Source organism: Cervus elaphus, chromosome 26 (genome assembly GCF_910594005.1).
Source record: "Cervus elaphus chromosome 26, mCerEla1.1, whole genome shotgun sequence".
In the NCBI taxonomy this organism is placed as follows: domain Eukaryota; kingdom Metazoa; phylum Chordata; class Mammalia; order Artiodactyla; family Cervidae; genus Cervus; species Cervus elaphus.
This window is the reverse complement of record NC_057840.1, coordinates 22,819,524-23,065,097: the sequence shown is the minus strand read 5'-3', so window position 1 is coordinate 23,065,097 and position 245,574 is coordinate 22,819,524. Positions and strand designations below refer to the sequence as shown.

At 41.8% G+C, this 245,574-nt stretch overlaps 3 protein-coding genes, 1 long non-coding RNA gene, 1 other non-coding gene and 1 pseudogene across 9 annotated transcripts; 3 read left to right on the top strand and 3 right to left on the bottom strand.

Moving 5' to 3' along the window:
* Positions 1 to 3,975: 3,975 nt before the first annotated feature.
* On the bottom strand, positions 3,976 to 10,159 carry HEBP2 (heme binding protein 2). Its single transcript, XM_043888258.1, has 4 exons — positions 9,968 to 10,159; positions 9,305 to 9,440; positions 8,413 to 8,593; positions 3,976 to 4,508 (listed from the first exon to the last, which is right to left on the bottom strand). Exons 1-4 carry the CDS (start codon positions 10,067 to 10,069, stop codon positions 4,310 to 4,312), a joined length of 618 nt encoding a protein of 205 aa, XP_043744193.1. The 5' UTR covers positions 10,070 to 10,159; the 3' UTR covers positions 3,976 to 4,309.
* Positions 10,160 to 19,651: 9,492 nt separating this feature from the next.
* LOC122684241 lies at positions 19,652 to 86,221 on the top strand. The gene is made up of 4 exons (XR_006337959.1): positions 19,652 to 19,909; positions 73,630 to 73,786; positions 80,244 to 80,367; positions 86,111 to 86,221. It is a non-coding gene; the product is annotated as an uncharacterized LOC122684241 (long non-coding RNA).
* SMIM28 (small integral membrane protein 28) lies at positions 23,578 to 27,618 on the bottom strand. The gene is made up of 2 exons (XM_043888259.1): positions 27,415 to 27,618; positions 23,578 to 24,339 (listed from the first exon to the last, which is right to left on the bottom strand). The coding sequence occupies exons 1-2, from the start codon at positions 27,523 to 27,525 to the stop codon at positions 23,953 to 23,955; spliced, it is 498 nt and encodes a 165-aa protein (XP_043744194.1). The 5' UTR covers positions 27,526 to 27,618; the 3' UTR covers positions 23,578 to 23,952.
* On the bottom strand, positions 60,549 to 237,729 carry ARFGEF3 (ARFGEF family member 3). Of its 5 annotated transcripts, XM_043888248.1 has the most exons (35): positions 237,519 to 237,729; positions 230,590 to 230,641; positions 192,714 to 192,795; positions 188,547 to 188,678; positions 167,643 to 167,711; positions 157,021 to 157,152; positions 153,711 to 153,833; positions 150,390 to 150,432; positions 147,971 to 148,049; positions 140,213 to 140,317; positions 139,016 to 139,349; positions 131,032 to 131,144; positions 129,360 to 130,270; positions 120,553 to 120,719; positions 119,142 to 119,307; positions 115,709 to 115,816; positions 115,149 to 115,364; positions 114,878 to 114,988; positions 113,028 to 113,178; positions 110,372 to 110,689; positions 108,223 to 108,356; positions 105,503 to 105,648; positions 103,516 to 103,695; positions 98,448 to 98,592; positions 96,761 to 96,883; positions 90,841 to 90,944; positions 88,988 to 89,132; positions 86,083 to 86,211; positions 83,916 to 84,092; positions 81,889 to 82,003; positions 81,134 to 81,236; positions 80,831 to 80,962; positions 78,417 to 78,538; positions 70,244 to 71,462; positions 60,549 to 68,521 (listed from the first exon to the last, which is right to left on the bottom strand). In XM_043888248.1, exons 1-35 carry the CDS (start codon positions 237,601 to 237,603, stop codon positions 68,330 to 68,332), a joined length of 6,663 nt encoding a protein of 2,220 aa, XP_043744183.1. In that variant the 5' UTR covers positions 237,604 to 237,729; the 3' UTR covers positions 60,549 to 68,329. The 5 variants fall into 5 exon arrangements, with proteins under 5 accessions (XP_043744183.1, XP_043744184.1, XP_043744185.1 ...); XM_043888249.1 differs by lacking the exon at positions 140,213 to 140,317; XM_043888250.1 differs by lacking the exon at positions 153,711 to 153,833.
* LOC122684240 lies at positions 100,376 to 100,957 on the top strand (annotated as a pseudogene).
* Positions 237,730 to 240,405: 2,676 nt separating the features above from the next.
* On the top strand, positions 240,406 to 240,512 carry LOC122684537. Its single transcript, XR_006338080.1, has one exon. It is a non-coding gene; the product is annotated as a U6 spliceosomal RNA (small nuclear RNA).
* The last annotated feature ends 5,062 nt before the right edge of the window (positions 240,513 to 245,574 follow it).

Below are 245,574 nucleotides of genomic sequence, written 5' to 3'. Positions count from 1 at the left end.
TAACTAGACAGCCTCGTGCCAGGAGCTGTGTATGTATGGCCTGTCCGCAGGGATGGGACCAGACAGGCAGTTTGTAACCCAGTCCCCAAAGTGCTGTCTTACTGCCCATCATCTCAGGACCACTCCGATACCAGCTGTGCCAGTTCAATGCTGAGACAGGGTTGGGAATACAAAAGATGTATAGTGACGCCGTACCAATGAAAGGGAAGAAGAGATTTGGAGACTACAACACAGATCTGACCGTCTCTGATCCCTGGGTCCGGATCCCCCTGGAGAAGGGAACTGCCATCACTGCAGTATTCTTGCCTGGAGAATTCCATGGACAGAGGAGCCTGGTGGGCTACAGTCCTTGGGGTCGCAAGGAGTCGGACACGACTGAGCAACTAACAGTTTCACTTCACTTTTCACCAGCCCCCTAGGGAACTCCAGAGCAAAGACTTTATACAAAGGGTCCAGAGTCAGACAGAAATGCCTAGGTCCTTGTACCTCAACCTTGCTCAGTCATTGGCTGAAAGATGCCAGAGAAAAGTGTGCTGTCAACTTTCACTGCCTGGCTCCTTTGTAGGGAAGATAACTCCCTGAGAGTAGGTGTCTTTATTTTGGAGAATAGTGTGTCTTTATCTGCAGTGGATCCTGAAGAAAGTAACAGCTGGCGACATCAGTTAATCACACCCCTCACAGTTGGGCAACAGTCCTTCTGGGAAGGTAGATCCAAGTGGTCCACCGCCCTGTGCTTGCCTGCCAGGACTCCAAATCTCAGAAAAGACAGGCCCGTGCTTTGGCCACACTTGCAAATAAGTGCCAGAAGTGATCGATGACAACTTTGCATCTGTGATCTCGCCTCTGAACCAGACTCCTAAAACGTGCTCATCAGCAGTGGCCTCACTCTGGTAACCACACCTCCACAACTGAAGCTCAGTCAGTTGCTAAGTGATTCTGCAAGTCTGCTAATCCTAGAACTCTGCGCTTACAGAAGCCCTGTACCAGTCCGCGGTTCCCATTGTATGGAGAGGCTGTGTCCTGCCAGCCCAGTGCTCCCCGCCCAGCAAGCAGTATGAGCAGCTTGGTTCTGGATACCCAAGGTGGCCTCTTCCTTTGACATGTCCCCTCTGCTCAAAAGGCTCCCCCTGCCCCCAGGCTGTCATCTGAATGGCACCTTCTCACCATTCAGGTCTCATGTCTCTTCCTTGGGGAGGCCTGATCTGACCTCCCACGTGACGGCCACTGCACCCCGCCCAGCCACACTCTATCCCACGGCCCCACTGGTATCTGCACTGTCTCACTCTCTGGAACGTACACTCCACGAGGACGGGGCCCTGCCCACTGCTGTATTCTCATCTGGAAGCTGGACTGAGTGGAAGAGTGGAACACGTGGTTGAATTTGATGGGTTCAGCCCACTGATGGGGGGGCATCTCTGCCAACCCTCTGGACTGTGTGCAGAGCCTAAGACACAGGAGGGACTCCATAATGACCTACTGAAAGATGAAAATAAATGACATTTCCGTGAAATATGTAGAAGGAAAAGAAAGATTTCTAGAGGGCTAAGGGATGACCAGGAAAGAATGAATGAATGAACTAAGTTTAAATGAATATGCAGACTTATAACTGTATCTTGTGAAAAATTGACATACAAATATGAATGGGTCTGTGGGAAACACAGTGATGGGGGTGTTGCCCACCTTAATTCCCTATCGTGCTGATGCTTACTCACTAAAGTCATGTCTGACTCTTTGTGACTACATGGACTGTAGCCCTCCAGCCTCCTCTTTCCATGGGATTTTCCAAGCAAGAGTACTCGAGTGGGTTGTCATTTCCTTCTCCAGGGGATCTTCCCAACCTGGGGATCGAACCTGCATCTCTTACTTCTCCTGCATTGGCAGGCGGGTTCTTTAACACTAGCGCCCTAATTCCCTGTGACAGTTCCTGAAATATGTCCTCCCAACCTACAGCTCCAAGGAAACCTCTGGACAACTCTTTCTGGAGAAACTGGATAATCAAGGCAAAGGAGAGATGGAAATTATTGTCCTAAGTAAGGGTCTAGGGGAACTAGGATTTTATTTTTTGGGGGTGGGGAAAATCAGGCAGAATCAGAGCCTATTGGTGAGCAGACTGGAGCGTGAGGAAAGGGAGAGCCTGAAGATGGAGGAAGGTGTAATCGATGGAGCGTGAATTAGACCAACAGGAAGAGTGGAAGGTTTAGCCTCAGAAAGGAATCTAGACACGAATTTCCTATCCAAAAGAGAAGAGAAAGCTCAACTGAAATACTGAGGGATATTTTGTAGTCAGTGCCAGCCACATAATTAAAATAACTGATTCACTGCTGTGAGAAATCCTGTCTGGTCTGGATTAATTTAGGGCTGAAAAATGTTTTCATTTATGATTTACGGAGGAGGAGGGGAAAATGGCATACCTTAGAGTACTTTGAGTACAAAATCGCTTTTTTATGGAACATGTTTCAGATTACAACTACATCTCGGCAATCGGAAATATGCTTTTCTCGTCTAAAATGAAATTTACTACATAAGAGATGCCTTTTTTTATAGTGTTATAAAGCAAATATGTAAATATTTACTTCATACCAGTAGAGGCAAGTACTGTGGACATTTCATCAGTAGGAAGGCTAAAAGGGTTAGACCCACAGTTAGTTTTGGTAAAGGAGCTCAGAAAGAAATTTAACTTTTTCTTGGCAAACACAAAAATGCAAAGAATCAAAAGCAATCAATGAAGCCAAATACCTTTGGAAAATAATTGCCTGAGATTTTAAAAAGTATATCCATATAGTAATTTTGAAACTGGAAACCTAGCCTGGTTTCTATCAAAAATTATAATCTAAAAAGCCTCTCTGAGGTCATGATCATGTTGACTATGCATGTAATACATGCAGGAAGAACCCCTCCACACAGTCTGAGCTTGCTGATGGCCTGAGAAAACTGCACTCTTAAACATGGACTGCCAGGAGGCGCGGTGGTTAACAGCCTGGACCCAGGAGTCCCATTGCCTGGGCTGGAATCGGCCTCTGCCCTTATGACGCCATCTGGAGCAAGTTACCTAACATCTCTGTGCCTTTATGTCCTCATCTGTGAAATGGAGATGACACAGGTGACACACAGGCTGTTCTGAGGGTTGACTGGGAATTCATGTGAAATGCTTAGAAGACTGTACCTAGAAGGCGATCCACAAATAGCTATGGAAACTATTCACTGTAGGTATGTTGGTCTAGTGTATCCAGGTTAGGGAGGTTAATTCTAAGAGGTACTGTATAATGTTGGGGCTGAGGGGACCTTGAGCATCATCTAGCCCCACTCTTTCATCCACTGGATACCCAAATCTTCCATACAAGTGATCCCATGATCCCTGCTTGAATACACACAAAGATAGGAACAGGAAGTAATGTCATTCAATGGATGTCACTGAGCTCCAACCTGCTTTTCTCCTTCACACCTAGAACCATCATCCCCTAGGAGCCCACAGGGAAGCTTCCCATGACAGGCTACCAGGTGTTTGAATGTGATGTCTTCTCCAGAACAAGCACATTCCAATACAATTAAGTACAATTTTCAAACTTCCTCATTTTGCAACAACCCACTCTTTGAATACTGAAGCATTTTTATGTGATTCAAATCCTGTTAATATGATTGGCTATAAATCATTATCATTTATAATACCACGTAAAAGACTTTAAAAACTCAAGTGAATTTTAAAATTCTATGTACACATTTGTTTGGAAAAAATGCCTTTCTTGAGTATCAAAATTAAGTCAGAAGTCCCTAACTTCACAAATATATTTTTATCACAAAATATTAGCAAGACTTCTGAGTACTGTGAGTTTTTCTTGTGTGGTGGGGGCAGTGGGCAGATAGGAGAGCAGGCTCAACAGAGACAGTAACAGTGGCAGCAGCAGAAGATGATTTGATTTTTGTTTCCAACTGAACTTCACTTCTCCAGGCTTGACAGCCTTGTAGTTCCACACAGGATAAACTTTACCATTTTTATTGATAATATCTGGAGTGGGTAATGACACAAATCCAAGTAGAATTAAGGCAACATGATTGTGATACAGCAATGAAGAGAGAACATTCCATTTCCCTGGAGCCTCATAGAAATAAAGCCAGATTTACATGTTTATAGAATCCTGTCCCCTATTATCTGTGTATCTGAGGCATGAAGCATTAAAAAGGCACAGTGGAAATAAGCTCAGTTCATAGTACTCTCAGGTAGAGATACTAGATACATTTTGCTTATAGGTAATGATGATGTCTATGTTAAACAAAAGTTTTGCCCCAGACAGTAGACCTTTCTCTCCTTTTCTCATTCCCTTTCTTTGGAAGGTTCATTCTTCTGGATCAACCATACTTCATTATTTCTATCAAGCAGTTTGAAAGGGCTATTGTAGCCTGCGGTGTAGTAAACCTTTTCATCGAAAACTTTTCCTTCTTCCCTCAAAATGCTTGCTAATGTCAAGAGTTGTTCTTGATTCTTTTGGGCACTAGAGAATCCATCGAAAGACCTACAAAGGAGAAAGTAAAGGACCATCAATGATTTTAATACTGATGCGAATGTTAGTTTAGGAAAAAAAGCAGAGGCTGATATGAGGAAATCTGGTTGAAGCGCAGTTTCAGAGTTCCTCCCTCCAGGCACCTGGACTGACCTGTTCCCTTTCTCTGGTTCCCAGGCTCAGTGTGGCCTCACACACCCTGAGGGGACCCAGGAGGAGGCAAGGGTCTCCTCTGTTGGGCAGGTTTGGCCTTTATTCCGTCTTGTGCCCTAATACTGTGCCTCTCAAACTCAAATGTGCAAGCAAGTCAACTGGGAAGGTGCTGGTTCAGGGCGTCTGGGGTGGAGCTTGAATGCCTGCTTTTCTCACAAACTCCTGATAATGCTGATGCTCCGGGTCAGACCAGAGTGAAACCCCCTCCGTAGGCTCCCTTTCAGACTTTCTATTTTCTATCAAACACCACCTCTTTTTTCTCCTTGGAAAAAAGTAGGTACTCTATGACAGATGAACATAATATAGTTTTGATCCTATGACCTTTCAGTCTAATGGAAGAGATGGACATTTTGTGACTCTCTCCATACGGTCTGAGCAGAGTTTTATCAGAGACGGAATCAAAGTGCTTGGGAACACTGAGGGTATGATTAGATCAAGGGTAAACGTGTGTCTCTGAGTTGGGTCTAGAATGGAGGATGGTTTTCCTGGGCAGAGAAAGGGGAAGGATGAGAGAACAAAAGTCCAAAAAACACAAAGCATTTTCATAGTGAGGCATAAATTGAAGTCAGAAAGGCAAGTCAGACATGGAAGTAAGAACTTTGTGTATCATCCTAAAGCCTTTTTAGATTATTCCAAAGGATATTGAGCAGGAAAGTAACTTGATCAGATCTGGGTAAGAATATAGGCAGAGATATGGAAACTAGATTGCAGAGAAGGGATCAGAGAGGAGGTTGCTAAGAGGATAGGGATGAAAAGACAGTCAAAAGATTCTAAGAAAAAGTGGGAAATTAAAAGTTTAAGTATAGACTTTAAAGTATACAAACAAAAACACCCTGAGATTAAATCATGATAGCACACTGACTTAGCTGAGTTGCTGACTCATGACTCATGATGAATCTAAAGTTTGAGAATAGGAAAACAACAAAAACATTTCTAATAGGATTTCTAATTCTTCTTTAGCACAAGATTTATTATCAATATGCCAATGGAAAAGCATTCCTACCATTCTTCAGATAAGATGTAAGTCTCAAGAGTACAAACCAGGCCTGTCTTATTCAACAATGTCTACCAGGCACCTAGTCATTCCTGGCATGCAGTACCTTTTAAATCCTAATTGAATAAGTATAGGAATCTATGCATATGTATATAAAATAAAATGTTGGAGACAATTGACAAAACTCTCCTTAATCTTCATCATGTTGACTGATAATAATAATTCTGAACCATGTGTTAGGAAACATTCTGACTGCCAAATTTATTATTTATTTCCTTAAGGAATAGTCAGCTCTTAGTATATGTTCTGCCTAAAGGGAATCTGTTTTAGATCTCACTTCTTTCTTGAAATCAAATCTGGAACCTTCTACTTAGAGATCATCTTTTGTCCTCTGAATACATGTTGTTTTATAGTGATCCATCCATGGCTCTATTCAGGACACAGACAAATACTGAGCCTCCCCCAAACACCTGCCTCGCCAGGAGCTGACAGATTCAGGCAGAGAAATATGTTGCTCTATTCTTGAGGATGTTACAATCTATAAATAGATCATTAGATTTTACAATCATAGGACAGAGTGGCTGGCTGACTGCAGACACTGAGGAAGGCCTCATGGAGAAGGTGCCCATTGATCTAAGTCCTAAAGGATGAAAGCAGGCTCTCCAAGCAGAGAAGAGGGACGGAGCTAGAGCTGGTAGTAAGATCCTGCTCGTGTTCTGAGTATTTTATGTGAATTAACTCACCTGATCTTCGTGGCAACTCTGTGAGTTAGGTAGGTACTCTGACTATACACGTTTCATAGATGAGGAGATTTTGGCAAGGAAAACCTCAGCAACTTGCCCAAAATCAAAGGTTAAAGAGATGTGGAGGAACTTCACCTGCTCAGTGAAGGGCAGGAGGAGAGGGGAGCAGAGATGTCAGGGAGACAGGTTGGGCCACATTATGGAGGCGATGCGTACACTGTGAATTGCCTGAATGTCACGCTGAAGCAAGAGGAACAGATTTTTAAACGCTGTAACAGGTTGGGGGTTTGTTGCTGTTGTAAGAAAGATCGGAGTTCCTCTGGAGGACAGGAGAGAGGAGACTGGTGGGCAGAGAATAGTTGGGGGGCTCTTGAAGGGAAACCTGAGATTGGAAAATGTCAGAGCATCTGGTGAGCGTCAGGCACGCGCCGAGCACTGGGGTGGCACAGGGGACTCAGCTGAGGTCCCTGAAAGGGGAGGGCCCGAGGAAGTGACAGTGCGGGGTGAAGGGAACGGAATCACGACCGGTTCTGAGGCAAATGGGCTGGATCTGGGGACTGATTATCAGGGTTCCCATGCTGATGGCCACAGTGGTCCTTGTTGGGGAGGCTGTCAGACCAATGAGACGCTTCACTGACACAGGCACTGTAAGGTCAGAGAAGGCTTGGGGGAAAGCTGGGTTTCAGAGCTGTTGAGCTTGATCTTCCACCCTCACACGGAGATGCCCAACTAGTAGGAAAATCAGGGCTGGAGACACTAAATTTGAGTCACGGATCACAGATAGTTGAAGCAGTGTGAACAGACCGCCCAGAGCACGTCTGCTATGACATGAGGGTCGGTAAGGGCCATCAACAGGGACCCCTGGGTGGGAAGTGGATGAGGTGCCGTTGGAGGGAGAGAACCAGGAGGAGAGGAAAGACAAGAACGTGACATTCCCAGTTACGGGATGGACAGGGATCACGGAGCCAGACAGGTCAGCACAAGGATGCTGCAGGAGACATGTGGGAAAGCACTGCCCTCGAGGGACAAGGTCAGCTGTGCTGCGGACGGTGACGGGAGCCCCAGGGGCAGGTGAGGCTGTACCAGGCTGTGCTGGTCTGACGGGTACATGGGACTTGAGGAAAAAGAGACAGAGAGACAGAGTATTTCAACAAGGGAGGGTAAAAGTAAAAGTGTTAGTCGCTTTGTCCTTTTCTACTTTTTGACCCCATGGACGGTAGCCCACAGGCTCCTCTGTCCATGGGATTCTCCAGGCAAGAATACTAGAGTGGGTAGCCATGCCCTCCTCCAGGGGATCTTCTCAACCCAGGGATAGAACCCGGGTCTCCCGAATTGCAGGCAGATTCTTTACTGTCTGAGTCACCAGGGGATATAAGAGGGTGAGAAAGGGAATAATAATAAAGGGACTCTAATACAAGACTATTATGTACTTTGTGGGGCTCTTTAAAGATACCAACAGAGAATTTAATACAAGGAATGAGTGGAAAGGTATTGAAGGTCTGAAAAACTGAAAAGGAACCAGTAAACCAATAGAGGCAGTAACTACAGGAAGCAGCTACCATCCTTTAGGCTGGAGGAACAAGGAAGAGCTTGAGGTTATCAGAACCTAGATTTGGGAGGAGAGGTACTATGCACTATTTTAAAGTGTTTTTCTCCAGATTTAACTCGATGGCAGGTAAAGGCAGTCTAATGCATTTGAGGGGTGGGGTGGGAGTGTAATTTTGTGTTGCTTCTTATTTGTGGGAGGGATGCATGAGATGTCTCTTCAAATAAATTCATTTTTTTCATGTCATAGACCCTTAGTAACATATGAAACAAGTCACTAGAAAAACACCACAAAATGCATTAGGCCGGTTTTCATGGAAGGGTGAAAAGTACAGGAGCTAAACTACTCAGGTGCTAACCTATGCGTACCCACAAGTAAAACCAGCAGTCAGCAGTGCTGTGAATGATATCTACCACTTACCGTACAAACACCGTCATCTCGGCTCTGTCTTCAATGAAGACATCAGACTCTGCAGGCCTGGGCGGATCAGATTGCTGTTCAGAGGGGATATACAGGGAAATGGTAATGGTAGGCTCGCTAAAAGGACCTGAGCCGGGCTCCACGTAGCTCATCACTGGAGCTGTCATCTTTATTTTCATCTCTGTGCCACGAAAATATATATTTAGATGCAAAGGAGACCATGAAAGCAGATTTAGTGCATTTATGACTACATTTTAAAACGTATTTATTTTTTGATCTGAGTTTCTTGACATATTTACCTTTAAGATAATTTTCATCTTAAAAAGGACAAAATTACAATTAGCGACTACACATTAAACATTTTCTGTACTATTAACATTATAATTATTTTTGTACTATCAATATTTTCATTAGTCCATAGTTTTAGGGATAGAAGGGAAAATTAGAAATCACATGGTCTAGTTCATTCTTTACTTATACGATTCAGGTCTCATTGGCTAAGTGACCTGCTAAAATCTAAACAGCATCAGTGCCAAAACAGAAGACAGATCTTGAGACTCTGGATCTTGTGTTCTTTGACCCTTCCTGCCTCCTAATATCTCTTGTTTTACCAGTCACCAAATTATCTCAAAGCATTAGTCATGAAAAGGCCTTAAGGCTAGGTACACAGAGGCTCAATTCATTCAGCAGAGTCACAGAAAGGAGAACAGAAGCCCAGGAGTACCCTCCTCTAGACAGGAAGGATTCTGAGCATAGTCCTCCCTCCTCTTCGGACATTCTTTGACCATCTGGTTATTTTGCTATTCTAAAAATATATTTCTTTAATAAGTGAAAACCCAATAAGCCAGGCCACTCAGGCACAATACAGTCATTAAAGGTAAACCGCCTTCACCTTTCTCGTTTTTGCCTTGAATGTAGCTGGTCAGCCTTGTAAAGCCAGTCTGCATGGCTGAATCCCAGTCCATAGACTCAACCGCAGTGCTGACCCACTTGCCAGGCCCGTAGTGTCGGATCTCATAACTTCCGGGCTAAGATGGAACAGGGAAAACTTAGAGGAGACAATTATACGGCAGAACGTGAGACGCAACAGTACAGGTACCTTGATCTCGGGTCCACTGGGACGGCCTGTCCCGGGGAGGGGCGCTGCCCTGGGGTCCGGCCGGAGGTTCTGACTTCTCAGCGCCGACAGGGCCCCTCCCCCGCGGCTCCCATCTTTAGATTAGAGACGCTGGCGGCCTCTCAGTTCAGGTTAAGAGCAAGCAACTGTTCCGCCCCTCTGCCCGGAGGGCCCCATCAAGAGTTTGGGGACGTGATCCATATTATTTTTTTTAGCCGCAAAGAAACAAAATTGAGATGTGGCATCTACGGTTACGATGGCTCACTGACCCCTTTTCCTGTTTGTGCAGGAATGGGGCGAGGACTCAGACCATTTTTTAAAAAGTATTTTTTAGTTATACCTATGGCACCCTCCGGTTTCATTGCAGATCAGGTCGGGAACAACCCCGCGCTCGCCACCCAAAAGCCCGCACCCTCCGCGCCTGCGGGAGGCGCCTACCTGGGGGCCCGCATCCTCTGGGACCTCCCAGCCCGGCGTCTCCACCGCGGGGGCCTCCGAGCCCTCGGCTGCCCCGGGATCGGGCTCCAGCACCTCGGCCATGGGCGGCGCCGTCTCTCCGGGGAAAGAGCCCGGCGAGCTGCGCCAAGAAAGGGGCCGCGCCCGGGCCGCTCGGGACCGCCCCGCCTGCGTGTCCCCGAGTCCCCGCCCCGCAGACGCGTGGCCAACTCCGCGCAGTGCGGGAGTCCGGAATCCGCCGGGCACTGCGCGGCCCCGACCGGGAGAGGACGCAGCGACCGCGATCCCGACCCGGGGCAGCTCCGGCCGCCCGCTGCTCCTGCGGGTCCCCCGGGAGACGGGATGGCAGGGTGGGCTTGGCCGGACATTCTTTGGGAGTCTCCTCCGCCCTCGCCCGTGTATTTTAGTTAACCTGCACGCACAGGCGTCCACCCTGGGAGCCGGGGGCGGGGGAAGGCAGGGCAGCTGACCGGTGGGGTTTCTGGAGTAACCGGCCCGGGAACCTCTCCCGCGGCCCCACCCGCGCGGGGAGCCGGTTCTGCTGACCGGTCTCCTCCTGCGGAGGGCGGGACGTGAGCGCGGCTCTCCCTCGTGAGTGCCCCAGTGGAAGGCGGGGCGCGGGGTGAGGCGATGCTCCTCCCGACTCTGACCTCGGCCGCCCCTGTCCGCACCCCTGTGGGCCGAGTGCTCCGTGCCCCGGTTGGATCCCGGGACAGAAGCAAACGGGCCGCCGCACTCACACCTAGACGGGAGCTTAGGGTCCGAATGGCGGCCAGGGGCCCAGGGGAAGGAAGTGGGTGGGGCCACAGTCACACCGGAGAAAATCGTGAACTGGCCTGATTTCTTGTCCTCTCCCCACCAGATGGCCCCCAAACGGCCTAAGTCACCCCATCAGTCCCAACAGGCTGGGAAAGTGCGGTGGGAAAGAGAAAGAGGGGACAGTAGCCAGGCCCTGGTGATTTTAGAAGTTTTTGGTTAGATTTAGTCTTGTTTTTTTCTTTCCTAAGAGATTATTGAGAAAAATTTCACTTACCATATGATTCACCCACTTAAGGCATACCAGTCTATGGTATTTAGTGTGTGTTCACAGTTGTGCAACTGTCACCACAGTGAATTTTAGAACAGGCTTCATCTTCTGCCCCCAACAGAAACCCCACTGAAACCCCCATTAGTCATCATTCTTAATGCTGACCACCCGGTCCTAGGCAGCCACTCACCTGATCTCTGCTTCTGTTCTGGGCCTTTCCTGTAAGTGGGATCATACAGTGTCATAACACATCTGGCTGCTCTAACAAAATATCACAGACTGGGTAACTTCCAAACAGCAGAAATGTATTTCTCATAGTTCTGGAGGCTGGAAGTCCAAGTCCAACAAGGTCAGATGACGGTCCTCTTCCTTGTGGCAGACTGCTTATTGCACCCTCACATGGTGGAAGGAGTTTTTCCTGGTCTCTTTTATAAGAGCACTGATCCCACTCATGTGGGGGTCTTTCTTCATGACCTCATCACTGCCCAAAGCCCCCACCTCTTAACCCATCATACTGGGCATCAGGGTTTCAACATACAAATGTTTAGGAGGACACAAACATAGCATATACAATGTTGTCCTTTTTGACTAGCTGCTTTCACTTAACAAAATATTTTCAAGGTTCATCCACATTGTAGCACGTATCAGTACTTCAGTCCTTTTAATGGCTGAAAACTACTCAGTTTGATAAGCATTTTGTTTATTCATTCATCAGTTGATGATCATTTGAATTGCTTCACACTTTTGGCTTGAGTAGTAATACTGTTGTGCACATTTGTATACATGTTTCTGTTGGAACATGTTTTCATTTCTCTTGGGTAAAAGCTAGGAATGAAATTGCTGGGTCAAATGGTAACTCTATATTTACTTTTTTGAGGAACTGGCAGACTGTGTTTTAAAGTGACTGTGTCACAGAATTCCCTGGTGGTCCATTAGTTAGGACTCCACACTTTCACTGAGGAGGGGTGGGGTGGGCAGGGAACTAAGATCCCACAAGCTATGCTGTGTAGCCAGAAAATAAAATTTTAAAAATAAAAAAATAAAGTGACTGTACCATTTTAGATTTTCACCAGTGGGGTGTGAGCTTTCTGTTTCGACATATCCTTACCCAACACTTGTTATTATCTGACTTTTTTATTATAGCCATTCTAGTGGGTCTGCCTTAAAAATTTTTTGTTTTGATATATAGTTCACGTAACATAAAAGTCACCATTTTATTTATTTATCTTTTTAATTTATTTATTTTAATTGGAGGCTAATTACTTTACAATATTGTAGTGGTTTTTGCCATACATTGACATGAATCAGCCATGGGTGTAAAAGTCACCATTTTAACAAATACAATTCATTGTTTTTCAGTGTATTCATTGTATTATACAAGCATCAACAAAAAAGCCCTATACAATTTAGCAGTTACTCCTAATCTCCCCTGGTGGCTCAGATTGTGAAGAATCCACCTGTCAATGCAGGAAACATAAGAGACGTGGGTTTGATTCCTGAATTGGGAAGATCCCCTAGAGGAGGGCGTGGTAACCCGCCCCAGTATTTTTGCCTGGAGAACCCCATGGACAGAGGAGCGTGGCGAGCTACAGTCCGCGGGGCCGCTAAGAGGAGGAATGACTGAGGCGGCTGAGCGCGCAGCAGACCCGACCTCCCAGTCCCTGGCGACCGCTAATCTACTTCCTGTCTCAGCAGTGTTTAGAGTACACTGTTAGCCGCTCAGTCATGTCTGACCCTGTACCTTCTGTCTCTATGGAGTTGCCGCTTCTGGACTTTCCATATAAATGGAATTATATATAATACGTAATCTTTGGTGACTGCCTTCTTCCACTTAGTGTTATGCTTCCATGAGTCATCCACGTTGTAGCATCTATCATACTTCAGTTCCTTTCTGTTGCTGGATAATATCATGCACTGTGGGCCTAGTGCTTTTAAAGCAATTGATGTCTTTTTGTTTCCTTCCCCTTTCCTGCTCAAACGGATATGCAGTGGTCTGAGGATATATGACACTTTCTAGGGTTTATAGCAAATCTATTATTATTGCTGAGATATGTTTGAATTATTTAGTGAAGGCTAAATAATGAATTTTGTCTTATTTTTAAATAGCCTGTTTATTTTAACTCATGTAACAGATGTGATCCATTGCATAGGTAAATTTGCCAAGTTGAGAATACAATTTTACTTTACAGAAATATTTTTTTAAGAGGAAAAGAAAGTAATCTACAGTGTTGCTTCAGAAATCTGTTGTTCTTTTTCACCTGCAGCATACCTTACACTTATCAATGCTATTTGAGGGGAAGAGTATTTTATTTGTATAAAAACTGAGGCTACATTTGGAGACATTCATTTTATAGGGTGTGGGATGTACAATTAATTAAAATAACAGCAGGTGACTAAGTTGAATTATCTATATTTACAAGTTGATAATTAGTCATGTAAAAGAACAGAAGGAAGGAAAGGGATTTATTTTAAACTAATTTCAGTTAGAATGAACAATGAAATTCAGAAGACTCAAGTTTTACACTAACATGTCAAATTATCTAGCTAGTTTTCTTGTTGATTAATTAAAGTAAAATTTTTCTTTATATTAGCTCATGTTTAACCAGTGTGTACATGACATTGTGAAGATGTTTTATTTGAGATTTACGGCACTCGTGATGGTGCAGTGTGGCACCTTTATATCACCAGGGTCTCCAAGTTCATCCCAGCAGGGAAGCAAGCACAGGAGAATCCTGCAGCAGGAATTTGAGCCATTTCTCATTATTCATGGCAGCTATGTATGTTCTATACGGTCACCATGGACATTGAATGAATGAATACTGAACCATTGGTACTAGAGGAAATACAGACTTAGGTTCCTGTGAAACTCTGGGTACATTTTCATCAATATGTAGCCTTATTTTATGTGTGTTGTTGCATAAAGATAACTCATTTAATATATACTTTTTAAAATCCATTCTGGCAAACTTTGCTTTTATTCATTTATTTTGCCACACTGTGCAGCATGTGGGATCTTAGTTTCCCAGCCAGGCATTGAGCCCGTGCCCCTGCGTTGGGAGTATGGAGTCTTAACCACAGGACTGCCAGGAAGTCCCTGATATATACTGTTAGTTCAGTAACAGTGGACTCACAGAAAACAACACTGTACCTTATGTCTTCTTGAAGTTTATGTATCTTCTCCAAAAGGCACATCCCATCCTTCTCTTCTCTCAGGAGCAATAGACAGCACTTCAGCACTATGCCTGGGAGGGCATTTAAAAGAGCAAGATCACCAACGAAAAGCACAAAAATGTGAAAAATGTGCCACTAAATAAACTGTGAGAAGGACAATGTATGAGACCTGTAAGTAGAAAACAGAACTTAGCCTTGTTTGACTTTATCTGGGAATGTGTCTTTGGTGGCTTAGCTTTTTCACCACTCTACGCGTATACACGTCTACCCACGAGCCAGAAAGTGATGTATTGATGCGAGGGTTACAAAGATATATCAGCAAGTAGGTGAATTTGCAAGTATGGAATCTGGGAATCATGAGGCTTGACTCTAAGTGCTTCCTGCACTGTTATATGTGTCACTTCCATCCATGTTTCATGGACCAAAGCATGTCATCAGGCCTTAACTGACTTTGGGAGGGTGTGAAAGGGCAATCACACCATGTTGTCAAAGAATTCAAATGTATGAGAGAAGTACTAATACCAATTGCTGATATCGGTTGATCATGGATTATGCCATACTTGAGGCAGACTTTATCTCCCAGAGATAGTTGCCATGTTGTTTCTCATCCAACATGCTGTTCCTATAATGTGACTTTGTTGCACTTCCCATTGAGAGAATGAGGTCTGTGCTCCTTTTCCTTGAAACTGGGCAGGCTGTGTGACTTCTGAGGCCTGGTCATTAAAAACTTCCACCAAGTTCTAGGGCTACCCGCTCTTAGAAATCCAACAGCCTGGCTGAAAGGGAGCCCAGGCGGCTCCATGGAAAGCTACGTGTAGGTTCCTAGCTGAGGTCCTGACAGAGCTGGCGACAGCCACCGCACGTGTCAGTGACCCAGGGTTCCGACGGCGCCAGCTCCTTGTCTTCCAGACAGCCTCCCTTCTTCCGTGCTGAGGCCGCAGAGGTCCCAGAGCAGGCACAGGCAGTACCTACAGAATCTGTGAGCATAAAAAAGGGCTGCTTTTTAAAATGCCACTCTGTTTGAGGTGGTTTATTTCAGGAGTAATAGCGAAAAGAGTAACTATGTCGTCTATGAATGGTGCGGTAGTAGGTGTCGGTGGGGTTTAGAAATATATAAAATTTTGTCCTTTGTTGGTGGTGTTATTCAGTCACTAAGTCAAGTCCAGCTATTTGCAACCCCATGGACTGCAGCACTCCAGGCTTCCCTGTCCTTCACTGTCTCCTGGAGTTTGCTCAGATTCATGTCCATTGAGTCACTGATGTGTCCAACCATATCATCTTCTGTTGCCCTCTTCTCCTACCCTCGATCTTTCCCAGCATCAGGGCCTTTTCCAGTGAGTAGGCTCTTCACATAAAGTGGCCAAAGTATTGGAGCTTCAGCTTCAGCATCAGTCCTTCCAATGAATACTCAGGGTTGATTTCCTTTAGCATTGACTGGTTTGATCTCCTTGCTGTCCAAGCGACTCTTAATAGTCTCACCCAGCACCACAATTCGAAAACATTAATTCTTCGGTGCTCAACCTCTTTTATTTTCCATTCAAGTCATTGTTTACTCAGAGGCCATTCTTGTGCTCACAATGTAATTAAATATTTGGTCTTTTTACAGTTACTACAATCACAAATATAACTATAAAATGGATAGCAACTTGGTATTCTAATGGAAAATGTAGTCTTTTCTTTTGCTGGTTTCTCCTTTAGTTTGGGTAAGAATTTTAATAATCATCCATTATTTAGATACAAAGCAACTCACAAAGCCCCATTTACACTTGGTGCCTGACACATAATTGCTTGATAAATGTTGAATGAATGCCAATCTGAATTTATCAGACATGGATCGTGATTGAGTGTCTTTAGAAGCACCTGTGAACCACCTTTCTCATGCACCTCAGAAAATGAAGAGACATTTATTGAATGTGGGGCTGAGGATAAGAAAGCTAAGGTCTAAAGCTGGGAATGTCTTTAAAAATTAAAGCATCAATTCTAATCAACATGAGGCTGATATAACTTCTGAGACTGTGGTGAGTGTTTTTAAAAACAGAGAGGGATGTCCACACTGATGGTAACAGGTTCATGATGTGAAATAAAAGTGGAAACCAAATATACCGCAACTAGGTAGCTCACATTCTCAAAAAACTCTGGGGAAAAAATAGTATAAATTCATTTTGAAACATATCATATACATGTTTGTTTTAGTTTTGTTTTTATTATTTATTTAATGTTCAGAAACATGGGGCTTTTTCCAGGTTCTTATTTATTGTACAAATGGAATATCATTTGGTGAGTTGACATTACCTTCTCTAGGCTTGGAGATGCAGATGAAACAGGTTGGATGGAGGTGGTAGAGAGAGCTTGGACTCCCATTAATGTTGCTTTCACAGATGGAATTCTTTAGGACCTGTACCTAAAGTACAGGATAATCAAAGCAAAGTCTCTGTATGTGGTCAGTACATGGTTCATTCTACCTAAGAGAATATAAGTGTTGAAATATATTTTTAATACCAGTGAATTGGAGTTAGGCATCAGTTTCTGGGGCTACAGTGGTTTCAATCCTGCCATCATCACAAATTCTTTACCTTGGTGGCTCAGATGGTAAAGAATCTGCCTGCAACGCAGGAGACCAGGGTTCAATCCCTGGGTTGGGAAGATCATCTGGAAAAGGGAATGGCTACCCACTCCAGTATTCTTGCCTGGAGAATTCTAGGGACAGAGGAGCCTGATGGGCTATAGTCCATGGAATTGCAAAGAGTCAGACAGGACTAAATGAGTAACACTTTCACTTGCCACCAGGTCAGAAGAAGATGCCTGCTTCAAGGTTTAAGAGTCTGGCTTTCCATCGCAACTCTCCGTGTGATTTGGGCATATGACTCAGCCTTCTTGAATCTGTTTCCTCATTTGTACAAAAGGATGGGATTCACCTCGTTTGCTATTGAGGATTCCAAGAGGTAATGCCTGGTTATCTCTTGGCCCAATATTTTGCATGCTGTATCCTGATAAATAGTAGTTATTAGTATAGTCTTTTGTGAATAAAAACTCTGGACCAGTTCATTAAGAACTGAAATTGGTTCTTTGAACTTACCTGATCCTCTGCTCATTCAGTATGCACGTTCTTACACATTCTGCCTAAGGAGAAGACTTATTGAGATCACTTGATTGTTTACTGCTTTGATGACACTAACAGAACAAGAGGAGAAGAGAGGGAGGGTAAGTGTGGCTAGAACCACTGGGTGTGTGTAGGGAAGAGAGAGAGAACACAGGTATTTCCTCTGAAAAAATGTCAGATTTCTCTGGTTTCCTTGCCTAAAGTTGGCTTCCTTTGATCTGGGACAGCCTTCCTCCCAGGGCTGCATTATAGCTGTGATGGGCCCAAAGCACTTTTGCTTTGGTGGGTCCCTTCCTCTGTAGAAAAATACAAACATTTGTATTTTATGTCTCTGTTGTTATAAAGGTGAATATAATTTTTGACACCCCCCCACCCAAATTAACTTTTTAAATTCTGGTTTTAAAAGAAATTAAAATATTTTCATGGGCCCCTAAAAATGATGTGAGCTCTGGGCATGGAGCCTGGTAAGGCTGATGGCCGAGTAGGTTCTGATATCTTAGTTTCCCTACAAGAAAGTGAGAACGTCTGATGCAGTATATGGGAAGATAAATACAGAAAGGGAGTAATACTTACTCCGCCCTTATGGTGGATGTGTGTTTTAACAACTCTCTGAGGCAGAGCTTATTAGTGTGATAAAGGAGTAAATAATGAATAATTTAGAACCAAGAAGATTCAATGCTTGAAGTGAGACTATTTAACTTTTGCCTCGCCTTGTTCCGAATCCAGATAGAGAGGATAAATGCTAATGTTGGCCTTTCAAAACATCCAACTATGTGTATTGTCTGAATATGGGGGGGAGGAATTGGAAAAGGAGAAGCTTTATTTTTTAACTCTGTATCGCAAAGTGCATTGCCCTGAGAACATGGTGGGACTTATGATGCCTTATTCTAATATCAGAGTACAGTGATCTCAGTTCCTTCCCCAGGGACTGATTCGGTCTTTGGGACCACATGGTTTCTGAGATGAAGTTGTTGGTCTCATCTTTCCTCTCCTATACGTAAAACTTTCCCTCTCACCCCCTCTGACTTCTTTCCAGATTTTTCCTTTATTTTTGGCTTTCTGCAGCTTGAATTTGAAATACCCAGGTGTAGGGGTATTTTTTGTTTGTTTTCCTGTTTGATGCTCTCCGAGTTTCCTGGATCTGTGATTTGACATTAATTTAGGGAAATTTGTTGTCATTGTTGCTTCTAATATTTCTTTTCGCTTTCTGATATTCCCATTGTACCTACGTAACACCTTTTCAGTTCGGTTCACTCAGTCATGTCTGACTCTTTGTGACCCCATGGACTGCAGCACACCAGGCCTCCCTGTCCATCACCCATTCCCGGAGCTTACTCAAACTCATGTCCATCGAGTCAGTGATGCCATCCAACCATCTCATCCTCTGTCGTCCCCTTCTCCTCCTGCCTTCAATCTTTCCCAGCATCAGGGTCTTTTATGGAGTAGGAAATGGCAACCCACTCCAGTATTCTTGCCTGGAAAGTCCCATGAACAGAGGAGCCTGGCAGGCTACAGTCCAAGGGGTTGCAAAGAGTCAGACACGACTGAGCACGCACACACCACCACCTTTTATAGTTGTCTCACACTCTTGTCTATTCTGTTTTGCTTTTTTTGTCCCCCAGTTTTTTGTTTCTCTTTGCTTTTCCCTTTTGAAATTTTCTATTAACATGTCCTTAAACTTAGATTCCTTCCTCAACTGTGTCCATTCTGCTGATAAGCTCATCAAAAGCATTCTTCATTTCTGTGACAGTGTTTTTGGTTTCTAGCATTTCTTTTTGGTTCTTTCCTAGAATTTCTGTCTCTCTGCAGACATTGCCCTTCTGTTCTTGTTCTCTATGTTTTCCATTAGAGCTCTTTGCCTATTAATCATATTTATTTTACATTCCTGGTCTGATAATTCCAACAACATCCCTGCCATCTCTGGATCTGTTTCTGATGCTTGCTCTGTTAATTCAAATTGTGTTTTGCGCCTTTTGGTATACCTTACAATTCTTTCTTGAAGGGTAAACTTAATATCCTAGGCAAAAAGAACTGCAGTAAACAGGCCTTTAATTACATGGTGGTCGGTGGTCAGATGTGGGGGAAGGGAAAATGTTTTATAGTTTTATGACTAGGTCTTAGTCTTTTAGTGAGCCTGTGCCACTGGGCTGTGAACTTCAAAAGTGTTTCTCTGCTGTTTTTTCTTTTCTCCCCTTTATTAGAACAAGCTAGTTGGGTATTTACCCACCCTGCAGTGTAAGGCTAGAATCAGCTGGGACTGCAAATTCCCCGCCCCCTCCCAGGTGAGTTAGGTTCTGATAAAACCCGAGCAGGTTAGGCCCTGGAGAAGTAGTTTTCCTGAGGGCAGACTTTGTTACAAAGACAGAAGGTACTGGCGGGTTTTGGGATGGTTCCTCTTCCTCTCCTTCTGTTGGAAGCACAATAAGGTTTTTTTTCTCAGAACTCCACTGTGAAAATCTGGTAGGGCTCCTAGAGGCAAAATTCACAGAGTGTGGGACCCTCTGGAGTGTTCAGTTCTCGGATTTGCCTGCTCTGAGGCTCCAGCAGACCTTCAATTGCAGTTCAGCTTTCCCCGACTCTGGCCCAGTTTCCTGAGGAGGTTTCTATGTGCGGGTTTCTGCTCAAGGTAAGTTGTGATTTTCTGTATCCGTCTCTCTCTAGTTTGGGGGCCAGTGGTTTGGCCTGTGACCATAGTTCGCTGAATTTAAGAGGAGCTGTTGATTTTTCAGTTGTTGGGCTTTTTGTTGTTGTTATGATGGAGAAACGACTTTCAAGCTCCTTTCATGCCAGACCAGACACTGGACTCCTTTTCCTATGTAGAAAATGATGCCTTAGTGATATTTTCTGACCCAGTGTAAAATTTAGTGAAAATGTCTACATTCTGGTCACGGTTACTATTATACTACCTCTTTTAAAAAAAAACAAAAAACAACTTATTTGGCTGTGCCGGATCTTAGTTGCGGCCTTAAGGGTTTTTAGTTGTGGTATGTGGGATCTAGCTCCCTGACTAGGGAGAGAACCCAGGCCCCCTGCATTGGAAGCGTGGAGTCTTAACCCCTGCGCTGCCAGGGAGGTTGCCTCCCTCCGATTCTTAATCTTTCCTGGCTACAGTTATTGCTTCCCCAAATACTTTTTAGCTGTTAAAATCTATGTCTTTCATCCCTGGATTTCTATCAATTCCACTCTCTGGCTTGGAGTGCAAACAGCTAGTACTACCCGTGTATGACAGTTGTGTCAACATTTAAAAAAGGATGCACTATTTACATGATTGTTTCTAATATTCTGCTTGCAAATCCTGCTTTGTAAGTTGAATTGGTGGCAGATGCAAATTACGCTGATGGCTTCAGGGAAGTGTGTACAGAGAATGTTGGGTTGTAAATGATGCCCCAAAGCTAGATTTACAGACTTATTTTCTCCAAACATGGTACCTTACACCTGGGTAGAAGCTCACCTGTATTTTGTATCCACTCACATTACCTAGAAAATGACTTGCCTTTGTATTAGAATCTCTGGCTCTATTTCTGTTTGATTGGTCTATATGGGTCCTGATATCAGTATTTCTAAAAATTCCTCAAGTAATTCTACCATGCACTAGGGTTGAAGTCCACTGGTGGGTAGCAAGTGTCAGCAAACCTTTACAGAACTGGGCAGTAAGTATTTGGGGCCTTGAAGATCAAATAGTCTCTGCTATAACTACTCAACTCTTGATGTAGGAAGAGTCATAGGCAAGTGGGCCTGGCTGGGTTCCAATTTTATTTCTAGCCACTAAAATTCTAATTCATATAGCTTTCATGTGTCATGAAATATATATATATTTTTTACCTATTGAAAAATGTAAAAATCAGTCTGTCTCACAGGATGTACCATAACAGGTTGCAAGTAGAATTTGGCCTGGGGGCTGTAGTTTATTTTCTTACAGATTGATTTGGTTCCACAAAAGAAAACGTTTCCTTAACTACATCACTGATAAAGTATTCAATGAGTCCTAGCATTGACTACTTATTTTAAGTAAGTCTACCTAAACACATTTATTGTTTGCTTATTTTGGGCTGTGCTGGGTCTTGGCTTTTCTCTACTTGTGGGGAGCGGGGGCTACTCCCTAGTTGTGATGCATGGTAATCTCACTGTGGTGGCGTCTCTTGTGGAGGCTCCGTTGTTGTGGAGCGCGGCCTCTGAGTTACTCGGGCTTCAGGAGCTGCCGCACGTGGGCTCAATAGTTGGCACTCAGTCTCAGTTGCCCTGCAGCATGTGAGATCTTCCCAGACCAGGGATTGAGTCTGTGTCTCCTACATTAGCAGGCTGATTCTTTACCACTGAGCCACCAGGGAAACCCTATCAGAATATTGTTAAACATGACAATGCATTTCCATATTGGCTTTTGAAATGGCAGTATTTGGGATGCATTTGTCTACAAATACCAAGCGTGGCTTAAATGGTTAAGTAGTGGGAAAGGTATTCTCTCATGAAAATATAGACATTTTCAGGGTTATTAGGCAGCATGACAATCATCAACCCAGGTATTGTCCATCTTTCTACTCTACTATCTTCCTTCAGTACTAGTCCTGGCCAATGTCTTGCTCCTGGTTGCAAGGAACAGCCCTAGAAACTGCATGCAGACATGTAACATCCAGCTGAAAGGAAGAGTGTTTCCTTCCATGCATTTATTTTGAATGTGAGGCAGTCTTTTTTAGGGCAAGCCTCTCCTCCTGTGTACATCTCCCCCATCAGCCCCAAAGACCAAATCAGTCCCTGGCAAAGGAATTGAGATCACCATGATTAACTCTCATTGTGCATTCCCTGGTGTGGGCAGGGGGAAGGGAAATCTGTCTGCCTCTCACAGGTGGTCCCAGGATTTCAGAACCAAATCCGGGTTCTGTTAGCAAGGGAAGAAAAAGAAATGGCAGTTGGGAAATCAACAGTCTCACAGAAAACTAGATTCCTAGGATTAAATAAAGAAGGTTGTCTGCTGAGCTTCTCACTGCCATTTGTTTATTTACTTCCCTTAAAGACCATTAGAGAATTGTTCAGTACAATTTTCCTAAAATAAATTGTATTGATTTTTCACTCAGATTATATTTTGCTTCAGTCTTGAAAGAAATTGCTATGATTTCTATCAGATTACATTTGAAAAGTAATGCATTGTACTTTGTTATTTTTCTATAACTCTACCATGTTGTGTATCTAGTATAAAAATGTTCATGTCAAAAATTTTGAAGAGTCATCATTTTTTGTTCATTTTGAACCATCAGAAGGTTGTTTAGTTTATACTGTGAAAACACAAAAAAGTTTTACCCCTGAAATTATAGCACTAAATACAAATTTAAGGACCTTGTGTGGCACCTTGCCACCCCCATGGGTATCCTGATACAGCCCCCAAGTGTAAATGACCGACCTCTTCCTCCCCATTTGAAAATCAGAGGGAGATTTGTATCCATTCCAAATTCGGCTATGTCCATCTTATTTTGAGCCCTGACCCTCAGTCTGGAGTGGGCACTGAAATTCCACATTTGCAGTTTTCTTGGGAGATCAGCTGGCACTGGGGAAGATGCTCTGATCCGAGGCAGAGAGGCCAGGCTTCTGGTCCCAGCTCTGCCTCTTAGGAGGTGTTTAACCTCTCTCAGCTCTAGTTTTGACATCTGCAAAGCAAGAGCTTGAACAGTGTGATTTATAAGACCCTGTTAGAGCTTATCTGTGTTTCTCTTTAAGATTTTGACCTTGTACACATTGCTACGTTTAAAATGGATAACCAACAAAGACCTACTGTATAGCAAAAATAAAAAATAAAACAACGCTGCAATGCTATATGAGGTAAAAAAAGATTTGACCTTTCCTTTCCAATGTTAAACTGATTTCTACTCTTATTACTGCTTCTTGACGAACATATGTTGTCACCAGGTCCCCCCAAGATAGTGTGTGGGAACAACCACTTTTTGTCCTGCCATGGCACAGTTGGACAGCCCATGATATTCTAGTGTGAGACATTCCCACATAACCAAGCCAAATCCTTACAGTCCAGGAAGCAAGTCAGAAGGCAAACAAGAGCAACACTACTCAGGAGAGAATTTTGTAGCACTTTCTTTTTTTTAGCTAAAACGCTTGCAAATGTCAGTTCTTTCCTCATTAATATTGAAATATACTTGACCATTATTTACAACAGCCTTGAAAATGTGCTGGGTCCACTGACCCCTGCAGCTCTAGAGCTGTTTTTTCTCTCTTTCTAGAACTCTCCAAGCCTCTTCACACAGAAGTGAAACAATGAGGCCCTGGACAACTTGTGTAGAAAGAAAAGTTTTATTTGGTGGTCAAAGCAGTTATCTTTGGCTTATCAACATTTTCCTGTTTTCTTTCTCTACAGAGTTAGTTCTTATGTTCCCTAGTAATTCTTTTTTCCCTTTAACTCATACAGAACTGTTTGTTTTTCTCAGGAGTATATGTTATAGAAGAGCCCAGTCATCTTTGGAACAACCTGGGGAAAGTTTCCCCTAAGGAACTTGAAAATGAGTTAACAAGATTGACGTTTGTCAAGCTCCATGCCCTTGCGCCCCAACCCATTCATCCCGGAGTCCACCATGACTGACAGCTTCTTAGGTCCAGAGGCCCTTGTCCCCCTGCCCAAGTGGGCTCTTGGAAGGGCGTAGGGCCATGTTCTGTGCGGTTTTCAGGAGAAGTTTACATTTGCTTATCCAGTCCAGGTGAACCCTGTCCACACTGAATGCCCGCATCCGGAGCCTGTTCCCCAGGGGCATCCTTGGTGGCCTCCTCATAGGAGGGCGGTGAACATGCGTCGGAGAGAAGGGCGGCCTCCGGGGGCAGTGGGGAGTAAGGGGAGGTCCGCTCGCTGCCCCAGGGTGAGCCGGGCAGGAAGTCGGTCACCTCCCGCGCAGGCGGCTGCTCCGGGAGGTCCAGGCCGGAAACCTGGCCCCGGGCCCGCGGGGCCTGACAGTGGCGATACAGGAAGAGCAGTAGAAAGGCCAGGAAGAGCAGGACGGTGGCTGGAAGAAGGATGAACAGGAAGGGCTCCACATCTTCCCGGGTGGAACTTCTCTTCTGGGTGCCCTGGAGTTGAGGAACCGGAATAAGGTTAGAAGACGGGGAAAGACGACCCCTGGAGTTCTAAGGTTGGCCTCTGTCTTCCTCTTGTATTCTACCATCATTTGGGCTTGCCTGATGCTCAGCTGCTAAAGAATCTGCCTGCAATGCAGGAGACCTCGGTTCGATTCCTGGGTCTGGAAGATCCCCTGGAGAAGGGAAAGGCTACCCACTCCAGTATTCTGGCCTGAAGAATTGCATGGACTGTGTGGTCCATGGGGTCCCAAAGAGTCGGACACAACTGAGCGACTTTCACTTTCACCATCATTTACTCACTCTAAAAATCACTCTAATCATTCATTGATGCCAATGATTAAAGTGTAGTTATAAAGTATGAATTCAGAATGTCAAAAGTACACGAGGATACCATGCAATATTTCCACTGAAGTAAAAATATTAGAATAAGGTTTAGTTGGTAGGTCCATCACACATTCATTGAGTGAGAACTCTTACTATTTATGTACTTACTTTATTTAGAATTAGACCAATAATGTTTTATGCTGCACAAGGGTCATTTGGAACTTCTTTGATTCTGGAGTAAAATCTGACATTGTTACATGCTCCTATGGCATATAAATAACATTTGAAATCTGATTGGATAGCCAATGCTTATGATGATTGAGATTGTGAAACTCCTTCAATTTGTTTTTGCAATATTTGTAGGATAAATATAGAAATTTGGAACTCAAGAAAAAGAATTGCAGGTAAATTTTTAAGTAACCTAAAAGGTATTGATTTTATAATATCAGTTTATGAGAATAATGATGGTTCTTGATGGAGTAAATAATATAATAGGCACAGAATGATACTTCAACAGCAAGGTATGAAAAAAGAAGTCCTGTTCCAAATTGTGTAGACATCGCTTTACATAAAGCTGCTAAGAAATAAGTGTTAAAATGCTTCCCCATTCACAATGCATGTGAATGTTAGTATCTACTACTACAGAGGGAAAGAAAACAGTGTAAAACCTTATAATTGTGTCTAAAAAACAATATACTAAGATCTACTGATTTAAAATAAAACTTAACACTAGTAAAATTACGAGAGCTGGGTTTTTTGCCTTGATTTTGGTGGAAAGAACAAATGTTTTGCTGGTCTTGAAGTTTTAAGAGAATGACTTATCTAGTGGTTTCTTTTTGTTGTTGTTGTTATCTTTAATTCCTAAAGAATTTACAACTATGTATGTTATTTTGACTTGAAATTAGATGGTCTATTTAATATTTACACTGTTAGATATTTTGTTTTGGTAAGATATGAGTTATGATATTTTAGCTTAAAATCCTTACAATTTTTTAAGGTTTTCTTGAGCAGCAGAGCATCGTCTTTGGGCTTTGACAGCTGTGGTCTTGAATTCCAATATGAGCTTCTGATTCCTGTGTGACCATGGACTATTCACTTACCCCCTCTGATTCTAGTTTTTCTTCAGTATGAAATGAGAGTAAAATCATCTTTTCTGGAGGGTTGGCTTGAGAATATAATGAATCAATGAGCTATGAATTTGTTCTGTTTTCTCACACATAATCTAGTTTATCAGAACTCTTAAAACCTCTTATGATAAAACAAGGACTTTGATTATATAAGCTTTAAGAATAGATGAACTCAAAAATAAATTTACTACAATTATTAAAAAAAATCAAGTTGGACTGAAAAAGCAATTTAAACTGTTTATTTTCTCCCACTAGATAAATCATTTAAAATATTAAAGCTATTATCTCTTAATACTTAATCACTCTTCAACCTTGATAACCATGGACCATTTTGCATAATTGATTTTTCTTCTTTCTCCTTCAATAAATGTGGGTAATAATAGTTTCTAAACCATTGTGGGCATCAAATTTTAAACACTGTTATACACTCTAAGTTCCATATGCATTGAATATGAAGATACTTAATATTCTGTTTAAAAGTTTTTTATGTAATCCTCTTACTTTATACCACAAATGGTGTTAGTTGCAAAAATTTGAGAAAGATGCTACTGTCCCCTTCTGTAATCAATACTTCCATTGGGTGAGTTATCTTGTTCAGATATTGACACTTATACAGCAGATTAGGACAATTTCTTGAGATAAAGAACTCTTTTTTTTTTTCCCCTAATTAAGAGACCATGGAGCTCTAGAACAAATTTACAGTGGTATCTTTGTTTTTTAAATGATTCATAGTATATTGGTTCAAATTGTTTTGGATTTTTTTTTAATGCAGAAAGAATGTCTTTAGTCAAATATTCTAAATGGTTCATTACCCTCAAAGTGGCTTTTTAATATTTCTCAAGGACTTTGTAGTACAGGGATTACTTTAAAGAAAAAGGCAATAGAAAGTGTAGCTGCTGAAGGATATATCATATATGTGTATAATTTATTTCTGTAAAAAGTGGTTTTAGAGAAATACCAATTTCACCCCTCAGATTTCTAGAAAACAAGAAAATAGGTTTCTTTTCCTCTTTCTTCTGGGACAGTGGTATCACTCACTTTCCTGTTGACCATAAATTAATTCTGAGTTTTTAGGTTGCTATAAATATTTTTCCTTAATGAATCCTCAGACTGGGACTCCTTTGGGGATTTCCCAGAGAAAGCAAAGCAGCTGCTGCATTTCTTAGAGGCAAAACTCCTTAACTCTTTGCTGCCCTTCCTGAAGTAAGATCCTTGGCTTCTTAGAAACAGTTGGAGGGCCAAAGTGAATATCTTTCATTCTTTCTTTCTTTTTTTTTTTTTGAAATGTAGACACTGCTTACTGAGCAAAAATGCAACCTTGTCATACCAAGGCAAGAATTTGCTGACTTCTGCCTTCAGGTGATCTTTAATATATTTGTTATCTCAGGTGTTCTTAGAATATTCTGTGACAAGTTTTACTTGAATTTATCATTGTCAAAAGAATCCAGCTTTCAAGTTACCTCCTTACATCAGGTCAGTCAGCAACTTCATATTTTTGTCACACCTGTAATGCAAAAGGTTGCCACTAAGTTTTCCTAACAATATAGGCGATGTTGGTTTTAAAGCTAACAAGGGTATTTTGGGGGAAGAAAGGGCATAAGTGGTAGGTACAGACCTGCAGCTGAGTTTCCAGAAGAGGGAGGCTGGGTTCGCTGGTTAGCCACCCGTAGGTTCCCCGGCCAGCGTGGCCAAACTTCCTCCAGCTGCTGCCCAGCAATGCCCGCATGCCTTCACCCGACTGCTGCCCTGGTCACCCTCCCGCCTCGCTGCCCAGACCTCAGCAGAGCTGCTGCTCTCGGCCCACATCCAGCGTGGGTGTGTTCGGCTGATGGCCCTTGGTAAATTTGTCCTCTGATGAGGATCAGCAAGGGAAAAGAAACCAACCAGAGAGACCTCTGAGGGCTGGGTTTAAATTCTGTGCCTCTGGGTTTGCTTCCGTGGCCTTCATCATATAAGCATGGCATCAGACACCAGACACGGAATAGATTTCAGACAGATGGTCTTTGCATTCATGTTATTACAGTGCCGCAAATGGTCTCAGTGAGTAAAGAGCTATTTATATTTGATGCAAATAAGACCCTCTCCCTTCCCTTACCACACCCCTCTCCAGAGATACAGCTGAGCAAGAAAAACTACCCAACCTGAATTTCCTTTAATTATTTCTGGATTCTGTGGTATGGAGAGAAGCGGGTATTTGGTAGAGAAGCAAGACTCATTAATTACATTTTGGTGAATTATTTAGATGAAAGATGCTAAATGATAAAATTGTACAGAAGCCAGAGAGACAATAGCTCAGATTGTTTGGATGGAATGTTTGCTGTTTGCAGTTTTTTTAAAAAAAGTCAAATTACCAGTACCTACACAGTCTTCCTTATGATTACCTTATGAACTTTATAAAATTATACTAAGCAGTAAGAAATTTTCAATTTACACATTCACTGAGGTGACTTGGGGATGTTTAATTCTACATACATATTGAGAACTTAACATTTAAGACATGGCTGTTGGATTCTTCCTTTTAGTAAACTTTAGCTTCAAATATTTACTCAGAATGTTACAACTCAATATTGCAACTACAAATATTCCTATCCAGGCATCATTCAAGTGATTGTTATGATGCTGAAGTCATATTTTTAAGTGGGATATTAAGTGGGATTTTTTTTTTCTTAATTAAGATTCTTAACATTTGGCCCATGGTGGCCTATGGATAGGTTTGGCGGAGGGTGGTGAACCTTCTGAACTTTTAGATACATTTAATTTTTGTGGAAAGATCCATAGTTTTCATTGCATTTTCAAAGACAAGTGTCCTCCCCAATACACTTTGGCACTTTGTCAAACTTATTGGTGATAAGGGCTTTCACTAAGATCCCAGTACCTCAGTCAGTATCCTACTGTGGAACACCTTTGGCATTTCATGCTTTCCTTTCTTACTGTGGAATTAGTTGATTTTGTGCTTTTGGTTGACACGTTACCTTGTTCCATGAATGTATTCCTGTTTTAAGTCAATCCTGTATCCCCACATTGAAACGTGAGGAGCACCCTGGAGCATCTAGGGACCACTGCACTACTTTACTTCTTTGCGTGTCAATGGCCTTGCCAATACTATGCCCTTGACCTCTTGTCCATCTTATCTACTTATTTAAAAACCTTCCTTTCTTGAGGAGGAGATTGGAAATCTGGACCAAACGCATTAAATGTAAATCTGTAATGTTGACCCTCCTCCAGCATTGAATGAATCAGACAAAACTACCTGCTTTTATGGCTACATTTTGGGGGGACCATGAGAAACAAATATGATTACATAAATAACATGTACTACATCAAAAGGTGATAAAGTCTATGGAGAAAAAGCAGAGGGAGCAGAGTAAATGCTGAAAGTGGGGAGGCATTTTAAAAGTAGGAAGTCAATTAGGATCTCACAGCGTAAGTGATATTTGTGTAAAAAGCTGAAGGGTTCAAGGGACTGAGTCATGAAGATTTCAGAAGGAAGAGCGTTGCAGACAAAGGGAATAGCCATGCAAAGGCCCTGAGACAGTCACATGCATGCTAAGTTCTCAGAATGGCTGGTAGGTCAGCGTGGCTGGAGCAGTGGGCCGGGAAGAAAGTAGAAGATAGAAGAGAAGAGCGGGGAGGATACGTGGAAGGTAGAGCACAGAGTGCAGGGTTTATAGATCGTTTTAGGAACTTCAGCTTTTATTCTGAGTAAGATGGAGAAGCCGTGCAGTTTTGAGCAGAGGAGTGGCAAGATCTGACTTCCATTTTAAAAGGATCACTCAGGCCTCTGTGTGGGAAATTGATATAACAATTAAGGGCAAAAGCAGGGACTCTTGAGAGATAGCAGACCAGATTAGTATTATAGAAGTGAAGGTGGTGAGATTCTAGATATATTTTAGAGTCAGCAAGATTTGTTTGTTCTACCACTAAAGGTGGTAGAAGATTGAAAAATGATCAAGAAGAATTCTGATTTAGACATGAGTGATAGGAAGGATGACCATTGGAGGGGAAAGACTGGATAGGGCAGGTTGTGTTGCTTTTTAAGCAAGACAAGTAAAGATCAGGAGTTGAGTTTTGGGACATGGTAAGTTTGCAATATATGTGAGTTTGGGTATTTGGAGTTGAGGAGTGAGGACTGGACCACAGATAATAGTTAGAACCCATTGTCAGGGTTGTTGTTATTCAGTTGCTAAGTCATGTCCGACTCTTTGCAATCCCATGGGTTGCATCCCTGTCCTCCACTATCTCCTGGAGTTTGCTTGAACTCATGTCCATTGAGTTGGTGAAGCTATCTAACCACCTCCTCCTCTGCCGTCCCCCTTCTCCTTTTGCCTTCAATCTTTCCCAGCATCAGGGTCTAGCATAAAATTTTGTGAGATTTGAATAAAATCTGTACTTTAGTTAATAATAGTATATCACATGTAATTTCCTGTTTTTTCATACCATCATATTTCTTTATATTCTCAGAATTGGATTAGAAGTTTAGTGTTACTGCTAAAGTCTAGAAAATTTATTATCTTAGTGATTTTTAAAAATTTGAATGAGGTTTGAAACGTCTAATGAAATAATGTTATCTCTGGTGTGACTTCCAATTTATTAATATATGCTTAGCCTACAAGGCCAATAGCCTGAATTTGCTGTGACTGCTTACAGAAATGCTATAGTGTTTCACTCTAGAAAGTTATACCTGTGTAGATTTTAGCAATTAAAGTCTTTTTTATTTTTTAGGCCTCTAGAGTACATGATCTTTTTCTTTTTCTCTACACTATAAGACAGAACACTTCCTGTTTCAGTGGGCTTTTCACCAAGACTTTTCTGCTTAGGACTTGTATAGCTTGATATTAATTATAAACACTGACTATAATAATTCTGCAAGTTTGGTTAGCTACCTCTGAAACTTCTCTAAGTGTTTTAGAACTGAGGAGAGAAGAGTTTTTCCATGTTGTACTTAATTCTTTTGCTTCTCTCCCTCTTTTTTAACATTGACTTGTTTTTACCCATTTCATTTGATCTGTTTTTTCTTAATTTCCTTAAACTCAGCATTGTCAATTTCCTATTTTTATTTTCAACAACTACCAAGATTTGTTGTTTTACTTCTGGTTTGTGGAATTTATGGGAGTTTGTGTTACATATTTCATCTTCTGAGCCAGTGATGGAGAAAAAGCCCTTGAAAACTCAAGATGAGGGAAGATTGAAATAAATGAGATATGCCTGTAAAATGGTAGGATTTTTTTTTTACATTTAATTTCTAAGCCAGTGAATACATTTGAATTTTAGCAAACTTGTCAGTGTACTTTCTCAAGATACAATTATAGGAATTAAATAAACTTATATTTGATTAGGATGACTGAAAAACTAATCAGCAGATGGCAGGCAGCAGAGTCCATGGAGGCCCTGGGGTTCAGCTAAGGGTCAGCAGATTTGGCCTTGGTTTTTGTTCAACTTTGGCCCTGATAATATGGAAGGAAAGACATAAACAGTTTGACTAAGTCCTTGGCAATATGGATTGAAAAAAAACAAAAACTGTCTGAGAATGATGTTTTAAAACCAACCAGGTATGACAATAAAAAAGAAATTATTGATACAAGTTTACTTTGGAAGAATATGAGCGCTTATGGGAAGGGAGGTTTGAGCAAAAGGTTTTAAAAAAACGTTATGAGGGAATAATATCAAACAGAACAAAGATCTCATGTGTTCAGTTTGAATTTTGACAGTTTTATTCACTCCTATAATCACCATGTGAAAGAAGATATAAAACATTTCCATCATCCTAGAAATTTCCCTCCTTCTGTCAATTATTTAAAGTTTTCTATCTACAAAGTATTTTTTAACATTTCAATTCTCCAGGAAAATCAGGGAGCAGGATATATGAAATTTATAAGCTTACTGTGTTTTCTGGTTATGAATTTGAGTATTTTCAATCATTTGGCCTTTGGTTTTCTGAACCAGGAATCAAGAAAAACCTCGGCATGTTTAAAATAGAATAATGATCACAAATGTGTAGAAATCAAACTGATGAATCTAAAACAGGAACTAGTGGGTGGATTTCAGATTAAAATTTCTTATGTAATTTGTCTATCCATGGTTTATTTTTTAAAAAATTTTAATTTTATATTGGAATATAGCTGATGAACAATGTTATAATAGTTTCAGTTCAGTTCAGTCGCTCAGTCATGTCTGACTGTGACCCCATGCAGCATGCCAGGCCTCCCTGTCCATCACCAACTCCTAGAGCTTGCTCAGACTCATAACCATCGAGTCAGTGATGCCATCCAACCACCTCATCCTCTTTCATCCCCTTCTCCTGCCTTCAGTCTTTCCCAGCATCAGGGTCTTTTCCAATGAATCAGTTCTTCACATCAGGTGGCCAAAGTATTGGAGCTTCAGTTTCAGCATCAGTCGTTCCAATGAACATTCAGGACTGATTTCCTTTAGGATGGACTGGTTAAATCTCCTTGCTGTCCAAGAAACTCAAGAGTCTTCTCCAACACCACAGTTCAAAAGCATCAATTCTTCGGTGCTCAGCTTTCTTTATAGTCCAACTCTCACATCCATACATGACTACTGGAGAAACCATAGCTTTGACCAGATGGACCTTTGTTGGCAAAGTAATGTCTCTGTTTTTTAATATGCTGTCTAGGTTGGTCATAGCTTTTCTTCTAATGAGCAAGCGTCTTTTAAAATTTCATGGCTGCAGTTACTATCTGCAGTGATTTTGGAGCCCAGGAAAATAAAGGCTGTCATTGTTTCCACTGTTTCCCCATCTATTTGTCATGAAGTGATGGGATCAGTTGCCATGATCTTTGTTTTTTGAATGTTGAGTTTTAAGCCAGCTTTTTCACTCTCCTCTTTCACTTTCATCAGGAGGCTCTTTAGTTTCTTTTCATGTTCTGCCATAAGGGTGGTGTCACCTGCATATCTGAGGTTATTGGTATTTCTCCCGGCAATCTTGATTTGAGCTTGTGCTTCATCCAGCCTGGCATTTCACATGCTGATAATAGTTTCAGGTGAACAGCCATAGGACTCAGCCACACGTGTACATGTATCCATTCTCCCCCAAGCCCTCTTCCATCCAGGCTGCCACATAATATTGAGCAGAATTCCCTGTGCTATACAGTAGGTCCCTGTTGGTTCCATTTTAATTATAGCAGCGAGTGCATGCTGATCCCAAACTCCCTAACTATCCCTTCCTCCACCCTTCACCCTGGTATCTGTAAGTTCATTCTCCAAGTCTGTGAGTCTGATTCTGTTTTGTAATTAAGTTCATTTGTATCATTTCTTTTTAGATCCTGCACATAAAGTATGTCATATTTCTCCTTCTCTGTCCAACTTACTTTACTCAGTGTGACAATCTCTGCTGCTGCTGCTAAGTTGCTTCAGCCGTGTCCAACTCCATGTGACCCCATAGACGGCAGCCCACCAGGCTCCCCTGTCTCAGGGATTCTCCAGGCAAGAGCACTGGAGTGGGTTGCCATTTCCTTCTCCAATGCATGAAAGTGAAAAGTGAAAATGAATCTGCTCAGTCGAGTCTGACTCTTAGCGACCCCATGTACTGCAGCCTACCAGGCTCCTCCCATGGAATTTTCCAGGCAAGAGTACTGGAGTGGGGTGCCATTGCCTTCTCCCGTGACAATCTCTAGCTCCATCCATGTTACTTATGCATAGCTCTTTATTCACATATATAACAGAGAGAGTGGGTTAGATGGGATGGAAGAACCTCATGACTTATTTGATACTTAAACTGTCATTATTATCATCTATTTTTCTTACAGTAACTCTTATAAGAATTGTTACTAATTTTGTAGATTAGGAAGTTAAGGCTTGAATTAAACAATCTTGGGGAAAGGTTGTCCAAGGTTTTCCGAGAGGATACAATTCCTGGAGCCAGGTCTGAATGTACCAAATGCCTCATTTTTTGTGAAGCAAAGGAAGTTTAGATGACAGAAGACCGTCCCTCTTTTAACAGGTGTAGCAGTCTTATACTTGGTGCACAGTCCTAGAGATGGCAGATGTGTTATGACCATAAATAAAAAGCCTCATAGGAAAAATTAGAACTCATATTCTTTTTTTAGCATCACTTCTTTTTTGATACCTCCCTTGATTTTCCTCCATCACTGGATGCAGTCAACTACCACCTCCTCTGAACTGCTTCTGTACCACATGTTGGGTTGGCCAAAACTTTTGTTTGGGCTTTCCTGTAACATTTTGTGGAAAAATCCAAAAGAACGTTTTGGCCAACCCAGTATATGCTTTCATTAGCTCACATGCTATATTTTGTGTTGAAACTATATGAAGGTCTTTCTTTACTTCACTAGTAGAAGACAAAGAATTATCTTTTAAGTTACATTCTTCTAAAGCTCAGTCAAATACTGACATCTTGTAGGCACTTGAATGCTTTGAGTAGAATAAAGTGCTGTTTTTTTCATCTTATGGGGCTTCCCAGGTGGCTCAGTGGTAAAGAATCTGCCTGCCAAGGAGGGAGATGCTGGTCCGATCCCTGGGTTGGCCAAATCCCCTGGAGGAGGGCATGGCAACCCACTCCAATATTCTTGCCTGGAGAACCCTATGGACGGAGGAGCTGGGTGAGCTACAGTCCATAGGTCACAAAGAGTCGGACACGACTGAGCACGTGTGCATGCCTGTGTACACACACACACACACCCCTCTCAGTCTTTTAATTCCATAGTGATAGGGGCAAGTCTACCTTGCTGTTCTTTTCTTTAGTTTTATTTTCATGTTACCCTGCCTGCCAGATTCTTGAGTATCCTGTTGCACATTGCTATAGGATAGAGCATTTGTTTTTTTTTAAATTCTTTTCTAAACTTTTAAATTGAAGTATAGTTGATTTACAATGTTGTGTTCATTTCTGCTGTACAACAGAGTGACTCATTTTACACATACATGCATTCTTTCTAACACATTTTTTCCATTATGGTTTATCACAGGATATTGAATGTACTTCCCCGTGCTCTACAGTAGGACCTGTTGCTTATCCACTTTATGTGTAATAGTTGGCATCTGCTAACCCCACACTCCCAGTTCATCCCTCTTCCACCCCACATCCCCTTGGCAACCACAAGTTTGTTCTCTTTATCTGTGAGTCTGTTTATGTTTCATTGATAGGATCATTTGTTCCATATTTTAGATTCCATGTGTAAGTGGTACAGTATTTCTGTTTATTTTTCTGGACTCACTTCACTTAGTATGGTAATCTCCAGATCCATTCATGTTGCTACAAATGGCATTGTTTTGATTTTTTCTAGTGGAGTAGTATTCCATTGTACGTATGTACCACATCTTCTTCATCCATTCATCTGTTGATGGACACTTAGGTGGGTTCCATGTCTTAGCGATTGTGAACAGTGCTGCTATGAACATAGGCGTGCATTTATCTTTTTGAATTACAGTTTTTTTTCTGGATATATGCACAGGAGTGGAATTGCTGGATCATATGGTAATTCTATTTTTAGTTTCCTGAGGAACCTCCATACTGTTTTTTATAGCAGCTGCACCAACTTATATTCTCACCAACAGTGTAAGAAGCTTCCCTTTTCTCCACATCCTCTCCAGCATTTGCTATTTGTAGACTTATTAAATGATGGCCATTCTGACTGGTGTGAGATGGTACTTCACTGTAGTTTGAGTTTGCATTTCTCTTATAATAGTGAGATGTAGTTAAGCCCAAGAATACTGGAGAGGGTAGCCTATCCCTCCTCCAGCGGATCTTCCTTACCCAGGAATCGAACTGGGGTTTCCTGCACTGCAGGTGGATTCTTTACCAGCTGAGCTATCAGGGGAGCCCATAATAATTAGTGATGCTTAGCATCTTTTCATGTGCTTTTTGGTCATCTGTGTGTTTTCTTTGGAGAGACATCTCTTTAGGTCTTCACCCATTTTTCAATTGGGTTATTTGTTTTTCTGTTGTTGAGGATAGAGCATTTCTTAATCTTATTTGATCATGGGGCTTTTATCAGGGGTGGAAGGGCTTATTCAGATCTAGTTTTCCAATGAACTTTCCTTGAGAAATGCTGTTCTAGTTCAACAACGTCATTTCATAGGTGAGGAATCTGAAGCTATGTGACTTGTCCAGTATTTCACAAAGAATTAGCATTAGAATGAGGGGAAAATCCTTTATACCATAAATCCAGTGTGGTTTCTAACCCTGGAAAGTTCCATAAGTAGACTGTATGTGACATGTTTCACCATGAGACATATTTCTAAGAATGACTTGGGGCAGATATTTATGAAAAATATCTAAGATTTTACTTATATATTTTTTTGGAGAGATAATTTTTTTTGGAGGGGGTTGATGTTATAATAGGTATTGTGCTTGATTGGAGTATATGCTGTGTAGTTTCCCAATAATTAGGCTAGGTGATTTAGAAAGGTATTCATATACTCTAGGGTATTGCTGTTGAAATACAGAGGGGCAAGGCATTAATAAGTAAGTTCATGACCCATTTATCCAGATGAAAGCCTTTGAATTGAAATGTGCATTATTTAACAGAGCTATTTTTTGACATACAATTGGGATACTGGTAATTTAATTTGGGGACATCAGGTTTGAAATGCCAGCTTTAATCTGTGTTCTCATTTTAAGCCTCATGCCTTAAAAATAGTAATTGTAACTAAAAAGTTTGCTGAATCTATTTCTGTTTCTTACTTTTATATATTTTGCTTATACTTTGCACATATATTTAGTGCCCCAGCTAGTAGTTCTTCCTGCATGTAGGTAATTTTTTTTTTTTTTTTACCATTTTTGATAAGCAGTTAGTATTGAATTGAAATTTGAAGTTCTTTCTCCCTCACTCACTGAATTACAGGATACTGGATTTAAGGGTCCTTAGTTCACTGCCTCAGATTTTGAAGTAACCACCAAGCACACGGTATAGATCTTTTACGACTTGGCAATATTTTTGTCAATATTTATTGAGCAAGCAATTGGGTATTTATCTATTAAATTCTAGGCTTTATGATGTGTACATATAAAACAGTCTCTGTCCAGAGAAACTTGTGACTGTGTGTGAGACAAGAAAATGATGAGTTAGAGGTCATTGTGAAGCAGTTGGGCATCTCTGTATCCAATGATGCAACTGGAATCCTGGAAGAGGACATCTAGACCAATAGGAATGTGAGGACCCGTCTTCTGGATTATATATGCAATCAGCTCTTTTATCATTCCTTCCAAACATTCACTACTCTCTTTAAACCCTATGCCAATTCCTCCTCTTTTCTCCTGGTCTCACTTTCTTCCCTCTGAAATAACTACTAAGCCAGACTCTGTCCATCTCACTTTTTTCAGTTTTTCTCCTCTTTTCTCATCCATCGTGGTGGGGGTTTGCTGTGGAAGAGCTGTTCTTTTTGTCCAAAGCAGGTTCTGTCTGCCCAGTTCCACCTCCACTCTATCGTCCAATCCAGCGTCTTCCCTCCTGGGATCCTGTTCTTTCTCCATCTCTCTCTCCTGCCGCCTTCTCTCACACCACAGGATACCACATCCACCCCACCCCTCATCCCTAGCACACAGTGACGAACCTCTCTTTCAAACGGTTTCCTCTCAGTCCATGAGCATTACATTATCTTCCATCTTGAAATAAAACAAAAACTTTGTTTCCTTGATCGTTGTCCTTTCTTGCGCTGCTTATCTCCACAATGTAAAATGGTCATTGTTCTGTCTTCCTTTCTCCACATGCTCTTCTCCCTGCAGTGTGGCTTCTGCCCTCACCTTTGCCCTGAGGTTGGTCTAATGAAAGTTATCACAACCTTCAAATCAGCTATGGACTACTTCCAGCCTTCATTTCACTGGATGTCCTTGCTGAAAACTCTGTTCTTGAAGTGCTCACCAACTTGACTTTGTAACATTCTATTCTCCACTAGTCAAACTGGTGGTTCACAGTCTTCTCTGTGAGCCCCCTCTTCTACAGGCTTGTTTTCGCCCAATTGATTGACCCCGATGGTAAGCCTTCTCCAAAAAATAAACTTTAAATATAAAGGTCCAAGTAGATTGGGTGGAAAAGAATAGAAAAGAATATATCATGTTATCATTAACCAAATGATTAATATCAATATATTGGTCAGATAAATTGATATCAACACAAGGAATATTAACAGGAGTCAATTTGTTAAGATGATATAACAAACTGAAATGTATGTACCTAATAACAGAGGTTTGCTATATGAAGCAAAACAGAAGAAATTAAAAGAAATAGACAAATGGACAATGGGAAATTTTGACATTCCTTTTCAGTACAATTGACTTAGTTAATATTTAGAGAACATTCCACCCAACAACAGTAGAATATGCGTTCTTTAGGTATATATAGAGCACATGACCATGTTATGGTCAATAAGACAAACCATATTTTTGGCCATAAAGTTCTCAATAAATTGAAAAGAGTTGAAATCATATTCTGTGGGATTTAAATTGGAAATCAATGGAACAATAACCAAATATTTAGAAGTTAAACAGGTCACTTTTCAGTAAAACAAGACTAAATAAAAAAATCGCAAGGTAAATTAAATATTTTGAACTGAATACCACCTTAAGAAACTTCAAAAGAAGTAGTAAATTAAACACAAAGTAAGCAGTAGGAAGAAAAATAGTAAATAGTGGAAATTTTAAAAATGGACATAGTTAGGGAAAATTGATTTAAAAGGTAATTAGTTGAAACTAATAAAACCAATTTACTTTTAACCAGACTGATCAAGAAACAAACAAAAGGCAAAATTACTAATTTCAGGAGTGATTGGAGTGTTACAATAGGTATTAAATAAGGAAATATGAACACTTTCAGGCCAGTAAATTTGACAACTTAAATGAAATTAATAAATTCCTACCAAAGCTCACTCAAGAAGAAATATATACCATGCAATCTAGCTATTACATTCCTAGGTATCTATGCAAGAGAAAAGAAAATTTATATACAAATGTTTATAGCAGCAGCACTATTCATGATAATCAAGAGGTTGAAACAACCCAAATGTCCATCAATGTCCATCAACTGATGAATGATAAACAAAATTTGATAAAACCATACTATGTATTGTTATTCAGTTATAAAAAATAAAGTACTGATACATGCTGTAATACAGATCAATCTTGAAAACATAATGATACATGAAAGAAACCTGTTATAAAAGATCACATGTCGGATGTATTTCATTATTTGAAATGTTCAAAACAGGCAATTCTAGAAAGAAAATAGGCTGCTTAGGGTAAGTGGAGGGCAATGACAGCTAAAGGTTATAGAGTGTCTTTTTGAAGTGATGAAATGCTTTGAAAGTTACTGTAGTGATAGTTATACCACTCTCTGAATCTAAAAAGTCCATTTAGATGGGTGAATGTTAGGGTATGTGAATCTCAATAAAACTATTATATAAAAGAAGAAAAAGATAACCTGAATAACCAATATTGCTTAAACTAAATTCGTAGTTTAAAACTTAACCCAAAAGAAAACCCCAGTTCCAGATGTATTCATTAGTGAATTCTACTAAGCATCTAAGGAAACCAAAACACCAATGCCAAATCTACAAAAACCCTTACAGAAAATGGAAGTGGAAGAAACACTTCATAATTCATTCTTTGTGCTATCACCCTGATAGCAAAATCAAAGGCATTAAAAAAAACTGCATACTAATTTGCTTATGAATATAGATGTAATGATCCTTTAAAAATTAGCAAATTATACAGTGGTATATGACAGAGGATGAGATGGTTGGATGGCATCACCGACTCAATGGACATGAGTTTGGGTAAGCTCTGGGAGTTGGTGATGGAGAGGGAGGCCTGGTGTGCTGCAGTCCATGGGGTCACAAAGAGTCGGACATGACTGAGTGAACTGAACTGAATTGACATGATAATAATACATTATGACTTACATGGACTGCATTTCCTCCCACCCCAAATTCATAGGTTGAAGCCCTAACCCCCCAATGTAACTAAAGTTGGAGATAAGGCTTTTAAAGAGATAACTAAGGTTAAATGAGGTCATAAAGGTGAGACTCTAATCTTATAGGACTGATATCCTATTAGTAGAGGGAGAGGTTACCAGAGATCTCTCTCTCTGCATATGTACAGAAGAAAGACCATGTGAGGACTCAGCAAGAAGGGCCACCTGCAAACCAGGAAGAGACATCTCACCAGAAACCAACCCCTCCACCACCTCGATCTTGAATTATAGACTCCAAAAAATGAGAAAATGAAATTCTGTTGTTCAACCATCCAATCTGTGGTATTTTGCTATGGCAGTCCTAGAAGACTAATACAATAACCAAATAGTTTCTCCCAGAAATGTAAGGTTGGATTAACATTAGAAAACTGACTAAAGAAAAGTCATATAACCTCAACAGATGCAGAAAAGCGATTTGACAATCTTCAAAAACAACTCATGAGAAAAAAAAAAAAGAAAGTTTCAGCAAATTGGAAGTAGAAGAGAACTTTCTCAACCTGATAAAGAACAGCTAACATTATACTTAGAAGGAAAGCAGTCAGTCTTTTACCATTAAGGAAAGAAATGAGGCAAAGATGTTCATGCTCATCACTCCCATTTAATGTCTTCAGTTCAGTTCAGTCGCTCAGTCATGTCCGACTCTGTGACCCCATGAACTGCAGCACGCCAGGCCTCCCTATCCATCACCAACTCCTGGAGTCCACCCAAACCCATGTCCATTGTGTCAGTGAGGCCATCCAACCATCTCATCCTCTATTGTCCCCTTCTCCTCCTGCCCTCAATCTTTCCCAGCATCAGGGTCTTTTCAAATGAGTCAGCTTCGCACCAGGTGGCCATAGTATTGGAGTTTCAGCTTCAGCATCAGTCCTTCCAATGAACACCCAGGACTGATCTCCTTTAGGATGGACTGGTTGGATCTCCTTGCAGTCCACGGGACTCTCAAGAGTCTTCACCAACACCACAGTTCAAAAGCATCAGTTCTTTGGCGCTCAGCTTTCTTTATAGTCCAACTCTCACATCCATTCATGACTACTGGGAAAACCATAGCCTTGACTAGACGGACCTTGTTGACAAAGTAATGTCTCTGCTTTTTAATATGCTATCTAGGTTGGTCATAACTTTCCTTACAAGGAGTAAGCATCTTTTAATTTCATGGCTGCAATCACCATCTGTAGTGATTTTGGAGCCCAGAAAAATAAAGTCAGCCACTGTTTCCAGTGTTTCCCTATCTATTTGCCATGAAGTGATGGGGCCAGGTGCCATGATCTTAGTTTTCTGAATGTTGAGCTGTAAGCCAACTTTTTCACTCTCCTCTATCACTTTCATCAAGAGGCTCTTTAGTTCTCCTTCACTTTCTGCCAGAAGGGTGGTGTCATCTGCATATCTGAGGTTATTGATATTTCTCCCAGCAATCTTGATTCCAACTTGTGCTTCTTCCAGCCCAACGTTTCTCATGATGTTCTCTGCATAGAAGTTAAATAAGCAGGGTGACAATATACAGCCTTGACGTACTCCTTTTCCTATTTGGAACCAGTCTGTTGTTCCATGTCCAGTTCTAACTGTTGCTTCCTGACCTGCATACAGGTTTCTCAAGAGGCAGGTCAGGTGGTCTGGTATTCCCATCTCTTTCAGAATGTTCCACAGTTTATTGTGATCCACACAGTCAAAGGTTTTGGCACAGTCAATAAAGCAGAAATAGATGTTTTTCTGGAACTCTCTTGCTTTTTCAGTGATCCAGCGGATGTTGGCAATTTGATCTCTGGTTCGTCTGCCTTTTCTAAAACCAGCTTGAACATCTGGAAGTTCACGGTTCATGTATTGCTGAAGCCTGGCTTGGAGAATTTTGAGCATTACTTTATTAGTGTGTGAGATGAGTGCAATTGTGCGGTATTTAATTTAATTTAATGTCTTACTGGAAGCTAAATCCAGTACAGTAAGGCCGTAAAGGAATAAAAGTTGTGTAGACTGGCAGAGAGGAATAAAATTATTTTAATTCTCAGATGACAAGATTGTCCACACAGAATATGATACTATTCTTACTAGTAGAAATAGTGACTTAAGCAAGGTCACAGTATATAAAGCCAATATTAGCAATATTAGTTGTAATATTAGCCAATATTAGTTGTAATATTAGCAAAAGCTGTTGAAGATTGAAAAACAATACAGATAATAATATCATAAAAATAAAATACTTGTGGATACATTTACCAAAATATGTGCAAGAATTGTACACAAACTGCAAAATGTTGTGGAAAATTAAAGATAATTCAGAGTGATGCTATATTTGTGTAAAAGAACAGTAAGTATTCATAAGATGCCATTTATCCCCCAACTAATCTACAAATTCAATGTAATCTCAATTCATATTCCAGCAGATTTTTTGAGGAAATTGATAGGATTTTCTAAAATTTGTATGGAAATTGAAGTCTTCCAATAGCCAAAGCAATTTTGAGGGGATAAATTTTGGATAATTTACTCACAAGTCTTGCTTACTCTATAGTCTCTCTAAGACCTACTCTAAAAGTAGAGTAACTGTGTTGATGGGGTACAGTGTAAGTGTATAGATCACTTGAAAAAAACCTTGAAACAAACCCACAATATATGATTTAGTGATTTTTTTTTTTATTGAAATGGCACAAAGTAGAAAAATGATAATCTTTTCAACCAATAGTGCTGGAATATTTTGATAGCCATATGCAATAAAATAAAGTCAATGCTTGCTGCTGCTGCTAAGTCGCTTCAGTCGTGTCCGACTCTGTGTGAACCCATGGACAGCAGCCCACCAGGCTTCCCTGTCCCTGGGATTCTCCAGGCAAGAACACTGGAGTGGGTTGCCATTTCCTTCTCCAATGCATGAAAGTGAAAAGTGAAAGTGAAGTCGCTCAGTTGTGTCCGACTCTTAGCGACCCCATGGACTGCAGCCTACCAGGCTCCTCCATCCATGGAATTTTCCAGGCAAGAGTACTGGAGTGGGGTGCCATTGCCTTCTCTGAAAGTCAATGCTTACTTTATACTATAAAGAAGAACTTGATAACTGAAAATGGATCACTGACTTAAACTAAATAAGAGTGACAACAACAGAAAAACCTACTAGATGAAAACACAGGACAAATTTTTAAATTTTTTTTTTTTTTTTGCTGTGAAGGAACTGGTTTATTTAACTGTATCAGTGTCATGGAAATTTATGGACATGCAAACTGTACAAACAGAGGACTGCCTATACACTACTTCTTTACATTGACCCAGACAGGCTTGAAGAGCTGACTGCTGAGTAATAAACAGTCCATCTAAATTTACATCAAATAACTTAAGGTACCCAAAAGGCAGTGTTAGTGCACTGAGTACATATGCGTCAATTGGCAAAACCAACTTTAACATGTATCTTAGAATTACAAAACTTTAGAAATACAGAAAGGGTCACAAGCGGACACCACAAATTATCCAGCATGTTTGTTATGAATTATTTCTCCTCCTTCGATTTCAATTTGCTCATACAGCCACTTTCGATCACAGCGGCATTCGGCACCACATTTGGTAGACCCGCAGGAAGGACAGGCATAGAAGCAGCCCAAGCAGTCTTCATCAAGGCAGTCACAAAGGTCCATTCCGCTGAAAATCAGGAGGCCCTGGCTATCGTAGACCTTACTCTTAGCCGGGATCACTTGTCTGTCTGAACCAGCTGTTGCATTTTTGGTAAGCCTTCTTTTTTCTCTTTTACCAGTTTAAATTTGTTTTTAATTGGAGGATAATTGCTTTACAATGTTGTGTTGGTTTCTGTCATACAACAACATGAAATTAATGATAAGTATCCCCTCCTTCTTCAGCCTCACTCCCACTCGCTACCCCTCGGACGAATTTCTTTATAGACTTAAGTTAGGCAAAGATTTCTTTGAGATATAAAAATCATGACCTACCAAAACTTAAAACTTTTATCAAAATTAAAACTTTTGCTTTTCAAACTTAACTGTTAAGAAAATGAAAAGACAAGACAGTGATTTACAAAACCTATGTCTGATAAAACTGAACATTCAGAAAACTAAGATCATGGCATCTGATCCCGTCACCTCATGGGAAATAGATGGGAAGACAGTGGAAACAGTGTCAGACTTTATTTTTTTGGGCTCCAAAATCACTGCGGATGGTGACTGCAGCCATGAAATTAAAAGATGCTTACTCCTTGGAAGGAAAGTTATGACCAACCTAGATAGCATACTAAAAAGCCGAGACATTACTTTGCCAACAAAGGTCCATCTGGTCAAGGCTATGGTTTTTCCAGTGGTCATGTATGGATGTGAGAGTTGGACTGTGAAGAAAGCTGAGCGCCAAAAAATTGATGCTTTTGAACTGTGGTGTTGAAGAAGTCCCTTGGACAGCAAGGAGATCCAACCAGTCCATCCTAAAGGAGATCAGTCCTGGGTGTTCATTGGAAGGACTGATGCTGAAGCTGAAAATCCAATACTTTGACCACCTCATGTGAAGAGTTGACTCATTGGAAAAGACCCTGATGCTGGGAGGGACTGGGGGCAGGAGGAGAAGGGGATGACAGAGGATGAGATGGCTGGATGGCATCACCAACTTGATGGGCATGAGTTTGAGTAATCTCCGGGAGTTGGTGACGGACAGGGAGGCCTGGCGTGCTGCGATTCATGGGGTCGCAAAGAGTTGGACACGACTGAGCGACTGAACTGACTGAACTGAACTGACTGATGTCTGATAAAGGACTGTATCCATAATACAAAAGAACACTTACAACACAGTAAGAAGATAAATAATTTTTAAGTGAGTAAAACAAACATGACTTCACCAAAATAGAGGTAAAAGTGGAAAATAGGCACATGAAAGGATCTTCCACATCATAGGCAATAGGGAAATGCAAATTAGAACTACAATAAGCTGTCACTACATATCTCCCTAGAATGGATAAGATTAACAAGATTTTAATCTTCCTAACAATACAAATGTTGACACACATTCAGAGCAACTAGAGCTCTCATACTAGCTACTAGGCATGCAGAACAGTATCACCACTTTGGGGGAAAAATAAGCTTTACATGTTTTTAAAAAAGTAAAATCTACATATACCTTAAGAGCCAGCAATGCCGCTAATACTAGGCATTTGTCCAAGCAATATGAAAACATGTTCACACAAAGACATTTGTCTGAATGCTGGGATAGAAAATGGAATAAACACAGAAGAGAAAGATGACTACAATGTGTGAAACAAAGTGGATCAACAGTTTAAAAGGACAGGATTGATAAGAAGCAGAACAGTGGTGTGGAAGCAGATGGTGGGGAGTCTAGAGTTGTCCTGAACTTCTTCCCACCTGACTTTTAGAAACATGGCATTATCAAAGAAAAACTATAAGGGAGTTTGTCTAGAAAAGAACTGGCATGGAAAATGAGTTTAATGATAAGAGAGCAATTATAGATCAGTACCATAACTGGATCAGAGCAATATAAGTACAACTTTAGAAGATAACTGGCTTAATTCATTCAAGCAGCTATAACAAAATACCATATGCTGGTTGGCCAACCCTAATTTTTTTTTTATTGCTCACAGCTCCAAATAACAGATTTGAAAGACAAGACCAGAAGGATAACCTACACTGGAATTTGGGCCATTACATGATGAGCTCAGTTCAGTTCAGTTCAGTCGCTCAGTCGTGTCCGACTCGTTGCGACCCCATGAATCACAGCACGCCAGGCCTCCCTGTCCATCACAAACTCCCAGAGTTTACTCAAACTCATGCCCATCGAGTCGGTGATGCCATCCAGCCATCTCATCCTCTGTCATCCCCTCTCCTCCTGCCCCCAGTCCCTCCCAGCATCAGGGTCTTTTCCAATGAGTCAACTCTTCACATGAGGTGGCCAAAGTATTGGATTTTCAGCTTCAGCATCAGTCCTTCCAATGAACACCCAGGACTGATCTCCTTTAGGATGGACTGGTTGGATCTCCTTGCAGCCCAAGGGACTCTCAAGAGTCTTCTCCAACACCACAGTTCAAAAGCATCAATTTTTTGGCGCTCAGCTTTCTTCACAGTCCAACTCTCACATCCATACATGACCACTGGAAAAACCATAGCCTTGACCAGACAGACCTTTGTTGGCAAAGTAATGTCTCTGCTTTTTAGTATGCTATCTAGGTTGGTCATAACTTTCCTTCCAAGGAGTAAGTGTCTTTTAATTTCATGGCTGTAGTCACCATCCACAGTGATTTTGGAGCCCCCCAAAATAAAGTCTGACACTGTTTCTAGTGTCTCCCCATTTATTTCCCGTGAGGTGATAGGACCAGATGCTATGATCTTAGTTTTCTGAATGTTAAGCTTTAAGCCAAGTTTTTCACTCTCCTCTTTCACTTTTATCAAGAGGCTTTTCAGTTCCTCTTCACTCTCATGATGAGCTCTGCCCATAGTAAATGACCCTTTCTGTAGATCTCTGCTTATGTGTGTGTGTGTGATAAAAGTTTTATTTATTTACAATACAGTATGTCCTTTTAAAAAATATTTTTAATTTTGTATTGGGGTACAGTTGATTTACAATGTTGTGTTAGTTTCAGGTGTATAGCAAAATGATTCACTTACACATAATACCTATTTGTTTTCATATTCTTTTCCCAAATAGGTTATTATAGAATGTTGAGTAGATTTCTCTGTGCTCTACAATAGTTTGATGTTGATTTTCTATTTTATATATAGTAGTGTGTATATGTTAATCCCAAAATTTAATTTACCACCACTACCACTCCTGCCCCCCACGCACCACCTTTCCACTTTGGTAACCAGAATTTACTTTCAGAGTCTATGAGTCTGTTTGTATTTTCTAAATAAGTTCATTTTCAACATTTTTTAAAGGTTCTGAATATAAGCAACATCATTTGATATTTATCTTTGTCTGATTTACTTCACTTAGTGTGATAATCTCTAGGCCCATCCATGTTGCTGCAAACAGCATTGTTTCTTTCTATGGCTCAGTAATATTCCATTCCACATCTTCTTTATCCATTCATCTGTCAGTGAACACTTATGTTTTTTTCAAATGTTGTTTACAGTACATAGTGTCACTGCAAACACTGGGGTGCATGTATCATTTCAAATTAGAGTTTTCTCTGGATATATGCCCATGAGTGGGACTGCAGGATCATATGATAACTGTATGTTTAGTTTTTTAAGGAAACTCCATACTGTTCTCCATAGTGACTGTACCAATTTACATTCCCACCAACAGTGTAGGAGGGTTCCCTTTTCTCCACACCCTCTGCAGCACTTATTATTTGTAGACTTCTTGATGTTAGTTGTTCTGACCACTGTGAGGTGATACCTTGTAGTTTTGATTTGCATTTCTCAAATAATTAGCAATGTTGAGCACCTTCTCGTGGGCCTTTAGTCTATCTGTATATCTTTTTTGGAGAAATGTCTTTTTAGATCTTCCCATTTTTTTATTTTTTTTAATTGAGCCGTATGAGTTGCTTTTATATTTAGAAGATTAATTCCTTGTTAATTGCATTGTTTGCAAACATTTTTTCCCATTCTGTGGGTTGTCTTTTCATTTTGTTTAAGGTTTCTCTGCTGTGCAAAAGCTTTTAAGTGTAATTCAGTCCCATTTTTTAAATTTACATTTTATTTTCATTACTCTAAGAGATGGATCCAAAAAGATATTTCTGCAGTTTATGTCAGAGAGTGTTCTGCCTGTGTTTTCCTCTAGGAGTTTACAGGACACAGTTTTATATTTTGGAGAGGAAATGGCAACCCACTCCAGTATTCTTGCCTGGAAAATCCCGTGGACAGAGGAGCCTGGCAGCTGCAGTCCATAGGATCACGCAGAATTGGACATGACTGAAGTGACTAAGCAGTCTTATATTTAGGTTTTTAATCCATTTTGAGTTTATTTTTATGTATCATGTTAGAAAATATTATGATTTTATTCTTTTATATGTCATTGTCCAGTTTGCCCAGCATCACTTATTGAAGAGACTTTTTTTTTCTTCTTACCATCTTTTTTGTGGACTAATTGACCACTGATGTATGGGTTTATTTCTGGGCTTTCTATCCTCTTCCACTGTTCTGTTTTTGCACCAGTGCCAAAATGTTTTGGTGACTGTAGCTTTGTAGTATAGCCTGAAGTCAGGGAGCCTGATTCCCCCAACTCCAGTTTTCTTTCTCAAGATTAGTTTGGCTATTCAGGATCTTTTGTGTTTCCATACAAATTTTAAATGTTTTTGTTCTAGTTCTGTGAAAAATGTCTTTGGTAATTCGATAGAAATTGCATTGAATCTGTAGATTGCCTTGGGTGGCATAGTCAGTTTGACACTATTGATTCTTCCAATCCAAGAACACAATATATGTTTCCATTTGTTTATGTCATCTTCAATTTGTTTCATCAGCATTATATAGTTTTAGGAGTACAGGCTTTTTGCATCCTTAAGTAGGTTTATTTCTGGTTATTTTATTCTTTTTGATGCAATGATAAATGGGATTGTTTCTTTAATTTTTCTTTCTGACCTTTTGTTAGTGTATAGAAATGCAACAATGCATTAATGTATAAAATATGTTAATTTGTTCCTGCAACTTTATCAAATTCATTTAATTAGTTAGTAGTGTCTTTAAAAGTTTATATGTGTAGTATCATGTCATCTGCAAACAGTGATAGTTTTACTTCTATTCCAATTTGGATTCATTTTATTTCTTTTTCTTCTGTAATTGTTATGGCTAGGAATTCCAAAACTATGTTGAATAAAAGTGGTGAGAATAGACATCCTTGTCTAATTCCTGATCTTAGAGGTAATACTTTTAGCTTTTCACTGCTGAGAATGATGTTAGCTATGGCCTTTATTATGTTGCGGTAGCTTCCCTCTATGCCCAGAATCCCCAACCTCCAGGCCACAGACTGGTACCTTTTGTCAGATCAGTGGCTGCATTAGTTTAGAAATAAAGTCCACAATAAATGTAATGCACTTAAATCATCCTGAAACCATCCTCCCTCCCTGGTCCATGGAAAAATTGTTTCCCACAAAATGAGTACCTGGTGCTAAAAAGGTTGGGGACCACTGCTCTATACCCATTTTCTAGAGAGTTTTTAAAAATCATAAATAGATATCGAATTTTATCAAAAGTTTTTCTGCAACTGTTGAGATGATCATATGGTTTTTATTCTTCAATTGCTTGATGTGATGTATCACATTGATTGATTTGTGGATACTGAAAAATCTTTGGATCCCTGGAATAAATTCCACTTGATTATGGTGTATAATTTTTTTAATGTCTTGTTGGATTTAGTTTGCTAGTATTTTGTTGAGGATTTTTGTGTCCATATTCATCAGTGATAGTGGTCCATACTTTTCTTTTTTGTGGTCTCTTTGGTTATGGTATCAGGATGATGGTGGCCTCATAGGATAAGTTTAAGAGTGTTCCTCCCTCTGCAATTTTTTGGAACAGTTTCAGAAGGATAGGTGTTAAATCTTCTCTAAATATTTGACAGAATTTGCCTCTGAAGTCATCGTTCTGGACTTTGTTGGGAGTTTTTAAATCACATTTTCAATTTCAGTACTTGTGATTGGTCTATTCATATTTTCTGTTTCTTCCTGGTTCAGTTTTGGGAGATTGTATCTTTCTAAGTTTTGTTCATTTCTTCTAGGTTGTCTATTTCACTGGCATATAATTGCTCATAGTAATCTATAATAGTCCTTTGTATTTTTGTGGTGTCAGTTCTAACTTTTTTACTTCAAATTTTATTGATTTGGGCCCTCTCCCTTTTTTTCTTGATGACTCTGACTAAAGGTTTATCAATTTTGTTTATTTTTTCAAAGAAACCAGCTTTTAGTGTCATTAATATTTTCTATTGCTTTTTAGTTTCTGTTTCACTTATTTTTACTGATTTTTATTATTTATTTCCTCCTACTAACTTTATGTTTTGTTTTTTCTTTTTTCTCTTGTTACTTTAGGCCTAAGGTGAGGTTATTTGAGAGTTTTCTTCTTTCCTGAGGTAAGGTTGTATTGCTATCAATTTCTCTTTTTCGAACTATTTTCTGTATCCCATAGGCTTTGGATCACTGTGTTCTGGTTTTCACTTGTCTCTAGGAATATTCTGATTTCCTCTTTGATTTCTTCAGTGATCTGTTGGTTGTTTAGTAGTGTATTGTTTAGCCTCCATATGTTTGTGTTTTTTGCAGTTTTTCCCTTGTGGTTGATTTCTAATCTTACAGCATTGTGATTAGAAAAAATGCCTGATGCAATTTCGATTTTCTTAAATTTACTGAGGCTTGCTCCAGCATGCGATGTTTCCTGGAGAATGTTCCTTATTGAGAAGAATATGTATTCTGCTGTTTTTGGATGGAATGATCTGTTTTTTCTGGTCCAATGTTTCATTTAAGGCCTGTGTTTCCTTATTGATTTTCCTGTCTGGATGATCTGTCCACTGATGTAAGTAGGGTGTTAAAAGTCTCCCACTATATTGCATTACTGTTGATTTCTCCTTTTATAGCTGTTAGTATTTGCCTTATATATTGAGGTGCTCCTATGTTGGGTGTCTATATATTTACATTGCTATATCTTCTTATTGAATTATCCTTTGATTATTATGTAGTGTCCTTTGTCTCTTGTAACAGTCTTTAAAGTCTACTTTGTCTTATATGTCTTATTGCTGCTGCAGCTTTTGATTTTCATCTGCATGGAATACCTTTTTCTATTCCTTCACGTTCAGTCTGTATGTGTCTCTAGATTTGAAGCGGGTCTCTTGTAGACAGCATCTATATGGGTTCTGTTTTTGTATCCATTCAGCCAGTTTGTCTTTTAGTTGGAGCATTTGTTTACATTTGAGGTAATTATAATATGTATTCTCTTATTGTCATTTTGTTAATTGTTCTGCATTTGTTTTAGTGGATCTTTTATCTTCCTTTCCTCTCTTGTTCTCTTGTCAGTTGATGACTCATATTTAGTGTTGTGTCTGGATTCCTTTTTCTTTTTTTCTATTACAGATTTTTGGTTTGCAGCTACTATGTGGTTTTGATATAGCAGTCTCTACGTATACACAATCATTTTAAGTTGCTGGTCTCTTGTTTTTAAATGCATTTCAAATGTCCTTCATTCGTACTCTCCTCCTCTCGTGATTACTCATTTAGATATCAAATTTGTGTGTTGATGATTCCCAACATTTACTGTATGTCTACCTTTACCAGTGAGCTTTCCCGTTTTGTAATTTTCTTGTTTCTCGTTGTGGCCTTTTCTTTCCCACCTAGAGAAGTTCCTTTAGCATTTGTTGTAAAGCTGGTTTGATGCTGCTGAATTCTCTTAGCTTTGCTTGTCTGTAAAGCTGTTGATATCTCTCCTGAATCTGAATGAGAGCCTTGCTGGACAGAGTAATTTTGGTTGTAAGTTCTTCCCTTTAATCACCTTAGATATATTATGTCACTCCCTTCTGACCTGCAGTTGAAGGAGTTTTTAACAAACTGCTCCATTACTGACTGTTCTGAGACAAGCTCAAGTATTTCAGTTACTTACCACTTTCCGTTAAGCCTATGGGACACAGTTTCATAGCAGGCTTTTTAGCCCTGTGGGACATGGTTTCAGTTATTACAGAGTTAGCTAGATCACATATTTCTTGGGAAAATATTGGGTTGACCAAAAAGTTTGTTTGGGTTTTTCCATAAGATGTAATGGAAAAACCTGAATGAACTTTTTGGCCAGCCCAATATTTTATTTACATGTGATTTATATATCACTTGCTTACAAGAAGGTTTTCAAGGTTGCTCATAAATAAAAACAATACAAAACTAGAGAGCAGGGTGATGAGTGCTACCAGAGGATAAGAGTGAAACGATTCTTTCCACATGGCTGGAAGAGTTGAACTTTGAATCAGACCTGGGCTTGGATTCCATTTTCTTAGCTTGGCAGCCTTAGGAAAGTTACCTCAGTACATTTTTCTTGCCGTAACATGACATGAATTGAATGTACTTTGTTGAGTTATTGTAAAGAGTAAATAAATTGAGCTAAGATATGCAGTAAGTAACATGGGGCCAGTTAGGTTGTTATTCCTTTGCTCCTCAACACTGTTCTCCATATAAGCCTGAATTTAGCTCTGAGTTTCCTGAAAGTTAAAGTAAAAACTAGAGCAAGCAATTGCCTACTTTTTGAAAAGTCAATAGTTAGTATAAGATCAAATAATTATTATCAAAGACTCTGGTTTTCAATTCTGGAAAAACAGGCCTTGTGGTTCCTTATATAAGAAAACAAACGAGTAATGTAATGGGCACCTGCTATTAATATAGATTTATGAAGGACAAGCTTGGCGATTTCTCATATCGACCCTCTTTAAAAGCTGTGGGTATAACATTAAATCTTAATTCAGTGGAGGCATTTCTAGAGGAAGCTGAGATAATTTGGTCTAAATACACTGCTTCTCAGCAGCATAGCCTAATGCAGGAGTAAAATTAGAAATTCTATAAGTTGTGGATATTTAAAATGACCTTTATGTTTGTCTGGAATATTACCTCTCTCAAATCATCCTTTTGCAAGTGCTAGATTGTTGGGTTGAATACAACCATCAGTTGAATTTTGTGCTGCTTATTTTTGTAGCAGATGGATTTATTTGGTATTTTTCATGGTCATAGGGGCTTCCTTGGTAGTTCAGATGGTCAAGAATCTGCCTGCAATGCAAAAGACTCAGGTTCAATCCCTGGGGAAGAGCCCCTGGAGTAGGAAATGGCAACCCACTCCAGTGTTCTTACCTAGAGAATTGCATGGACAGAGGCGCCTGGTGGGCTACAGTCTATGGGTCACAAAGGGTCAGACATGACGGAGCCACTAACACTTTCACTTTTCATGATTGTGACACCAGGCTGTCTCTCATCCTGAGGACTACTGTAACACAATTATTTTGAGAATACAGATTTTTTAAAAAGGTCTGACGTTTAAGTTTGTGGGTGATTTCAACAGATTGAGATTGGAGATGCTGCACTGGACAGGGGTTTATCCAGGTTGTTAATTTCATTTTCACCCCAGGGCATCATGTTGTGATGGAGAGAGCATGGCTTTGTGGTCAGACTGATTTGGGTTTGATTCTGGCTCTGTCAGTTGCTAGTCATGTGACCTTCAGCAACTTATGCTCCCTTCCACTTTCTGGAGCCTTAACTTTCCACCTGTAAAATGTGACCTGAGACACTTACCTTGCAGTGTTTTGGTGAGAATAAGAGGAAATATTGCAAGTACATTGTCTAGTACAGTCTGAGTATTGAGATAGTGAGGATATGGTTTTGGGAGCTTGATTAGATTCCCTACCATCTCATGCTCCATTTAAGCAGGAAATAGTCTATCAGAAATTTAAACATGGAACAGCAGACTCCCATTCCTCTGGAAAGTTCTGTCCTCTTGGTCTCACCTTTCTTAAGCAGCTTACTTCAGTGGTGTATAAATTCATTTTTAAAATGAAAATAAGGAAAAAATATAATGAAGAAACGATTAGTCAACACTGGTTGCTTCAGTATTGATGTCATAGGTGAAGTTCTCCTAGATTTATTTCATAGTCCATTGACTAATAGCATGAGATTGTGATGATAAATGAGTTTGATCATTTATCTTTCAGGTTTTCCTAGTAAAGTTATTGCCAGAATTAGGTACTGAATATCTTACAATGACTATTAGCCTAGTAATTAGTGGTCAAATTGTTTCCAAACCTGTAATGTTTGGTATATTCACTTATAGGGAGCTGAATCTGGATAAGAATTTAAAATTCAATCTTTTGATTAACACTTTACCCATGTCATCTTTAAACATTGTTAGCTCTATTTTTATTTTTGAAATATTCCTAATTCAAAGCAGTTTTAAAAATTTACATCAGACTAGTATTTTTTTAGTTTATTTACTTATTCATTTATTTTTTATTTTTTTAGTTTAAAGGGTCAATCCTGACATTAAAGCACTGAATTTTTATACTGTTAAATTCTTTTTTCTTACAGAACTTTAAAACCCAGACCAAGTGAAATTTTTAAAAAAATGTGTGAAATTCATGGCTATGTACAGAGTTATATTTTTAGTAAACTTTTGAGCAGGGAGATACTTTGGAGTAGGAACAAAATCTGAGTACTGTTCCTCATTTGAATCTCTCCAAAGCAGGAGCATTTGTGAGACTTTACAGGAGCTGCCTTGCCATCAGAATTTTGGTTAGGAAACTGAGTTGTTCGTATTTTAATGGATGTTGGCAATCACTTCAGGAGCTGTGTCACATGGAGATGAGAGAATGAAACTCCAAGGTAATTTGCTTGCAAACACCCTGTGTTGGTCTGGCACTGGGAGTTAGGACTTCTGATTCCCTGGTGATCACAACAGAATATAAGGTGACCTGAGAGGAAATGCACATGCCCCAAACAGCTTGATGAGTTTACCCTAGATTTATAGCCATCCTTCCTTACAATCACCCTAGAACAGAATTTCTGTTACTGACACTGTGCCACAGATTCCTTTGCTGTTTGAGGAGGTCTGTAAATCTCTTTTCAGAGTAATTTTTAGTGTTTTAAATATCTTTAAACACATAGAGTAGAATATTTTATTACAAATGAAACCAATGTATCTATCAAAATACTCAACTTTTGAAACAGTACTGTGTACGAATTCTTTCCCATTAACACATTAAATGACAAGATTTAGCAGTGGTTCTGATAGTGACTCAAGTGCTTCCCAAATATGAAAATTTTGAGGGATTTGCAATAGGAAAAGATCTGTGATTTTGTGGTAACAAGTCGCTTGGCCTGCCATCATCACAGGTTTGCTGCCTACATTTCAAAATAATGACATGTTAAATTTCAGAAGTCAGTAAAAATAAGGCTATATTTTTCTCTTTCTTGTTTGTGAATTGCTTAATTATATGCATACCCAAGTAACGGATCTCTGCTGTAAAGTAGAGTTACCTGGGGGTTTAAATTCTTGAACAACTGCAACCCATTTCTGGGCCTCTATCTACACAATTTCTTTGAGGGACCAAGCTTACAGTCTTTTAATTTTAGGACATACTATACATCAGATATACAACTAGATTCTTAGAATAAGACCAAACATAGGATAATTTTTTAAGAGTGATCCCATAGGCTATCAATCTTTTTGAAAGCTTGTCAATATGCAGATCCCTGAGCCCCATGCCATTCTTACTGTGAGAATTCCTGAGGTAAACCTCGACACCTGCAAGTTCAACAGTCAATCAAATGATTCTTATGTACATTACAACTGGAGACTGTCCATGGTAGCTGAGCTAGTTCAGGGTGGAAGTAGGTGGGGTCGTAGGTGAGGGGAGGCATGCTTTTGATGGAGACTGAGCCACTCAGTAAGCTTTTGTCCAGTTATGTTCTTTATGAAGGCTTCCCTCGTGGCTCAGATGGTAAAGTGTCTGCCTACAATGCGGGAGACCCGGGTTCAATCCCTGGGTGAAGATCCTCTGGAGAAGGAAATGGCAACCCACTCCAGTACTCTTGCCTGGAGAATCCCATGGATGGAGGAGTGTGGTAGGCTACAGTCTATGGGGTTGCAAAGAGTCGGAAACGACTGAGCAACTTCACTTTATGAAGATTATATAGAGGAATAATTTACAGTTCTAAAATTGAATTTATGTGATCTACGTGGTTTTGTTTGAGCACTCTGAACATCTCTGGTGGGTATGCAGTTTGATTCTAAACGTGATTTTGCCCCTCCTACTGTCTTGATGGGGCTTCTCCTTTGCCTTTGGTCGTGGGGTATCTTTTTTTGGTGGGATTCAACATTTTCCTGTCGATGGTTGTTCAGCAGTGAGTTGTAATTTTGGAGTTCTCATAGGAGAAGATGAGTGTACATCCTTCTACTCTGCCGTCTTGAGGGAACACACACTAGCAAAGTGATGTTCAAAATTCTCCAAGGCAGGCTTCAGCAGTACATGAACCATGAACTTCCAGATGTTCAAGCTGGATTTAGAAGAGGCAGAGGAACCAGAGATCGAATTGCCAACATCTGCTGGATCATCAAAAAAGCGAGAGAATTCCAGAAAAACATCTACTTCAGCTTTATTGACTACGCCAAAGCCTTTGACTGTGTGGATCACAACAAACTGTGGAAAATTCTTAAAGAGATGGAATACCAGACCACCTCACCTGCCTCCTGAGAAATCTGTATGCAGGTCAAAAAGCAACAGTTAGAACTGGACATGGAACAACAGACTGGTTCCAAATCAGGAAAGGAGTACATCAAGGCTATATATTGTCACCCTGCTTATTTAACTTACATGCAGAGTACCTCACGAGAAATGCTGGGCTGGATGAAGCACAAGTTGGAATCAAGATTGCTGGAGGAAATATCAATAACCTCATATACGCAGATGATACCACACTTATGGCAGAAAGCAAAGAACTAAAGAGCCTCTTGTTGAAAGTGAAAGAGGAGAGTGAAAAAGTTGGCTTAAAACTCAACATTCAGACATGGCATCCAGTCCCATCACTTCATGGCAAATAGATGGGGAAACAATGGAAACAGTGAGAGACTTTATTTTTGGGGGACTCCAAAATCACTGCAGATGGTGACTTAATCCATGAAATTAAAAGATGCTTGCTCCTTGGAAGAAAAGCTATGACCAACCTAGACAGCATATTAAAAAGCCAGAGACATTACTTTGCCAGCAAAGGTCTATCTGGTCAAAGCCATGGTTTTTCCAGTGGTCATGTATGGATGTGAGAGTTGGACTATAAAGAAAGCTGAGCACCAAAGAATTGATGCTTTTGAACTGTGGTGTTGGAGAAGACTCTTGAGAGTCCCTTGGACTGCAAGGAGATCCAACCAGTCCATCCTAAAGGAAATCAGTCCCTAATATTCATTGGAAGGACTTATGCTGAAGCTGAAACTCCAATATTTAGGCCGCCTGATATGAAGAACTGACTCATTGGAAAAGACCCCGATGCTGGGAAAGATTGAAGACAGGAGGAGAAGCAGGTGACAGAGGATGAGATGGTTGGATGTTATCACTGACTCAATGGAAATGAATCTGAGCAAGCTCTGGGAGTTGGTGAAGGACAAGGAAGCCTGGCATGCTGCAGTCCATGGGGTCGCAAAGAGTTGGACATGACTGAGCAACTGAACTGAACTGATAGTCCTCATGGGCTTCCCTGGCGGCTCAGTGATAATCTGCCTGCAATGCAGGAAAGCCAGGTTAGATCCCTGGATCAGGAAGATGCCCTGGAAAAGGGAATGGCCTCTCACTCCAGTATTCTTGCTTCAAGAATTCCATGGACAGAGAAACCCCGTGGACTTTGTAGAGTTGGACATGACTGAGTAACTATGAGTTATAAAAAAAAAATCACATAAAGTGGGGGATGTCTTCCTGGTTAGCTAAAATATAAAGTGGGACTAAAGCAGCCATTGGCAGAAGGGAGGTGAGATCCCCAAGTATACCCATAAGCAAGTAGAAGGGAGGCTATGGAATCAGGTGGAGGATACATTTGGTTTACATGCAGCATCTGAGGCCCTCAGATGGGAGGAACTGAGCTCTGCTCTGTCATAAACAGCTCATACATCCCAGGGGAGAGAATTTGGGGCCTTAGAGGAAGAGGACCTGATGAGCCAGCCCTTGCTTCCTAAGTGGGCAGCAACCTTTCTGATACTGCCAAGGGCTAACGACATTGGACTTGGAGAGCTTTTCAAGCACCAACTCTCTGGGCATTTCCTTGGAAATGAATTTGCATTAGTAGGAGTGACTGTCTCTGCCTACCCCCACCCACTGCTGATTCCAATTGCCTTGTAAACCCAACCAGATCATGATTTTAGGTAATTCACTACAAAAGCTGATGTAAATCTCGGTCCACAAGTTCATGTATCAAATTTCAATTTTAGTTTTTTATTTTTCTTGTAACTTAAAAAAATGTACTGAGCCTCATTCTGCCAGGATGGCTGATCACTCTGCTACTTCTATACCATCTTTCTGCTGCTCTGGGCCACACATGGGGTTTGGGACTTTTTCTCCATGCTATCTGGCCTGACTGCAGCCAAGGAATGCCATGCAGGCCTGCCTTTTCTTATAGCTTGGCCAATGCAGAGGCCCTCTCTGACCTGTCTGCTGCTAAACCCCTTCTTCCTCTTTCTTCTAGCCCAGGGAATTCAGCTCTAGTCAAAGAGGAAGGAATTCTTTTCCCTCATGGTTTTCCCTTAGAGAATTTGTCTACCCTCTTCCTTTCCATGACACCCTTCCCTCACAACCCAAATGAAATGTCATCTCTCCCTTCCTCCTCCTCCAAGAATCTCACAGGCAGTTTGGTCATTCAGCCCCATCATTGCCTCGCCCTCCCCTGAAACACTGACCTCTGAACCAACTATCTACTTGAATAGATTCTGAACAGATGTCAGCTATGCCCAGTTTCCCAAGAAATCTATTTCTAAATAACTTTGATATGAGACATTTGTAATGATATATTTCTTCTACTTAGAAAATAAATCTATGTAGGGTTTGAGAAGAATGCTATTTTTATAATTCATTGTTACATTAGAAAATCCATTAGTATTTACTGATTCGATAGCCATCTCAGGAGCTGATTAAAACAAACCTTAGACTATTAAACTGTTAACTCCAGTATATCCAATAGTATCTGTTCCTTTATAATTGGTAAATTAACTTCAATACCTACTTTTTCAAGTTGAGTTATACTGGAGGCTTCTGTATTACAATATTTAACATCTAATTTATTTTCTTTAAGATTATTCTCTGCTGGAGAGAACGGCAAAAGGATGTTGTTTTACTTCGTTATGTCATTTGCACTAGTTACAAGAATAGCTCAATATAGCAAATAATGTATTGGTAAAACCATATTAAAATCAATTAAAGTTTCCTCAGTGTGTATGCCCAGAAGTGGGATTGCTGGGTCATGTAAATCCATGGCTGATTCATGTCAATGTATGACAAAAACCACTACAATGTTGTAAAGTAATTAGCCTCCAACTAATAAAAATAAATGAAAAAAAATCAATTAAAGTTTAATATTTGAATTCTCTGCTCTAAACTGTTATAAATCTGATCTCTTCATGTTGAAATAGTACTTTTTTGTGATTTAGAAAATGCTCTAAATTTCTCTGGAATTTAATTATGCCAGTACCATCTCTGAGTTTGGATGAGATCATTAAATTGGATAGTTTGTTTCTCTGACAACCAAACATTTTGTGCAACCAGATTAAGTTAGCAGGGCAGACTCAGGGCACAAATGATTGGATGTTGTAACTAGGAATCTTGAAATATGGTAAAAACAAAGTAGAGATAAAAGGCATGTTTAGAGTGCTCTTCCAAAGGCTTGAGAGAATAGGAATGTTGGTCAATATTTAAAAGGCACAATATTGCATTAGACTTCAATTTTATTTTCACTTCTGTACTGAATCTATCTTTAGGCTGGATGGGAAAGTGAATTTTCTGATGAGTGAAATGAAATATTTATCAAAGTTAAATCATAACAGAAGTTTTGATTATAAGCCACATAGTTGAAGCATATCCAGTCTCTAAAGAAATACATATAGATTTATGCACATATTGTATTTATTGCTGGATATTAATAACAGAAAAATTGGTTTTGACCTCGAATTTATTTCTAAAATGTTCAGTTAAAGGGATCTGCGTATGAGCCGCTGACCTCATTTAAGACTGGCACAAGACATTAAGTCTTCTGTGTTGTAGTACACTCATGGATGTGAATGTCAAGAATATGTACACACTAGATCTCAAGTATAAAATCATCTTGCAAAATAGTGGGGTTAGTTATGAAACGGGTTATTCTCTAACACATAATAGTTAGCATTTATTAGGCATTAGCATTTATAAAGCACTGCAACACTGGAGTTTTTATCTTGAAACAGCCTGTTGAGATTTATATTCCTTTTATGGAGTAGGAACCTTGAGCTCTGTACAAAAGTGTTGTCTGGTCTTCCTACTCCCAGGAAGGGGCAAAGCTTAGCATGTGACCTCAGCTTTTCTGGCTGAGTCCCAGGAGCTGCTCTATGCTGCCGCAGCTCTCTATGAACATGGCTGGTCCCTTGTTGGTGTTGTCCTTATGTAAAGTATGTTACTGTCTATTTTAGTTTTATTTTGTTCATACAATGGAAGGGACTGAGTACAACTGAGTTTACCAGAGTGTGTGACAGAATGATAGAATCATGACTTAATAAGGTCATATACACAGATTCCATCCATTTTGTATGGCTTTGATCCCTCTAGTGGCCAAATTGCTGTTTTCTACAATTTGGGTATGATGATTCCTAGACTTATGCTCTTAATAGGCTTTTGAAAGAGTCATTTTAAAAACTGCAATCCAATAAGATAATGAAGTTAAAAGTGGCTATTAAAAGTTAAAAAGGAAAAAAAAAAAAAGTTAAAAAGGCCTTGTTCTTTTTAATATTATATTTTAATGATGATATCCTATTAATTTAGGGATTTGGTTGTTTATGAACAAACAAGGTAGCATTCATTTAGTTTTTTAAAATAAACTACATCAATATCTACTCATTTGAATTTGATATCCATTCTCAGGAAAATAAGCATCAAAATAACATTGCAAAATAAGCCCTCATTGTTAAAAAGGAACCAATGGTGTATATGAAGTACATATAGACAGTATTATATATAACTACATACTCTATTATATATAGTATTGTATATTATATATAATACTATGTTATATACATTTTTTTCTTCAGATGTATTTTCTAGGTGTTCACCAAATTATCAACAGTGACTATCTCCAAATTATAGTTGGAGGGGAGAGTTTCTTCAGAATAATCAAACACCAAAGAAAGGAACCTAGTTCATTTAGCAGAATTCTGTAAACAGGATATTTACATAGATTGTTTTGATATATTTATTCGGTGAAAAACATGGTTTCACATACCAGATTTTTTAATGCATCTGAGTCTTTATTCTACAACACAAGCAACATAAATACAGTATCTTTTAAAATATTTTCTCTTTAGAATTTTCATTTTCACCTCAGATAAAATGTACACAAAATACACTTGCAAGCTTGCTTACAGGAACCTGTTAAACAACAGACAGATTATATCAAATCAAATAGTTATACCAACATATAAAGGACAGTAGTTTTCATTTTTTAAAAAATAAATGTGACCAACTGACTGAATAAGAAGGCAAAACAAAAGCTGTACTTCCTTGACAAGTCCTTTGGGGTAAACAAAATGCTTCAAGGCTCCTGGTGCAGGGGATTGCAAAGATGAGTTTTGCATTCTATGGATAAAATGGTATACTGACTCAAATCATTATGGCTATACCAAGCTTCAGTAATTTATAATTTTCAAAGAAAACAAGTCTAGTCTTTGGCATAATACAAGAAAGAATAAAAGGACCCTTACCACCCACTGGCTTTACATTTAAGAGTGGGAAATGGTAGTAGGGGAACCGATTATAACATAATTTATCTAAGTCTATTCCTCTTAGAACAGCAGGAAAATCATCTCTCGGCACGATTAGGGCAAGAAACTTCTTCTTATTGGCTCTCCCCTCCCACTAAAAACAAGTCAAGAAACAAAACCAGACAAAACCAGCCTTCCCCTCTGGGCACTTGTTCCCGCCCCGATCATGCCATGCCTGGGAATTCTACCACATGGTTTCAAAGTGAAACCCAAAATACCAAAAGCGTTAACCTTTGTCCAATTTTACCTATTTTGTGGGAAACCAATTTTTATTAGAGTGAACTTCTTCCAACAAAAATCGGATGAAAGACGTCAGAGGGAGGGACAGAGTTGCCTGCGCTTGATCATGAGGCAGCCATGGCGGCCACTGGCGGCTGGTGGAGTCAGGGCCATGCACTTCTGATGTGAAGAGAAAATAATGCTTCACATGTTAGTTCAAAAGACTGGCCTTTAGATTCCTCCCTCCCCTTTTTGGCACCAGTTGGTAAGACAAAAATTATTTCTAGAGATTAACTTTTAAAATTTAATTCAATATCAGTTATTATTAAAATAACTAAATGCACACATAATTTCCAAAAATTATCATGGGAAATGCAACTGCAATAGGAAAGCTTCAAATTATTTCCATCTACCGAGGCAAAAACTTCAATCCTCGACAACATTGACACTGATACGCTTTCTCATCTAATTCTAGTAAATATAGTCATTATTTTCCTCTTATATAACAGTTTAAATAATGTCAGGATACTTAAAAAGAAGTCTTTAAAGAAACTTACTGAACCAATAAAAATTATGTGTAATTAATATGTTTATAAAAGGGAGATTATTTTAAGGTACTTAATTTTTTTTCTTATTTTTTTTTAATAGAAAAAGAATTTCCAAAGTGAATAAAGAGTTAGGAGATAAACTAAGGCCCCATTTATATGTAACATGATTAAGATTTCACTGTACTCCCAAAACATACTGATGCACTTGGACATTTTTCTCATCATTTGGAAGATGAGATAATAGATATGGTCTCGATTGGGTAGATATGTGCACGAACATAACATATTTACCATAAAGTCCTTAAAACAGGTACATATGCTACTCAGAAGGGAGTTGGTTCAGTTTGCAAATTCCCATGAAGCCATTTGGTAGACTCTTTACAGATACATAGGAAATTAAAATATTAATTTACACCAGACAGTTAAGTGAAAGATGAAGGCACACCAAGTAGTATGATACCATCTTGATGTGCTGATATTCTGGTGACTGATGAGGGATATAAAACTACTGGCAAGGGAGCAACGACTCAAACATTTCTAGAGCCAGGAGCCAAGGTTATGATGGAATCAGCATGGAAACATCTCATCAAAACTGTGTGGACAGAAGAAATTAAAACACTACATACTTTAAAATCACCTTCAGTACAAGTCAAAAAGTCAACATGATACAAAAGGTTGTCCATAGAGTTAATGTTTCTAAATACAAAGACGAGAAGCTCACACTGATCTCACTGTTCCATAGAACGTATACATTCATTGTCTTCTAGCTTGTAAAAATCCATTGTTGGCATGATAAACCTGGAAACAGGGAAGATTGAACAGGAATGCTGTAGAGAATCCAAGTTGTCTGCCCAAGGGGAAGTTCAGTTTTTCTCTAGTGCTTGATATGTCAGGCTGATCTTAAAGGGAGTAGTTAGAAACTTTTTCCAGGCATTGGTTCTCAAAGTGTGGTCCCCAGGTCAGCAGCACTGGCCTCAACTGGAAACTGTTAGAAAATCAATGCAAAATGCAAATCCGTAGGCCTACTGAATTGGCTACTCTGGGCATGGGCCCAGGAATCTGTGTCTTAACCCTCCAGGTGATTCTGATGTATGCTAGTTTGACGACTACTGTTGTAAAGTCATAAGATACTAGACAACCACTGCTTGAACCTTTAGGACAGGAATTAATAGTACAAGTAACTCCTGGTAGTTAAAATGGCTGGAATGACCAGAGTTGGATGGAATTCAGCAGAAGCTGACTGCAGTTTTATCAGTAAGATATGGCCAGCTAGTCTCTCCTTTCTGGACCCCGGCCCCACCCAACCCCCACTTTGCATTATTATACAAAGATAGAGGGGAAAGGTTTTGTATGGTGCGAGTGGTGTGTTTTCCTTCAGTTAATAAGTAGTACCCCTCTTTACAAGTAAATTAGGCATTGTTCTCAAGTAAGTTTCTCTTACATTATCCCAGGGGATGAATTTTTTTTTTTTTTTTTGTCTATCTTCCCTGAAGTAATCATTGTATTTTGGAAATCTAGATGGTGTTTTAATCAAAAATCTTGATTAAGTTATTAGTTACTTCCACATCAAACACATATATTACAATATAGCCAGAGGAAAGGGATCTCACAGAAAGACAGAGACAAAGTTTTCTAGATTGCTCTACTCGTGAACAAGGAGAACACATTTTTTTTTTTGGATGAGGCATAATTATAAATGAGTTCTTTACCCAGTTTCATACATCTTACCATATAATAAGCTCATATATCCAATTAAAAAGTGCTTAAAAATAGTTGTTTGCTTTTTAAGGCCACACTAAATTTCCCTAAATGGTACCCAAGCAGATGTAAATTCTGTCATCCACTTAATGCAATATGTTGGGTTTTCCTTTTGCCTGTTTCCTTATCTATGAAGCAAGTAGAATATTTAGGTATTACAGTGTATGTTACTATGGATAGTGACCTGATGCCCACAGTACCTGAATCTTTAAGCTATCGTGTCTGACTAGTTGTTTCCTCCTCAGAGAATGCGCATTTTGAAAAATGGTCATTTTTTGTGCATATTCCCAAAGTTTGACGATGACCTACCGTTTAGTCCCACATACTTCCTAGGGAAGTAGAGAGGCACTGTTGGCTACAGGGCACTTTATTCTGAGTGATTAAATGGTAACTGAAAAAGGTCAACAGATCCTTTCATTCCAGACACAGACTGTCATGCTTTTCTGTATAACATCTGGCCATGGACAATATTATTCCATCATTTCCACCTAATTTGGTGAGTTTTTAAAATTTCCACTGAGGATCTGTTTTAAAAGTTTAGATTTGGTTTCTTTATATTATATATGACCTTACTATGCCTAAACACTATTTTATTCTTTTTTAAATTCTATTTGAAAAATCTCTATAACATTGTAGATAGGGACATCAGTGAACTATCTTCACCTTATTTTAACTGGTTAATTTCCTGAAACACTGAAGTGTTTGTGGCACTTCGACATGGTGTTGTACAGAGACCTTGGCCTTTGAATTCAGAAACATCTCTTTTGCAACCAACTTTACCCTTTATGAGTTATCTTGGACAAGTTTTCTGAACCTCTCTGGGTCTGCATCCTCACCTGAAAAAAGGAGGACAACAATACTGATTTCACAGTGTTATTGTGGGAGTTAAATATGGTAATCTAGGTTAAGGTCCACAGTCTCAGAAGTACTCAGTGATGTCTCCCCAACCCCTGCTGTTGGTAACCTCTTGCTACTATTATCAATTCCAAACAAACGTCTTCATGTGCTTAGTCTGATGGGACTGATGACATGAATGCATTTTTCTTTCTGAGAAAACTTTCCTACATGAGCAATACTGTGATGTATTTGGGGAAGTCAAAAGTGTCTATTAACATAATTGCATTACCTTCTTATAGTTAAGGCTATGTGATTTTCTCAGCTGACTTTGTATAAGCCCTCTCCTTAGAACAATAAGAACGGTAGCAAAGCCTAGTGATCACTGTACCAAGAAGTTTCAATTTAAAGGTACTATGGAATTATGTTAACATTTTGTCATGTTGGATTTAGTCTGAGCTGATATATGTTAGTATCTGCGTTGGTCAGTCAAATAGCCTCAAAGTGGTAAAAAGGTGTCCTAGTTTTGTATTGATGGAGAAGGCAGAAAAATAATCATAAGGGGAGAGATGACAGGAGGGTGTAAAGAGGTAGCCTAAGCATCTGTAAAAGCTGATCAGGAGATGTACAAAGTAGGAGAGATGCCGTGAGCAATTTATTGGCCCTCCCTCAAATCTCCCATGGCAAGGAGAAATCTGTTGTAGAGTGTGGTGTAACTGGCTGGGCTGTTCAGTCAGGAATTCTTTTGCACTTGAGTTTTACAAGTGCTTCTTCATTTTGGAAAAGATAAACACTTTTCTTCACTGAGTGAAGTCGCTCAATCGTGTCTGACTCTTTGCGACCCCATAGACTGTAGCCTACCAGGCTTCTCCATCCATGGGATTTTCCAGGCAGGAATACTGGAGTGGGTTACCATTTCCTTCTCCAGGAGATCTTCCCGACCCAGAGATTGAACCCGGGTCTCCTGCATTGTAGGAAGATGCTTTACCATCTGAGCCACCAGGGAAGTCCCTTCATTTTGGAAAAGATGAACACTTTACTGAAATATTATAAAAAGAATAAATCTCAACCATAGGGTAACACACTTTTGGCAGTAAATACAGGCAATTAAAAGCAAGGTGCAAAATTTATTCTGCTTAGATCTGAAAATATATGGTAATAGCTATTGAAACTACAAAGGCTTTTCTTGACCTTGGTCTTTCGGAGACCATGGGAGAGGATGAAAGAGATGGGGAAAGGCAGAAACACCAGGAAGAGGGATGGACTGAGGGGGCACTCTGGGGAGAGACCACTCAACTACGGGTTTTTAATTATCTCTTTTTCTTCTCCACCCCTGTGAAGATTTGAGTGACTTCACTGTGACCTGAAGTACTATTCTTTGGAGATTATTTGCATCAAGCAATGTCCTTTTTGAAAACTGCTGATACCTCTGAAAAGCATTACTGTGGCTTAGCTAACTTTCCAGCTGAAATCTGACATGGATGTGGTGCCCAGTGCATGCTGGGAATGGAGATGGGCTGAAGACCACTGTAGGCCTAGGGGTGGTCTAGAGAAAAGATGATGCGAAGGGACTGAGACCCTCTGACAAAATTGTAGGTAGAGAATGGATGTACATTCTCGCATCTTTTATTCTTGGGACCTGTAATTAAGCTGGTACTAGAGCAGAGTTTGAACATAGTGTGGGGTAAACTTGTTTTCATAACTGTGCCATGGATCCCGTGATAGAGAATAAATTCTGATTTCTAAGCAGTTAACAACTTCTAGGACATGACATTCATAAATTGAGACTGGCTTCCTTAGAACTTTTATATTTTAGAAAAAGTGCTAGGTATAAATGTTTTGTAATTAATTTGCTAATACTCTGCTTTGCTGAAGCTCCTCTCTCCCATAGCTTGTGGAATACTCACAGGTTCACCGGGAAATGAACCTTAGCTAAGCTATAAAAAGAAACAAAACAACCATGGTGTATGGCTTTTGTTTAAAAAAAAAAAAAAGTACCCAAGTTTGAATTCCACTTAAAAAATACACAAAGTCAAAAGTACAGAACACCACTCACTGCTATCCCAACAAGTCATTGCCTGTTAAGATCAAATTGTTCATCTGTCACTAAACCTGCATTGTTGTCTAATGAGCAAAAACTGAAGGCAAGGAGTGTTTTGTGGAACTGGAAACATATCTTCTGAATTCTGTGGTGATCTCTAGATGGCATAGCGAATGATAAGGTTTTCTACTTCAGAATGCCTAAATAAATCAGGGAGCCCTGTCTTCCTCTTAACCTGTATAGAGTTATACATTCCCATGGAAGACAAAGTTTAAAATACTAGCACTGAATAAAGCTGTCGGTTTTAAATCCTTACTTCCATACTGGAGAATTGATGCTTTAGGGATGAGATGTTCAATTTTCAATAATTATTAGGAGCTGGGAAAATTATGACATATATCTTAGCAACTAACTCTTTAGAATGTGTATGAGTGGGCTTGATTGAGGAATTGCAATCACTTGTATAATTTAATATTAAATATACTATAAATAATAAGACAAAGATTCCAAACTTTTAATTTAGTGATAATTAGGAAAATAAATATCCACTTAAAATAATGGCCTGAGTAAAAAGGTCTCAAACAGATGGCCAATCTATTTGCCAGAGAGGAGAAATATTTTAAATTGAAAAACTTTATTTTCTAAACTTCATTCTATGACCTTTTCTCCTGTAATTTTGTTATTTTGAGACTATAGCATATATGAATGCCACTATAATTTTATATGATTGTTGTCTAATATTTTCAGACTTTAAATGGTTTCATCATCTTTTTCCCCACCCCTTCCAACTGTCCCCCTACCCCATACTTCCTGCCCCCTTCCCTGAGAAGTCTGCTTACTGGATGGAGAATTCTTGAGTTCCTTTCTTCCAAACATGTTGATATAAAACGAGTTGTTTTGTTTTCTTAAAAACCAAATGTTAGACCTTATATTCAGATTATTGTGGAGCATAGAAATGTCTGTGCAACAAGGAACTAAGGCACCATTTTTGCTTTCCCTTTTCATTTCTTGCCTTGGGAGCAAAAGCGAAGACTAGTGGGACCGTTAGGGTGGCCGGTCAAGTCATTTGGCACTGTATCAGCCAATACCACTGGGTACTATGCATCGAAGGTTTCCATGCCACAGACTTAAAACCCTGCCAGGAAAGAACTTTCTTCCTTTAGAAGCAGGGACATGAAGGCACAACAGTACCTTACATGAAGTTGGCAAATACCAACCAGAAAACCTTGACAACTTAGGAACAATTTTGAAATATTCTGGAATATTTTACAGCGAAAGTGAATCTTCCCTTTCTTGATTCAGACACCCAAGAATACATTTTTTCCAACTGTTTCTTCCCTGCCGAACTTATAATCATAATACAGTTCTTCCTCCAATTAATCATGTCTGATACGAGATGTCTGCATGTACATCAGCTTGCCTTACCACCAGATATTTCTTTAGCTATTGCATTTTTTAAAATAATCAATGGATCAATGTAGTGTTTTCGTAGGAGTGGTCCTTGAAAGTGACCCATCTGGGGATAACAGTACAGGCAAATGCATTGGGAAATAAGATTTAGAAATGTGTCAAGGAATGTAGACTCTTCAGAAATGCTCTGCAAAATTAGAGTATCACTCGTGTCATCCGTGTATAACCTTAATATCCGGATTAGCCCCAGTGCTGATTAGTTAGGGATGGACTGGGTGTTCTCTGAGATACTGGGGCTGGTGGTGGGGAAAATGCTATCAGTTGGGTTGGCAGACATACTCTAAACCCTCCTAGTGTTTGTCCTTGAGCCTGGAAGGTGGATCTTCTACATAATGATGTCATAGACACGGCCCACTCTACCAAGCCATTCTCTCACAGCCTGGCGAACTCTGATGTCAGTCACGTGGCAGGTGAGCTGGCTGATGCAGGGAAACACTGCTGGCTGGAGGGCTGTGAAGGTCTGGTCTGGGAGGATCTGAATCTGATTGAGGACTGTTAGCACCATGTTGGTCCACGCCTAAGAGAAATGAATTAAAGAAAGTGAGCAGTTTTCTCCAGTGGTTTCATTTGTACACTTGCATGTGGCTAATCTGTGAATGAGTTTTCTCAGGCTTCCAGCTTCAGTAAGTTAGTCTTCACTTTAATGTGCTTATGATAAAATGTCAGCTTAAGTTAATATAGATAAAGGGTAGCAGAGACTCATTTAACATTAGGGATATCTTATTTTCAGTTTTTACAAAGTACAAAATTCTTATTCTTCAGATGTTTAAAAAATCTCTTGCCTTCTCATAATGAGTTTCATTGGCCACAAGACACTTAATCGATAGCTTCTATAATACCTAGAAAACTTGGAAGAGGTCTTCCCTGGTAGCTCAGATGGTAAAGAATTTGCCTGCAGTGCAGGAGACCCAGGTTTGACCCCTGAGTTGGGAATATTTTTTGGAGAAGGGAATGGCAACCCACTCCAGTATTCTGGCCAGGAGAATTCCATGGACAGAGGAGACTGGTGGGCTACAGTCCATGGGGTTGCAAAGAATCAGACAGGACTAAGTGATTAACACTTTCACTTTTTGCCTTAATTTAGGATAACTTCTAAAATTATGGGGCTTCCACAATGGCTCAGCAGATAAAGAATCCCCCTACACAGGAGACACAGGAAATGCGGGTTCAATCCCTGGGTCAGGAAGGTCCCCTGGAGAAAGAAATTGGCAACCCACTCCAGCATTCTTGCCCATGGACAGAGAAGCCTGGCGGGCTACAGTCCAAAATGTCACAGAGTCAGACACGACTAAGCGTGCAGGCATAGCATAGCATCTAACATTATTAGCAAATCTCCAAGACATGAAAAAGCAACTAAGATTTATTTGTCAAAAATGTCATCTGTTAAAGAATAACCTTACATCTCAATCTGGATACTTTTTCAAATCTAGTTTAAGATAATTTTTGTGGATTCTGAATTATGAAGTTTAGTTCTATGTCCAAAATACGTGAGTGCAAACAAGTAGCTTGCAAGATGCATACTAATTTCAAATTTATGTTCATTGTAAGAAAACACTCCTGTATAGGCTTACAGAATCCTGCCCAATTGCTCCTAACTTACTGTGCCTGCAACATAAACCTACAATTTAAGATAAACATCCAGATTATTTCTAAAGGGCCCTCGATAAGTCTAGATCCTTCTATTTCTCTTTTCCCATCTCCTCTTTTCTTAAACTGATCAAAATGGTGCCACTATTCTTTACTTCTCAAGCTCATTTTTGGGATATACCATAGAATTACAATTTTTAAATATATAAAGGAATAGAAACACTCTGAAGAATGAGAATTTTGTGCTCAGGATGGGCTAGAAAAACAATTCATTGGAATAACCACATAATATGCACTTTGCCTTTTCCATTATATAATTTTTCATAACTAGAGAATTGCTTCAGTGCTAACTTCAAAGGAGAAACTCAGGACTCGATGCCAGTTAAAGTCCATTCATTTTCTAAGCTTTGGAGTCATCTTATTTACACGGGGGCGGATGTCCTAATTCTAACCTATGGGTTATCTGTTATAACCCATAAAAAGAATTTCTGAAATTATCTGAGAATAAGATTTCAGTTTCATAAGGATATACTGGAGGCTCAGGACGTGTCTGAGTGCTCCCTGAGGGGGGACAGGTGGATCCCTGGTACCTAGCCACCTTCCTGCATGGCCGGGCGCAGCCCTTTGCATCCTCCGGTGAGCGGGGACCCACCTGGATCTGGGCTTCCGCGTCCCTTGCGGAGACACTCCGCGAGCTGCCGGTGGAGCCGGAGCGGGGCCTCTTCTCCTGGCGCAGCAGCTCCGGGCCGGCGCTGAAGGAGTGCCGCATCTGGCCCTGGTCCATCAGGTGCTGGGGCCGCTGGAGCAGCGGGGAGCCTTGGCCCCTGGCACCCAGCGCCTCTCCCTTCTTCTCCACCTTGCCCTCTTTGGGGAAGACGGGCAGGTTGTGCTGCTGTTTCCTCTTCTTGTACTCGGTCATCAGCTTCGAGATGGTCTTGTCGGCCGCCATGGTGTAGATTTTGTTGCCCGCGTTCTCCCACCACTCCTTCTTGCGGCTGGGGTCCTTCTTCTCCACCTTGGGGCTCGGGGGCAGCAGCAGCAGCTCCCTGCTGGTCCCCCTCAGGCTCAGCGGCTCGCCCGCGTGATCCCGGGTCTGACTGCGGTCGTCCTCGGAAGGCGTGTCTTTCCCCGAGAAGCCCCCGGTGGACGGGGTGGAGGACTCGGACTGGAAGGAGGGGAGGATGAAGAAAGGGTCGCTCTTGAAGAGCGGGGCCTCCTCCATACAGTTCTCCAGGTCCAGGTGCATCTGGATGTAGTTGTTACACAGCTCCATGCACAGCTTGTGGAGCCGCTTGACCAGCCACACCCAGTCGGCGTTGCTGACGGGCTGCACGCTGAGCGAGGGCATCCGCGCCCTCCACTGCCGCTTCTCTTTGCCTCTCGGGGGGCTCACCTGGGCGGTCTCCTCAAAAATGTCTTCATCTTCTGATGAACACTGCTGGGACGAGTCTGTGCTCCTCTCGTCGTCCTCAAAAAGGACCGCCTTCACCTGCTCAGCCGTGATGGTTTCTTGGTTGCTGAGGACGGCACAGACCAGCGCGTGGAAATAAATGTTGAAACTCATGGCGGACTGGCGGTAGAGGTTGGCAGCGCCCCCGATGCCAGACACTTTCTTCAGCAGGCACTTCAGCCCCGGGCTGGTGTCAAACTCTCTGGCCGTCCTGTAGGAATCCAGCAGGAGGTCGAAGATGACGGCCAGGTTCTGCATGGAGATGTACCTGAGGAAGCCAGCCAGCTTGGCTTCTGGCCCTTGGATCTTCTCCTCCCCAGGAGAGGGGCCTTTGACAAACTCTTCTAATAAGATATCATATAAGTTCTGGAGTAACACTTGATGGGATAGTAAACTCACCACAATTTCCCTGAAAGAAACACTTCAAATGAAAGAAAGAAAAAAAAAAAAAGGCATTGGTTAACAGCCTGCTGCCTCATATGAGTTACCGTAAAGCAAAACCAGAATGACTAGACAAAGTTACAAACTACTTGTATTTTAATGTCTTTCTTCAAAAAGGACACATTTTTTGGACGACATTACAGGATGACAGCTTTAATCATAAATAATGGAATTCCTGACCCCCCCCCCCAAAAAAAATCTAGGAGCTATATAATTAATGTTAGGATACTGAGTTAACAATTGTCAACAAGCCTTGGGAAACAGAGCAATTTTATGAAAACTTTTTAACATAGGCACAATTACAGTATGTAACCTGTTTTCTTTTGTAGTTGTTAGTAGTAAATAAATCAAGAAAACGACAATTTCTGTTGAGTTATATTAATTTCAGGCTTCCCAGGTGGTGCCAGTGGTAAAGAATCTGCCTGCCAATTCAGGAGATGCAAGAGACGTGGGTTTGATCCCTGGGTCCAGAAGATCCCCTGAAGGAGGAAATGGCAACTCACTCTAGTATTCTTGCCCGAAAAATTCCATAGACAGGTGGGCTACAGTACATGGGGTTGCAAAGAGTTGGACATGACTGAGCAACTAGGTGCACAGATACATACTAATTTTAATTGGCCTTTAGCCTACCCTTTGGCATTTTTCCTTAAACCTAAGGCTTTTATTATTTTTAAAGTATTGGCTGAGGAATTTTTAATAAATAGAAAAATTATAGTTAACATTATGCTTGGGCCTTTGAGTTCACTACTTTTCCTCAGTTTCACTTCTTCCTGCCTATCTATGAATGAAGTCTTTATTTCACTAAGATATGCTTAAGAGCTAACAACCTCTATTATCCTACATATGTAGGGAATTCCAAGAAGTAGCTAATTGCAAGATTCCACAGTATTCTTTTCTCCAAAAGCATAATTTTATTTTGTTCAGGGATAGCCTCTGAAAGTAAAGTCAGAATGTGATAGTGTATTGTATAGCTCCTATGTTGGGTGCATATATATTTACAATTGTTAGATCTTTTTCATTGACCTGCTGATATTATGTAGTATCCTTGTCTCTTGTAATAGTCTTTATTTTAAAGTCTTTTTTGTTTGATATGAGTATTGCTACCCCAGCTTTGACTTGCATCTGCATGGAATACTTTGTTCTATCCCTTCACTTTCTGTGTGTGTCTCTAGATCTAAAATGGGTCTCCTGTAGACAGCATGTATACAAGCCTTGTTTTTGTATCCATTCAACTAGACTATGTCTTTTGGCTGGAACATTTAATCCTTTTACATTTAAGGTAATTATATGTATGTTCTTGGGCTTCCCAGTGGCTCAGTGGTAAAGAATCCTCCTGTGATACAGGAGACGTGGGTTTGATCCCTGGGTTGGGGAGATCCCCTGGAGGAGGGCATGGCAACCCACTCCAGTATTCTCACCTGTCAAATCCTATGGACAGAGGAGCCTGGCAGGCTACAGTCCATGGGGTCACACAGAGTCGGACATGACTGAAGTGACTTAGCACTCACGCACGTGTGTTATGTTCTTATTGCCATTTGGTTAATTGTTTCGGATTTCTTTTTGTAGATCCTTTTTCTTCCTCTTTTCTCCTCTGGTGATTTGATCACTAAATTTAGTATTGTGTTTGGATTCCTTTTACTTTTTTTGTGTGTGTATCTATTATAGATTTTCAGTTTGTAGTTATCATGAGGTTTTGATACTGTAACAGTCTATACATACATAGGATTGCTTTAAATTGCTGGGTTGTTTTTTAATGTTAGTTAATTTACTTCTACGTTGGGTCTTTCTCGAGTTTCAGTGATTTTTTGGCTTCTCTTGTTGCACAGCACAGGATCTAGGTGGGCAGATTTAGCTGTGGAACATGAGTCCAGTATCTCCACGGCATGTGGAATCTTCCCACATCAGGGATTGAACCTGTGTCCCCTGCACTGGCAGGCGGATTCATCAGGGAAGTCCCTGCTGGTGTTTTAATTCTGAATGCATTTCCAGTTATCGCGCATTTGTGCTCTCCTGTTCTCGGGACTGCTGACTTTGATATCATATTTGTGTGTGGATGATTTCCTACCTTTATTGCATGTTTGCCTTTACCAGTGAGCTTTTCCATTCGTAATTTTCTTAATTCTAGTTGTGGCCTTTTCTGCCTACAGAAGTTCCTTCAACATTTGCTGCTAAGCTGGCGTCTTCCTCAAGGGCTCACACCAGTGAGTACTCCCCCAGAATGACTGACAGAAGTGTGCACATCCCCGCCGTGAGCCACACCTGCCCCCTCGACCGCCTCCACAGGAGAGGCTCCAATACAAGCAGGTAAGTCTGGCCCTCTCTCCTATATGAGGTCATTGCTTTTTTTCTCTGGTTGCTGTGCACTTGAGGCCCCGTGTGCGCCCTCCGAGTGGAGTTTCTGTTTTCCTCAGTCTGGTGGAATTCCTGCGATCAAATCCCACTTGTCTTCAAGGCCAGATTTTCTGGGGGCTCATCAGCTCATCTTCCTGTTGCCAGACCCCCAGGCTGGGGAGTCTCAGTTCTGGGGCTCAGAACTTTTACTCCTGTGGGAGAACTTCTATGGTATAACTGGTTTCCATTCCGGCTTCCGGGTCGCCCACCTGGTGTGTATGGGATTTGACTTTATCATGATTGTGCCCCTCCTACTGTCTTCTTGTGGCTTATTTGTCTGTGCACACAGGGTATCTTTCTTGGCAGGTTCCAGTGTTTTTTTGGTCCATGGTTGTTCAGCAGTTAGTTGTGATTTGGGTTTCTGGAGGAAGAGGTGAGCTGACGTCCTTCTACTCTGCCATCTTTAAACCCAGAGTTTTAGAATCTTATTGAAATTGGTTTGTAGGCACCAAACCAGTTTTCCAGGACTAAAAATGTTCATACTTTAGATGCATATGTATAAAAGCTTTATTTCTTCCAGTGTGTGATAGAAGAGATCCAAACATTGAAAAGGTTTAACTTTAGAGGTATTATAGGCTAACATTTTCAAAGAAAGAAATTGATAATTTAATTTGCAGCATTCTAAAGCAAACCTAGAGGAGAAAGCATTCGCTCAGAACAGGCTAATTCCTTCCTTGCATCAGTTTCTGTCAGCAATGACGTGGGACTTGTTTGTGGGCCTTGGATGTGCACTTGGGGGAAGTGGGAGAGAGAGAATACTCTCTAGACATCTGACCAGATCTCCTGGTTGAGAAAGCAGATGCAACTCACCAGTCATGACAACTTCCTAATCAGGGCAAAGACCTGATAAGGTGACATTACAAGTGAATACTCAAATACTTGGTGATTCAGCCCCTTTTGTTTGGTTGGAATCCTGTACTAAGAAAATATTTTAATCTATCAATGTGGCTTTGGGTTTATGGTTTCTCCTTCTTTTCATTGCTCTTAGAATTTCATGGAACTAGCTTAGATCATGTTGCAAACTAATTCTCATAACTGGATAAAGACTCATTATCCAGTTATTACATAACTGGATTATATAATATTACAACTCATTATAACCATTATTATAACTCATTCATGCTATAAATCTGTTCATATTTTTTGCTTTATTCTTTTTAAAGTTTTATTGGAATACAGTTGATTTACAATGTTGTGTTGGTTTCAGGTGTATAGCCAAGTGCATCAGTTACACATATCTAAAAAAGAGTGGATTTAAGTATTCTTTTTCCACATAGGTCATTAGAGTATTGAGTACAGTTGTGCTATACAGTAGTTCCTTATCAATGATTATTTCACATACTGTAGTGCATATATGTTAATAACAATCTCCCCATTTATCCCTCCCCACCGGGAACCCTAAGTTTGTTTTCTACATCTGTGACTCTTCCTGTTTTGTAAATAAGTTCCTCTGTGCCATTTTTTTTAGACCATGAATTTAAAAATTACTTTTATAACTAGCAGGAAAAATATTTTAACTAGCAAAGAAGAAAAAAAACCCTCCCATACATTCTTGAAAGGCTGATTTTGCCCTTTGCATAGTGGTATCTCAGAGACAACATTGTACTTTCAGCAAAAATGGAATAAGTTCAAAGAACTCACATAACCCCTTCTAACAAATCACTTAAGCAACTTTTTTTGTGGTAAAATGTATATAACCTAAAGTTACTATTTTAACTATTTTTAAAAGTTCAATTCATGGGCATTAAGTACACACACAATGTTGTGTAATCATCACCACTATCTATATCATCTTTCATCATCCCAAACAAACTCTGAACCAATTAAAAAATAATTCCCCAATCCCTCCCAACTTCCCCGCCACAGAAGTAACTTTTGGTAAGTCATCTGAGGTTATCAGGAGACCTGAATATGTACTCTTCTGAAGCAGCAGCTGTGAAAGACACCAGTTTGGTCTAGTGCTTCAGGCCCGCAACTCCAGGACCCTAAGAAGGGAAATCCTGTCACTTATCCGGCCTCCCCACTGCCCCATAAATCTTCAAGGGCCAAGGATATGGTGAGAGAAACACTCAAAGAAAGAAAAACCAGGTTAGTCCTGAGTGTAGGCACCCGGAGGAAACAGTCTCCAGGAGCAATGGCTCTGACACTTCAGCCCCTTTCCACTGGCAGCCTGGACTCCTGAAGTAAGACGCATACCCAGGCAGTGTGTGTGTGAGACTTCTGAAGGTATAAGCAGCCTAGCTCAGGAGAATATTGCCTATTACCTGAGAAATGGAAAGCCCTTTACCAGCAAATGCCTAAAGAGAGAGTTGATCAAAGCCATGTCAAAGCATCCTGTCAACCAAGGTATTTCCTTTGATGCTTTATGATATAAATTTCTAACTGAACATGTTAAAAAGGACAGAGAATCCCCCTTAGGTTTAAGCCACATAATGCATCAATAAGAAAGCAATGGGGAAGAAGCAGTAATACTGAAGAGATCAAACTTTCAGAAAAGTATTGAAACAGTGAAATAACTCTTTATAGATCTGCAAGTCTTCATCATCATCTATGCTAACAGGAGACAAGACAGATCTGGAGCAAACAAAAATCAACAGGTAATTTTTCTCCAGCACACCCTTTATGACAGGAACCTTGAGACAGGGTAATCTGGAGTGAACTGCTTAACAAGTGGCTGACTTAAAACATGCTAATGTCAGTAGCAGAGATAAACAGATTCACAGTTAAAAGTACATCATAAAGCTCAAATTAAGATCTTGGGGCTTATTTAAATGTCATGGGGTTGTCAATGTCAAAATGACTTAAAAATGAAATCCAAATTTCTCTTAAATGTTACAATCTGGTTTTAGTTCATCTATTTTTTTTCCCTCCCATGGGTGATTTCGATGTGGACCTCTTAGGAGGCACTTAACCATCAGATACACAAACTTTTCTTACATCTAACTCATTGTTTACTACCTTCTATGCTAAGAATTGCCCCTGTGAGTGAGTCCAGTCCAACAATGCAAAATATTCAAAGAATTTTAGAGAATGTTTTCAGGCATAGTGGTCTCTACTGAAGAAGTTAATACGCTTTTCCTGTTTTGCTGAAATTTCATTGAGGGGGTGATTGTCTATTAAATCTTAACCTGTTAAAGCCTTTAAACCAATAACGCAGTAATATTAGGTGATCCTGTTTTTTTCTATGTTTTATTTATAATGTGAATTCAGCTTATTCCTTTCCCTCCTTTTTCTCCTACTTTTACTTCAAAAATTATATTAGCAGGAATAATTGGCTGAGGGGCTAGGAAATATAAAGAAAGAAGTAAAATTTAAAAGTAGATCAGAGCCTAAAGATGTGGAAAGGAGTACACAGCCTCGGTACGTTGAACAGTGACCTGCAGTGGAGGGAAGCAGGCGTAGAACTGGGCGAAGCACATGGGACATTGGTAAACTTCTACGTCTGAAGTTCAGTGGCAGGTTCATTAGTTATCTCACTTTTTATTCATGGTCTATAACTTACGAACCTTCTACATAGTCTTTTGTATGTACCATACATACTTGCCTAAAAAATCAGTACCTAGAAAATTTTACCCAAATTAGGTGTTTAATCAAACTGCTGAATTAACTGCTGTAACTTCTGAAAAAATCACACTCTTTCTGTAAAATGGGAAAGGACACAGGTACTGCACTTGGCTAGACCTGGCTTTGATTTTGGGTTTCCTGCTCTGCAGTCTTCCTGAATGTTTCCTCATGCACAGAAGTTTAAAAATGGAAACTTTGTCACTGGCTTCATCCTGAACTCTAGGAACAATGGTTTTTAGGCAGGATGACAGTATTTAAAAAGGCAAGTTTCTTGTGGCACACACAGATCTTTCTCTATCCTGACAACTGTACTGCTCATGAGAAATATTTCTCATTGAAATAGTATGGATCAGGCCTCAAATTACTTTTTCAAAAAGGATTATTAAAAAAAAAAAAAAAACCAGCCACAAAAAGCAGGGGGAAAAAAAGGATTATAATATGTATGATGCTATAGATACACTGAGTTGTATCCTTTTCAAATTCATAGAAGTCCTAACATCACAGAATATGTACCTGGAAAAAGGATCTTTAAAGAAGCAATTAAGTTAAACTGAGGGCATTAGGATGGACCCTAATCCAAACGACTGGCGTCCTTATAGAAAGAGGAAATCTGGACATAGATACAGAGGAGAGACCACAGGAAGGCACAGGGAGCAGGCATTCATCTAGAAGTCAAGGAGGGAGGCCTCCAAAGAGTCCAGCACCGCCGACACCTTGATCTTGAACTTCCAGCCTCCAGAACTGTGAGAAATTAAATTTCTATTGTTTAAGCCACCCAGTACTTTGTTATGGCAGTCCTAGCAAGCTAATACATGTGAAATGTGGGAAATTAACAGTTTTGTATGAAAACCTTTGCTAAGTGATTCCACAGTTGTTTTCAGCATTCTCGGCTGAAGACTGAATTACAATGAATAAGAGCTGGGAATAAATGAACTTTCCTGTTTGTACATGCTCTCCCTGTGGAAGTTTAGCTGCTTACCTTTTCTTGGCATGTCCATTTGGCTTCTCATCAGGAGGCAGTTCAATAATGAGCTGACAGGACTGAGCATGATCGAAGTTGTTTGGAGTCTTTGGTGAGCACTGGGTATCCAGCATAAATACCTGCACAGGTAGACAAAGGTACAATTCAGAGGGCCACCATCCTTGACCTGCCTCTACCAGGGATCAGCTGGGTGGATGACCCTCGGGCAGAGGCGTCCTCTTTCTACTAATTTTCTCACCTCTAAAATGAGGTCAGTGATGGTTTCCTACTTGGTATGTTTGTTGAATTAAATGAATTAATAAGTGTGTTAACACATGCAGAGAACTAGAAGGGTAAATATTCAATAAATGTTACCTGCTGGCACTAATAGTAAATAACAATTCTGCTTCTACCACATGACAAGCCATTACATTCCAAACAGCAAGGACTGACATTTAATATTACTTAAGAGTAAATAGAGAGGGGCTATGTTTGCGAGAGATCTTCTGGTTTAGCTGTCTGTTTGGTACACCTATCCTATGCAGGAATGGGAAATTAATTGGGACCTCTCCTTTCAGGACAGTGATGTGGCCATGTTACTCTATTAGACACTGGGAGAAGTGACTTAGAAAATAGTGACCACTGCTTGGATTCTGATCTAAATGAATTCATTTGATGTTATTTAATCCACTTTCATGACTTACCTTTGAAAATGAGTGTTTTTAAAGAACTTTCTCTTTCCAAATTTTGTTGGTGGTGGTTTAGTCGCTAAGTCGTGTCCGACTCTTGCGACCCCATGGACTGTAGCCAGCCAGGCTCCTCTGTCCATGGGATTTTCCAGGCAAGAATACTAGAGTGGGTTGCCATTTCCTTCTCCAGGGAATCTTCTGGACCCAGGAATTGAACCTGGGTCTCCTGCATTGCAGGCAGATTCTTTACCAACTGAGCTATGAGGGAAGCCCCAAATTTTGTTTAATTGAATGTTGGGTTTGAAGAGTGAATATGGGAGGAAGGTTTATGACTGAAGAAGAAAGAAATATTAGGAAGTGAAAGATTCACTAGCTGTTCTTCTCCATTAATAGTCTATTTCAGAACAGGATTCCATTTTCTCGTGATGTGGTAGGATGTGGTTGAAAAGACCATTGGAGGCACATAGGAAAATTCCTCATCTAGCCAGCCGGGATGGTTTCCTACTTGAAGAAGCCACCCCTCTGGAGGCCCTTCCCTTACGGTTCCTGGTCAGACTCACTGCTGAGGGGAGGGATGTGCTCAGCAGATGAAAGAGAAGCTGAAGGTGGGAGGTTCTTGTCCCACGCTCTGAGGAGAGACTTTTCAGACAAGAGACTTCGCCTCTGACAATGTGAACATGACTGAGTTCTTCACACTGATGGATAACCCAGGATGCCCTGACTATCAGTGTGATGAGGGGAGATTCTCTTAAGAAGTTAAATAGATTTTGTAGAGAAAGGGAACTTTTGAAGATAAACCCCAACTCACTTCATTTTCCCAGTGCATATACATTTATAAAAACTGCTTAATATTTTAAACACGTGTATATGTAAATTATCTTCTGCATAGGAAAACACAATTCAAATATGTCTGTTACTAATTCATGATAGAATTTAGCCAATCAATAGTGGTTTGGAATTTAGTCCATTTTTGTTCTTCTGCTATTATGAATAGAACTGATGAAAGCCCCATGCAGGGTTTCTTAGAGGCAGATTGACAGGTCACTTTAATTTTTGAGTGCATATCTGTGGCCCATGATAAAGCTGTTGTAAGGTCTTCTGTGACTCATTGACCCAACAAACATTTAATAAGTGCCTTCTATCTGCCCTGCTCTAGGACTGCCAAGAAAAATATACAGACTGTTCTCTGCTCCTGGCTTGGCTTACAACCAATATTTATGAGTTCTGCCATGTGTCAGGAAGAAAAAGTCACTGGTACATGGTGATTCCTGCATGGACAGGTACATTTTAATTTTACTGAGTTGTTCACATTTACAAGTTGCTTAATAAATTTGAGTTGAATGTTAAGCTCTATGCTCTTTATGGGAGATACAGGAAAAAACAAACAAGTTTGCCATCCTAACTTAAGCACTCACAGTCGAGGATCAACAACACTATTGCAGTAAATATTTATAAGCAGGGCAAGCAAATTATATATGGAGTGCAGTGTCCAGGTGGAAAAGGATCCCATGTGATCAGGACGCTGGAGGATGTAACAAGCTAGAGATGGTGAGGGGACCTGAATGCTGTTGACTGGCTTCGAGTTGTTTCCAGTAAAGATCAGCCCTGGTCAGAGGTCAGAGCCAGGAGGCTTATGTCCCCAAGGGAAAGAGAGGCAGTGTGGTGATGCACAGCCTTCAGGAAGGCCCTCCAACAATATCGCAAGCTTCCTGAGGCCCTGAGATCTAAAGCCCCCGGCCTTACCTGTTGAGCCATGGCTCGGATGCGCCAGTACTCGGCCTCAGCACTCGGGGAGGAGGACGGGGCGGCCACCCTCACCTGGCAGCCTTCCCCGCTGAAGCTCTCGGTGCCGCTGTGGAAGCAGCCCAGCAGGTCCTAGGGAGCAACACAGCGGTCGTTTGCTGGGTGCGCACGGCTCCCGGCCCTGCCGTGGATCCGACACGGTCGCAGAGTCGGGAACGAGGTACTGACGTGGCTACCTTGTTCTCACCCGGCGAGACCGCCTCCTAGGAGGCAGGCACCCTGCCCTCGCCTCTGAGCGCTTACCTTCACCGGCTTGAGCGTGGCCGAGAAGGCATCCTGCAGGGCGCAGCAGGCCAGCCTCCACATCTCCTCCGTGAACACGGGGCCCGCTGTCACCAGGACGTACCTGCCGGGAGGACGAGTCTTGCATTCAGACATTTTACTGTCACGAAAGGTAGGCCCTGCCCAGCGAGTACCTAGATGAAGTCTACAGTTTCCCTATAAGACTTGCTATCTTTTGTCATTGTGTTTTGGGCTCTCTGCCAATCTGGTATGCCATTGTCCTAACACTATTTCCTAACCCACTGGATATAAAAATGGACCCCCCATTACAAACAGGCCAATGTTTAAACTTTAGGTTTGTGTGCAAAGACTATATGTATATTCTATACTGATTTTCCCATTCTAGCTCGATTTTTCCACTACTCCTCTACATATAGCAAGATAAACCCCCCTTGTCACTTGTAATTCTTTTCCTCTGCTTACAAAGTCACCACCGATCAGAAGCTCACTCACCTAGGGAGCTCTGACCAAGTATTATTACCACAAAAAGCTCCTGCCCTGCTCCCTAAGGGTAGGGACCTTGGTCACATCACTTTCTGGGCAGTAGAGCACCCTGTTTAATGACTTCCACAATGTATATTTGCTGATTGAAAGAAATGAAGAATTAGTAGCATAGTCATTTTTATTTATAAAAAGTAGATTGCTACCACAAAAGAATTTAATTTCCCTGGACGTCATGATAAAACCTGTAGAGAGTCAGGAAACCTTTTTCTCACCTGATACAGGAGCAGCCCACTCGGGAGATGGTTTCCGTGGGCTTGGCTACACATGCTACCAGCAGCTCAAAGAGGTCCTTCAGCATGGTGTTGATCATGCTCTCATATCTGATGTCTACAGGGAAATCAAAGTGAGACTGCGCTCAATGGGAGGGCAAAGGAAGGGGCCGAATGGCAAAAGAGGGAAGGCAGAGCATGAACAACATAGAAATATCAAGAAAAGAGAACAACGAGAAAAATGGCCATAACAACCAAAATAAAACACCCATTACAACACAGATTTTCTTGGATTTTATCTAGTTTTGGCTTGTTCCATCCATTTCTAGGTATATCAAGATGAAATGCATGAGGCTGACTTTTCAATGTATATAATTCATCTACTTAAGCAGAATAGAACATATATTATTATATGCTGCTGCTAAGTTGCTTCAGTCGTGTCTGACTCTGTGTGACCCCATAGATGGCAGCCCACCAGGCTCCCCCATCCCTGGGATTCTCCAGGCAAGAACACTGGAGTGGGTTGCCATTTCCTTCTCCTAATGCATGCAAGTGAAAAGTGAAAGTGAAGTTACTCAGTCCTGTCTGACTCTTTGAGACCCCATGGACTGCAGCCTACCAGGCTCCTCCGTCCATGGGATTTTCCAGGCAAGAGTACTGGAGTGGGTTGCCATTGCCTTCTCCGATACTATTATATAGATTGAATACTAAGTAGTAAAAAATGTTAATTCTTAAAGGGAAAGATAAAATGAACATTCCTTACTGTTGCTAGTTGAATTATTACTATATTTAATTAAATGCTCTTAGTAAACAAAACATCTTGTATTAACTACCACTTCTTGAACCTTTTCAGTTTGGCTTCAGTCTGCATACTGTCCCCAGAATAAAGAAAATAAGACCTTCCAAAATCACATTCTGTTTTCCACAAAGTCTTTGCAATGCAACACAACCAATTCTCGGTAGAATCTGCAAGGATCCTGATCTGGGCAAAGCCCTGACCGGGACAGAAACACTGCCCCCTAGCGATGTGGTTAGTGGCTGCATGTGTTTCTCTTCCTCAGCTGTGTTTTGTGCTTAGCAGAGACCCCATTTCTTACCTTTGCTTTCTGACCCTCCCTTGGGGTCAAGTTCTCATGAGTTGCTCTAACCTTACCTCTTCCTTTATACTTCTGTACAACACCTTTCCCCTATAACCTCTAGGGCTAGCAGCGAGATTTCTCCTTTTCCCACATTTCCAGATCTTTCCACGGCAAGAATCACGAACAAGAGTCCGTATTTCACAAATATTATTCCATTGGCATGACAGCTGACATATTTCTCCTGCCTCTAACTCCCTCTCCACCCCACACTTCCAAATCTTTTCCAAAGCGCCACTGATATTAAGACCTCTCTCTTCACTCCTTATCTGTTACGTAACTTCCTGCCCATAATTTGAGCCTTTCCTAAAACCGGGCCTCCCCAGATGCAACACATAATGGGATACATCCCTCCCTTACCCCCAGGCTATACAGATATTTAAATTTCTTACATATCAGTACTTGAACGTGCCTTCCCTCTCCTAATGCATAGATATCCTAGACCTTATTAGGTGTTTTATCTTTTGCGTGCGTGCTAAGTTGTGTCCAACTCTTTGTCACCCCATGGACGGTAGCCTGCTTGGCTCCTCTGTCCGAGGAGGACAGGCAAGAATACTGGAGTGGGTTGCCATGCCCTCCTCCAGCGGATCTTCCCAACCCAGGGGTCAAACCTGTGTCTCATGTCTCCTGCGTTAGGTAGGCAGGTTCTTTACTGCTAGTGCCACCTTTTATTCACACATGCATTTTAAGAATTGTTTGATAATTTTCTAGAGGACACATGGGTACCACTTCTTTTTGACAAGCTCCTGTTAGAAGGCTGGCAATGACCATGTAATTCTATCTTAATAATTTCCAGGACAAAAATCACGCACTGGTCTTTACTAGACACTGTTAGACAATAAAGCTGTCTACTAAACAATGACTCAGTATGAGCTGCTCTGGTACCACAGATACCTGAGTGGATAAAGCTCTGAATGTGCTCCACCACCAGCTCACAGGACAAACCGATGGCATGCTTGAAGTTAGCCGAGGCCACGTCCCAGTAAGAATGGTCTTTATGGCTACGGCGAAGCCAAAGAGACATCACAGGAAGGAGAAGGTGAACAACTGCATAGATGCCAAACCCTGGTCCTGAAAAAGAAAAGCCAGTGTCAGAATTGTGAGCTTAGCACCTCTCCTGCAATAAAAGGGAAGCTCTCTGCCATCTCTTGGTCCTGCCTATCTCTCTCTTGAAGTAGCTCTCCATTGTCTGAGAAGGATCAGGGAAAAGGAATTGACCACTGACTGGGGAATGAATATATGGTCTTCAGTGACATTTTTCTTTTTTGTTTCTGCATGATTTTAATTACACAAGGAATACACAAATATACTCACTACAAATTCAAGTAATGCTGATGAAGCTAAAGCATCACTTGATCAATTCCTTAGTCCTCAGGCATAAACATACAATACACACATGCATATGGTTTGTACCCTTTAAACTGTAAGTACATATGTTTATATGAAAAGAGGAATATAGTTTTATTACTTTTTATAAATGGGATATTGTAAACCTTGGTTTGTATGATTATTTTGCCCTTAACAGTATATGTTAGAGATTATTCTTTGTCAGCAAATTTAGATATTCTTCATTTTTGTTACTACATTCTGTTCCAAGTTATTCAAACTGTATATGCATCAGTTTACTTATCCCTTCCCTTACTAATGGACATTTAAGAGGTTTCTATATTTTGCTTTATGAACAAAGCCATAATAAGAGTCTTTGTGGAAATGTTGATAGATTTTTAAAATTCTGATTACAAAAGCAAGGTATGCTTTTTGTCATAAACACAGAAAACACATGAGAATACAAAGGAGAAGAAAATAATATTTTGATGCGTTTCCTTCTAGTACTTTTTGAATGTACGTATGTTTGGGTATCTGTATTTATGAATGTGTCACATAAAGTTGAGATTGTGCTTACACACTATATATATTTTAACATAGTGCCTTATACATAATTATTCATGTCATTAAATACTATTCACAAATATGCATTTTAATGCTTATAGAATATTACATGCTTTTATCATAATTTACTTAACCCATTTATGTTCATAATTATTTTGGTATTCAAGATGCTTCAGCAATTTTCATTATATATAGATTTTTCTTTAATACTATTAATTTCCTTTAATAGATTTCTAGAAGTAGAATTATTGGGCTACTTCAGCCACACTTAGAAGAAAATGGTACTGGCCAATAAAATATATTTCAAAATAATGGCATATAATTCATTCTATAAAATATCTGCTTATTCTTAGATAGAAAATCTTTAACTTTTTAATGCATAGGAGTATTCATAATGATTTTCCTAAAAACAATTCTGATATAAATTTTGTTATGGATCTTAAAATAGTATCAATTATCAGGTCATCATCAATTTATGTTGAATACAAAGCTCCTCCTATTACTATGGAACTAAACTGGTGGTTTCATTTGTGGTTCTATTGGTGAAAACTAAAATCTCTATAAAAGATTTCTTTGATCTTGGGAAAATTTGGCTGATTCAGTGCGCATGCTAGCCCTAACTAACTCATTACAAGAAATAAATTCCCAAGGGCCACTTTTCCCCTGTACTATCAGGGTAATCTACTAGATGTCTTTCCCTAAATCTAATCATCGATTCCCCTTATACAATTAAGATATTGCTATCTTTATATTATATATACATCTGAGTGGCTGGTTCACATCAGTGGTGTATCTGGTGAGCCTTACTGACGCCCTGGGGCTAAGAGCAGGTGTGACCCGGCCAAAGAGGAAGGCTGGAACCATGGAACAGAGCAAAGTTAGCTGCTTCAAGGGAACACTGATACCAGAGCTGTGGCTTGAATATTGTGGGGGTTCAACACATTCAACTAACTGGCCGCCACCTATTATTTATTAACGGCCTGGTGGCAAACCCATAAACAGTACGAAGACATGTCTTAAAAGTCACTGTGTTGCAGCCATTAAAAATATATGTATTGAGCATCTGTTATGCTGTCTAGCGTTACAGCAGTGAAATAGACACAGAAATACCTTCCTGGAAAAAGTTATACATGTAAAAACGCCCCGAAAAGACAGACATAGAAATACTTACCAGGTGTTTTGGTAACATCTCTCAACAGCTCAAAGAGCAAATCCAAAGTAGGGGGTTGGTGCTGACGTGGACAGTTGGATACAGCTGCTGTGAGCTGCTCCAAGAGGATGATCCAGACTTCTATCAGACCTGGAAGCCAAAAGCAGACCTCTGTGAAATTCAGTCGAACAATACAGAATCATCACAAGATCACAGTGAACAATGTTTGTAAAAGGCTTCTGTAAACTGCCAAGCTATAGGGATGTAAGCCGTCACCTTGTAAGGCAGCCTTCAGTGCCTATGAATATGGACAAATTGATTTCCTACTCTGACAAAGTCAAAGGAAAAGAAATACTGTTCACATTTCTTCCTTATTCCCCTTCAGGAAGAAGGTGATGTGGCATGTAAATTCTGCTAAATGAAATAATTATATTTGTTGGGAGTTGATGATACAAGTGATGCATCTGTTTAGTTGCATCACCTTAATCCTTTAAAAATTTATTATAGATATATGTATAAACCAAAAGTTGTCATTTTAACATGTGCAATTCAGTGGTATTACTGCAACCATCATTACCATTAATTTCCAAAACTTTTTCATTACTTCAGTAACTGGTAACAGTAACTCTGCATTTTCCCCCTCACTCCAGCCCCTGGTAACCTGTGTCTGGCTTATTTTACTTAAGATAATGTATCCAAGGCACACCCATGTTGTAGCATGCACTATAATCTCATAACTTTTTAATGGATGAATTGTATTCCACTGAATGTATACACCACATTTTGTTTGTCAAGGTACAAAAGTATCTAAAGTAGACTATACAAAACAGCTCATTCTACATTTTGTTTTAATACTTCTAATTGTTCAGCAAAAGAAAACTGTGAGAAGTCGCAGTTTTTAAATATTCCCACTAAAAAAACTACTTCCCTAATTTTGAATATCCCTGTTAATAGGAGGCAGAAACAAAGTCATGGGCAATAAGTATAAAAAAACTAGGTGATAAAAAATTCTCATGAACCTCAAAATATAAGCAGGGGTGGACAAACTAATTAATAGGATATGCAGAGGACAGAAAAACATGTTAAACATCACTATGAGGGGTGCAACCAATAAAATCCAAGAGGAAAACTCTACAGGACAAAAACCTCACTCCTTCAACAAATAAACTTGAAGAGGAAGATCTATAGATTGAGAGGGATTTAAGAGATGGAGCAAACATGTAATGTAGAGCTCACGTGAATTATGAAAGTTAACTGATATATATAAGAAAACTGGCAAATTGGTTGGGTGATGGGTATAAGAAGGTTCCTTATACCATCCTGTCTAGTTTTATATGTGTTTGAAATTTCCATAGGAAAATGGAAAAGCAGTTATTTGCCTTCAGAAACAAGAGAAAGAATATCTAAACATACCAATGATAAGGAGTAATTTTTAACACCAACTTAAAGCTTTTATTCTTTTCTCTGATATGTTACATATATAATTTTAAAGCCCTTAATGAATTTATACTGTAGGAAACCTTAGATTGGTGCTTGGCTAAACTTGATCTATTTTCTTGGGTGGGCTGCCTAGGAAGAAAAAAGATTAGCAATTCGCAAAAATGGGAAGGGAATGCTCACTGTTCCTTGTACAAACCGTTTACAACTGTTTTAAAGACTGTATTATAGACAAGCGACATAAGCTTTTAATTTTCTGGGTTGGAGGTTTAAGATGCTAAGTAAAAAGTCTTACCTAATCATTGAAGTGAAACCTCTATCAGGCAACACCTAGCCAATTTCCAATATCTACTTGTTCTCTACATTAGATATTTATTTGTTTCTATAATTTTCCTAACAACTAGTCTGAAATTGTAAGGTTTCACTGTTAATGATCCCTATGCAAAACTGGAAAATTTCTGGACATCCCCATAAATGAATTTGTATCTGGAAAAATAAAACAGAAGAATTAAAAACAAAAAGTAAATTAAAAAAAAAATCTTTCCCAAAAAGTCCTTTTACAAGGGTTTGATATGCCCAGATATTAGATGCCTAGAAGGATATCATTTCCATTTTTAGGTCTAGAAACAGGACAGAGTAATCTGGATTAGAAGATAGCAAAAATGAACATGAGTGAACCAATCTGAAAATTATCATTACTAGTTTGAACTGGAATTCATAAGAAACTACACAGGAACCAATTTGAAACATTCTTTAAACTTATTCTTTTAATGAGTCTTCAGCTTCACCCAGTCACAAACCGATTCTCTCTTCCGTAATGGCTTCATTTCCTCAGTCTCTAACCAAATAGTCCTACAGGAAGTAATTATATAATGACTGTGTTTATAGGTATTAAAGACAATTACCAGGCATTTTAAGTACCAATGCACCAAATGCAACCACAACCTAATTTGCTAAATTCAAGAGAATTTGGAGTTAGAAACTTTATTCAGTGGAATCTGTAAATCGACACTGGTTTTAGATGGAGGTATTCATCTAAAAGGGGGGCTTCCCTGATGGCTCAGACAGTAAAGAATCTGCCTGCAATGCAGGAGACCTGGGTTCGATCCCTGGAGAAGGGGATGGCATCCCACTGCAGTATTCTTGCCTGGAGAATCCCATGGACAGAGGAGCCTGGTGGGCTCCAGTCCATGGGATTACAAAGGGTCAGATATGACTGAGCAACTAATACACACACACACACACACACACACACACACACACACACACACATATCCATCTAAAAAGGATGGGTTTGAGACCTTGATTGTGAAATGTTTTTGAACAGTCCATGGAAACTTTAGGTAGGCTTGTCCTGTTAGAATTATAAATAATAACAATGTAAGTGGATGGTCATTTATGATCTGTGAGCTACTGAATTCTTGACTTCAGCTTTTGGAAATACACACATATAGCAAAGAACCCAGTTTAGCTCAGTCAATTAACTTACCAGTGTCATCATCAAAGTCAGATAAGACCGACTCAATTCCATCCTCACTGCTTGCAGACTGCTCCTGAAGTCTTCGGGGCAAGCTAGCAAGTCGCCCACTAAGGAATATCGGCTTCAAGGGCATCTTGTAGATTTTGGCCAACAACTACATAAAAAAAATATCAAGCTGCAATTATATACTGGAAAAAGCTGCACTCTATTAAATCACAACAAAACTATATACAGGTAAGAAAAGGTGGAGAGAAAAGCAGAAAAGCTCCCAGTCTAGGACAGTTTTAAACTTGGTTGTGATTTGAAAGCATAAGGCAGCTCACAAGACACTGATCCTGTGAAGCAGATAAAATAAGAGTCAATGGTAACAAAAAGCTAGAAGAAGATTCTGTGGATACCTTTTCAGTATCTCAATGGCATAGGAGTCTTATAGACTCCTATAAACCTATGAAGGGAATCATGAAACACGTTAAGCATTTTTGCCTGTGGGTGAGTTGTTCTATGGGGAGCACTCAGAAGAGAGTCTGTAGGCAAATGAGCTATCAGACTCTTACTCCCCTTCTCCCGACAACATCAAAGAAATACGGGGCCCCTGAGGATGCAGGAATCTGAGGGGAGGGTGGGCAAGATGAAGGCATGAGAAGCAGAGCTAATGGCTGCCCTGGGCTCTTCACTCCTGTCTCACTGCTATCGTCCTGACTCCCCGGCTGTCACCGGGACAAACTCACAAGAAACCCTGTACTTCACAAATTACAATTGTGCCTGGACTACTTTAGAAATTAGGGAAACAGCTGTGAGCGAGACAGACAGAGATCCAGCCGTGTGTGTCTTACAGACATACTCCTTTCACAAATAATAATATTTCTGACAGAAAAGTTATAGGAAAAATTTAGACAGGGGGCTCTGAGAAAGGCTGACCAGATGGGTGGGGGATGTAGGCAGGAAGTAGGTAGATACTTAAGCCCTGGTCTCTCTGAGGAGGTGATGTCTCAGATGAGATTGGACGATAAGGAGCGTTGTCCATACAGAGATCCGAGGAGAGAAAATTCCAGGCAGGGGGAACAGCAATGGCCCCGAGCACCAACAAGTCAGGAATGTCTGAGGGCGAGAAAGGGAGCGTGGCGGAGCACAGTGAGAGAGAGGGAAGGAGCTGAGGGCGTAGGGGAGCGAGGTCAGGTCACGGGCCTTATGGAAGCATATGGAGGAGGAAGTCAGAGCAGGGCATCCTTTCTAAAGACCTGGGGCTTACTATTGTCAACCCCATCGCCAAGGGAGGGGTTACAGACAGACAAGAGGAGGCCGGGGGACACGCCTGAGGAGACAAGAGACGAGCTATGGAGAGAGGGTGTCGCTGAAGCCTTGAGGAGGAAGGGCTTTGCGGAAGGAGCATCGGATTGTTCCGCTGGCGTGTGACACGGGTAGGAACTGGACTTGGCACAAGGGAGGTCACTGTTCACACTGGCAAGTGATGTTTCACTGGGTCTCTTTACTAGATCCTGACTGCATACCAGCCTCTTACGTTCTTTATGTCTCTCTCCACTGTGTGCAGCCTACTGTCCAGGTTTCGGTCTCATCAGGAAGATTTCCCAAGATGTCTTAGCCTGACAGAGAGAGATGACGGTAGTCCTTTCATCGGGTATAAATGAGAAATTTCAGAGACCTCAAAACCCAGTTGTGTGTTCTAGTATATTCTCATGACTTTCTTTCTCTCCTTTGTAGAAGGTGTGGGGATCAAAACTTATACTCCAAATGTAAGCCCCACTCTCCTCAGAGACAGCAGAAAGTATTGTTCCTGGGCTTCACAAAGACACCTGTGCATATTCTGTGAGCATCTTCAGAGGAAGGTTCGGGGGTCTGGGTACCTGAGAACAGCGCCGGAGGTAGTCCAGGGCGGGGAGGCACAGGTCTGGGGACGCGGCTCCGGGCCCTGGGACACAGTCTCCGATCTCCTTACAGTCCACCTCCCCTGGGGGCAGCGGGGAGAGACAGAAACAAATAGTGTTCATCCCCTCCTAACAGAAGACCTACTTAGTCACTCGGCATTTGCTCACCAAAGGCCTACTAAAACAGAAAAGAAAAAGTACTCTACATTACACAACCCTGAGAAAAGCCCTTGCAGTCAAATTTCCCCCCACACGTGTACACGTTAAATACGGCTGCGGGTCAAATAGTACACATCATACCTTGCTGAAATTATTCTCTTCTGTAACTCCTCTTTTCACTAGTCAGTTCAGTTCAGTCGCTCAGTTGTGTCCAACTCTTTGTGACCCCATGGACTGCAGCACGCCAGGCCTCCCTGTCCATCACCAACTCCCAGAGCTTACTCAAACTCATGTCCATTGAGTCAGTGATGCCATCCAACCGTCTCATCCTCTGTCGTCCCCTTCTCCTCCTGCCCTCAATTGTTCCCAGCATCAGGGTCTTTTCAAATTCCGTATCCTGCCACAGTCCTTTCAGTGGCTGGAGGGTGTGTGTGTACCTGGGCACACTGTCACTGTAATTCACCTTCCTGGGCCTGCTGCTGATGCTCTGACTTCTGAAGCTTTGATGACAGAGGATGATCCTGGAGACCAGCCATGTGCTGGGCTGGGACGAAGCACTAGGCCCTGCTCCGTCTAGAGAAGGACCTCGTTTGCTGCCAGCGCTCAGCACTAAACCGTGACCATAAATGAAGACTGGGAGGATTCGAAACATCTGCAGCTTGGGGGTGGCGACTACATAACTGAGCTGAAATGATATATTTTTTGTGTATATATCTAGAAATGGAACAGATCTGTAGGGGACATCTAGATAGTCTATAGGTAAATAAGTAGTTCAGAATTACCATTTTTCTTCTTGCATGATGAATCTATTCCTATACTTTTTAATAAAATCACACCATAGTACCGTAACTGTTTCTAATTGTCTACAATTGTAGTAACCAGCACCCTCCCTGCGGGTAAACATACATAATTACTAGGCATTAGCTGAAGTTTAAAAGATAAAGAGGCATGTTTCTCAAAAAAGAAGAGAAAACCATTTCTTATGTTTTAGATCAGGGATTGGCAAACTTCTTTTATATATAAATATTTTAGGCTTTGCAGATCACACTGTCTTTGCTGCAACTTCTCAACTCTGTCACTGGAGCACAAAACAGCCACGGACAAACGACCATGGCTGTGTTGCAATAAAGTTTTATTGATTAAAAACTCTGAGTGGATGGGATTGGCCCGTGGGCCATAGTTTGCTAACTCCTAGCTAGAGTAACATACCTTACGTATAAAAACACAGAGCAGTTCAAATGCATGTTCAAATAACCAAGTGGGAATTAAAAATAAATTCATTTCTTGACATGTACACACTGCTACCCTTAAAATGGAAAACCAACAAGGACCTACTGTATAGCACATGGACCTCTGTTCAATGTTATGTGGCAGCCTGGATGGGAGGGGAGTTTGGGGGAGAAGGGATACACGTATGTATATGGCTGAGTCCCTTTGCTGTTCACCTCCAACTACCAGAACATTGTTTATTAATTGGCTATGCCCCAATAAGGGGTTCCCAAGTGGCTCAGTGGGTAACGAATCTGCCTGCAGTGCAGGAGACGCGGGCTCGATCCCAGGGTCAGGAAGATCCCCTGGAAGAGGTCATGGCAACCTGCTCCAGTGTTCTTGCCTGGAGAATCCCACGGGCAGAGCTGGACATGACTGAAGCGACCGAGCAGGTATACCCCAATGGGAAATAAAAAGTAAAAAAACACCCCCCCCAAAAAAAACCCCAAAATGAATAAATCCATTTCCTATCTTGTTAACCACAGCGAATGTTCCAAAGATTTTTTTTATGCAGGCTTCTGTGTTACATATCAAAGTCTGTGCCCCCTGGAGATGGGTAGGACACAGCCGTGTGGCTATACTGGGGCCTCAGAAGGCTGAATGGCATCATCAGCTCGATGGATATGAATTTGAGTACACTCTGGGAAATGATGAAGGACAGGGGAGACTGGAGTGCTGCATTCCAGGGGGCCGCAAAGAGTCGGACACATTGAGTGCCTGAACAACAGGTGTCCTGCTGACCCTAAGCCACAGACAAATAACTGCCTCATAATTCACAGAAAAATTAGGACCTTTTGGTTTTAAATATCCTCAGCTGCACACTGACAATTCTGCAGCTCTACTTTCAGGCCCCAACTCCCTCCTCAAGAGAAGATCTCAAAATTCTGACATCTCCACTTGAATATTTCATAGAAACTTAACGTGTACAAATGTCCAAAGACAGTATTCATGACTTCCCCCTCTCCTCCGCTCCTTTGGGATATCTGGATTCTGAGTAACGTTAGTTCTGACAGAGAGTTTGAGGAGGGGGAGTCAGCCCGAGTTCCTCCTCTTTTCCGGCCCCACATCACAGCAGTCCCAGCCCTGTGGATCCCACCTCTCCAATGTCCTGAATTCCGTGTTCTCTGCTCGCTCCCAAACTACTGCACACTGGTCTCTGCCTGCAGCCTCTTACCCTCACCCACAGGAACACGTGCCTGCCGGAGTTCAGTTTCTAAGCCTTCTCCGCACATTCTCAGTCCCCTCACGTGGCATGCAGGGCCCATTCCAACTCATCACCCAGGATCCCTCCTCTGTGGGTACCTGCAATGTACCCAGCTTTTAGAAAAGTAAGCCTACAGCTCACTCCACCAAGTTCAAAGGTCACTTCTCCCGTGAAGCCTGCATGGGGCCTACGACCAGCACCCTGTCTCAGCAGCTCGCTTATCTCAGCTTAAATCACTTAAAAAAAAAAAAGACCTAGCATCTATGAAAGTATTCATACTACTGAACTGTGGCTATTGATTTATGTGTCTGCTTCCCAGAAGAGGCAGCAAACCTCTCACAGGCAGGAAGCACGTTTTATTCACTGTGCCACTGTGGCAGGCCCTGGATTGTTCACTGAACAACAGAATGCCAATACTCTGTTTTGTAGTGTTGCACGCGTGCGTGTGTTCGTGCATGTGTGTGCTCAGTCGTGTCTGACTCTTTGCAACCCCAGGGACTGCAGCCTGCCAGGCTCCTCTGTTCATGGGATTTCCCAGGCAAGCATACTGAAGTGGGTTGCCATTTCCTCCTCCAGGGGATCTTTCTGACCCAGGGATGGAACCCACATCTCCTGCATTACCACTGATAATGATTCTTAAATGAAATGTAAGACTGTGGAGCACTAGAAAATATTTTAGTCTCTGCCCCAGTTCCTGGAACAGAGCTCCTAAAACCCTAATTTCCCAAATGATAAAGATCCTAGGAGCATCTTTTGTTCTGATACTTGATCTTTGACTCCAGCTCCTGATGCTGAACTCCCAAACCCCTTGGAATTTCCTGGGTGACAGGATTTTTGTTCCTGTGAGGCAAAGCTTGGTGAGCTCCTAGATGGGGGCTGGTTACCACAAAGACCATGGGGAAAGAGAGGAGTTGGAAATTGAGTTAATGATTGATCATGCCCACATGATGATGCCTCCATAAAAAAGTCCCCAAAGTATGGGGTTCAGAGAGCCTCAGCATTGGTCAACACATCTATATGCTGGGAGGAGGGTGTACCCCAACTCCATGGGGGCAGAAGCTCCTGAGCTTGGGACTCTTCTTGACTTCACCTTGTATTTTCTCTTCACCTGACTGTTCATCTGTATCATTTATCATATGCATTATTATATAATAAACTGGTGAATGTATTTCCCTCTCTTCTGTGAGCTGCTCTAACAAATCATCAAATCCAAGGGGCGGGGGATCATGGGAACTTCTGAGTTGTAGCCAAGATGGACAGAGTTGTGAGTAACTTGGGGACCCACTACTTGCAACTGTCAGTTTAAATGGGGGGCGGGGGGTGCAGTCACACAGGACTGAGCCCTTAACCTGTGCTAACTCTGGTTAGTGTCAGAATTGAATTGACCAGTAGGGAACCTGGCTGGTGTCACAGAGGACTGCTTGGTGTGGGAACAAACCCCAGGCACATCTGGTATCAGAACTCTGGTGAGTGAGATAGTACTTGAGAGAGTAAAGGAGAAGCATAGGAGGAAGAGTTTTCTTCTAAATAAGCACTGGATTTTTTTTTTTTTACTATCTAATGCAGAGATTACCTCATGCTTTAAGGTGTTCTTATGATTAAGATACTAAACTATTTGGTTTCTATTTAATGTAGGACAGAGTTTGAAAGGAGGATGAGATGGTTGGATGGCATTACCCATTCAATGGACATGAACTTGGGCAAACTCTGGGAGATGGTGAGGGACAGGGAGGCCTGGCGTGCTGCAGTCCATGGGGTCACAAAGAGTCGGACACAACTTAGCAAATGAACAACAACAAAAGAGTTTAAAAAGAGTAAAATCTTACTCTGTTCAAAGAAATCCTCCTCTGAAGCCCAGAATGTGATAAGTGAGGGGCATTCATGCTCCCTCAGTTCAGCCCTTTACTTCCCAGAGAAAAACAGAATGTGTATATAAGAACATAATGTAACAAGGATTGTCTACGGATCAGACCTATGGCCTCCAGCCTTTTTCTTGAAACTTGCATTTTATTCCTGCTCCAAAATAAGGGGAACATGGATGCAATCACCTAGCTTCTCCATGTCCTATTTTCTTTTGCAAAGAAATTGTCAGTTATTTTGCAAGAATACAAAATAATTTTTTGTTGTTGTTGTTCAGTCACTAAGTCGTGTCCAACTCTTTGCAATCCCATGAACTGTAGCATGCCAGGCTTCCCTGTCCTTCACTATCTCCTGAGCTTGCTCAAATTCATGTCCATTGAATTGGTGATACCATCCAATCATGCTCAGTCAGTTCTTTGCATCAGGTGGCCAAAGTACTGGAGCTTCAGCTTCAGCATTAGTCCTTCCAATGAATATACAGGGTTGATATCCTTTATATTTTTATAAGGATTGACCTTATATTTTCTTTATTTAAAAGGTTCTCAAGGCTCCATATCTAAGAGCTCTCCAGGGTGAAAGTCTCAAAACTTGAAGTTTCTTCTAAATTTTGCGTTTAACTAACTGCCACTCCCTTTCACTTTCACTGCAGATAAAACTGAGCTATTCCAACAGTAGGTCATGCTCTATCAGCTCATCACTCAGTGGTATACGACTCTTTGCGACCCCATGGACTGTAGCACGCCAGGCTTCCCTGTCCATCACCAACTCCCGGAACTTGCTCGGACTCATGTCCCTGGAGTCGGTGATGCCATCCAACCATCTCATCCTCTGTCATCCCCTTCTCCTCCTGCCTTCAATCTTTCCCAGCATTGGGGTCTTTTCCAATGAGCACTCTACTGTGTTAAAGTATTTCCAAATTAAGCCTAAAAATCAGGTAGGTATTTCCTGAAACACACGAAATCTCAAGGAAGGGTGACTCCTACACTTTCAAATTACATTTTGTAATCAATATAGTCTGGGGGAAGGCATCTTAACTTTTGCTTAAGAGCTGGGAGTTCAAACTGTAATTAGGCTCATTAATTATGTGACACTAAGGACAGCAGTTTCCTGCATAAAAGCAATTACTAAACATAATATTGAACATTTTAAGATTCAAAAAAAGAAGTTGGAGTAAAATAATATATGAAGACACACTTCATTATAAAATTATTCCATGAACACAGTGAAAAATATCAACCCTGGACAGAATCCAAGCTGTGTTTAAGTAAGCTTTGTGCTCTGTGCTCCCGAGCACGCAGCATAGCGCCGTCTGCTTCTCTCCCGGGATGCCTTCAAGCCAACACATACAGAGCCACACGGATAAGGGTCTTCAGCTGTCAGGAGGCGGGAAGGGGGGGCTCCACTTACCCAGTCCTTTGACAAACTTCATAAGGCACATGATGTAACTAGTGGCTGCATTAGCAAAGACCTGGATGTTGTCGGTATTGAGAAAAGCTTCAAATACATCAAACACTGGAGCCTGGCCTTTTCCTGAAGGAGGAAGGTTATAGAGTTTTAAGAAAGTTAGGTGTCTACCGTTCAGGTTGCCCATACTCCCAGCACCTTCCAAAGAGCATTAAAAAAATATATATCTATTGGATCAAAGCCCAGGTCTTTTGACTGGATAACTGGCTTGCCTCCTGTGTTGTCCTTCTCAGCTTTGCCTGCAGGGGGAGCTGTAGGACGGCTATGAGGAGAGCTTAGTAGACAGATGAGGGCAAAGCTGGCTGAACGCAGGGCTGAGCAATGTGTAGGTCTACACAGGGCCATTAAACATGTGGTCCTTTGGAATTCTGCACACAATCATAGATATGGGAAGGTTTAAATAACCCTCTGATGGCACACACTAACTTACTCATACCTGTGCTGAAAAGAGCTAACATAGAAGGCTCAGAAACTGCTATCCTCAGAAAGGCCTGCCTCAAGGGTTGGCCCTTGGCTGGTCTGGGAACCTGGCTCACGGAATAGTCCGTTAATTGGATGGTTTACTCTGCCTGGATGGTTGGCGCAAAGAACACAGTTTGATCTGAACACCTCCCCTCCCCCTTCCCCGAGAAGTATGGATTTTGGAAGTGTGGATTTTGGCAGAGGGTACCTAAGTGACCAGCCCTTAGCTGGGTCTCTAATGGGCTTCCCTGGGTAGAAAGGCTCACACACTGCCCCTGGTCATATAAACTGCTGCATTTTCCACACTGGAGGTGAAGTGCTCCGTGGGACCCTCCAGGGAGGGGGTGAGCTCAGGGAGGCCTGCGCATGGAGTCTGTTTTCCCCTTAGGATCTGGCTTGTCCTTACCATGTCACTGTAATAAACCTCGGCCACGAGCCATTAATAAGTCTGAGCTATGTAATAAATCCTGGCATAACTACATGCTGAGTCCCATGAGTCCTTCTGCTGGGTCTCTAAATGCAAGGTTAGTCTTGGAGACCCCTGACCCAACATCCCTGGTCACCGGGCCTGCTGTATGGCTGGCTGCCCGTCTATTTCCAGCCAGACCCCATCTCCCTAATTCGAATTCCCTGTTATTTGGATTTTTTCTGCTTCTTCCCAGATAGTGGATAACATTTTTTCCTTTTGGTTTTATGAATGAACTCAACACAGACATGTGTAAGTGAAATGAGCTAAGTCTCTCAGCCTTCAGCCTCCTCTGTCACTGAGAGCAGGGCCTGGAAACGCTCAAGGTTCTCGACCTGCTGGCAGAACTCAGAACTTGTGCTCCTGCTACACCATTTCCTGCTGATAAAACAGCGGAACGCCAGTCTTCCCTGTTCTCCAACTTCTTTTGAGAGCATGAAGCTTGACATAAAGAGCTATTGCCCTATAGCCAAAATCAGCACTCCCATTCAACACAGAACTGGAAGCCCTAGCCGGAGCAATCAGGCAAGAGGAGAAATAGAATGCATCCAAATCGGAAAGTAGCATGGCCTCTTTTTGATGATGATATGATCTTATGTATGCAAAGTCTTCAAGATTCCACCAAAAGACATAGAACTACAGTCATTAGACTGTAGAACTAACACACCAGTTTCAGGATGCAAAATCAGCGTGCAGCCTTACCCATGGAGTAGTCGCCCACAAGGTACTCCTTCACCTCAGACTTGTTCCCACTGTGCACCGTCTCCAGGGCGCTGAACAAGGGCCTCCACCCCGACTGGATTTGGGTGGAACACACTTCAACCAGCTCCCCGATGGACGTGACAACCTGCAGAGGCAAAGGGGGTGGCCTGTTTCCTTCCAAGAAGCAGGCGAGTTTCTGGGAAGATGGATGTGCTTCCCGGCTCCCTATTTCTGGGTTAATTTTAGTGCAAGAAAAAAAAATCAAAACCTAGACAAACTCACTCAAAAGTCTTCTAAATAAGCAACCATACTGCATTAATTTGCATTTTACTAAGTGCCACTAAGCAACTTTTCACATGCTATTTGTAAATATTTTGCCGTTTTTGAAGTTAGGTTTTTATCTTTTCATTACTGTCTTTAAATCATTGGGTTCTTCATGCATTCTAAATGCATTCCAAGACACATGGTTTGCAAATTCTTTTTCATAGCTTTGGGCTTGCCTTTTTATTTTTAAACGGTCTTTTAAAAAAAATTCATTTATTTTTTGGCTGTGCTGGGTCTTTACTATTGTGCATGGGCTTTCTCTAGTTGTGGTGTGGGGGCTTCTCACTGCAGTGGCTTCTCTTTTTGCAGAACGTGGGCTTCAGTAGCGTGGCATGTGGGCTCAGGAGTTGTGGTTTCTGGGCTCTAGAGGACAGGCTCCATAGTTGTGGCGAACAGGCCAAGCGGTTGCACATGGGATCCTCCAGGGCCAGAGATCGAACACATGCACCTCAAATTGGCAGGCAGACTCCTCACCACTGAGCTACCAGGGAAGCCCCTAAATGGTGTCTTTTGAAGAACAAAAGTTTTACATTTTATTAAGTCCAAATCATCAATTTTTCTTTTTACAGATCCTGTTGTGTCATTTCTAAGGAATCTCTGCCTAACCCAAGGTGGTCCCCTATGCTTTCTGTGGAAGCTTTTATAGGCTTTGCACTTATTTAAGCCTATGACCCATTTTGAGTTATTTTTTATTGCATATGTTCAAGCACCATTTGCTAAAGGAATATCCTGTCTCTCTATTGAATTGCAATGACATCTTTGTTAAAAATTGACCATAGACGTGAGAATTTATTTCTATACTTTCTATTCAGTTCCCCTGATCAATAATTCTATCCTTACACCAATATTCCATGGTGTAGATTCCTTAAGTTTTGAAATTGGGTAGTGTAAATTCTCCAAATTCGCTGTTCTTTTTCAAATGTGTTTTCTCTATTCTAGATCCTTTGAACTTGTGTATAAACTTGAGAAACATCTTCCCAATTTCTTCAAAAAAGTCTGCTGAGATTTTGATAGGAATTGCACTGAATCTATATATCAACTTGGGGAAATCTGCCATTTAAAAACACCATCTTTCAATCCATGAATGTAGCATCTCTCATAATTTGTTTGAATATTCTTTTTTTTTTCTCAGCAATATTTTGTAGCTTTCAGCATACAGGTATTTAACATCTTTTGCTAAATTCCTAAATATTTTGTTTTTGATGCTCTTGTAAAGGGAATTGTTTGCAATTTCAATTTTTGATAACTTACATCTTGGATATGGGAATGCAAGTGACTTTAATGTGTTGTTTTTATAGTCAGTAACCTAGCTAAACTCACTATTAATTCTAGTAATTTAAAAAATAAATCCCTCTAGCTCCATCTCGCGTCCCCTTGTGTGTGCGCCTAACCTCAGCTGGTCTGCCCGAGACCACCCGAGTGCCAACCCTATTCCCCCACGCAGCCCCATTTCCGCTCCAGCAAGATAAAAGAAACTATCATGAACCAGGAGAAACTCACCAAACTGCAGGCACAAGGGCACATTGGTGGGAAAGGAACTGCTCGCAGAAAGAAGGTGGTTCATAGAGCAGCCACAACAGATGACAAAAAACTTCAGTTCTCTTTAAAGAAGTTAGGGGTAAACAATATCTCTGGTATTGAAGAGGTGAATATGTTCACAAATCAAGGAACAGTGATCAACTTTAACAACCCTAAAGTTCAGGCATCTTTGGCAGCAAACACTTTCACCATTACAGGCCACGCTGAGACAAAGCAACTGACAGAACTGCTCCCCAGCATCTTACACCAGCTTGATGCTGACAGTCTGACCGCTTTAAGAAGATTGGCTGAAGCTCTGCCCAAACACTCCATGGATTGTTTGGCAAGCACCACTTGCCACTGGAGAGGAGAAGGATGATGAAGTTCCAGATCTTGTGGAGAATTTTGATGAGGCTTCCAAGAATGAAGCAAACTGAATTGAGTTAACTTCTGAAGAAGATAAATCTTGAAGAAGTTACTGGGAGCTGCTATTTTATATTTTGACTGCTTTTTAAAATTTTGTTTATGGATCTGATAAAATCTAGATCTCTAATATTTTTAAGCCTAAGCCCCTGGACACTGCAGCTCTTTTCAGTTTTTGCTTATATACAATTCATTCTTTGAAGCTAATGAAGCTGAAGAAGCCTAAGAATAAAGTTTGAGACAAAGATAACTAAAATTCAAAAAAAATTAAAAAAAAAAATTCCTTAGGATGTTCTATATATAAGACCATGTTGTCTATGAACTAAGATAATTTTGTTTTTCAAAAACTTGATGGTATTAATTTTTTGGTACAGTGAGTAAAATTTATAATGTTGAACAGAATTGGTAAAGGTGGAAATGTTTGCTTTCTTCCCAATTATTGGGAAAAAGTATTCAGTTAAGCATTGTGTGAAGTTTGATATTCGATTTTCAAATACTCGCTTTCATCCAGTTAGTGAACTCCTTTCTGTTCCTCATTTCTTGAAAGTTTTTTTATTTAAAATGAGTGATGGATTTTGTAAAATGTTTTCTCTGTGTCTATTAAGATGACCATAGGATTGTAATCCTTTACTCTACTAAAAAGATACATGACTGATTTTTGAGCTATTAAACCAATCTTGCACTGATTCTTTCTTCTACCATCTCAAATCTTGCTGGTAAGCCTATTTAGTGGATTTTTCATTTGTTGTCGTCAACCCTAGAATTTGTATTCTTTCTGTTTCCATTTCTCTATGTAGATTCTCTATTTTTCAGACATTGTCATCTTTGAACATAATGCTTTGAACATACTTATAGCAGCTGCTTCAAAGTCTCTGTCCCCTAATTCAACAACCCAAGCCAGAGCCAGGATACAGTGAACAGAGCCCTCTCCCCACCACATGCATGTGCTGAACTTCTTTGGCTAAATATTCCGTAATTTCTACCATGAAGGCATCACTGGTAAGGGTCACCACCTCTTCTAGATCCTGTGTCTGTCTGTCTCCCCACCTCCAAATCAGAGTTTTGGATCTAAATAATCCTGGTTTGAGCTTAATACAACATCTGGTCTCACTCCAAGGCAGTTTCTATTGCCCGCCCCTCCCCCCACCCCTGAGCATAGATCATTGTTTCTTATTTGGGTATCTCATATTTTTTTTTGCTGAACATTGGACATTTTAGATAATATAGCAATGCTGGATTCTGATTTATTCTTGAGGTTTTTTTTTTTTTCAATGCTAAATTGCTCGGACATATACTGTAGACCCTATCTCTGCTCTTCCCGTGGTATAAGGCACCACAGTATCTCTACTAAATTTCTTTATTTTTATTTTTCAGCCTGACTTCCTATTGCTGTCTTCAAGTCTGCATAGGTGAGTCATCAGCTGATGAAGTAGGCAGAGATTTCGCTCAAATACTTTGAGCCTTTAAGGAGACTGCCCTCTGTCAACCAGCTGGGGAGAATATTCAAAGTTCAGCCAGTTCATAACTCTCTCTGGTGTTTTGCTTTCTGATGGGATCTAGACAGTCCATCCTATATATGTCCATATTTCAGTCAGCTAGAGATGCATCAGGAATTTACCTTGTCCTTCTATGAAATCTCTGGTTTCCGGAACCTCACGTTATATTTGTTACTGGTTCACCATTGCAACCTTAGGCCAGCAACACTGTAGTATTATATTGCTCATTTCCTACCAAATCTATATTTTCTAGTGGACAAACCAGTAGTCTTGTTCAAACCAAGTCTGGCTCTTAAGCAGAAAGGCTAATTTTCCCAGTCAGCCTACACTGGTCAAATTACTATTCTTATGAATAGCTTGTAAGTGATAACTTCCACCTTCAATAAGAAGGTCACAGGCTCCCACTGTCCTTAACCAAAGTTCTGGCAAGAACTATTTTTCAGCATAAACGCTACTCAATTTGTCATCTGCCTGTGGTCAATTTCAAGAGCCCTGCAATGGATGCTTTTGACAATTTTTTCGTTTTGTAGACTAAATTTTTATGGAGAGGATTTGCTAACTTCTTTATGCCACCAAAGCCAAAATCTCTCCTGTTCTAAATGATTGTTTAAAATTTTAATAAACACAGTTATTTTAAAGTCAGTCTCTGATAACAACAATATCTGGATCCCTGGTGGGGAGCTGGGGAGGGTGTATGTGTCTATTTTGATTGTTTGCTTTTCTTTCTGTATTCATGACGTATTATTTCCTAACGAGTCAGTTATTTTTGACTGAAGGCAGACATTTAGCTTTACCTGATGGTCAGTTCGCTCATGGCCAATCCAGTCTCAGAGCCTGCTTCTCTGGCTTCCCACCGTTACTTAGTTTTGAGCATCTTAGCATTCCTTACTTTCTTGCCTGTGTGTCAGTGTTTTTAAAATAAAAAGCTTAACCCTTATTTAACATTTTTAGTAGATTGCAAGGACAGAGGATCTGTATTCCTAGATCATCATAAGAAAGATACGAAGTCTCTAGTTTCTTTACCATTTGTCTTTCCGTAGAGGGCAGGACAGTGGTTGAGTCCAGTGTGGGTATGAGAGTATAGACTAGTATAGCCACGGTGCCTGGTTCAAATCTAAGCTCCACCCATCACTAATCACATATCCTTAGCTAAGCTGCTTAACCTCTTCTGGCCCCAGATTTCAGTGGGCTCGCAGCACTGGAAAGATTGAATCTGCAGTACTGGAAAGATGGAATCCGCAGCGCTCACACAACAGTCCTGCCGGCGCACCCAGTGAGGGCCTGCGCTCTGATGGTTACACACTCACCTGGTCTTGGACGTCCTCGTCGCACAACTCCAGCTGCATGATACGCTCGAACGGTCGGAAGAGAGCTTCGTTAAAGTGGAAATGAGGTGGCTCGTTCCAGTCCGTGAGCACCTCCGTCAGTATATCATGGATGAAGGAGACTGCCTTCTGAGACACATGTCTTTCCTTATGGCATGCAGCCTGCAAAATTCACGGGAGAGTCCAACACCCTCAGGACCTCAGGCAACTAAGAACCTGGTTCCTGAAGGTTTTCCTAACCCACCTTCCTGGAGGGAGGTAGAAGCAGCAGCTCTGCTAAAGTGAAAGATTTCAAGGATAAGCCTCAGTGAACAGCACACTAAACTGCATTTTAAATAATTTAACCAACTGATCAGACACATCTTCAGTTTCACTTTGAAGTTTCTAGAAAAATAAGAGTTTCTAATAACCCGGCTTCCCTGGTGGCTCAGACCATAAAGAGTCTGCCTGCAAAGCAGGAGACTGGGGGGTTCAATCCCTGGGAAGATCCCCTGGAGGAGAGCATGGCACCCCACCCCAGTATTCTTGCCTGGAGAGTCCCATGGAGAGAGAAGCATGGCGGGTTACAGTCCATAGGGTTGCAAAGAGTCAGGCACGACTGAGCAACTAACACACACACAGTACAATAATTTCTTCTTTTTGTTTTTCTCAGTAATGTGACATTTTTTTGGCGTAGTGTAGAACACGCTGACTAAATACACTGGAACCTTGTCTGGAAACTGCCCATGGTATCCTTGCTAGCTGTGCTTCAAACATATGAAGATCTGATGAGTCCTTTGTCCCTTGGGGATGTGGGGTGACTGCACCAATAATGGATTAATTGACTCACATCATTGTATCTGTGTCCTTTAGTAGTCCTCTCCCACACAGACCCTGGACTTGGACGTGTGACTTGCTTTGTTTATATAATATTTGATATTATATAAACTTTGCTTACATAATATTTGATAGCAACCATTAAATAAGTAAAGGACTGAATAAGTAATTCTGATTTGGGATTTGCCTTCTTGCTTTCCTTTAGAATCCTAAGAATTCCATGTGAACAAGCCAGGGCTAGTCGGCTAGAGGAGAGACCAGATGAGCTATGGTATAGCTCTACCAGATTAAGTGCTAAAAGGCTATACGGACCAGTTACCACTGTCAAACAGGGCAACAATTTTCCCATCAACTTAGACGTAGCCAGTCATCATGTATTGAGATATTTAGGTGGAGTTACCATATAATTTATCATATAAACTGCTTTCCTTTGGAAAGTCAAAGAGGTCCTAGGAGTGTTAATTCAGCTGAGAAAACCAGGATGTATGGTTCCCCTATGTAGAGGGAATATATTTAGCTATTAGAAAAGGGAGTCTGGCAGGAACAAAAGACATTTTTATGTTTGCGTACAAAAAAGAAGTGCCACTTGATAATATACACGTTTTGATGCTGCTCTCTCAGATCATCCCACCCTCGCCTTCTCCCATAGAGTCCAAAAGTCTGTTCTATACATCTGTGTCTCTTTTTCTGTCTTGCATATAGGGTTAGGTTGGATGCATGAGACAAGTTCTTGGGCTGGTGCACTGGGATGACCCAGAGGGATGGGATGGGAAGGGAGGTGGGTTCAGGATGGGGAACACATGTAAATCCATGGCTGATTCATGTCCATGTATGGCAAAAACCACTACAATATTGTAAAGTAATTAGCCTCCAACTAATAAAAACAAATGGAAAAAAAAAAAAAAAGAAGTGCCAGACTCAGGCTGGTAGCAGACCATGAGGAATCAGAAACTGGCTGTGTGAGGTGCCCAGCTAAGTCACGTGAGTATAAAGAAGGGTCAGGGCGAGACCAGGGCAGTGCCAGCCTTAGGGTGATAGGAGCCATAAGGTGTCATCAGAGAACGATGATGCTTGTGACCAGGCGATGTGGCCACAGGGCCCTTGTCCCCACCCTGCCTGGAGTCCCCGGGCCTCCCCCTTCCAGGGCGCTCACCTCCACCAGGTGTGGGGCCACGAGGCTCCAGCAGCGCATCACGTGGAGCAGGGGCCTCGCTCTGCTCCGCACGATCCTTAGCATGGCGTCCCCGAGGCGGAACAGGTGCAGGGCACTTTTGCGGTCTTGGGTGGACTTCACTTCTCCTACAAGAAGAAGGCAAGACCATAAAAGCCATCAATCCCAAACTCAGAACTAGTTTGACCTGTCCAAGCATGGCTAGAGGATGAAAATCAAGGAGTCACACTTGATAAGTAGGATTGTTTGGTGCAAATTTGTGACGATAGGAAAGGAGCCCGGATTCAAGAATGAACAGGAGTTCGGTCAACAAGATCAGAGCCCACCCATCTGCTCACTACAGCGTCCCTAGTGTGTGCTGTGACAAGCGTGAACAATGCTTGTGATAAGGAGGAATGATATCAATAGAAAGGTTAGGGCATCGGCTGCCCAGGCCCAAATCCTGGCTCCATCATTTAACAGCTGAGTTATGATGGACCGGAAGTTTACCTTTCTAATTCACCGTTTCTCATTGTAAAAGTGGGATAACAGTGCCTTCTCCTTAAAGTTACTTCAAGGATGAAATACGATCAATACTCAAAAGTACTCAGCACAGGCCTGGCACAGACTACCTGCCCTCCACTCTTAGCAACAGCAGCTGCAGTTATTGTCCCGTCGTTCACAGCCACTGTCCACCTTTTGTCCTTAACATTAACAGCACCTCTGAAGCCCTTGCCACGCAGGTCAGGCCCCTTTGCCACCCAGTAACACGTGATCTAACCTGCTTTGTCCTGCTTCTGTACAATCCTTGCTTGCTCTGATTTCTAGCTACTACTCTGCCACCTTAGTCTTCTTCACTCTTCTTGCTCATGTCCTCCTGCTCCTCCCACAATGCCCACAAAATGCTGATCACAATCAGCCTCTACCAACCAGAATGTGCCTTTCTAATTAGCCTGGCCATATCATGCAAACTTCAAAATGACAGTAACAAAAATCACTGACATTTACTGAGTGTTTACCCTGCATGAGACATTGTGTTGGTTCTGTGTGTCTTTAATTACTTTTATTTTACTGAAGCATAGTTACTTTACAATGCGTTAGTTTCTACTGTACAGCAAGGTAATTTGGGTATACATATATACATACATATGTATACTTTTAAAATATTATTTTCCAATAGTTTATCACAGGATATTGAATATAGTTCCCTATGCTCTACAATAGGACTTTGTTGTTTATCTTATATATAATAGTTTGCATCTGCTAACCCCAAACTCCCAGTCCATCTCTCCTGCACCTCTCTTCCCCCTTGGCAACCATAAATCTGTTCTCTGTGATCACTTTAATTTTAAAAGCAAACCTTAAGAAGTAAATGCAACTATTGCTACAAAGAAATTAGAAAACTGAGGATCAGAAAGGGGAACTGACTTGCCTAAATTGACAGCTGGTAAGTGGTTAAGGCAGTGTTTTAACTTGGATCTGATTGATTTGAAAGTCAACGCTTCCTTGCCCCTCACAGCTCTTTTTTTTTTTTTTGTAAGCTCAGAGTCTGCTGATTTCTCCATGCAAAATACTTTGAAGGTTGCCCCTGGGCTCAGAGATTCTCTGGCAGTTGGCTGGGTCTGGAAAGTTGGCTTTATATAGCTAAGGTTTTAAAGTCTATTAAAAAACTCACAGGAAAGCACTGTGGTTCTCAAATTAGAATCTGCAGTAAGAGTCAAAATTCCTAATGGTGGAAGGGACCTCAGAGGCTGTGCCCTTCAACCTGCCACCACCAGTGTGATCCTGGCCCATGGCTCTGCCTCTGCCTGAATTTTTGGGAACAAGGTGCTCACTGTTAACAGCACGACCACCTGGCTGTCGATGGACAGGTGCGTTTGTGAGCAAAACCCGCCACTCACTTGGGACCCACTCATGGGTGATTCAATACAGCGCTACCCACTCTCCCACATGTTGGCCTGCAAGAGGGTGTTCACCTGGTGTCATCCATGAAGACTGTGATTCTGTTGTTATTTAGCCGCTAAGTCATGTCCTAATTCTCTGCGACCCAATGGACTGTAGCCCACCAGGCGCCTCTGTCCACGGGATTTCCCAGGCAAGAATACTGGGATGGGTTGCCATTTCCTCCTCTAAGGGGTCTTCCTGACTCAGAGATTGAAACTGCATCTCCTGCATGGCACATGGAGTCTTTACCACTGAGCCAGCCACCCGGGAAGCCCAGTGATTCTGACCCACCATTAAAGGGTCATGCCCCAGGGGCAGTTCTTCTAAGAGCGGCCTGAGGCTTCTGTTGAGTGTTCCATTTTTCTCTCCCAGGCCTTTCTAGAATTTGAAGCTGCTTCTGCAAGTTGGCTGGACTAAGGCAGGTGTGGGCTTTGTGATACGGAGAAAAGTTTCTACCTGCATGTGAAGCTATCTACACCCTGAGTGACCACACCATTTCTACATCACGAGCAAAACTTAGCAGAACCACCAGTGGCAATACCTGCAACTGTGACGGCAGCAACATTTCCATTCACAAAGGATAATAACCAACCCCCTACCAGCACCGCCCACATGGATCATGTCTCGACTCTAAGTGACAAATCTGCACTTGAACTTGGGCAGGGTGACCGTGTGTGAAAGGAATGGGGGGTTCAAGTCTTCAGGCAGGCCGTTGGCATCAGAGATCTGGGCTGTCTGCCGCTAGCTTCATGGCACAGTTTCTGCAGGGAAAGAATTACCTGGCATTGCCAGCGAGTAATCAACTGTTTCTGTAACAGAATGGAAAAGCTGGGACTGCGATGCTTTCTTTAGCTGGTAAAGAAAACCTCCCAGAGCCATGAGGTTCAGCTTATCAGTAGCATCTTCAAAGAGCCTGGATGAAACACACACAAAAAGACTTGTTACTTAGAAACAATTCAGCAAAGTCTTTATGCAGAATGATTATGGTAATTTTCTTAAATGTGATTAATGAAAATGTTGTGTAAACACTATAAAGAAATGTATGGTATTGTTATATCTATTATTACTGAGTACAAGTCTGCTCTACTTACAAGATTTTAATCTGAGGGGCACAGACCATCCTAAAAAAAAAAAATCTTTGTCACCCCATGGCATAACTCAGCTGAGATGAGCACTCATTAAATGTTTGGCAAGAAATTGAACGATGGCAAAGCATCACTCACAGAGGCCCAACAACTGGGAATGGAATCCTAACAATTAACTTCGATTTCATAAACTATACTAAAGAAAATCCCAGTAAATTAATCAAGGCTTTTGTTGGGCTTCAACTGATGAGTGTAATGTTGGACTTGGCCTGGAGGAGGGTTCAGAAGCAGGGTCAACTTGATCTGTACGCCCCCTGGGGCAGGAAATGACCTTCTTACTCATACCCAGAGCCTTGGACATGGTAACGCTCAAGCATCTACTGCAATAATGAATATTCCCTAACGTGATGGACCTTGTAGTTTCTTGTTTTCCACTCTGTTGGGCACAGACATTTCTAGAAGGAGTTAGGGAGAAGGAGGGGAATGCAGGTAGCAGGGCTCACAGGAGGATCAGAGGCTCACTGGACCTCAGAATGATGGACCAAACACCGGTTTATGTGGCACTTAAGGAATGAGGTGAGTCAGCCTCCCTCTGCTCTGGGGTCAACCCGATGCCCGACCTCCAAATCCATGACACCAGACGGCCAAGCAGCCCTGTGGGGTGCCATGTGCTGTGAAAGGGTGAGTGTCTCCAATAGAAGCTGAGTAACAAGGCCCTGAAGAGGTGACATGAGGCACACAGATGGGAATCAGTGGATTAATCATTTGTAAATTATTGAAACAAATACATCTTTATTGTGGTCTGTAATTTCAATACCGTTTGGTTTCTAGATCTTAGTTATTTCTTTTTCTTCTTTCCTAGTGGGAAGAATATTAGATCCCACCTGACACCTGTATACCACTTTCCAGATTCCAAAACACTGTCAAAGCCACCCTAATGGTTAAACAGGAAAAAGGGATTATTGTTCTGAGTTAGTGGATGAAGAAACTGAGTCTCAGTGCAACTATTTACACAGACACGACTTTCCCGTTGGATGATATCAAAGCCAGGAGCGGATTCAGGTTTTCTAAACCCAGCCAGCAATGCTCTTCCTACATCTCTCTGTTTCCATGGGAACCGCACCGCACCTGTACTGGGTGGTCTGGGGCAGAACTACCAAGTATGGGGAGTAAAGTGGGGTGGTCTCCAGGTGAAGGTGACCAAAGCACTGTCCACATCAAGAAGGGCCACTAAACAGCTGGAATGACTGTGATTTCTCTCTCTTCACCCAAACGTGGTTGCTGGGCATCAATTTAGAATTGATCATACTCTTGGGTGTAGGATTTTAAAATATTACCATCAAAAAATAGTGAATGTTTACTATTTGCCAAGCTCTGTTCTAACTGCTTCAAACTTATTAATTTAACCTTATGGCTACCCTATGAGTTACTTTATGACTCTATTTTTGCTATGAGAAATCAGGGCCCAGGGAGAGGAAGCTGCCTGTGGACACGGAATAAGTGCAGAGCCTTTGCCCTGGATAGCCTGCCCTCCACTCAAAAGCCTCCAGCCATTGTTACTAGACAAGAGAGACAGAGGCGGGCTTGAAAAAAATGACAAGAGGCTTCCGTGACCGGCTAACAAATCAAGTTGTCCTGGGAATGATTTTGTGAGCAGAAGAGAAGGATATGGTGTGGTCAGCAGGGGAAGGGTGCTCTGTGGGGCAGGGAGAAGGGAAGGGGAGGGGGAGGGGAGCAGGAGAGGGGAAGGGGGGAGGGGAAGGGGGGAGGGGAAGGGAAGGGAAGGGAGGGGAGGGGCCTTTCATTCCCCCACCGCCCTGGGTGTGTTGGGAATGGCACGCACCTGTCAGCCTGCGTGGAGAGCGTGAGCACCACCTTGGCGGCACTGCTGCCCGTCATGAGGCTGCCCCCACGGAAGTCAGAGGCCCGGCCTCGGCTGCCTTCTCGGACGAGCTCCTGGATGGAGAGCGGCTGAATGACGGGGGCCGCGCTCAGGGAGCTCTCCTGCTCCAGGCTCTGCTCCTGGGGCGAGCCCTCACTCTCCGGGTCCCCAAGGAGTCCACCTCTGGGGGCCTTCTGGGGCTGGCTGATGGTCAGTGGGGGCTGAGAGGTGCCGTCACTGAAGTGGGTGTGTTCCAAGGTGCCCACGTACTCACACACCCTGCAGAGAGTCACACATAAGCAGCTGCTGAGTTGCAGCCTGCCAGGCCAGCATGGTCAACCCCACAAGGAGATACAGAGGAGCTGGGCCAGCCTCACGGCCCTCCTGAATCCTTCCCGCTCCAGTGAAGGCCGCGTCCCTCCCCACTCCCCACTCCCTCTCTCCTCACTATATACATTTATTTTGAGTTGGACCAGACAGCCTGGAGGTGGAGGTGGAGGTGGGAGTAGGGGGGATTCCTCGCGGAAAGTACGGGAACAAAACTCTGTTCATCTCAGTCTGTCCTGTCCAGATACTGGCTTATCAGGACTTGGGCTATTTGAACACATTTTCCCAAAGGGTCCTCTTCCTTCTCTGTCTTGTGCTCTAGTCAGGATTTGGGAAACATCTCCTTTCTCTGAGATCCCAGAATGAATATGCATACGGTGGACTGGCTCTCTGGCCACAGTGGACCCTCATTTCAGGGATTCCACCCAGCTTTGTCCCACTGGGTCCTGACAGCTCCATGTAACCCCCACTGGGGTGGAGTAGTCACCTGATAACAGTCAACTCAGAGAAAAGACACAACATGGTACAATCTTCAGCTTCCAAACAAACTGTTCCCTGCTAGGACTTGGGACTGGAGATCCCTCATCCCAGGATAAGTCCAGCTACTAGGAAAGACTACTTTGGATAATCTACTCTGATGTTCCATAATTGGGCCATTTTTTTGATCCAAATAAATCGTTCAGGTTTGCAATTTAAATCTTTTCCCTGTTTGCTTGTGAGAGCAATGGAGAACATCAGGTCACCAGCCCCCACAGTAGAACCCACTCTGCTCCAGACCGACTCGTCCTGGCCCTTTCACATGCTCCTCTCCACAAAAGCCTCCTGTGGGCTTTTCAACCCTAGGATCTTCAAAAGTCGACCAAACTCACTCAAGGCTGGATTTGCTTTGAGGACAATAAACAGAACCTAGGTTAGGCCACTGCCCTGGGCAAGATCAGGATGCCTGAGTCCAGCTGTGGGGCCGTCATCCTGCTACCGGGCGCCCCTCCACTGCTCGGCCAGAACTGAGCTTGGAGATGGCTGGGATGTGCCGAGGAGAAGGGTAAGAAGGCGGGCCGCCGCCCTGTGCCTGCTGCTGGGGGACGGCGGTCCTTCCTTTGCCGCAGGTCTGGCTGATTGCCAGCGCTGGGGGAGGAAGGATTTTCTTCTTGGTTGTGGGAAGACTGTAGCGCTCTTCCTTTATTTTACAGGTGTTGTGGGAAGTTCTTTTTATTTCGATACTACAAAGCTAAGAGCCAAATTTTTGGCCAATTTTGGCACTGAATTTTTTTGTCTAGCTAAATCAAAAGTTGTACTTATTACATATCCATGTAGGTTGTAAATCCATGGCTGATTCATGTCAGCTAAATCAAAAGTTGTACTTATTACATATCCATGTAGGTTGTAAATCCATGGCTGATTCATGTCAATGTATGACAAAAACCACTACAATATTGTAAAGTAATTACAATATTTTTTTGTCTAGCTAAATCAAAAGTTGTACTTATTACATATCCATGTAGGTTGTAAATCCATGGCTTCGTCTAGCTAAATCAAAAGTTGTACTTACTACATATCCATGTAGGTTGTAAATCCATGGCTGATTCATGTCAATGTATGACAAAAACCACTACAATATTGTAAAGTAATTAGCCTCCAACTAATAAAAATAAATGAAAAAAAAAAGTCCTTTCAATAAAGAGATTACTAAACATACAGGAATTTTATGTTACTGACACATGACCAACTTTTAGATATGCCTTATTCACCTAACTTATGTGGTCTTTTACCAGACTCTATTTAAGAATCAGTTTTTCTTCCCTGGGATAACATATCTGCCTCTCAGACAATGTCAAGTGATAATTCACTGTTTTCTAAATTCAGTTCTGTCACTCTGTTCTTCAATATATACATTCAGTTGGGCCCTTATTCTCTCTTCTCTTTTTAATCTCTCATTTAGGGTTTATCCAAACTCTGTGACTTACTGTAATCTATAGGGGCTTTCCTGGTGGCTTAGTGGTAAAGAACCCACCTGCCAATGCAAGGGATATGGGTTTGATCCTTGGGTCAGGAAGATCCCCTGGAGGAAGGCAGGGCAACCATTCCAGTATCCTTGCCTGGGAAATCCCATGGACAGAGCAGCCTGGTGGGCCACAGTCCATGGGGTTGCAAGGAGCCGAACATGACTTAGTGTCTGAGCACCATGGAAGTGCTGGCAGGCACGGAGTCTACTCCTTCCACGCAGCGCCCCCTTCCCCACCCTCATGGCAGGCAGGTGCCAGGCCTGCAGGGCGGGGATCCCATTGCGCACCTGAACACATGTGGCCAGCAGTCGGGGTTGTGGCTGCCCATCTCCAGGCCGACACTGAGGATGGCGTCCATGCACAGGACGTGGGCTGTGTGCAGCCACACCCCCTGCAGCTTCCCGATCTGCTCCAGTTTCTGCTCCACTTTTAGTTTCACTGCATCAGAAAGACATTCATTACAGTCCAGTCCAAGTAAGGCAGACAGAAGGGGAGGGAGAATGGAGGGAAAGGAAAGAACTCGTGCTTGTGCAAGGGCAACAGGAAATCGGAGATGTCACTAGAGGTCACTGGCAGTGAAATCTTCAATGACATGTCCCTGGGGCTCATCATGCAAACTACCCATCCCACAGGCCCACAGACACTGGTGATACCAGCTCTGCGGTTTCAGAAGCGGATGGAGTCAAGGATTCAAGCTGGGATCTGGGTCAGTCACAGCAGCGAGGATGGGCTTTGAGTGCCAATCCCAGCTAAAGCCGTCTGTGCCCAGACCCATCCTCTGCCCTTGTGTACTCATACTGAAAATAAGAAAGAACTCCTGGCAGTCAGCAAGTCCTCTCTGAGGTCTATTTATTGTTAGGTGTTCACAATGATGATCACCTAAAACAACATGCATGTACACTCTGAGTACCACGATGATTGCTTTATAACTGAAAATGCACACATTTTACTCCCAGAGTTTACAGTTATACTTGTGATCTTCAAATAATACTTTAAAAATTGTAGATAATGCATGAGAAAGGATGTAGAAGGTGACCGAAAAGGTCAATTATGCACAATGCCAAGGAAGGGACAAATGAAAGCATCCTCCTCGAACCAAGGTGTCCAGTTACTAGAAGATGGGTCTAGTGGGATAACCGAGTCCAGAACCCAGAAACACAGCACGCTCACGTCAGAGGAAGCCAAACCATGCTCCTACTGTAAGGGGCAAACTGATTTTTAGTAAACTATCATTTGTCTCCTGGATGTGATATTAATTTAATTTTTTGTCTATAATTCAAATATTAGCTCTGGTTTAATAGTTTTTGAAGATCTTTAAATGGTTTTATGTAACTTATAGTTGTACATTTTAAGTGCAAGTGTTTTTTGCTGTTAACAGTGGGGATGTGTGAGAGTTGGTCTGCTTTCACATGGGTCTCTATTACTCAAGTTTGAGGAACACCAACCTAACCTGTATTTTCTCAGCTAAAAATATGCCAACTCTTTCTGTGACTACTTATTTTCTGTACCTGATACACCGTTAGCTTAAGTCAGACCAAGTTCCCAATTTTTCCCTGTTTGCTGCCTGCCATTCATCTTCCATTGCTATGAGAAAGGCTACTGTCTTATCTAGATAACCATCTGTTTAATTGATGAGCTGATTTTATCAAGTTAAAAATCAACTCTTTCCTGAGTTCACAAAGCTCGGGTTTTCTCCAACAAGAGCAAAGTCTTCCTGAGCCTCCTCTTGGGAGTCCTCCATCAGTGTGATCCCCGCTTCAGAACACAGGCTCTTCTGTCCTCCCCCTGTAGCCAGAGGGGTCCTCAAATGTGCACCCTAGGAAGTTCCGAAGTCAGTGGTCAGAGAACGCCAGAGGTGTTTAGAGCTGAGTCGGGGGGCCTCTGGCTAGCAGCCACATGCACTTTCTTAGTCACCAGGGGCCAGTATATCTCTCATCTTCACAGGGATTTACTGAGCATCTGGAGGATCAGCCCATAAAACAGACCCAAGTCTGTGGTCGGGCAGGGCCTCGTCATCAGTGGTGTATACAATGTGCCGTGTGTCACATGTGCAACAGGGAGGAGTGTGTCTGCTTGTGTGTGCAGACCTCACAGAGGTCCCTGTGACCCAGAAGGACTCTGGCCCTTCTGTCCCTACCTTGTGCTATGGCATCAGTGGGTTCCTGGGTTTCCTTCTCCTCTTTCTCCTCCTGGACACAGGAGGCAGCTGCCATCTGGGCGAGGGCTGAAGCGCAGTTGGCTGCAACTCCTTTAGAGAAAACAAACAAATCACCCTTTAACTGACTTTATTCTCTAGCCGTTCATCTGGCAAATCTACTTCTAAAAGACTTGTCCACCAGGGTCACTCATAACGCATTCCTCAGGGACACCCCTCGGGCCACGGGTCAGGAATACTCCACCTGCCATACCTAGAGCGCAACTCAGCCGCGCGGCTTTCCGCAGCCCATCAAGGCTCATGCAGATAGCATCTCGTTCTTTTTGGTTCTGTTCTTTGATGCCTTCAGCTCCCAAGATGAAGGCCAGCCCTTTGGAGCTGCCGGCCATTCGGCCCGTCAGAGGGGTTGATAAAGTGTCGATCAAGTTCTTCCAGCAGCCAATCAGAATATAGCGAGCAAACGCCACACCTAGAATGTGAAGGGGCGTGAGTTACCTTCCGGAGACAAAAATGACCTGGTGATGAATGGCATGGGATTCTCTGGCCATCCCATTAGCATTACTGAGGGGTATGCAATTTTACTACAGGAAATACAATGGAATGGATATCAGATTGGGTTTCAGTTTATGCTTATAAATAATGAATGTGGCGTCAGCAGCTGGGTGATGCCAGTAACTTCTATCAGGTATTTTCCTGCCAAGACCAAAATCTTAATTCATTTATGTTAGCATAAAAAGCTGCAGCATAATAACTTAATAGATGATAACACACACAATGGATGCATATTCATAAACCCAAGACCCAAGTCACTACCTGCCACCGTGGAGTCATCAATTCTCCTGCCCTGGGTGAAAGGAGACTCCATCGAAGCTGAGGCCATCAGCTGCCCTCCAATTGCACTGCTCTCTAAGCCGTCGATATCTGTCAGGAAAAAGGGCAAGGTGTTTCCCCCCCTTTTTAAAGAACACTCTAGTCAAAAACAAATAGCTATCACAATATTCATTTCCCCCCAATGAATAGCCATGAGATCCATTATGTACCAAGTATATAACCACCTTTTATCAGAATGTTAAAAATTTTTGTTTTATCCATTCAGTACAGTTTTCTTTCATTGCTAGAGCTTTCTTCTGTTAGGCTGATGCATATGCATATTTTTTCTTTGAAAAAATAAATTCTGCTATCTCTGTTATTAGAAAATCTATTGATTTAGAATATTCTGACCTTCGAATACTCCCTTTTATTCCAAACCAAGGCATTATTCCCACATTTTATTTGTACCAGGTTACTCCAACATGGATCTTTCAGTACTTCCTCATAAGAATTAACAGGAGGATAAGTCTCTTTGGTAAGATTATCATATAACCTGATTGGAAAGCACCCACCACAAGGGAAGCCCAAGAATACTGGAGTGGATAGCCTATCCCTTCTCCAGCAGATCTTCCCTACCTAGGAATCGAACCAGGGCCTCCTGTATTGCGGGCGGAGTCTTTACCAACTGCGCTATCAGGGAAGGCCTTGGAAAGCACAGTACCTTACTAATAACACTGTACCATTTTCAAAGTGTTTTCACTTAACTTTTTTATTAGATCTTCCCAACAACTCCAAGTAGGCAGGCAGGGTAGGTATTATTTTTCCTATTGATATTTCACAGAGGAGGAAATAAGATTTCAAAGTAATTAAATTGCCCAAGGTTATGAGGCTGGCAAAGGAAGAAATCGGACTTAATATTCACATTCTTCATACAGTGTTATGTGTCAGTTATATCTCAGTAAAACTGGGTGGGCGGAAGGCAGTGAGAAATTTCTGACCACTACAGTAGGAACAGACTAGTTTCACTGAATTAATTTGACTGATGGGCAAATGGTCTAAGGACACCCTATAAACTGCCATGTAACACAGTTTTGTCTCCTGCGTGCTAGGTAATGAACTGATGAATTCAAGTAACACAAAGCTTATCCAAGTGCTAAAATCCCCAGTTGTACAGAACACTCTGACATGACATGACATACGGGATGGCCACAGGTAGTAGAGCGCTGATCACCAGATCGCAGCTATTGCTTTTCCTTGCACAAAAGGAAAAGACCAGATGGACGTTTGTAAGCTCTAGGTTAACTGCTGCAAATTCACTTGTCTCTTCATACTTGAAATTTGTTACAAAAAATCACAGAAACTAAATCTGTAGAATTCTTATGAAAAGCTTCTGATTTTCTATCACTAAGCTAAAGCTAGATAACTTTTCTATGGATGAAGCAATTGAACTTATTGTTCCATTATAAAAGAGACAGCTGATTAACAGTGATGACCAATAAAAATGGCTCCTGTGAATAGCCTGGTATTTGTTCATTTTTACATCTACTAAATGACTCCTTGTACTAAGGTTCAGGGAAGAAATTCAGAGATTAATTTTGGCAGAAAGGATGGTATTTGAAAATTAAGACTGGCAGGTTTAGGATCCTCACCTAAATTCCAAGGCACTTAGAAGCTCTGGGCAGGACTGTAATCTCAGTCTGAAGGGAGTTTGTGCAGTCAGATGGAAAACAAGCATTGCTTATAGGCAGACTGATTAAATGTCTCATAAATGTCTTCATAAATATGAATTCCTATTTTTAAAATTGATGTAAATATTATCACAATTAATAAAATAAATAGACTCTGTGTAGGGCCGCACTCTACTTATCCTGTCAGCAGAAGCCATGAGATGATCACTCAGATCAGGAACCAGTCTAGGAACTCACATCAAATACAGGACGAGCCTGGAGATCTAATTTATTAAGGTTCCTGATAACCAGTCCAAACTTTTGAGGAACCCCTGATCTTGACCTGACATTGTGGTTATACCATGTAAAGCCATGAACGGCTGCTTTTGCCAAAATGTTGCCTTATGACCACATCCCATACTGCTTCCAAAAATTTCTAATAGATATTAAAACTCTGGATGCTAAAGACACAGATTCTGGGCAACTATCTTGCATTCTTTATCTAATATTTTTGTAACTTTTAATTTCAAATTTCAGAAGTTACAAGAATAGTACAAGGAACTCTCCTTGAGTGAGTGCTGTATTAAGTGTGAGACATTATTAATATATGTGCGTATTATTGATATGTGACATCACACACACATATATATCATAGATCCACCAGTTACATTCACCTTGCCCCATTTATTCCACAATTCTGTGTATGTATCTGTATTGTGTATATACATATATATCCTTAACAAATTTAGAATAAGTGGAAACATCCAGTCCTTTTACCCATAAATACAGTATCACTTAAGTTAAGAAGTTGATAAAATGTTATTTTGTAGTTCAAATCCATATTCAACTTTAATCAACTGCCCCTTCATGGTTTTTAAGAAAAATTGATTGGAATATAGTTGATTTACAATGCTGTGTTAGTTTCTGCTATAGAGCAAAGTCAATCAGTTATACATATAGCCACTCTTTTTTAGATTCTTTTCCCATATATGCCATTACAGAGTATTGAGTAGAGTTCCCTGTGCTATACACAAGGTCCTTATTAGTTACCTATTTTATATATAGTAGTGTGTACACATCAATCCAATCTTCCAATTTATCTCTTCCTGCATTATTTTTAACTCTGGTACAGCTGGGAAGGTAAGGGAGGACCTCTGATACGGACAAGAAATGGGGATGAAGCCAAGTTTAAAATCAATCATTTTACATTGCTGGCAAATTCTCAGGAGCACTGAATGATACAGGGTATCTATTATGAAAGTTTCCAGGAATAATTCTGGGCTTTGCGCCCAGACAGTACTTCATATCCCCAGCAAAGGTCTATGGTTTGATCCCAATGGACATGGATGCTAAGTAATTCATAATCTAGGTTTCCCTGGTGGTTCAGATGGTAAAGAATCTGCCTGCAATGTGGGAGACCTGGGTTTGATCCCTGGGTAGGGAAGATACCCTGGAGAAGGGAATGGCGACCCGCTCCAGTATTCTGGCCTGGAGAATTCCACGGATGGAGAAGTCTGGCAGGCTACAGACCATGGGGTCGCAAAGAGCTGGACACGACTGAAGGGACTTTCACTTTTAATTCCTAATCTAATGGGGCACAGTGAGCCTGCACAGTCCCACACGGAAGAAGGACAGAAGCTGTTGTGAGGTGAATTCATAACACTTCCCAGGAACAGTCACCAGTGGCCAGGGAGGCTTTGTGGGTGCTGCTTCAAAACCTGAGCCCTCCCACCCCCGAGCGCCATGGAGTTCTGCAAGCAGCCACTGACCCGTCAGCATGGTGATGAGGGGGAGGCTGTTATCCTCAGGGCTGCCCCAGTAGCCGGCTTCTCCGAGCATGTTTCTGTCGAGAACCTGGTGGTAAAGTTCCTCAATCCAGGCCTGGGAGAAGACCATCAGCACCCCACTGGTCTGGACCTGCTTCATGAACTCTTTCTGCAGAGAAGATCACAGCATAAAACGACCAAATACGACCCCCTGCAAACAACAGGCTCCCACGTCCCTGGAGTCATTGCTTACAGGAAAAATGAGACTCTGCTGATTGGGCTCAGGAGGTGGCGAGGGAAGCGGAAACTGCGGTGGAAAGGTCACAGACTTCATGAAGGTCCTTTCGCTTGCCTGATCCTTTTAAGGAACCTACAGCAGGAGTGGGCTTCCCTGATGGCTCAGTGGGGAAGAATCCTCCTGCCAATGCAGGAGATGTGGGTTCAGTCCCTGAGTGGGGAAGATCCCCTGGAGAAGGAAATGGCTACCTGCTTCCAGTATTCTTGCCTGGGGAAATCCCATGGACAGAGGAGCCTGGTGGGCTACAGGTCATGGGATCGCAAAGAGTAGGACACGACTGAGTGACTAAACAGCAACAGAAGCAGCAGAGATACTGCACTTGATATTTTCACTCTCTGATGTGTGGGAGGATTAGAAACTGCAGAGAGATGTTTCAAAGCACCTCCTTCTCACCACCCCGTCAGCACCAGAGGTGGCCTGTCCTCCCTGAAGGACATACGGGTCTCAAGAGATACCTGACTGACACTCATATATATATATATAGCCACCACTCACCCTCAGAAGTGTACAATCTATCCATCATTTATCAGACAAACGATCCCTTTAGGCAGCTTCATGGCTCCAGGCTCTCAAACTGGTACTAGGGTCCACTCTGGAGGGGCCTGCTCACGCCAGGGAGCCAACCATGAAAGAGGCCCTCCTATCACTATCATCGCCTTGCAGAGGGGCTTTGTTATCAGCATCAGCCAGCTTGGCTCTGGGTCTGAGTACGTCTCAGTACATTTCGGAGCCCGGTGAAGGGTTTTTGTAAACAGCACACCTTCATTTTCTGCAAAGGGGACCATTCTCAGCACTTTGCCTGTGCTTACTTAACAAGCTGATCACGTTTTTGAATGTGTCTTATACACGCGTGTTTAATGCCACCCAATGGAGTTACAGGCCACTGGCAGGCAGCCAGTGCCAGGGACACAGTCTTCGCTCCTGGAACCAAGTGGTCATCTCTGTGGTCCACTGCTGTGTGCAACCTGCACGAAGGCTCCTGTGGATGCTGAGTGCCCGCGCTCCACAGCCCTCGGGCACAGCCGAGCCAGCCCTCTCTGGCCCGCGGCGGTGGCTGCCAGCCCAGAGGCTGCCGCTGGCCCTCGGCAGGCCTGGGCGGGGGAGACGCACACTCACCATGGTGCTGGGCGCCAGGGCGGGCCGCTTGCGGTAGTAGTCGCCGTGGGACAGCTTCAGGTTGAGCAGCAGAGCGCAGTGCGCCGCCGAGTACAGGCTGTCCGCGTTCATCAGCATCTGCAGGCCCAGGCTGCTGCTCCCGTCAAACCCGGGTGAGTGCATCATGCCTACGGGAGGAAACCCAGAGACCTCACACAGCACGCTGGGCAGACACTGCTGACCGCCCCGTGGACCGCCGACCAGTCCCAGGCATGGGGACGTCTCGGGGGACAGCAGCCAGCGGGGAACAGCGTCAGGGCAGGTGTGCGCCCCAGCCTGATGGGGAAGAGCACGCATTCCAGAGTGACCCTACTCGGGAAAACCTTGTTGGTTACTCCCCAGGAGATTTGGCAAAATCACTTAAACCCTTCTTTATCTAGAGATGGGCAAAATAACTGATCACCTCTATCTACTGCTCAAACTTCCCTGCTGGCTCAGACGGTAAAGCTAGTGTCTACAATGTGGGAGACCCGGGTTCGATCCCTGGGTTGGGAAGATCCCCTGGAGAAGGAAATGGCAATCCACTCCAGTACCACTGCCTGGAAAATCCCATGGACAGAGAAGCCTGGTAGGCTACAGTCCATGGGGTCACAAAGAGTTGGACACGACTGAGCAACTTCACTTTCACTTCTCAAACTCTCCAAATCACAATACTAAAAAAACCCAACATTCCCTCCGCCTCCTCTTACTCCCCTCAGTCATCCCTAACTGTCTGCTGTTCCTTGACCTCACCAAGCCTGGACACGCCTCAAGGCATTCACATTTCTGTCCCCTCCACACCTACCCCACAGTGCTCTCCCAAGATCTCTGGATGACTTGCTGCCTCCTTCATTCTTTCAGGGCTCTGCTCAAGCGCTAGCTTGTCACAGATATTCTCCACTAATTCCATCTAAAATAGCATCTGGCCCACTACCCTCATCCTCTGCAATATTCCTCCTCACCAGGCATTTTTATTCATTGCCCTAATGGCATTTATTAATAGATTTTTGCTTACTGTCTGCTATTACTACTATTACATAAGACCTATGAGAGGGAGGGATTTTATCAGTTCTTTTCACTAGATAACACCAGTGCCTAGAACAGAGTCTAATACATAGTAGATTCTTTAAAATTATTTGCCGAATGAATGAAAGTGAATAAACAAGTCCACCTTGGCAACTAGATGCAAAACATTTAAGATGCTTAGTGCAGTAACTCATAAGCACAAACTTTTCTAAAAGTGGGCTTCCCTGGTGGCTCAGACGGTAAAGAATCCACCTGCAATGTGGGAGACTTGGATTCAATCCCTGGGTTGGAGAGATCCCCTGGCGAAGAGAATGGCTACCCACTCCAGTGTTCTTGCCTGGAGAATTCCATGGACAGGAGAGGCTGGCAGGCTACAGTCCGTGGGTCTCAAAGAATCGGACACAACTGAGTGACTTTCATTTCACTTCACTTCTTTCTAAAAGTAATAATGTTCCTCAAAAGCTAAACACATAATTACCATATGACCTAGCAATTCAGCACTCTTAGGGGTATACCAGAAGAACTGAAAACAGGAATTTGAACACATATCTATATGTTAATATTCACTGCAGCAACTAACACAAATAATAATGTAATATATTAGAAAAACCCCTTTGAATTAGGCACTTGAAAAGGGTGCATTGCATAGTATGTGAATTGTATCTCAATAAGAGCTGTTAACACAAGGGAGTCACAGATGTAAAGAACAGGCTTCTGGACTCAGTGGGAGGAGAGGGTGGGATGATTTGAGAGAACAGCATTGAAACATACATCACCATGTGTAAAATAGATAACCAGTGCAAGTTTGATGCATGAAGGAGGGGACCCAAAGCCGGTGCTCTGGGACAACCTAGAGGGATGGGCGGGGAGGGGGGGGCGTGGGAGAGGGATTTGAGATGGGGGGGCACGTGTGTTCCTACGTCCGACTCGTTGACATATGGCAAAAAACCATCACAATATTGTAAAGTAATTATCTCCAATTATAATAAATTAAAACATAAAAGCTATTAACAAATTAGGAAACAGTTTTGAATATATGTATAAAGAAATAAAAATAAATGGAAAAAAAAACCCAACAAATTTACCATGTGCTGGAAACACCAAAAAAAAAAGAAATAGTTATTGGTTTCATCCAACTATTTTTTCAAAACATTCTTTTACATTTCATAGTATGCTTTTCATTTTGAAAGGTGCCTATATTTTGTTTTTGCTTTTTTTTTTTTTTTTACAAATTGACTGGAAAAACAAAAACCAATGAAACCTCATGCTCTAAAAGATGGTCTCATTCAGCCAGAGAGAGCTGGTGTCAGAAAGAGCTTGGGGTGACAAAATGTACCCAAGTCCACTTCTCTTCATCAGATACCATGTTCGCCCCAATCCTACATTTGCTCCTGCAAACACTGAGGATGGATTTAGGGATGTAGGTCAAACAGTCTATCCTAAATATGTGCATGCAAATGACGTGCACCCAGAGGTGATAAAAAGAGAAAGCAGCAAGGAAGAGAAGGGCCACTCCCAGGCTGGGCAGGGGTTGGAGGTCTGCTGCCTGGCAGCACCTGGAGGTTGGCAGGACCCTGGAGGAGGACAAAGGATACGCACAGGGCCTCCTGGCCTTGCCCGAGCATTCCAGGCCCCACATTGGCAGGGAGGTAGCAAAATCACAGGACCCCCAGAAAGCCTGTGGAGTGGTACAATGAGGGCTCACTGGTGACAAGCGAGGTGAGGGGCCTCTCTCTCCAGACCCTACACAAGCTCCTGCTTCTAGACTTACCCTGGCATGGGGCCCTGAGGGCTAGCAGAGATCAAACATCTAGCCAGCTAGGCATGTTGCAGGTCAGGAGTCAAATCTGTTTTAATTTAAAGACATACATATTTCTTGCACAGTTCAAATTCATACCAGTTATACTGGACTTCCCTGGTGGTTCAGCCAGTAAAGAATCTGCCTGCAACGTGGGAGACTTGGGTTTGATCCCTGGGTCGGGAAGATCCCCTGGAGAAAGGGATGGCTACCAGGAATTCTTGCCTGGAGAATTCCATGGACAGAGGACCCCAGTGGGCTATATAGTCCATGAGGTCACAAAGAGCTGGACATGACTGAGTGACTAACACTTTTACTTTCATTATCTGTATTACCTTTTCTGAAATTTGGCACTTGATAAATACTAGGTTGCTTGCAATAAGCTCACACTTGGTCACAGTGAGCCTCCAGATTCCAACCAAACACCACTGGTCTGAGGAACAGCAATCCCAAAGCTTGTGAGCATGCCCCTCTGCCAGTGGCTGGGGGAGGCCGGCTGTTGCTTTTTCACCCCCGAGGAGGCTGTATACAGATGCCATTTTCTTCTATGGAGGATCAGAGGCATTTTGGCAGCTGTCAGGGCTCACATTCAATACCAGCTTTCTATCAAAGATGGGCTTCTCTGGTAGCTCAGCTGGTAAAGAATCCGCCTGCAATGCAGGAGACCCCAGTTCGATTCCTGGGTTGGGAAGATCCAATGAAGAAGGGACAGGCTACCCACTCCAGTAGTCTATTAAAGATATTAATAGCTCAATGAAACCCAGGTTTGTCTGGATGTTTGCAAACTACCCCCCCAACCCTGCCCAAAAAAACTTTAATTTCTTTCAAAGAAAAAGGCCCTTGAATCATGTGGAATTAAGGAGACATTTTAACTGTATGTTTAAGTACTGGAGAACAGGGGGCCCTGAGAAACGCTAAGCGAGGCTTGCCTCAGCCAGGAGGGTGGACCCTGATAACCAGTCAGGGACAAATGTTTGATGGGAGTTTTGGGGAAAATAAGGTTTGAAGCTTTTGACACGGAAGGAAATAATGAGTAAAATATCTGGGTTATGACTCCAGGAGACTCTTTCTCCCCTTCTCCTGTTTTTGCTTTCCTAACTTTCTCTCGGTGAACAAAGGAAACCTGCCATTCCTCTGTCTCACAGGTACAGACGTTTCTCGTTCAATTCTCTCTCATCTTGGAGGGAGCGCTCTGCCTCAGGCCAGACGTGGACCCAGCCCAGTATCCAGCAGCTTCAGCTGACCCACAGCAACCGTCAGCGGGATCCACTGAACCACTAAATGCAGTACCTGACGAGAACCAGCTTACTGGCAGCAGGACCACAGAGTGATGAGTCTGTAATTCAGATATAGAGACCAATTCTTAATTGCTAAAAGTGCTGTGGAGGTCACCAGGATTAAAAAAAAAATAACCAACAACTTGGTTATAGACAATCACTACAAACTACATTGGCTTCATCATTACCATTTTTCTAGATTTCATATATATGCCTTAATATACAGTGTCTGTTTTTCTCTGATTTACTTCACTCTGTATAACAGGTTCTAGGTTCATCCATCAGAACAGACCTTGGACACAGCAGGGGAAGAAGAAGGTGGGATAAACTGAGACAGTAGCACTGAAACATATATATTACCTTACGTAAAATAGGTATCTAGTGGGAAGTTGCTATATAACACAGGAACTCAACTCAATACCCTGTGAAAACCCAGAGGGATGGGATGGGTTGAGCCGGGGGAGGTTTAAGAGGGAGGGGACATATATATACTTATGGCAGATTCACACTGTTTGTATGGCAGAAGCCAACATAATATTATAAAGCAATTATCCTCTAATTAAAAAAAATTTTTTTTAAAACCTGCTATATTTAGAAACAACCAAAAGATTTTGAAGTCTCATTTCAATGTATTGAGTTCTACATGTAAAAATTAATGTCACAACATATTGGATCTGATGGGACATTTTACAGACCTAAAATGTGAGCAGTTTGCAACATTCATGGAGCTGCATTCTGGTCAAATAAAATTCACACAAGTGCTGTTTTGCACATGCTACAAATAAGTACTGATTTGAAAAACACAAAAACACAAATGTGAAGGTTTACTTCAAATTTTGTAAAAGACTTTGTTAGGATTATATTTCCCACTTCTCCTAGGTAAGGAGGTAGGGCTTTTAGAAGTCATTCTTTACCACTGTGACAACTCATTTAATCTGGAATTACTTGGTTGTTTTTCCGTTGCTCAGTTGTGTCCAACTCTTTGCGTCCCCATGGACTACTGCACACCAGGCTTCCCTGTCCTTTACCATCTCCCAGAGTTTGCCCAAACTCATGTCCATTGAATCGGTGATGCCATCCAACCATCTTATCTTTTGTCATCTCCTCCTCTTCCTGTCCTCAATCTTTCCCAGCATCAGGATCTTTTTCAATGAGTCAGCTCTTTGCATCAGGTAGACAGTTTTGAAACTTCAGTATCAATCCTTCCAATGAATATTCAGGATTGATTTCCTTTAGAATTGACTGGTTTGATCTCCTTGATGTCCAAGGGGCTCTCAAGAGTATTCTCCAGCACCACAGTTTGAAAGCATCAATTCTTCCACGCTCAGCCTTCTTTATGGTCCAATTCTTGCAATGGTACATGACTACTGAAAAACCGCGGCCTTGCCTATACAGACCTTTGCTGGCAAAGTGATGTCTCTGCTTTTTATTATGCTGTCTAGGTCTGTCATAGCTTTTCTTCCAAGGAGCAAGCGTCTTTTAATTACTAGGGGATGTTGTCTGTAAACACGAATTTATCTGAGAGCTAAATCTCACATTCTAAATGCTGAAACTTCTGCAGCTGTTATTTTGTATGGATAATTTTAATTTTACATAGAAGGGCCTAAACATAATTTTACCATTTCTTGATCACTCAAGGCCATCATCAGTGCAAGCAGGGGCAGTACTGTGATCTGATACGCAGCTGTTTTGGGGGATCACTGATGGGTGCCAGACCCTCTGCCTTGTCAGCAGGGACACCACGTTGGTTGGAGACGTTGCCAAGCTCCTCTTCGAAAGAATGCTTCCAGACGGGAAGAGGCACAGGTTCAGAGAGCCTACCAAACCCCTTCCAACTCAGGCTTTACTCCTCCAGCAGATAACTATTCACATCTTTAGGGATCAAAAAGCAAGTTCACCAATTTACAGTCAATAAATATTTACTGAGGATAAATCATGCATATCTTTGCATCCTTAGGACACAGCACAGTAAAGTTTCTCTATAAATGTTGACTGAAGAAGCATTTGTGTGTGTGGGTGCACATGTGTGTGTATGAGAGAAACAGAGATAAAGAGACAGAAGAAAGAGACACACGCAACACACACACACTAGGAATGTTCAATAAAAGAATGTAACATTTAATGATGGTGCACATAAGGTATTAGGGAGAAATACAATGTTTAAGAAGAGTATTTATACATTTTTCTAGTATTTCAATGACTAGAAACATTTTTAAAATGAAATGAAACATGATTTTGTGTGTGTGTGTGTGTATTCTTTCACACAAAATAAATATCCCAACTATTTTTATATCTAACTCTTAAAAGAAAAATATTGAGAAAAATGTTGGGTAGTGTTAGAAATTGATATCTTATTGCCTTAACAAAAATGGCAATGCAGTTACGAACGCTGAGAAATTATATGCATCTCTTTCTAACCACTAGCTACATTAGAGAGTTACTGAGTAGTCCAGGATTAGAAGTGCTGTATCTCTGCTGGTGCTTTATGCTGTAACTCTGGATCACTCTCATATTAAAAAATGTTCTTCCTTAAATATACCTGGATCGATTTGACAAAGGACAATCGGATCGGCTTCTTAAGATACTTAAGCTCCCTCTTAACAATACAGCAGTTACTTCTACCAAGTTCCAAGAACTGGGCTAGAATTTTTTTGTATTTGTGTGTGATGTGTTATTTGTTAGAAGACCAAAGATGAGGTAGATGTGGTTGTAGCTTCCAAGGAGCTGAAAAGTCTAGAAAGGGAAGGCTAGATGCATGAACTCATATAACTATGATAAATATAGGAAGTGTCATGACAGACACATGTGCAAGGCTCAGTGGTGGAAGAGCAAGTGATGGTCTTGGCTTTTGACAGTTCTGTGTTGGTCCTCAGGGTCAGTCCTTTCTAGTTCTGAGCACAGGCCTGGGGAGGCCCATCCACTTCAATATTCTGTGGTCAAAAGACCCTTGAATTTCAGGGGAAGGCACAGTTGACCACCCTGAGGTCAGGCAATCATTTATTCATGCTATAAATTTTTTTGCACCCATTAACTGCTTTCTTTCTGTAGCACTATGGGATAATAGAAAATATATATATTGGTCTCTGCTCCCAGTTCCTGGCACAGAGCTTCTAAAACTCTTATGATTTTCTAAGTGACAAGAACACTAGGAGTACCTCTTATTCTAATATGTGTCTTTGATCTCATTCATGACCCAGGGCTCCTAAAACTCTCACAAATTCCCAAGTAATAAGAACACTAAGAGCATCTCTTGTCCCAAAGAGGTGACTCTGGGTGGGCTCCTGGACCACTCCTTGATAGGAGCAAAGAATTTTTGGCTCCACTCCCACCGTGCCATCCTCAAGAGAGAGAAGAGGAGCTGGAAATGGAGTTAATAATTGATCACATCTAGATAAGGAAACCTCCATAAATCCCAGCAGTAAGGGGTTTGGGGAGATTCCAGGTTGGTGGACACATCCACACCAGGATGTGTCTTTGGGTGTCTTTGGGTTTCCACTCCAACTCTATGGGGACAGAAGCTCCTGAACTCGGGACCCTCTCAGTCCTCACTCTGTGTATCTCTTCATCTGGCCATTCATCGATATCCTTTATCAGATACTTTAGCAAACTGGTAAGCAAAAGTGAGTGTTTCCCTGAGTTCTGTGAGCTATTCTAACAAATTAAGTGCACCTAAGGAGGCGGTCATGAGAAGCTCTAATTTACAGCCAGTCGATTAGAAGCACAGGTGACAGCCTGCGCTTGCAGCTGGCATCTGTAGTGGGGGGTAGGTAGCATCAGAACTGAGTTATATTGTAAGAAACTCAGCTGCTGTCTGAGGTTTGCTTGTTGTTTGAGAGGAAAACTTTCACGCATTTGGTGACCAACAGTCAGAAGTACAGTGCTGTGTGACTCGTAAAAGAGGGCAGAAGCACTGTAGGAAGAACTGGGTTTTTCTCTACATATGAAGGAAAGAGCTGCATGCTCCCTCTACAAATACCTTTCAAGAAAATGATCTAAATTGATTATTCCCTGTGTTAAATGCTGCTTCCCCGTATTCTTTACCTCCTTTCTCCACCAAAATCCTAGGTGATGATTTCCAGCCCTTCAGCAAAACTAGTATAACTCTCTGGTATACTGGCCAAGACAGCCCATGACACTCCTGTTTGAACACGGTCTGGGTCACAAAGTTGACATTCAGCAGACAGAAGGGGCTGAGATTGGAGAATGCGACGCTGCCACAGAACACTGGAGCATCCCACACCGTGGGGAGTTCAGGGGAATTCAGGATGTAGTCATAGGACAGCCTGCATCTGCTCCAAGACCTCATCTGAAATAATTTACATGTCAACAAACCAGAAGTGCAACCCTCTATGATTTTAAGATATCAAAGTGTAGAAGCACAGGAAGAATTCAGTGTTTTGAGAATCACAGACTGCCATTTGTTTCCGTCAGCAGCAGCTTTCTAGCAGGCACCTACCTCTTACCCTCTGCACACACACATTTATGCGCCTCTCGGTGTATTCCAGCCATCGGCTGCTGCACAGTTGGAACAAACCACCACCAGTCAGTCCTTGGCTCTCTTTAAGAAACCCAAAGATTCATCAAGATGCTCTGAGCACTTCAAACTCCATGCATGCTGGTAACTGCCCGTTAAACAAAATGCTCTGAATATTCTAGTGGACTGCGTAGCAAAAAAATGAATTACAAACCTGAGCAGAAGGTAGAGACAAAGTTCTGGAGGGCTGAGTCCACCTCTTCCACGCTGGGCAGGGCCAGGAGGCGCGGCAGGAGACCCTCCAGCGACTGCACGAACAGCCGGGCGCTGTGCTGGTCGGCCTCCTGGTTCTTCAGCAGCTTGAGGGACAGTGCCGCGGTCCGCAGGGACCTGTGGCCCAGGCAGTCCCGGGGGGTCTGCTCCTCATCAGCTAGAGAACAGTTGTCGGATCCAATGTCCGACACGTCCGACCTCCCGGAGTCCTTTTCAGCTGCCATGGAGTACTGGTCGCAGGAGTCGAACTCTGTCCGAGAGAGGTCTTGGTCGTCCACGCTGAAGTTGCTCTCACTGTATCTGGATCCGTAGGACCTCATCCTGCAGTCCACCGACAGGAAGTTGGTTATATCGGGGTAGGCAACCGTGTGGCTCCTTTGAACCACGTCTGGCTGGTCCACGGCTTCCGGTTCTGACACTTTACTCAGAGTCTCCTTGCCCTCCTGGATGGCCGGCGACTTGAGGCCATTCTTGGGGTTTTCCGAGTGGTCCTCGGGTGTGGTCTGACCCAACTCTGCCTCCAAGGTGGTCTGGCCCGTGTCCGTGGTAACGCTGATGCTGATGTCAGGGCTCCGCTCATTCCCCAACTCCCAGGGTGTGTGTTCCGAGGACAGGACGCGCCGCTGCCAGCGGAAGTCGGCCTCGTTGATCTCCATGGAGTCGCGGCTGGACTCGGCCCCGTCCTTCAGCTCCTCCAGGCGCAGCAGCAGCAGCTGGACCTGACTTTCGCTCAAGCCCCTGCCCTGGCTGAGCTCTTCCAAGGTCCCCAGCAAGGTGCAGACGCAGGACACGGCGGCGTAGCAGGCCTCGATGCCGCCCTTGACGCACGCCTCGGTCATGCCGTCCATGATGCTGAAAGTGTTCAAAGGAGCAGAGGGCATCAGTACAGGAAACACGGAAAAATGCTACAAAATGAACAAGAATTGTTAGACAAGTGAACACTTAGGTATTGAAAAGAGATACTCTTGATTCACATGAAATCAAATGATCTGGGCAAAAAGAATAAAATGAACAATAAAGGAAACAAATGGGCTCAGGCTGGAAAGTGGCCCACTTTGAACCACACTCTTTAGGCTGCCTCGTTTATTTAGGTACAAATAAAGATTTTGATGCAAAATTTATAATCTTCACAAGGACAGACATAGAATAATCTCACTTTTGTAACATGTTCAGTTTCCAAACAGAAAACATTTATAATGCCTCTAGGATAGTACGGACCTTCCTTTATTCAAGAAATGTATTTCTGAAGAGATGCATGTGACTACAACTATTACAAATCAGATAATATTCCTTTTCCAAGAGGGACTCTATGGAAAGGAATCATATAGCTGTAACACATTGTCAAAAAGTTTTTCCCCAAAATAAGCCCAATGAAGAATTTCTGTACAATTTGTACACTGGCTTTTCTCTAAGTCAATATGAAAATATGGAAAGTTATATGAGTACAATAAACTGAGATAAGACTTCTCCTCTGGCTTGCAGGTACATTACCACATAGTCATATCTCATATAATAGATTCATATAATTTCAGGAACTTAGAAACAACGTTAAGAATATTCAGAGAAGCAGTTTTCACCAAGCAATAAAGATCCAAAAGGAGAATATATCATACAGTTTGAGAAGATCCAGATGAGACTTTCTTTTTGAAATTGATCTTTTTCTCAATTCGGGTTCAGTGGAGCTGGGTCCTGCCAAATCACAGAGACGCTTTGGGCTCCCGAGTAGCTTTAAGCATAAGGGGAAAAAAATAACAGGAAAGTGAATATCATAAAAAAGCACAAGAACTGTGAGATCAAATAAACATACACATTCTCTCTTGAGTGATATGGTCTAAGGAGAAAACACAATTTGAAATTCAACTCTTAATAAATCTGACTTTAGTGTTCTCCTTGACTTGGAATACCCACTGGGTCCCCAGCTCCCCAGTTCAGGACCAGCTTAGACAAAGAATATCCCTTGAGGGAGTGCTTCAAAGTTTTTTATCACAGAACTAGAAAGCACCTATGCCTGTGTTCTTTAGTAAGACTGGCCTATAATTTAACTTTTCTATCCTCTCCCTGACTTATTTTGCTATGAAACTGACTAGCTTCAAAAACTGAATTAAGAAATATACCTTTCTATTACCTGGGAAAGTTCATATATTATTAGAACTACCTGTTCTTTCAATGTTGGTATAACTTGTTTCTCAAGCTGTGTGGGGCCACTAATTTCTTCTGAATGGAAATATTTTAACTACTGATTCAATTTCTTTAAAGATGGTAAGACTACTTAGGTCCTCAATTTCTCTTTCAATCAATTTTTTTAAAAAGTTGCATTATTTCCTAGGGACTTATCTATTTTATCTAAGTTTTCAAATTTAATGGCCAAGAGTTGCCTTAATACCTTTGTTAATTTCTTTAACGTTTGTAACATCTATGGTCATATGCCCTTTTAAAAATTCTTATTTCTGTTTTTACCTATTTTAGAATTTTGAATTCTTTTTGCAAGTTATTTGATTTTGTTAGTCTTTTCAGAGTCCTGGCATGTTTTCCTTTATTGGTTCACTATATTGTGTTTGCTTTTAATCACATTACTTAATGCAAAAGGGCAAAGTGGTTATCTGAGGAGGCCTTACAAATAGCTGAGAAAAGAAGAAAAATGAAAAGTAAAGGAGAAAGGGAAAGATATACCCAACCAAATGCAGAATTCCAGAGAATAGCAAGGAGAGACAAGAAAGGCTTCTTAAGTGAATAATGCAAAGAAATAGAAGAAAACAATAGAATGGGGAAGACTAGCGATCTCTTCAAGAAAACTGGAGACACCAAGGGAACATTTCATGCAAGATGGTCACAATAAAGGACAGAAATGGCAGAGACCTAACAGAAGCAGAAAAGATTAGGAAGAGGTGGCAAGAATACACAGAAGAACTCTACAAAAATGTCTTAATGACCTGAATAACCACAATGATGTGGTCACTCACCTAGAGCCAGACATCCTGGAATGTGAAGTCAAGTGGGCCTTATGAAGCATTACTATGAACAAAGCTAGTGGAGGTGATGGAATTCCAGCTGAGCTATTTAAAATCCTAAAAGCTATGGTTCCTAAAATCCTGAGCTATGAAAGTGCTGCACTCAGTATGCTAAAATTTGGAAAACTCAGCAGTGGCCACAGGACTGGAAAAAGGTCAGTTTTCATTACAATCCCAAAGAAAGGCAATGTGAAAGAATGTTCAAACTACCATACAATTGTGCTCATTTCACATGCTAGCAATGTCATGCTCAAAATCCTTCAAGCTAGGCTTCAACGGTGTGTGAATTGAGAAATTCCAGATGTACAAGCTGGATTTAGAAAAGGCAGAGGAACCAAAGATCAAATAGCCAACATCCATTGGATCACAGAAAAAACAAGGGAATTCCAGAAAAACATCTACTGTTGTTTCATTGACCATGCTAAAGCCTTTGACTGTGTGGATCACAACAAACTGGAAAATTCTTAAAGAGATGGGAATAACAAACCAGCTTACCTGTCTCTTGAGAAACCTGTATGCAGGTCAAGAAGCAGTAGTTAGAACCAGACATGGAACAACAGACTGGTTCAAAATTGGGAAAGGAGTGTGTCAACACTGTATATTATCATCCTGCTTATTTAACTTATATGCAGAGTACACAATGCAAAATGCTGGGCTGGATGAATCACAAGCTGGAATCAAGACTGTCAGGAGAAATATCAACAACCTCAGATATGCAGATAAAACCACTCTAATGGCAGAAAGTGAAGAGGAATTAAAGAACCTCTAGATCAAGGTGAAAGAGTAGACTGAAAAAGCTGGCTTAAAACTCAACACTCAGAAAACCAAGGTCATGGCATGTAGTCCCATCACTTCATGGCAAATAGGGAAAAAGTGGAAACAGTGACAGATTTTATTTTCTTGGGCTCCAAAATCACTGTGGACAGTGACTGTAGCCATGAAATTAAAGGATGCTTGCTCCTTGGAAGAAAAGCCATGTCAAACCTAGACAGCATATTAAAAAGCAGAGACATCACTTTGCTGGCAAAGGTCCATATAGTCAAAGCTATAGTTTTCCCAGTGGTCATATACGGATGTGAGAGTTGGACCATAAAGAAGGCTGAGTGCTGAAGAATTGATGCTTTTGAACTGTGGTGCTGGAGAAGACTTTTGGGAGTCCCGTGGACAGCAAGGAGGTCAAACCAGTCAATCCTAAAGGCAATCAACCCTGAATATTCATTAGAAGGACTGATGCTGAAGCTCCAATACTTTGTCCACCTGATGCAAAGAGCCAACTCATTGGAAAAGATTCTGATGCTGGGAAAGATTTAGGGCAAGAGGAGAAGGGGACAACAGAAAGGTGAGATGATTGGATGGGATCATCGACTCAATGGACATGCGTTTGAGCAAGCTGTAAGATAGTGAAGGATATATGTACTGCAGTTCTTGGGATGGCAAAGAGTTGGACAGGACTTAGCAACTGAACAACAATCCTTGTCTTCCTTTTGACTTTTTAAAAAATTCAGCTCTTCTTTTCCAAACTACCTAAGTTGGAGAATTAGAACATTAATTTTAGACTTTCTATTTTCTGAGGTAAGTCATTGAAGCCATAAATATCCTTTCACGCACTGTTTTGGCTATATCTCACAAGTTCTCATGCATAGGATTTTCATAATTTTTTGGTTCAAACTAAGTTTTGTTTCTATATGGTAGACATCTGTACAGAAAATTTCAATTTGAGGCTAATAAAGATTGATTAATCAAGTACATTGAAGCAGACATCCTACTATTATTTTCATTATTTTCAAAATGACTTATATTTGCAAGATAAAGTATATTAAGTAAAAAAATTTACATGTTTTTCTTCTTCAAAATTCCTTTCTTCTGCCAGAAATTGGGAACTTGTCTCTTGGAGGCACAAACATGAAGCTTCTACTTTTTTCTGACATTAAGAAAGGAGCAATATTACCAGAGATCAAGGGAGTTTCTCTTTCTCTCTCTCCATCTGTCTGCCTGCCAGACCTGCAGCCAAGTGAAGTGGCTATGCCTCTGAGCGAGCCTCTAGCTGTCCCATCTCTTGTTAGAAGCATAAGTGCCTTTCAGGGGCACAAGAGTGGGAAATCTGACTCTCTCTTGGGATCCCATTACATTCCTAATCCAACTTTACCAGGAATAAATCAGATGACATATTTGAATTCTCACATTAATCTTGTGTTTATTTCTCAGGTGCTTCGGAGTCTGCAGGGAAGGGAAATAGAGTTTTGGAGAACTCTCAACAAATACTTAAAGAAAAGCGAGACTTGTTTAATTTCAGCTTCCTCTGGTGAGAATGAGGAATTGGTGTCAGTGGCTAGGGTGTCACAGGTCTGATAAAGACTAGCGCTTCCTTCTAAAGCTGAAACGTGGGAGAGAGCAAAGGAAGCAAGGTGTTCTTTTTGGCTATGAAATGTTTTGGGCGGGGGGAGTAGAAGCAAAAAAAGAAAATGTCTTTTGAAAAACAAAATGTCCTGTATGCCTTTGATTAATAAGCACAGAGCACATATGGCAGGAAGACAAATTAGAGAGAGAACAGCAAATAACACGCCAGGCGTTCACGATCCAAAGAGTAAGCAAACATCCTGGGTGCCCAGTGGCTTCCTTTGTACGCGTGAGCCCTGCACATTTTGGTATCTAGGCTACCAGCCTTCCCAAATTACTGGTGTTGCCACAGTTAAGTGGAGGCGATGCTCGTGAGAACAACCTGGCCCACGTTGAGTGTGTTGTGCTCTGCGGGGCGGCATGGCCTGGACACGCTACCCTGGTGTCAATTCCAGCCTCACTTAGCAAAGTGACCGTGGGGAGCTAGCAAATCCATGCGGAGGGGAACACAGGACTAATTTCCTTTGCTGTTATAGAAAGTGCATTGAGACCTACACACCTCGTAGGCAAAGTGTTTACTTAGCATTCAGTTGTCAAGTGTCAATAACTCCAGTGACTGTCATCTCTGTGTACCTGCTTTTTGCATGCTCGGTCACTTAGTCACGTCTGACTCTTTGCCACCCCATGGATGGGAGCCCACCAGGCTCCTCTGTCCATGGGATTTTATAGGTGAGAATATTGGTGTGGGTTGCCATTTTCTTCCCCAGGGGATCTTCCCAACCTAAGGGATCTAACCCTCGTCTCTTGCATCTCCTGCATTGGCAGGCAGATTGTTTATTGCTCACATCACCTGCGAAGTTATGAGGGGGAAAGAAAGGATGCTGTGGCTTCAAAACACCCTCTGCAGATATTCTGTCTTCAGGTCAGAATATCGAACACTTAAATACCAAAATGTATTGAACACTTATTCTTCTTCAAGGACTGTAGTGTTAGATACCAGAGGAAACACACAAAAACAATGTGTACAATACCATGTTTAGGGAGACAAGACGCTTGTTCCACATTGTATTGTGAAGCAGTCAGTGTGATGAGACATTACAAGCAATTGCTAAATGGTGGAACAGGATTTAGAGACGAGCGAAATCACCGGTCTGAGGAAGCAGAGCCATAAAGGAGAAGGATTTTGACAGAGAGGCAATTGTAATTAGAACATCTGGGTTTATGTTTTAGTCATATTGCTCACAAGGACTTTGAGCAAGTAAACCTCTCCTCATGAAGCCTCAGTATCCCTATCTGGAAAACGGGGTGCAAAATTATCTCCCTAAAGAAGTCTATAAATAAGCTAATGTGAAGTGCCCAGCAGTGTCTGTCTAGCTTATTGGGATCCACCACTTTACTGTGTTAAGTGAAAGTGGCCAGTGGGCATAGGGCAGGGGGAGCTGGAATAGAAGCAGGGAAGTAGGAACTGAATAAAGCGGGATGGAAATGAGGGTGCATCCTGGCAAGTGATGGGAAATGCGAATGATGATGGAAGGGTCTCGAAAGGGCAGAGTATTTTAGACTTGATGGGAGAGGCAACATGCGCCACCGGAGAGTGGAAAAATTAACAGTGGCCATTTACGAATACAGTGAAATGTGCTAGTCACTCAGTCATGGCTAGCTCTTTGCGACCCCACGGACGGTACTCTGCCGGGCTCCTTTGTCCATGGAATTCTCCAGGCAAGAATACTGGAATGGATAGTCATTCCCTTCTCCAGGGAATCTTCCTGACCCAGGGATCAAACCAGAGTCTCCCGCATTGCAGGTAGATTCTTTACCATCTGAGTCACCTGGGAAGCCCATCCAGGAAAATAAAAGGGAGAAAAAAACAGGCAGGAGGCAAGGAGACCAACTTGAAGGATTTACTGCTTCAGGCAGGAGGTGATGAGGACCTGCTATTTTTAGCTCTCTGTATGTTTTTCTATCCTTATGCTGTTGTTCAGTTGCTAAGTTGTGTCTGATTCGTTGCGACCCCATGGACTGAAGCCCTCCAGGCTCCCCTGTCCATGGAATTCTCCAGGCAAGAATTCTAGAGTTGGCTGCCATGCGTTTCTCCGGAGGATCTTCCTGATCTAGGGATCGAACCCGGGTCTCCTGCAGTGCAGGCAGATTCTTTACCATCTGAGCCATGAGGGAAGCTCACGAGTGCACACATATTTGTTTATCACTTTAAATACTCACAAAGTACTTATACAAACTTCATGGCATTGTGAACTGGCAACCTTTGGAATACTGTCACTATGTACAGATAATAAACTGCTAGGTTCAGAGTTAAATGATTTAGCTATGGTATCTAGCTGATGAGTGGCAGAGAGGGGATTCAAACCTTGACTCAGACCCAAGTTCATGGAAAGGGTAGCTGAAGCAGTGCCAGCGAAAGAACTGCTGGAATCATCTGCATTGTAATATGAAAGTCCAGTCCAGTGATAAGTGTGTGTAGGGAAAGACCAGGGGCTTGGGTTCAGATGGAGATTTGTACCCTTTCTCTTTTTTAAAAAAGTTAATTTTATTTTTTTTGTTTATTTGGTTGCATAGGGTCTTAGTTGTAGCATGTGGGCTCATCATTGCCCCTTGGGATGTGGGATCTTAGTTCTCCAACCAGGAATGGAACCCACATCCCCTTATTGGAAGGCAGAATCTTAACCACTGGACCACCAGGGAAGTGCCCACCTTTTCCTCTTTCTTTTGACCCTGGGCAAATCATTTGACCCCTTGAAGTAGTTTCTTTGTAGGAGGGAAAATTCCTTTTTCCTGGCTTCATGTTTCTATGAGCAGGAACACCCAGTAGAATAACATTCTTCCCAGTGGTTGCTCTGACTGGTGAAGTCAGAAGAAAGAGATGAGCATGCGTGGTGGCCCCTTCCACTCTCCTCTTCCTTTCAAAGAAAGTCCACCCTGTTCCTCCAGACGACAAGCTTCACAGGGGCGAGGGCAGGTTCCTAGGGGACGGTTGTTTGGGTGGTGGCCCCTGGTAGCTCAGTCCGTAAAGAATCTGCCTGCAATGCAGGAGACCTGGGTTCAATCCCTGGGTTGGGAAGATCTCTTAGAGAAGGAAATGGCTACCCACTCCAGTATTCTTGCCTGGGAAATCCCAAGGACAGCTACAGCCCAAGGGGTCACAAGAGTTGGACACGACTTAGTGACTAAACCACCAAATGCTTCCAGTCTCACTGGCCTCCTCCAAAGCTGTATTGTGTTCATCACCCGAGTGGTGATCGGATATCAAAGCTGACCCTTGGATCTCCCTTGCCTGAGGCTCTGTTAGGGAAAACATTCTTCACTGGTATATAACCTCACAAAGTTATTATGAATATTAAAGATAATATATGTTAAATATTGGCATAAAGAAAAAATGGTCATTACTACTGTGGGTCCATAAATGTTCTTAATTAGCAATTAAACGTGGATTGCTCCTTCATTTCTGGAAACACTGGGTCAGAATTTCCATTATTGATTACAGTCAAATCTCATGAAAACGACATCAGCAAGCTGTTCAAATTAAGCTTTTTAAAAACTAATGAGTAGCCAATACTGCTCAAGGTAATTTTGTTACACTGATTTTTCTGGTGTCAGGTACCAAAACCCAGTGTGATTAAACCTTCATGGACAAGTTTACAGGTACAAAAAAGTTGATCACTTTTCTTTTCGGTTGAGAAGCAGAGGAATTCTTGGAGTATCATCAAAATAACTCCAATTCCTCCTCAAAATCATGAAGTGGCTCACTGGGACATATATCCTAAGTTGGACACCCTTTGTCTCATGACATGTGGGAGAAATAGGGCATAAGAAGGAGCGGGGAACAGGGTCCCTTTTAGAAATCAGAAATCAGTAAAGCTCATTTTTGGACAATGTACAACCTGAGTATAAAATCATTTTGAAATCTAATTTTGGCAAAAGTGAATAAACACATACATCTGCACAGACAGTACCTTAGGGAGCAAACTCAAAGTTCAGCCTGGGTTCCAGTCAGATGCATGTGGCTCCAATTATCCAACGGCTTTGCTGCAGTGAGCATTTATCAACGCCCCCTTAGCCCAACTCCCAGCACATGCCCACCCAGCCCCAGTGCTAAACCAACTATTACTGGATACTGCGTAGAAGCAACTAAGCTCCAGCAGATGATTGGCAAACACTTGCTAAGTACTTCCCGTGTGCAAGATGCGGCGCTCAGCCCCCACAACAAGGCTGGGGGCCTCCTTCCCGGCCTCCCTACCTCCTTCATGATCTTGATGGCCTCCACGCGGTGCTGGGGAGGCGGGTAGAGCAGCACGCGGTGGTAGAGGGACTGCAGCACGGGCTTCATGGAGTCCACCGGCCCCACCAGCCGCACCAGCTCAGCCGCGATGTAGTAGATGGTGCGGGCCACCGGCCCGCTCAGCGCGGGCGCCGTGGAGGAGCAGCCCGAGCCCCGGCCGTGGTCGGAAACCCCAGGAGACGCAGAGTCTGCCTCGATGCTGGTACTCATGCTGCTGCTGTGTGCAGAGGTGATGGTTTTATCGTGAATCGGATTCCCCAGGATCACGATGAGAGCGGGGCAAAGGTTCTTCCTGAGAGGAGACGAGAGGAAAGATCAGTTTCCCTTCCAGCCAGATGATAAAACATGAACACGACCCTGAGGGTAAACACCAGGTACCCCAAAAATGACAAGTAAGAGCTGGGCTCTTTACTGCCCCCCTTTCTGTCTACCTCCTGCCCCAGCATGTCCTGTCTCTCCATCACTCCTGGGGACAGCAACGGAATACTTTTCTTCATAATTCAAGCTGGGGTTAACTATATAAACTATCATGAGAAGTATCAGAAAGCATCTTCTATGAAGAAAATGGATTCAAAGTGCTCAATGGCTTAGTGATCAAGTTTCATTTTACTATAAAAAATGAAATTACTTATATTTCTCATTTGAGAAGTTAATTTAAAATTCTGACACATATCACACTGATACACAGCACTCGACTTTCTCCCTGTCAGATTAGCCTAGAAACTGGGAGCAACTTGCTGGCTGCCTGAGGGCCCTGTCATTTGTGTGAATCTCTGACTGTGATTTAGAGACTAGTGTGCAGGTTGAGAAGAAGGTTGAGTTATGGTGAAGGTGAACTATCTCCCTTCTGCAATTCACTGGTGACTTTATACGACTTAGAACATAGGCTTTCATGACCCTATGATGTAAATAAAATGGCAGGTGGGCCTTGGGCAGCACAGTTGGTTAAAATAATTATCCCTTACTCTCTACTGTAGCTTGGTCTGGTGCATATAAGCAAAGCGGCCTCCATACTTTCCCTCTAAGACATTTACACAGAAATGGAACAACAAGAGAGGCACAGATGCTGTGGGAAGAGACCCACAGACCCAGCTGGACGGAGCGAGCCCCCGGGCCGAGCGCAGAGCCAGGGTGGGCATGCAGACGGGTACTCACCAGATGAGGTCTGTGAAGCCGCGGTGCAGCTGCATGGAGGAGGAGGAGCTGCTGAGCACAGACAGGATGCACTCCAGGTAGAGCAGCTGCAGCTGCTGGCTGTCGCTGCGGGGGAGCAGGACCAACACACAAGCACATCCGAAGCAGAGGGGAGATTAAAGAGGTGACGTGTGGGAAACACTTGGGAAAATGTTAGGCATCACAGAGTGTTAATTTGGGGGGGAGGCTGGTAATGCCATGGGTTGCCTTCTGCTCCCCCCACTTCCATTTCACACTTTGAGGTCCTAATCCCTGGTACCTCAAACATGGTCTTATTTGGAGGTGGGGTCTTTACACAGGCAACCAAGTTAAAGCAAACCCATGAGGGTAGATCCTAACTCAACAGGATTGGTATCCTATGGTTTTTCCAGTAGTCATGTATGGATGTGAGAACTGGACCATAAAGAAGGCTGAAAGTGTAAGTCACTCAGTCGTGTTTGACCCCATGGACTGTAGCCCACCAGTTCTTCTGTCCATGGGATTCTCCAAGCAGGAATACTGGAGTGGGTGGCCATTTCCTTCTCCAGGGGATCCTCCCCATCCAGGTCTCGAAGCTGGGTCTCCTGCATTGCAGGCAGACTCTTTACCGACTGAGGCACCAGGGAAGTAGAAAGAAGGCTGAGTGCCAAAGAATTGATCCTTTCAAACTGTGGTGCTGGAGAAGACTCTTCAGAATCCCCTGGACAGCAAGATCAAACTAGTCAATCCTAAAGGAAATCAACCCTGAATATTCATTGGAAGGACTGATGCTGAAGCTCTAATTCTTTGGCCACCTGATGCAAAGAGCCAATTCATTGGGAAAGACCCTGATGCTGGGAAAGATTGATGGCAGGAGGAGAAGGGGACGACAGACGATGAGATGGTTGGATGGCATCATTGACTCAATGGACGTGAGTTTGAACAAACTGTGGGAGATGGTGAGGGACAGGGAAGCCTGGAGTGCTGCAGTTCATGGGATCTTGAAGAGCTGGACATGACTGAGGAACTAAACAACCATCTTCTTAAAATAGGGAAATTCGGACACAGAAATACATATGGAGGGAAGACAATGTGAAGAGACAAGGGGAGTAGACGAGGAATGAAGCTTCCCAGCGCTGAGAAGAAACCAATCCCACTGACATTCTGATCTCCAGCCTCCAGAACCATGAGACAATGTGTTTCTGTTATTAAAGCCACTTTTTGTGATACAAAGTTTGTGATACTTTGTTTTGGCAGCCCCAGCAAACCAATTAGGATGATTTTTCTGTAATAAACTTGACTTTTTAGAAGTTTTGATTTATATAAAAATGTAGCATCATATGGAACATGACCATATTTTACCCACCCCATATGTGGTTTATCCTATTAGTAATATCCTACCATTAAAGAACAAATTAACAGTTACCACTAAAGAACAAATACTGATATATTGACTTACATCTACCGTTTACTCCAGAAATACTAAATTTTAATACATTTAATTGTCTAAATTCTTCAAGACACTATGTACCATGATATCTTTTAGATGGTTAATACTTTACTAACTTGCATTTGGCTTTTCTTCTTTATTTTTTTTTTGAAAGCACCAGTGTTTTTCAATGGACAAATTATTTTTCTCATAGTTATTACTATAGAGTTCTTCATTAGAACCAGAAATTTTTAAAAAGCATATAACTTTACGAGGTGCACACTTTTATATCTGGACTAAATTTTCTACCTAATCCACTAGAAAGTTAAAATCCAAGTGGGTTGTCTTTCTGACCAATCATTTGACTGATTATTAAGAAAAATAATTAAATGCCCTATTAAAAAAAGTCTTATCTTTCAAACCATCAGTTGACCATCACAAAACTAAAATAACTATAGACAATAAAAAGTCTCAACTTCTGAAATCACTGGAAATAAAGCCAGAGAAAAGTTACAAGCAGTCAAGTTTCCCACGAGTACCTATCAGCAAAGCGTGCTGCAGCAAAACAGCAACCCCAAGGCATCGGACTCAACGACAGAGAGAGCTCATTGCCAAGGAAACTGGCCCGGAATCTCCTTGGAGACTGAAGGCGGCAGCTTCTCTGTGGCTGCTGCAGTCTGGCACAAGAAGTACTCGTGGCCTGGCATGAGTCACGTCATTAGAGGCACATCTTCCACGCAGGCCCTTCACTAGATACACAGATGTGCGTGCACAGGGTGGACATTTCATATTTGTCTGACAATGGGAGAATCTGTGGAATTCACAGGGCAGAAAGAAGCCTGGAAACCAGCCAAGACTGTCAACACACAACAGGGAACACTGGCCCGCTCAGGAGGCCTGCGAGTCACTCTGCCTGGCCTTTCGTTGGAGCAGGTTGAGTATCTACTGGTCTCACTCCTTGCTTGTCTCTGGATTTCCTCCAGGCTCAAGATCCACAGAGAACAGCTCTTGCAGGTGACAGGGGTCCATGAAGAAGCAGCAGGGCGGGCCTGGCAAGGTTACTGTGAAGGCCACCTGGCACCACAGCCTCAGTCTCTGGAGTTCTTAAAATTGGTTTTGTTTTGAGCTGTTTTGACTTTTCCTCCCTTAGGAACAGATTCAAATTTAGTTAGAAAAAGGAAGGGGGAGAGTTAATTGCACAGGAGTGGAATGGAAATAGAATGTGCAATATGAAGGTCACCCTTGCCTCACTGATTGCTCTCTGACATTCTGTTCTGGGAAGACAGGGAAGTGGGAGAAGGTGTGGGAGACCAACAAGCATAGAGTGAAGAAATATATTCCTAAGCCCAGTGATTCTCCCCTAAAGTCTTGGATTTAAACAGCACTGTCTAACTCAACCTGCATAAGAGTGCTCTATTAATACCGCATCTCCAAGGCATGTGAGTTAACCTGTGTGCCTGAAAGCATTTTCTGAATACTCCCAGGAGACTGAACATATCATGAGTATATGCCCCTATAGAGCTAAAGCCCCGGGAAGTATACAAGCACTGATTTTGGAAATGGATATTGAGAGAGGAAGTAATGACCTGCCTCTTGAGAAACCTGTATGCAGGTCTGGAAGCAACAGTTAGAACTGGACATGGAATAACAGACTGGTTCCAAATAGGAAAAGGAGTACGTCAAGGCTGTATATTGTCACCTTGCTTATTTAACTTATATGCAGAGTACATCATAAGAAATGTTGGGCGGAGGAAGCACAAGCTGGAATCAAGATTGCCGGGAGAAATATCAATAACCTCAGATATGCAGATGACCACCCTTATCACAGAAAGTGAAGAAGAACTAAAGAGCCTCTTGATGAAAGTGAAAGAGGAGAGTGAAAAAGTTGGCTTAAAGCTCCACATTCAGAAAACTAAGATCATGGCATCCAGTCTCATCACTTCATCGGAAATAGATGGGGAAACAGTGGAAACAGTGGCTGACTATGTTTCTGGGCTCCAAAATCGCTGCAGATGGTGACTGCAGCCATGAAATTAAAAGACACTTACTCCTTGGAAGGAAAGTTATGACCAACCTAGACAGCATATTAAAAAGCACAGACATTACTTTGTCAACAAAGGTCCATTTAGTCAAGGCTACGATTTTTCCAGTGGTCATGTATGGATGTGAGAGCTGGACTATAAAGAAAGCTGAGCGCCAAAGAACTGATGCTTTTGAACTGTGGTGTTGGAGAAGACTCTTGAGAGTCCCTTGGACTGCAAGGAGATCCAACCAGTCCATCCTAAAGGAGATTAATCCTGGGAGTTCATTGGAAGGACTGATGTTGAAGTTGAAACTCCAATACTTTGGCCACCTGATGCGAAGAGCTGACTCATTTGAAAAAACCCTGATGCTGGGAAAGATTGAGGGCAGGAGGAGAAGGGGATGACAGAGGATGAGATGGTTGGATGGCATCCCTGACTCAATGGACATGGGTCTGAGTGGACTCCAGGAGTTTGTGATGGACAGGGAGGCCTGGGGTGCTGCGATTCATGGGGTCGCAAAGAGTCAGACACGACTGAGCAACTGAACTGAACTGAATGGAATGACCATAGAAGCTGAAGCTGAAACTCCAGTACTTTGGCCACCTCATGCGAAGAACTGACTCATTGGAAAAGACCCTGATGTTGGGAAGGATTGAAGGCAGGGGGAGAAGGGGACGACAGAAGATGAGATGGTTGGATGGCATCACTGACTCGATGGACATGAGTTTGAGTAAGCTCCAGGAGTTGGTGATGGACAGAAGCCTGGCGTACTGCAGTCCATGGGGTTGCAAAGAGTCAGACACGACTGAGTGACTGAACTGAACTGAATGACCACAGCGTGATTTCAGACGAAGAACCTATTTAGAAGTTAGAAGAGGTGTCAAGATTAGCCAATAGAAAATAAAAGGACTTAAACCAATAAAATCAGAAGAAACTACACAGATGTGAAAACCTAACTAAGAAAATGAATAGAACCACCAGAGTGCAGCAGCCAAGGGCATGGTGTCATCTGATCGGGTGGTCTAAAGGTCTCCCAGTGAAGCCGCACTAAACCTGCTACACCTCAGCTTCTATAGCAACAGAACCCCTGTCGCACGGCAGTGCAATAACGATGGGAAAGACCGTAACCAAACAAGTCTCTAGAGGCAGAATCATAATAAGGAAATTGCTTTGAAGAACCAAGCAAGACTATGAGAATCCTATTAAAAAAAAAAAATCATTAAGCTCTATAACAATATGCCTAAAGCCACCTTTGACCCAATATTCAATAAGAAATCCCAGAAAACCATATGTGCGTCACATGAGTTATTTTCTTCCATTGAAAGCCTATCATTTAGTTACCTGATTCAGACATGTTTCCATTTTTCAGTGACTGATAGAAATGTATGACCTTTAGTTTCTAATACACGTATGTGAACATTGGTGATGTTTGTGCAATATATTTTTCTAATAATCTACAGTCCAAATTTCTAATGTAAGAAACTCCTTAGCACTGATAATTCTGAAAGCAAACAAGCTTTTTAGAGCTAATGTTTATCAAATATTTATTATGTGCTGTGCAGCAAAAAAGATTCCACTTACACTAGTACTTCCTAGAAGATAGTGATCTGAATATCTTTAATAATAATTACACAATAAGCATTACTTAGGACTGTTTAAGGTAAACTAGGTCATATGGTTGTCCTACAGGGAGGGGTCCCTGTAGGTGACATTAGAGCCATTCAGGTTTTAAAGAACATGAACTGAACCCCAGATGCCAGGCAGATCCTTACTGGGCTTTGCTAGAAGCTCATTCCAGACCAACAAACAATGGTATCATTTATAGACCCATAGATTCATTCTCACTTATCTTGATGACGATTTTTAAATTTATTAACGGCATAATTACCTTGAGCGTAGCACTTAAAATTCTTAGATTTTTCCCTTAGCAAACTACTCAGGGAAAAAAGCTTAACTTCTTTGTTTTCCCTTGGCAGCTCAGTAATGAACATAGCTTTTATATTTTCAAAGTTTTGGTGGTCTTTGGTTTATTTTCTGACAATGCCAAGACCTGAGCGGGGGTGGGCTGAGAAGAATCCTTGACAGCTGGCAATAGCCAGCTGTGTGTTCCCCTGGGAAACATCAACATTTGCACAGAATGTTAATATCAGACGAGGACTCTCTAAGATGGTGATGGAACAAGATGAAAGCAATCTATAATCACATCTGAACAGAAATTTTAAAAAAATCTGTACAATTACAAAAATGATCAAATATCACCCTCCCCTGTAAGCGACCCTTGCTGATTTTCCAGTGACAACTCTAGCTCCCATCTAGCCCTCTTGTATAGATGACGACAACTGGGTTGGCCAGAAAGTTCATATGGGTTTTCCTGTAAGATTTTATGGAAAAACCCAAGGGAGCTTTTTGGCCAACTCAACAGGATGTTCAATGCTAGAACTGCCCCTCGCTTTCTGACAGTACCCAGTTCTTGAATAGAACATCCAAGTCCTTTAATCCACCTGATATTACCCAACTCAGGTACAAATCCTATAACAATTCCTAACACCCACCCTTTTACTGGATGCCCCATCATTCCTCATAGGGTACAGGCTCCCTTGCTATAGCAAGTTAATAAACCTAATTCTGTTTCTTCTGATCTTGGTGGGCACTGACAATCTTTTAGGTTAATTTTCTAGCTTAATCCATACAAAAACCCTAGAATATTTTCTATTACTAATATTACATATTACTATTATGATTGTAATGCAAATTAACAATATATTGAACCATGTTATAATCATTAAGTATATTAATATTAAAATTATATTACTAATATAACATTACAATATTATGGTATACTTCAATATTATTATTAGGCATATTATTAATATAAAATAATATGATAACTAATTATAGGATATATAAGCTTAGGGTGGTTGAGATCTTTGATCAAAGTCAAGAGCTAGTAAGGGGCAAAACATGGGTTTTTAATTCCAGTAATCCAACAAAACTGGAGAAGGAAATGGCAACCCACTCCAGCGTTCTTGCCTGGAAAATTCCATGGACAGAGGAGCCTGGTGGGCTGCAGTCCATGGGGTCACAGAGTCGGACACGACTGAGTGACTAACACACAATCCAACAAAAATAATGCAGTTGAACCAATAGTAAATAGTAATACTATTGAACCAATAGTAAATAAACTGTGATTTATCATAGTATTAGTCACTCAGTTGTGTCAGACTCTTTGCAACCCCATGGACTGCAGCACGTCTGGTTTCCCTGTCCTTCACTATCTCCTGGAGCTTGCTCAAACTCCTGTTCATTGAGTAGGTGATACCATCCAACCATCTCATCCTCTGTTACTCCCTTCTCCTGCCTTCAATCTTTCCCAGCATCAGGGTCTTTTCCAATGAGTCAGTTCCTCGCATCAGGTGGCCAAAGTGTTGGAGCTTCAGCATCAGTCCTTCCAATGAATATTCAGGTTGATTTCCTTTAGAATTGATTGGTTGGATCTCCTTGCAGTCCAGGGGACTCTCAAGAGTCTCTATAATGGGACTGTTTCTCCCAGTTCATGACAATACATAAAATTCTACAGTAAAACATTCTGAATTATCAAATGTCTAGTTTTCATTAAACAATAATGTGTCTTTTCCATTTCAAAGGGCACTTCAGAATCCTACTGTGTTGCAGTTAACTATATGTGTATCTGGTAGAGGTCTTCATCTCACCTTAGCAAATCTGGCCTTTTTATGACTTGGCTTTACTACAGATGCATAAGTTATCAACTTACTGCCTGGAGAGCTGGGGCAATGAACATCACAGATAACCTAATACCACTGATTAAACTGGCATGCAAATAAGTGACAAGTATATAAAAGGCAGAATAACACAGTCTTTTAAAAGATAAGTGCGTGAGCTCACAGGCTCAGGAGATGTCAGAAAAAAGTAGAAAATGACCACCCAGGCCAATCCTGCCATTTAGCAGAGGAGAAAGGCACAGCAGTTTGATAAGAAAGCTCATTTAAAGTCTTAAACCTGGGACGAGCCAGGTTAGGACTAGCCCTCACATCAACTAGCTCTTAGCCAACATTCTCTCCACTAACCTCCATTAGAAAATTGCATCCTTCAGTAATGTTTGACCAGGTGGGCTTGCCCATGATCACTGAATACACTTCTCAGGAATGACAGTGAATTTACCAATGGTGGGGGTGGGACAGAGGGGAACCACTGTCCCTATACCCTGCAACTCTAAGTGATGCTGTGGGCAAAAGGTCCTTCAGAAATAGGCCCTGAGCAGACCAGAGCACCAGTGCTGAAGGCACTTACTTGATGGCGGCTTGGAGCTTCTCACACAGAACGGTAAGCACGGAGACGAGGTCATCACAGAGGGACTCTACTGTTGACCCTTCAAACAGAGGAGGGGACAGGCCTCAGACATCAGCGGCAGAGCACTACAGGCTTCCTCAACACTCCTTCCCATCCTCTGCTTTTGATACTTTCAGGACTGAAAAGATGATTTTCAAGATGCTGAGCCTTTCTCAGGCCCCCAAAAGTATCAGAGAGAAGAATTAAATATCATCATTCCTCAAGACACTCAAAAGATAATCCAGGAAGGAAATACGAGACTATTAATTATAAGTAAGGTTCATTCACACTTAATGAAAAAAGATTTGGTTAATTTAGGAAACAACACAACTGATAACAATTTTCTCAATATTTTGGCCAGCAGACTATACATGTATCCCTTATTCTGGTATCTTGAATTTCTGGGTCTTCTGAGCAGACTTGAGTTCTATCCCAGAGAGATAAACTACAGTGGCATGAAGGAAAGATGGGCTTTTCAAACTCAGAAACTAGGGAAAGGGGCAAAATAAGTTAGTCACCATCTCCACCTATTTCAGCTATGTCCAGCATCCTCAGGGTAATCGGCCTTTGTTGTTAAAGGAGCGACAGTCAGTGTCAGAGAAAATAATTTTCCCTCCAGACACATTCATGTCCAGAATCTAGCAACAAAAATCCCACGGAACTGTACTAGAAAAAGGCTGAAATTCAGAATCTGTGCAAGTACTGGTCCACAGCTTGTTGACTGCATGAGCTTGGATAAGCTTCAGTTTTGCTTCAATTAAGCTTAAGTTTTGTCTTTGGCAAGCAGGGTTAAATAATAACAGTCTCAGAACTGCTAGGCCAAGGGACAAGTGGAAGCATCTGCTTTTTTAAAATAAAAACCTGTGGAGATCTATACAAATGTGGCCAAGTATTTGAGGAATGTATAAATGCAAGAATGAATGACCATGAGGTCCAAGAAGAGGGAGAAAAAAATGCCAGAAGTGTAAGAAGAAAAATAAAAATAAAACTGAAAGATGGCAGGGAAATGAGAAACGGCTGATCCTCAGAATTTAGGATCTTAAATCCAAAAAAAAAAAAATTGAGAAATGATAAAGTGCAATGATAAAAGACAGTTTAAAATAAATGAAACCCATAAGGAAACCCGAAATTTAATTTTAAGTAAATTTCAAATGAGTCCATCAATTTTTTACTGATACAATATTTAAATATGCATCCTTAACCAAGAGAACTTTCATTTCTTTTTTCGTTTATAAAATCATCCTACATTAAAGTGAAAACATTGTGGGAACTGCAATAATCAAGAGATGAAAAATCGTGGCTCATACCACTGAGAGCTTCAAAAGGTGAAGAGACGCTGCAGCACTTGTAGCCCAAGAATACAAGGAAATGTGACAAAAACACACTCAAGCAATGCTTTAGAAAATGATCTAAAGCAGTTATTTTCTTTCATTTCTTCTTTTTCTCCTAATTGTGGCTGTTTAGCTACTTCTTTCTCTTCCTTACATTCTCTCTCTTTCCTTTTCTCTCTACCCTACCCCTTCCTTCCTATTATTAACTGGCAAAAACATCAAAGTAAAATTTTTTTTTTATCATTAAAAAAAATATTTATTTGACTGCACCAGGTCTTAGATGTGGCCCTTGGGATCTTCAATGCAGTATGTGAACTCTGTGGCATGTGGGATCTAGTTCCCTGACAGGGACTGAACCCAGGCCCCCCGTATTGGGACTGTAGGGTCTTAGCTACTGGACCACTATGGAAGTACCCTCAACATTTTAAAAATTACTGAATAAAACCCCAGATAAAACTGATATTTTGGTTTTTCAATCAGATGATTTGAATTCTTCATCTCTTTTACAGAAAACATTACCATCAAAAATTTTTAAGGAAGCAAAGTGCTTGTCTATTATAGTGGACATTTCTTCCTTTCCTATGAGTCAGAATGAAAGTTCCTTACCTTGATTTCATTTGCTACTTAAACCTGGCTGTCTGTCCTTCCCTGTGAGATGACTTGTTTTTCATAACAAAACTTCATAAACATCCTCCAGGTGTAAGAGCACTTGATGCCAGTCAAGTTTCTCCCATTTTGTATTCCAGTTCTCATTTTAACAGTTAATGAACCTGACTTCATGAAGAATAAAGTAACTACAGAAACCAGCCTCCAAGAGGAAGGTGTGTGAAGAGCTAATTTCCCTGGCACAGTTGGAGCAGGAACAGGTATGGCTGGCAGAGGATGTAGGAGCAGAAGGAAACGAAGGCTGATTAAAGGTAAGCAGAGCCAAGGAGAAGGGGAGGCTAACCCAAGAGCTTTTCCTCAGCGTTACCTCCGCATACTGAGCACACAGTAGGTGTTCTTATACCCACTTTTTCAACTGAAAGTGCAAAAATCAAATCCCATACCTTGACTCCTGAATTCCTGGGGGACATCCGGGTTTTCAATTATCTAGTAAGGGAGACACACACAGGACAGTTAGGAGATTCAGGCAAGAAAAATCCTGACTGTTCAACGACGGAAAGCTCTAGGAAGCAAAATGTCATCTGAGTGTTCTGGGTTCTGCTAAATTACCTAGGTGCACCTTCCAGCTCTCGATAGCATCTCACTACTCATGGCACCTAGGAAAAGGCTATGATGTCTGGGACTGAGTGATTATCAGTTTCAAAAGTAACTCAGCCAAGAGTCCACAACGCCCTGGAAGTTTAAGCCCTATGGTGCACTGGATCATTCTAGACTGTTGTAGAGCTATGACTGTGGGCAGTACCTGCCTAAACACGTGAGTTCTCTTTGCACAAAGAACAATTTGTCCCAAAGTCACAAACAGCACTCTGAGTGGCAGCTAGTGAATACAGATTCTTAGTCATAAGGAGGATCAGGTTCCTGGACTTTGATGTACAGGTCCACGATGGCTGCTGGTCAGAAGCACCAGGTTCCTATTTGAGGGGGGAGGGTATTAACTTTCAGTTGTCTGACCAGACAGACCACTCCAGGTCACCACCAGGTAGATCTGGGAGTATCAGGATAGAGGCAGAACCCTGAGGGAAGGGAGAAGAGGAAGGAAAAGATATTTACTAATAGTAAGACTTACTTCACATTGTAGGGATAATTCAGTGACTACTGAGTTGAGAGCAATAAGGCGGCCCTTCAGTCTCCCTACATCTTAGCACTGGGAGATAATAAGAAGGCATTTTCATGCCAGTTAACTACCAGATATAAATTATTGTCACAGTGCTGATCTTTTTAAAGCTTGTTACAGGCACATATTTCTACTAGTCTCTGTTCATAAATTTGGAAGCTCAGCAGCTTCCACAGAATTTTGGGGAAGTGCGATGTTAATGCCGACAGCTCATCACATGGCTAAATATTAAGGCCAGAACAACATTTTTTGTAGGAAATCAATCTGAATCACTTTTATGGAGAGGAGAACTATTATCTCCTACTCCCCAGATATTTACATATGGCATTTTTTCTTTTTAAAATGCTTAGCAATAATTTAACAATGGCTTTTGTCATTGAAATAATTCAGTAATAACGCTTGATAGTAAACTCAGGGTTTCTAAGGATACAAAACAAAATCAAACTGAGTAATCTGCCCTGGGCATAGGGATGGGGAGGGGCTAGACATTAAGTTGATGATACACTTCATGCTAAGCTTTTGGCATTCTAGATTTATTTTCTTTCCACTGTCTTTAAGTCTTTCTAATTCTGAGATGGCCTGTGATGTGTTTCCAGTGATGGGTCATGCTAAGCACTATACACATCTTCTCCAAGTAATGCTAGTGTCCCACGGGAGGACATGCAGCCTCACCATTCCTAGGGACCACTCCCCTGTAATAGCTTTTTAAAATAACCATTCTTAGGTAGTAAAACTTATGTCTCCCTCTACTAGACTTCAAACGTACTTCAAATGTTAGCATCCTGAGAATCATGTTTTTCTGGGACACAAAAACATCTCCAGGGACCTACTGAGTAATAGAAAGGAAATTAACAGGAAACACTAATTTTCTATCTAATTTGGGATCTTGCCCCCGGATAGGGTGAGTCCAGATGGTCAGTGACAAGCAGGCCCAGAAGGCTGATTAGCTACATCATACACAGGATACAGGCACACAGCCTTCCAGTTTTATCAGACCTCTGCAACTATACCTGTCATCTTACCTGTCACTCTAACAGAAGAGCAAGATGAGCTAGAAATTGGTCTTTTTACTTAAAACCTAAAATTCTCCTACTTAAAAATTTCAAAGTATGATTAAATAAACTAATATAATTGAAATCACTTTGAGATGACAAAGTGTCATTTTAATGCTTCATCTTAAAACATCATTGTTATAGTATTTCCCATCACATTGCCATCTAGCAAGGATGGAACGTGATTGGATACTAATATAAGGACTCTCAACATTTTAGGTTTGTTTCCATTAAAAATACTTTTTTCTTTTAATACTTTCTACTTACAGACTTGAATTTCTTTTAAACTAATATTTCTACAGCATCATATTCAAAACCCTAGTATAAACAAAATAATTTTTAACAAAGAGAAAGCTAATGTAATAAAAATATCTCAAGTTTAAACAATTTTTTAATAGAAATTTATGCTTTAGATATAGCAAACAAAAAAATCAGTTTTTTTTTTTTTTCAGATTAGAGTTTTATTTTTTTAAACACTGGCTGCCAGATCACATGTTAATAACTTGGACTGGACTCAGGAAGGAGACCAGGGCATTTGTTCTGGCTCCTTCACTGATAAGCTCATTAACTTTAGATTTCAATTTCACCTCTCTGGGCTTCATCTTCCCCTCTTGTTTTTCTGAGGAATAAAATAATTTGACCAGATAATCTCTAATGTTTCACTCAACTCCATAATTTTCTAAAAATTAGAAAATAACTGAAGTTAAAAGTCAGAAATAGTTGAAGTTAAACCTGAACTCTTCATTTCTATAAAATTAATTTCTGAGATATTTCGGATTGCCGCTGGAGATATCCTATTCTAAAATAATAACAAGTGTTCATTCAGAATACTTTTTGCAGATTTTAAAAAATTTTAATCTCAATTATTAGAGACAGACTTTTTCTAAAAAAAAAAAAAAAAAACCACCAGTTTTGAAGAGGAATCATCTCCTCATTAACATTCCCAGAAGATAATATATACAAGAAGCCGATTACATTTACATTTTTTCCCAGGAATGCTCATTTTAAACAATCTGCTCAAGTTAAGAGCAAAAAGCTCAAGTGGGCTCTGATGACAAGAGAGAAGATAAATTCAGCTTCTTCACTGCCACAGTCTTTTATTTCACAAAGAGAAACATGTACCCCAAGTCTCAAGGTGCGTAATTAACTGCCAGTAATTTTTCTTAATTTTGAATTTACTCCAGTGCTTGTTAATACATCACAATATTTTTATATAAAATTGTTCAATCTGCAATGTTTAGAACACGACTTTAAAAGAAAAGTGAGGTTTAAAATAATGACTTAACACGATGACCGAAACCACAAGGAAAAAAAAACCTCTCTTTAAACTTTGGAGGGAAACAGGCAAAAACATATTTAAAGAGTTTAATTTATATAAATGAAAGTTCAAGTGGACCAAGCCAGCCCTTCCTAATGTTTCAGTAGGAAGCAGCCCTGGAGGGGGAGGGGCAGGCACAGAGGATGTGGGACACTCGTCACGCGATGACACAGAGTCACTGGCAAGTCCGGGGTGCACGTGTGGGATCCGAGAGGCTCACCGTATTCTCCTGCCTTTGCCGTAGCTGTAAAGTCAGGTCACTCAGCATTTGGCTGAGAGTTGCCCGCACCGCGGTGTTTATGCTACGCTGGTGACAGCTACACATGTATGTTTCAATGCACACCTGGTGAGGAAAGAAGACAGCAACATACACGCTCTGTAGATACCAGTTCATCACCAACATGCTCTGGAAGTAGTCGGAGGGGATGTTAAATTCCTCTTACGTAGAAAGTCAGCCTGATTTAGGGCTTGTTGTCAATGAGTACTGTTAAATATTTTAAATCCCTGGGAATTTGTTTTTAATCATAGAGGAAAATAATCTTTCCCTAAAGACAATCACTCTTCGAAGCTTCCCATTCTGAGCATCACAGAAGAATGCAAATGAGGAATTTTTAGATATGCCAAACAGTTCTATCCAAAACAAACTCAGGTGGCTGGAAATTAGTCAGGAAAAGTTCTCCCCGTGGCGAAATAGGAACAGAATTTATTAACTCCTGAGTTGGGGAAAAGGGTTAATGAATCCCTTTCTCCTCTATGAACAAGGTTGACCTTGGATTAACTCTCTGTGCTCTTTTGGAAATCTGATAAAGGTGGGACACGTCAGCTGTGTTACTAGGCAGCATGACTTAGGGTAAAAATGTCCCCCCAATTACTAGCTGCATCTGAATTTAGAAAACTGTGAACAAACTATAAAAACCTGCTGAGAAGTTTCCTTGGGAAGCTCTTGTCACTGATTCTGTATACCCACTGAGGGAACTCTACCAGCTCAGCTCATGGAGCTGTTACAGAATATTGGTTCCTAAACAGTTGAAACCTGGGGCTCCAAAGCCAAGGTGACCCTGCACCCACAGAGACGGCTCTTATCTTTTTGCTCCTAAGCTGACATTTGAGAGCCACAGACTGGCCTCTGGACTGCAGCAAGGACTCCTGTGAAAGATAAATGCCTGCCGGTGCCCTGTCTCTGTTCCCTGTCCTAGATTCTGCTAAGCGAACATAAAGCCAGTTGTGATCCACCAGGGTCTTGCAAGTCTGAATGTCTAATTGAACATTAGGCAACTCCCTGAAGGCTGCAGCATGGAGAAGTCCCAATTTGGGGGGGAAAAATCCCTCATTTGATGGTAACGATGTTAAATGGCACGGCTTTTCAGATTTTATTGCCTCTAATTCTTTTAGAAGCTATAGGAATGGGCATTGACAATAAATGCATGCTTTAAAAATTTTCCCACTTTTTCCTCTCCATAACGTATGTCATCCTTTTCATTTCCCAAGCAAATTTAGTCCCACAAAAAGGAAAAAGGGGGGGGCTTCCCTGGTGGCTCAGTGGTAAAGAATCTGCCGGCCAATGCAGGAGACACGGGTTCAATTCCTGATCTGGGAAGACCCCACATGCTGCAGAGCAGCTACGCCTGTGTACCAAAACTATTAAGCTGGTGCTCTAGAGCCTGGACCTGCAACTAATGAAGCCAGAGCACCCTAGAGCTCAGGCTCCATAACAACAGAAACCACTGCAGTGAGAAGCCTGTGCACCACAACTAGAGAAAAGCCTAAGCCGCAACAAAGACCCAGCACAGCCAAAATTAAAGTTTAAAAAAAAGAAAAAAGGGAGGGGGGATTTAATATACCTCGATTATTTTTCTAGGAGTAACTTCAAGTCTACAATGAAAATAACAGGGTTCTCACCCAAAGTGAAAGTGAACTTGCTCAGCTGTGTCCGACTCTTGGCGACCCCATGGACTACAGCCTACCAGGCTCCTCTGTCCATGGGATTCTCCAGGCAAGAATACTAGAGTGGGTTGCCATTTCCTCCTCCAGGGATGGCAAGTTTAATTTGATGACTGATAGCTGAGATGGGAGAGAAACTCAATGTGAACCTTTGCTGCTGCTACTGCTTAAGCTGGACCTTTCTGTTAGGCCTCATTATTAACAATCTTTTTGTAAAATTAACTAGGTAAGAGTACATATTTCCTAGCAGTTTAATTTACCTTCTATTGAATGCTTAATATTCCAAATGAGCCGTGAAAACTCAAAAATGTATTTGGAAGTTGGCTTAGATTAAGTTAAAAAATAAGAGCAAGTTCCAAAATATATATTTGTCAAGTTACCATTTTAGGGTATATTAGTTTCAAACTCTTTTTCTCAAACAATCATGGATTATAATGTACCTGAAAATAGAATTTATATGTACTTAGAAAAAAAGTGTTTTAATCTTGAAAGACTTTTACTTTTGCATGTGATGAAATAGTTTAAAAATTGTGAAAATACATCTGAGTGTGATATTTCACTATGATGAAACCAAATCCTCCACAGTGTAATTAGGCACACTCATATTATTTATACCTTAAGATCTAACAGTCTTCTTTAAATCTTATACTCTCTCAAGAAGTCTTTATAACTGTTGATCTTTAAGCTCTCTAAGCTTTGACATTATAAATTTAAGGGGGAATTTTAAGCTTAGAAGCATTAAAGATGAGATTAACTATCTGGAGAGCTGAACTACGCACTTAATATAAACATGATTTTCCTGAATATGGAGAGCCATTTATAGCCTTCTTTAAAAAACTATCAGTCCCTTTAGACTCAAGAAAGAACGCATGCATGAAGAATGGGATCTGAAGAAACACAAACAGTGCTGTCAATGAATTTCATAAATATATTTCTATGACTTTTTAATGTTACCACCATTTTTAATGTTTAGGTGTTGTTATTACACATACAAAATGGGACATGACTTACTACAAGAGGCATTTTATAAAGGGAAAGGTAGGCATGTTTAATCTGCTTTGAAAAAAGATTAATCTAAGGAGCTCATTCTACTAATGTTGTGAATATAAATACTGAATATGACAAAGGGTATCCTTTTAAACTTAAAAATGATCATGTAACTGATAATATCACTTTCTTCAGGTACTCAGAAAGAGATGCTTTATCAGCTATCCTGACGTCCTTTAAAGAAAAGTTTCTTAAACTTGTTGTATTAATAATAAATTGGTAAATCAGTAAGGTCTGCAGAATTAGGTTTTCCATAATAAACCTGATCACTGTAATTCAAGGCCAGTGATTTTTCATTTTGTGAATGTCTTTCTTCCCCTACCTCAGGACAGGGCTAAGATGAGCACATTGAATCAGAGAAGCTCAGAGAACACCATGTCCAAAATCAGGCTGAGTTTCTGGGAAGGGACACGTCAATTTCTTTTCATATCTCCAACATCAGTTCTATCTCCCCACGCCCTTTGCTTTTGTGGTGCAGAACTGACACTTCAGAAGCCTCAGTTCTGCACCTCAATCAGAGGCTCAAAGGGCAAGTCAAATACCTTGGGAGAAGCCACCGGCCCTGGACTGTCAGGGAAGGCGCGAAGACACAGGGCAGTGAGGAGTGTCGTAAGGGACATTTTGATCATTTCATGCATTTGTGGACATCCAGCTTTATGGCATGCGAAACACAACTGAGGGGGAAAACACACATCGTTAATGATGCAAAACAGACCCCAAAGCAGAAGGAAAAAGAACAAGGAAACACAAGTCTGCAAGCCATACATAAGCAATGCAAATTTTAGATTATCAAGTCAGTAGACTGATAAATAACAGTACTAGGTTACAGCCACGGTGGAATCACTATTATTAAACATGAAGCAGCATAGTGGAATGTACCAGATAGTCACTACACATTCACCAAAGGGATGATACATGTAAAGAAGCTGCCACAGTAGAAGTTTGCTTAGCTTTACAAAGTGCATATGATCTTCACTTCATTGAACTGTGCTTTTACCTTCTCTTTCCTATCTGAATGGGGTTAGCAGCATAGCTTTGTTAAAACAGTGCATGGTACTGACTGTTAGTTAAGAGCAGAGCTGGTATGTTTCTGATTGGAAAATTTTTATGGAGATGACAATTTATGGTAATTAAGAGATAGGATCAGAAATTAAGCTACAAAAAAGCACAAATGTCTCTTATGTGAATGTTTGCTGATCACAGTAGGATCAACAGAAATTTTGATTATTACTATAAGTCTAAACTCTACATTGCATCATGGTAACAGCAGTAACAGGTACGGGTATGTGACAGGAGGCACCTCATCAAATGCAAGCACACAGGCATATGCACATACATACACACAGACAGAGCAAACTGGAGTTGCTTTATTATCATTAAGAAATAGCTATGTAAGTAAATCTAGTCTCATGCTTAGGTAGGGAAAGTTGCTGGTTTTCCTTTTGGATCTCAACTTACAAGGAAATTCTTAAAGTGCCCAGGGTTATAAAAAAAAACTGACTATGACTTTGTTTTTCCTCCTTCGTGTTCTTCTTGGTTTCAGCTGGCACATTAAAATAGCTTAGGACACCGTAACCCATCAATTCCTGCCCCTTTTTGGGCAAAGCCTTCTGCTTCATCTACAGAAGGTCTACCAAACTCTAACCTCTGTCCAGTGAACCAACCCAAAATGAAGCAGAGGGGACCCCTGCATTGGTCCATGTGTCTTCTAGCTCTGGATAAGTTGTTCAAGAGCCACGCAAGTCAGAGGTTAAAGAAAGTGCTGAATTTCTTGCAAAGGACTAGTTTGCTCAAAGCCCATCTCTGGCAGTAAGTAACCAAAGAACAGACACCCCACAGGAGTCAAACCAGAGTCAGCAGAGAGACTGGCCCATGAGGAAGGAAGGAGTTTCTGGAAGGCAAAGTGGAGAAGCTCCTTAGAATGGGATTTCCTCACTCCAGCAGCCTCAGCTGGTTTAAAGCAATGGGCCAGCTCCCTTGGCTGTTTTTTTTGCCATGAGGTGGGGCTACCCCTCCCAGTCCTAAAGGGAACATGACAAATAAGATGCTTCCAAGATAAAAAGTACACAGGTGACCTGGTCCATTTTCCTGGATTGTATCTGGAGACCTTCAGCTCCTAAATTGTAAAATATCTTATTCGAGGTATGGCTCAGAAATAATGCTATCACTGTGCAGAGTTAAAAGAATCACTAGAATCACTGAATATTTAATGAGAAGTCAGCCCAATTAAAAAAATTCTTTAGTGATACCTAGAACCATTATATCAGAACCTTTGGCAGCAGGTCTTGATTTTCAGTGTTTTTTAAGTTCCCTGGGGGTAACAAGTGGAACTGTGTTAAACTTCCTATCCTCTGACGGTAATCAAATGCTCAGAAAAGATAAACTGAGTATCAATGTGTAAAGATACCCAAACAAGTGGCATATGCCTAATGATCACTTTAATCTATGGTCACAAAAAAAGTAAAATGCATCAGATGTACTTCTGCTTCACATGTAAAACCACCATACAGCCATTCTCTAAATGCCTTGGTAAAGAGGATAAGAATCTCAAGAATTTCAGTTGGTTCCTACATTAATATGGCAAGATTTCACTAACATTTCTAAGACTGAGGGTATCTAGGAGGCAATATAGCATAGTGATTAATGGCACATATTTGAAATATAAAAGCCTGAATTTGAATATCTAAAATTTTTTCAATACTGTTTTTTATTTATGAACAAATCAACATAAAACAAGTCTAGACGGCTGTGGAAGGAGCTGTGCTGCTGACCTGCTTACAAAGAAAGCATGTTGACAGTGGAGTGGGTGCAATCAGACTTCAGCCTGGAGACCCCTTCCTCCCACCCACCTTAGGGTCTTCCTGACCTAAAGTCACTGGGCAAGCAAACTGACCTCCCTTTCTTTGGGATTCTTTATATAGTTGGGTTATGGTAAAGATCAAAAGAGGATGTGTGGGAACTACTACTTATTGACATGCCCTAGGAATGCAACCATCAGTAGTTACCATTATTAACTACTGTTTTGGAATTAAGGGATGGAGGATGGATGGAATGAAAATGGGAGATTCCTGAAAGTAAAATCTTAAAGAGAGGAAAAAAAAAGAAAAGGTCTTTGAGAAAGACTTTGCTTGAGCTTGATAATATGCTATATGATCAAAGACTAGGAGTTTTCCATGACTAAGATCAAACCACCAAATAAATACTTACAAATGAGGCTTTCTCATGTAGAAAAATCCCACAGAGCAGCCTTTACCAGGCATGAGAATATGCTCCAATCTTACCAATGAAACAATAATCTCATTAACCATCTTCAATTCAGCTTCACAGAGCTTCAGGCTATGGCATCACCTCTTCCCTTAACCCTAAGGCCCTGGCGATTTTTACTCTGACAGTTTTTCCTATATTAAGGTAACTTAATCAGAACACTCAACACGTCTACTAACTTGAACATAATAGTAAGAGAAATAATAAGGGTCTCGCTTTCATCCAATAAAAGAATTTTGTATCCATATGGAGTTTTAGTAATGATCATTCATGAAATTAAACAGAAAACATGTTGGTTGTTTCATAGCTGTCCAATTCTAAATTCGTTTCATATTTCTTATTTCTCCGGCATCACAGAACACCCTATTCTGAAAAACTGTCATCACTGCCATTTAATTAAGCAAGTTAAAGTTAGACACACAAATGAAGGCTGCCCTCTTATTTACATTTTCAGCACTTAATGATCCTTTTATAGTTTCAGCAGTACCTTAGGAAAACAGCATCATTTTCATACTTAAGTACACATTTCATTTCCTGATCAACAGGTTCCAGGGTAAGCAATGTTCCTGAGTAAATAGTCAGTGCAGACCAAAGTAAGAAAAAAGAATGTGTGAATTCTTCCCCCAATATTTCCAGAGGTGATTTAAATGATTTATTTTAAGATGTTTTTATAAATTGTTTCCCTAGCTATATCAAAAGTGACAATCGGAGAAAAGATTTTTTTAAGTGAAAGACTTATTTTTATAAGAAATTCAACTACAATCAAGAAAGTGTCCAAGAGCTAAGTGGCAGTTTTAGGCTGAAATGTCCTGCTTTAAAAATAGAGATGCAGATTTTTCAAAGGCTAAATTAGCAGGTGGAAAGCATGTGAGAATCCACAAAATCACTGGGTCTCACTATGTCTACAGAATACCATTATTTTTGTGGCAGTCCCCTTTGTAGTTCATTCTTCTTATAGATGAAAAATTATTTCTTAAACATTTCCATGGTGAAACAACAAAGGGCTGCAAGCTATTTTGCCAATTTGAGGAAATACACAACAAAGGCAAAGTAAGAAAAATACTTATTCCTATTGGGTGTATCTGAAGTAAATAATGATTTCAAATAATTCTACTACTATCCTTTCTTAAATTACACAAGCATCATTCACTTAATAATCTACAATCTGTCACTACTGAGCCATAAACTTGAGAAATGGAATATTTCCTGCCTTCAGGGAACAAGGATGTCACAGTCACTGGCAACTGCAGCCACCACGGATGATGCCCTGGTGAACCCTGGGGTATTCTCTTGAACACCTGCCATTTCACAGCTGTCAAACTGCAGCCACTCCCCGCGGTGAGCCCTAAGGAAACTCAGGATGTGGAAACACAGGATACTGGCCCCAGATAGGTGAGGCACTTATCAAACAAATGAATTCAGTGAGCCTAGACTCCAGCATCTTCACATACCTAGAAGAGCTCTAAATTCCTTAACTTGACGTATCTGGTTTCTTTAAATTAACAACAATCTTCTGATGTTCCCGACTACCTGCCCTTTGTTGCAAACTCCTATATATCTGAGCCCCTCCCCTCACCTCCTCAGAGCAATTTCCCACAGCTATCTGAGATTTTGTGTCCCAGGCTACAGTCCTCATTTTGCCCCAAATAATACTTAACTCCCAACTCTCACATTGTGCACATTTTTTTTTTCAACAAGCTTATATTTATAAGTTGTTCTTAGGCTTTTCATATAAATAGATCTATTCCATATTTGTCTTATGCCAGATTATATAAGTATGGATTGGGGTAGGAGGCATATTTTTACAAGTTAACAGTGGGCCTTATTGGTGAAAACATACACTCAGAAGGAACAGTGGCAGATTAAATCATTAAAAGCATTTAAGAAATATGCTTGATGTATATCAAGCAATGGCAAATGGGAGGGAGACAGGGTTTAGCAGAACCTGAAGAAAGACAAGGGAAATTAGAAGAATCAAAATCCTGCACTTACAAGGTGGCCACCATTAAGAGGATGTTATCGCTGGTGGGAGTCCCTGCTTCATGGGGGTGGCTCGATTCTCCATGGCAGAGAGGTATGACAGCTCTCACCTAGGTCTCAGCAGGACACTATCTTTAGATCTCATTTTAATGAGACTATACCAGTATTCACTTATGGCAGTGATTCTCAAAGTTTAACACGCTTATGAATCACATGGGATATCTTATTACAAGGCAGATTCTTATTCAGAGGTCTGTGTTGGGGTTCAAGGATCTGCATTTCTAATAAGCTCCCAGGCATCTGCCAAGTTGATCACACTCGAGGTTGCAGAGCCTCACAACTCCTTTCAATATGGTTTTACATCACGGCTTGTTGGAGAGAACAGTAACTATCAGAGCAGTGATTCTCAACTTGACTTCTACAGTAGAATCAGCCAGTGAAAGTGAAAAAAGTGCAAATGTTAGTCACTCAGTCGTTTCTGACTCTTTGCAACCCCATGGAGCCTGCCAGGCTCCTCTGTCCATGGGATTCTCCAGGCAAGAATAGTGAAGTGGGTTGCCATTCCCTTCCCAGGGATCAACCAGGGGCTTCACAAAATTTATACACCCAGGTCCCTTCAAGATCAAAACACTCAGAATTCCTAAGGTGACCCTAGGCATCTTATTTTCACTAATACTTCCCAGGTGATTCAAATATGTAGGCTTTGAGGAAAACCACCAACATAAAAGTAGGGCCTCCAATGTTATGTAACTGAAAGTAGCCCATACATAAGAGAATTCATTTTGGGAGGGTAAAGAGAAGTCAAAATTTAATCAAGTAACTACTGAAAATAACCAGCCTTGTTTAGGAACCTATGCAACCTTGTGGAAGCCTGTCTCTTGTTCTGATGTTCAGTCATCGTTTGTAGTGAACTTAGGCACAGTATTCCCTTCATAAAAAGATCTATTTTAAAGATAAAAGGCAAGATCAACGCTGTGTCTGCAGAGTGCTCACCCCAGGAATGGTCTGGATGAAGGGAGAGGCAGCCCCTTGGAGGATTACCACCAATTTCCATGAGGCAAGCGTTAAGGGTCCCTGTAAGTGGCTCTTCCATGACTGGACTATATATAGGGTGTGTGGGTGTGTGTGGGTGTGTGGGTGTGTGTGGGTGTGTGTGTGTGTATATAGGGTGTATGTGTGTGTGTGTGTGTGTGTGTGTGTGTAGGGGTGTGTGTGTGTGTGTATATAGGGTGTATGTGTGTGTGTGTGTGTATAGGGGTGTGTGTGTGTGTGTGTGTGTGTGTGTGTGTGTGTGTGTGTGTGTGTGTGTGTGTGTGTGTGTGTGTGTGTGTGTGTGTGTGTGTGTGTGTGTGTGTGTGTGTGTGTAGGGTGTGTGTGTGTAGGGTGTAGAGACTGAAAGCTCAGTCTTGCTTCCTGGTCCTATCACTTCCTATTCCACTCACTGCTCTCTAATTAGTGGTCACACATTGCCCAATAAAATAGAGACTAATAAAGTAAAGGCTGAAAACTTCTTCCCAAGGAAAGAACCATTCTGACTGGCCAGAGATAGCTTTCCTCATCAACTCCAGGAGGTCTGTCTAGTAATAAAGAAAATCAGGCTCAGTGCTAGGTCCTGAACATGAATTCCCTAAATTGATTTTTTAGTGTCATTACTATTGTCCTCATTTTACTGGTAAGGAAACTGAAGCTCAGAACCATTAAATAAGCTGCCCAAAGTCACATAGGTAGCAGCTGTAGAGCTGAATCTGAACCCAAGTAATCTGACTCTGCCCTGCCGGACTATGTAATACTGTCTCTATATCTTTCTAGACTCAAGCGTCACTATATTTCTCTGTTCCTGTCAGATCCACATGGGATTAGACAGTCTTCTATGGGCACTTTCTTCTTTCTTGCTTTGTGGCTTGGAAAGTCGGTGGATCTCTCTCTGTGCCAGCTGCCTTATCTGTAAAACATGGATAATCAATAGCTCCTGCTTCACAGTACTGTTGTGCAGTTTATATGATTTAATACAGAGAAAATTCTTAGAATGGTGCCTCGCAGAGAGTAAGCACTAAATATGTATTAAAGGCAGCCATGTGACACTTTGAGTATAAGCACTTGTCTCTCTTTATCTTTGGCTATACTGGGTCTTCACTGCTGTCTGGGCTTTCTCTAGTTGCGGCAAGCGGGGGTTACCCCGTAGTTGCAGTGCACGGGCTTTCTCACTGCACTGGCTTCTTCTCTTGTTGCAGAGCATGCTCTAGGGCATTCAGGATTCAGTAGCTGTGGCATGTGGGCTCCGTGGTTGTGGCTCTCAGGCTCTAGAGCAGAGGCTCAATAGTTGTGGGCTTAACTGCTCTGTAGCACATGGGATCTTCCCGGACCTGGGATCGAACCTGTGTCTCCTGCACTGGCAGGCGGACTCTTTGCTCCTGAGCCACCAGGGAAGCCCCCTATAGTTATCTCTTGTCACTACAAGCGATGTTATGTTTTCAAGCCTCCTCAGAATGATCAGTTCTGAGAGGGAATGGCCACAGCAAGCAGTGAACCCAGAACTCTTAGCTAATACCTGAGGGAAGTATACTGAGTCGCAGCCAAGTCTGATGGATAAAAGATCCACTGTTCTCGGCAGGAAAACAGTTTCCAGGGTGTTTCCATTATGGGCTTTTGATCGGGGCTGCCGGATTAAGTGAGGCCCTGGCACTGGCACCTGCCTGCTTGAGATGCTCCTGGATGACTGCCTCTCTCGGCAGACTGGCGTGCAGACGTCCTCCCCCAGGGGCTGGCCAGCTGCAAGAGCTGGAGTCTTACTCCCCTGAACTGGGTGTCCACGCCGGGTCCAGGCTAACGCAGAGGAGCTATTCTGCACGCTGCCATTTATCAAAAGCACTTTGAAGTGGTGATGACTATGGTCCTTACAAAGCAGTCTCCATCCCCCTGATGATGCTGGACCATCTGCCCTGTGTCCAGTCACCAGACAGGAGTTGGGCGTCGAAGCTAGGCCTGGGGGAACCTGTAGTCTCAGCTGTTGAGGTTCAGCATGGGCAGGGAGGCAGTAGGACCTTCTGGTGGGTCTGTAGCTGAGGCACAGCCTAAAAACATCCTCTGGAATCCTGCATGCTGTCAAGGGAGGGCCCCCACTATCAAATACCGGATGAAAAGGTTCTTTTTATGATTCCTTACCAAGTCCTTCCTTCAGAGAAATACAGTCCCAAGCCCCCATCCTGAACTAGAAGTCAAAGCTAGCACTGGAAGTAAGGCATTTTTCTGCAAAGGTCTGACCCCTGCTTTGGGACCTTCAAGCTGATGTTCTGCTGGAAACTCTTCCAACTGGGGTATCTCAGTAGGCTGCCGGTAGGAGAAGAAGGTGGAGGAAGTCAGCTTGCTACCGGGGTCTCAGGCAGCTAGCCCCGTCGATGACCCATCCCTTTAGGGTCCTGGCCAGATCACCATTATTTAGCGGAAGCCTGGATGTCATCAATCTGCTGTTCCAGAAAAGCAGGAGCTAACCTTAACCCAGTGTTTACTACGTGGTCGCCTGCACTGAAAGCTTTTTACATGGGTTCTAGTTTTCTTGTCTAACTGGCACAACCACACACTGAGATAGCGAGACAGGTGCCGTTAGCGTTGCTTTTACACAGAGAACACACACAAACCCAGGGAGGTATCCAAGGCAACCCTGCTGGGAGGCAGGAGAGCCAGGATTTATACCCAAACATAGCGAGTCTCTGGAGCCCACGCTCTCACACCACACTCAATGCCTTTATCTGTATATTGCTCTTGGGTTGAGATTTTTAAATTATTTTTTCTTTACAGGTTCTTATAGAGACCACCCTGTGTGTATGTGTGTGTTTGAGACCACTGTGTTTTGATGTTTCATTCTATCTAGAAAGGCCTGCTGAGTCTCTACTCTGGCTTCCGGATCCCCACTGAGAACACCCTTGACGTGGGCGGCCCATAGCAGTGTGAATCTGCTGTTTGGGAATTGTTGGGCTGGCCAAAAAGTTCATTTGGTCAGTGAATCCGTTGTTCAATAAAGTTCTTGTTGAACATGAAAACTGTGTCCTTTATTTTTACGTAAACCCCAATGAACTTTTTGACCACAACGAGAAACATAACAAATCCTTTCAGATTCTCATTCAAAAACCCTGTGAGGGTGATAAAGGCACCCTCCCTCTCAAAGGGAGCCTGAGAACCCCTGGAGGCCTGCCCAGTCCTGAAGGTCCTACAACAGCCTGTCTTCCTTCCCCACCTCCCTCCTCGGCAGCGGAAGGGCTGGGCAGTGAGTGATACACTGCATTTCCTGTCTTGTCCTTCATACAGCAAAGAACCAACAAGCATCCCGCACTCCAATCCTGGTTCTTGCTCTGATCAAACACTACATTTGTCATTTTAAAAGCAAACCAGCGTGGGGTATCTAAAATAGTTACACTCCTAGAAACAGAGAGTAGAACTGCGATTGCTGGGGGGCCAGGGGGAAGGGGAGATGGACAGTTACTCCTCTATGTGTATAAAGGTTCAGTTATGCACGATGAGCAAGTTCTAGAGCAACTTCTATACAACAAGCAAGTTCTATACAACACTGCATTGTGGTTAATGTTACTGAGTTGTACACCTCAAAGTGTGTTAAGATCTCATGTTAACGGTTCTTACCACAGCTATTTTTAAAAAAAAAAACCCAAACCTACAAATGATAAGATCACTCCCTGGGTATCTCTTAAAATTCAACTAAAAATACTGACAGCTATTCTATTTATTTAGTTATATAGAGTGAAACAAATATGCTAATGAAAAATATTCTTTCTACCTACGTAAATACACATTTGAGAACTGATTTATATTATAGTGAGGGGTCAGCTCTCTACTTTTCTTTCGACTGACATGTAAAATGTTCTACCTGCTCAAAAATAATTTTCTCAATTTCAGTCAATGCCACACAATACCACTAAAGATCACGCATCAGCCATAAATCCTACTCATGATAATGTTCACTATGTATGAGGAGGGATATGTTAATTAGCATGATTGTGGCAATTATTCCACAATGTATATGCATATAGAAACATTGAACATTTTGCAGATTATACCTCAATGATGAGAAAAAGAGGGAAAAAAGAAAACATGTCCAAAGTGCTAAGCGTCTACCTGGTACACTCAGTAAATGATAATCATTACAGTTTAAAAAAACACCCATGACTGCTGAGAGCTAGGTTTTCTTTTTCTGCATAATTTCAGAATTCAGAATATCATTGGCTCATTGAGGTCTGCATGTGTACTCTTGTCAAAACATATAAATCCTGAAGATATCCTTTTCAAGAGGTGGAAGGAAATTTATTTTAAGCACGCGTTTGGAATGATGCTGTGTCCAAAAGCCAAAGTCATGAGCCAGACATTCAGGAAGCCAAGCTCTCTGTTGGACACGCTCTTGGTCTTGGGAGTGCTGAAGGTACACATCCCTCTAGGCTGCATACAGACAGAAAAGAGAAGGTTCCCCAATGATCGTTATAAAATGCGTTCATCAGCGTTTAGGAGACAGGGATGCAGTTGAATCAATAAACACCATCCCTAAATCTCATGCTTGTTTTTTTAAAACCGATTTTTTAAAAAGATCAAATCCCCTTCAATTAATCTTAGGAGAAATAGTGAGTGTAATACCTAGGTATAGCAGCGTCAGGAGAACCAGTACTGTTATTTCCACGGTTAAAGCCTCAAGTCAAGCAAACCAGAGCATGCAGAGCACTGACGGAGTGGCCCACATAGCCTGCTTCCCACAGATCAACTCCTTAGTGAAAATTTCCCGCAGTAATGATCAATCAGAGAAGGGCTCACCCCACTGCTGCAGCTCAGCTCCACCCCCTCACTTCTCCCGGGTCGGGGTAAAGCAGCTGGGAGCAGACAGCACAAACAAGCATCTCGAGGGTCGAGGGGAGTGAGGACTTACCTCCGCGATCTTCAGCACTGCACTACCATTCAGATCAAAGGTTGGAGTGTAGGTGATGCAGAGTAAAACCTTTAACAGCCGCGAAGGAGGGGAGGAAGAAAAAGATAAGGGGTTAGAATTCTAAACTTCCATTTCACATGCCGCGTACGCAGTCTTGTTTTATGACTTTTTTGCTCTTTGTTTTATTTCATATGTTTGTTTCTATTCCACTCACTGCTCTCTAATTAGTGGTCACACACTGCCCAATAAAATAGAGACTAATAAAGTAAAGGCTGAAAACTTCTCCCCAAGGAAAGAACCATTCTGACTGGCCAGAGATGGCTTTCCTCATCAACTCCAGGAGGTCTGTCTAGTAATAAAGAAAATCAGGCTCAGTGCTAGGTCCTGAACATGAATTCCCTAAATTGATTTTCTAGTGTCATTACTATTGTCCTCATTTTACTGGTAAGGAAACTGAAGCTCAGAACCATTAAATAAGCTGCCCAAAATCACATAGGCACCAGCTGTAGAGCTGAATCTGAACCCAAGTAATCTGACTGCATGCCCTGCCTGACTATGTAATACTGTCTCTATATCTTTCTAGACTCAAGCATCACTATATTTTTCTGTTCCCATCACCTTCTCCGATCCACATGGGATTAGACAGTCTTCTATGGGCACTTTCTTCTTTCTTGCTTTGCCTCCCTCAGAACACTACCCGGGGCTTATTTATTAGTTCCCCTATTCTCCAAGTCACATAGACAATGAGTTGATGACATTTACAAGATCTTTAAGGACCATTAAAAATTCCACTTTCTACTTGTAGAGCTATTAGGGACTAGATCAATAAAAGCTCAGGGCATTTTAAGAACTGCTTCTAATTGTGTAGATAAGAGGCTAGCCCCTCCCCTGTCCATTTGGCTTCTGATGGTCCGCATTATCTCGCTGGTGGTCCCAGACAAGAAATTGCTGGTGTCTGCTCCTCTGTCCCCAAACCCTACAGCCATGTGTGGTCTGCAGCTTGGCTAGTCAGTGGCAGCCTCAGAGGACGTTTCTCATCTGGTTCTCCCTAACTCATGAAAGAGCAACGAAGCCTGGCATATTTGCCTAGATCAGGACACACTGCTCGTCAGCACATCAAGAAGCACAACTGTCCCATGGAACAAAGAACCTCTCCTAATCTCTCAGTCTTAGTTACTAGCCAGGCCAGCCCCAGGAACAGTCACACCTTGAGAGAAAGCAAATAGGTATATAATTAAAGAAGGAAAAAGGGAATTCTTGCCAATTTTAGTCACAAGGTTAGATAGCTTCACTGTGGGTCTGCTCCTCCATCTTTTGCTCCTTAAGGCACCTGATAGCTGAGAGTCAACTCCAGATAAAAAGCATCTGAAAGCCACACTGGCTGAGAAAGAGGCATTGTGGGAAATACTACCCCGTGGCCTCATGGGAAAAGGCTTTCTTTTGTGTGATGACCATCTTTTGGGGGTCGGGGTCTGGTATGCAAGAGGGGATGAAAGCTGAGGACAGCAATGCCACGAGGTCCTAATTTGGCCCGGGGAGAGGCCATGTCTTCTAGCGTCTCTGTACGTGACGGCACCTCCGCCTGACGCCCTCCTGTCCTCCACTCCTCCCACGCTTGTTCCTCACGTGGGTCATCTGGGGGCTTCTTTGCAGTCTCTGCTCAAATGTCACCCCCTCAGGCATGTGGCCCCCCCGAACACACTCTCTGCAATGGCCTCTCACGCACCTCCTTGTTTCACTTGCTTCAGAGCAAGCACGAGTTTCATAAATTACTGGTTATAATCTTTCCATCAGACTCTAACATCCACTGGGTATCTGAAAGGTCCTCAAGGCTTTCTCATATGAGGCTTTCTTACTATGATTTCTTGCTGCCTTGAATGGCTTCTCTTTCTCGAGATATTTCTTTTTTCTATGCCATGTTTCATGGCGGGTAAGTAGGGGGTATGAGAGAGTGCCTGGTGGAAGTGGTGGTATGGGGAGTAAATTGGCCCATCTGGGCTCTTGGCTTTTTAACTATTTACAATGGAATATTACTTAGACATAAAAAGAATGAAATAATGACATCTGCAACATGGATGAACCTACAGACCGTCATATTGAGTGAAGTAAGTCAGAGAAAGATAAATATTATGATATCACTTATATGTAGAATCTAAAGAAATGGTAGAAATGAATCTATTTACAAAACAGAAGCTGAATCACAGATGTTGAAAATAAATTTGTGGTTACTGAGGGGAGAGAGGGGGGAGGGATATATTGGGAGACTGGGACTGACATATATATATACACACTACTATATATAGAATAGATAATTTATTTAATAAGGACCAACCGAATAGCACAGGGAACTCTATTCAATATCCTGTAATGACTTATATGGGAACAGAATCTAAAAAATAGTGGATGTGGATGTATAACTGGCTCACTGTGCGGTACAACACTGTAAATCACTATATTCCAATAAAAAAATTAATTAAGAAACAAAAAATAATGTTATTCATAGGACCAACAATCAACTTCCTGCCTTCCATTGCTCTGTGCATTCAGACAAGGTGCACAAGGGTAGATCTGGAAAGAAGTTTTCAAAAACCAACCCAGTTTTCTGTGAGCAGGAGCTGCTTTTTACAACAGTGGCTGGAGGAAGGGGGAGCAGAGTCTATGGTTAGGTCTTCAGGAAGGTCACTGAGTTGGCATATTTGCTAATCAAGCTGATCAGGTGAACAAGGAGACTGGACTCTCTGCCACAGAGAAGCCAGCAAGCGCAGAGGGAGGCCCTTTGAAACAGTCTGAAGGAAGCTGAGGACCCCTGCACCCAGTCAAGGCTGATCCTGTTCAAACGATCTTTGCAAAAAGGCTCTTCACACCTAATGTCTGGCCACTAAAAACCAAAGACTCACCGAATTCTATGCAAAAACTAAAAACAAGAAAAACAATGAAAGTGAAGCACATTAATGAAGCTGGCTCCTTAAGCTCATGCAGCCTGCTTTGCTGGAAGCAGAGCAGGTTTTAACTCCAGGGCTGATGGTGCCCCTGACCCCCCATGACATATTACATTACAAGACATGTAAAGAGTTCCAGTGTCTAGCAAGGATGAGGCAGCAGACAGAAGTGACTTGTTGAAAATGATACGTGGAGAAACCCAATGCCTGCAAGCACTAATTCACTGGATTCAAACACAGACCGGGTGTAGGAAATTTAGGGCAACAGCAAATTGATTTAAACTGTCTGCCTTCCACCGCATAATGAAAGGGTAAGTAGTTTAGATTCATATTCTGAGCACGTTGGCCTCAAGGCAAACAGGAGCACCTAAATATTGAGGGCAATTCCGTTAAAAATACATCCCTCACAGGGTCATTAAAGCATATTGACTACATTATCACTGAACAGCAGGAACTTGAGTGATAGGCGGTGTCTTGCAATCTAGCTTGCTGGTACTGCCTCCATAAAGAAGCCAAGGGGATGTGGAAAGCAGGCGGGGGGGAAAACCTTCCATAAAAAGGGAAAGATCCTTACAAAGGCTAATAAAAATCCCAATAATTAAAAAACAATAATTGAATGGCTACTATGTACAAGAAACAATTCTTCAAATAAAAACGTTCATAGAAACACTGGAGAAAAAAGACTAGACTGGAAAGGAGAATGAGAAGCTGATTTATTGCAAGCCCTGGGCACGAGTGATAAGAATCTGGAAATGTAGCCACATGAGGAACAGAGAGAGAAGTGGACTGGTAATGATGACAAGTACAAGATCACAGGTATGTGCCTCTGATCAGGAAAACCCTGGATTAATTCTCTCCCAAGGGCACCTTATCATCAAGATTAAAGTTTTTCCATCAGGCTCATACTGCCTTGTGATTGTAATCATAACAGAGCAGGGGCTGGGATGTCAGGGTTAAAACATAAGTGTTTCAGTAACATGATTGTGGCATGTGATTTAATATTTAATTGCTGTGACTTTGCCTATGTCTTCTAGCTCTTTATCTTTAAAATTCCCATCCTACCTCATAAGAATATTTAGAGGAAAAATTAATTAAATGACTTTTTTTTAAAGAGTACATTGAATATATGTATCTCCAGGATGTTTTCTCATAGAGATTAATAAACAAGTCTCCATTTGATGGAATTCATGGCAGCCATTTCAATGTAAATTACATACCATTTTAAGTAAAAAAAAAAAAAATCAATCATCCACATTCAAAATCATAAATCTTTCCTACTATATATCACTGCCCCCATTCCTACAGTCCAAAGCCCTCATTGTGTGATCCAGCTCCACTTCCTCTCTCCTTAGTGTTTTCTTTCAGGTCCCAAATCAATTCAAGGAATATTCGCCAAGGTTCTAATTGCTGTGGGGTCACAATACAAAGCAAGCACCATTTTTACCATAAAAAAAAAAACTCACAACCTATTGGGCAAATGAATGCTTGTACAAGTATACTTAATGGCTGACTTAGTAAGTGCTACTGCAACCATGAGGTATATAATAGTTTTGAAGGTTAGAAGACATCTCAGCTTTGGAGAACAGAATCACAGATGAGATACTGTGAGCAAAGCACTGATGCAGGAGAGAAAAGGGAGGGACAGATGTACCAAGCAAAGGAAATGGTGAGAATAAAGGAATGAGGTGTGAAGACAGAGGCTGGAGATGATGCTAAAAGGTTAGCAGGAACCTTATTACACATCAACTTAAATGCCCCTTTTAAGTGTTTTGCACATATTATTTTAGTGCTGATCAGGACAACAAATCACAACTAAAACTAGATGTACTGAGGGAAACTGGAAATCGGGGTGATAAAGCAGACAATATGACACAGATGAATTAAAGACAGATCCTAGTCATTCCAATGGCAATGAATTGGCTGGAGTGCATTTGATGAAGGAATGCAGGGAATTCACAAAAAGAAGGCAATGGTCACTCATACATGACAATCTGGGTGCCATCCAACCACTGTTCTGCCCACTGACTCTCTTCTGATTCTAGTCAATCTGGTTGAAATCTCTCATATTCCCCTATATTTCATAAAGCTTTATATACTAATGAAGTAACATGCTTTAGAGAAGATAAACCTTGTTCAAGAATCCATCACATAAAACATTACAGGTGTGATCATCCCAGAATGGGTAGAAAGCACAAAAGGCTTATTCCATAGCATTTATCTGGAGAAGTTTAGATACACCACTTAAAATCTGCATGCCCTCTGCATCTCCTACTAATACAAGCTCCTTAGTAGTGAGGTCTGACTTTCTGATGCCCACCATGTTTATAGCACCATGTAGGGCTCTGGGAGGTGTGGGGAGTTCCAGTCTACGCTCAATCCCTCCTGCGCATTGTCCACAGGAGTAATCAGCCTCACGGAGTTTCAGCGGGACTTGCATCTGTGTACCTACTCATTACTGTAAAATGTGTTGAGAGTGTGATAAGACAGCTTGGCGGCACAGAAGGAAATTGTTCTGAGAATCCAAACGTCAGATCCAGGTGGTGTGACTGGCAAAATCCAGGCGGTGTGACTGTGACAGCTTGTGCAACCACATAGCTAATAATATTAGAGTCTCAGATGACCTGGTTAGGGCAATGAGAATTTAGGGAGCCCCCATTCAGGATGTCCAGCTATTTGGCAGGACCCCAGGCAGGACAGGGAGAAAATCACCTCTACAAACTAGAGAGCATCTCTGATGAGACTTATAGAACACCTGTCACTCTCTGCTCTGAGAAACGATTTTTCTTTTTTTTTTTTTTTGCATTCAACATAGTAATGGGTAACATGTACCATTTCTGGGTCCAAGAGCTCATTGCTGTTAAAGTTGTATATGAGTACTCTACAGGACCATTTCCAGGGGATGCAGGAGTAAAGAAATGATTCTTAAAGTTACTGGATAGCAACTGCATGCCACTTCACCTCTACCTTGGGCTGCCATTCTTTCATCACATAAATACTCACTGAGGTTGATGAATGGTTAGAGACAGCATTAGGTGTTGGGTGCATAGGAGTAAATTTAAAAAAGATATCTTGATGATCCCTGAGCTCCATAAAGCTAACATCTGGTTCTGAAGACAGTAACAAAATAAGGGATTACAATAAATTGTGAGGAGTTGTTATGACTGGGAAAATACACTGTATTGTGAAAAGCATTATCAGGATCTAACAATATAGTACACTTGTAATGCTATACTCATCTTTAATGGAACTATAAATTTAACATGTTGTAATCAACAACCTCAGATACGCAGAAGATACCACCCTAATGGCAGAAAGCGAAGAGAAACTAAAGAGCCTCTTGAAGAAGAAGAAAGAGGATAGTGAAAAAGCTGGCTTAAAACTCAACACTCAAAAACTAAGATCATGGCCTCCAGTCCCATCACTTCATGGCAAACAGATGGGAAGCAAATGGAAATAGTGGCAGATTTTATTTTCTTGGGCTCCAAAATCACTGCTGACAGTGACTGCAGCCATGAAATTAAAAGACACTTGCTCCTTGGAAGAAAAGCTATGACAAATCTAGACAATGTATTAAAAAGCAGAGACATCACTTTGCTGACAAAGGTCAGAATAGTCAAAACTATAGTTTTTCCAGTAGTCGTGTATGGTTGTGAGAGCTGGACCATAAAGAAGGCTGGGCACTGAAGAACTGATGCTTATGAACTGTGGTGTTGGAGAAGACTCTTGAGAGTCCCTTGGACAGCAAGGAGACCCAACCAGTCCATCCTAAAGGAGATCAGTCCTGAATATTCATTGGAAGGACTGATGCTGAAGCTCCAGTACTTTGGCCACCTGATATGAAGAGCTGACTCATTGGAAAGGACTCTGATGCTGGGAAAGATTGAGGGCAAAAGGAGAAGAAAGCAACAGAGGATGAGATGGTTGGTTGGATAGCATCATCGACTCAATGGACATGTGTTTGAGCAAACTCCAGGAGACAGTAAAGGACAGGTAAGCCTGGCATCCCGCAGTCCATGAGGTTGCAAAGAATCGGACATGACTTAGCAACTGAACAACAACAACGCATATAATTAAGGAATGAAGAACAGGGAGGAAGACAAGGAGACCATTGAGAAGTGAGTTTGTTTGGGAGAGTCAACCTACTAAGGCACACCAGAACAGGGAGGCATGCTGAGTGAACAAGGGATGTTCTTTCCCTCTTTCTTAAGCCATTAAAATACACATAAGTGCTTAATTTATACATATATACTCTGAGGTGATGGTAGTTTCACTTTTCCAAATATCAGATGTTATTTATAAGTCAAACCAAGTAACCTACTGTAGCTCAAAAAAGTAACTCAGAATTTGAGTGCAGCCCACAGAGGCCTTATCCTTCCCTCGCTTGGAGAGAACTCTGGAAACCCTTGATGCCAGGCACATTTCAAACCCCAGCTCTGGTTCTGGCTGAAAATTTAGCTGTACTACTTAATGTACATTGCCTTCTGGACTCTCATGTATATTGGCTTGAAAATTCATACACTTAAACATATTTGCATAATTCCTTTTCTTGAGAAACAGCCCAGTTCTTTTTTTTTTTTCTTCACTCTGTCAAATTCAGCAAAAACAAAGGTGGAAAATTCAGTGACAAGGACAGGAATACTGACATCAAATGCCTTTCTCTTGGGTGCAGGGCTTGTCAACCTCCTAGGAACGTAGCCTGATGAGTATGAACTGCTTAGAAGTGTACCCCAGCCATGAATAGAAACAGATTTTTTTCCCTCACAGTCCACGTACAAACAACAAAACAGGCTCAGTCTTCTGCAGACAGCAGAAGGCAGAATACACATCTTTAGAGTGAGCGGGGTCAGGTGCCACAAAAGTCAACAGAGAATTTTAGAGGACATCTTCTTATCATCTAAATTTAAAATGTGGATGCCAAAGATACACATTTTCTTTTCGTATCTTGATCAAAGTTGCTCAACCTCAGCACTATTGACATTTTGGGACTGTCCTGTGGCTGTTTAGCAGCATCACTGGCCCTCACTCTCCAGATGGCAGTGACTCTCTCTTCCCTAATTGTGACACCAAAAATGTCTCCAGACATGGTCAAATATCCCCTAGGAGACAAAATGCTCCCCTGTTGGGAACCACTCTTAAGTCACTGATACCCATGCCTTGTGGATGCAACTGAGAAATCCTACATCACTCTGCTCCAAAAGCCTCAGATCTAGAATGCAGAACTTTCAGAGAGGACCTAGGGTGAGCCACTAAGCCTTCACTGGGCTTCAGAGATCCTGGATTGAAGAGAACAATGGAGGAGTTGAGCCATGACCCCAGTCTTTTTTTTTTTTTTCCCACTTTTCTAAGCATTTTATCTTTATATCTATCTATCTATCTATATAAATAATTGAAGTGTGGTTGACTTACAATGCTTCAGGTTCACAGCAATCCCAATCTTTATTTTGATCCAAAGACAATGAATCAAATTATTTTAGTGTGTGGAAATTCTACCACTTACAACTTAAATTGATTTTTTGGGTTGGCCAAAAAGTTCATTTGGGTTTTTCTGCACCATCTTATGGAAAATCCTGAATGAACATTTTGGCCAACCCTTTAGGCTGAGATGGCAAGTAATTACAGAAATCACTTTCTGGCTCAATTTACCCCAATTCTGGCAAACAGCTATTCTAAGAGGTTTTGTCTCTTTTTAGTCAACGGATTTTTCTAGAGCTCATGACTTCCCAGTTTGGAAAACACTGCAAATTACTAATTGGTTTATGATCAGTCTTGAGTTCTTTTTGGTCTTTATTTGTTGCCACAAGTTTAATATTCATTATATACATCAGATGGGCCCTTTGCACCTAATTCTAGGACATACTATACCAGTGATATCCATATGTAAATATTAAATTATGATGAACTTAGCTAATTTGCTTGAACAAATAATCAAACCATTCTTATTCTTATCTTCTCTTCTAAACTCTCTTCCTTGGCAAACAATAACTCTTAGCTTGCTCCTTGGAAGGAAAGCTATGACAAACCTAGACAGTGTATTAGAAAGCAGAGACATCACTTTGATGTCAAAGGTCCATATAGTCAAAGTTATGGTTTTTCCAGTAGTCATGTATGGATGTGAGAGTTGGACCATAAACAAAGCTGAGCATGAAAGAATTGATGCTTTCAAACTGTGTTGCTGGAGAAGATTCTTGAGAGTCCTTTCCTCAGCAAGGAGAGATCAAAGCAGTCAATGCTAAAGGAGATCAACCCTGAATATTCACTGGAAGGATAGCTGCTGACCTTCAATACTTTGGCTACCTGATGCAAAGAGCTGACTCACTGGAAAAGACCCTGAGGCTGGGAAAGACTGAAGACAAAAGAAGTAGAGGGCAGCAGAGGATGAGATAGGTAGACAGTATCACTGACTCAAAGGACATGAATTTGAGCAAACTCTGGGAGATAGTTAAGGACAGGGAAGCCTGGAGTGCCCTGGGTTGCAAAGAGTCAGACACAACTTAGCAACTGAACAATAACAGAAGTCTCACAAATGTATTTTTAGAGCCAAGATTCTCCCAAGTTTCAAACCTTAACTTCAGCTTGTAAACATCAGCAATGAATACATGCAATTTCATGAAAATCACATCAAGCACACTAAGCCTCTAATATGGTAAACAGCTAACACTTCTTCCTGCTCTGAAATTCTTAATTATGCAACCATTAAAATTATCTGTGAGGGGATAAATATAACCATGTGGGAAATGCTTATAATCTAAAGTGAAAAGCAAGAAATAAAATCCTACATACACAATGAACATAACTGTAAACATATAAATAGATATGATTAGAAGTGAATATACGAAAGTCAGTCACAGTGATGAGATCTACATTGAATGTTTTCTATTTTGGAAAGCCTGTAAGGTGAAACTCCTTGTATTTATTCTTTTAAAATATTACAATTCTTTGATATCTGACAATATGAACTCACCATCTCTTTCCCAAGTTAACTCCTTAAAACCTATCATTTGGCCAGAAACTTGGCTCCCAGTTTTGTAATTATCTTGAATTTTCCCCTTTTCACCAACTCACCAGCTACACCAGTGATAGTCACCAGGTACTATACCACCTCACTAGCGCCTCTGACTTGGCTCTGCCTCTTCTCTGAGCATCCTGCAAAACCCCTTCCCGTTCCCCCCACCTTCAATATCTAACACCTCTGAACACGTCAATCTCCTGCTTACTCTGGATACTCTCCCATCTCTATGGACGATCAGCTGCTTACTCTAACCAGGCCTTCTAGAATCTGCTTCCACCTCCTTTTCAAACTCATCCACCACTATTCCTCACTAATCCCAGTTTCCACCCTGTGTTTTTCCATCTCCACAACTTTTCAAGAATGCCTACTCTCCTAACATAACTGATAGGAATTCCAAGCACCTTTCAAAGTCCAAATCAAGGAGTATCCCTTCCTTGAAATGTTGATCTGTTCAGCTGAATATGGGTTCTCATTCTGAATTTTCCTGTTGAAATTTTCTTCTTCTGTAACACACACATGGAATTCTCCAGGCAAGAATAGTGGAGTGGGTTGCCATTTTCTACTCCAGGGGCTCTTCCCGACCCAGGGATCAAACCTGGGTCTCCCACACTGCAGGCAGATTCTTTACTGTCTGAGCCAAATGGGGAGCCGATATAACACACATAGCTATCTTGAATTATGGCAACTGTGTACATCTTTATCTTTTTTTTAAAAATTAGATTTATAAGTTCTTGTCTTGGTTTTGCTTTTAATTCTATAAGGTTTTAAATACTGTTGGTAATGAAAACATAGTCACAGTGAAATAAATTAAAAAATCCAATGAACTATTTTTTCTAGTTTAACTGTAACAAATTTATTTTGACCTAATTCCAAAGCTAGACTTTTAAGAAGTGAATTTCATGAGTGTGTTTCAGATAACACATTTACACCTCCTTTTCTCTTTTCCTCTAAGAGTCTCCACAGAAAGGGTGCCTCATCTCAGATCATCTGCCCATATACACATAAGGTGTTAGATAATTTTATATTCAAGGCTTACAGACAAAACCAATCAAGCCCCAAGACAGAGTTTATAAATGGCTAAAGACTACTTGATTCTCTATATGTTAAATGTTGAATAATTTATAAAATTCTTCTACAATATCCAAATCATATAAACTCTGCCTACTAAGATGAAACAAGCATATGAACTCTGCCTTGGAGCACAAAGCAAGAACTCATTGTCACAGATAAATGGTGGGGTGTTTTCTGTAGACTGTCGGGTCAGGGTTACTGGTTAGGACCCTAAATATATCTAGATAGATAACTGATGTATAGTAATTTACAAAATTATTTTAAGTAAGAAGTTCCAGTTCAATAATAATAAATATGATAAAGTTCTCTTTTAGGAATCAAAAATATATATGGTTCCTTTCCTTTATTCTCTTCTTTTCCTTTACTATAGAAGAAAATTACTCTACTATAGACTATATAGGAGAGGGCTAAGAGGAAGAACAGAGATAAGAATAAATGTATAAAGCAATGCTATTCCTAAAGTTTTGGTTCAGAATTTGAGTGAGTTCAGAGGTGTTCATCTTATCATGCTACACACATTCTTTTCCAGTAACTGTAACAACAATAAAAGCTAATACTGACCCCATGCCATGCACTGGGTATTCCAGGAACTTCTTTTATATTAACTCATTTAAGACTCACTATAACATCATCATCATCATATTCAATACATTGCTATTATGTGCATTTTATAGATCAGAAAATTGAGGCACAGATAAATTGCCCGCCCAAGGTCACCAGGCATTCAAGCTCAAGAAGCTATGTTCTTACCACTCTGCTACCAGGTATTTTGAAAAGAGGTAACAAGAAGTTTAAAAACAATAGCGTCCAATGATTGTTTCATAGGACAGTTACACCAGGCCATTCTGTCACTCTCAGACACACCTGACCACTTACAGATTCCTCAGTGAATTCCTAGCTACTCTAAGAGATTTCTAATCTCATTATATTTCACTCTTTTTCAGAAGTCATATTACTCACACTGGCCTTGCAGTTAAGCACAGGTTGCAAAGTTTTCTTCTCCACCTATTCAAAACTAGACATCCAAAAGCCAGATCAACTCCCAGCCTTGTTACAAAGCCTTTCCAGAAAAACACAAATGGTTGAAAAAGCAATCCTGCTACCAACAACTGTTTAAGCCCAGACAAGTAACTGAACACTCCAGCTTCAATTTTCCTATAAAAAGAAGGATCAGATGATGTATGAGGTTGAAAGTGAAAGTGGCTCAGACATGTCTGACTCTTTGCAACCCTATGGACTATACTATACAGTCCATGGAATTCTCCAGGCCAGAGTACTGGAGTGGGTAGCCTTTCCCTTCTCCAGAGGATCTTTCCAACCCAGGGATTGAACCCAGGTCTCCCACACTGCAGGTGCATGCTTTACCAGCGGAGCCACAAGAGAAGCTTTGATTCTAAAGTGTGAATCCATGTTGATCGTTCTCACCTTTGAACTCAGATTATTATTTATCACAGCTTTAGCTTCTTTGTCATTTATCCCGGTGGGCCACTGAAAACTACCACATGTGTTTCCCTCTCTCCATTAGTCAATAACTAAATCAGCAAGCCATTAGTAAGCCGCGTGCCAGATGCTCTGTGAGGCACCAAAGTGATAAAAACAATACTAACAGTATGTAATTCGTTTTTACTTACTAACTAGTGAGTTTCCACTATGCCTGAGTCAAGAGTTTAGGACTAACTAGTTGGAGAAATCACAACACAGTTTCCTTGAATACACCATGACAGGTAGTCCTCAGCCTTAGCTAACCTCACACCTCTCTGAATGCATCATCGCCCCCTCCCTCTGAGGAAAGTGTGATGAAGAAAGCAGGAGGTGGTGGACGGGAGGATGCACCGGCTGCCTCTAACTGGGGGACAGAAGCCAGACTGATTCTCACGTGATAAGTGATGGTAGCGGACTGCCAGTTCTCTCTCAACACGATCCCCATGTTTTTCAAGAATAGCATTCTGGGCACATGGCTGCCCAAAATAAAGACTACACTTTCCAGGCTTCTTACAACTGCTGCCGTATGACCAAGTCCTGGCCGATGGGACAGAAGCAGAGGTGACCGGCATCACCTTCCTCCTGCCGGTTGTCTGGAGCGTGGACATTCTGGCCGGAAATGGGGAGCCCTTGTGGACCACAGGCTGGAGACACATAATCCAAGATACAAGAATCTCTGAAAATGGGGTTCAGCCAATACTGACTAAGCTAATGCAAAAGAAAAATAAATCCCTGCCTTGTTTCAGCTGAAATGAATCCTAACAAATACAGTCTTCCTTTGTTCCTTCCCTTTTTCCAACCCTATCCTTCTCACCTACCTGATCTTATGCTTTAGATCTTACTTGTTTGAAATGTCATTTTTTAAATAAATTATTTATTTACTTATTTATTTGGTTCCTTCAGGTCTTAGCTATGGCATGTGGGATCTTCACTGTGTCATCTTTTGCTTCCAGAGCTTAGATGCTCCAAGGCATGTAGAATCTTAGTTCTCTGACAAGGGATTGAATCTGCATCCCCTGAATTGAGAGGCAGATTCTTAACCAGTGGACTGCCAGGGAAGTCCCTTAAATGTCATTTCTTAATGACCACCTACCTTCTCTGTCCTCTTCACTTGCATTCCAGCAGGCCTTACAATAAATACACTTTTCTAAATTTGTCTTTCCTTATATTTATCACAATTTATGTGTATTTATCTATTTCTTTGGTTTCTATCTCCATCACCAGCATTCACACAAAGATTCTTTGTTTCTTTACTGTGGGATCTTCCATGCCTGGCAAGCGCCTGACAGTGAAAATGAAAGTCGCTCAGTCGTGTCCGACTCTTTGCGACCCCATGGACTATACAGTCCATGGAATTCTCCAGGCCAGAATACTGGAGTGGGTAGCCGTCCCCTTCTCCAGGTGATCTTCCCAACCCAGGGATCGAACTCAGGTCTCCCACATTGCAGGCAGATTCTTTACGAGCTGAGCCACAAGGGAAGCCCAAAAATACTGGAGTGGGTAGCCTATCCCTTCTCCAGGGGGTCTTCCTGACCCAGAAACCAACCGGGGTCTCCTGCATTGCAGGCAAATTCTTTACCAACTGAGCTATGAGGGAAGCCAAGTGCCTGACAAGAGGCATCTGTGGAAAAAATGGCTGAAAATGTGGGGGAGGTCCCCACTGGCTATTCTAGAAAATCCGCAGTAAATACTGCAAGTCTCTGCATTTACACCTGCTTTACCAAAAATCACGGGGAAAACTTTATAAATACTTAGCAGAGCGACTCTCAAACTTGAAGGGCATGGCACTTGAAAATGGTGGTGCCTGCTTTAAAAAAAAAAAGAGAAATTCATAGATAAAGTGAAAATATCTTCATCTAAACAAATAATGCATAAAGTATTTAATGGAAAATCACACATATTTTCAATGTTTGCTTCTGACTTTTTCACATATTTTTATTGCCTGTTTAACGTAGTCATGCCAAAGGGTAAGGAAGCATGGGAGGAAAACAGTTTTCTCTATACACGTACAAAGGCAAGAGAGTACCAACATTTGATTTTAGCAGCAGGAAGAGAGAGGGCTACTTGAGAACATTTAGTTCACAGAATCACATGTTTTAAACACTTCCTTGCATTAAGTGCAGAAATACTATGTAAGTCTATAGCTAACCTCCAGTAATGGTACATTCTAAACATACCAAACACCAGATTTTTTTATTCATCCTAGAAACTGATGCAGATCTTCTAAAGTGTCTTGGTAATTTTAGATTAAGAAGGAATTTCTCCTCGCTTATGAGAAGTCAGGACAATTCAACCATTTCACTCTCAAACTTTACTAATGATCACTCCTTCCATAAAGCACTCTAGAAGACCAAATGCCCAGAATTAGGGCTATCAAAACTAACCATTTGGGTAAACAGCCCAAATACAAGACTCTGTTATTAAAGTATTCTTGAGAGGAGATTTAGAAATGGTCCTTCTATTTGGCCTCTTTCTTACTCTCAAACCAAGGTGCTCAGTGCCATGGTGCTACCCAGTAAGACCAGAGTTCTAAATGGAGATCCTGACACATGTCCACCAGCCCTACAGAAAGTGAGGGCCTCCTCCACAAGTCTCTCACCTTTACATTTTCTGTAGAGGTCTGGTTGGCTTTTGTTATAAAATATAATATCTCAATGATAAATGATACTCTGTCTCCATTCCCCCAACTCTATGACCACACATACTGAGTCATGAGCTAATTTGATGGGAAAGAGACTTTGATTCTTCCTTTGTATTTGAATCTAACTCACAGAACTAGTGAGGGAATACATGATCATGGAAGGACACAGAAAACACGGGACTTCGAGCCGCTCTGAGCTTTGCCCCTTATTAGCCTGTAATTTACCTTTTCTGTTCAATCATCTATAAAATGGGAACAGTACTGGGAATCATCTGTCTTTCAGGATAAACTCAGAAGACAAGGTAACCCACTGTTCAAGAGCCCACGTTTGGCCCCAGGCTGAATTATAATTTGAAAATCGGTCCTGACATTTCACTAGATGTGTGATCCTAGCGTGAATGTATTCATCGGAGTGTCTAATGCATAATAAATGTTAACAAATTGGCCCCTGTCATTTCTCCTTTGAAAATGTAAAGCATTTCGGCAATATTCAATTATATTATCTAAAGATGCACATAAGACATCTAATGACAGAATGTTCATCCAATGCTTGCTCAGTATCCAGCCTCACATCCTTTCTTACTGACAAAGCCGGCCTGCCCTCCCCAGATAGGCAGCTCGCATCTCTAACATGCTGAGAGACACAGAAGGCCGGCCACAGTTCCCTCCAGTCACTGAAGACTCAGCCAGCTGTGTCAGTTAATAACCTCACTAAAGATTATCCATCAGAAAGTAGGGGGGGGAAAGTCCTAATTGCTCTAGTCAGAGATGTCATTAGTTATGTACCTGGCTCCTATGAAGTCTGCATGGCATTTATGGAAATAGCACACACCACAGGAAAAATGTTACCAAGGCAAACAAGTATTTAACCTAAATGTTAACTGGCTCCCTGCCATCTACTAATCCACTTCAAAGGTAATGTATCTTCAGAGAAACCCTCTTCCTGATTATCTGCAGGTCTGACACTCTATGTGCTCAGTGATAAAATTTTTATTTGGATTCCACGGCGATTTCAATAAATAAACGTTGTCTTTTCTCCCCCTCCTGTTAGATAGTATAACCATGTATTCAATAGAACAGTTCCTAAACCAAGTGATCTAACGTCATCCCTATTAAATTTGTCAGAAGCAAGCATCATTGATATTTCTGAATCCTCCAACTGAAAGTCTAGAGCCTTCTTTCTTAATGAGAACATTACCATCATAATCTTGGGTTTCATTATTAGCTGCTTCCTGTTTTATCTCACGGAAGTTTCTAAAAGAGGGAACCATATTATTTTCTCCCCAGGAATTTAATACAATTGCTGCACACTTCTAAGAATGTGACATGATTCAATTTCTCATGTTTATAAACACTAGCAGATAGCAATATGTGAGTAAAATGTATGATACAGTTTCCTGAAAAACAGGATTTACGATTTGTCATAAAAATGTACTGTGCCATGTTTGGAAAGAAATAAAAACTGCATGGTGCGGCTTTATCTGTCCTGAATGGTAAGCTCAGACCATTATTTGAAAAGGTCTACCATATCACATTTTAAAAGATTGTCCTACAATATATTTCTGTAATATGACTAGAGAATTTTTATAAGAAATATCTAGTTTAGATCATTGACTGTCAGAATGAGTTATGCAGAAACACCAAGAATAAGTTAATATATCCTCCATATGTAATGGAATTCAGTCATTCCCTCTGAGGACTCATCCAATTCATATTTCTCTCTATTTCTGTCTCTACTTTGGGAAGAAAAAGTGGTAAAAGCATTTTCATGTGGTAATGATATTAGCAAAACAAGTCCTTGTGTTAAAGTTTTTACTTTGGTCATGACAAGCATTACAGAATTACAAGAGAAGGGTGCTCACATCTAAGGATGACTGAAGTTGGTATAGAAATTCCTCATGCATGGAGAAAGGGTATAAAACTTATTTCTAAGCCCCAAATGCTATTGTTTGTATATGTCTTTATACCCAAACAAGTAATTCAAATCTCAGGAATCAGAAATGGTCATGGAACCCTCACCTGTGGGCTCTCCAAGTCAGACCACCTTCTCCAAAGTTTCATTTGATGCTAAAAAATTAGCTTGAAATATTTTTCCCAATTCTAATGTTTAAGTTTTTAAAACAGCTCAGCTGGCAAAGAATACACCTGCAATTCAGGAGATCCCAGTTCGATCCCTGGGTCAGGAAGATCCCCTGGAGAAGGGATAGGCTACCCACTCCAGTATTTTTGGGTTTCTCTGGTGGCTCAGCTGGTAAAGAATCCGCCTGCAGTGTGGGAGACCGGAGTTCAGTTCCTGGGTTGGGAAGATCCCCTGAAGAAGGGAACGCTACCCACGCCAGTATTCTGGCCTGGAGAATTCCATGGACAGAGGAGCCTGGCAGGCTGCAGTCCATGGGGTCGCAAAGAGTTGAACACAGCTGAGCAACTTTCACTTTCACAAAGTTTCTAAAAACAAAAGCATGTACCAAAGGCTCTCTTCTTTTAAAAGTTTCGGAAACCTAATTGTGAAGAGTCGCAACCCAGATGATTGGTTTCCTCTTTTCTGACAATGTCTGATCTATTTCCAGACATTACTACAAGTACCACTGTCTAGTATGGTGTCATTAGAAAGTCCATAAAGACTGGCTTTCCAGGGTTTCCAGCAGAGCTAACATGTGTCAACTCCTGTCTTCAGCAAGGCTGGCAGAAGGTACCACTGGGCTGGAATTAGAAAGCAAGTATGTTTTCAAAACAGGTGTTTCTGTTGACATAACCATTAAACATCCTGCTCCTCCATAGTTCCTAGAAGAATAGGTACTTTCTCATTTTGATTTTTAATGCAAATTCCTATATTCCATGAAAAGCTATACTCCTGGGAGAATTTCCAGAGTAATAAGAAATCTGCGAGGTGTGTCTCTTAGTGTGACATCAACGCTCAACCTTCAGTATTTGGAGATCTTTTAGTGGAAGAAGGATAAAGAGACAACTTGAAAGTTGTAAAAGTGATGGACGTGGCTGCTGACCTTGCCTCTCTCAGTGGTGGCACAGAGGTAGCAGAGAAGTCAAACAAATCTAGAGATGGTTACTCTTGGGCTCCTAGGAAGGCACAGCGGCCCGACGTATGTCAAAGGATAAGGCAAAACCAGACATTCCAGAATCAAAGAGAGTTAAAGACAATGAGATCTTAAAGATTGGGTAGCTCAGACATTCTCAATGTTTACTGTGTATAAGAATATTCCACTGAAATGATGACTCGGCAGCAGTAGGTAGTGGTGACTGAAGTAGTAAGAATAGAAGAAGTAACAAAGAGTACTTCTAAAGAACTTGCTTTGGGCCAGATACTATGCTAAGTTCCTTATCACTAACAACTATCACTTATTTAATCCTCAAAATGGTCCTATTAGGTAGGGGCTACTATTTCCCCCTGATGGAGGTGATGTGGAGGTGAAGGTGATGGAATTCCAGTTGAGCTATTTCAAATCCTAAAAGATGATGCTGTGAAAGCGCTGCACTCAATATGCCAGCAAATTTGGGAAACTCAGCAGTGGTCACAGGACTGGAAAAGGTCAGTTTTCATTCCAATCCCAAAGAAAGGCAATGCCAAAGAATGTTCCAAGTACTACACAATTGCACTCATCTCACATGCTACCAAAGTAATGCTCAAAATTCTCCAAACCATGCTTCAATAGTATGTGAACCATGAACTTCCAGATATTCAAGCTGGATTTAGAAAAGGCAGAGGAACCAGATATCAAACTGCCAACATCCGCTGGATCATCGAAAAAGCAAGAGTTTCATAAAAACATCTACTTCTGCTTTATTGATTATGCCAAAGCCTTTGACTGTGTGGATCACAACAAACTGTGGAAAATTCTTCAAGTGATGGGAATACCTGACCACCTAACCTGCCTCCTGAGAAATCTGTACGCAGGTCAAGAAGCAATGGTTGGACATGGAAAAACAGACTGGTTCCAAATCAGGAAAGGAGTACGTCAACGCTGTATATTGTCACCCTGTTTATTTAACTTCTATGAAGAGTATATCATGCGAAATGCTGGGCTGGATGAAGCACAAGCTAGAATCAAGACTGCCAAGAGAAGTATCAGTAACCTCAGATATGGAGATGATGCCACCCTTACAGAAGAAAGTGAAGAGGAACAAAAAAGCCTCTTGATGAAAGTGAACGAGGAAAGTGAAAAAGATGGCTTAAAACTCAACATTCAAAAAATGAAGATCATGGCACCTGGTCCTATCACTTCATGGCAAATAGATGGGGAAACAATGGAAACAGAGAGAGACTTTATTTTTCTGGGCTCCAAAATCACTGCAGATGATGACTGCAGCCATGAAATTAAAAGACACTTGCTCCTTGGAAGAAAAGCTATGACCAACCTAGACAGCATGTTAAAAAAGTAGAGACATTATTCTGCTGACAAAGGTCCGTCTAGTCAAACCTATGGTTTTTCCAGTAGCCATGTATGGATGTGAGAGTTGAACTATAAAGAAAGCTCAGTGCTGAAGAATTGATGCTTTTGAACTGTGGTGTTGGAGAAGACTCTTGAGAGTCCCTTGGACTGCAAGGAGATCCAACCAGTCCATCCTAAAGGAAATCAGTCCTGAATATTCATTGGAAGGACTGATGCTGAAGCTGAAACTCCAACACTTTGGCCACCTGATGCAAAGAACTGACTCATTAGAAAAGATCCTGATGCTGGGAAAAATTGAAGGTGAGAGGAGAAGAGGACGACAGAGGACAAGATGGTTGGATGGCATCACCAACTCGATGGACATGAGTTTGAGAAGTTCCGGGAGTTGGTGATGGACAGGGAAGCCTGGCGTGCTGCAGTCCTTGGGGTTGCAGAGTCGGACACGACTGAATGACTGAATTAAACTATTTACCTCATTCTCCATATGAGGAGACCAAAGCACAGAGTGGTTCAGGAATCTGTTCAAGGAAGTCCAACTAGAATGCCCAGACAGGCTGGCTTCAAAGTCTGAACTCTTAATCACTATACTAAATTAACCACCAATAGGGCACACTCCTCTAGGGAGGAAACGGACAGATGTTGTGTCCAGCTCATGGGTTCCAGCCATACTACTCTGACCAAGGTGCTATTCTAGGCTAGAGATTTCCATCCTTTTCTGCCCAACTCACTGTTCACTTATGGGATACAACACACCCCTGAGTCTATATAAGAGGCTCCCAATTATGGTGGCTCTCAAAGGAGGGGAAAAAGGGAAAAGGGGGGAGAGAGATGCCATCCCCCAAAGGGAGACGGTAATTAGAATGAGGGAGATAAGGTTCACAGAATGTGAGGATGCAAATAAAGATGTGATTCTTATATGGCTTCAAAGGATGAGCTTCCTTTCCTTAAATTGACTATTGTACTTAGCATTAATATATGTCATTAGGTCTTTGCTTTGTTTTAACATACAGAGGCAGGGAGAATGCCCAGAATGATCAGGTCTACCCCAAGCTGGAACTACTCCTGTACATTTTCTCAAAAGGTCATAAATCTATTTAACAATATTTGATATGCAGGACCAGGCCAAAAATCTTACAGATTTATTGAAATCTATAAACCAAGTAAAGCTTTTTACTTAGTTGTCATTTCTGTTCCACAATCAAGGTTATTCTGGGGGACCACAAGCAAGGATAATAATCATATAGTCCACAAGTGGTGGTCAAGTGACCACCACATAGAGGCATCTTTAAGATAACAATGAGGGTCAGCAATTCGTTTCCACCACAGTGACGCAAGCTGAGAGTGCGTCAAACCCACCTTCATCACTTCCACCTGCAGATCTTCGTGGAGGGAAGGCGTCACTTTCACAGCGTTCAGGATCTGATTGAGCAGCTGCTTCTCATCAGAGTCCGTTTCCATGGATACAAACCTCTCTTCCGCCAGGAGCTTCTGTAAAGAGGCACCAGACAGTGATCACAGGCAGGCTTTCCCCCGCTGCCTTATTCTGCTGTAGCCTAGTACGTCCTACGGATAACGTTTCTTACTTGGGAGGCATGTAGCTGGAGGCCATTAGGAAGGAGTTTCTGCTCTGTGCCATTAAAAAGAAAAATGCATCATGCCTTTGGAAAATGGTTTTTGGCAAAGGCTTTATCCTGCTATTAGATAATTTACTGTAAATTTTATGAAGTGAAATTCTAATGTGGTGGCCAAATTAGTCTTTTGGTGGGTGGGGAAGGAGGATGAATGCGCCAAGGGGAATCCAGCTTCTCACAACAGGCACGTTCGCACACACCCTTTCTGAATGAAGCTTTGTCACAGGAGAGGAGGTTTTATACACAGGTTGATCGGTCACATTTGTACTTCCTAATGTGAGCTATCATTTACCCAGGAATTATTCACGAATCTACAAATCTTAATATATTTTCATCAGAAAATCAATCCCACAAAAACCGAAACAAGAAGACAGTCATTTTCATGAGGTTTCCCAGAAGGCATTACATCTCACAGGACAGCTCTCCTCTACTTGAAAACAACTCATTTTTCATAAAATCCTTTATGAATTGAACCAAACCCTCCTTGCCTACAATTTGTATGCCCTAGTTATACCTGCAGCCACACAGATTAAGTTTCTAAAATACCCGATCAGCGATGAACTCCACCTAAATCTCTTCTTCTCCACACTAAATCTCCTTGGGTGCCATCAAATGTTCTCCACATAACATGGTTTCAGACACTTTCCTCCTCAACTGGCGTCCAGTGAATGCAACACTTCAAGGGTGGTCTGATAGCAAGGAGCAGGAGCACCCAAAGGGGCATGCTAAGGTAAACATATGGACCCTGGGTGATGAGGACATATCAATGTAGCCTTATCTTTGTTTTTTTTTTTAAGTATCGTTCCGGGAGTGATGATGGGTGAGGCTATGCATGTGTAGGGGGAGGGAGTATGTGGGAAACCTCTGCACCCTCCTTTCAATTTTTCTGTCACTCTAACACTGCTCTAAAATAGCCTTTTAAAAATAATAACAATAAAAAAGATGGCAAGAGGGAAAGAAATGCAGTCTTTGGTGGCCATTGCTCTCTTATTTCAAACCTGGAATTGTTTACCTCTAGAATTCTAGTTGTATGAGACAATTAAATGTGTTTACTGCTTAAAATCAAACCAAAAAACCAACAAACAAAAACCAGTAATACAGAAGCTTAATCACACTCTCAGATCAAATTAGCTTAGTTGTAAGTCACAGCACATTTTACGCTGACTCACTCAGAAACCTCATTCTCAAGGGCTGCAGTTAAGCTGTTCTTCCCCAATCTGTCCTGGGGCAATTGATTTTTGAGACCCCAGAGTAGGATGGATTTTATATTTATCCCTGTTAAATTTGCCCTTGTCGGATGCAGCATGGGGTTGCAACCATGAAGAATTTTTGGAATTCTGATTCATCCAGGGTAATGACTCCCTCTTTTGGCTGAATGCCACTGCAGATCCAGAAAACACATATTTCAAACCTTCTTATGACTCCCTGAATTCATCTCTACAGCTATACCTCATCTTATTGCACTAAGCTTTATTGCCCTTCACAAGTATCATGTTTCTTTACAAATTGAAGGGTTGTGGCAACTGTGTGTCAGTTAAGTCTATTGGCACCATTTTTCCAATAGTATTTACTCACATAGTGTCTCATTTTGGTAATTCTTGCAATATTTCAAACTTTTTTATTTTTACTCTATTTGTTACAATGACCTGCAATCAGTGTTCTTTGATGTTACTACTATAGCTGGCTGAAGGCTCAGATGATGTTAGCATTTTCTTTTATCAAGAAAGTATTTTTTAGTTAAGGTATGTACTTTTTTTAGACATAATGCTACTGCACATTTAAGAGATTACAGTATGGTATAAACATAACTTTTATATGCACTGGGAAAATGCAAAATCCATGTGGCTCAGTCTACTGTAATATCTGCTTTATTACGGTGATTGGGGACTGAACCCACAAGATCTCTGAAGTGTCCACTCAAAAGAATTTTTTGACTATGCAGGGCAGCCCACAGTTAGTTCATATACAAAACCCTGTTTTTACTTAAAGTAATAAAGACTAGAAAACTCTTTAAAAAAAAAAAAGCCTTAGAAGTTAACGGGAGGGCTTCCCTGATAGCTCAGTTGGTAAAAAATCCACCTGCAATGCAGGAGACCCCAGTTTGATTCCTGGGTCAGAAAGATCCACTGGAGAAGGGATAGGGTACCCTCTCCAATATTCTTGGGATTCCCTTGTGGCTCAGCTAGTGAAAAATCTGCCTACAGTGTGAGAGACCTGGGTTAGATCCCTGGGTTGGGAAGATCCCTTGGAGAAGGGAAAGGCTACCCACTCCAGTATTCTGGCCCAGAGAATTCAATAGACTGTATAGTCCATGGGGTGGCAAAGAGTCAGACACAACTGAGCGAATTTCACTTGTTAATGGGAGGTCACAAGGGGTGCTGAGAGGAAGATGCCCAGCTCCCCATGTCAGTGAAGTTCCCATGAAAACATGAGACTGTGACTTACAGAGTTTGAGGGTTAAAAAATAAAAAACCTAAATGGAAAATCTATGTAATACTAGAGAAAAGAGAACATAAGTGGCAGGTTGAAACAAACTTCTATTCATTTTTACAGTCACTTTGGAGAAAAGCAAAGAGTTTTTAATAACTGTTTAATTTTTTTAATGTTTTAAAACTCCTACTGTCACTGCATATTGAAATATATATTCTCTAATCCGCTAAGGGAAAAACAGTCATAATTTTCTTATTCTTTCATATTTATTGACACTGAAAACGTATTAGAGACCTCTCTAAACTTAAAGAGCAAACTATGAAACAGTAATGTGAAAAGATATCCAACAATGCTACCAATCCATGGCCATGCTGGAAGAATCCCCAGCAGGCTTGAACTCCACAGTGCTTGTCACTCAGCCACCAAACCACTTAAGAAGTCAGGGTTTATCTGTACCATTTTTCTAGATTCTACATATATGCATTGATATATGATGTTTGCTTTTCTCTTTCTGACTGACTTCACTCTGTATGACAGACTCTCGGTTCATCCACATCTCTATGAATGATCCCATTTTGTTCCTTTTAGTAGCTGAATAATTCTATTGTGTATGAACCACATCCTTATCCATGTGTAAAAGAGCCAGTGGGAAGCTGCTGTGACGCCCAGGAAGCTCAACTCAGTGCTCTGTGATGACCCAGAGGTGTGGAATGAGGGGTTGGGGTGGAGGGTGGTCCAAGAGGGAGGGGATATAATGTATACCTATGACTGATTTACTTCGTTGTAAGCAGAAACTAACACAACACATAAAGCAATTTATTCCAATTTTTAAAATCCTTTTTAAAAAGTCCATGTATTTATGCAGCCAACAACTTTGCACCTTTAGAATTAGACCTATTACATACGGTGCAAAACAGAATGAACAAATGTCCAGGGAAGGAAGTGTATTTGCGCAACTTGACCTTTCTGATTAGACCAAATTTCTTTTTTCTTCCCAATCTCGTTCTGGAAACAAAACATTCGCCAACTTAACCGTAGACTAGAAAACAAACCAGAATCTTTCCAGCTTACCATCACTGCTCATGACACAGAACCAGAGATGTTGGATGTATATAAGATTTGAGCTGGTACAGAACTTGAGGTGTCTCTCTTGGAGTCCCTTACTCTCCTAAAAGTTAGGTGTCATAAAAAATATTTCATCACTATGTGGGCTTAGCTGAGTCTCCAAGAGGTAGTGTCTGACCATATATGCTCAGCAAGATAACGCTGCGCACAGAGAATTGCTGGTAAAGAAAAGAAAATAGTTATCCTCTATGGTTATTACACAGTTCAATCAATTTCTGTCAGGGCCTTGAAACAGCTACAATTTAGAATGGTAACGATTTCCTCTTTCAATGCCACGGTGGTCTGTCCATTTCTCTCATCCTGTTGGGGTAAGAACAGGATGTATTGTATACGGTACCTGTATCCCTGCCAAGGCATGTTGAGCCAGTTTCACATTCTTGGATTCCAAAGCCAACTGGAGGGGCAGCAAGCATTTCTCCCTGGCAACACATAAAAATGGACCATATGTGAGCTCAGCAAGGCTGGCAGCCAAAGGATGCAAGCCTACGTACACCCACCCCCAAACGCCACCGAACATATACACCGAACTGTGACCAGTAATCAAACTGCACCTGGAGTGAAAAAAAACAGCAAAAATGCTGTGCAGAAACCATAGCGTACCAGCAGCTCGCCTTCTTCAGATAGCTATAGAGAGAACACACACAAGGATTCTCAAACAATTGTTTTGGTGAACTAGTTATCATATGGTAAGTTCCTTACCAGGCCATGAACATGCCTTGCTCTTTCCCAAAGTGATGTAATTAACTGTATTCAGTACACCTGGGGTGTGTAACCCTAGAGAGCACTGTTTATACAGATTTCTATGCCTTTGCTCAGACCTCTCCCCCACCTAGCAAGTGAGGGCATCATCACCTGGACTAGTCTGCCTCATCAATATAAATTGAAATTTGATACACTTGTCAATTTCTCCCCAATTCGCAGTGTTCTTTAATCAGCTAAAGCTTTTTAAAAATTTTATGTATTTATTTCTGTCTGTGCTGGGTCTTCATTGCTGCACGGGCTTTTCTCTTGTTGAAGCAAGTGGAGGCTACTCTCTAGCTGTGGTGTGCAGGCTTCTCATTGCGGTGGCTTCTCCTATTGCAAAGGACAGGCTCTAGGTGAGTGGGCTTCAGTAGTTGCGGCACGTGGGCTCCGTAGTCGCAGCTCCCAGGCTCCAGAGCACGGCTCAACAGTTGTGGAGCACAGGCCTCGTTGTCCTACAGCATGTGGGATCCTCCTGGACCAAGGATCAAACCCACATCGACACTGGCAGGCAGATTCTTTACCAATGAACCATCAGGGAAGCCCTACCTATAATTTTTGAATTAGTTCTTTAGTCTCCATCAGGGTGACCTAAATTTTGTGATGGGGCTTAATAAACATGCTTCCAAGACAGAAATACAATCAAACCATCAACAGCTTGGACCCATGAGAAGTACCTGACATCAAGTGAAAGACAAAAAGAAAAAAAGGTTGAGAGCTACTTGCATATTTTGAAGCTTAAGAAAAAAAATAAGTGGGCACTAAAATATATCAGGAATAAACCAAGAGGACTACAAAGAGAAACGTATTTTTCTGTAAGAAGCATTCACTCTAAATAATTAAACAGACCACGAATTTTAATCAACCCATTATTTCCCCACAGAGTTAACGCTGGCACAACAAATGAAATGTTACTTAATTTTACCAGGCTCCTCCACCCTCACTTAAATCAGAGCAGCCTCATTTTGTCTCTCTTATATTTTCAGCATAAACTGAAAGATTCATTGACTTTAGAGACTGTGAAAGCCACAGGGTAAGATTACACGATTTCGTCTTTAGGGGAAAAAGTGTCACTGATGTAGAACACGGTGAAACAGAAAGTTAATTATAGCTCCGATTCCTTCCTGTCCACCCTGCAGTTTTTCCGTGGAATCCTCCATCAGCAGCTCCATGACAGATGGAGACAGACCCAGACACTCCCCTAATGCTGGCCACAAAGAACAATACCAGGCTATCAGAAAGAACATTTTGCCTTCCTGATCCTTCTCACTGTCCCCTTACTAACCCAAAGTGACAGTACCCCATTTCATAAGACAGTTGATTCACAGTATAACCATTTTTCATTAGTACATCCTTTGACAGGTGGATAAATTACCCAACGGGGTCACTTCCAGTTGGGTGGCTATAATTTTCTGTTATCATGATCTTCAGCTTGTCTTGGTTATAAGGCAAGCATTGCTATGCAGTCAAGCGAAAGCAGGAATAGCTAATTTTCCCAATTTTATTTCTGTTGTTTAATCATAACCAGTTTATAAGCTTGGAAAAATTAATTGGAAGTGTGGAAATCAAGTGAGAATTAGTAATAATGGGCTCACTGTGCTTGTGCTCAATCATGTCCGACTCTTGCAACCCCATGGATGGTAGCATCCCAGGCTTCTCTGTCCGTGGAATTTCCCAGGCAAGAAGACTGGAGTGGGTTGCCATTTTCTACTGCAGGGGATCTTCACGCCACAGGGATCAAACCCATGTCTCTTGTGTTTCCTGCACTAGCAGGCAGATTCTTCACCACTGTGTGACCTGGGAAGCCCCGAATAATGGGCTGATTGAGTATCAACAGAAGAACTATAGAAGTTCATCTGTAAATCCTTGAAACAATCAAATTTCCACCAGGATTAACTGACTGTGAAAGAATTTTGTCTCAAATTTTTGCAGTCAGATCTGCCAATGAGGGCATGGTAGCTGTGGGCAGACAAGGAGGCCCGAAACTCCTATAGTCTCATAGCCTGGAGCAGGGACAGTCTCTGTTGAGTGGCTGTGTGCTGAAAATGCACAAATATTACATATTTCTCTCCAAGGGATCAAACAAGAGTGGATGCCACATTCAGCAGTAACAAGGATCTTCCTAGAATGCTGAAACCCCTGCGCTCTGGGGAGCAGTAGTGTGTTTGCAGATAAACTGCAGCATGCCCATCCTGCTCTGCCATCAACAGTATTAGTCCTTGAAATCTCATCACTCTCCCTTACCTACTTGTAAACTCACACAATTTATACTGCAAATTGGAACTAGACTACTGATAAACGCCAGCACTGCCAAGTCCCACCAGGATTCCTGGGAACCACTGAACTGCTCCCCAAGCCAGTCACGGGCACCAGGAAGAACTGGGGGATGTAACTGGTTCGGCTAGGATTTGGCCTTATTGCAACATATCATCATTTAGTGGAAAAACTATGGGCTGTGGAATCACACAGATCTGGACTGAAACCTTAACAATTCTAAAGTTGTGCAATCTCAGTCAAGACACTTAACTGTTAATCTTAGCTTCACAATCCATAGAAAAAGCATCTTAAGACCAACCCTGCAGGGTTAAAAAGTACAGAAAATGTCTATCAGGGGTTGGAGAACTTTTTATGGAAAAAGAGGCTGATAAAAATTACATCAAGCGTCAAAGACCGTATGATCTCTGTGCTAGGTACTCAACTCTGCTATAGCCCAAATCTGTCATAGACAACATGTTGAAAAATGAGCACGGCTACATTCCCAAAACAGGCAACAGACCAGATTTGGTCTGCTGGCTAGTTTGCCCAGCCCTGATATAGACAAAGGCCCAGCAAAGACCATGATTTAAAGCACGGGATAACAAGATCCAATCTTGTAGTATCCATATTCTGGATACTACAAGACTTTTGCATAGGACATGGAGCATGGGTCTTGGAAGGGTCTAAGCAAGGCCAATTCTAGCACCAAGATTTCTCTTAGAAAATTATGTAATTAACCTCCAACTAATAAAAATAATTGGGGAAAAAAAAAAAAAAGAAAATCAGTGCTTTAAGGAAGTAGACAGAGTTCATCTGGGTACCAAACCAAGGCACTCCATCCATCCAGTTATCCATCCAACCAGCACTTGAGAGTCTGCTATGTGCAAGGCACTGTCATGAAAAGACCCGACAAGGAACAAGATAGAATAGATACTTGCTTTCATTTTATTCATAGAAGGAAGAAGAATAAAAATTACTTACTGTTATTAAATCTATCAGTCACTTCAACCTTAAAATGGGCATTCTTACCCTTGTTTTATATTTGAGAAAATAGAGTTTCAGAGAGATTTCATAGCCTGCCCAAGGTTACACAGCTAAATCTATTGGAAACAATCCAAATAGAAATCCATCTCACTCCCAAGACCAAGTTTCTTCCAACATCCTTGGGTGTCAAAAGATGAGAGCAAAGCTAGAATAGTTCTGTTTCTTGATCTTTTCCCAGTCATGAACACAAAAAGATCCTCTTCCTAGAAAAGTATACGAATCATTTCAGGGGATTCATAGTTCTCCCCCCTCCCCTGGGCTTTGCTGGTGGCTCAGTGGTAAAGAATCCACCGGCAATGCAGGAGGTAAGAGTTAGATCCCTGGTCGGGAAGATCCCCTGGAAAAGAACATGGCAACCCACTCTAGTATTCTTGCCTGGGGAATACCATGGACAGAGGAGCCTGGTGGACTATAGTCCATACATAGGGTCACAAAGAGTCAGACATGACTGAAGTGACGGCACATATACAGGTCCCCCCAAACTCTAACTCCACGTTGATCCCAAGTTAAGAGTTTCAGCTTTCAGGACAAAGGACCTTCCCAACAAGGCAGAAACTTCTGTGTGTCAGAGGAGAGGCCTGGTTCCCTGGCTGGGCTCAGGTCCAGCAGGATGAAAAGCTTTGAAGTGATGTTACACTCAGCCCTGAAACAGAGAGGGTGGGTGTGTGTGTGGGGGGGGTGTGTGTCGGTATGGGTGTGGGTGGATGTGGGTGGGTGTGTTGGTGTGTGTGTTGGTGGATGGGTGTGTGCTGAGGGGGTTAACAAATCTCCTCAGGATTCATGGCCTCTTAGCCCCAGCAATCCCCTAGATTAGTATCATGAGCCAGGGAACGAACACATGTCGGGCACAGCTGATTACATGGCTTGCTCTCTGGTATCATAAAAATCCTTCTGCCTTAATTTTTTTAAGTGATTTTAATAAAAGAATAACAGGCTTGTTAATTGAGTCTCAGGATGAAATGTAAAATGAAGACGCAATGTGGCACACACCTGGGCCCCTTTGCACAGACTGTTTTGGAATAAATCGCCTTTTGATCCTTCTAGATGCTGCCTCATTGGGGAACAGGCACACCAAAACCAACATTCAGTTACACGAAGTGATTATTCTTTATGCATGGGCACGTGCAAGTTCACTCTTGCCTAATTGAATAAAGACGGTGGCCCCAGGTTTCATGCCCTGGCATGTCATTATTTCTTGAAGAAGAATAATTAACAGCTCTGCACACGCACAAGGAAGACATCATCCTGTGACAATGTCTGGTCGTGGCCAGGAAACTAAGCCTATTTCTTTAACTGTGTTGTCATGGTTCACAGACCAGCTTTAGTGGGCCAAGATAACAATGGACAAAGGGAAATTAAAATAGGTGAATGGGGGAAAGTTAGATTTATCAAATATTACCTTTTAATATAAGCACAAAAATGAACTTCATGTAACACCAAATGCATCTGTGAATTTTAGGTTGACTCTTTTTTGATCCACTGCCTGCGATGGAGCAAAAAGATACCTTAGATTTCTGACGTCTGCTGAGGCTCTATAATTCTAGGATTCTATGATCAAAGCCATTTATTCAATAACTGTCTGGATTCCTTCACATATAACCACAGCCCTGATGGAACGTCAGTGACCTGTAAATCCCAAGTACCTTTTCATATGATCATACTGACTATCTTATTATGAAGAGATTTAATTGTCAACAAAACAAACTAATGGAGGTTAGATTACCTGTCCAAGGTCACATGTTTGTAAATGACAGGGCTGTGATTTAAATATTTTTTAAACAGGTTTTTTTCTTCAACTTTTTATTTTGTATCGGGGGTATAACTAATTAAGAGTGTTGTGATGGTTTCAGGGGGACAGCAAAGGGACTCAGCCGTACACACACATGTATCCATCCTCCCCCAAACTCCCTTCTCATCCAGGCTGCACATGACATTGAACAGAATTCCCTGTGCTATAAGTAGGTTCTTTTTGGTCATCCATTTTAAATACAACAGAGTGTACATGTCCATCCAACTCCCTAACATCCCTTCCTCTCATCCCTTCTCACCAGCAACCATAAGTTTGTTCTCTAAGACTGTGAGTCTCTTTGTTTTATAAGTTCATTTGAATCATTCCTTATTAGGTTCCACATATAAGGGATGCCATACGCTATTTCTTCTTCTCTGACTTATTAGAGCTGTGATTTAAATTTAGACCATCTGTCTTCAAAACCCCTGTTCTTTGGCCTCTGCCAGCAGACAACTCCCCATCGCCTGTGGTGTATGCCACACTACTCAAGATCACACAAAGAGCGATCCAGATGCCCACCAGAATGGGGACAGGTATTGAGTAAATAAATTATCTTACTGTGCAGGTTATTCATGGAACAATGCGTTGCATTTGATGGTTGGAATGCAGTTATGAAAAGGTACACACAGTTTGGATGAACGGGATACATCCGGTTTTGGATCTAGCTGCTGGGTTCAATGACAGCCATCACTTTTCCTAGTTTGAGTACAGAAGGTTTTCAGCCCCCTGTTGTGACATTCGAGATGTTATTATTTGTGTTTATGAATACTGGCGCTTTCAACAGTTTGCATCAACATTGATGAATTTTCATTGACTAAGCTTTTGCCAGAGCCAATTCATGGAGCCAATTGGAACTGAACTGATTCCTTGATTTTTTTTCTGCAGTGCAGTTAAATTGTTTCTCTTTTATTTCTATTTTCACTCTTAGTTTAATGAAATTATCTTCACCAGTAACCTCTATATTGAACAACAATGATTAGACTCCTCCTTCAGGAACTGTTCTAGATCTGAGGGATACAACTGTGAACAACATAAAATTCCACTTCTGCAGGATTTTGAGATGCCTTGGCAAGCCTACTGCAATTATTAAGTAGAACACAGGAAAGTGCTATTTTCTGTATGTTGTGAAGGGTTGACTATGCATAATTTTACATGATACACTGTTAAAAAGAATCCTAAATAGATCATCAACAAGGTTCTATTGTATAGCACAGGGAACTTAATATCTTGTAATAACCTATAAGGGAAAAGCATCTGAAAAAGAATATATATATGTATACCTGAATCATTTCGCTGTTCACTTGAAACTAATACAACATTGTAAATCAACTATATTTCAATAAAACTTTTTAGAAAATCCTAAATAATACAGTTATGTTCATGTCTTTGTGCTCAGTTGCTCAGTCGTCTCTGACACTTCGTGACCCTGTGGACTGTAGCCCGCCAGGCTCCTCCATCCACAGAATTTTCCAGGCATGAATGCTAGAGTGGGTTGCCATTCCCCCTCCAGAGGATCTTCCTCTCCTGCACTGGCAGGCAGATTCTTTACCACTGTGCCACCTGGGAAGCCCACGCTTGTGCCCCTACTTTCTCCCCAAATATACCTTTATTATATTTCATTATAATAGGCCTATAAGTACATTACAAAATCCAAACAATCCAGAGAGACACAGCTGTGAAAATCAATTAGGGCGCTACCTAAGAAAGAGCTGGACTGAATGCTGATGATGTCCAGACAGTGGCATGGAGGAGCTTTCATTTTCTTTGTGTTAATTTTAATATAATAACTGTAGAGTAGATGGATATAATCCAAAGAAAATGTTTTTAAAAATTTTATTGAAGTATAGTTGCTTTACAGTGTTGTGTTAATTCTGATATACAGCAAAGTGAATCAGATACATGCATACATACATCCCCCTTTTTTGGATTTCCTTCCCATTTAGGTCATGTCAGAGCACAGCGTTCCCTGTGCTACAGTAGGTTCTCGTTATTTATCTATTTTATACACAGTATTGTATATATGTCAGTCCCAATCTCCCAATTCATCCTGCTGCTGCTGCTGAGTAGTGTCAGTCGTGTCTGACTCTGTGTGACCCCATGGACTGTAGCCCACCAGGCTCCTCTGTCCATAAAATCCTCCAGACATGAATACTAGAGCGGGTTCCCATGCCCTCCTCCAGGGATCTTCCCAACCCTGGGATCGAACCCGGGCCTACTGCATTGCAGGCAGATCTTTATCATCTGAGCCTTCAGGGAAGCCCCCAATTTACTCTACCCTTACTTAAAAGCTTTTGCACAGCAAAGGAAATCATAAACGAGACGAAAAGATAACCCTCAGAACTAGAGAAAATATTTGCAAAAGAAGCAGCTGACCAGGGCTTAATCTCCAAAATATACAAACAGTCTCATGCAGCTCAACATCAAAAAAACAATCCAATAAAAAATTGGATGGAAGACCTAAATAGACATTTCTCTAAAGAAGACATACAGATGGTTAAGAGGCACATGAAAAGATACTCAACATCATTAACTATTGGAGAAATTCAAAACTACAATGAGGTATTACCTCACACTAGTCAGAACGGTCATCAATAAATCTGAAGAAAATATTTACAAAGCCACAAAGTCACTAAGCTCCTCACACAAATGGATATCACAGTATTTCCTTCTCCTGTTCAGCTCAAAAAGGTGAGTGAATTTGCACATACACAGAGAAAATATTAAATATGGAACTCATTTCCTTCCTGGCACTTATATCTACAGTCCAAATGTTTTTAGCAATTACACCTACTGCTCTTGTTCATGAAGCAAAACTCCATTTACCTGATGGGCATTACTATGCTAATAGGTTTGCTTTTGTAATGAGAGGACAACTGCAGACGGTGAAGTAGGTTATCAATCACCTGAAAATTTTTAAATACCATCTAGATTTTTATCCTTGCTATTTGATGTCTAATTTAAAAAATAAGCTGAAAAGGAATAGAAAGCAACATAAAGACAAAAACATTTTGTAATACTATTGTGATAGGGAAGTGGGTTTACCTTTTTCATTTTAAAGTTTTCATCTAATATTCTTGCAATATTTTAAAAATATAAAACACAATAGGTCAAGAAGATGTAAATTTTTCATTTTGAAAAAAATTTCCATATGACTTAAAGACATATGTTATATATAACACTGTGTCAGTTTAATGCCTACAACAAAATGATTTGATACATGTATATGTCACAAAATAACTACCACAATAAGTTTAGTTAACAAGAATCACCTCACATAGTTAAAATTCTTCCTTCCTTGAAGATCTATTCTCTTAGTAACCTTCAAATACATTATACAGTATTGTTACAGTCACCATGCTGTACATTATATCCCCACAGCTTATTTTTTGAAAAAAATTAAATGTGGATAGGTATTTTCACCTGCAATCTTCTACCAAAAGATACAAGTTCTGTGCAATCAAGAGGGGAAACACTGAAGTGTATGAGATGTCCAGCACAAAGTCTTGTATCCAATGGAATGGGAATACCACTTGATTTGGTCTTTTTTTTTTTCCTAACTGGACTTGTTTATCTTTATAAGCTCAACCAGTCTTTAAATGGACTTATTGTTAACACTTCTTAGGCATTTTCCATTTATTTATTTGTTTATTCATTCATCCAGTAAAAAAAACAAAAAACAAACCAAGTGGAATTCCCATTCCACTGGATACAAGACTTTGTGCTAGACACAGCATACTGGCTTTTTTTCTTTGAACTGAGTGTTCTGTCACTTTCAACTATAGGATTCCCAACTAATATAAGGGAGGCTGGCAGTAAATGTCAGAATTGTGCCAAACACCAGGCTCAGGGCTCAGGCACACAATCTCATTTAAGCCGCTCACCACCCCAAGGAGGAGAAATGAACATTATCGACATTTACTGATGAGGGAGGTGGAGGGGAGAGAGGAGCTCTCACTCTTGAACGAGGACTACAGCGGCAACGGACCCCTGCCCTCAAACTCTTTGGCAGCATGTGAGGTGAATGGTCACCATCTAACTCTCAAACCTTGTGCATTTCACACACGGCAAGACTGTGAAGCACCCTTCTCAAGGAAACTCCCTTCCTTCTGTCCATGGTCAATCCATCCTTATACTTCCTCACATTCTCTCCCGCATCGATCATTCACACGTGAAATTTTACATCTTTCCACTTATAAATCCTTCCTCACCTCCATCAATACACTTCTCAGTTCCTCATATAATCACTGTCTGTGGCACCATGGAAAAGATTTTACTCTTTATTCTAACATCTAAAGCAATCTGTAAAAGTATCTCAAGAATTTAAAAATAGTAGTATGCTTTAGGGGGATGAGAGGGTGGGACGAATTGGGACAGGAACATTGACATATATACCCTACCATGTGTTAAGTGAAGTGAGTGAAAATCACTCAGTCGTGTCCGACTCTTTGCAACCCCGAGGACTGCAGCCCACCAGGCTCCTCTGTCCGTGGAATTCTCCAGGCAAGAATACTGGAGTGGGTTGCCGTTTCCTTCTCCAACCATGTGTAAAATAGAGAGCTAATGGGAAGCCGCTGAATGGCACAGGGACCTCAGCTTAGAGCTCTGTGAGGACGTCTAGAGCTCGGAGAAGGGGATGGTGGGAGGCAGGCTCAAGAGGGAAGAGATGTATGTATACCCACGGCTGATTTACGATGTTGTATAGCAGAAACTAACACTGTGTTGTAAAGCAACTATCCTCTGATTAAAAAAAACACATTAAAAAATATATTAGCATGCTTTGACCTAGGATTTTCTATTTCTATTAACCTTTTGTAAAGAAATCAGAGATCTAGCAAAAACTCAGGTGCAAAGATTTATCTGTAGTTTTATTTATAAAGTAAATAAGCCTAAATAAATTCTGGTATATCTCTGAAATGGAGTAACTTAAAATATCTTGAAAAGTTTTTCTTAACCCAGGAAGATGCTTTGAAAATGTCAAAGAAATTAAAAATGAGAATACAATGGAGAAAATATATCATACCATGGTCCTACACTTGAATTAAAACATACACACATACAAGTGAGTGGAGGAGAGAGGCTGGGAAGAAATTGCTCAAAACTTCTCTAGAATTTGACTCTGTCTTTTGGGAACATGGATGGTTTTGGCTTTATTATTTATATGTTTCAACATTTTAAAAATCTTTCAATAATAAAATAAACTACCTTTAGAAATAGAGAGGAAGTGAAGCTAGCCCTCTTCTACCCGTGCATAAATGCTCACTCCCTTCTCCTCAGAGCTTTGCCCTAGAATCCTGGAAGGCCACGTTTCCAGAAACAGCTTTGATCCAATCCTTCCTGACCTTCTTCTGGGCTAATTGCATCTCTTCTATTAAGTCGCTACTCTTCCCACTTTATCAAAAGCAGACAATATTCCTGGAATAGTTCCCCTTTCCCCGAAGACATTTCCTTAGCATTTTTCAAACACTTACTGAATTCCTTCTTTTCCCCCAAATCTTCTGGACTGAAAATAGGCTTGCTTATGACCCTAAAGCATAGTTACCATAGTCACATGGATCTAAACTCAGTCTGCCTAAATTAATCTTGCTTCTTTCTGTGGCATGTTTTCTTATAATCAAGCTTACAGTGTAAATATGCTAACAGAATGAAACATACCCTAGGGGAATTGCTCTGCACTGCCCTGTTACATGGAACCATGTGTATTTCATTAATTAATGATTCTTTTTTTTCAAGATGAAAATGCTCTGACAGGCAATCCAGAGGCAAGACTCTGCCCAGAATCTCCATCATGGAGGGGCAAGTAGGGAGAAACCACCATAACAAGCAAGATTTCTAACCCGAACACTCAAATCTTAGGGAAGAAGAGAAAATGAGCTAGACAAGATATACCATATTATCATTATGAGCTGATAATTTATGCAAATGTGTAATTACCTCTTGAAAAACAGTAAGCTTGTGGCATAAACATCATTCAGAAACATATACATTTTTTTAAAAAGGTAACTTAAAAAACAAAACTAATCACTTTGAGACAGAACTGTGCTCTCTCTAGATTCTATTCAGAACTTACTAGCCTATTAAAGCTCACAAATAACACATGTATACATTTATCATAATAACCTCCCAACATGTAAATGTTGTGACAGCAAAATGGTGGGATTAAATGTAAAGTTATATTTTTCTGTGAGATAGAAATTTCCAGTTATGATGTCAAAATGCCTGTAAAACCAGTCTATCAGCAAATCAACACAACTGCCAGAACTAAAATTTGTATTCCTCACTGGCTAATAATTTTTGGGAAGTAAGATTTTTTAGTAATAAAAAGATTTTAATATTTATGTAGCCTATAGGCATCCAGGTTCTGTATGAAGTGTTAAGCGTGTAATGATGACTGAGAGTTCCTGCTAATGAACTCTTACTGAACCAAGAACTCTCACGGAGAGCTAACACAGGTACAAGGCAACATGCACTTGTATTAAGGTATACACAATTACAGAAGTACAACAGGCCAGGAGAGATCCTACCCAGAAAAATTCAAGTGTCTTCACGGACAAGGTGATACTCATTTGGTCCTGAAATGGAGGGGACAGTATGGGACTTGGTTAGCCAAGTGAGGAAAAGGACATACCCAGCTGAGACTGTGAGTACAAAGGCAGAGTGGATTTATGGAACAGCCCAAGTACAATTATGACCCAAGGAGTCATGGCGGGAAGACCGGTGAGAAAGAAGACCTTTGACAAAGTAGATTTGAGCTAGGTGTTAAAGGATCTTGCATGCAACACCAGAGAGACTGGTCTTGGCCAACTGAAAATGAGAGTAATAAAAGATTTTTAATCAAGAGAATAATGTGATATTAGACATTTTCCATACAAATGGAACTGGCTACAATGTAGAAAATGGGTAAAAAGTACAAACATCATAGAATAAAAATTTTGGAGGCAAACTAATCTGGGTCAGATTCAGGCTCTGCCAACTACAACCTGTGCACTAAGTATTTAACCTCTTCAATTTTCATTTTATTCATCTAGAAATACGGAAGTAATATAACATACATTGAGAATTATGATGATTAGAGAAGAAGCTATTAATACATTAGAAACATTCCTGATTGCCCAGGGCCAGCCTAACCTTCTCAGCACTTCTCAAGGCCCCTGGCCCAACCCCCTTCTCTTCCACTCTGGGCTCTGTCCTGCCCCAGGAGAGGTCTCATGGGCACAGGTATGGACATCCCAGGCTGCAGGCAAATCTCAGACCACAAACAGCTACCCTGTGGCCAGCCTCAAGCCCAGAGATGCACATTCTTGTGGGTGCCTTGCCCAAGACAGAGCTGGCGAAAGGGCCCACATGCCGTTTTCGGAAGGAAGCTCAGCATAATCTAAGTAGGGGACTCTGAAGTCACCAGTACCCAGAGCAAGAGCTGAGGGTGCAGGGTGGGCTCTGGGTGGGAAGACTCCCTCAGGCCTGAGGAGGAGGAGAACGGGGCCTCTAAACCATGAGCTCAGAGGAGGGTCCCACCTCACCCAGGGCTTAGGGTGGTAAGATATGCCTGGCCTGTTGTACACTCATCAAATGGTTGTTGTCATGGTGCTTTTACTATTGTCATACTTTAGTTGTCATTATTTACTGGCAGCAGGAAGGCCTGGGAGAAGGAACTATACTCTACTGTGGCCCTAGAGCTGAAAATACAATGCGGTTCAGCCTGTGTTCACAAATGGACAGGAAGAAACAGAACCTCGAGGTGGCACGGGAGAGGAGTAGAGAGGCCCTACTAGAAGAAGGGCTTTGAGGAAGGAAGTGGGAAGGATAATAACCACAGTTTTGTATATATGTTCTGAGTTCAAGATTCTTTTGGGCATCCAGGTACTAACAAAGAGAAAACTGGATGTACTCATCTGGAGCTCAGGAAAAATTTAGACATGAGCCATCTAAAAGGGGTTGAAACCTTGGAAATGGGTGAAACTTCCAAGGAAAAGTTAAAGATGTAAAACAGAAGGACAGAGCTGAGAAAAATCCTTCCAGTCAGTTTGTGGAGAGAAAAAAATGATGCCAGCAAAGGCAAAGTCAAAGAAAGCTGTTAAGGTTAAGAAGATGACAGGAAGAAGACTGTCCTTCAAGAAATGTCCATACAACGCTGACATCCAGCAGTCCCTGAGTGTCCACTCTGTGCCAGGTATTATGGCTTGGCATATATGCATGATCTCATTTAATTCAGTACTTATAACTGAATGTGTAAGTACTGTGATAGACAATTATTTCCATATCATCAATGAGATAACAGGCTCAGAGACAGTAAGTAAACTGTCCCATGTCACCTAACTATTACAAATATTAGGTGCTGTTAGAAGCTTAACTCTACTGGTAAAAGTTAGGAAAAAAACTAGAACATTTTGTTCACTGCTGTGGAGAAGAAGGTATGGAAGAGAAGTGATGAGCCCATCCATTGGCTGTGAACTAGGAACTTGTTCATTATGTTACCTTGTTTAACCCTCATGAGAAATGGGGCAGTGGACATTATCAAGTCCATTTTATAGTTCAAGACTTGGAGGCTCCCAGAGTCAAGTATCCATGAACAGAGCTGGTAAATGAATAAGTCCAGACTCAAATGTAAGGACTATTGACACAAAAACCTATACTCCTTCCATAGCAACATGTTGCTTCTCCATCATTAGGGAACAGGAACTAAAAGGGGAAAGGCATCTACAACATGGAAGCAAACACAGACATTCCTGGAAATTAACAAAGTAATAAAAAATATTAACCACCTAGCTTTCTTGTATTCTCCCCTAAAACAACCTGGCACATGAAAGCCAGGGCAATAAAAACCACTTCTCTCAGGACAAGTACGATTAAGAATTGTTTCTGTCTGAACAGAGATGAGTTTTGGCAAGGATGTGGAGAAAAGGGAACCCTCTGCACTGTTGGTGGTAATAAATAATTGGTGTGGCCATGATGGAAAACAGTAGGGAGTTTCCTCAAAAAATTAAATATAGAATTACCATATGGTCCAGAAATTCTATGTCTGGGTACATATTCAAATGAAATCAGTATCTAATAAAATCAGTATCTAAAAGAAATATCCACATTCACATGTGGATTGCTGCATTAGTCACAATAGCAAAGTTATGGAAACAACCTAAGTATTCATCAACAAATGAACAGATACAAAAAAGGTGATATCTAACTAACTACAGATAGAACCACACACAATGAAATATTATTCAGCCATAAAAAGGGAGAAATCCTGCCATTTGCTACAACATGGATGAACCTACAGAACATTGTGCTAAATGAAATAAGCCAGAGGTGAAAAGATAAATACTGCACTACCTCACTTATATGTGTAATCTAAAAAAGTCAAACTTATAGAAAGAGAGAGTTAAAAGGTAGTTGCCAAAGGCTGGACGGTAGGGAAATAAGGAAATGTTGGTTAAAGAGTACAAATTTTCAATTATGAGATGGATTAGTTCTGGGGAGCCAATGAACAGCTTGGTGACTACAGTCAGTAATATTGTACTATATACCTGAAATCTGTATCCATGAATTTTGCTTAGAAAGAAGATCCTAATTCTCACCACACACACACACAAACTATGTGAGGTGTTAGATGTGTTAATTAACTTGATGATGGTAATCATTTCACAATGTATACATATATCAAATCAATACACCTTAAATATATACAATCTTACTTGCCAATTACACCTCAACAAAGCTGAAAGGGAAATGACATATTTTTATAGCTTGACGTTACAGTCTCTGTGCCCTGTTAAAAACTCTGTGGTTTTCTCCACAGGCACTGAAAGTCACTTTCAGTCTTCCACATACAGAGAGAACTCCCTTTAAACAATTCAGTCAGACAGAGAACAGTGATGTTAAATTTTATTTTCCCATAAACAGCAACTTCTTCCTGCAGTAATATATTTGTGGTATTTTGAAGACTGAATATCCCAATAGATTCTACACTGCAAGCACTTTCTAAAAATAGCTCTTGGGTGAAAGCCAAAAAGGTTAGTTTGGTTCCTTACTAGCTGCCTGCTTTAAGCACATTATGCACTCTATCCTTCCCCTCTCCAAGCCTGTACAGTTGGCTGAATAAGACCTACATTAATCTGCCCCACCTGATGTGAAAACCAGATTGTTCCTTGCGAATAAGTTTATTTTTAAAGGATGAGCTTGTGATGGGCATTACAGTGCCAATTTGAAAGTTTCAGTTTTCAAATTTTGGGAAGTTACCTTTCAACCTGTTTCAAACTTCTTTAATCCCGATTACTCTATAGGCAGCTGTATTTACACGAGCCACGGGCTGCTTTATTCTACTCAAGGTAATATCAAATTTACTCTGTAACTGCATGACCTTACTAAATGCAACATGCACTGGAAGAAAAAGAAATGCCCAGTATTTGTTTACACACTGAAGGGAAGAAACAGTCGCAGACTGTCTTCATGGTATCTTAAAAACCAAAAGACAGTAAACCAAGTCAGTAAGGGCTGCCTGACAACAATCCCGGTCCTCGGCCTGGGGATGGGACTGCAGAGAACTGAGCCATGAAAAAACCAGAAGGACTGTCCAGATCCTGCTCGTGGGCGTTAACACAAGTCTTCCTGGTGTTACTATTCTTGGCAGGCATATCCAACAGAGGTCACAAAGAACAAACGCAATACAGTCATTCCCAACAGGCTTGGCTGTAAATGCCCTAAATTCAACTACAGACTTAGTGAGTTTGCAAAAATACGCATGCCACAAAACCAGCTTGAAGACAAGCGGAGGTCCTCAAGGCTGACAAAGATGTTCATATGGCAAAAAAGGAAATTTGTCAATGAATTTATCAAGTATTCACATATTTTAAACACTGCAATTATGATTCTGCTATAATTACTATTTTTACCCGTAAAATCACATTCTATAGACTCTTCTAGCTAAAGAAAAGAATCTCTCCTTTTCCAAGGTAACGAAAGGAACCCCACTCAGAAAACTGAGAGTAACTGACTTGACCGTGTAAACACTCTTCCGGCTGCACAAGATGCCCCGTTACTAAGGGTGACTTTGGCCCACTGCCCACATCATGATGTTTTCCCCAGCCTACTGGAAGGCACCATGGCTCTCTAAGTCCCTGCCTGAGGAGGCAGGAACATGCTGGACAGGAACAAAATGACCAGAAACCCCGGTGCTGAAAGACAGGGTCAAGTTAACTCAGGAAATAAATTTTCAGGCTCAAGTTTATGGGCCCTTACTCATTGCCACACTCACAGTGGGTAGCTGTCCTCTCTCCCTGGGGACAAAGAAGGACCGGATGTCCCTACGTGGGCTGAGCTCCACTCAGTCATCCCCAGAACCATCTTTTGCTGGAGTGTCCAGGCAGCCAGACCTGCCCAGCTGAAAGTTCAGGATTCCGAGCAGGGAGACCCCTGCTCTGGTGGAAGAGAGAGAAGGTCATAGGGAAGATCACAGAACTGTGGCAGACAATGGAGTCTGGTAAAAGAACTCTGGCGCAACCTGGAGGTTTAGGATTTCATTTTGGCCAACAAACATAGGGTAGAATCCTGGCCATGTTGCTGAGCTCTCTGGGAAACATCGCTTCGATTCCCAAGACATCAGGGAGGTTCTGCCCTTCCCAGCCTTCTCGATGAGACAGATGAACTGAGGAGAAGATATGAAAAGGACTTTCTTTGCCCCCGCTTCCCTGTACCATGAGGGATCTTAATTCCCTGACCAGGTATCAAACCTGTGCCCCCTGCAGTGGAAGCAAGCACAGAGTCCTAACCACTGGACCACCAGGGAAGTCCCTGAAAGGGTTTTAAATCAAACACTTTATAGAAGTATCAAGGAGGCATAGTGTTAAGAGCAGTACACTTGAAGAAAACTTCTTTAGTCCTGACGCAAACACCTGAGTTCTTTTTAAGTCGCAACTGTTTTATCTACATGGTAGGGATATCTCTATCACCTCTTCAAATTCTAACAGCCTCTACTTTGAAATGTGTGGTTAGCTGTGTAGGCAGCCTTCTCCTCAGCAACTAGATTCCAAATTTGCTTTGGCTGATAGTGTCAGGCAGTTCAGTCAGTCAGTCGTGTCTGACTCTTTGAGACCCCATGGACTGCAGCACATCAGGCTTCCCTGTCCATCATCAACTCCCAGAGCTTGCTCAGACTCACGTCTATCAAGTCGGTGATACCATCCAACCGTCTCATTCTCTGTTGCCCACTTCTCCTCTTGCCTTCAATCTTTCCCAGCATCAGGGTCTTTTCCAATGAGTTATTTGCATCAGGTGGCCAAAGTATTGGAGCTTCAGCTTCAGCATCAGTACTTCCAATGAATATTCAGGACTGATTTCCTTTAGGACTGACTGGTTTGATCTCCATGCAGTCCAAGGGACTCTCAAGAGTCTTCTCCAACACCACAGTTCAAAAGCAACAATTCTACCCCTGATAGTGGCTGATAGTATGGTCAGCCCCAAATGGCAGATTAAGATTAGTCTAAACTTTTCCCAAGAATCCTGTTTCCTACTTTTTCAGCCTCCCTTGTGGCTCTGAAAAACCTTTTGCTTTCCTGATATAAAGGACTAAATCTGTTTAGCTGGCATTGCCCTTCTGCTTTCAGTCTTTTTGCCTGCTATTTTGGAAGAGAATGTGATGACTGGAACAGCAACATCCTTTTTGTGGTATGAAAAGCCAACTAACTATAATGAAAGACTAACAGAATCTTGGATATACCAGTGCCAAAGGCCTATCTCCAGACTAGGTATTCTATGAGGAAAATGAGCCCCATCTCATTTAAATCACTGTTAGGCTTTCCATTATTTATCACTGAATGCACTTATAAACCATACACTCTGATAAAACTTATCCCTAGAGAAGAGCCAATATTTAAGTAATCTCATATGTGCCTTCTGCCTTAACACATTGACCAAAGGTGAAAGGGGAAATGAAGGAATCGATAGGGACAATTCATTCCTATCCTAACACATCTAAATGACAGGTATCCAGCAAATATGCAAAGATGTAGAATATACTAGTTAAAAGAACAATTTTCAAGTCAGATCTGTATTTGAACTGCTACTGTATATAGCTATGTGTGTGTGTGAAAGTTGTACAGTTGTGTCCAACTCTTTGTGACCCCATGGACTGTAGCCTACCAGGCTCCTCTGTCCATGGGATTATCCAGGCAAGAATACTGAAGCAGGTTGCCATTCCCTTCTCCAAGGGATCTTCCTAACCCAGGGATCGAGCCTAGGTCTCCTGCATTTCAGGCGGGTTCTCTACCAGCTGAGCCACCAGGAAGCCCATATTAGCTATATAACTTCAAGCAAGTGGTTTTTATCACTCCTATCTGTTTTATCATTAAAATATAGGTTATATTAGAACCTATAATAGTTATTATAAAATTTAATAAAGACAATGTATAAAGTCACTAGTACAAAAAAAAAAAAAAAAAAGTCACTAGTACAATTCTCAGCATAGATTAAGGCTCCAAAATTGGTAGCCTTCAGTATTGTAGGGGCAAGCACATTATATATATACCAGGACCCCTGAGTATAAAGACAATGGAATTTAGGGTCTAGCTTGTGAAACACATAAGTAAATCAGTTATTTCTGCTGGTAGGACAAGGCTATGATATCTACCTGTGTACCCACGGTGTAGGAGAGAAGCTTGGCCCCATCTCCCAGCACCCACATCTTTAAACCCCAAAGTTGTTTCAGCTCTCCTATTCCACCAGTTACCAAACACTCAATTTAGATTTCAACTTGACCTGCAGAAGAAATAAAAAGGACAAGAAAATGGCCAAACAGCAGCCAGAAAAGAGGGAAAAGATCCCACTAATAGATCTTTAGGTTTGTTAACAACTATCATGTTCACCTGGGCTATCCTTCTACCCTGGGGTCCCTAAGGGTTAGAGGGATTCCTTTAGGAGAGTATATTGGGGAGGGTGCTTTCAGGTGCAAGTGACAGGAGATCCAACTTCCCTAAGAAGCTTAAACAAGAAGGCAGGCTGGCTCCAGGATGAGATAAGTCCAAGCTCTTATGGCACAACCAAGAGCCCAGGTTCTTTCCATCTTCCTGCTAATCCACCCTTGATGTGTCAGCATTATCCCCTGGCTGGCTCCCCTCATAGAGGCAAAGCAGCTGTAGTTGCTACAAGCAACACACAAATGTGACAAGTTTCAGAGGAAGACAACTTCAACCTTCACAGGACTGAGAGAGCATCTCTCATACCCCCTTTTGACACATGGGGTACAGGGCAAGCCCATGGCCAGATAAGCCAGTCCAGGCCATAAGGGGGAAGCCTCCTCTGAAGCACAGGGCTTGGGGCTACTTGTTATCAACCTGCTCTTAATGATAAGGGCAAGTTCCGGGGATTTCTCTGGTGGTATAGTGGATGAGGGGGCTTCCCCGGGTGTTTCATGGTAAAGAATTTGCCTGCAATGCAGGAGACACGGGTTCCATCCTTGAGTTGGGAAGATTCCTTGGAGGAGGGCATGGCAACCCACTCCTGTATTCTGGCCTGGACAATTCCATGGACAGAGGAGCCTGGAGGGCTACAGTCCATGGGGTCGCAAAGAGTCAGACACCACGGAAGTGACTGAGCACAGCAGAACACAACATAGTGGGTGAGAGTCCGCCTCCCGATGCAGGCGACACGGGTTCGATCCCTAGTCCGGGAAGGTCCCACAGGCAGTGAGGTGGCTGACCCTGTGCACCCAAACTGCTGAGCCCGCGGGCCTAGAGAAGCCATGGCAAGGAGAAGCCTGAGCACCATAAGGAGAGAGTAGCCCTGGCTCCCCACAGCTAGAGAAAGCCCACGCACAAAAACGAAGATCCAGCACAACCAAAAAGAAATCTTTTCTTAAAAAGTTAAAAAAGGCAGTTCCTGATACCCAATGAGACCTGTTGGGGGTAGAGTATGGTTAGGCAAACAAAGGTTTCTGTTCCACAGAAAAATAATGGTTCTGGTTCCCTATTCCAAATGCCAATTTATTTTAAAGAATATTTGTAAGGGCCACAGTGACATTTTCCAGATCTTGCCAATTCAGGCTTTGTTTATAATTCCCAAAGATCAATTAGGCCTCTTTGTATTCTTGGAAATTGGAAATAACACTTACTTAAATCCAGATTCTTATCTGCTTCTTTGTTCCCAGAGCTTTGTTCTCCAATCTAACAATCACACTTTGAAACTCAGCACCGGAAATAAAACAACTCTCAATCATGCTACCAAAACACCGTCAGCCTATTTTATCAAAGGGAAGTTTCACTTATGATTTTTTGTCCATTCTGCAAAATACTGTCTTATTTGATATCTCATGGAAACTTTAGAAGACGCCAGTAAGGAGGACATTGTTCACAGGATTATGATGGGGCAATTTCCATGGCTAGTGGTTCTAAAAATTCCCAGTCATAGTTTCACAGGCCTGTGAGGCAGGATAACAAAGAGCCACCTCCCGCCAAAGCTTATCCGCATGTTGCTGTGCTGGCTCTGGGGGCCAAGGCAAGGCCCTGAGAAGGCAGGGTGGAGAGCAACTCCTGTTCTCAGAAAAGAGGAAGAATTGGTTGATTCCAGAGAATCAGTGACTTAAGATTCTGGCTTCGAACATGCGGAGAAATGGTTCTCAAAATATAGCCTAGACTCCTGAGACCTTGTCAAAGGTCCATAAGGTCAAAACTTTTCACTCTCAATCTCTTAGGAGTATAGAGTAGAGTTTATCAAAAAAGAATAATGCACAATTGTTCAAAAAAGTGATTAAAATACCCCTCCTGTTTTAAATCACTTACCTGTATAGGCTGGATTTGCTTTATCTACGGCAACCAAAGCAACAGACTGTAACAAATTGAATGGAGAAGCAGAGCTGAGAATCCAGCTGTTTTCTATTAAACCAGACAGTAAAGAGATGGGCAAAAATGCAAATCTCTCCTACATTTGTTTTGAGAGCAATTTTTTTCATGAAGGCCTTCCCTGGTGGCTCAGGGGTAAATGTAGGAGACTAAGGACTCGGGTTTGATACCTGGGTTGCGAAGATCCTCTGGAGTAGGAAATGGTAACCCACTCCAGTATTCTGGCCTGGGAAATCCCATGGACAGAGGAGTCTGGTGGGCTACAGTCCATGGGGTTGCAAAGAGTTGGACATGACTTAGTGACTAAACAACAACTACTTTTCATTAAGGAAAAAAAAAAGTCTTTATAGGGGACATGCAATGGGCTTATTTATTTTTAAATTTATGTTTTAATGTCTAATATGGTAAATACATGACTGTATTTACTTCACATTTCACTTCACATTTCACGTGGTAAATACAATCCAAAAGATCTTAAGAAGTTTTCTGGGGTCCTCCGTTTTTAAAAGTGTCAAAGGTCTTGAGACCAAAATGTCTGAGAACTGCTGCATTGAAGTAACGAACCAACTGAAATCAAGGAGGACTCTGTGGGGCTCCTCAGCACGGAAGCCTCCCTGCCACTCATTTCTGGTTTGTAGGGAACAGACTCCAGCCTCCGCAGCCTTCCAGGAGTTCCAAAGGGCAGACTCAAACAGTTGCTAATCTGGGAAGGGAAGGGAGGCAGAGACATGGGAGCTATAGCCAAGATACAATAATGCAGGCTTGGGGCAGGGTCCTGGTTCTCCTCAAGGGATACACCTAACACGATGTTTGCACTCTCCACAGAACTAAGAGTCAACAAATGAAAGGGGTTAGCGTTCTTGCCAGAGGAGACAGCCTGATGCCACAGTGAAGGAACCGGAGAAGCTTACAGAGAGAAAACCAAGGCCAGATCAGAGGAACCAGAGAAGCTGATGAGGAGACGACCATTTGAGACCTGATTAAAGGAGTACAGACCCTGCAGGTACACTGATATTATCAGTGTATAAAGTTAAAGTGAAAGTGAAGTTGCTCAGTCGTGTCCGACTCTTTGAGACTCCATGGACTGTAGCCCACCAGGCTCCTCTGCCCATGGGATTTTCCAGGCACGAATACTCAAAACTCCTCACAAATCCTCTCGGGTTGGGATGTACAGTTTTTGAAGGGCACGAGCCCATTGTCTCTCCCTTTGCCTGGCAAAGCCATGAAACTATTCTTTTCTATCAACACTTCACCCAAAATTCTGTCTCCCAGATTTGAGTCAGCACCAGCGCACAGAGGCAGCGTTTTCAGCAGAATAAAGAAAATGTGATTAGCGGGGTCTGCACCCAAATCCAATGGGAGAGTCCCCACCACCACCGAGCAACTCTCTGACATCAGCGAGGGATCCTACAGTTCAACTCCAAACACTGTCTACCCAGAGACAGCATCAAATTCCAGTCAATCCCACAGGACTCACTCCTCTACACCAGCTTCAGATGGCAATCACCAGTCTAGGTTGTCACTTGTGCTTCTATTGGACCTGGCACAAATTGGACATTCCAAGCACACCCGCTTTAGGTTGGATTAACTTGCTAGGGCAGCTCTGAGAACTCAGAGAAGCATCTTACTCACTAGATTACCGGTTTATTATATAAGGAGATAACTCGGGAACAGCCAGACGGAAGAAACGCAGAGGGCAAGGTGTGTGGGAAGGAGCTTCCCTGCTCTCTCCAACGTGCTCCACTGTCTGCAAAACCTCCATGAGGAGGCTCTCTGAATTCTGGAAGCTTCCTGATGCAGGCATGAGCCATTAAATCACTGGCCCTAGGCTACTGAATGGAATCTCCAACCTCTCTCCCCTCCGCAGAGGTTGGAAGTGGGGGCTGAGAGCCTCAATACTCACTCCCCGGGCACCCAGCCCTCCCCTGAAGGGCTTTTTTGTTTTGTTTTCATTTATTTTTATTAGTTGGAGGCGAATTACTTTATAATATTGTAGTGGTTTTTGCCATACATTGACATGAATCAGCCATGGATTTACATGTGTTCCCCATCCTGAACCCCCCTCCCACCTCCCTCCCCATCCCATCCCTCTGGGTCATCCCAGTGCACCAGGCCTCAGCACTTGTTTCACGCATCCAACCTGGACTGGCGATCTGTTTCACACTTGATAATATACATGTTTCGATGCTATTCTCTCAGATCATCCCACCCTTGCCTTCTCCCATCGAGTCCAAAAGTCTGTTCCATACATCTGTGTCTCTTTTTCTGTCTTGCATATAGGGTTATCATTACCATCTTTCTAAATTCCATATATATGCATTATGGGTGCTATCCAAAAGTCTACAAGCAACAAATGCTGGAGAGGGTGTGGAGAAAAGGGAACCCTCTTACACTGTTGGTGGGAATGCAAACTAGTACAGCCTCTATGGAGAACAGTGTGGAGATATCTTAAAAAACTGGAAATAGAACTGCCATATGACCCAGAAATCCCACTCCTGGGCATACACACCGAGGAAACCAGATCTGAAAGAGACACGTGCACCCCAATGTTCATCGCAGCACTGTTTATAATAGCCAGGACATGGCAGTAACCTAGATGCCCACCAGCAGACGAATGGATAAGAAAGCCATGGTACATATACACAATGGAATATTACTCAGCCATTAAAAAGAATACATTTGAATCAGTTCTAATGAGATGGATGAAACTGGAGCCCATTATACAGAGTGAAGTAAGCCAGAAAGATAAACACCAATACAGCATACTAACGCATATATATAAAAGGCACTCATTAACCTCATTAACAGAACAAAATCACCTGTATGGCTCTTGTCAGGAAATTCCAAGAGTTTTAGGCACTCTGGCGCCAGAATGGGATGAAGAACAAATACCGTTGACCTTGAACACTTTAGGGACTAGGGATGGCAACCACCCGTACAGCAGAAAATCCAAGCATAACTCTACAGGCGGTTTCTGCAGTCCTGGTTCTGTATCCATGGATTCAGCCAACCTCATGTGCTCCTATAGTATGCATGAAGTGAAAAAAGTCTGTGTGTAAGAGGAGCCTCGGAGCTTCCCTGGTGGTCTAGTGGTTGAGAGTCCGCCTGCCAATGCAGGGAACAAGGATCCTATCCCTGGTCCAGGAAGAACCCACATGTTGAGAAGCAACCAAGCCCATGCACCAACTATTGCACCAGCACGCCTTGAGCCTGTGCTCCGCTGAGAGGCCACCACAATGAGAAGCCTGCGCAACAGAACGAAGATTAGCCCCTGATTGCTGCAACTAGAGAAAGCCCGTGCGCAGCAGTGAAGACCCAGTGCATGCACAAATAAATAAATCTTTAAAAAAGAGGAGCCTAGCAGTTCAAACTTATATTGTTCAAGAGCCAACTGTATGTGTGTGTGCATATATATAATATATAAATCACAAAATCACAGTGATTTGCATATACAGACACAATGAAAAATTAGTCAGCTACAAAAAAAAAGGAAATCCTGCCACTTCCAATAGCATGAATGAGCCTTGAGGACATTATGCTAAGTGAAAGAAGTCAGGAGAAGATGCATGAACTTACCTACACATGGAATGTAAAACAACTGAACACATAAAAATGGAGTGGTGGTTGGTGGTTACCACAGATATGGGGTGTGGGGATGGACGAAAGAGGTCAAAGGGTACAAAATTCCAGTTAGAAGATGAATAAGTTCCGGTCATCTAACGTACAAAATGGTGACTCTGTTTAACAATAATGTATTCTATAGCTGAAAATTGTTAGGAGAGTTCTCACCACGCACACACAAACGATGTGAGCTGATGAATATGTTAACCAACCTTACTGTGGTAATCATCTCACAATATGTGCTTAAATCATCATACACATTGTATACCTTAAATTCACACAACATTTTATCTCAATAAAGTTGATATATGTGTGTGTGTGTGTGATACAGAGGGTCCTGAGACAAGCCCCATGGGAACAGCTGCTCTCCTGCTAGGATGCTGACGAGATATGAAAGATGAAGGCGGTAAAACAGAGGCTCTTCCCTGCAAGGAGGCGGGAGGCAGGTGTGCTGGGCCCTTGCTGGGGAAACCCAGCCCACACCTGTGGCCTGCGATGGGGTCTCCCCAAATCTCTGTCCTCCACATCTACAGCTCAGTCCACGATCACGGGGGGAATCAGAGACACCTACTTCCGTCAGGGTCCATCCTTCCATATCCTCCTCCACTCTACAAGCTGACAGGCACAATGACTAGCTCAGGGTCCCAGCGGTCCTACGTGGGAGAACCAGGACTCGCACCCAGGACCTAATGTACCATGATGCTTCCTTCCCCTCAACAAGCGGTGGGCTCTTAGAGGAGAGTTCCTGTTTTGTTTCCCACTGTGTTCCCAGCACATAGAATGTTGCTTGCTTGGCCCTGGCTCCAAACCCAGGGTACCCATCCTCCCCTAACCCACGGCCTCTCCCCAGAGCCAAGATCTCCCTTGAACTCTTCCTACTACCAATCAGGGTTCCTGGTGCCGCCGATAGAGGTGTGGACATTCAAGACCCGGAGATGAAAGGCAATCAGTGGGAACAAATATTTATAAAGGCGTCCATTGTACTGAACACTCCTGCACACACACCTTAAACTAACAATTGCTTTCTTTCTTAATCAAATATCCTACTGACTTTAATTACAGCTGTATTTTTACCACCTCTGAAACACATGAATGCTCTCCTCCCCCTTTTAAGCAAATGTCACGTTATTGTCCTTATCGTCCACCTTCAGCTTTATTTCAGAGACGAGATGGAGTGAAAGTCTAATAGGGTCAGCCCTCCACTGGCCCAACTTGGGCGGCCTCTGTGCTCAGGCCCCTCCCTCTGCCTGCTCCCCCATGACCCTTGGGCCAGTTTCTCAGCTTCTCTATCAACCTTTCTGAAATGAGCACACAAAACCCCTTTTGTTTTCAAAGGACTTTCCTCCCAGCTGGTAAATACAGAAAAAGGAAATGGGGCTTACAAAGCAAAGGAAGCAACGGGCCAAATTTTTAAAATCTTTGAGATGCAACAGTTCTCTGGATATCATTAACTTAAAAATGAGCCAAGGTCTGCTCCCACTCTAAATACAACCTGTTCTAGAAATATTCCTTTAGTTTAGGCCATACACTGAGCCCTACCATAAGTCTTCCCTTGGCAATTCTGCAGGTTTGCTCATCTTGTATACACGTGCTAAGTCGCTTCAGTCACGTCTCTTTGCGAGTCATGTCTCTCAGACTCTTTGCGACCCTATGAACTATAGCCCACCAGTCTCCTCTGTCCATGGGATTCTCCAGGCAAGAATACTGGAGTGGGATGCCATGCCCTCCTCCAGGGGATCTTCCCAACCCAGAGATGGAACCCTCATCTTCTGCATTGGCAGGCGTATTCTTAACTGCTGAGCCGCCAGAGAAGCCCTTGCTCATCTTACTCATCTTAACCATCCCTACAGAAAGCATCTTTAAAAATAAATAAATTTAAAAAAAAGAAAGCATCTTAGTTGCTAGACTCTTCCCTCTGTCACATGAGCCAAAACTTGGAGATGTGAGGGTTCCTTTTTTAATCACATAATTACCCAGGCTTCCCAGTGGGTATTCACATCAATCCCAGACTAGTGTCTCTTTCATCTTAACTCTCTTTTTGCCTTACAGAGAGGAAAAGTCAATTTCGATCATTTTCTGGCAAAGTCACATCTACACATTTATCTCAAAAGCTCTAATAATTTATGGCTCGCCCCTCAGTCTCTATACAAGATACTCCCTCTTTAAAAGCTCCAGCTCCTTGGAAATTGCACTTAAAGTTGTTTTCAATATAAAGTGACCTCATTGATATCCCTACATTAGTAAGTTGTATTCACGGATGTGGGTGCATGCTAAGTTGCTTCAGCTGTGTCCTACTCTTTGTGACCCCCCACACACTATAGCCCACCAGGCTCCTCTGTCCCTGGGATTCTCCAGGCAGAAATACTAGAGTGATTGCCATACCTGCCTCCAGGGGATTGTCCCGACCCAGGGATTGAACCCACTTTTCTCCTGTCTCCTGCATTGGCAGGCAAGTTCTTTACCACTAGCGCCACCTGGGAAGTCCCATTCATGGGAAGAGCAGTAGCTAACTATAGCCCATCTCCCAAGAGTTCTTTTCAATCATGGTGCTTCATCAAGTAACTTACTGCATGAAATTTAGTTTTATATATCTCAGCATTTCACGTAAATTACAAATCAGAAAACATGAACTTCTGTGTTGTCCACGATGGGAGAGGTAATACTCTGTAATGTGTTAAGAATGTGCACTTTGACTCTAACAACTCTGACTCTGTCCCAGCCTGGCTCAAGGAGTCTTTCCAAGTCTCAGGACTTCCCCTATCTCATAAGAGAAAAGGCAGGATGGAGACCAGCATGCTTAATACCTAAGAGACCTGGGCACATAATAAAGGTTGAAAAATGTCAACATAGGTTCTAGCATCCTAAATTTAGTTGAGAACGTGTGAATCACAAGCAATTAAGCATGCCAAGAGGCATCATATTAACAGAGTACTGAGTTATAAAATCAGTAATGGAAGATCTCCTGTGAAATTCATTAGACAGGAAAAACATATATCAGTGCACTGTGTAATTACATAACCCTACTGAGTTAAGTCCAACTACACACAAATAGGTGGTACAATACAAATAGGAAATTTTTAATAAAGATATCCAAAGAAACTAAACAGGATTCTAGTCTTTGCGCCATTCCCAGTAGAAAGGTTTTGGAGAGTGAGATATACAAACACCTCACGAGCCATTTACGTCACTGAATCAACAAGCTCCAGGCCCTCCTGATCTCTCAGAATCCATTTTTTTTAACTCATCAGTACAAACAATTTCTCAACAGCATACTCTGAAGTTAAAGCAGGAAATTTGGACCAAAATTGCCTGTAAGACACAATTATGAAAAAGCAAGCACAGAACAACCCACACAGCAAAAATCCTACCTTCATTCCGCTCAAAAGGAATGAAAACTGAAGAAAGAAAAATTTATGGTTGGACTGTCACACGTTTTCTTTGTTTTCTTCTAACACTTCCCTTTAGAGCCAAGCGCCATAAAATAAAGGCATCAACCACCTGTTATAATGGAAGGATGAGTGGCCATGGCTGGCTTTGCTCACATCTCAAGATATCACTCAAGCCCAACAACCCCTACCATCCCAGCTTGGGTAGGTTATGCACTTCTCTAACTGACCACATCATTTAAAGTGCTTTGAGGTCCAGGGCTATTAACAAGAAGAAGCTTTGTAATTAAAAGTTAATCGTAGGTCTTCCTTATCAAAGAACATGAAAATCATTACAATTGACTTTATAGGCTGGCATATACACAGAAGGAGGTGCTCATAAGTTAGGAACAGTATATAGTATTGTCATTTAGACTATGTTAAAAGGTGATGAGAATACTCTTTGTTTCCATAGCAGTAGGGAAAGGAATAAAAGGAGAAAAAAGACTAGATCTTTGGGGCACCTTGATTTCTAATACAGATTTCCGCATCCCCAGCACTCACTTACAGGCTAATTATTGGCTATTCCACATGCTACTTTCTCCCTGCCAACTGGTTTTTGTGGCCAACACAGAAATGTCATTCTGCTCACCTGTTTAGAGGCAAGCTGGATCCCAGGGAGCTGGAACAGTTCAGGTTGACTCCATGGCAAGTCCTTTTTCACTTAAATGATTCCCACTGACCCAAGGCAAGACTGATGGCTCCCTCCATATATCCTTTCATGGCTGGGAGGGATAAAGACTTCGCTGAGACTGAAAGTGAGCCAGGCTTAGAATAACTGAAGTATCTTAAGCATCCTATTCTTTTTTTTTTCTGGTGCCAAACCAGCAAAAAATCAGGAGAGTCAAAACTTACATGTGTGTGCCTCTGCAAAGAGAAGTCAGCCATAGTATGGAGGAAAACCAGAAATCACCAAGAGGAGACCTCAAGATGAATTCAAATCCAGAAGAAGCACAGATACCTACAATTTACCTGGACTAATGCAGAGGCCTCATCAGAAGCACCTGTCCTGCATTTATGCGAGCATCCTCTGTTCAGTTAGCACGAGCTGAAGACAGGACCTGGAAATCCTACACTGGCAGCCCGATTCCGCCTCTTGACAGTGGGAGGTAGCAAGGGGAGCCCAGCACTTCTCCATGTCCTCAGAAAGGCAGAAACAATGATGAGATTGAAACTGCCTGTCAAAACCCACTGATCCATTTGAAATCACACACAGTCCTTCCCAGTTGATATGGAGACATTTATTTCTTCAATTAAAAAACAAACAAAATACTTGCACAACCTGTAGAAGTTGCTGAAGGGTTCAAAGCACAGATCTAAAGCCCTAAAATAGATAAAAGCAACAGAAAAGCAATTAAAGCCTTACAAAGAATAAGAAGCTATTACAGATGGTTCTTTCCAAACAAGAATGCTAATGAGCGTGTTCCCACCCTCCATGAAAGATCAGTAGGTCCCTAAATCAAAACAAGGAGGAACCTGTCAGCATCTGGGCTGAAAGAAGTGTCTGGACCAGGCAGGCAAATGAAGCCTCTAGAGCAGGGGTCCCCCACCTCTGGGATCTAATGCCTGATGATTTGAGGTGCAGCTGATGCAGTAATAATAGAATAAAGTGCACAATAAATGTAATGCAGTTGAATCATCCTGAAACCATCCCCCCTCCCCATCCATGGAAAAACTGTCTTTCATGAAACTGGCTCCTGGTGCCGAAAAGGCTGGGGGCCACTGCTCTCCAGGGCTGGGCAGAGGCTCAGCAGGGTGTGGATGGGAGGGAGTGGGGGACACATGTAAGGACAAATGGAAGTAGGACTGTTAAAGAATCTTTCTGGGAACTGCAACTGGCAGGAGAAAAGCAATTAGGCTGAGGTTGGCTCTGAGGAATCATGGAAAAGGTAAGCAAAATGGTAGCTGGGTCATGGCTGGAGTGATGTCTGGGATTGTTCCCAAAAGGCACTGAGAAATGCCAATAGGAGGTTTGCTGCCAATGGCTGCCTTTTAACGAGATTGCTCCAGGATTCCCTTGATGGTTTTATCTCATCTGGACCAGTCCTGTTGTAAGTTACCTGGGCTCAGAGAAAGGGAAAATCCTGGACTGGAGAGGGATGCAGGTGAAGACTCTTTATTTCTTTAGAACAGAAATTTGACTCCAAGTCAAATTCACACTGGGGGTGGTTGAGTTCAGGCAGGCAGAGTGCCTCATCCAGGTGGGCCAAGGACTCTTCATGGGAACCTAATGAGTGCTGAACCCCTTGTATATTCAGTGACCTTTGATACAGACCATTAATCAGGGTCATGTATTAATAACTACCACAAACCCTCAACCTCAATCAAATAAGAAACGTTAGACTAGCCAGGGCTTTGATTGAGAAGAGAGTAAGAGGTTTAAGACTATACTAGCTGAGGTCAATGGAGAGGGTTTCTGGATTTCTGGTCTACTCTTTGGGACTCACCCTTTCAGCCAATGAGATATTTGAGATTCTACTGCCGAAGTACAGATTCTTCCAAATACTATGGCACAGATTCTTCCAAATACCAGGTTTTCCAAGAACCTAGGAGATGACATAGGTTCACTGAGATGCACAATGCAGAGTCTGGAGAAAAGGGCACTGAACTAGGAGGTAAAATGATGAAAAATTTATGTATATGAACTCCTTGAAAAAAGGGTCTCAAACAGATCCCCTAAACAATTACCAACCTGACTAATAAATGCCATGACAAATTCACGACAGAAACAGTGAAGGCACAAAGGAAAGAAGGATCACTTTCACTAACCATAGCTCAGTCTTCAAGGCTAAGTAGTAAGAGGAAGTGAGGAATACTGCATAAGACACACAGTGAACAATTTTGATGAAAAAAAAGCAGCTCAGAAAACACGTCTCTAGTGTTTCAGTGTCCCATATAAAGGGGAGCATTAGATTGCTAACCATAGACCTCTAGACCTGCTGTCTTAGTCCTGGCATGCAAAAGGAAGAGGACTCGTAACAAGCATGCTCTATTTCAGTGTATGAGATAGCTCCCAGAGGAGGCGGGGCAGAGACTGGAAAATGCCCTCAGTAAAACCCGAATTTCACACCCTCTTGCATGTGTACATGACTAATCTTGGTCACAGGAAGAGCTTGTTTCTGTGATGGTCAGATGCCAGCAGAGGGACTGACCACTTCCAGCCAAGACTCAGAGGCAGAAGGACACTATAGGAGTCCATTGGAAAGGGAGGGACGTTCCTCAGAAACTTGCCAGCAGGTCAAGAAAGATCTAGAAGAGCCACTGACTGCAAATAACAATGGTACTGAATGGTCCACAGAAATGGCATAAGTCCTTTTCCTTTTAACACATAGGGTTAGAAAAAATATAAGTTCTTCAATATTTCAGAGAGAAAAACATCAGACAGATCTAGGTATCATCATAACCAAGCCATCACAAAGACAGTGGGCAGGAAAAGGAAAGACCAATATATCAACTTGCAACAAGTTAAACATCACAGAAGTTGTGGCCCCTCCAGGTGGCTGGTGATAGCCTCACAAAACACAGACACCAGCCCTGAATATTCATAACAAAAACCAGAGCAGCCCTGAAAATTCCATAACTGATCAAGTTACTTTGGTTATATTACTTGATTCCCAAACCATGGCGGGAAAAGCAAACGATGCAGGGGGTGAGAGAAAGTAGAAAAAAGGGAAGAGAAAATGTTTAATATTGTTAACTATTAATAGTTCTTTTTTTTTTCATTTATTTTTATTAGTTGGAGGCTAATTACTTTACAATATTGTAGTGGTTTTTGCCATACATTGACATGAATCAGCCATGGATTTACATGTATTCCCCATCCCAATCCCCCCTCCCACCTCCCTATTAACAGTTCTTGATCAATAGCTTCCAAGTCTCATTTCTTACTTGGCTGAAAAACCAGCAACTAACAACGATGGAGTCAGTAACTACTGGACGTCACTTGACTTGGGCAGAGAGATTTTATCAAGTCTGTCAACTCTGAGGGAACATCCTGAGCTGCCTTTTGCCAGAAAAACAAGAAGGCTGAGGAGAAGGTAACCCCAGCCTGAGGAAGGCTTCTTCCTTGAGCATGGGCACACCGCCACTGCCCACCGATTCACAGGTTTTATTCAACCCTGCAAAGACATGTAAGGCCCAGGTTTAATCAGAGAGAAAAGAGGACTCTCATGGTGGTTAAGAATCCAATCTTCAACGTAGGGGATGTGGGTTGAATCCCTGGGTCGGGAAACTGAGATCCCACCTGCCACGTGGCAACTAAGCCCACTTTCTCTACAGCCCATTCACCACAACTATTTAACCTCAAGCCACAACAAAAAGCCTGGGCAACAACAACAAAAAAAAACTTAAAAAAAAAAAAGGCGTGAGGGTTCAGGCTCCTCGAGGAGGAAGATAAGGATGCTTAAATCTCACCCCCGAGATCAAAAAGCAAGACTACGGGCAGGAAGGTGGAAAGATGTTCGCGTGACTATCGACTAACAAATTCAGGAGCTACTCCACAGGGCGAGTTCCCTGGCCCTTCCCCCATCCCTGACGCTGAACCTCACTGCGTTCCCCACGTGAATCCCCATCTTGGTTGCTAAGGCTGTTCACTGTATCAACAATAAGACTGGGCCTTTGTTCAGTGAACGAGCCCGGGGCAGAAAGAAGCAAAGCCTCTGGCCCCTCCATTCCATCTAAAGCCTTTTTTCATAGGTTTCTCCCATACCGTGCCCTACGCATGACCAAATCCAGTCACAAGAGTCACTAAAATCATTCACGTGACTTGTGGACTTCCATTTGCACAAGAAGTACTCAGAGCAATCAATGGTAAAAGAAAAAAAATTTTTTAAAAAAAGATAATACAACCTTAGTTCTTTCAAGGTTTCAATTTTCTTCTGGTTTGAATTACCATTACTAATGTACACAATTGATCAGAACAGTATTAGTAATTATCTATCAGAATGCTAACATATTTAACTTGAAAGACAATCAATGGCAAAAGGAAAAATAAGAAAAAAAGCACGGCAGAAAGTATTTGATACTTAATTTAGTCCTGATGGCTCATTCCAAAACCTGAAACAACAAAACATTTTTGCAAACAACCATTCCTAGGTGATTACATAACAGAAATGGAAACTGAATCTGAATACAAAACCAGAAGAATGCCAAGAAATAGTTTATGAATCTGGTTTCTTTCTCATATACTAAATATAACCGAAGAAAAAAATCATTAAAATAGAAGTATAACTGAAGAAAAAATAACAAATCTAAATTCTTACTTATAAGCAGACAAGAAATTACAGCACCTAAATTAAAAAAAATTTTTTTAATTTATTGTGCTCAAGCAATAGAGAGATACCATGTTAAACACAGTACTGGACAGAGTAAGTGCACTGTGGGTTTAAAAATGCCTGGAAGAAGAATCAAAGGATTAAAGGAAAACTGATTTACCACAGAGGGGGAAAGTCCATTATGGTGTTTATTTCCCTGTTATCAAAGGCTCAAGCAGATTCATTAATTCAATAGCTCGTTTTCGTTTGATTATGGCTTATTCACATAGGCTAAAACAGGCTTTGAAAGGCTCTCAACTATTACGAGTGATAGTCAAACTGAAACCTTCTGATAGGCATAAAATTCCATAGTCGATTTATACTTGCTGCCTCACAAGTGTTTTTTCCCCAGCTACATTTGTTTTCAGTCTCCTCTTGGAGAACATAAAACCTCTGAGAGCAATGCTTGCACCTGCTCTGTCTCATTCACACAGCTCAGTTCTCTGTACGAGGATGCTTGATAGACTTTGCTGCACATCTGGAATGCACAAACACATTCCTCTGTATACAGGATGATATCACCAGCTCTCTATCATTCAGACGAACACTCCGAGTTATATTCTAATATTGGTGAAGACAGGTAAACACACACACACATATATATGTATTCATCTACGGTTCCTCATCTGGCATCCTTCCCATCAATTTTGTGACTACCTCCTACAGTCGTATCCTCATTCATCAGAGGGCAGACAGAAGAAGCAAGAACTACAATCCCACAGACTCCAGAAAGAAAACAACAATCGCAGAAAGCTAACCAAAATGATCACATGGATCACAGCCTTGTGTAACTCAGTGAAGCTCGAAGTCATGATGTGCAGGTCCACACAGGGCAGACAGGTCACAGTGGAGGGTTCTGACAAAACGTGGTCCACTGGGGAAGGGAATGGCTCACCACTCCAGCACCACTCTTGCTGTGAGAACCCCATGAACAGTATGAAAAGGCAAAAAAATATGACATCGGAAGATGAGTCCCCCAGGTCAGTGAGTGTTCAATATGCTACTTGGGAACAGTGGAGAAACAGTTCCAGAAAGAATAAAGAAGCTGGGCCAAAGCTGGAAACAACACTCAGTTGTGGATGTGCCTGTTGATGATTTTTTTTTTTCTTTCTGGAAGTCAACCCTGAATATTCATTGGAAGGATTGATGCTGAAACTGAAGCTCCAATACTTTGGCTACTTGATCTGAAGATGTGACTCACTGGAAAAGACCCTGATGCTGGGAAAGACTGAGGGCAGGAGGAGAAGGGGGTGACAGAGGGTGAGATGGTTGGATGGCATCACCAACTCAATGGACATGAATCTGAGCAAACCCTGGGGGATAGTGAAGGACAGGGAAGCCTGGTGTGCTGCCGTCCATGGGGTTGCAAAGTCAGAAATGACTCAGCAACTGAGCAACAACCTGTGGTCATACAAGATGGCCAGCTGGCCCTGGGCTCAATATCATGGACAAGTGTAATGTTCAGTGGCTAAGCAGGGGACCAAACACAGCCCATTAACACTGTATTTTCTCCAGCTCATTTGGTTCCACATACACCAAGAGGTAGAAAATGCCAGTTGTCTTTTGATGCCCACTGTACCAGGAGCCTCTTCTGGTATCACTGTCACTTTCTTCCTTCTAACACTGAAGGCAAACCTTTTACCACAGATCCATAACCAAAGAAAGTTGCACTGTAGCTTCAATAACCCCTTGGATAGAGAAACAACCTTTACAGCAGTGTCATCAAACATTTTTGCAAATTTTAAATACTATTTTTCACACATTTTAAGTTGACATTTAAATTTCTCAACCATAATTTTAATTCAGTGCAAAGGCTGTAATTCTGGCATATTGGAATTAGTACAATTTTAATTAAAACATATCACTCACTTAAAGGTATCCAATAAAATCCAAATACCACACCAATTTGCAAACCATCTTCACCTATCAAAAAATATATGAACAAACTCCTCTTTGCAAAAAGGCTGCACTGTTATCTCCTTGAACTTGTATTTCCATTTTACTCCCCACACAGAATTTTCTCTCAATCTAATACATTTAACACCTGATTTTATGAATTTTCCTATTATATTTCTCTGCAACAAAAATGTATATAAAGTGATTCTTAAAAATTTCCTCTGGCTGTAAGGCTTAAAAGTGTTCCATTTTCTTCTTTGAGCTATCATTACTAATGCACACAACTGATCCAAACAACATTAATAATTACTTATAAGAATGTTAATATAGTTAACATGGAAATTAAAAATTTATTGGAAGTGTATCCCTAAAGAAATGTACAGGATTTGTCTCTTTCTTCTCAACTAGTTCATATACTGATGAGTGAATACTCTCTACTGTTATAATACAATGAAACTGAATTATTATATTATAATAATAATATAATATAAATTCCATACCTTTCTTTCCCACTTTTAAAGATGCAAGCACTAAGAAACCTTGTTTATATAAGTAAGAAAGGAATGAAGGAGATTCATCAAAAAAATCTTTTTTCTTTGTTATAACCAGATTAGGTCCTCTTCCAATTTCACTGAAAGCCAAGAAATGAAAACTAACCTGCAAAAAGATGTGTGCCTTGGTCATTATATTCATCCCCTTTACCAACACAGACATTAATATTTTCATAGTTCTCTGTTGGTGGGAAGAGGGTTTTGCATCCCAGGACAATACACTAGGGTCAGAGTCAGGATGGGGTGGGAGACAGCTCTGCTGTCCTTTGTCAAGAGGGAGAAGGGTGACTGTAAGAGGTGAAATGGAAAAAGAGACACAGCAAAATCAATTCTGAAGCACATAATTTTAAGACAGGTTAACTATAGAAACTGGGAACCAGGAAATCATCTCCCTTCAACCATCTATGCTTTTGTACCTCCTGGAGAATTTTTACATTCCTTTGTGTGCATGCATACCCCAGCTGGAATACCCCTCCTCTGGGTAAGAATGTTGCTGCCAGACATTCTATCTATTTAGAAGAAAAGTATACTTGGTTTGATTAACGCATGAATTCCCTTATAGGAATTGACTAACACACAAATGTATCAACCTGTAGCAGGCACTACAGTAGAAGTAATACATTTTCTAAATAGACAGAAGCATAATTCTTTTTTCAATTTACTTGAAAAGAGAGAAAATACATAATAAATCATAAGTATTCTGACAATACAGAAACTATACTCAAAAGACTTAGTTTTTAATAATTGCAAAGAAAAATCTAGAAACAATCCAAATGTTTAATAAAATTACTAAATAATTTTATGCTGCAACAGACATATAGTAAAAGAAAACGCAATATTTCAAGAACATATATGGACATTAGAAAACGTTCTTCTATAGTGTTGACCAAAAAAAACCAAGCAGGAAACAAACCTGTAAATAAAGCCTCATATTAATTTGTAAAAATATGTATGTGTGTTGGGGGGAAGTCTGTTAAGAGAATCTGTTAAACTGCTTTCACTGGTTATTCTAGGTTGGTGTAATTACGGGCAACTTTTGTATGCTCTTTCCAAATTTCCACAAAAGGCATGTATTTCTCTCACAATGATGGAGATGGGGGAGCAGGAAGAGTTGAGGAACTGGGGAAATAGACTTACGGTCTCAGGGCTACTGCAGGTGGCCACAGAGTTTGTGAGATGGTGTCCACCCGAGGGGCCAGAGAGAGCTTAAACCCACCCCACGCGGGGCAGGACTGCTTCCCCCCAAAGTGAAAGGCATTCTGTCGTGTCTGATTCTCTGTGACCCCATGGACTATACAGTCCACAAAATTCTCCAGGCCAGAATACTGGAGTTAGTAGCCGTTCCCTTCTCCCGCGCATCTTCCCAACCCAGGGATCAAACCCAGGCCTCCCGTAAGGCAGGAGGATTCTTCACCAGCTGAGCCACTAGAGAAGCCCAAAGTGGGCGCCATTTCCTAACTCACGGTGGGAGGCTAATCCACAGTCTCCACGTCCACAGTCCACATCCTCACTTAGGTTTTGGTCATTTCTCTCCGTGACCAATTGTATCCTTTCATCCAAGACTTCCACAGCTGGTTCCTTTGGAATACAGATTTCACTGACACTAAGACACTCATGAAATACTCAGTTCACAGATGCAGAAAGGTCAACAGTCAGCAACTAAAATCCTGTTAGCCAAAGAGGTTATCTGGACCCTTCAGGAAAACATGGTGGGCCATTTTTACTTCTGTGATATTCTACAACTCCAGTCTCCTTACCTCAGCAAGTGTGGAGGGATCTTGACAATGGTATCCACACCATCGAGGGTTTCTGCAAAAGGAAAATTACAAAGTCAAAAATAAGTATGTGAGGACTAGGAATCTAAACTGTACATAAATCTCACTTTTAGTTTCTCCACCCTCCCCCCCATCCCCGGAAATTCCTATAATTATAAATTAGTCAATTGTCAACTATCTGCATGCAAATCATCCACACTTAAAAATCCTTTGCCTTTTCTAGCTCACAAGACTTCCTCTCAGAGCTTAAAAATTAGGACGCATTTCCCTTAGAGACAGAGTCAATTCCTAACCTGAAACAGAATGCCAATGTGATCTATTTACAACTGACTAAAAATGCTATATTCTTGCAATAACAATAGAGAAAGGAGAGCTATTTCCTTGAAAATACTGTTTTAATACCTTTAAATAATAACTTATACTTGAGAGACTTTCATGTTCACAAAGCACTTTATGTAACAGCTCATCTCACATTTATGACACAGCAGGTGAAACTCTTCAAAAATCACACAGTATTGAAGAATACTGATTGGAAGGCTCACATCTCATTAATCTCACCTGAATGGTCAACACTTAACCACTGCTATGGCTATTCACACTCTTGCTGTCTCCAATTATAGTGATAATGAAACATTCACTATTCTCTTTCAAAATAAAAGCTGTTCTAGTTCAATAGATTTAACAATCCTGCACCCAATTCCAATGTGTGTTTGTGGGATTGAAGGGTGGTAGGGAAGATGGGTCCCTCAATAAGCAATTCTCTGACACCAGCTGAGTGTCATACAATTTAACTTAATTCTGACACTATCTACCTGGAGAGAACATAAGACCCCACAGGCTGGGCTCAGTCCTACAAGCCTGTAACACCCACTCCCCCCGCAACCTTCCCACCCCGCCACCTCCCCACCTTCAGATGCCAACCTCAAGTCCTGGTTGTCACCTGCGCTTCTGACCGACTGGCTATAAATTAAAGTTTCCAAAAACCCCCTCCTTGGGTTTAATTAACTTGCTAGAATGACTCACAGAATTCACAGGAACTTTTACTTACTAGATTACTGGTATGTTACAGAAGGATATAATTCAGGAACAACCCAGTGGAAGAGATACACATGGCAAGGTATGGGGAAAGGGCAAAGAGATTCCATGCTTTCTGGGTGTGAACCAGGAAGCTTGCCAAACTCCATCCCTTTAGGTTTTATGGAGGCTTCATTATACAGGTACAACTCATCAGCCCCTGATGTTTGATCTTCAGCTCCTCTCCCCTCCGTAGAGGTCAGGGGGAGTGGGACTGAAGAGGATGGTTTTGGCAACCAGCCCCCATCCTTAGATGTGGTCCAAAATTACTTCATTAACATAAAGAATGACATTTTTAGCTCTCTTCCTTTTGGGAAATTCCAAGGATTTTAGAAGCTCTGAGCCAGAAACAGGGACCAAGACCAAATATATATTTCTTATCATAAATCACAACATCACACGCTCCAACTTGTCTCCAGTTTTTCTGTTCAGACTCTTGCCTCCTCTCTTCACTGTTCTAGAGTCAACAAGCCCTGTCAGTCTAAATTACTTTTACCAGGGAAGGAGAAACATCTCTTTCCACATGGCTAAGAGATCAGAGGGAACAGTGTGCACCAAATGTATCCCCGAGACTCTGGAGTAAGAACAGAAACCATGATGATAGGATCTGGGACTGTTGTGGTCCATGGGGCACAGCAGCAGGTTTGAGGAAGCGAGTAAAATAGAAAGATGGTTGGACGAGTTCAGTGGTGCAGGGGCCACAAGACAAGGTAGGAAGTAGAAGGACTGAGGTCAGTTCCTGAGATGAGACAGGATCATAAAACAAAGCCCTGAGATGCAGGTATGGGGGCGGCTCCAAGGTCAGGCAGGTGAGTCTGGCCCAGCAGTCGGCAGGGCACAGCCAATATCCAGGATAACTTGATGCTGCTTCCCAAGAAGAGGATCTGACAGCAAATGACCAAACCGCTGCAGTTTTCCTCATCAGACAGAGGAGTTTATATTTAACTCAAGCTGTGCAACAGTGCCCAACCCTGCAAGTGCCAACAGAGAGTCAGAGGAAAGGGAAAAGAGAAAGTCACAGAGCAGCCATAATGAGCCCACCCCGTTGCAGAAGACAAGAGGGTAGGAAGTTGCATTGGAGGGAGAAGGGGGCTAGTGGCAGAGCAAGGGGAAGCCCAGGGATCTAAATATGGGTATCACATTCTCAGAAACTGAACTGAAGCTGCGGCTCTTAAAGTGTTCAACTCCAGGCGGGCTGGGAATTAAGAGAAGAGGGTTCATGGCTAATTCTTGTGAAACACAATCTTTTAGGTGGGGGAGGAGCTGAAGCTTCCCAGGTGGCTCAGTGATAAAGAACCTGCCCGCCAATGCAGAAGCCACAGGAGACGTGGGTTCAATCCCTGGGTTGGGAAGATCCTCTGGAGAAGGAAACGGCAACCCACTCCAGTATTCTTGCCTGGGAAGTTCCATGGATAGAGGAGCCTGGCAAGCTACAGTCCATGGGGTTGCAAAGAGTTGGACACGACTAAGCAGGCACCCACTATGGGAGCTGAAACTGCAAAGGAGACAGAAAAACTCAAGAGGCAGGATCAAAACCGGCGGGGTGAGGGTACGAGGCCAAGGTCAAGTAGATGCCCATAGTGGCCAAGAGAACCTGTAAGAGGGATGTGAGAACGGTCTGCTACACTCTGAGGTCTGAGTACCTTATTCTTCAATAGAAGGAAGGACAGAAGAGAAAGACTGGAGTGAGCTGAAGAGTGAGCAGGAAGTGAGGATGTGGACACAAGCACTACACCCACATTTTAAGTCGTTTGGCTGTGAAGGTAGCAGAACCTGAGGTTGGAAGGAAAGGTGGATGGAAAGAGACAAAAGGAGGATGGTTACACAGACCATCCTTCTTCCTTAACTTGTTGTTCCAACTTCTGATTTTCTTTCTCTTCTCCATTTTCTAAATCAATTCAACAGGAGCCCCTGGTATATGCAAAACAATCCAAGTTTCTAAAAGACGCGTGATCCAGTTCTATTGATCTGCCCTTCTATTCCATCCTTGCCATTCCCAGTGCCCACACCTCCAGGACTGCCAGTCCTTGAAGGAGAATCTTCTCTCAGGCCCTCCACACAGTGGCCCAGTCCCTTTTTCTTTTTCTATTCCTTCATCAGACCACTTCCTCACTGACAAGAAAAGTATATAACCTGGATAGCTCAAAATAGAGAAAAAACACATACATAGTCCTTGCCAGTTACTATGTAGCCATTAAAAAAACTGGTTTTCAGAAACCAATTTTCAGAAAATGCTGAAGTTAAAATAAAAAATAACTAACAATCCACTATATGTGGTAAAAAAAACAAACAAACCCTTTGCAGGAGGGAAATACTCCAAAATATGATTAGTGACCATATGGGTGATGAGATTATTTTCTTTATAGTGTTTGACTATTTTTCAGTATTCTAAAATGAGCATATATAACTTTTGTAACTAGAAAACAAGATTAAGATCACTTAAAACCCAAACAAGTCAGTAACATGTTGATTTATTTACGTATTGAACATGTGTCTCTCATATTGCAGGTGCAGAAGCCACAAACAAGGCTAAGTGATAGTCCCTATGCTAAGGAAGCTCACGTCTACACTGCGGACACGTGTTGCTTTGGCCGATCACCATCCACTCACCTGCCTCTCAAGCTGCAAACTCTAATTTTGTTTTGAGGAAGCCATCTTTGGCTGACTCTGGGATTTCAGTGGGCCTTGTAGGCAGCTAGCCTGTTTCATTCCTTAGCTAGAGGACTGGATCAGGGATACACACTCAACCCATCAACGCCAAGGACTGGGCAGGAGTGACTGTCAGAGCCCCACTCCCTTTGGATGAGCCCATGATTGGCCAAGTGGGAAGTGACCCCCTTCTCCTGTAATGGCCTAAATGTGGAGATGCACTCTCTCTCTCCTAGAGAGTTTTAGTGGGAGATGCCTCCTCTCCCCTGGTATGATCTAATTGTCTTTCTCCTGTAACAGTCCAAGCGGGAGATGACCTCTTTCTTCTGATAAGGACTAAGCGTGAAGATGACCCCCTCTCCCACGGTAGCTTTCATAAGAATGACTCTCCCCTGGGGTGGTCTAAATGTCATGGTGATCCCTCTTGCTTATAATGGCCCAAGTGTAAGATGACTACTTTCTCTTGAGATGCTCTAAGTACGGAAATGACCCCTTTCTCCCATGATGGTCTAAGTGGGGGACGAGCCCTCTTTCCTGAGATGGTCTAAGTGTGCTGACTGATGAACTCAAAGCTTTGGAGACTCATGTTGAGTGTGTTTGTCATCCCAAAAGAGCAGAGTAAGATCCTTTTAACAGTACCTAATCCCTGAACCAAACTCAACCCACAGCTAGCCTTCCAAGGGCTGTTTAGTTCATAGAGTGAAAACATTCTATTTTGCTTTAAGTCTGCTTGAATTTTTTCTTTTTGTCTCCTGAATCCAATATATTTCTCAAACATCCTGCCCCCAAAGGAGTAGCTGCGGGCATAACCAACTATAATCCCCAAAAGCAGGTGCTCTAAGAGGATCCTAAACGCAGAGCTAAGAGCCCAGAGGAGCAACCTATTCACTTGCAGAGCTCAGGGCAGCCTTTGTATGTGAGCTGAGCCTTGGGAGTCTGGGCAGGTAAGCCGTGGCAGAAGGACTAGCATTTGCCCAAGCAGAGGAACATGCAACACACAGCGTGTACAAGAAAGTATATGGCTTACTGGGGACCGATGAACCCCTGCCGTGAGGGCGCCAGGAAAGAAGGCTGGGGCTGGATTCCAAAGAGCATTCGAAGGAATTCACACTTTAAAAAAACAGTATGGGGATTGAGGAGTGAAAAGTATTTTATAGCCAAAAAAAACCCAAAAAGATGGAACAGTGGAAAATGGACTGGAGTGGGAAAGAAGAACAGGAAGCCATACCTTCATGTCTGTTTCTGCAGCATTCTCCCTCCAACATACCCTCTCCTAACAAGCTAATTACAGGGAGGAAGCATTTTATTCATTTTTCTCTCCCCACCGCTCAGTACAGAGGAGGTCTTAATAAATCATTGCTACACAAGCAAAGAAAAGCAGAAACCCACGGCTTACCCATTCTTCAAGTCCAATTGACTTCAAAAGCCCACCAACTCACACCAGTCCCCCTACCCCCCACCCCTGACCTCACATTCACTCCCTCTTCTTTGATCGGTTTTCCTGGTTTACTCCTTCCAACCACTGTTAGTTAACTGTTTCATGCACTCCCATCTCTTGCTGAGAATGGCCCCTGGGAAAAGAATCCCATTTACTCTTCCCATCAGGCTGAACTCCAGGCTCTGCTCACATTATCTAGCTGCCTCAGCTCTGGGCTTTTTCTTCAAGGACCTAAACTAGGTAACATTGCACTTTAACTTAACAAGATGCAGAGTATCAAAATCCAAATATTAAAGATGCTACATTCCTCTCCTCCCCCATGTTATCTAAATCTGCTTAACTTACAGCAAAATAATAACAAGTACAGGTAAGAACCTGTCTAGAGTGCAGTCAGAACCTGCTAGATTATGTTACCCGGACATCTGGGACCCTTCATTTGAAGCCTTTGAGAATCTATCCCATCACCTGACTGAATGACAATGGCAATGCAAAAACAGTACTGTGGCTTTAAGAGCCTTGCTGTTCACTTATGTATCTGGTCCATTTTCTTCCCCCTCTAACAGTAAACAAATGGTCAAGTTCTGATTCTGCCTACAAGATAAACTTCCTAGACAACATTCTAGAAAATTTTGTGATGACAGACAGGTTAAAAAAAAAAAGAGCGATGGTCTGTGCACACACACTCAAACATATGTGAATTCAGATCTTCTAAATATTAACCGAGATACGTAGAGCACCAACAGAATTCTCCATTTAGTAGAAAACCTGCTAACGGCCCTTCCCAGGCTGTGCCACAGCAGAGTGTCATGACAAACACTAATGGCTTTTTGGTTTACGGAGAAAGGGATTCAATTTTCTGTTTTGACTGGTTGGCAACTGAGGAATCACATGCAGGCTTGGGGAAGGCCAGGGGCCCACAGAGCTGCCCTGGTTTCTTCTTGGCCTTTCCTTTTCTCCCTCCTCAAGCATCACTATTACCCCAAGTATGCTCCTGAACCCCCTGAATTCCCATCCAGACAATTTTGATTGCCCACATTCTTGCCTAATTGGAATGTCTTGCCGTTTTCTCCAAGGTTGAGTTCGACAATCCGAGTCTGACAAGAAACACAAATTTGCTACCTGGAACTTATTTCAGTGCTTGCAGAGTTCACAAATCTAAAATCAAATCTGTCTGAAGGGCAGACAACAATAGAATTGTAGAGGTAACACCATCCCACCTGTGTGTTATTTTTCATTTACAATAACCATGAAAGCTAATACTTAACAAGCTGGCCTCTATCAGGAAAATCAAACAAGCTGTTCCTTCCTGGTTACACTGGCCAAGGTACTTGAGACCGCGGCTGACGGTTCAACTTTCCTCTAGCCCACAGGCGTTTTGGAATCAGGCCGGTGTTTTCCGACCGGCTTGTGATCCGAACTCGGAGATGGGTGACCGTCGTCCGCCGTGCAGGGGACTTGAAGAAAGGGGCCGTCAGGAGGGGACACGGCGGTTCCCCATTAAGGTTTAGGAGAAGATAAAGAGACCAGAAGGTAGGCGGATGGATGTACACGCCCGAATCCAAATTCGCACATCACCCATCAATTCTCCGAGGCAACTCTCGCAATTGCGCGAAAAAGCATCGGTCATAGCTGCTCAGCTCCCCCTCACCACCCCGCAGAGGGGCCATCACAGCCCTCCCCGGCGCGGCCCTCCGGCGGCGGCGAACCGGCCCCGCCGGCAGGTGCCGGGCGCCCCGCTCGGCGCGCTTACCCAGGGCCCAGGTGCAGCTCTCTTTGATGGCTTTGTACTTGCTCCCGGACGCCTCCTTCTGCAGCTTCCTTAGGATCTCTTCCATCTTGACCTCTGCCGCGGGCCAGCCGCCGACAGCTAGGGGAGCGCGCGCGCGAGGCCCGGCGGGGACGCCGCCGCCACCGCAGCCCGGCCCTGGGCGCCTGGGCGGCCGCTGCGCTCGCCCCGCTCCGGCCCGGCGCGGCGGCTGATGAATCACGCCCGCTCCATGCCGCCGCCGCGTCAGGCCCGGAGCCCCGCCCGCCGCCCCGCCCGCGGGTCAGGAGCGCCCCGCGCGCCGCGACGGAGACAGCGGGCTGCGGAGCGGAGGCCGAGACCCGGGGCGGACCCCGGGGCACGGAGGCTCGCCGAAAGCCGGTGGCGGACGTCCTGGGCTGGCTCGCCGGCCGGGCGTTGGCCGGGTTCGGCCCTAGGGAGCGTCTGGCGGCGGCGGACAGCGGGCGGGGAGGAGCCTCGTCGTTGCCCCCGCCCCGCCGTCCCGGGCGGGCGGAGTTGGGGCTGTTCGGCTCCGGCTCCGGGTCCAGGAGCCCCCCACCTCCGGCGCCTGGTGGTGTCGCGCCGCCCGCGGCATCCCGCGGTCCAGGCTCACTAGTGCCGGGCCGCCCTCGGAGCCAGGCTCGGGCGCTACCTGTGAACAGACTGTGACTCTGCCCAACCATGTATTCCACACCATCTCACGTGTGCGTGTGTGTGATAATAGGATTAACATCCCCATTATACACAGGAGGAAGCCAGGTGTGAACCAGGGCTGTGTGTGTGTGATGGAAGGATTAACATCCCGTTATAACAGGAGGGAACCAGGCCCAGAGAGGTTTAAGGTACTTCCCAAACCAACAGAATTTGGACTCTTGAATCCAAAACCCTTTTTAAAAATGTCTCTTCCTTCCCTTTCCAACCCTCTGTTGACCTGAATTGTTATCCTTTGAAGAAAATAAAAAGGGTGGGGTGGTGGTGCACCGGGACCATGCAGCAGAGAGCTAGCCAACTTAGGTGTGGGGATGGGAGAGGGTGGACAGAGAAAGCTTTGGCAGTGAAGAACCTTCGGGCAGAACTCGGGAGCGGACAGGGGCTGCCGGATGGGGAAAGGCAGCCTGAGGCAGAGTCTCAGGCCTTAGGAGAGTGCTTCAGTCACTTCAAGTCCTTTACTGATGGAGGCCCTAGGATGGATGTTGGAGGAAAAAGGGAGGGGAAAGCAGGAGTCTTATTTGGAGTCTCCCCCGCCTCCCACCCTTGTGAAAGCTGTGATTGGGAACTCGGGATTCTGGGCGTTTTTGTTTTTCTTTAGAAATTCGGCTGTAGTGGTACTGAGGAAGTTAAATTGCAGAGGAGTAGACTGGCAGCTGGGAAAAAAAGTCAGAAGATTCTTCAGTGATCTAGAAATAAGTTAAGCCAAGGGTAGATGGAAAGGAATAGAGGAAAATATAGCAAGAGATTCTTTGAATTGAAGCAGTAGGATTTACTGACTGATTGGGATGGTAATATAAGGGATGACTTCCAGGTTTCTTACTTGGGAAAATTGGAGGGTAATGGTCCCATCCTGTAAGTTAAAGGAGAAAGGAAGAGAAAGGTTTGGAATCCAGGGAGTATGAGTTCAGTTATGAACAAGTTCAGTTTGAAATGGCAATTAGGATATCCATAGGGTGTTTGGGGCCTCCCTTGTGGCTCAGCTGATAAAGAGTCCACCTGCAATGCGGGAGACCTGGGTTCCATCCCTGAGTTGGGAAGTTCCCCCTGGAGAAGGGAAAGGCTACCCACTCCAGTATTCTGGCCTGGAGAATTCCATGTATAGTCCATGGAATCACAAACAGTCAGACATGACTGAGTGACTTTCATTCACTCATAGGGTGTTTTACTTATGGGTAGGAACTAAGGATAGGACTCTGTGATAGAAAAGAGGATTTGAAGCCACCAAGTAGGGAGAATTGCTGATGCCTCGGGTTTGACAAAGGTTACTGGGAGGGAGTAGGTAAAATGGAAAGAGCACAATGCCAGAAGGGAGCTGGGGGACCTCTTACCCTCAGATGATGGACAGAGGCGCATGTGCCCACAGAGGAGACTGAAAAGGCGTAATTAGAAACCTGTGGTTCAGGAGGGCAGCGAGGAAACAGAGTGTCATGGGAGGGTGTCCAACAGGTGGGAGGGAGGTGTTCAGACTGCTCCTTAAGCCCATTTGGTAGTGAGGAGGCAAAACTTGCGAAGTCCTAGACCCCTAGGGACTCTCCACTCATCCACTCACCTCATAATGCCATTATTTGAAGAAAGGTTTCCAGTGCTAAGAAAAAATTAAAAAACATTGTAGTCAATATAATTATGTAAGACTATATTTTTAACTATTTGGAAATCGTATATATATACTATACACACACATATGTGCATATATCACAGTTTTATACCATATAGAAAAGTAGATTACAAATGTGTTAAGGAGTTAAGTTTAAGAACTGATCCATAAAAGGTTTAGAAGAAAATGTAAGTGAATATACTTATCTTAATGCATTCAAATTATTTTTAATAGAGCAGCTAAGGAATAAACTGGCAAAAGGGAAAGGTAAACAGATTTGACTATTTCAGTATGTAGAAGCTTTATGTTAAAAGGTCCACACAAAGCATAAAAAGCAAATGACACTCTGAGGAGCAGACTGAAGAGAAAAGATAGTAACATCTTTTAATTTTATGTAGTTATGTTTTTTTCTTTTTTTAAAGATTATTCACTATTTTTATAATTAAAAACAAACTCAATTATACACTAGGAAAATAATATTTCAGAGATAAAATGATTTAAAATATCTTTGTATAAAAGCTTTTGGGGCTTCCCAGGTGATCTCAGTGGTAAAGAATCTGCCTGCCAGTGCTCGCTTCGGCAGCACATATACTAAAATTGGAACGATACAGAGAAGATTAGCATGGCCCCTGCGCAAGGATGACACGCAAATTCGTGAAGCCTTCCATATTTTTAAAAGCAAAAAAGAAAAAAAAAAAAAAGAATCTGCCTGCCAATGCAGGAGACACATGAGATGCGGGTTCAATGCCTGGGTGGGGAAGATCCCCTGCAAAAGGAAATGGCAACCCACTCTAGTATTCTTGCCTGGGAAATCCCATGGACAGAGGAACCTGGCAGGCTACAATCCATGGAGTTGCAAAAGAGTCAGACTCGATGCAGTGACTAAACAACAACAACAATAAAAGCTTTTACAAAGTATTAAAAAAAAAAATACCAGATGCACACTTTAAAACAATAGGTGATAATATGAAGTCAGTTCACAGAGGAATAAATACAAATGACTTACAATTCAAGCGAGCACCGACCTTTAAATGAAAGTTAATTTTTGTTTTAATAAAATTAGCTGAGCGATTTTACATACAGTTGCCTGGTGTTAGTAAGGAGCTGGCCAGTGAGGTCCTCTCATGTTATGGGTGCTGGTGGAAGGTGCCTTGGTACCCATTCCTGAAGGGGTTCTGGATAGAGCAGAGAGATGGCTCCAGCCCAGAAATCCCACTTTTAGGAATTCATCCTAAGCAAGTGATTAGGGAAGTGAATAAAGGTTTTTTGTTTGTTTTTTTAAAAAAGGATTTTATGTGTCATTCAGTTACTTTTAAAAACTGAAAACTAAACAATAGAGAAATGGATAAATAATTTATGATGTATGCACTCATAAAGCAGCAAAAAGTATATAGCCTTTAAGAATAACATGGAAGAAAAAAAACAATTCGAGAGAGGAATACTGAATGACTTGAAAAGCAGTTTTTACTGTATAGAAATAGAAGGTTGTAAAATGCTATGTACTTCTTTGCACTAAATGAGCCCAGTTTTATTATTGAAATATCTGATGCATGTATAAGTTTTAAAATACATACATACATATATAAATGGAAAATAAACATAAACTATTAAAAGTGTTTATCTCTGATGGGGTTATAGGTGAGTGTATTTTTTCCTTGAACACTTTTATTTTTATGATTACAAATTATTTTTTAAGTGGTGGGAAAATGAAATAAAAGTATCCGAGCAACAAGATAAACACAACCAAGGATTCGATGGATGTGGGAATTTAGTCAGGAGACTTGCCCCAGAGGAATCATGGGGAAGGCCTGGTTGTAGTGGATTAAGAGCAGGTAGAAACATATGTCTAAACAATCCACTCAAAATGTTGTCTGTGAAGGAAGTAAGAGTAGAATAGTTAAAAGACCCTTTTTTAAAAAATGTCAGATAAAAAAAAATAAAAAATAAAAAATGTCAGCTCACACTAGAAAACGTCCTTTGCATCCACCCAGTAGACATATAGGTATGTGAATAGCTAGATTAAAAAACCGAAACAAATGTGTTGCTTCTAAAACAATAGCTATTGTTAAATAAAATAGAAATATTAGTGCTCTCATTAAGTAGAATCACAGAACCTGTGTCTGCTCACATCTGCCTAATAAGTATTCTGTGTGTTCTATAGAACCACATGGAGAAGAAAATGGTAACCCACTCCAACATTCTTGCCCGGAGAATCCCATGGGCAGAGGAGCCTGGCAGGCTGCTGTCCTTGGGGTCACAAAGAGTTGGACACGACTGAGTGACTCCTAGAACCACAAGTGTGTTTAAGAGAATGTGTTATCACGGAGAAGTGTATTTTTAATTTCTCAGCTGATTTATCATCAAGAATCTATTCTACTTTTATTTCATTTTCTCACCACTTAAAAAATAATTTGTAATCATAAAAAAAAATGTTCAAGGAAAAAATAAACTCACCTATAACACCATCAGAGAAAAAGACTTAGTAGTTTGTTTATTTTCCATTTATATATGTATGTATGTATTTTAAAACTTATACATGTATCTATATCAAATATTTAAATAATAAAACTGGGCTCATTTAGTGCAAAGAAGTACATAGCATTTTACAGCCTTCTATTTCTATACAGTAGAAACTGCTTTTCATGTCATTCAATATTCCTCTCGAATTATTCTTTTTTTTCTTCCACATTATTCTTAAAGGCTATATACTTTGCTGCTTTATGAATACATACATCATAAATTATTTATCCATTTCTCTAAAGAGGTGTAACCTACTTATGCCAGGAATAGATTTTTCAGAAACTTTGTGAATAATTTTCTCCTGCCACACATGTGTAACTAAATATGATACTAACACTTTTTCATTAACTGACCTGAACTAGAGCTGATGAATTTATGTCTTTTTTTCTTTCTTTGAAAATATTTGAGGATCTTACAAACAAGGTTGTGTTTATAAGTTTGTGTGTGTGTACAATTTTTAGCTTTCATTTGCAAAAATATTGCAAATAATAAATTTTCAATGGTTTTGAGTATTTGACAAACTATACTTAATCTTTATTTAAAAGGCTTGAGTTTTTTTAGACTAGCTCAAATTTTAAAATTTATTGATTAAAAGAAATGTTTTTCCCAATGTTGTCACTATTTATAGGTCTAGATCTGGCAGTTCAGTCAGAATATGCTTCTGTGCTTTTTACATTGTCATTCTCATTTCTTCTAATAAAAAACTATTTGAAGATAACTTATATGAGTTTGTGGAGAAGGAAATGACAACCCACTCCAGTATTCTTGCCTGGAAAATTCCATGGACAGAGGAGCCTGATGGGCTACAGTCCATGTGGTTGCAAAGAATCAGACACGACTGAGCACACACATACATGTACAAGTTTGATTAAAATGTACAGTTATTGCAAAGCCAAAAAATGCCTAACAATTACACCTAATTCAGAAAACACATAACCTAAACTTGATGGAAAGTCTTGTTGTCCTGACCAATAATGGATAAATTCTTCTAAGCTTCATGATTAACTGTAACTGTAAGTTACACTGACACACATCAAACTAAAAAACATTGGCTTCCTGATAGAATTATGGTCAAATCCAGAAAATCAAACCAGATACCGATGAACAGAAGTGAGCATGGCCGGTTGGCTCAGAGTCAGCGCATATAGTCATTATATCTCCTCCACCAGCTGTCACTCAGCTCAGTATTTGCCGCAATGTGGACAGCAACACTTAAAATATATATACACATGGCATTCTGATATTGAAAGTTACACATGACTTCATTTCTGAAAAGAATATAATCTGATGAAACGGTAATTGATTTCACAATCCACTATTGAGTAGAAGGCTTACCACGTGGCGCCATGGTAAAGAATCCGCCTGCTAATGCAGGATATGCAGGTTCAATTCCTGGGTTGGGAAGATCCTTTGGAGGAGGAAATGGCAACCTGTTCTAATAGTCTTGCCTGAAAAATTCCATGGACAGGGGACCCTGGCAGTCTACAGCCCATGGGGTCGAAAAGAGTTGGACACAACTGAGTGAATGACTATGCAAAATTACACATAAAATTATAAACAATAAAGTAAATAAACCCCAAAAGCTTGAAACCAGCTCATTAATAAAATTTTAATGAACACTATTTTCATAGTTGTGATAAATCTGTGTGTTTAGATGTGTATCAGTCAGTCAGTTCAGTCGCTCAGTTGTGTCCGACTCTTTGCGACCCCATGAATCGCAGCACACCAGGCCTCCCTGTCCATCACAAACTCCTGGAGTCCACTTAAACTCATGTCCATCAAATCGGTGATGCCATCCAGCCATCTCATCCTCTGTCGTCCCGTTCTCCTCCTGCCCCAAATCCCTCCCAGCATCAGGGTCTTTTCCAATGAGTCAACTCTTTGCAATGAGTCAACTCTTCTGGTGGCCAAAGTACTGGAATTTCAGCTTCAGCATCAGTCCTTCCAATGAACACCCAGGACTGATCTCCTCTAGGATGGACCGGTTGGGTCTCCTTGCAGTCCAAGGGACTCTCAAGAGTCTTCTCCAACACCATAGTTCAAAAGCATCAATTTTTCAGCGCTCAGTTTTCTTCTCAGTCCAACTCTCACATCCATATGTGACCGCTGGAAAAACCATAGCCTTGACCAGATGGACCTTTGTTGGCAAAGTAATGTCTCTGCTTTTAATATGCTATCTAGGTTGGTCATAACTTTCCTTCCAAGGAGTAAGTGTCTTTTAATTTCATGGCTGCAATCACCATCTGTAGTGATTTTGGAGCCCAGAAAAATAAAGTCAGCCACTGTTTCCACTGTTTCCCTGTCTATTTCCCATGAAGTGATGGGACCAGATGCCATGATCTTAGTTTTCTGAATGTTGAGCTGTAAGACAACTTTTTCACTCTCTTTTTTCACTTTCATCAAGAGGCTTTTTAGTTCCTCTTCACTTTCTGCCATAAGGATGGTGTCATCCTCAATCTGAGGTTATTGATATTTCTCCCAGCAATCTTGATTCCAGCTTGTGCTTCTTCCAGCCCAGCATTTCTCATGATGTACTCTGCATATAAGTTAAATAAGCAGGGTGACAATATATACAGCCTTGACGTACTCCTTTTCCTATTTGGAACCAGTCTGTTGTTCCATGTCCAGTTCTAACTGTTGCTTCCCGACCTGCATACAGGTTTCTCAAGAGGCATGTCAGGTGGTCTGGCATTCCCATCTCTTTCAGAATGTTCCACAGTTTATTGTGATCCACACAGTCAAAGACTTTGGCATAGTCAATAAAGCAGAAATAGATGTTTTTCTGGAACTCTCTTGCCTTTTCGATGATCCAGTGGATGTTGGCAATTTGATCTCTGGTTCCTCTGCCTTTTCTAAAACCACCTTGAACATCTGGAAGTTCTCGGTTCATGTATTGCTGAAGCCTGGCTTGGTGAATTATGAGCATTACTTTACTAGCGTGTGAGATGAGTGCAATTATGCAGCAGTTTGAGCATTCTTTTGCATTGCCTTTCTTTGGGATTGATATGAAAACTGACCTTTTCCAGTCCTGTGGCCACTGCTGAGTTTTCCAAATTTGCTGGCGTGCACTTTCACAGCATCATCTTTCAGGATTTGAAATAGTGCAATGGGAATTCCATCACCTCCACTAACTTTGTTCATAGTGATGCTGTCTAAGGCCCACTTGACTTCACATTCCAGGATGTCTGGCTCTAGGTGAGTGATCACACCATTGTG

Excerpts from the sequence above, each read along its gene's own strand:
- HEBP2 (XM_043888258.1), bottom strand. The coding sequence starts at position 10,069 with ATGGCCGAGGTGCTGGAGCCCGATCCCGGGGCAGCCGAGGGCTCGGAG. Across the intron at positions 8,594-9,304 it reads TCAAGGCAAAAACGAGAAAG|AGATGAAAATAAAGATGACA; the intron begins GTGAAGGCGGTT and ends TTCGTGGCACAG. Across the intron at positions 4,509-8,412 it reads GAGATGACGGTGTTTGTACG|GTCTTTCGATGGATTCTCTA; the intron begins GTAAGTGGTAGA and ends TCTCCTTTGTAG.
- SMIM28 (XM_043888259.1), bottom strand. The coding sequence starts at position 27,525 with ATGCGGGCATTGCTGGGCAGCAGCTGGAGGAAGTTTGGCCACGCTGGC. Across the intron at positions 24,340-27,414 it reads TTCTGGAAACTCAGCTGCAG|GGCACCCAGAAGAGAAGTTC; the intron begins GTCTGTACCTAC and ends CCTCAACTCCAG.
- ARFGEF3 (XM_043888248.1), bottom strand. The coding sequence starts at position 237,603 with ATGGAAGAGATCCTAAGGAAGCTGCAGAAGGAGGCGTCCGGGAGCAAG. Across the intron at positions 119,308-120,552 it reads CCCTGGCGCCCAGCACCATG|AAAGAGTTCATGAAGCAGGT; the intron begins GTGAGTGTGCGT and ends TCTTCTCTGCAG. Across the intron at positions 82,004-83,915 it reads TCAGAGCTTTATCCACTCAG|ACATCAGATATGAGAGCATG; the intron begins GTATCTGTGGTA and ends ATTTCCCTGTAG.